We start from the raw sequence: 269,898 nt of genomic DNA, 5'->3' as shown, positions 1-269,898 counted from the left end.
GCGCTCCGTTCACGCCCCCACCTATTCTCCTCCTTACCTTTTTTCCACCGAAAACACCTTTCCCTTATCTAAGATCATCTGTAAAACCCGTCGCGTTGCGACGGGTTTTTTACAGACGAAGAATTTGTCCAACGTCCATCTCGATTCGAAGCGATAAAAATAACTATTAGTATTTTCAACGTCTCTGTTTCATCCCGATGGATCACCCTTTTTAGTCCAACGTTCAGATTTTGCGTTTGTTTTCTGAACTACGCGTTGTATTTTAGGGGTATTTACTACTTGTCACGTATATTTTAAGACCGTTTTTATGTAAATTCGGTATTTTGATATATATATTGATGGAACATTAAAAATATATCGGTTTTGGGTCCATTTACGTTTCATAGTTTTGGTGGATTACCTATTTTCACAATTCTGCCATGAGGGTTAATGTTAGGTTATTTTTTTGATTTAGTGCTTCCAACCGATTCTCAGATATCAGTTACGTTATCTGAACCTAGTTAATAATTCAGATAGGTATCATATCAGATTTTTCGCATTCGCGCCCTGATTTTAACAGATCAGTTGAAGTGGGTCATAATGCAAATCAGATAGTTTAAACCCGAAACTGATCTGAATTCATCGTAAATAGACAGGTAAAAGGTGAGCAGTTATCGATTTTACATACCTCTCGACTATATTCCTTTCGAAATTTTATGTTTATCATTTCGGATCAGATCAGATCAGATTAGCCTGATTAAATAAACTGATTAGATCTGAAAATAATCTGATCAGTGGGCCGTTGGAAGAGCAAAGATATCCGTCCTTTAATAGTCTAATAGCCTAACGCTTTTAAATTCTTGGTGACAGGGTAGCGAATCTTAACGACTTGAGACTCCATAAACTACGCTATTTTGGGCGAAAACATAGTGGAAAATTATAATGTACCGTAATGTATCGTTCTTTTGGGGGAGTGAACGAGGTAAACTACCCCCCTCCCCAAGTTCATCTTGTTTAATGCTGTATGTTATATCAAAAGTAAGAACGTATTTTAGTTATCGAGAACCTACCTACTCTATTCTCCAGGCCCGCTAGAATGATCTACTACCTAAGTTCATCCCTCAAAAAGAAACGCTATTATTGGCCACTGTATCGTACCATCTAGTATAAGTCGTATGAACGATTTCCTTAATATTTCGATAACACATATTTAATTACGTAAAAAAAATATCACTATTTATTTTCGTTCGAGTAACTTTAATTGAAGTTTAATTCGACTATTTGATTTATTTCATTAATCATATATAGGAAAAAGGTTGGTAGATGCTTAATTAAATATTTTAGAACACAAGTCCCCGACAGATGGCGTTACTGTTACAATTTGAATTGTAATTTTCAGTCAGACCAACGGGTTGATTCGTACGTTCTCAGTAGCCTAAATACATTCTTGCTAAAAATTTAGAGCCATGGCGTATTTTTTAACCAGGAACAAAACACTAAAATGTGAATAAAAACATTTTTATTACGTCTTACAGGAGGTAATTTAGATTAAAATTACTATTAAATAAGTTTTTATCTGAAAAGATTGTTACTTCCTCGTGTATATTTATTGACATTTGGTTTGTAGGGGCGAAGCAATGAGTTGGCGGATCTAAGACGGCGTGTGCCTTCTTCGCGCATAAGTCGGTATTTCCAGCATTCTTTGCTAATTCCTGACTCGTTATCTATCCTACGTTTTATTGGGAGCCCATCTCAACAGCTGCAGATACGTCTTGTAAATTAATTATGCAATATCTACCGAGAACACTAGATAGCGTAAAAACCTATTTCAATTCAATCAAACCTTTAGATTGCTAAATTTACTCCAACAAAAATAAAGAGTGTTTTTTTTTAAATATTGCCTTTTTTAAATGAAGATCGTCTCAAGGAGCAACTTACTCTTCAAACATGAGTGGGATTTTGAGCAACTCTAAAATTTGTTTGAACTTAGTCATCTGACAACCGAGATTTTGTGTTACAAATTATCTGTGCATTTAAACAAAAACAAGGGTTACGTCTACGATACCATTATTAATGGGTGATTAAAAGTCGCTAGGGTAGTGCCTTGGGTATTAGCTTAGCTGATTATTATTATTAAAAAAATAAACACTTATTATCAAATTTACAAAACATTATTTTATACAAAACCATTTATTTTGAACAAAATAAAATAATAAACACGAACGTTAATCAATATAAAGAATTTTTTTTTAAATTTCAAAATGTATGTTACAGATTTACGTCACCTTGTGGAACCCCATATCAGTTTCAAATTTATCGGGGAAACCCTCGCTTGAAAAAAAGGTCGGTATTTAATTTTTTCTGGCGAAACTAATTCTATCATAGCACGGCTCAAAATCTTGTGAAGCCCTTAGAATTTTAATTGGAGCCCCATTTGAGAATCACTGCTATAAATCGAAGAAAAGTATATTAATTGACGCATTGCTCAAATTTAAATATTTTCGGAGCAATTTATCGTGTGACAAAACACGCAAAACAATAACAACGATTGATGGAAACTTTGGTTGTCTTTTGAGCTACCAACATATTAATTTCGGTCTTTCCTTACAAGAGGGAGCTCTTAACGAATAACAAAAGTTTAATATTTACGACATACTTCCATTTATAGTTCATAGTCTGTCCGATTCGATTCGGTCGATCTAAAGGGGTGATGAAGAATCTTGGCCGTCCGAAGCCATCTTGGCAGGCGAATCGCGCCGGGGGTTCGGAACAAACAAGCTGATATTTGTCCGCGGTGATTCAAGTAGATTTTATAGATGGTCGCGGTACCTTTTTGCCACGGGGCACCCCTTAGTAGGGGGTCCTGGTTCGGAAGACAGTTAGGTGGCTACTTGATATATGGCCATCATCTCGGCGTCGAGTAGTTATTTTTCGTTCAGTATAGTTCCCCAGTTTTTTGACGCATCGTGAGCTAGCCGCTCTGGAATGTTTCGAGGTTTTTAAAACAAATACCGACCCAAGGGTGTGTTTCCGCCCAAAGTGTTTGTTGCTAAACTTAACACTCGGAAATCCGTGGGCCTGAACGGCAGCTTGCTCTTATAAATTACGTTTCCTAAAGTGTGGCAACTTGTCTTTTCTCCATGCCAATTTCTGGCTCACGGTAGCGTTTGTCACAAGACCGAATCGATGATGAGCCGTCACACTTCGTATTTATGGTCGCCGTTTCACGAGTCGCCGAGATTACGGAGCTCGCCTGCCATTCCTCGCCAAATCTGAGCCGTTATTGAGATTGCCCGATAAGAATTAAATTATCCGTTTATTTCGTCACTGAAGAAAAACCCTTCGTCAATTAAGCGGAGAGAAACATTTTTTTCGCACGTAGCCTACATATTTCGAATATTTTCGATAATCTTACTAGTTTCTCATTTTCAAACGCAATTTTGTACGGGAAGAATTACCAAACTTCAGAGTAGGGAGAAATAGAAATTTCATCCTGGGATTTGTCAGGGCTTCTCATTTACCAAGATTTTTTTAATTCTGTAACATCATTTTTTAAAAGTGTCTTTAAAATATTTTGTTTCGTACAAAAAAGGTGACTTCGTATATTTTTTTATATAAGATTATTATTATTTATTTATTTATTTATTATCTTTTTTCATCAGCTGTTAAATATCTCACCACGTACACCATAAAAGTTGTATTGATCATTCAATGGCAATATTATTCACCGAAAGATTTTCACGCAAATGCAATAGCTTTGAAATATCAAGATAGTTTTAATTTCGCTTCTTGGAAGCTACAATTTCAATTTATCTTATATTTTCTTTGGAAATACAAATTAATTTTAAATACCGAATTTGGTTAGAGATATACTATCGCTGAGGATTTGGCTATTTTAGTAATGATAAACTTGGAGTAAATTTAAATCGGAGTTCGACAGGACAAATTACTTATTAGATTTTTCGATCAAAACATGTTGCCAAGTTATAAGTTTCAATCAGATTCGCGGGAATTTGTTCGAAGAGGGCTCGACGTTTCAAGTTCTCTCTCTCGCTAGCTTTTGTGATAAAGTAGGGTACGCGAAGAGGAAAAAAATTATTGGACGATAATATATTAGATGTTTTTCACACTTCACTATTTTTACTTTCGAAACTTAATTTGAAAACTCAGCGTTTCAAGAGTATCCTTACTTATCTCGTATAAATGTCATGTTTGGGAAGCGCTGCTCTTGAAATTTCGGCCAAATTGAAACTAAATAATTATAACAATAAAACTGAAGCACCTTTAACGAGAAAAATACGCAAAGAGCTGGTTTTAGTACAATTGACTTAATCCAACATCCAACAAAAATGTATGTTTTAAATTTTAGCATTTAATTAGAGAGGTTAAGCAGAACACTCTAGAAGTTTGAACAACAAGTTCATAACGTCGGGACTCGGGAGTTACGTGAAGGCGCGTCCATTAATTACGTGAGGGGATTTTGGCGATTTTTCGATCCCCCCTCCCTCCTTGGTGAGATGTCATGAGATTTGGCTCGACCCCCCCCCCCCCCAATATCAGGTGAGATTTTTCAAAATGCGTATTTTTAGTTTTAATCTGTGTTTGTTTGCGTTGGATTTATTTAAAAAAAAAACATAATTTGTTTAATTATTTATATTTAAGACTAGTTAAGACTAGTATTTTAGACAGAACGTAGTCTAGAATCACAGTGAGAAAATCGAACGTACTCCATACGTTGTTGTTTAAACTTCTAGAGCGCTTTGCTTAACCTCTATGACCTAAGACGTTACTTTGGGGGGTTTCATTGTTAAAATAATTAATAAGTTAACATTTTATTTAAAAATTTTAACTATGATATTTTTCTTTGGCATCCGTCAGTTAAATAGAGCTCTTACAAAGTAAAATACCTCTTGGCTGATGAACTTGTGGTATTACTCGTAACTTAAGTAAAATAATAACCATTTAGTATTGGCTAAAAAGATCGGCGGCTTTTCAAGCCATGAATTCAGGTGGCCGGGTTACAATGCGTAGGAGGGTGGTCACCAGCAATTCACGCCACGCGAGCCAACAGCTCCCTTCACTTTCTATTACCGCTGTCCTCAACAAGTGTTTATGGAAAGCAGTGGCGTAGCTGATGATCAGCAGGGCCCGCGGCGCGAAGGGTGGGGCCGAGCGTAAGGGGCCCCACTTACCATAAAAAAATTTAAAAGGTGGGGCCCATAGAAATTTTGGCGGGGAGGCCTTTGAGTTATCAGCTACGCCACTGACGGAAAGGGGAAATCGAAGAACTCGGTGGAAAATCCCTTTAATATTGTCAGAATAACTGAATTCGCATTTGGAATTTTGCTGACCAATAGGAAGATATTCAAATTGTCCGAACTATGGACAGTGGCGTATCCATAGGCTTGATCTTTATTAGGATCCTCGCCCTTGACCTTGCTCTAATCTCGTCTCACCCATGATATCTAACCGGTTGACAAGCACCGGGCCTCTAGAATTAAGCCTACTCACACTATTGGTCAGTCCAACGCTGACAGTGACGGCGATCTTGTGGGGGGCTCTGGGGCTCGATCCCCCACAGGGAAAAACAGACGAGGGCAGAGCCCCCACAGAAATTAAATCGGGGAATCAGGAAAAAATTAATAATCTCACTGCCTTTTTTGGGTCCGAATTCAGTCTTTTTACAGAAGTTATTTTGAGATTTCATATGCGAGTACCATTAAGATGATATAACCGTAAAAATGATTTCGATAGATTCGTCCCAACAGAAAATCGCCGCGTCGTGTACCCTATTTTACCTAAAATATCTTCGTAAAGTATGTGGCCAAGAAAGGCTTAATTATCTAGCCATGTACACGGATATTTTTCTAAAGATACCGACTTAACTTTTATTATCAATGTATTCAATGACGGATGAGATATAAGAAAGAACACTTTTAAAAAAATATTTAAAGTAATGATAATTTAGAGCTGTACATTTCCTTGCTTAAGTTTTAAGTATATGAATTTTTGGATAAAAAGAAAATGGCCCGTGCCCCCACAGAAATTTTTTCCGATCGCCGCCACTGAACGCTGATATGTATTTTCAAATTCTTTTACTAATTTGTCAATGGTGAAGAAACAAATGCACTGACAAGGCTACAATTATGTTACTTAAAATGTATGTACTCGGCGAAGGGGTATGTACATTTGTTCGAATTTCATTCGTCCGAACCGCCGAAATAACAAGTGTTTCAATTGTTCAAATTGGACAACTTTTTCCTTTGGCCGATATAGTAAGTGGGAATTGCGTTGAATGTTGTGGATATTTTAGGTTAGGTTAGGTTAGGTTCACGTTAATGTTACTATTTTCCTATATTAACAATATTTAAAAAACCAACCAATTCCTAATGTTCGAAAAAACGGACAAACGATTATTCGAACAAATGAAATTCGCCAGTAAAGTTAACATAAATTGAACGTAGAGATCGGCGTTTGAATAAGAAATTATCCAATTATTTATTTTTATTCATAACCGCAAATTATCCGAAAAATATACGAAAAAACCGAATATTTTTGCATGTTAAATCGTTGTTTATTCGTATAAAATGTTCATAAAAAACAGTTAACCAAACTTTTTATTGTTAATCGAAATTTTGCCGGTTAATTTATTCGTTCCGCCGACCTCTAATTGAACAACTAATTCACCAACAAAAGTTGCGATAAATTTTTCGGGCAAATGAAATACGTTTTCGGACATACGATCCTGTTTTCGGGCATTCGGACAAATGATCATTCGGACATTTGTACCACCGTTCGGACGAATGAAATTCGAACAAATGTACCCAAATCTCGGCGAAGTATCAAACAATCACTCTTTACAATAAGGGTTTAAACGGAAATTGGAATGTTTGCATATTAAATGAAAAAGTGAAGCTAAAATAGCTGTGACGTGGCCTGGTTGGAAATGTAATTGAATTTCAATTAACATACATGTAGTAATATTGAATGGCGGAAATTATAAAGCGATACGGCTTCTCAAATGCAATGTCAAATTTTCCGAAATGAAGGATCCTAATTTTTTAACGATAACCCTTAATTTCACCCAGTTTCCTTAATATCGTACTCAATTCTACAAAATCCCTATTTGAGAAACTAATTGTTTAAATCTAGCTTAATCAAATAATAGAGATATCCTAAAATTAGGTTAAAATAAATATTAAAAAATAATTAATGATATTACTGACAAGGTGATTCCACTGATTTTGTTTAAATTCGGGGGATAAGTATACCTTTATGTTACTTCATGGATAGTAGATTTCAGAGGATCGGTAAATAGCCTGGTTTTGAGCCTCCGTAAACCAATCACACTAAGGGAGGCGTCCAAGGTTATTTGAAAAAAAAAAACAAGTATCGCTAAGAGTGGACGATACTGTTCGAAAAAAGAAAAAAGATAAACACGAAGTACATTTTTACGCCAAAAGGTATTTTTTCACGTTTTTATAGATTAAATACGATATACTAAATATCAGTTGATAGTTTTTATTGAATTAAAAAACCAAAATTAAAAATTACTAAAATATAAAGCCCAAAAAATTACGCAACAATATCAACCGCATTAGATTGCCATTTTGAAATTTTAAGATCACGTGGTACAAACGACCTTGCAAGACTCCCTCGGAGTCTCTCGAGCTGATTGATACACGGGGAGAAATAAAATGCAATGTGGAAGGCTATCGAAAACCTGTCCTCTTAATTTACTGTCCATGGTTACTTGAAATTGCTCAAAAGGAAAAGATTCGACGGGTTTTAGTTTTGCCATGGCAACCAAAAATGTTTTTGATAACTTAAAACCCACTTTTCCCTACGGAAATTAACATGCAGAAATCTCGGATCCCTTTGAAAATTATTAAAAAAATAAATTATATTAAACAAATTGTATATTGGGTAATTTCAGATTAATTTAGGTAAATAAGCAAATTTGGGTTAAGCTTGTATTATTTAAAATTTTGCCAATTTAATGGCATTTACCTAAACTTAGCCACTTTACTTGAGTTTACCGAAATTGGTCCAATTTAATGGCATTTACCAATTTTACTTCCATAACCAAAATTTAGTCAATTTTACTTGCATTTACCTCATTTAATATTTACCGATGTGTACACGCGACTGATCAATGTTAATTTCCAAAGGGTTTTTAAGTAATCAAAAACATTTTTGGTTGCCATGGCAAAACTAAAACCCGTCAAAACTTTTCCTTTTGGAAATTTTCAAGTTACATATAGGTCTACTTATCCACCGAATTTAAACAAAATCGGTGTAAATCACATCGGGTCGTTTCCTTCTAAGCCAGACGTGAAATTTATCTGGGGGCACAAAATGCGATGAAATTAGGGTGCCAAAAATAGGAAACGGGGGTGAAAACTCCGTTTCGTAAGAATATAACTCGTAAGTCTCGACTTGCTTGACATTTGTTCCGAGGTAGCGATTGCTTGACGAAGGGTTACGTTATTTTTTGTATTCGTGAATACCGGGTCCCCAGCCACCCCCGCAAACTAGATAGCATGCCTTTATTTTCCCCGTCCGATTCCAATTGGGATTAGGGGCCAAAAAAATGCTTTCAATTCGCGGTATTTCAAAAACAGATTTTCTTCTCTGGATCTCTTGCACAAATATGGATGGTCCGAAAAAGAGATGAAATGATTTTTGCTTCGCGTTTTCCCCTCGGACTTCTCAGTATATATCACGGGTACAGGGTGCTGCCTCACCCCTCGTACCAGCCCGGGCTTCACCGCAACACGCCCGTGCATTGTAAGTTTGCTTACAGTATTACCTTATCACGGTGGTATTTTATTAAGTAGTGTGGTAAATTATGGTAAATCATTTTACAGTATAAATAAGCCTTTCTATAAAGTCATCACGCTTGCCGAACTTGTTTTAATGTATCGCTTTCGTCACGAGTTACGTAGGAGTTCAGTTCCGTTTTGAAGGTTAGATCCTTATAAAAAGGGCGACTCGTCGAATTTTATTTCGTGATTGCCTTGTTCAACTTGTTAAAAAGTTCCACGCGCTCTTTAATATTTTAGCGTAAAAGGCTCGCGCATTTTTTTGATTTCAAGGAGCACGCGCGAAATCGCTCGAGCCCATTTACGCTAAAATATCAAGACGCGCGTGCAAATTTTTAACAAGTTGAATATGACATAAATAGAGTTTATGCCAGCTAGGAGCAACAAACACAACACCCCACACAAGGAGAACGCAACCCGTCAGAAGTCGAGCATTTTCTTGCGTACAATTTTCATTGGTTAGACGCTTTAGCGCCTGCTGCCGTCGGAAGGGGAAAATTCGGAAATTGTCTTCTCCCCCGCCCGTAAAATGTTCAGCGTAAAGGCTCGTGACGCTCGTCCAATGAAATTCGTACACAACCCTTCGTTAGCGTGATTAAAGGCTAGCTGCGTTCTCCTTGTGTTTGTTGCTCCTAGATGCCAGCTAGATGCCAGCGTCTATTGGCTATCATAGTGAAACGTCACTTCTACGTCACGAGTGACGCGCCCGATACATCTAAACAATAAGGCCAATGTTACTTTATAGATAGGCCTTTTGGAGAAGTCGGTAAATATGATAGATAATTGCCGACGGGTTAGCCTCTTAATTCTGTGAAACTAAGTAATGCTTAATCTGTAATCAGTTGTGTAATCACTTTTAAAAAAAGTGTGTCAGTTCCCCAATAAATTTTTATTAAGAGTCATTTCTGGAAAGACTACACATTTTTGGTAGACGTGCTCTAAGCCTCGTGTGCCATTCGTGCCGAGGCGTAGGATCGGCTCCTACTGATCAGGGTTGGACATAAGGATATTTTTTTAGTAGTCATCCTGACTAGAGAGCCTCCTATCTTAATTTATTTTAGTAGTCACTGACTAGTGGGGGTAAAAATGGGGGTATAAAACAAGAAGGACATCCAACATTTTGCTTTACCCGTCAGAATTGAAAAAGGAGTTTATTGTCTCTTGAGTTACATGATGTGATTTTTTTTAAATAAAATGTAATTGATGAATGATGAATTTATGATACGCCATATTCGCCATTATTTATGAATATTTAGGTAAATTGTTTTCACTAGTCAAATTGACTAGTGAACCCCTAGATTTCGATTAATTTTAGTAGTCAGAGCATTTATTTTAGTAGTTCAATGCAGTGACTAGTGCCTTATGTCCAACCTTGTGCCTGATGATTTCATTTCAAGTTGCGTATTTTTCTCGCCAGAGGTACTAACCTTTCTTGTATGACGTCATTTTTACGGAACTTCACTCAATGAATGATTGAATTCGTCTAACTGACTTATCGAATATAACTTACAATACAGCGCCGTGTGACAGGGAAACGCGATCTGGTCTAAGGCGCGACGCAACGCCCTGTACATAACGCTATTTATAGAGTCGCTTTCTTCCTTGTTCCGGACGGAATTCTGAAATCCGCCCCCTCTTACCGTTTCTGGCCATCGCCGTGAGAAGAATGAGGTTTATTTTTTCAGGTGCTGGCCAGCAACAGAGCCGAAGAATGTATCCCTCCGATTTATTCTTAATCTCTTCTCGGGGGATAAATATAAAAGTGCCCGAATCATTTTCTGTCCATTTTCGACAAATTAGGAACAATGTTTTCAGAGCTCAAAGTGGCTCTCTTAAAATGCCACGACCCCTTTGAACGCGTTGTAACTAGTTGTAAGTCGGAATATTTTCCGGAAAATGACCGAGGTCTTTTTTCCGGAAAATTTTCCGTATTTTTCCCAAAAAAAATTCATTCCATGATTAATCTAATATTGTTTTGCAAATTTAAATAAAGCGGCATTTTCGCCTCAATTTTTCGAATCTAAAAGTAAAACTAAACCTCTAGATTAGTTTAACCTGATTAACAATATAACACTATTATTGTTTTGTAGTATGTTTACTGATATTAGACATTTTATATCGATAAAAAGTTAAAGACATTAAAAACCCTTCAAAATTAATTTGTTTCAATTTTTATTTTTCAGATTTGCGGAAAATTTTCTGGAAATTTTATTTTTTCGGAAAATTAACAACTCTAGTTGTAACGAAAGTACATTGAATAACTCTCGTGATAGAACTTTCTATCTAGGACTTAAAATTAATCCTGTATCTTCGCAGGCTCTAGACAATTTTCAATGGGGGCGAATCGCGGCGAGATACGCGTTATAGCTGATGCAAAAAGATACTACACTTTGATCTTAGAAAAAGCAAAGTTATCAGCCAAACCAAATATTTTTGAGTCCTTATATGCGCAAAGAATTTCAAAAACTATTTTATAATTTTCCGGAAAAATAAAATGCGGAAAAATTTCCGCAAATCGGAAAATTAAAAAATTTATCGATATAAATATCTAATACCAGTAAACATACTACAAAACATTAATAGTGTTACATTGTCAATCAGTTTAAACTAGTCTAGAGGTTTAGTTTTACCTTTAGGTTTGAAAAAATGAGGCGAAAATGCCGCTTTATTTATATTTGGAAACAATATTAGACTAATCATGGAATTATTTTTATTTCGGAAAAATACGGAAAATTATCTGGAAAAAATGCCTCGGTCATTTTCCGGAAAATTTTCCGATTTACAACACTATTATATTACATAATTACACAAAAATCTAGTAAAGATGTATTGTCAAAGTTTCAACGTTTCGCAGATAGAAAACACGCAATAAAACCAAAAATATTTCGAGGCTACTAAGTTATTTCTCGCTATCTTCAACGCATATATTACGGCTTAAATATAAAAATCTATTTCCACAAATAATTTTTTTTATTATATTTAAAATATAGTGACATTTCTTATAAATGAAAATTGACGTGATGGTTTTCCGACTACTTAAAGCTGATGAAAATTGACATTTCTTTGACCTTTTCCGGGATTTTGAGCCAAATATAAAGAAAGTATAACCGCGGGGTTCGATGTCGTCATAATATTTTTCGAGAAATATTTCGCTCGGGTAAATTGTCTGTTTTGACTACTCCCTGTCTAGCGTTCGGGGATTTTGATACAATAATTTGTTCTTTTATACCGCGGCGTGGTGGCGTTGGCCGGGCCCACGAACGGGGAAACTCTTTGTGCTTGTGATTTTCCCCGAGTTCGCTGCCGATTTCGATAACTTGGTTCGACCTTTTCGATACGCCGTACTCCTTCGTCTACGCCCTTCAACACGCCCCTCATTTTCCCCTTAATTCCATAAATGAATGATTTGAGGTTTTCTGCCGGAAATTGAACGAAGACATTGATCTCAATTTCACTTTCATCACCTCGTTTGGGGAACATTTATTTCGGCCGCGGGACAGACCGGTATTCCGAGAAATTTGTGGTATTTGGGGGTTTTTTTTGGCGTTATTTCAGTATTAATTGAGTGACGTGTACCCCACACAACGATATTTAACATATATTTTGCAGCATATTTTGTCGATTAAATAAATTAAATAAATTACTGCTCACTATTGTGAGTGTAGTACGTGACTGTAGTAGCAAAGAGTATAAAAACTACGTAACCTAGAGATATAATGACGGTTGAAAGTAGTAAAGGAAGTTGTAGCAACCGGGGGGGGGGGGAAGGCACTCAGTGAATTTGCACTTCAAATTTCGGTACCGCAGCGCCACTACGGCAGTATTTAGTACAATAAATAATAAAACCAGAGAAAAATGGCAGTTACGGTGTTGCGGAGGTGCTAAATTTGGCATTTTGGATATTTAATTGTCTAATATCTGTCAATTCAAAAAAGTGACAGTAATTGGTTACTGTTTCGTGATTTTTTTAGTTAGAATTTGTGGATTCGTTGTTTCGGTGTTTATTTTCAAAAAGTGAAGAATAAGGCGTTTGTTCTCTAACGTTGCCAAGTCCTAAAGGTAACTAATTCCTTAAGGAATTTTCAAGAATGTTGAACTAAATCAAAATGATTGCCACTTAAAACTGCCGTAGTGGCGCTGCGGTACCGAAATTTGAAGTGCAAATTCACTGAGTGCCTTCCCCCCCGGTTGCTACAACTTCCTTTACTGCTTTCGACCGTCATTATATCTCTAGGTTACGTAGTTTTTATATTCTTTGGTAGTAGTGAGCGAAGCTTGTGATTTTGGAAAAATTATCCTGCAATTATACGTAATTCTACCGCCATCTTACTTGATTTCTAGTATACATCCAAGGCAACCTTTATGACGGGAGAATAGTTTGTTTACTCGATCCCTCAGATTTCGTGATTTAATTGTTAGACTTTGATTTATTTAAAAACAATTGTGATAAAAATGAAGGGATATGGGACAAATTAAAAATTTCAGTATTTTATGATTACCAAGATGATGTTAAATTATATATTTTTGGCCGTTACTAGATGCAATCTTCTTCTCTACAATATATTTCTAAGTGTCTTCTGTCTGTCTGGCGTCTGTTTCTCTATAGACGTCCGAGCCGTTCAACCTAGGACCTCCAAATTTCTCACAGCTATTCTTATGGCGCATAGGCAGCGTGTCGCGCTATTTTCATCGATTTCCAATTTGGGTTAAGTTAATTAATTAAATAATGTTAAAAAGCGAGTCGAAATCTATGTATTTTTGCCCCTGGAAAGGTGCCATGTATCTTGCAACCTACATACAGGTAAATAACCAATATTTTTCTGCCTCAGTCAATTTCGCGGCTGCGTCATCGTCACTTGGAGAATGAACCAATCAACTTTCTTGTAAAATCAGCTAGGCTAATATCCAACTTCCAAGGCACCATGAAAGGTCCAAGTCGTTGCTGAATTGCAATGATTGTCTTTCGGGAATTGTAGTGTCTTGTCCGGTGATTTTCGAACATTCGAGAAATTGAATAGGATGAAGCAACTTAAACACTAATAGTTTGGTGTTCTGTAAGCCTTTATTGAAAGCCATTTTTACACACAATCCTAAACTAAAGGAATTGAGGATTCTGGGTCCACGTACAGTGCATGTAGCCGATGCCGCCCTATTTCACATAACTCTCCAATAATTAGGCTTAGATCGAAAGGAAATATCAGGTCCTCGGTAGGGCTCCATTAAGTTAGCCCCCCCCCCAAGAAAGCAATTTTAAAATTAGTTTGTGCACCTAATTGCACCCATCGTGCACCGTAGTGCACCACCAAAAATATTTTATCGGGGAAAGGCGGGAAACAGAGGTGGGCTAATTTAACGACAGCCCCCCCCATATTCGATTTGGATAATAATAACGTGCCTAATGCACCACCAAAATATTTTATTGCACCGACATGAAAGGCGTAAATTGTTAAAAAACATAAAATGACCGTAATCTCTAATATTCGATATTGATAAAAACCAATGGTGCACCAGCATGCACCAGAAATTTTTTTATCGCACTATCAAAAAAGGCGGGGAATTTTAAAAATCTTTAATTAATTAAAGTTAACGACATCCCCCCCCCCCACTTTCAATTTGGATAATAAAAACGCGCTATAGTATTCGATCATTTGAAGGTTCGATTTTATGAAACAAATGACAAATGGGATTCGATCAAATGGAATTTCGATCAATTGCAGCGTATAATGATCGACTGTCGATCACATATTTTTCGATCAAATGGACCAACACCCTACTATATACCGATAACCTCAACCAGTTAAGTTTTTATGACAAGAGGAGACCGAAAAACTAGGGGGAAAACCGAGTGCCACAAGCTGGGATCTAAATATCCAAATAACTAAATAACTATTAAAAAATAAATAATTAGATAAATTATCTTTCACCAGTAACTAGCACAACGATGAAGAAAATTCTATAACAATTAATTCTGTAGAAATGTAATCGGAATCCTATAGTTATAGAAATTTCAGTAATTTTTCAATAGCCAATTAAAGAAACCTAAATATTACGTGATTTTATTCTATTAGTATTCTATTTTAGATCAAATTTCGAAGAAAGTATTTGAAAAAGGTCTATACAAATTTATAACGCTATTATAAAAACCGTTTAGATCATATTTCGGCTTAAGGAAAATCGTACCACGTACTTTTGAACATTTTTCTCACCAAGTTCATATTATACCGAAGAAATCCGTATAAAGTGCCTTCCCGAGAAATGTTTACCGAAAACGAATGAAGCGTCGGCTAATTAAGGCCCAAAAGTATAGTTTCATCCGGGGTGGGTGGTGCTTTGTTGGAAGGATGACTACATTTTTTATTACTTACACTGAACACTTAGCCATAAAGGCTATTGGCCAGAAGCATTAAAAATGATTCGAATAGACATTTCAATAAAACATCTTCAAGGAAATCGCCAAGAAGTAATATTTCCAAGAGCCAGGACCCGCAAGGTATTGCTTATATAGTGCTTGTTGAAATAATGGAAACTTTTATTTTGTAAACGAAACGTCGTGTTTTTGCCCAGCCTTAATATATAAAAAAATACCTGGTTGAAGCCTAGTTCCCACTTAGCGAAAAAACCAATCGTTTATTTATTGAAATTATCAACAGGAACATCCATTTGGTTCATTTTGAACTGATGTTTTATGTTAGACCTAAAACATTACTAAAAACCCGCGCGAGTTGTTTTCAGCGTTTTTAAATTTTCGCGCTAAAGTGAGAACCGCTTCCCCAGCGACCGAAAAAACGCGTCTTTTTTCGTTTTGCGAAAATTTTATTCGTCTCGAAAATTCGCCAAGTGGGAACTAGCCTTTAAAGGGAACGCTTGTTGCTGCTGATGAAAAATATTCATTATTTCCACAAGCACAATATAAACAGTGACTTGCAGGTCCTGACTCTTGGAAATATTAGTTCTTGGCGATTTCCTTGGAGGATGATTTATTGAAGCGTTTATCGCCAACGAAAATTGAACCTTTCTATTTATGCCCGGGTAGCAAAGTGAACGTTGCTTCATGGTTGGGTTTTGGTTTTTTGGTAGATAAAGCGTTTTTAGTTTATTATTAACTATTCGTCTACGTTGATCTTTAATAACTGCAAAAACCAACTTTCAGCCGGAATATTTGTATATAGATATAAAACGTATTTATAACGTTTTTTTTAAACTGAACTGCATGAGGATATTTTGTTGGCAATTTTGGTATTAAATGAACGTTATTTTTAAGTAAATAAATGTACCATAAATCTACTTAAATATTCTTTAAACCCAAGTAACAAAACAACGTTATTATTTGATTAATATTTCGATTGGTAATTGAAATAACGTTTTCGGGTTTTTTTTATTCACCCTTCTTCAACGTTAATATTTAATTATAATATTCACCATTTTCCGTAAAATTAAGTATCAATATTCACTTGAAATTAAAGTTATTTTCACTAATTTTATCAACGGTTGATTTTAAGAAATCCACGTTTTGATTTTGTTTCTTTAACTATTTTTATTCACCAGTTTTCATGTGTAAAACGATTTAAAAGTCGGTAACTTAAAAAAAGTTAAGCTTAATATAAAATTTTACATTAAATTATTTTTCTTGATATGCCATGGGGTATAAATTATCTAATATATAAAGAAGAGTGTTTGTTTGTCCGCTATAGGAATCTACAGTTTCCAACTTACGTCGACCACATTTGGAATACTAACTCATGGTACCCTGACTTTGCTTTTCGACGGTTACGGTCGGCAAAACAACTTTAATTAATTGAATTAATTTAATAACTAGGTATATCCGCTATATACAAGATACTACACTTTGTTCTTAGCCAAAATACTGAGTTTCTTAATTATTTAGACATACACACGAAATAAGCTTAAATTATTGCAATTTGTTTTAAAAGCCTTCTACCAGACACTAGGCCATATATAATAAAAGGCAAAGTATTATGTAATCAAAGTATAATTGGTTAATATTGTCATTAACTAGTTAGTTATATTGGGTACGGTGCCATGCTTGGAAACAGTTATTGCAGCGTTCTATTTTCTTAATGAAAGGTATCTGAGTGTCATCACTGGCCCTGTTTCATAGGTCACACATCTAACCAAATTTTCCCGAGAATTACTTGGTAACCCAGCTAGAATTAATAAATAACTATACATATAATTGTTGCATGATGTTTCTGCCTAAAATATATCATGCTTTGTAGGATTCCATATTATAAGTATATATATAAGTATGTAAAGGTTTAGTATTCGTTGTCTGCAACGTTTAAGAGCAGTTCATTAAACATTTCATCAGCGTTTATTTAATAACGATTCAATTGCGTTGTTTATAATAACGTCAGTATTTGGTAGATTATTATGGAAACAATAACTTTTTTTATAAGATTCCAGTGGTCTTTTTAGGAGATAAATTCTGGCTAGCAGACGACAAAATCCAATTTACTCTCTTTACAGCTCTTTTTCATAAAGAGTAAAAAGAGTAGTTATAATACTCCGGAGCAAGCGAGTAGTTTATGGGGCGGAGTAATTCTCATCCCCGGAACAGGTGAATAAAATGTTTTAGGGTAAAAAGAGTATAGGTCTACACTCCGCTACAAGTGGCTTAACCGGTCTAATATTCAGGTCCGACCAGATATTTTGGGAACCAGTACAAATAACCTGGGCCCGTGCAGCCTACGGGCCCGGTGTTTGAACCATCTAGGTGCACTTCTCCCGTTTTTATCTGGGAAAAAGTAATAAGAATAATAATTATAATAACAATAATAATAACAATAATAAAAAGCTTTTTTTGATATCTCTTTTAGACGAGTCTGATTTACAAAGAGGTCCCACGTATTAATTTAAAATATAAGGAAGTTAAGAATACACATTTATATATCTGCACTCATGATGTATTTTGTCACTTTTTCCCTGAATTGTTTAAAATGATCTATTTACTTTTATTACGTAAAGATGTTTTAAGATGATCAGTATAAGTATGGCTATCTCCAGTAGCAACGGCTCTCTTTGGGGCGCAGAATTTATATTTTGAAGGGCCCGTGTAAACTCTTCTAATATTCAAGAAGATTATAATTATTTCTTACTATAGCCTTGATCCAAGGTGCAAATTTGGACCGTCTTGCCCGCAACCAATTGTTTGGATCAAATAATTTTGATCAAATCGAAATAAATTTGAATTTATCGTAATTGAATCAAATACCACCCATTTCTTATTGTAATTATCGATCAAAGTTAAATTTGGACTTGCCCATTTTCTTATAAAGTTTTGTTATCAAATTGAACTAGGCTGTAAAAATTAAAAATGTTCCAATGGTTGCCAGGTGTCGGACATTCACCAAAAATATGTGCAGGATTTTGAAATCCGGGATTTCACACTTGATTTCAAGATTTCTCCCGGGTTTTGGGATTTCTTATCAGATTTCACGATTTCTCGTTCGATTTCGGAATTTTTCAACGGATTTCACAATTTATCGTTCGATTTCGAGATTTCTCATCGGATTTCGGGGTTTCTCGTTCGATTTTGGGATTTCTCATCGGATTTCAGAGTTTCTCGTTCGATTTTGGGATTTCTCATCGGATTTCAGAGTTTCTCGTTCGATTTTGGGATTTCTCATCGGATTTCGGGATTTCTCGTTCGATTTCGGGATTTTTCATGGGATTTCACAATTTATCGTTCGATTTCGAGATTTCTCATCGGATTTCGGGATTTCGCGTTCGATTTTGGGATTTCTCATCGGATTTCAGAGTTTCTCGTTCGATTTTGGGATTTCTCATCGGATTTCAGAGTTTCTCGTTCGATTTTGGGATTTCTCATCGGATTTCAGAGTTTCTCGTTCGATTTTGGGATTTCTCATCGGATTTCGGGATTTCTCGTTCAATTTTGGGATTTCTCATCGGATTTCGCGATATCTCGTTCGATTTCGGGATTTTTCATGGGATTTCACAATTTATCGTTCGATTTCGAGATTTCTCATCGGATTTCGGGATTTCGCGTTCGATTTTGGGATTTTTCATATTTTGATCTGCACAATTTTGTTCTTCCGAAACGAAAAATATGAGCGAGTGCCTGCGAAGGTACACTTTTCAAAAGAATTACACTAGGTACTTCTCTATTAAATATTTATAATATACTTCTGAATATACAAAATTCTATATTTTAATAAAGTACGTGACCTATTAATTTAAACAATAGGATTAGTAGGTTGTAGACTACGGACCCGGAACTTGTTGAAAGGTCGGGGCCCCGCGACGAGACGAGAGAGAGAGAGAGACCTCAGAGAAGGGCCTTAATATATCTCAAGCCTAGGGCTCCGTGTGGTAGTTCATCGGTGTACTAATAGCTAAATGAAGTGGGATGGCGGAGTGGTTAGCACTTTCGCCACACAGCAAGAGGAGCCGGGTTCGATCCCAACTGCTGGCACTGGGTGAAAACTCGGAGCCACTCCTTCCGCGTTGAGTTTGCCAGTACTCTCTCCAATGGTTAAAGGGGTTTTCCCCTGTGTTCTTCAATTTCCCCTTAGCATAAAACCTTATAGAGGTTAACGGTAATAGTAAGTGTAAGGAGTTGTTGGCTTGAAGGACTTGCCATCACCCTCCTACGCATTGTAACCCGGCCACCTAAATTAAAAGGCTTTAAAAGTCGCTCGATGATTTGGGCCTAAGGTGGTGCCTTGGGTATTAGCCTAGCTGGTTATTAAATACTTTCTAAACCGATTTTACTAGATTTATCGAAAAATTACGCGTCGAAAATCCATAAAATCAGCTTTAATAAAGCCAAAATTGGGTTTTATAAAAAATTAATGTGGGTGGCTGTCGTTAACTCAGCCCCCACATTAATAATTTAAGATTTTTTTATATAGGAAAGTGCAAATTCAATTATATCTCCAAAAGGGGTATGGTGAAATGAGTGCGATCGATTGATTAAATCGTGATTAGATTTTCTAATCTTAATTACATTTCTTAATCTTGATTACCCTGATTTAATCATTTTACTATGATTAAGACGCATCCAAAATGGAAGTGACCTGCCCCTCGAATATAATAATAATAATGTTACATTTTTAATCAGTTTTAACTAGTCTAGAGGTTAAGTTTTACTTTCAGATTTGAAAAAATGAGGCGAAAATGCCACTTTATTTAAATTTGCAAACAATATATTAGACTAATCATGGAATGAAAACTAATTTTTTTTTCGGAAAAATACGGAACATTTTCCGACTTACAACACTAGTATATATAGTAGTAAGTGTAGGGAGCTGTTGTCTACTTGTCTCGCGTGGCATGAAGGGCTTGCCATCACCCTCCTGCGCAGTTTCAGTAGCTAGCTGACTTTGGTCGATGGTGGTGCCTTGGGTGATGTATAAACGGACACTATTGGCTCTTGAATCTCGAAACATAATCCTTAATGTTATTTAAATAACAACTAAAATCAACTAATTTCGAAAAAAAGGCTTTCAAACTGATATAAAATGGTTTAAAATATTTCCTCTATCAAATGATATTTTTAAATTATTTGAAATTCTAATATTCCATTCAAACATTTGCTCTATCGAATGGTATTTTTTTTTAATTATTTGAATTTCTAATATTGTATTCTAACATTTGCTCTATCGAATGGTATTTTTTAAAATTATTTGAAATTCTAATATTGTATTCTAACATTTGCTTTATCTAATGGTATTTTTTAAAATTATTTGAAATTCTAATATTTCATTCAAACATTTGATCTATTTACGGGTAATTTTAGAAATTATTTATATTTGGAATATTTCAATTCTAACATGGAATGATCTATAATTAACAAAATAATTATAATTATAATTAATAAAATAATTATAATTAACAAAATAATTATAATTATAATTAATAAAATAATTATAATTAACAAAATAATTATAATTATAATTAATAAAATAATTATAATTAACAAAATAATTATAATTATAATTATAATTAATAAAATAATTATAATTAATAAAATAATTATAATTATATATTTATATTTCAATTCTAACATGGAATAATTTATGTATCTAAATAATTTCTATTAATAAAATAATTATAAATTCTTTTTTAAGCACGGAGTAATCTCTAAATAGCAAAATAGGTTTTAGGTCTTAATATTGAATTAATGACTGCCACTTGAAAGCTATTTTTATGCCGCTTTAATCTTAATTAAGCCGGATCTGATAATTACGTTTTTTTGTTGACGGAGTTAGTTTTATTTAACATTACGAGCTAATTTTACCAAAAACGTGGGCTTTTAAGCCATAATTTGATCTTAATTATTTGAGGGTTATCGATTGCTTGTTGAGCACTTGAATCGTAATCAGATTTCACCAACAATTGTTCGCGGAAGTCTTTTTTAGGCGCGTTTGTGTGTTTTGTCGTGGCGCGATAACTAATGTTGGATTTCACCAAAAAATTTAAATTTTAGAAATACATCAATTGTTGTAGTTGCAGTATGAATTTTGCTAAAATTTAGTAACATACTTTTTGAAAAATATTAATAAAACATATTTGTGTAATTACGCATCTCTAAATTATTTTGTAAAATAACTTCGTGTAATACAATTTTTGTTAAAATTAAGATCAAAGTGTAGTATACTTTCTCATCAAAACAAAAATGACTTTAAATATTATTTTTGGGAAATTTAATAAGAAGTTTCTTCGTTGCTTAGCTAAGATCAAAGTGTAGTATACTTTCTCATCAAAACATATATGACTTTAAATATTATTTTTGGGGAATTTAATAAGAAGTTTCTTCGTTGCTTAGCTAAGATCAAAGTGTAGTATCCTTTCTCATCAAAACATAAATGACTTTAAATATTATTTTTGGGGAATTTAATAAGAAGTTTCTTCGTTGCTTAGCTAAGATCAAAGTGTAGTATCCTTTCTCATCAAAACATAAATGACTTTAAATATTATTTTTGGGGAATTTAATAAGAAGTTTCTTCGTTGCTTAGCTAAGATCAAAGTGTAGTATCCTTTCTCATCAAAACATAAATGACTTTAAATATTATTTTTGGGGAATTTAATAAGAAGTTTCTTCGTTGCTTAGCTAAGATCAAAGTGTAGTATCATTTCTCATCAAAACATAAATGACTTTAAATATTATTTTTGGGGAATTTAATAAGAAGTTTCTTCGTTGCTTAGCTAAGATCAAAGTGTAGTATCCTTTCTCATCAAAACATAAATGACTTTAAATATTATTTTTGGGGAATTTAATAAGAAGTTTCTTCGTTGCTTAGCTAAGATCAAAGTGTAGTATCCTTTCTCATCAAAACATAAATGACTTTAAATATTATTTTTGGGGAATTTAATAAGAAGTTTCTTCGTTGCTTAGCTAAGATCAAAGTGTAGTATCCTTTCTCATCAAAACATAAATGACTTTAAATATTATTTTTGGGGAATTTAATAAGAAGTTTCTTCGTTGCTTAGCTAAGATCAAAGTGTAGTATCCTTTCTCATCAAAACATAAATGACTTTAAATATTATTTTTGGGGAATTTAATAAGAAGTTTCTTCGTTGCTTAGCTAAGATCAAAGTGTAGTATCCTTTCTCATCAAAACATAAATGACTTTAAATATTATTTTTGGGGAATTTAATAAGAAGTTTCTTCGTTGCTTAGCTAAGATCAAAGTGTAGTATCCTTTCTCATCAAAACATAAATGACTTTAAATATTATTTTTGGGGAATTTAATAAGAAGTTTCTTCGTTGCTTAGCTAAGATCAAAGTGTAGTATCCTTTCTCATCAAAACATAAATGACTTTAAATATTATTTTTGGGGAATTTAATAAGAAGTTTCTTCGTTGCTTAGCTAAGATCAAAGTGTAGTATCCTTTCTCATCAAAACATAAATGACTTTAAATATTATTTTTGGGGAATTTAATAAGAAGTTTCTTCGTTGCTTAGCTAAGATCAAAGTGTAGTATCCTTTCTCATCAAAACATAAATGACTTTAAATATTATTTTTGGGGAATTTAATAAGAAGTTTCTTCGTTGCTTAGCTAAGATCAAAGTGTAGTATCCTTTCTCATCAAAACATAAATGACTTTAAATATTATTTTTGGGGAATTTAATAAGAAGTTTCTTCGTTGCTTAGCTAAGATCAAAGTGTAGTATCCTTTCACATCAAAACATAATAATAAGCTTTGACATCGCTTGGCTAAGATAAAAATGTAGTATTTTCTCGCATAAAAAAATGGATTAGTTCCTTTAAAATATATATAAATATAAAGTTTTAATTTCAGTAATAATTTTCTTGTCATTTGTCTAAGATCAAAACGTGGTATTTTTTGGTATCGTCTGTGAAACATATTTCACAACGTCCACCCTTAAAATTGGACCTATATAAATATACATACTCGCTCGGTCTAAAAGGTTTATCGACTACGTAGATTCAACTAAGCCCTAGTATTTATTTTTATTACGTATAAAAGCCGTGAGGTCATCGGGGTTTTTTGATATAGCTCTTTCTTGATCCGGTTGTTAGGAAATTCTCAAAAAATACGGGTGGCTATAGTCACAATAGCTCCAACCCAGGCCGAGAAAAGTCGTGGTAATAAACACTTATTTGCGAGCGCGGTAAAACACCCGATTCACGCATCCATAGACGAGATCTATCTACGAGCGAACTTTCTTCCCCTCCCTCATCCCCGCGTCGTCTGACGTCATAGCGAGCGCGGCTTCATTCAAAAGAAGCGTTGATAAAAATCAAACCTTCCATCTCCGAATAGTGGTGGCGTGCCCGAGCCCATTCTGTTCTTCAAAGACGAACGGGCCGCCGAAAGTGACACGAGGACCTGAGGTTTTGACGTAGTAGCGGACGTTTATAGTAATTTAGCCATAAATGGGAGCGTAGGATGTTTCAAATATCTCGTATTTAATAATTACTCAAGTATACATTTTTTTTGTAACCAGAAATAAATATATATCTCTCGTAGGGATAAGTATCTTTGTCTTATTAGTGCTAATGTTATTAGCTTGAAATAGGGTTTCCGCTTATACAGTGTTGTCGTCTGAAACCCTGCGACGTCACCATTGTAATTTGCCTATTGATAAAAAACGGTAACTGTCATGGCGGCCACTATTAACACTACAGCTGTGACGTTACAAGTTTTCAAAATCGTATCAGACGACAACACTCTATTATCGAAAGGACACAATAGTCTTTATGGTGACTCTCTTTAAGGAATAAAAGGCGTGCGTAACAAAACAGCGCCACCTGCTTTAATACTTGTCAACTAAATGCGGCGAGAAATAGCAGACGACTTTTGGATTTTCATGTCTCAGGCTGAATTTGAATGTACAAGGATAAATTTGATTGAGCAGATCAATTACATTGTCAGTTAAAATTCAAATTTAAACTCTACTTTATATCCAAAATTTACACACCGCACTACGGATACTACTGCTTTAATACTTGTCAACTAAATGCGGCGAGAAATAGCAGACAACTTTTGGATTTCATGTCTCAGGCTGAATTTGAATGTATAAGGATAAATTTGATTGAGCAGATCAATTACATTGTCAGTTAACATTCAATTTAAAACTCTACTTTTTATCCAAAATTTAAACACCGCAATACGGATACTTGCCTCGTAAGATAAATATTTTATACTTCTGCTATAACTCTGTTTTTTTTTTTATTTTTTTTTTTTAAATAACGTATATTATATAGATTGCAATAACGCGATAAAAAAGCATTTTTGAAGCGAAAAGTCCAGTTTTTTTTCCTAATATAAATCTCCGGGACGCGTTGCTGCGGGTATGCACACGTCAAATGGCGTCACTAGCGAATCGCGTCATCATAATTACGCTTGTTAAAATGGTATCGACCTGGAGCGCGCGCGGGGTCAGTAATTAATCTTTGTTCAAGTTGGCGATTGTTTAAACCCCGCCGCCTCCTAAGTTTCCGGTTGTTTGGTGGGAAGTTTTGGAACGGGTTCCAGAGTTCTGTTCTGTTGAAGTTGAAGCAACGCATTTCGCAGATCTTTCTCCAGGTTGGTGTATTGTTCCTTCATCAGAGCCGCTTCTTTAACGTTTCGCTCGCTCTCTTCGAAGAATTTTTGAGCTTCCTAAACAAAGACAAACATAAAAGGTAACTATTCGGAGTAGGCATAATTCATACACGAGGGCCAAATTCACATTCGTAAAAATTAACAAATTCGGGAAAAATCTTATTTAGAGAAATGCTTATTGAAGAAAGTTTCCTTTTTGAGAAAACTCTCAGTTTAAAAAATTCGCATTTGGAAAAGTTTGCTTTTTGAGAAATCCGTATTTAGAAAAATTTACTTTTTGAGAAATCCGTATTTAGAAAAATTTGCATTTTGAGAAATCCGTATTTAGAAAAATTTACTTTTTGAGAAATCCGTATTTATAAAAATTTTAATTTTGAGAAATCCGTATTTAGAGAAATTTGCTTTTTGAGAAATCCATATTTAGAAAAATTTTCATTTTGAAAATTATTTTGGTAAGCTCACTATTTCAAAAATTCGAATTTTAAAAAAAAACTATAATAAAAATTAAAAACAACGATTTGAGCTTGTGCACAAGCGTTTTAAAATATGATAATGGTACCATGAGAATTACCGCAACCTGGGTCAGTTTTATTATTAAAAAAAATTAAAACGCTTGTGCACAAGATCAATTTTTAATATATTATGGGTACTTTCAGTAACAGTCAACGGAAAAAACCCGATGGATTTGATATTTTCCACCGATGAGCTTTTTCGTCATAATGACGTCGTAAGTTGCTGAACGCTTTTATTCAGTCATCGGTGTTTGTTTAAATTGGTGTTGAATTTACAGTAGTTTTACGTCAGTATTGACGTCAGTCATCGGAAAAACCGGCTCTTGACTTCGGACACGCGAAAAAACGTACAATTAAAACGGATGTCAGCGTTTACTAATCGGTGAGTCCGATGAGCGCTTCTGAAAGTACCCTATATGCGCAAGAAAATTTTAGCTAATTTGAAACCATTAGAAAAAACCATATTTTTTTAAAATCGAATTTAGAAAAAAACTTATTCAAAGAAATGCACATTCCGGAGAAATGCACTTTCAGAAAAATTCACATTCAGAAAAATTCACATTCAGAAAAATTCACATTCTGAAAAATTCACATTCTGAAAAATTCACATTCTGAAAAATTCACATTCTGAAAATACACATTGACCAAAAAATCAAGTAACTTACATTCAACATGGTTGCCATCTGCTTTTCGACTTGGTAGAATTGCGTAGCGAATCTTTCGAGTCTTTGAGTCAGCCGGTCCACTTCGTTTTGAACTTTGCCCACGCCGCCGTGCACCGACGCCAAATCGGATCGAGTGACCACCATCTCCTGCTCCAGACCACGCAGTTTGGTGTCCAGAGAGGTCAACTGACGAGTGAACACCAGAACCGGAGAATTGTCCACTTGCGCAGCGCGACTTCTCGATGGTGAAGGTGGCGCGAACAAACCAGGCGAGGCCGTTTCCTGTCTTTGATATCCACGATTGTACGTCGGCGGTAAACGATGAGGAGACGTTGGAGGAGCGCCTAAAAGTCGAATTTTCTTAAACCACTTCGGAAAACGAACATTAAAGGGGAACGGCCCAGCTTTTCCAAATATCGCTTTATTTGCATATCAAAAGATCAACAAGACGTACCTTATTTTGTCTTGAGAAAATAGTTTTTGGCCTAAAAAGTTGAAACGCAAAATAACGCCAAGTATTTGGGATTGAATTTTCGCCGCCATCTTAAGGTGTATCGCCAACGCCAGCAGCCCCTTAGGGAGCAATTTGCGAACTATTCTAACTTTCAAAATCGCGCAATTTAGGCTTAGGTCTCGTATAACTGGACGCGCCGCGCGTGCAAAACAAAAATTTCGTGTCTTCAGCAGCGCGCGCTTTTACTTTTAGGCGGTTTTTCTGTCTCACCGATTTCTCACTAGGAGTCGCAGCGAACGCACGCTTTTCAATTTCCCGAAATTTCTTTATTTTATTAAAAATTAACCCCTTAATATTTTGTATGCGGTTTTCGCCATAAATTTTAGTTTTTAACGGGCTATAGGGTTATTTAACTGGTTAAAGCTTGACAGTTCCCCTTAAAAAGGAAATATTTTTGTAGTTCGATTTTAATGATTTTATGTATACTACGGTTTGTTAGAAAATGCGTAAATTAGCACTGATGTTTTAGAAAAACTTCTAATATTATTTCAGCTAAGTTTTATTTTTAAGAAGTATGAAGTTATTTAAATTTTTCTTGGTTTTTAGATAATTTAAAAATTCAAAGTTTCAGATTGGTGGCGCCATCTAGTAAGAATTGGCGTATTTAAACGTTATGGACGTTACCCCTTTCTAAGGATCATCTCATATGTGTGGAGATCTAAGATCAAAAGTAAATAAGAGGGGAAAATCTTGAGGTATTTGAGGGGGCCAATGATTTTTCAAAACGTGTAGAAAGTAGCTCCACAGAAACTACAAGAGGAATAGAAAGAGTCGATGAAAAGTGTTACGCGCAAAACGTTCTCCGTTCATTTCCGCTTGAATCTAATTGGCCGTCATTTCCAAAGCTTTTTTTTTTATTGGACCAGAGATAACCGGAAATGAAGGGAGAACCTTTTGCCCGTGTCATCTTAGTAAAGCACGTACAAAGGACCTTCTATTCCTGTGGTAGTTTCTATGGTAGCTCGTTCCTCTTAAAGGTTTTGATAAGAAAAAACTAAACTTGTAAGTGTTTACAAAATTATATTTTACAATTTTTTTGCGCATTCGTTTAATTCTCTTGTTAAATAAATCAGATTTTAATTAAATTAATCAAATTCAAATATTTACTAAGTAGCCTTTAGAAACGTACAAACTTCTTAAAACCTAAGCAGGAATTCTATATAACCAAGACACCACCATATAGGGCCAAGCGACCTTTATTGCCTTAAAATCAGGTCTTTATTTACAAAGATCTCAGGACGAAAAGGATTCGCAACTAGAAAAGATCGCTTGATAGAAGCAATTTACATAACAGCCGGGTTACAATCCGTAAGAGGGTAGTGGTAAGCCCTTCGAGTCACAGCTCCTTACAATTACTGTTATCGTTAACCTCTACAAGTTTTTATGGAAAGCGGAAACCGAACAACTCGGGGCCTAACCCCTTTTAACCAGTGGGGAGACAACTCGCAAATTCAACGTTGGAGGAGTAGTTCGGAGTTTTCATCCAGGGTCACAAGCTGGGATCGAACCCGGCTCCTCTGGCTGCGAGGCGGAAGTGCTTAGCCCAAAAACGCTTTCTAATCTATTTACTTTTGCAAAGATGGACTCGATCCTTACCATCGAGGTCGTGACTCCCTGGACTTGTGGGCTTAGGATCCCGAGTGACTCCTGGTGTTCCTGGTGTTGAAGTCGGGCCTGTGGTCGGTATTTTGAGCATTTTCGACAGTTTCTTGACCCTTCCTTCCTCGGGAAGGTCTAAGCTGTCGTCACTGGAACTATACTTGTAGACCAGGGCGTTTTGACTAGCGCTTCTTCCTTCGCTCGTGGCGAGTTCCAAAGAATTATCAATCCAACTGTGGTCCCTGTTAGATTCATATAACAAGATGTCAACGAGTGTTAGAATATCGCGAAAAAGATTTATTTCCCCCCAAACGCGCAATAGCCCGATACCATTAAGGTATAATTTTGGTGTTTATAACTAAAGGCAGGAATCAGTGGCGTAACTAGGAGCTCCGCCCCCCCCCCCCGTTAAAACCACTCGGGGCCCTTTTAAATAGCACCGATTTTAATCATAAGCGTTTGGGAGCCCCTAGTTCTCGGGCGCTATTTATGCCACTGGCAGGAATCCATACCTCTACTTGTAATGCTTATCGCGGCAGATTTTCTTCTCGATGTGGCTGACGGTTTTTTGACGTCTCTATGTTAACTTAACAAACGTCTTTTTGTTTGATCGAAGACCTATCGGTACGAGCATATGTAACATAATTACTCATAAATATGCCTCTGTATAACATTTACATTGAAAAAAATTCAATGAGACCTTGTTTCACGCGGAACATACATAAAGCGAACCCTAAAATGCAAAAATGCTTATAATCCTTGCGCGATTGAAAAGGTTACCATGGAAATGAAATCACGTGATTGCGAGGCACGAGCTAAACTTGACATGGGCAAAGTCAGAAACGCGCGAGGAATTCTCACTAATTTCCGTTTCCAATCAGTAAAGTTGATGACGCTTATTTCGTCACGGAATTGTAAGTGACGTAATTAACGTCATATCCCGTGAACAAGGTTTCATTAGTGAAAATGCTTTTATGGCATACTTATGAGTTATTATGTTACATATGGTACGAGCTATAGTCAATTTTTAAATTTCTTCAAATTTGTTTAGGGTTTAGCTTTATTATCCCTTTTCATAGTGGACTAATCTACTTATTCGCTAATTTTATCTAAATTAACAAACAACAACGTGAGAGGGGAGCGCGCGCAGAGGGGATTTTTTTTCTCTCGTAGGCGGGGCCAAAGCCGTCAGAGTGATCTTATCATAAGTGATACGGCAGGATAAGCATTCCAAGTAGAGGTATGGATTCCTGCTAAAGGCCAATGCTCAATTTGTTCCACCCCCTGAGATGAGAAAATAGACTTAAAACTTTATACAAAATGGAAGTTATTTGATACACGTAGCCTCGTAGGTACAAGGAGCTGAAAGCTTGACCAACACATAATTTTTAATAAAATCGAACTCAATAGTTCTTTTTATAGAGTAACGTTCGAATTTCATCTTTTTAAAGAAGTTATTTTGATATTTAAAAAGCAGGTGATATTAAAATGAAATAAACATTGATTTCCATTGATTCGACCAAACAGAAATAGCGTCGTCGTGTACTCTGTTTTACTCAATTATCTTAAGATATGCTAGATAGCCCAAAATACCTTCGTAATGCATGATCTATAGTGAGTTACAGGCTAAGAAAGACAAAATATATAGTACAGTCGGCGCAAGGATACCTCAGACCATTTCCGGCCAGTCGACCGCGCGTAATTTAAATTTGACCACTTTACAGTCAATTTCAAATTTCGTGAGTTTCATCGTTTTTTCGCGCCATCTAGGAACCGAAATTGGAATCTATGTTGTCATGAGTTTAATTACTGAATGCAGCTAAAGAAGGTTCGATAATTGAAGCTCCAAATATTTTAAATAGCCCAAGAGGTTACTATAAAAAGCATTATAAAGGTTTATTGTTAACAAGTAAAGAGAAAAATATAATTTTAAACGTCTATTGCTCATTAAGACAACGTTACCCCCAAGAAAGCGTGGTAACTATTTTAAAAGAAACTGCCGATTTAACTGGTAAGACGTAGAAATAAATTTACAAAAATAAATAATTATACATACTATTTTATTTTTAAGAATGATAGGAATGCCTTATCTTTTAAATTTGCTCTCCACCACAATTATGAAATTAAAAAATAAAGATTCCAATTTCGGTCTCTAGATGGCGCTAAAAGACGACAAAAAGAGCAAAATTCGAATTTGACCGTAAAATGGCCAAAATTCAAATTTCGCGCGGTGGAATGACCGGAAACGATCTGAGGCATCCTTGCGCCGATTGTACTATATATTTTGTCTTTCTTAGCCTGCAACTCACTATAGCCTTGATCCATATACACAAATTTTTCTGAAGACATCGACTTAAATTTTTTTATTAATAAATAGTCCTTCTTGTTTTAATGTGGCTCTTACCTCACAGTCTCTTACTTTTACAAGCCTGTAGCTTTGACTGCACTAAAATGATTACGTAGGTGAGTACAGATTTAGCACTACCAAAGGCTGTACTCATTTTCATATTTATGTAATCGGTGTACAGATTTAGCACTACCAAAGGCTGTACTCATTTTCATATTTATGTAATCGGTGTACAGATTTAGCACTACCAAAGGCTGTACTCATTTTCATATTTATGTAATCGGTGTACAGATTTAGCACTACCAAAGGCTGTACTCATTTTCATATTTATGTAATCGGTGTACAGATTTAGCACTACCAAAGGCTGTACTCATTTTCATATTTATGTAATCGGTGTACAGATTTAGCACTACCAAAGGCTGTACTCATTTTCATATTTATGTAATCGGTGTACAGATTTAGCACTACCAAAGGCTGTACTCATTTTCATATTTATGTAATCGGTGTACAGATTTAGCACTACCAAAGGCTGTACTCATTTTCATATTTATGTAATCGGTGTACAGATTTAGCACTACCAAAGGCTGTACTCATTTGCATATTTATGTAATCGGTGTACAGATTTAGCACTACAGTCGCGAGGAATATAGGTTTTTCTAGCGCGCGTGCAAATCACGAGCGAAAATTATACTAATAAAGCTCTGCCTTTTGACGTAAGAGCAACGTTTTATATTTTTTACTTTTTATTCATTTTATTTTATAGAAACAGCTATTTAAGAAATGACTCAACGAATCACCCCAATCCTGCGCTTATAGAGATATGAATACCCCCCGGCGACTCTCAATTTGTGGCCGATGGTGGCGCCCCTCGACGTCTGGGAGGGAGCTATTGCGATGATATAAGTTAAAAATGGGTTTTCCCCCGGCCGAGCAGCGGCGCTGAAGCTTGAATTTATCTTGACGCGTTTTCGTGCGTGTTTAATATCTCTATAAGCGCCGCGACTAGTAGGATTTCTGATAATAGGCCGTTCTATAAAATAAGCTACGCTTGCTGAACTTCTTCTTGTGTAGCTCAATCGTCACGAAATACGTAGAAGTTCAGTTCAGTTTATGTTTAAAAACCGGGTGCCTCGTCGAATTTACTCTTATGTCCAGGGCTTTTCGTAGTAAAACGTCATCGATACGTCACCCGTGACACAGCAGCAACATCAAAACCAGAAGACCAATGTTACTTTATAAAAAGGCCTATTAAACTGGGTAACTTTGTGACTGACCACCGAATATTGCCAAAGCATGTAATATCCTATCGATTGACGTATCAATTACCATTTTAAGATACGGCGGTGGCGGCGGCTACACTATTCGTGATTTTAATACGCGCAACCAGGCCCGGACTGGCCAGGTCAGCCGGTCGGCAATCACTGAGGGCCCCCGGCTCACGGGGGCCCAAAATTGCCCATAAAATATTTTTCCTAAAGGTCCTTTAAACGCGTTTGGTGTTTCAAATTAATGTGTACGTAGAATCTATTACACTTTAAACGTTATTTGTTGTCCTATAAATAAGCATTTAGATTTTTATTCCATACCCCCACACCACCCTGTAAGGGGGCACCTCTTCAGTCTCTAGCCGAGGGCCCCCAAAGGAGCCAGTCCGGGCCTGCGCGCAGCTCCTTCGCGATTGTGTGGCGCTTTTTTCAAAGGCAGGGCGCCGCCCCGCCTTGGTTTTTCCATTTAATCAGGGCGCGCCCTGCCTCTTTTTTTCAACTTGCCCGGGCGCGCCTTGCTTCTATTTCGTAAATAATTTTTTTTCGAATAAACGGTGTGTGAATTTCTTATAAATTTAGGCCGCAGGAAAATAGCATAACATTTTCAAATAGTTAGCTAGATACGGCCTGCTTCTATCACGCTAAAAATCGAAGTTGGACGTAAATTTATACCGGCCGGTACAGCCAACTTCGATTCTGCGCGAAATCGAAGTTGGTCGTACCCAGGTAGCGCCCCGGTTCTTTTTGTTTTAGGACTACACCACTGTAATAAAACCGTTGACTTACGCGCTTTCGGATTCGTTGATGCATTCCAGGGCGGACATGCTTTGAGCGCGATGAGGTCCGTTCTGATCCTCGAACTCGGCACCGTCGTCCATCTGCCAAAAACAATGAAGGGGAGGGCCTTGAGTATTGTCCACTACTACTTTTCCTAATTCGAGGCATACAGGGACCCGGATGAGTTTCAGTTTGGTGGCCGATAGTACCAGAAGTATATCTTTGGCGAGAGAAGTATCCATCTAGGACGTAAAATTGAAACATGCAACTTCGCAAGCTCGAGGCAGTTTTCAATGGGAGCTAGTTTCCCGCCGAACAGTGGGAGCGTACACAGTGGCGTAGCTAGCATGGGTGACACCCGAAGTGGATATCATGGTTTGCTACTTACTAGTCTCTAGTTTGTGTAAGTTTTTATTTTTTTCACGGTCGGGTGTCACCCCCAAATCACGCCCCAGCGGGTGGCACCCGGGGTGGGCTTTTAATGCCTGTAAATCTGGTGGACGGGTTACAATGCGTATGAAAATTACATTCTACATTTTATGTTCAGTCGTTTCATTCTATTGTTAAAATATATTAATTAATTAATTAAAATTAATCAAATTGCATGGTTGGTATTATCAAACAGAACTCAAATTCTTACCCAGCCTTCTTTAGAAAAGTACAAGCTTTTTAAAAAAGCGAAGCAATTCTATTGAATCATTCATATTAATCAGCTAGGCTAATACCCAAGGCACCAAGGCCCGAGTCAGATAGCGACTTTTAATGACTTTAATCAGGTGGTCCGGTTACAACGCGTAGGAGGGTGGTGACAAGCCCTTCATGCCACGCTAGACAACAGCTCCTTACACTAACTAATACCATTAAGCTCTAAAAGTTTTTACGGAAACGGGAAACCGAATAACTCTGGGGATAAACCTCTTTTAACCAGTGGAAAGAGAACTTGCAAACTCAACTTCCGAGTTTTTACCCAGTGTTACAAACTGGGATCGAACTCGGCTTCTCTTGCTGCGAGGCGATAGCGCTAACCACTCCGCCACCCCACTCTTAGCATAATTTGGGTAATCTTGTGATAATTTAGACGTACTCATCGTAATCTTCGTATAATCCTGGAGTACTCCGTGTATTCTTGGCGTACTCCCTGATTATCTAAGCCAGGGGTAATCGTGTTTGTGATCCTAAATATCACATTTTTGTTTAAAGTATAGTTACTTTTCATTATAGTATTTTTGACAAACATTTTGAACATTCTGCTTAACGATGTAAAATGTAAAAATCCCTCAAGGAATATTTCACTCGCACTATTTTTCTTCCGAAATGTATTTTGCGAAGTTACATGTTTCAAGTGAATATTGGAAGCTAAATACTTTTCTCGTAAAAGATATCTTATCAACTTTTGGTAGTACTGGCAATTATTCAAATACCTTGGATGAATTGAGCATAGATTTCCTTTGGGGTAACCTCCTTCCAGTGGGTCCTTTGGCTCTGTTCTTCGTCGGCGTGTACAGACGACTGTCTGTCGAAGACTGGGCACTCAGTTCCCTGTGTTCTTGCTTGGGCTGCGGTGAGCGTTGTCCTTCAGCCTGGGGTGGGCTCTTTTCCTTGGGTTCGCTCGCTGAAGAAGCTCTGCTACGACTACTCTCTTGACTATGCTGAAGAAAATATTGCAAATGGTCTTTGTCAAATATTTTACGACACTGTCTATTTGAGAGGCGTTAAAGATATATTCAAATCGAGCGGCAGATCACTCCGTGTAATCAGTGTACACGCTACCCGTTACCCAAAACCCTTTCTACACATTCCGCGTATGTGTAGTAATGTTCGCGTAATCTCAACGTACTTTCCTAGTAATACATGTTCGCGTAATCTCAACGTACTTTCCTAGTAATGTTCGCGTAATCTCAACGTACTTTCCTAGTAATGTTCGCGTAATCTCAACGTACTTTCCTAGTAATGTTCGCGTAATCTCAACGTACTTTCCTAGTAATGTTCGCGTAATCTCAACGTACTTTCCTAGTAATGTTCGCGTAATCTCAACGTACTTTCCTAGTAATGTTCGCGTAATCTCAACGTACTTTCCTAGTAATGTTCGCGTAATCTCAACGTACTTTCCTAGTAATGTTCGCGTAATCTCAACGTACTTTCCTAGTAATGTTCGCGTAATCTCGACGTACTTTTCTAGTAATACATGTTCGCGTAATCTCAACGTACTTTCCTAGTAATGTTCGCGTAATCTCGAAGTACTTTTCTGGTAATGTTACCGTAATCTCGACGTACTTTTCTGGTAATGTTCCCGTAATCTTGAAGTACTTTTCTGGTAAAATTCCCGTAATCTCAACGTACTCTTCGAAAAATCCACGTAATCTCGACATTATCTTATAGTAAACTTTGATTACGTAATCGGTGTACAGAAAAACTCTAAAAGTGACCAGCCCCTCGATCAAAAAGAAAACATTGTATATTTACAGAACTTAAAAAGCTGCCCATAATTCGGGCCTTCCACTTTCGAATTATTTGGGGAAACTTGTTAATTAGGAGGTATTCTATTTTGTTACTAAGCAGACAGCCGCTAAAGTGGTATGAAAGAAAATTTTATAAAGGATTTCGGTTGGAATGGGTTTTTCGCAGTAATTGGCTCGGGGGCCTCGAACTGTTCTAGATAAAAGTACTAGTTTTCATACAAAATATGGGCGTGTGCTGAATCTGACTTACCATCCGCTGCAGGGACTCCAGGGTTCCTCCTTTGCTTCTTCCGGCGCGGCTCCTGTTGTTCCTGGCGTCTGCGATGGCTTTCCGGATGTGATGAATCCATTCGTTCATTTCCGGTAATGTGTCCGCCGAAAAAAAATGACGGGTTTGACGCTTTCACAAAAAATAGATAAATATATTTAAGTATAAATTGGTAAATGTTGTGCAAAATAATGAAGTTTCTTAAATTAATTAAATTAATTTTTTCGCCTGTCGATAAAAACGTGTAAAATGTACACCGCGTAGGGGTATTTATATTCCATATTTTATCGGTGTAATATTTTAGAAAATAGCTATATAACTTATTTCGTCCAACACTCTTTTTTTTCTTTCGAAACGTATATTTTTAAAATCCGCAGGAGCTTGCGATGGTTATAAAAGTAGCAATAAATACTTATGTCCCGGATAGATAATGTCACCGTCTAATAAAGCTAAAGCCTATTTCGCTGAACAAATGTTCAATAATCAACATAGGGTTAAGTTAATTTCAAGGAATGTGCCTATCAAAGTCATAGTTATTTAAAGGGGAACGGCCAAGCTTTTCCAAATATCGCCTTATTTGCATATCAAATATCAACAAGACGTTAAATATGCTTACAGGTACCTTATTTTGTCTTGAAAAATAGTTTTTGGCTAAAATGTGGAAACGCAAAATAACGCCAAGTATTTTAGTTTGAATTTTCGCCGCCATCTTAAGGTGTATCGCCAGCGCCAGCAGTACCTTAGTGAACGATTTGCGAACTATCCTTACTTTTAAAATCGCTAAATTTGGGCTTAGGTCTCGTATAACTGGAACGCGCCACGCGTGCGAAACAAATTTTTCGCGTCTTCAGCTTTTATGTTGTTTTTCTGTCTCACCGATTTCTCACTAGGTGTCGCGGCGGACGCGCGGTTTTCAATTTCCCGAAATTTCTTTATTTTATTAAAAATTAACCGCTTAATATTTTTGATGTGGTTTTAACGGTCTATAGGGCTATCTAACTGGTTAAAGCTTGACCGTTCCCCTTTAATGTTTAAACGTTAGACTTTAATCGGTGTACAAGCACGTAACTTTGATTGAACTAAGGTGATTACGTAACTAATTGCAGATTTAGTATAACCAAAGACTGTGCTCAGTTACAGAAGTCAGAGATGTCCTTTTGGGGGGGGGGGGGGGGTTGGTCAGTTGGCAATGTGGTTCATTTTTGAAAACTTTCCTCAGGAAACATTTTTTTGAAGAAATATTCAAAGAAACATTTCGGAAAAATTATGATATAGTGACCAAAATTGAGGTTTCTTCCCCACCCATGAATTCAACCCCTTTAGTTACGGCCCTATGCGTAGATTCAATTGAATACACGAGCTTTTTTTTATTTTTGTTAAATTTCCGCCTATATCGGGCACTAACGAGGAATTGATCATTTCCTAAAACTCTGTTGACAGTCATATGAAACTGAGTAATTCCAAAGCTGCAATCATTTACGTAATCAATTAGTACTCACGACGTCAGTGACGTAATCAATTAATACACAGTTACGTAATCAATTAGTACTCAGTAACGTAATCAATTAGTACTCAGTGACGTAATCAATTAAAACATAGTTACGTAAGCAATTAGTACTCAGTGGCGTAATCAATTAATACACAGTGACGTAATCAATTAGTACTTAGCTACGTAATCGATTAGTACTCAGTAACGTAATCAATTAGTACTCAGTAACGTAATCAATTAATACACAGTTACGTAATCAATTAGTAAATTAGTACAGTCAGAATTATAGGCTTCAGTGTTATCAAAAGGCCACTTGCTTATTATTTATAACATTATTAGTTATTATATTTATTATTATAAACGTTCCGGCCAGTGGAAAGAAAATGGAAAACATGGAGAAAAAAGTGAATAATGGAGTTAAATAAAGGGATATTGCACCAAAAGCTAAAAAGCATTATTTTTATTGAAATTTGGAAATTATTTTATTTAAAGTAAGAACATTGTACTTCAATTAGCACCAATACCAAAAAAATAAAAAAGTGCAACTTGGAATGCTTAGCCTGTAATCTGAGTTAGATTCAATACGATTTAAAGTTTAGACTTTGGACCATTTTTTCCAAAATATATTGTCCACAATTTGGCACATTGACTCATTAAATTCCAGGCCTGAACTTTCCACTATTTTCCAAACTATTTACCTTTTCCCCACCTGGGAACACTGACCGGTTCGTTAACAAACCAACGCGAGTAAACTAAAAGCTCACGTCGAAAATTCCGCTGACCGAAGTGGAGACGACAAAAATGTTGGAAGCTCTTTTGTCGTTCTGTTTTCCTTCTTCGCACGAGTCGAAGTAGTCCAGATTCAACACTCCGGACGTTCGTTCGGTGCCCTTGGATTGCTACGCGAGTTGAGAGAGAACCAAAGTGGAGAAAAATTCAATTTAGTTTTGCATCCGTTCGAGATACGTACAAGCTACCGAATTACCGGTAACCCCTTCGAATCCTTGGCTAAATCTTAATTTATTTCGAGTTAGTGTCTCTTAAAGGATACTTTCATCCTCCCACGAGTTGTATCAAATTTCACAAAAAGAAATAAAGAACGTATTTAGGTTACTGAGCACCCCCAAAGTTATCTAGCGACTTTTATTGCCTTTAATTCAGGTGGCCGGGTTACAATGCGTAGGAGGGTGGTGGCAAGCCCTTCATGCCACGCGAGTCAACAGCTCCCTACACTAACTATTACCATTAACCTCTACAAGTTTTTATGGAAAGGGGAAACCGAAGAGCTAAGGGGAAAACCTCTTCATCTAGTAACTGTCGCGACACTTTTATTTATCGATTAAACATCTTAATTAAATAATTAATGGCATTAACAGTCGCTAGTTAGCTTATTATTATTATTATTATTATTATTATTATTATTATTATTATATTAATATTATTATTATTATTAGTTACCGATAATTTCAATTTAACTCTTAATTTCGTTCGAGCAATTTCAACTAAAACTAAATTTAATTATTTAATTAATATGAAATAAACTGTTTCTGTTTGAATTTTGACCTGCCAGGATCAAGAAGAATAGTTCAAAGCATCTGGGAAATTAAAATCACTTTGTTTCTGCGTAGAGAGCTGCAACGGAGCGAAATTTATTCCGTTTCCCCGGAATCGGTGCTAATATGTAACAAGGTGAAAGAACGAGAGAAAAACGGCGCTGATTTTCGAAAATTAGGAAAAACGGAACGGAGTCGGAAGCAAAATATGGAACGGAGTCGGAAGCAAATTATGGAACGGAGTAGGAATCAAAATACGGAACGGAGTCGGAAGCAAACCACGGAACGGAGTCGGAAGCAAACCACGGAACAGAGTCGGAAGCAAACCACGGAACAGAGTCGGAAGCAAACCACGGAACAGAGTCGGAAGCAAACCACGGAACAGAGTCGGAAGCAAACCACGGAACAGAGTCGGAAGCAAACCACGGAACAGAGTCGGAAGCAAACTATGGAACGGAGTCGGAAGCAAAATATGGAACGGAGTCGGAAGCAAAATACGGAACGTAATCGGAAGCAAACCACGGAACAGAGTCGGAAGCAAACCACGGAACAGAGTCGGAAGCAAACCACGGAACAGAGTCGGAAGCAAACCACGGAACAGAGTCGGAAGCAAACTATGGAACGGAGTCGGAAGCAAAATATGGAACGGAGTCGGAAGCAAAATACGGAACGTAATCGGAAGCAAACCACGGAACGGAGTCGGAAGCAAGCCACGGAACAGAGTCGGAAGCAAAATACGGAACGGAATCGGAAGCAAACCACGGAACGGAGTCGGAAGCAAACCACGGAATGGAGTCGGAGCAAACCACGGAACGGAGTCGGAAGCAAACCACGGAATGGAGTCGGAGCAAACCACGGAACGGAGTCGGAAGCAAACCACGGAACGGAGTTTGAAGCAAACTATGGAACGGAGTCGGAAGCAAACTATGGAACGGAGTCGGAAGCAAACTATGGAATGGAGTCGGAAGCAAACTATGGAATGAAGTCGGAAGCCAACCACGGAACGGAGTCGGAAGCCAACCACGGAACGGAGTCGGAAGCCAACCACGGAACGGAGTCGGAAGCCAACCACGGAACGGAGTCGGAAGCAAACCACGGAACGGAGTCGGAAGCAAACCACGGAACGGAGTCGGAAACAAAAATCCCGAAAAATCGTAGTAACGGAACGGAATCGGTATAAAATACCCGATAACGGGATAACGGAACGGAATCTGGCTAAAATTCCGAAACTTCAATGGAACGGAATCAGAGCAACATATGCGAAAATTGTGATAACGGTATTCGGTAGCTAGCTTCGACGAAGTGAACCAACTGCGAGTGAAGGGCGGGAAAGACAGGAATTATGAAAAGGAGTGCCTCCCACTTCTCTCTGTGCTGATTCTAAGGTTTGTAGGTGTATTTAGGACATAATGGAATTTATGTTTTTTTTTTTTCATATTAGGCGTTTTCGGAAATATTAACTCATTCATAATACTAATTTAATAAACACGGGGGGAAACGGAGTAACGGACCGAAAAAGTTGGGGTAAATTAAACGGGACGGAAACTGACGGGATTAATAGACGAAAAATAAAACGGAACGGAAACTGACGAAATTAATAGACGAAAAATAAAACGGAACGTAAACTGACGGGATTAATAGACGAAAATAAAACGGAAGGGAAACTGACGGGATTAATAGATAAAAAATAAAACGGAACGGAAACTGACGGTATTAATAGACGAAAAATAAAACGGAAGGGAAACTGACGGGATTAATAGACGAAAAATAAAACGGAAGGGAAACTGACGGGATTCATAAACGAAAAACAAAACGGAACGGAAACTGACGGGATTCATAAACGAAAAATAAAACGGAAGGGAAACTGACGGGATTCATAAACGAAAAATAAAACGGAACGGAAACTGACGGGATTAATAGATGAAAAATAAAACGGAACGGAAACTGACGGTATTAATTGACGAAAAATAAAACGGAACGGAAACTGACGGGATTAATAGACGAAAAATAAAACGGAAGGGAAACTGACGGGATTCATAAACGAAAAATAAAACGGAAGGGAAACTGACGGGATTCATAAACGAAAAATAAAACGGAACGGAAACTGACGGGATTAATAGATGAAAAATAAAACGGAACGGAAACTGACGGTATTAATAGACGAAAAATAAAACGGAACGGAAACTGACGGGATTAATAGACGAAAAATAAAACGGAAGGGAAACTGACGGGATTCATAAACGAAAAATAAAACGGAAGGGAAACTGACGGGATTAATAGACGAAAATAAAACGGAAGGGAAACTGACGGGATTAATAGATAAAAAATAAAACGGAACGGAAACTGACGGTATTAATAGACGAAAAATAAAACGGAAGGGAAACTGACGGGATTAATAGACGAAAAATAAAACGGAAGGGAAACTGACGGGATTCATAAACGAAAAATAAAACGGAACGGAAACTGACGGGATTAATAGACGAAAAATAAAACGGAAGGGAAACTGACGGGATTCATAAACGAAAAATAAAACGGAACGGAAACTGACGGGATTAATAGACGAAAATAAAACGGAACGGAAACTGACGGGATTAATAGACGAAAAATAAAACGGAAGGGAAACTGACGGGATTAATAGACGAAAAATAAAACGGAAGGGAAACTGACGGGATTCATAAACGAAAAATAAAACGGAACGGAAACTGACGGGATTAATAGACGAAAAATAAAACGGAAGGGAAACTGACGGGATTCATAAACGAAAAATAAAACGGAAGGGAAACTGACGGGATTTATAAACGAAAAATAAAACGGAACGGAAACTGACGGGATTAATAGATGAAAAATAAAACGGAACGGAAACTGACGGTATTAATAGACGAAAAATAAAACGGAACGGAAACTGACGGGATTAATAGACGAAAAATAAAACGGAAGGGAAACTGACGGGATTCATAAACGAAAAATAAAACGGAAGGGAAACTGACGGGATTCATAAACGAAAAATAAAACGGAACGGAAACTGACGGGATTAATAGATGAAAAATAAAACGGAACGGAAACTGACGGGATTAATAGACGAAAATAAAACGGAAGGGAAACTGACGGGATTAATAGATAAAAAATAAAACGGAACGGAAACTGACGGTATTAATAGACGAAAAATAAAACGGAAGGGAAACTGACGGGATTAATAGACGAAAAATAAAACGGAAGGGAAACTGACGGGATTCATAAACGAAAAATAAAACGGAACGGAAACTGACGGGATTAATAGACGAAAAATAAAACGGAAGGGAAACTGACGGGATTCATAAACGAAAAATAAAACGGAAGGGAAACTGACGGGATTCATAAACGAAAAATAAAACGGAACGGAAACTGACGGGATTAATAGATGAAAAATAAAACGGAACGGAAACTGACGGGATTAATAGACGAAAATAAAACGGAAGGGAAACTGACGGGATTAATAGATAAAAAATAAAACGGAACGGAAACTGACGGTATTAATAGACGAAAAATTAAAACGGAAGGGAAACTGACGGTATTAATAGACGAAAAATAAAACGGAAGGGAAACTGACGGGATTCATAAACGAAAAATAAAACGGAACGGAAACTGACGGGATTAATAGACGAAAAATAAAACGGAACGGAAACTAACGGGATTAATAGACGAAAAATAAAACGGAAGGGAAACTGACGGGATTAATAGACGAAAAATAAAACGGAAAGGAAACTGACGGGATTCATAAACGAAAAATAAAACGGAACGGAAACTGACGGGATTAATAGACGAAAAATAAAACGGAAGGGAAACTGACGGGATTAATAGATGAAAAATAAAACGGAACGGAAACTGACGGGATTAATAGACGAAAAATAAAACGGAAGGGAAACTGACGGGATTAATAGACGAAAAATAAAACGGAACGGAAACTGACGGGATTAATAGACGAAAAATAAAACGGAACGGAAACTGACGGGATTAATAGACGAAAAATAAAACGGAAGGGAAACTGACGGGATTAATAGATGAAAAATAAAACGGAACGGAAACTGACGGGATTAATAGACGAAAAATAAAACGGAAGGGAAACTGACGGGATTAATAGACGAAAAGTAAAACGGAACGGAAACTGACGGGATTAATAGACGAAAAATAAAACGGAAGGGAAACTGACGGGATTAATAGACGAAAAATAAAACGGAAGGGAAACTGACGGGATTAATAGACGAAAAATAAAACGGAAGGGAAACTGACGGGATTAATAGACGAAAAATAAAACGGAAGGGAAACTGACGGGATTAATAGACGAAAAATAAAACGGAAGGAAAACTGACGGGATTAATAGACGAAAAATAAAACTGAAGGGAAACTGACGGGATTAATAGACGAAAAATAAAACGGAACGGAAACTGACGGGATTAATAGATGAAAAATAAAACGGAAGGGAAACTGACGGGATTAATAGATGAAAAATAAAATGGAACGGAAACTGACGGGATTAATAGACGAAAAATAAAACGGAAGGGAAACTGACGGGATTAATAGACGAAAAATAAAACGGAAGGGAAACTGACGGGATTAATAGACGAAAAATAAAACGGAAGGGAAACTGACGGGATTAATAGACGAAAAATAAAACGGAAGGGAAACTGACGGGATTAATAGACGAAAAATAAAACGGAAGGAAAACTGACGGGATTAATAGACGAAAAATAAAACTGAAGGGAAACTGACGGGATTAATAGACGAAAAATAAAACGGAACGGAAACTGACGGGATTAATAGATGAAAAATAAAACGGAACGGAAACTGACGGGATTAATAGACGAAAAATAAAACGGAACGGAAACTGACGGGATTAATAGATGAAAAATAAAACGGAACGGAAACTGACGGGATTAATAGATGAAAAATAAAACGGAAGGGAAACTGACGGGATTAATAGATGAAAAATAAAATGGAACGGAAACTGACGGGATTAATAGACGAAAAATAAAACGGAAGGGAAACTGACGGGATTAATAGACGAAAAATAAAACGGAACGGAAACTGACGGGATTAATAGACGAAAAATAAAACGGAACGGAAACTGACGGGATTAATAGATGAAAAATAAAACGAAACGGAAACTGACGGGATTAATAAACGAAAAATAAAACGGAAGGGAAACTGACGGGATTAATAGATGAAAAATAAAACGGAACGGAAACTGACGGGATTAATAGACGAAAAATAAAACGGAAGGGAAACTGACGGGATTAATAGACGAAAAATAAAACGGAACGGAAACTGACGGGATTAATAGACGAAAAATAAAACGGAACGGAAACTGACGGGATTAATAGACGAAAAATAAAACGGAAGGGAAACTGACGGGATTAATAGATGAAAAATAAAACGGAACGGAAACTGACGGGATTAATAGACGAAAAATAAAACGGAAGGGAAACTGACGGGATTAATAGACGAAAAGTAAAACGGAACGGAAACTGACGGGATTAATAGACGAAAAATAAAACGGAAGGGAAACTGACGGGATTAATAGACGAAAAATAAAACGGAAGGGAAACTGACGGGATTAATAGACGAAAAATAAAACGGAAGGGAAACTGACGGGATTAATAGACGAAAAATAAAACGGAAGGGAAACTGACGGGATTAATAGACGAAAAATAAAACGGAAGGAAAACTGACGGGATTAATAGACGAAAAATAAAACTGAAGGGAAACTGACGGGATTAATAGACGAAAAATAAAACGGAACGGAAACTGACGGGATTAATAGATGAAAAATAAAACGGAAGGGAAACTGACGGGATTAATAGATGAAAAATAAAATGGAACGGAAACTGACGGGATTAATAGACGAAAAATAAAACGGAAGGGAAACTGACGGGATTAATAGACGAAAAATAAAACGGAAGGGAAACTGACGGGATTAATAGACGAAAAATAAAACGGAAGGGAAACTGACGGGATTAATAGACGAAAAATAAAACGGAAGGGAAACTGACGGGATTAATAGACGAAAAATAAAACGGAAGGAAAACTGACGGGATTAATAGACGAAAAATAAAACTGAAGGGAAACTGACGGGATTAATAGACGAAAAATAAAACGGAACGGAAACTGACGGGATTAATAGATGAAAAATAAAACGGAACGGAAACTGACGGGATTAATAGACGAAAAATAAAACGGAACGGAAACTGACGGGATTAATAGATGAAAAATAAAACGGAACGGAAACTGACGGGATTAATAGATGAAAAATAAAACGGAAGGGAAACTGACGGGATTAATAGATGAAAAATAAAATGGAACGGAAACTGACGGGATTAATAGACGAAAAATAAAACGGAAGGGAAACTGACGGGATTAATAGACGAAAAATAAAACGGAACGGAAACTGACGGGATTAATAGACGAAAAATAAAACGGAAGGGAAACTGACGGGATTAATAGATGAAAAATAAAACGGAACGGAAACTGACGGGATTAATAGACGAAAAATAAAACGGAAGGGAAACTGACGGGATTAATAGATGAAAAATAAAACGGAACGGAAACTGACGGGATTAATAGACGAAAAATAAAACGGAAGGGAAACTGACGGGATTAATAGACGAAAAATAAAACGGAACGGAAACTGACGGGATTAATAGACGAAAAATAAAACGGAAGGGAAACTGACGGGATTAATAGACGAAAAATAAAACGGAACGGAAACTGACGGGATTAATAGATGAACAATAAAACGGAACGGAAACTGACGGGATTAATAGACGAAAAATAAAACGGAACGGAAACTGATGGGATTAATAGATGAAAAATAAAACGGAAGGGAAACTGACGGGATTAATAGATGAAAAATAAAACGGAAGGGAAACTGACGGGATTAATAGATGAAAAATAAAATGGAACGGAAACTGACGGGATTAATAGACGAAAAATAAAACGGAAGGGAAACTGACGGGATTAATAGACGAAAAATAAAACGGAAGGGAAACTGACGGGATTAATAGACGAAAAATAAAACTGAACGGAAACTGACGGGATTAATAGACGAAAAATAAAACGGAAGGGAAACTGACGGGATTAATAGACGAAAAATAAAACTGAACGGAAACTGACGGGATTAATAGACGAAAAATAAAACGGAAGGGAAACTGACGGGATTAATAGACGAAAAATAAAACGGAACGGAAACTGACGGGATTAATAGATGAAAAATAAAACGGAACGGAAACTGACGGGATTAATAGACGAAAAATAAAACGGAACGGAAACTGACGGGATTAATAGATGAAAAATAAAACGGAACGGAAACTGACGGGATTAATAGATGAAAAATAAAACGGAAGGGAAACTGACGGGATTAATAGATGAAAAATAAAATGGAACGGAAACTGACGGGATTAATAGACGAAAAATAAAACGGAAGGGAAACTGACGGGATTAATAGACGAAAAATAAAACGGAACGGAAACTGACGGGATTAATAGACGAAAAATAAAACGGAACGGAAACTGACGGGATTAATAGATGAAAAATAAAACGAAACGGAAACTGACGGGATTAATAAACGAAAAATAAAACGGAAGGGAAACTGACGGGATTAATAGATGAAAAATAAAACGGAACGGAAACTGACGGGATTAATAGACGAAAAATAAAACGGAACGGAAACTGACGGGATTAATAGACGAAAAATAAAACGGAAGGGAAACTGACGGGATTAATAGATGAAAAATAAAACGGAACGGAAACTGACGGGATTAATAGACGAAAAATAAAACGGAACGGAAACTGACGGGATTAATAGACGAAAAATAAAACGGAAGGGAAACTGACGGGATTAATAGACTATAAATAAAACGGAACGGAAACTGACGGGATTAATAAACTATAAATAAAACGGTGGGGAAACGAACGGAAATCCTACATGGAATAACGAAACCGGAACAGAATCGTAGGAAACGTTTATTAGGAAATTAAACGGAACGGAAACGGATAGGAATACGAATACCACATCGGGAAACATAACGAAACGGAACCGGAATGCAATTTTACGGACTGTGCTTAATAGTCGCCATCTGTGAGTCAAAAATATTGCTAAATTTATAAGCAGTCATATGTATTATTAAAAAATGTATACAATTATGTTTTAATAGTTTAAAATATTTATAATTGAAATTTATAATTGTACTTTCAGTATTATAGTAATTATAATATTTATATTATTCGTTTTTAAAATGTAGTATTAATTAAGATATAAATCCTAATTTTTAACATTTAGTATTTAATTAAGATATAAATCCTAATTGTTAACATTTAGTATTTAATTAAGATATAAATCCTAATTGTTAACATTTAGTATTTAATTAAGATATAAATCCTAATTTTTAACATTTAGTATTTAATTAAGATATAAATCCTAATTTTTAACATTTAGTATTTAATTAAGATATAAATCCTAATTGTTAACATTTAGTATTTAATTAAGATATAAATCCTAATTGTTAACATTTAGTATTTAATTAAGATATAAATCCTAATTTTTAACATCTAGTATTTAATTAAGATATAAATCCTAATTTTTAACATTTAGTATTTAATTAAGATATAAATCCTAATTGTTAACATTTAGTATTTAATTAAGATATAAATCCTAATTTTTAACATTTAGTATTTAATTAAGATATAAATCATAATTTTTAACATTTAGTATTTAATTAAGATATAAATCCTAATTTTTAACATTTAATATTTAATTAAGATATAAATCCTAATTTTTAACATTTAGTATTTAATTAAGATATAAATCCTAATTTTTAACATTTAGTATTTAATTAAGATATAAATCCTAATTTTTAACATTTAGTATTTGATTAAGATATAAATCCTAATTTTTAACATTTAGTATTTAATTAAGATATAAATCCTAATTTTCAACATTTAGTATTTAATTAAGATATAAATCCTAATTGTTAACATTTAGTATTTAATTAAGATATAAATCCTAATTTTTAACATTTAGTATTTAATTAAGATATAAATCCTAATTTTTAACATTTAGTATTTAATTAAGATATAAATCCTAATTTTTAACATTTAATATTTAATTAAGATATAAATCCTAATTTTTAACATTTAGTATTTAATGAAGATATAAATCCTAATTTTTAACATTTAGTATTTAATTAAGATAGAAATCCTAATTTTTAACATTTAGTATTTAATTAAGATATAAATCCTAATTTTTAACATTTAGTATTTAATTAAGATATAAATCCTAATTTTTAACATTTAGTATTTAATTAAGATATAAATCCTAATCACTAATAATTATTATTTTAAATTATGAAATATAATATATCAATATATAATATTTAAAATTGCAAAAAAGGCGTAGTTCCCGTTTCAGTCAACAGAAGGCGCCATGAAACGTTTAGTACGCACACGTTATGTTTGTTTGTTCTCTGAGGGGACTCACTGTTCCCGATATTTTGACATGGTAGGCGTGGCCTAAATCGGAAGGCTTACTGAGGTACACCAGCCGCTTTGAAACGCTTCAAGAATTCTGTTCAACTATCACTACGATTCGGGGCTTAGGCGACAGTACTTGCGAGAAAGTTAGATTAGGCTTAGTTCATTAAATATTTTGTTTAGGAATTAAATGGATTCCAGTTAATTTGATTAAAAAACCTCAGCCATATACGACTTACTGGTTCTTTTTCGCTCGTTATTTTTACTTAACACAATGGTTAATTACCATTACTTAAGCTTTGAAAGAACCAATTTAAAAAATTAAAGGTCTAAAACTTACTAAGCCTAATCATTTAACCGACAACAACGGCGCCATTTTGTCAAAATTAAACGTGAACGCTCCAGCTTCTCTACGAATCTACGCCGGAAATCGACTTCAGCGACGCCAAGTTTGTCCACACTGAACTAAAATTAACCGTGATTTTCCAATTCTCAGTATTAACGCGTGCTTTTTAAAGCCTGAACTGCGAGTCCTCTCAGATTCTTGGACCATGCACGGATCCGTTCTTGCCTGGTAACAGGGGCGTAGGAACCCGGGGGGGGGGGGCAAGGGGCTCAATGCCCCTCTAGAATTTGGCTGGGAGGGGCAACTAATGTTATTGCCCCCTCCAACTTTTTGGTCAGTTGAAATCTTCAAAAGGCTCAAATTCTAATTTTAAAAGCATATAAAGCTTGTAGAATCTCAACTGTGTTTAAATTTCAGTCTTTTCCCGCCAATTTACATAGTAGTAAAATGTACACGTGCATTCGGAGAAGCTACACTCCATTAAACATTCCAAACCATTCTCCAGACCCCTTTTGGTTTCTCTTTGCCCCCTCCAACTTCTAGAACGTTCCTACGCCCCTGCCTGGTATACTTATTGATTCTCTAAATGGGACAACTCGTACGTTCTCAGTACACCTAAATACGTTCTTGCTAGAGTGTAATTTCACCTCGTCCTCGTAGAAGTAGAGCTTGGTGCCGTCCAAAATGCAGAATCTGTTCTTCCAAGGCCCTCGATACAGCCATCCTCGCCTGGTCAGTTTCCTCAAGTAGCCGCTTTTGCGAGGTTTGTTGAAATAGGAGGCTGGCTGAATCTCCTGTTAGTGTATCGGTAAAACAAAATTATTCATTTGATTAGACTCGCGTTTAGTGCTGAGAACTATCAATTTCTTAATTTTTCCCAAAAACATTTAAATTAACATTATAATAGTAGCCCTATTTCAATAAGAAAAAATCTCAATTTTAACATAAGGTCTATGGGAATATAAATTAAAATTTAACTGAAACTTCTTAAAACAAATCCATTTTTTAAAAGTAATTCTACTATCACGTGACCTGACGACCCTCAAAGTGGTGGCTACTCTATAAACCAACTATATTTATTGACCCCTTCAGTGTTCCAAAAACACTCAGGCGGTTCAAAAGTTCGTTGCCTAATAGCAAAAGTTTGCCTAACCCTTCTAGGACTGGTAAGTTTCTGTCGCCATAAAGGTAGATTTAAGTTTTAATTACTGTAAATATTTCATTGAAATATGTTATATACCATTATCTATCATTATTTAGTGCTCTTCCCATTTTATACCATATTTCGTTATTTACCATTATTTACCAGTTAAATACCATTTCCGAACCCTGGAAACCTTGTTTTAAAGCTAAAAGCCTCCCAAAACGTTTTGGAAATATTTAGATGGATTCAAGGTGATAATTATCGAAAAATATAATATCGTTTAGCAAATTGGAAATACAAGGTGTCCACTAAAAAACGAAAAATTATAAATAACTGAAAAATGTTTTTTTTTTCTAAATTTCAAATCTCTATGGAGCATTCCTCGTGCAGTGGGACATTTACTAGTGTAAAATTAATTACCTTGAACCGTGTCTTCAAGGTCATTCAAAACTATCTCGAGAACCGTTGGGTTTATGGATTTGGTTCAAATTAGAAAGTTGTTGCTCGATATATAATTAGTTCAAATAACTTTGACTTGACCAAATTTGACCAATCAGAAGCCGAGAAATTGAAGGTTAATGAATTGAACCTGATTTTAGTAAGATTGGTTGACATGGCAACAAGAAAGAATAATTAAGGCCTTCCGTGACATTACATTTGAAATGTTGAACAAAGCTATAATTGAACCGTTGTAAACTATTCAGAATTTATTTGATTAAAAACTAATGAGACTATTTTATTATCAAACACTGAATTCATTAACCATCAATTTATGGGCTTCTGATCGGCCAAATTTGGTCAAATCAAAGTTATTAGAACTAGTAATATGGCGAGCAACAACTTTCTAATTGGAACAAAATCCGTAAACCCAACGGTTCTCGATCTAGGTTTTGAATGACCTTGAAGACATGGTTCAAGGTCATTAGTATTTGCCCCCTGCACGAGGAATGTTCCATAGAAATTTGAAATTTAAAAAAAAATACGCTTTTCAGTTATTTATAATTTTTCGTTTTTTAGTGGACACCCTGTATAATTTGATACGAAAGCAATATTTATTCAAATCTCAAGTCAAAGAGCAGATCAATAAATTAACGCCAGTGTTTAATTTTATCTTCTGGGGTTAGTTTATCATTAACTACTCCTTACGCGTGGAGTTTGAAAATTATCTCTGCACGAGTTAAAAGGGGTTTTCCCTTGAGTTCTTCGGTTTCCCCTTTCCGTAAAAAACTAACGTAATAGTTAGTGAAGATAGCTGTTGGCTCGCGTAGCACGAAGGGCTTTCCACCGTCCTCCTACGCGTTGTAACCCGACCACCTGATTAAAGGCATTAAAAGTCGCTATCTGACTCGGGCCTTGGTGCCTTGGGTATTAGCCTAGCGGATTAATATGAAATTATTCAATAGAATTGCTTCGCTTTTTTTTAAAAAGCTTGTACTTTTCTAAAGACTGCTGTGTAATAATTTGAGTTCTTTTTGATAATACCAACCATGAAATTTGATTAATTTTAATTAATTAATAAATATATTTTAACAATAGAATGAAACGACAGCACATGAAATGTAGAATGTAATTTTCATACGCATTGTAACCCGCCCACCTGATTTACAGGCATTAAAGGTCCCTACCCTAAGGTGGTGCCTTGGGTATTAGCCTAGCTGAATATAATTAAAGGGGAACAGGCAAGCTTTAACCAGTTAGATATCCCTATAGCCCATTAAAAACTAAAATTTATGGTGAAAACCGCATCAAAAAATATTGAGTGGTTAATTTTTAATAAAATAAAGAAATTTCGGAAAATCGAAACGCGCGCGTCCGTCGCGACACCTGGTGAGAAGTCGGTGAGACAGAAAAACAACGTAAAAGCGCGCGCTGCTGAAGACGCAAAAAATTTGTTTTGCACGCGCGGCGCGTTCCAGTTATAAGAGACTTAAGCCTAAATTGCGCGATTTTAAAAGTTAGGATAGTTCGCAAATACGGGGTTAGGGGCGCTGGCGGAAGCCCCTAAGATGGCGGCGAAAATTCCAACCCAAACACCTGGCGTTATTTTTCGTTTCAACTTTTTGGGCCAAAAGTTATTTTTTCAAGACAAAAAAAAAGGTACGAGTTAGAATATTGAACGTCTTGTTAATCTTTTGATACGGAAATAAGGCCATATTTGGAAAAGCTTGGCCGTTCCCCTTTAAGCTTTGAATTGAAGCGAAGCTCCATTTGGGAGGGACATTTTGGGTTCCTACGCCCCTGTTTAGCGAGTAATTCAGCAATGTATTTCAGTTCACAATAACGTCATCTACGTAAAAACTTTAGAATCTCTTCGGACTCTGGTCTAATTGAATAATTTCTACCTAATGGTACCAAAGACGCGATCGCTTTAAATACGTATTATGGTAATTTTTTAGTTCATATTTAAATAATGATAATGGAATTTGGTTGCCGGGAAGTAAAATCCGCGTAACTTTTTAAATACTTATTTAAATATTTGAAAGAGGCACGCGCGTTTTAAAAAGTTGAATATTTGTGATAAAAGAAAACGTTTGGCTTCAGAATCCATCGCAACATTTAAATATATTTCTAAAGCAAAATCCACGTCATCTATGTTACGAGGATTTTGCTTTTGAAGTTTGTAAGGACCTGACTGCATTACGCGATGGTTTAAAGACGCCTACCTCAGTTGTTTTATAAATATTTAATTATAATGCCTTAACTATAGAAGACACGTTCGGGAAAGGGCCAATGCGCTTCAGGTTTATTGTAAAGCTTGTCGCTTGAAGACAATATTGAGGCGAACACTGCGAGCTCCGTGGGACGAATTTGCATCGGAAAGACCAAGCAAATTTTATATTTATTGTCTTTGAAAGGCCCTTCCAAACTAAAGCCTTATTTCGCACGAGCCGACATTTTTGCAAAACATTGTTGTCCAATAAGGTCGCGAAACAAACGCCTATTCACAGGAGCCAACATTTTTACGCAACTTTGGGTCGAAAAACACTCTTTTTCGTCACTCATTCTGCGAAAGGTTCTCGAGACTTTGTTGGTGCGCGAAGTAATTTTTAATAAACAAACATCTTCTACTACAAAATACGTCAATTTATATTCATTAGGGTATTTAACATTGATATTATCATTTAGTTTAGTATAACCGAAACGATGTGTACCAAAATTGTCAGATTTTAAATGTTTAAAGCTAAGCCTCGGTCGCCAAAACCAATCGTTCTTCAAAACTTGTACAGCAGCTGCAAAGGGCAACGCGTTGTGGAAATGTTTTCTTTGTTATCAAGAAGCAAATCGGCAGTTTCGACACAAACGCTTTTGTTGACCACGTTTCAACAAAACTTCACACGAGTAGTGTTTTCCTGGTTTTCTCTATTTTCTAGTGGTAAAACGAGAAAATAGAGAAAACCAGGAAAACACTGACCGTGTGAATCAGCCTTTAGCAGCCTTAGCTTCAAATATTTAAAATGGATGGAATAATATTCGTACACATCCTTTTTATTGAACAAAACTAAATGGTGATATCAAAATTAATTACCTTTATCATATGTAACATAATTACTCATAAGTATACCTCTGTATAACATTTCCATTGAAAAAAATTCAATGAGACCTTGTTTTACGCGTAACATACATTAAGCGGACCCAAAAATGCAAAAATGCTTATAATCCTTGCGCTATTGAAAAGGTTACCATGGAAATGAAATCACGTGATCGCGAGGCACGAGCTAAACTTGACATGGGCAAAGCCAGAAACGCGCGAGGAATTCTCACTAACTTCCGTTTCCCATCAGTAAAGTTGATGACGCGTATTTCGTCACGGAATTGTAAGTGACGTAATTTACGTCATATCCCGTGAACAAGGTTTCATTAACGAAAATGCTTTTATGGCATACTTATGAGTGATTATGTTACATATGCCTATATTAATATCAATTGTAATTTGTTTTTTTTTAATTATTAGGAGTAATTTTCTTCACCGTTTAAACGCGCGAAATCTCTTCAATTTTTCGAGGAACGAAAATGCGAATACAGTAGAAACCTGCTCTTATCAAGTTGGATAAAAATTTCGCCTCGTGTGATTAAGTCTTAGATTCCGGTTCTTTGTACAATTTCCACGAAGTCTCGCCTAGAATACTAGCAAAAATGTTTGAAATGCGTTTATCGGTGATCAAAGGAAAAGGTTAAACCTAATTTAATTTATTGTAGAGTAACTTGATCAATTCCCAGAGATAAGATAAAGTATAAAAATAGAACCTTAACCGAAGTCTTTCGTGCAAAAACATTTATTGGAATCTTATACTAATAGATTCCCCAAGACATTTGTTCTGTTTTCTTGGATTTCTATTATGATTTTGGTCCGAGAATACGGGTAAGTATTAAGCACTGGTCAGGGCCATCCCATTGAGTGATATGCGGGAAGGGGGGGGGGGGGGTTTGGAAAGTTTAAACATTGAAGCCGGCTACGAAAAATGAAATTTTTGATGCCCATTTTTGAGTTCGAAGAAACATTTCGCAAAGTAAATTGTAAAAAGTGCCCACCCCCCAAATTATTTTACTCAAAAATTTGGTTTTTTGGAAGTAGTCAGAAAATTTTAGTTAGGCACCCGGGCCGGCATGCACCTTTCGGAGGCCCGGGCCTGGGGTACTTTTGCCCCACTTACCCCCCCCCCCTAACGCCGGCCCTGGATGGCGGAGTGGTTAGTAATTTCGTCTTGGATTCGATCCAGCGTTACCAGACGTACAATAATTATCGTGCACGTCGATAATTTCGAGCTAATATTTGGGGCGTACGATATTTTTAATGCCGTACTATACTGTGCTTGTTGAAATAATGGAAACTTTGCACCTATAAACAGAACGTCGTGTTTTTGCTAAGCCTTAATATATCAAAAAAAGCTACCTGGTTAAAAGGAAACGCTTGTTGGAAAAGTTTCCATTATTTCAACAAGCACTATATAAACAGTAACTGGCAGGTCTCGGAAATATTACTTCTTGGTAATTACCTTGAAGATGTTTTATTGAAGCGTCTATTTGGCTGAAAACCGGTTAAAACCGCAACTTTTAATTGGTCGAACTTTAAAGGGAGTTTCAATGCAGAGCTGGGGGGGGTGAAGTCCGTTTAAAATACGTCATTCGGTAGCCGTTCATCGCCTATACAAAGTTACACTCAGATGACGTGTCAGTGACGTTTTTCGAATCGACTTCCGACCCCTCTCCTTAGGTGTTTAAAAAAATTTAAGTTTCAAGCGTACGAAATTTGTTTGACTATATTATGATAATTTAATTTTCAGGATCTGACAACGCTTGTTCGATACCAGCTTGTGGCGCTGAGTGCAAACTCGGAACCAGGGCCGGATTAAGACTTTATGGGGCCCTAGGCCCAAGTTAATTTTGGTGCCCCCTTTCAATAGCGAGCGAAGCGAGCTAGGCGCTCCCTCAATTTATTATTGAGAAATGGAAGAAAAATTCATTTTGCTGCCAGATTTAGTTTGTCGTCGGGGGCTAGACGGCAGTCCGTCAGAGAATGTGACAATCAAACGTTTTTGGTTCATAGGGGTGAACGCATTCACTAAAATTACTCCTGAAAATATTTTGTGAAAAGCAAATGATTAAAGTGTTGTACTTTTATTTTTCTCGAACCCTCTCGGTGCCCCTTGTAGGCTTGGTGCCCTAGGCCCAGGCCTATTCGGCCTATTGGTTAATCCGGCCCTGCTCGGAACCACTACTTCCACGTTGACTTTGCAAGATCTCTCCTAACTGGTTAAAGGGGTTTTTCCACAATTCGGAAACTTTTCTGGAAAATTTTCCGCATTTTATTTTTCTGGAAAATTAACAACACTAACTTAAATTGTAAAAACTATAAACAAAAGTTAAAAAAGAAACACTAAAAACCAATATATTTTTCACGGTTTCTAGATCATTTCAAATTTCATCGTTTCAGACTGCTGGCGCCATCTGGAATTTAAATATTTCCGTATAATGGCGTAACAACTGTTGAGAACCGTTAATTTAGAGCCTTTAATAGAGCTTGAATAACCTCCTGTAATCCCAGGCGTCTGGCAGTGGCGGCGCCAGCAATTTTCGCGAGGGTAGGCAAACCAAATAAATGGGCTTCAATAAAATAAAGTAGTGATGTACATGACGAACAAAAAAGTTCTAATAACAGTAAAACGAGTCCAAATATAACAGAACTGGTTTTATTTACTAGGAGATACCTCAAAAATTTCTAAATACATTATCGACAATTGTTTCATTGTTATTTATAAATAATTTTATCTCTTGGGACAATTTTGAGACCCTTTCTAGATCAATTTGGGGCCCCTTATACGGTGATTTTGGGGCCCCTCAAAATTTTAAGGTAGGCAGTGGCCTACCTGGCCTACCCCCTAGCGCCGCCCCCGCGTCTGGGAGGCAAAGTTTGTGGATGGCCGTGTGAGGACGACCACCAATCCCCCAACGGGTGGTTGGACTACTTCCGCCACGGGTGTCCCCACCCCTGTCCCCCCGTTGGCGTGGCCGTTACACTTATCTCACGCTGATTACTCAGTTGTTGTGTGCTGGTGTCTAAGGCCTTGGGTCGACACCAATTTGTGTATCTCAAAAAAAAAAGAGCTTGAATAACGGAGAATGGATGTTGGTCAAGCTGTCCACGCCGTCACTCAATTTTGCGGTGGTCAAAATTCGCGCACGAGAAAATGGAATCTCTGTTCTCGGCCTTTAAAAGAATCAAATCACCTCGGTATATCATTGGTTCCCTTAAACGAACGCTAGTTCCCCCCCCCCCCCAAACAAAAAATAATGAAAACGATAATCAGCTTTTTTATGATTTTAAATCGAGGCTGCGACGAACTCTCACGTCGATTTCGAAACCATTATAAAGTAGGCTTGTGATTTAGAAATGTTTAAGGTTTCATCTTTTTCTCGAAATGTATTTTTGTTCATATTCGTAGAATCACGAGGCTCAATAATTCAATAATTGCATCGTATTAAATTCAACACAAGCCAACATCTAATAGGTTTAATGTTTCGATTCTGGCGTAATTCGCTTCATTTTTGTTTTGGCAGAAGAATTCCAAAGGGAAAACAGGACAGAGCAAAGAAGGTCTATAAAATATCATTTCAATGGGAGCAAAAGTAACGTAATGCGCGGAAGTATCACGCCAAACGATATCGTCTAATGACACTTTATCGAAAAGTGATTGCGTAATCCGACAAAATCACTGCGGGGGTAATTGGATCTTGGACGTTTAGGCTCCTTTAAAGGCCTAGGTTTTTTTCGAGGGGCTAACCACTCTCTGAAAATCTGTACACCGATTACATAAATATAAAAATGAGTACAGACTTTGGTAGTGTTAAATCTGTACTAACTTACGTACGAGGGGCTAACCACTCTTAGAAAATCTGTACACCGGATTACGCTTAGATTACAACTACCAACGGCAGGGACTTCAAACATTACGCCTAATCCCATTAGTACAGTCAAAGGTACGGCTCTGTACACCGATTACGCGGAGTGATCAGCCCCTCGGTTTTTTTCTGCCTGTCCCCCTTTAAATTAACTTAGTGGAGCACAAATACCCTGGTGGTAGGCCCTTCGCTGAACATGTTGGCCTAATTTGAAGGGGGACAGGCGGAAGAAAACCTAGGCCTTTAAGAAGTACAAAGCGTCACTCTACCAACAAAAGTATGATCATGCGCGACTACTTACGGAGATTAATTAGTCCTTAGCCAGAGACTGATCACGAGCCCGTAACTTCGATTGTACTACAGTGATTACGTCACTGATGACGTATTTAGCATTACAAGTTCGAAGGTATTTTCATATGCCTGTATTATAGTGTATATAATATAGTCCCCGCACTCCGCCACGTAATTATTTATATGGCGAAAAACACTGCCTCTGTCGAATAGGAAGTGTCATACTTAGGTCTATTATGTTATTTATGGTTCGAAATACTGGTAGGTTCTCATATCTCTTTTTGAAATACAAAACATCTATTTTAATTCTCGAGTGGATATGCGTGGTTTTAAGTTATTAGTTTTCTTATTTTTATATTTAACGAAGTTTCAAAATGTACTTCTTAAATTGCAAATTGAGATTTGGATCAAATGACAACAGAGAAGATTCGTATTTTTTTTTTATTGAACCTGATGAAGGGGTCGAAGACTTTTCATTGGAAATAACAAAAGCCTCGTTATTATCTCTCTATTGTAAATTAACGATGTTGTAGTAATGTTATTCTAGTACGCTTTGACGATTGTTGATGGCAGTAAGAAATTAGCCGTCACTTTCTTTCGCTTAAGAGCTGCTCAAAAGTCAAAAATGAAAAGGGCAATTTTTAGGATAACGGCTATTTTGTTTTACCGGCCTTTGGGTTCGTTAAATTTTGTAATAAAAAAAAGTTGAAATTCGTTTATTTATGCAAAATTAACTATTTCCCAAATTAATCCTATCCTAATTAATTTAATTGTTATTAACTTACTGTTACATTTGCTTTGCAAAGCTCAAACTTAAGAAAAAAGGTTTAAAATATCAATATTACTGTCCGATAAAAATGTTTTTTTATTTGCAAAAATATGAGGAAAATTATTTGAGAACATATAAAATGAACTGAAATTTATTTTAGTTTTTAAAATTATTTAAACTAGACCATCCCCGCAGTATTACAAGGGCATGGGGAAATTTCATTATCTTTATGAGGTAAGCTCGGTGGTTATTCAAAGGCGTATTAAGGGCACCTAAGAGCAACAAACACAGCACCCCACACAAGGAGAGCGCAACCCGTCCAAAGTCGTGCATTTTCTTGAGTACATTTTTCATTGGTTAGACGCTTTATCGCCCGCTGCCGTCGTAAGGGGAAAATTCGGAAATTTTCTCCCCCCCCCCCTCCCGTAAAACGTTCAGCGTAAAGGCTCGTCCAATCAAATTTGTACATAACACTGCGTTAGCGTTTTTAAAGGCTATAGCCGCGTTCTCCTTGTGTTTGTTGCTCATAGGTGACATTGACGCGAAACCTCACCACCGCACGAGATATATCTAAGAACGTTTAATAAATGGCCTGAAAGTGTATACATAGTTCATAGTTAATTCAAAATTATTTTTAAAGTCTCATTATTAATTTCACCCCAACCTACTTCTGCGGTCTGAATTTATACTTTTGGCAAAAGCTCGAGGGATATTGGTTTTTCTAGAGCAAATCGCTCAGGCGAAGAATATACGTAATCTAGAGTATCTTTGGTAAGAGCAAACATTATAACAAGTTGGGCAAGACATGTTAATTTTATAAAATCAAATATTGCATTTCTGGATAAGAATTTGAAGCCTATTTGATAACGCTAATTAGCCCATTATTTTACTTTGACTATTTTTAGTTTTAGAAATAGAAAGATAAGAAAAATTGTTGAATCTAGTTTTGTAAAGACTTAAAGGTTTAGTTTTAGTTTATTAAAGTTTTAAAAAAGGGGTCGAACTATTTTTTACGGCGGTGGAATACAAGTTGGAATCTTGAGAAATAGACAAACCTTTTTCACTCTTATTTACTTTTACTTTTGATATTTACGTCAAAAAAGGCTGGTGGACATTGCAGCTTTCTGGCGCCAAATAGAGTGACCGGCCCACCAAGAAAAATTTGGTTTTGGTTTTTGGTTATTTTTGCCATAAAACAAATAAACCACAGGAGCAGGGTTCGATCCCAGCTTGTGGCACTGGGTATAAACTCTGAACCGCTCCTTCCACTGGTTAAAAGAGGTTTTTCCCCCGAGTTATTCGGTTTCCCCATTCCATTAAAACTGGTATAGGTTAGTGTAGGGAGCTGTCGGCTCGCGTGGCATGAAGGGCTTGCCACCACTCTCCTACGCATTGTAACCCGGCCACATGAATTAATGGCTTTAAAAGTCGCTAGCTCTCTTCTGCCTAAGGTGGTGCCTTGGGTATTAACCTAGCTGATTATATTATTATTATTAGAATATTTACTACCTAACTCAGATAAAGTTAACTATTTTACTATGATTTATTAATATACGAAAAATCTAGATTATAATAGTGTGTCCATAAGTCTATAATTTTTAGTTCCATGAGTGTATCGGTTAGTAAAAATAATAACCGATAGCTACGTGTGGAATGACGTCGAATTGACGTCATACCCAAAAAAAACCATAACCGCCACTAGCGTATAGCTTACAAATAAATTATCAGGCGCCGGTTCTAGGCCTCGGCACTACCTAAAATGTGTAGTCATTGTGAAAATGGTTCTCAATAAAATTTTAACACGAAGGAAGAGGATAGGGAACTGACACACTTATGTGTAAACATTTATAAACTTATGGTGCTACGCATTATTATTCACTTACGAATAAACTTATGAATTTAAAAAAAATCTCAAACACTTTCACAAATATCGCGATAAATTAAAACCAACTACTAATCTTTATATTTAAAAGTATACTTAATCGCGTAATTATTGATGGTGGGAAAGAAAGTGCTAGTAAACAAGGCAAAACTTACCATCCTCTGATTGCTATTACCGAGCGCCATTTTCTCAGCGACCCTCATTTAAAAATAGAATGTTAGCTCTCGGCGTAGGAAAGAGGAAATCTCAGAAAATCCCTGGGTCGCGAATTGCGTATGGATGCTGAGAAATGTTGTCAGATAAATTTTCATCTCTCTCTTCCAACGGATTCATTTTTGCCGCATTTAGAAGAGTTTTCGGGGTTCAAAAAACCCTTTTCCGTCATTCGATTTCTATATAGCGGCAAATAAAGCGCGTTCAAAAAGTTCGTCCGCTCTCGAAACACTGAGTCGCGAACATTTTGTTGTGACTTTTAAAATTGAAAGAGTTTTTAAAAAGTACACCCACAGCGTTCTTTTTCGGGCCAAAGAGGATATGAACATTTCAGGGGAGTCGAAGGAAATGCAACGGGGGTGTGCAGACACAGAACCTCCCTTCTGTTCTCCGTTTCCCATGTGCCTTATTACGCGCGTTGAACCATGCATCTATACAATTTGTTATTTTGAGAATGGGCAGCCTGCTAAACCACTGACTTGTTAAACAATTTTTCTTTCCTATTTCGGACCCTTCGATACTAGGATATTTAACGTTTCCTATTTAGTATGTGCCAGAAATGTGACAGCTGGTTGAAATAATCCCTGTTGGCTATTGGTGGTGCATAAGTAACATAATAACAATAAGTATGACACTTCCTATTGCTTTAATGCTAATTTTCTAACCGAACCTTTTTTCGGCACTGATACTCTCTTCAAGCTGTGATTTGAACTCGCGACTTACCGTTTTGGATGACTACGTTTTGATAAAAATGTAAGCCTAATATCGGAGAGCACGTTCTGGAGTCGCGAGGGGCATTGGCTTTGTTTAGAAGCCCGCGTGCGAATCACGCGTGATAAAAAAAACATGAGCTCGTGGCGACGAGAAAAACTTTTTAAATTTTTATCATTTTAACCTAATATTCCGCCTATCTATCGGAAACCAGATATTTCGGCTTAGCGGAAGTCTCGCATATTTTAGACACTAGAGGGCTCTGTGCTGAGAAAACATCTTGATTACGCAATAACTATGTAGATTAGTTTGGTTGTAAATCTCGCTAATTGCCATACTTATTCTTATTATGTTACTTATGGTGGTGTGACAGAGAATACACGTCATAAGCGCCTCTAGCGAGAAAAATACGCAACAAATTATCACGCGCCAATGCTACGCCAAGGCGCTGCTTCCCGGCACTCTCACTATGACGATATGACCACGAGGCCAAGAGCCCGTATTAGGCCTAACATTTAATAGGGTGGAATAAATTTAACTGGAACACTTATGTAACCCAAAATTATAAACTTATGATTTTACAATATGGGGTTAGTATCTAAAGCGATACATAGTGTGACGTCAGCAATAGAGAAAACATTTCCCGGTAATGGCGCCGACATCTATGACGTTACCCGATTTGAAAAACATCATAACTTGGAAGTCTCCATGAGTTCTACAAGTATTCTCAACTTTGAATGCGCTAATTCTTGGGAGATGGAAAGCGACAAGATGTTAATCTGTCTTTGGCTGTAATAAAACCCCATCCGTATGTCGCCTTCCATGTTTCGACTCTATGTGCCTCGTTTTCGATCTTGTTTTTATACGTTTGCATTGGTAGAAAATGGCGACCCCCATTACGAAGGTTTGAAACAGGGCTCATTAGGGTCGGGAAGGAAGACGGAGGAAGTGAGGCGTTTCCGTTTTTCTCTCGGGAAGATTACGCGGAAAGCGTTTTCAAAATAGGCTCCGAAACGCTGCCTTTATTATGTATAATGTTATTTTATGGACGTGGGTTCGCGCGTGGGTGTTTTACCAGTTCCGTTATTTCCCTAAGACGAAATTTAATTATCATAAAAGCTCATTTTTCGTATTTTTGAAGTTATTAATTTAACTACGAGCTCTACGTGCTGGAAGATTTAAAATAAATATATTTGCAGACGATTATCAATATTAAAACACGTATACGTCTATTTCGTTGAGAATAAGAATCTGTGTCTTCTACGGTCTGTGTGAAGAAATACAGTTTCAGGCTTTCAGCCACTCGTGAAAAATTCATTTAAACGCTTGCAACCTCGGAGAGAGACGTAGACGTTCGCGTTAATGTAATTTTTATGAGTTGCGGAAACTGTCTAATATTTTTCATTAGCGGCCTAGAGAGCCTGTCGCCATCTAGCAACGAGAAGTACAAGTAATATATGAAACATGTTTTTGATTTTTTGGGTACCGGTCGCCATCTAGCAACAAGAAGGAGAAGTATTATATTAAACATTTTATTGACTTCGATTTATTTTCCGTTTTGGGTATGAAAATAAATAAACGTAATGATCAAATTAATATAATAACGAATAACTTCTTTTTAGTTTTTACCGACAAATTATTTTGAGCGCCCAAGACACGTCGAAGCTCTCATATTACGCACAGATACTCAAGCTCAGTAGCTTGATGGTAACGCATTAGTACTGCGCGCGATAGGTCCGGGGTTCGAAACTGGGGATGGCGATGATGAATATTGAATGATTTATTCATTCGCGGTTTCTAACTTGAAGGTTAATCCAAATGTGAGCACCTTTCTTCTGAGCCATCTCTTTTATCAAAGATAGTTTAACTCGTGTTTTAAGTTTGAGAAAATTCTAAACTGTTTTAAAAATCTGTAGTATTGGCTGGTGAAACGAGCCTAGATGGCGCTGCGGTGCCAAAGATTTTATCTTTTGTGTCAGGTCTTGAAATACGCTTTTTCCTGTACTCTTCACTGTGACCATAATTGCCTAAAAGGCCAAAAACGTAAAATGATCCCCTTTCCTTCCACCTTTTTATTAATATTGCAGTTTGAAGCGAATAGGCGCTACAATAAATCATCCTCCCAGGAAATTGCAAAGAAGTAATATTTCCGAGAGCCAGGACCTGCAAGTCACTGTTTATATAGTGCTTGTTAAAATAATGGGAATTTTTAACCTTTACGGCAGCAACAAGCGTTTCACATGGCGTTCCCTTTTAACCAGGTAGCTTTTTTTGACATATGAAGGCTTGGCAAAAACACGACGTTCTGTTTACAGGTGAAAAGTTTCCATTATTACCACAAGCACTATATAAACAGTACCTTACGGGTCCTGGATCTCGGAAATATTACTTCTGATTTATTTATTTCCAAAACCAGGTAATTTGAAAAATTATTTTTCTATAAAATTCCTCTTCGGTTTATTAAGTTAATGTACAAGTTGATAACAATAACGTCAATCGTTCTTACTTCCGGTTCATAAAACCTTCAAGTTAACGAGATGCTAAGAAAATAAGAAATCCTATAAATTTTGCAAGATTTCTTAGTAACTTGACGTAACCCAGCTCAGGTAAAAGCTAAATTTAACACGAAAGAGCGTTTTGTTGGGCTGTAAGCCACAGTCCTCTACAATTAAATATAACTCCCAGGTCGATCGCTTATCTTTCACTATTGGGGATAGCGATATTTTTTTTTGACATCCACACAACGGTGTCGACCCAAGGCCTTAGACACCAGCACATAATAACTGATTAATCAGGATGAGATATGTGTAACGGCCACGCCAACGGGGGGATACGTGGGGACACCCGCATCGGAAGTATCCCGATCACCCGTTGTGGGATTGGTGGTCGTCTTCACCAAGGATCCTATATGTTAGAAGGATATGAGGCGAGGGACGAAAAATGGCAGCGCCGTCGGTGGGTCATGCGCGATAGACAATGCGTCTTTAGATTCCGTCAAGGACAAAACATGGAGGAAGCACCTCCAAAATTTGTCCTTGAGGGAATAGAAACAAGACGTCCCACGTTTAGAGGCTCCCTTAATATAAACGGCGCTGCCTGCGTTTTGAAAACACGGGCTGGGCGGAGGGCTACCTATCCTTCTAACATTTAGGATCCTTGTCCTCACACGGCCATCCACAAACTCTGCCTCCCAGACGCTTAGGATTACAGGAGTACGCCACTACTCCCGGCGGGATAGCGATAGTAGTAGTAAATTTAGTTTTAAAGGAATTAAAACTTGTAATAACATTTTAATTTATCGAAACCATAAAATCATTCAAAATAAACGGACACTACAAATCAATCTGCGAGCACTCTAGAGCAGAAAATGAAAAACGCAATATGATTCCACAATAAAAAGAGGCGTTGAAAAGTTTTCATACTGTTTGGTTGTCTACTACTTCCAAAACCCAAAGTCCCTATATGTGCGCTAAAGTTCAAATAGGTATTTCTATAAAATAGGTTACACTTGCTTTTATCATAGAGTATAGAAAGAAGAGGAGTCGAAGGCTACGTTCTGAAGATCTCGCTTTCGAGTTTTGTCTCTTAACTTCCGGTATTGCGCGCGTCATTTTTTCACGTAAGCCGTCCGCTCAATGCTCTATGGCCGGCTCTCAAGTTTATGGCTGAGTAGGTAAATAAAATCACGTGTTAAAATGTGGGGTGGAGGTGGATTAATTGGAAACGCACTGTCTATACTCTATGTCCAAAAAAACAGCCTTCGACTCCTCTTCTTTCTATACTCTATACTTTTATATAGCTCATTCGTTACGAAATACGTAGAAGTTCAGTTCAGTCTATGCTTCAAAACAGGGTGCCTTGTCAAATTTACTCTTATGTCCAGGGCTTTTCGTAGTAAAACGTCATCGATACGTCACCCGTGACGCAGCAGCAACATCAAAACATGAATGCCAATGTTACTTTATGGATAGGTCTATTGTTAAAGCACGAAATCATATATGAATACACATAGTCAGGCTCGACAAGAAAGGGGCAGCCGGTACAAATTACCGGGGCCCGTGCAATTTCGGGGGCCCCATTTGGAACAATCGAGATGTACTTTTCCCTTAAATTGTATAGTTACCTCCAATAGTTACGGCTATATTGGGGCCCAATTTGAAGAAAGTTAGTTTTTTAATGAGCCACACACCACTGTGACCGAGGCTTAGCTTCTAATGTGTAAGGGTTGTATTATGTCGTGTGTGCCTTCACTGGAACTAGTCACGACCATTTTATTGGCCGTTTCGTTTGAGTGTTCTTGTTCGAATGATCTTTGGAGATTGGCCAAGTTACAATTTCTCGTAATTTGGGGTTATTAGGTTTCTATTGAAATTTTAATTATTCTATATCTTTTCAGGTGTAATGGTCATGGGTGTCCTCAGACATTTTTCTAAAGGGGCGCGGCAATATTTATAACTTTAATAGTCTACGCATATCTTAGCCAGAGTGTATACAATTTTTTACACTCTACAGTGGTTCTAAGCGAGATCAAACCAATTACGGGTCGAGCGCTAAACTTAATCCGATTTAGATAACTTTTCAGTCAGGTGGGCATAGCCTTGTGGCCTCAGTTTCGCCATTGCATTTCCCACGTGGTCAGCTTGCCTCTGATAAAGGAAAAGTTGTTTGGAGAAAAACAACACAAAAAGAAGTTAGTCTACAGGAAAGAATTTCCGTAAAAATCTTTGATTTTTATGACAACGTGAATTGGACGTGTTTCGATGGCCATTGTAGTTTCTTTCGTGGAGCCGATAATTTACCGGTTATGGTCAATTTGATCAACGGATCCCCTACTTATTTGCTTTATTGCCAAATACGGGAACTGGACATAAATTAATTGCCGTAAATCAAGCTTTGAAAACACGACATCTCTATTGGCGCTAGTTATGCTGAAAACAAGTAGTATTTCATTGACTGATCAATGAATATTTTCTCTGTAATCCATGAAAATTCAACCCTCATCCGCTATTTATCCCCGTATTTAGTTGACAAGTATTAAAGCAGATGGCGCTATTTCTTCTACATACGAAACGGTACCTATGGTGTTGGTGCGCGAGTCCCGAACATCTCAATAGTCCCTTAAATCACGGATTGTAAAATTTACAGTCCGTGCTTAAATAAAAGATAATTCATAGCCGATTATAGAGTTTGTGCTCCTGCGACTGGACATAGAACTGGTTTGCCTATGGTTTCTGTTTGTCAAAGCTGAGAATTTTCTATGCATAGATCATTTTTCAACAGGGGGGCAAGCAGTGGCGTCACCAGGGGCACGTCAAAATTCTAAGAATTCTTCCCTTGATAGTGAGAATTCTCACTACTCAAAATTTTGACGGTCATTCTCACAGGAGGTGACGTAATCTCTTCTCACAGGAGGTGACGTAATCTCTTCTCACGAGTTCTCTTGAGAAGAGTGAGAATGCCTCCGAGCATTCTCACTCGGTCAAATTACAAATAAAAATGGCAGCTAATATTCTAATAAGTTTGCTTGATGCTGAAGAAAATAAACATTATGATAATTTTGTGGACGATTATTAATTTCAGAGAATATAGAATGGTTAGTTAAATTTCCTATGAAACCTTTCCTTTTAAATTATAAATAAAATCTTTCCTTCCTTCATATATTGTCGTGAAATTCTGTAAAAATAATATTAATTGTCAAAGGCTTAGTTTATTACGTTCGTGGGATTATCGTAACTTTGTAAGCCGCCATCATTTTACATTTGACGCATTTTAGCGAGTTCTCACGGGGATAAAAATTCTCACGAAGAACTCTTCTCAAGAGAAGAATGCCTTCTCAGAATTTTGACGCGGCCCAGGATTTCAAAACTGGTGGCGCTTAAGCCATTAACACTGGTCAAGGTCGTCCTAGTGAGTGATATGGGGGAGGGGGGGAGCCAACTATGAAAAATTAAATTTTTGATGCCCATTTTTAAGTTGGAAGAAACTTTTCGACAAGTGAATTGGAAAAATTGGGAATTTTAAGAGGCGCTTCTCGGAAATTTTAGGTGGCACTTCAGAAATTTGACAGGTGGCTCAAGCGCCGCCTAAAACACCCTAGCGACGCTACTGAGGGCAAGACAGTCAGAGAGGGGTATAATTAAGCGCCTATTCAATGCTATAAACTGGGCTATTTTAAGATTGGAAAAATCTACGACTACTTCCAATACAACATTTTTTTAATTTAATCAAATATTTATAATCATGACACACCATGTTTTTTTTTACAAAAAATAAAGAACAAAGGGAGATACGAACTATTTACATTAGAGAAAATAATTGACATTTTATATTTACATTTTGTTAACTACACGATACATTCAAAATTAAAGTTAATTGGTCTAAAACTTAAAGAAGCAATAAAAAGCTATTGTTAAAGCTCAGTGCTCATTTCATGGGTCAAGTGTCCGTTTTCGTTGTAGTGACCATTTCCTTGCTCCGTTTTCTGCCCGTGAATTCCGGGGGACGACGTAGCGGACCACTGGTAAGCGGACGGATTCGGCTAAGGTACGGATATTATCAAATGAGATTTGGTTAAAACAGGAACAGTAAATTAAGAGGACAGGTTTTCGATACCCTTCCACCTAGGAGCAACAAACACAACACCCCACACAAGGAGAACGCAACCCGTCAAAAGTCGTGGATTTTCTTGTGTACCTTTTTCATTGGCTTGACGCTTTAGCGCCTGCTGCCGTTGAAAGGGGAAAATTCGGAAATTGTTTCCCCCCCTGCCCGTAAAACGTTCAGCGTAAAGGCTGGTGACGCTCGTCCAATGAAATTCTTACACAACCCTTCGTTAGCGTGTTTAAAGGCTAGCTGCGTTCTCCTTGTGTTTGTTGCTACTAGCTTCCACAGAGCATTTTATTTCTCCGCGCGTATCAATCAGCTCGAGAGACTCCGAGGGAGTCTTGCAAGGTCGTTTCTACCACGTGATCTTAAAATTTCAAAATGGCAATCTAATGCGATTGATATTGTTACGTATTTTTTGCGCTTTATATTTTAGTAATTTTTAATCTTCGTTTTTTAATTCAATAAAAACTATCAACTGATATTTAGTATATCATATTTAATCTATAACAACGTGAAAAAATACCTTTTGGCGTAAAAATGTACTTCGTGTTTATCTTTTTTCTTTTTTCGAACCGTATCGTCCACTCTTAGCGATACTTGTTTGTTTTTCAAATAACCTTGGACGACTCCCTTAGTGTGATTGGTTAACGGGGGCTAAAAACCAGGCTTTTTACCGATCCTCTGAAATCTACTATCCATGCTTAAAAAAAGACTGTGGAGATGTCGCTTACTTTGGGACTAACTGTAGACGTTAGAGGTGTTTGAAAAGTTACTCTGGGGGTGCTGCTTGTAGGAGGCGGGACGTGATGACCGTTGTAGTTATGATGTCCGTTGTAATAGTTACCGTTAGTTAATCCCCGCTCAGGATAACTATCCGCGTTAGAACTAAGTATATCTGGTTTGCTCTATTTAAAATTAAAGAGTAAAGTTACGCATTTACGAACGGAAAAGGCAGGTCGTGCCTCCAAGGAAAGGCACAGGCTGAGATAATCCTTTCACCATTTTATATTAAAAATTAAAATTTGTTTATATCTAAAACCAGGGCTGTTTTAAGCGGAGTATCACCCTGTGCAATTAAACAGATTACTTCGGCGTTATTTCAGTCTAAACCTTAACTTTAAGGGAACGAAAATAAAGTGGAACTTACTTGAGATAAGCAGCTTTTGGCGAGATTGGATCTACTCGACGAGTATGCGAATTCTTGACTGTGGAAAATACATCGAGATTAATTCGTATCGCACTCAAAACACCGAGGGGCTAACCACTCTTAGAAAGTCTGTACACCGGATTACGCTTAGATTAGCACTGCCAAAGGCAGGGACTTCAAAGATTACGCGTAGTCCCATTAGTACAGTCAAAGGTACGGCTCTGTACACCGATTACGCGGAGTGATCAGCCCCTCGCAAAACACTCAAATAATAATAACAACATAAGTAACAGAAGAACATAAGTATGACACATACTATTCCTCTAACTATAATTGTTTTTACTGGTATTCTGTTTCACCCATGACAATGTAAATCATTTATAGTAGCTAATTTTGGTATCTTCCATTGCGCCAAATCCCATTAGACCGAATTCCGCCAATGTTTTGATGAAATTAGCCCAAAGGCGGGTTTTGTATTTTTCTAATCGACCGACGCAATATTCACAATTGAGCGACCGCAAAAAAATAGTTTTTCTTTCTACTCCTTTTGATTTTTTATGGAAGCGTTTTAATATATTTTTAAGTCTGTTAGGTTAGGTTAGGTTAGGTTTGGTTATGTTAGGTAACACTGCATGCTCTTCTGACAGATGCTGAAACGGATAAAACCGAATCCTAAACCCGTAGAAGTGCGGGGTTTTTCGGTCGAATGGGACAATCCCATTAGACCGAATCCTAAATCCGTAAAAAGTGCGGCTTTTGCGGTCGAATGGGATTCGGCGCAATGGAACAGATTCGCTAATTTTCTGTTCAAAAACTGCCTATTACACAATCGCTTTTTAAAAGACTATCATTAACATAAATTGTACGGTGTCAGACCTATTATCATTATGTTACTTACAAAAGTAGTAATGATAGGAATAGTAAACAACCTATACAGACCTTCACCATTTAGAAAATTAAAACATAAGTTAAAAGCCTCCACCATTTCAAGCTGTTATTTGTAACTATATAATATTATGGTTTCCAAGCATTCATTATGCGTGTTAGTTTGGTCTATTTAGAAATGAATCTAGATGAAAATTTGCGTTTGTTAGTTACCAACAGTTAAGGCATATTCACACTAGCCAACATACATTTCGTAACCAACGATTCCTCCACTACTTCAAATATATCATTTTAAATTAATAAAGATATATAAATTTAATATTTGAATTTAGGTGCGCGGGTTAAATCTCAACTTTAAATTAAATCTTTGATAAGCTTTGTCTTGCGCTGATCCTTTTGGGTATTACGTCAATTCATTGTCACCCCAGTAGTAATTAACCCACTTATTTAATACAAATATAGACTTATGTTTACACGAAGCAGCTCGGTTTACGATTAATGCTGGCCGACAATAGGAAGGTTCAGCAACCAATGAAAATGTGGCTTACGTCATTTGCATGAGTAACTGAAACTATCTAATGATTTGCAAAACTTTTAAACGGAGCAGCTATGATTCGTGCTGGCCAACAATAGGAAGTTTCCGCTAGAAGCAAAAAACAGTAGCGTCGCTACGGTTTTTTCACAGGTGGGCTAATTATTTTGTGGCCCCTAAGAATTTTGTGGCCCTTACAACTTTAGTGACCCCTTAAAAATTTTCCAGGAAGCGAGAAGAGCAAGGTCGTTTATTGTTGCCGCTCTCATCGCGTTTACTGGACCCCTATGACCTTGTATCCGACCTGGAGGGGACACGTGCATGCCCGGGGTATTTCCCTAAATCCCCTTTCTTTTCTTTCTATTGCCCATTCAACTTTCTCTCAATTTTCGCTCACTTCCTCCCGAATCTATCTGTTTATGGTCTACTATCTTATTGAGTAAACAAATTGATTTTGAAAGTTTTTTTCCAGAAAAACTTTTCTTGGCAATAAAACAAATTTCTAGAGATAAAGAAAATTCATAAATTCAAATATGTTGCCTCTTAATTATAAATATGTGGCCCTTTTAATATAAATATGTGGCCCCTCTCAGAAATGCGGGGGGGCTAAAGCCCACTTCAGCCCACCCTCAGCGCCGCTACTGGCAAAAAACACAAAGAAAACGCAGCTAGCCTTTAAACACGCTAACGCTGTGTTGTGTACAAATTTCATTGGACGAGCCTTTACGCTGAACGCAGCAGGCGCTAAAGCGTCTAACCATTGAAAAATGTACGCAAGAAAATCAACGACGTTTGACGGGTTGCGTTTTCCTTGTGTGGGGTGCTGTGTTGGTTGCTCCTAAGTTTCAGCAACCAATGAAAATGTGGCTTACGTCATTTTCATGGGTAACTGAAACGTTTATTCCCATTCGACCGAAAGAATTTTAAAATGTAGCCCAATTGGCGGGGTGATTTGGTATTTTATTTATAAGGTATGTACTATCGAAGATCCATGTTTAGGTTAGGTTAGGTTAGGTTAGGTTAGGTTAGGTTAGGTTAGGTTAGGTTAGGTTAGGTTAGGTTAGGTTAGAGTTGGTTAAGTTTACTATTTCAGTTTTGGTTCAGTTACTTTTCTTGACTAGGTGAAGATAAAAATAAAATTCATGCTCATTCCAAAAGCCAATTTATATAGCAGCGTTCGGTCGAATGGGACACATAAAAGCGTTCGGTCGAATGGGACACATAAAAACCGCACGTTTCGGCGGAATTCGGTCGAATGGGACACCTCAAAAACCGCCTTCGGTCGAATGGGACTAAAGCAACTGAAACGGTCTAGTGATTTGCAAAAATGTTGTTGGCTCGTGTCAATATACTCCTTGAGTACGTTCGAATCGTACTAACTTTGAATTTAAGTTTCCGCTAAAGCGACTGCTTCCAGGGACTCCGCCGTTGGTAATGGGGTACAGTCTGGGCATACTCGGAGGCATGGCGGGGTCCACGTTGGACAGATTGACCGCCGACGTGGAGCGCACTTGGCTCAAAGAGGCCCGCGTGGGCAGCGATGACCCGTTGTGAGTGGGCAGCGAGTAAGGGGGAGGGGGGTCGTCGTCGTCCAACGGAGATTGTCTGCGGGAGAGAGTTACAAAAAGCGGCGTCAGTCGGGTTCCTTTTTGGAGGTTTCCGCGAACGGGTGGGCTACGTTTTCTGGTGGGCGTCTCTTATATAGAAAGTAGGTAGCGTCGCGGCCCTAATTTAGCGGCGACGTCGCAAAGAAAACGACTCACTTCATGGACGGGTTGCTGTTCATTTTCGCTCTCGGTTTTCCCGTGGTGGGAGAGTAGCGGATTTTGAATAGGCGAATGTCAGTCCTGGTAGAAAAAATAAAAAAATGACGGTGTTCAAAGATTTACTGACGCCTTTCAGAAGTACATAATATATCTCTTACGTGACAAGTATCCATCCTACTTAATTTCAAAAAATGAAGCATGTATCTTCGCACTTTCCCAGGAAAACCACGCTCAAATTTTACAGCGTTTAGCAAAGTATGGAAAATATACTCTGTATAGATATTTACTTATATAAATTATACTCTATATTTTCCCCGATATAATGGTTTCAAAATGTTACACTTTCACTGGAGAGGGATATTAGAGAAGTTAAGCCACCCGTCTTGAAAACGCGAACAGCGAAACTTGTAGCTGAGTGTAGAAGTGGCGTTATTGGTGGATCTTAAAATTCATTTTGCGCGTGAAAATACGCCGCCAGGTTAGGGTAAAAAAGCAGTTAAATAAGCCTGCTATACCTCACAATGTAAAGGTACTGTCACGCGCAAAAACGTAATTTTGAAATCGGTCAATTGGAAACAATCTAAAAGTTACCATGTTCACGTTTTCAAAAGGGGGCGTGTTAACTTATTCACTTCATTACGTATAAAATATATTTTATCGATATAATTGTCACTCATTTTTATTCTTCCGAACCGTATTCAGAAAAATCACGGGGAGCCTTAAAAGATACATGTTTCAAAATGAATAGACATTTCAATAAAACATCTTCAAGGAAATCGCCAAGAAGTAATATATCCAAGAGCCAGGACCGGCAAGTTACTGTTTATTTAGTGCTTGTTAAAATAATGGAGACTTTTCACTTGTAAATAGAACGTTGTGTTTTTGCTAAGCCTTAATCTACCCTGTTAAAAGGAAACGCTTAATTGTTGCATACCGCACAAGTGAAAAGTTTCCATTATTTCAACAAACACTATATAAAAAGTAACTTGCAAGTCCTGGTTCTCGAAAATATTATTTCTAGCAATTTTTTTGAAGATGTTTTATTGAAACGTCTATTGTAGTATAGGAAGATGAATTGTCTCTCTAAAAGAGATATATGAAATAGTTCTTTTCGTTGTGGCGAGCAAGGACCATTGAGTTGGGAATATTAATCTAGAGGTCCAATCAAAACGTCGGATTTCAGTATTTCGCGAAACAAGTTTTAAAAAAATAAGAATACTGCCGTCTGCTCCCAAATGACGAAAAAACTTTATCGTTCTACCCGTGGCGCCGTCTATCTCTCAATGGTTCGTTCAAATAAGACGCGTTTTCCGGCAACAATTATTTTTTTCTTTAAAAATAATGGATGGCGCCACGGGTCATATGATAACGTTTTCTCGTCATTTTAGAGACGGCACATTCGTAATTTTCAAAAACTTGTTTCGCGGGGAGCAGATTGGATTGGATCTCTAGATTAATATTACCAACTCAATGGCAAGGACACCTACTCGACTTTGGTGTATTTAATGTCTTTCAGTTCTTCCTCCGTCAAACCAGATGGGTCCACCAAGTTGTAGCTGCGACGTAAAAATCATAAAATTCGATTTAATGTCCCATTCCGTAACAAGTAGTACGCGAGACGGGCGTGTCCAAACGAAACGGAGAAAACCCTCTTACTCGATGTGTTGTTTGAGTTCCGTGGGCAGGGACTTTCTCGTATCTGGCGACTTGGACCTGGAGCGGTGCCTTCTGTGCTTCTTCTTTCGTTGATAGTTCATCTCCGATTCAGTCTCCATTCCAGAGTTTTGATAGCTGATTAAATAGAGTCGCGATTGTGAATCTAATATGGCTTTGATTTCATTATTATCAGAATTTATAATTTGGCATAAGTATGTCGGTTCCCTATCTTCCACGTTTTATATGAAAGACATTTGTAGATTAGCCACACACATTTTTGGTGGACTTTACACTAACGTCGTAAGGAATTAAGTCAAATGCGTGCTTTTTGTCACGTCGTCACAGTGAGCCCATGCAAGTTACCGAGGCGTAGGATTCCTTACGAAAATAGTGGATCAACTTAAATCCAATATTGAGCATCTGGATTCAATTTTGATGGAAAATTTAAAGCCAATTACAATGTATGAATTTAAGCTCTATTCCAATTTGATTAAATTATTTGATCCAAATAGAATTGGATTCAAACTGGATGGGTCTAGTTGGATCCAAATTCGGACATTAGCTCTAGTAATTTTCGTAAGAGGATTCGTTGATTTTTTTTTATAGAGCTAATACCCAAGGCACCACCTTCGACCACATAAGCAATGTTGCTTGTGCGTGATCAAGTAATAGGTGGCCGGGTTACAATGCGTAGGAGGGTGGTGGCAAGCCCTTCATGCCACGCGAGCCAACAGCTCCCTACATTAACTATTACCGTTAACCTCAGCAAGTTTTTATGGGAAGGGGAAACCGAAGATCTCGGTGGAAAACCCCTTTAACCAGTGGGGAGAAAACTTACAAACTCAACGCGGAAGGAGTGGTTCCGGATTTTCACCCAGTGCCACAAGTTGGGATCGAACCCGGCTCCTCTTGCTGCGAGGCTAAAGTGCTAACCACTCTAAGTAACGTTTATATCTCGCGAGAGGAGCTTATCGCTTTGGGTATTAAGTCAAGTCTACGTCACTCCATACTTAGTTATCATTAATTATTTTAACTAATCGACACGCGTATGGGAATAATGATAAATTTACGTATCGAGGCATACCCGCTTCTTCGGTGAGAGAGGTCACGAACTACAGCGTTTTGCGGTCTCAGATTGGCCTTTTCTTGTTGCAGCTTCTGCACCTCCCTCCATTGCGCTTCGGAGTCAACCAGTTCCACGTTGCTTCCGGATCTATGATGTCGACTGTGCCGTTTCTTGTGTTGATTTTCGGTCTCACTTCCGCTTTCACTGTTTCAAATTGGACATATTTATATAAATACTGGTTGTTAAAGGAAGTTCGGTTGCAAGCGTCATCTTACCCTCCTTTCCTCCTGCTACGACGCGAAGATTTGGACACTTTGGAGCCCTTCGAAGACTTGGAAACTTCGCTCTCGTTATCGGAACCTCGACGGCTTCGGTGATGCCTAAACAACAATTATCGATCAATAATGAATCTTGAGGTAACTCACGAGGAGACTACCCGAGGTGATAATCACCGATTTTATTGAAACTAGGTGGGTATGTAGACCTTATGGTAACATGAAATTTCACCAAGGGAAAAATTGCAATGGGCATTAGTTTTGCCCTGGCAACCGAAAATGTTTTTGACAACGCAGTAGGTATATTTTCCCATTGAAAATGACATGGGAATCTGAGCACTTCTTAAAAATAATAATAATAATTCTAGTTAAAATTATTAATTTTGATCAAATTCAAACCACTAAATTATATTTTATTAATTTTGATAAAATTCATTTATTACCGTCGATTTGGCGATTAGTTGTTAAATACACCTTTTTATTTTTATATTTCGCTTTTCTCCATTTTTACCGATTCTGATCAAATTTGATCAAATTGACCAAAATTCACCAAAATATCATAAAATAAATTTCATTTGTCAATTTTGATCTATTTTTTTGGTTTTGAAAATTTTCATTGTCAATGGGAAAATATACGTACTGTGTTGTCAAAAACATTTTCGGTTGCCATGGCGAAACTAATGCCCATAGCAACTTTTCCCTTGGTGAAATTTCATGTTATCATAAGGTCTACATACCCACCTAGTTTCAACCAAATCGGTGATTATCACCTCGGGTAGTCTCCTCGTCAGTGGTGTCTTACCTCCTTCTTCGAGAATCGTAACTGCTGTCGCTATCCATGGATAGCGTTCTCTTGTGCAACGGGAACCGCATATTTTGCGAGGCGGAGCTTCGAACTGATCTTGGAGACGGGTTGGTTGAATTGGAATATAGTCCTCTACATTTACGAAAAAGAGTCATTAAGTACTTGATGAACTCCGAATCAAATAAAGCTAATTACCTGGCGTTTTGGTGCTCTTCCCACGGGGCGGATCTAGTACTTCTTGGAGAGGAAGATTGCGGTAAAGCTGACGGCAGCGAAGACGCTCTTTGCATTGATGATCTGAAATATACGATTGAAGATGAGGGGACGCGTTTGAGAATTGAGGAACCCGCGACTTACAAGAAGACTGGCTGCGGAACTGAAACGTTCACTTTGGTTTCGACATAACCATTATCTTTCAGGGCTTCTTCTTTGTTCGTTATTGCTAGGGAAATGATTTATCTTATTAGAAGACACCTTGGTGTTTAATTTTATATTAATGTCTAGCATAAGTGTGTCAGTTAACTATCTTCCACCGGTTCTTAGCCCACTCTTTGTACTTTTCATGAGTGACTTTTTGCTTACAAATGCTTAAAGAGCACCTTTTTTTTTCATCTTTTCACTTTTTATAGAGTCGATTTGCCTTACGTTGCTTTTCCCCCCTTAGAGGCTGTTATCAATTTGGTTACGACCTCAAATTTTAAGACACTCGGCCCTTAGGCATCCTCAGTAATTATTACAAGTAACTGGCACATTTATGGAACATAATAATAGACTCTTACAGGCGTCTGCTCCGTCCGGTTGACCCAAGCGTCTTTGATATCGGCGACTGGGGACGCGAACAACCGTCGGTTGATCTCTGGAACTCGAAAACAACTCTGATTGTACTTGCTTCTGAGTTCTGCCGCTTCGTTTGAGGTGAAAGTCGTTAGTAAGGGCGTTCTGCCTTTGGGAAGTAGGCCTAGTCTCGCGGTTTTACCTGTACCGAAATCGGGACCCTAAACTGAAGACTTTTCCAGAGTGTCCAGGCACTTCTCGAACTTGGGTTAATCTGCAAAAGCGTCAGATTATAATACGGTCGCTTTCTAAATAGACCAATTCACATTTGACAATGGAAAAGATCCTTTCACAGGGACAACACCATTAGCGGTAGATTTTTAAATTACCGAAGTCTTACCAGATGGCGCCAACATTAATTTTTTTCCGTTTTCTTTTCATGCGGAATTTTTTCCAAAGTTGAATTTTTTTTCTACGAAAAATTTGAATTGGCGCCATCTACTTTGAAAATTTAAGAGTTTCGCTTTAAATGTTGTTTCCCTTTAAGGAATATGTGAATCGAACTATTACTCTGCGGTTTATTCGTACCTAAAGAACGCGTGGTGTTCCACGCAGCACTTCCACAAATGTTTGCATGCTAATTTAGTCGGTAATTCGAACCCGTAGGTGTGTTCTTCGTTCTGTAACATGAGTATGTTTAATCGTATCAGAAGTATATAAGATATCTCTTACGAGATAACTATTCCTTTCTCAATCAATCCTACTACGGTTATACGCTTGAAACATGTACCTTCGAAAGCTCCCACTAACGTTTCAAAATGAGTTTCGGAAGAAAACAGAACCAACCAATACCAGTGACGTATGGGGGGTATTTAGATATGTAAGTTTCCAGAGATATGTAAATGTTCAAGGGTAGGGTATTTGGACACGGAATATCAAATACCGACTTACTGTAGTGAATACATCAGGAAAATTAGTGCTCGGAATTGTTTATTCATTATCCACAAATTTTCCGATTTATTTAAAAAACGTTGGTAAAAAGAGTATCATTTTAACTTATTTAATTATGTTTTTTACGCAACCAAGCATTTATTTTAATAAAAGTGGTATTTATTTAAATAATTGTTTGTTTTATTTAAATAATAGGCTTATTCACTTTCGATTATTTAAACATTTTACAATTTTTATTCAACTATTGGTTATTTAAATAAATATTATTTAAATATCGCCGAGCTTATTTTATTCATGGATAAAAATTAATCGACTGCCGAGCACTAAGGAAAATGTGGTTTATAAATAAGTAAATAGCTCTACGGAATGTAATTTGTACATTTTTCATCACGTGATAAATGTTCACTCGTGATGCTTTGTACGCGTCCGCGATTTGTTAAAAATTCAGGACTACGAAAGTACGCGTTTCATTTTAACGGCTTAGATGGATAAGTTGTGAATTTCTGATGTTATTCCTAAACCCGGTAAACCGGTCAAGTTGGAAACAATAGAAAATCTTACGGATTTATCCCTGACTCTCAACATGAAGTATTTTCCTTTGAAATACACTTTCGTGATTCTTGGCCTGTCAAAGGGAAAATACAAATTTAAAACTCAAAGGTTTTTGAGGTTGAATAGTTGATTTTATAAAATAAAAAGTGGTCTTGCCGAACTTGTTAAAATGTTGCTCTTACGTCACAAGACACAGCTTTATTAGTATATTCTTCGCACGAGTGATTTGCACGCGCGCTAGAAAAATCTATTCTCCTCGTGACTGTAGCGCGCGCTCGTAGGCTTGTGAAAGTAAGAGACTGTGACGTAAGAGCAACATTTCAACAAGAAGGCCACGTTAGTTTATAAAAAGAACTATTGGAAATGAAAGTGAATGTTTTAGCGTACCAGAAATAATTTCCCACTTTCGTTTTGTTTCGTAAGACGAGAACCCCGCTCGGAGTGAGCCCCAAATAGTATTCGATACTATCTTTGCCCTAATGAATCAAAAAGACAGATTTCACAACTGCCGCGTTCATAATTACCGCCGTAATTATCGCTGTACAAGGAAGGTTTTATTTACCAGAACAGGGTGCAGGTCGACGCCGTACATATCCAGCCACTTGACCCTTTCCAGAAAGTTCATTTCCGCCGCCGATGGTACGACCCCGCTGTTACAAACATACATCAACACATGTACTTCACGTCAAAAAACAATTTCCCCTAACTTTGATAAATAGGTGGGTTTACTGATGTATAACTGGGTAGTAAGACACAGGGGCAGGGCGATGTTAGGATTTTGTTTTTAAAGGGAATATAACCTCAAGTCGTTTTTTATGTTTTTTATGCTTTTTTATGTAAGCATTTTTGGCGGGAAGTTTGGTGTTCGACACCTAAAACCTGAGGTTATATTCCCTTTAATTTCAGAAGTTCTTGAGGTGGCGTCACTAGTACGTTTTCGCTACAATTTAGGAGCTATTGGCGACATCTCTCGATTGAAAGAAGCTAAACAAATCCGAGTTTTTTGCTTACCCCTGTAAAGCAAACTCGGCGTCGAACAAACTGTAAACCGACCTATCGTGCTCTAACAAAACCTTATCTTTTAGTTTATCCCTTAAAGGGAATATAACCTTTGGTAGTGTTACACACCAACACTTCCAATATTGCCCGCTTTAGATATTTCTGGCGCTAGTTAGCGAAATCTTGCTCAGAGTTGATTTTCCCAATAAAGGAACTATAACCTAAAACTCGTTGTTTACGGAAGACCCCAAAAATAGTTAGGGATTACCTCCACAATTAACTACTCATTAAGAAACTCCGAAAATGACAACATCCATAAGCTGGAGCAGCCTATAGTCTGCTAAAATATGAAATATGAAATTAAGTGATCCACCATAAATGTGGAACATTATACTTTTAAGGTTTGTTTTCATTTTTGAAAAAGCCAAAAACGCAGTAACAGGTCACGGCGAGCGTCGAAGCAAGAATCGTCGTTAAGCCTAATGCTTGGTTTCCACTAGCACCCGTAACGGCACGTTTCTCAATTTTGGCACGTAAAACGGTAAAATATAATATTACGCGCCCTGGTGAATGCTTATTTAGTAACGGCGCGTTATTCAACTTTGAGACGTATAAAATTGTTTACGAGTGAAAAAATATACAGGGTCTTTTTTTTTGCTCGGAAAAGTGTTTTTTTTCAAAAACTATTTATAGTACCGATTTCAAATTTGGAAGGTCAATTCTCTATACCGGGGGACATCAGTTTGAGAAATTTGAGCGTTTTCGGTAATGTTTTTCACCAATTTTGAAAAATTATTTTTCGACCACTAGGTGCGAGATAAAAATTTTCTATTATAAAGTTGTAGGCCGTCATCGAAAACCCTTAAAAATTGTTCACTCGACGAAAAACAACTTATTTATCAGTGAAAATCCGAGCTTGAAAAATTTACAAGTTGGTGAAGCCAAATTACGATTGTTTGAAACGATAATTGAAAAGGGAACAAGTCTAATACAAACGTAGTAGAGTTTTCACACTTAAAAAATGTACACGTTTGGTTTTTAAATGCAGATATTTTATTCACATAAATTTTTACAAAACATTTTCAATAATATCACCATTGGCTGCAACACAGGTTTGTGCGCGGACAATTAAGTTCTCAAACGCTTTCTCTACCATTTCTGGTGTGACGTCTCGGCAAGCACTGATTATTCGTCTAATGAGTTCCTCCCTAGTTTCAATGGGCGTGGCGTATACCTTTGCTTTAACGAATCCCCAGAGAAAATAATCCAGCGGTGTTAGGTCAGGTGACCTTGCTGGCCAATGCACTGAACCATTTCTCCCTATCCACCTTTCAGGAAACTCGTTGTTGAGGTGCTCAGTTACTTGCCGGGAAAAATGCGGAGGGGCGCCATCTTGCTGAAACCACAACTGACGTCTTTCAGCCAATGGAAGGTCGTCGATTGCGTCACTCAGTTCGTTCTGTAGAAAATGTAAATACCTTTGGCCGTTGAGGTTCGTCGGCAGGAAAAAGGGACCAATCAAACGGTTTCCAACAAGTCCAACCCAAACATTGACCCGTTCAAATTGAACCTGGTGATGATATTCAAAACCCCAATGTGGGTTGATGTCAGACCAAAGATGGCTGTTTTGATGATTAAAGGGCCCATATCTAGAAAATGACGCTTCGTCGGAGAACAAAACATGGCGCAAAAATTGTCTATCTTCTTGGACAGCATTTAGTAACCAGTTGCTAAATTCATAACGTATTTGATGGTCTCCGTCAATTAGTCCTTGGTGGAGCGTAGCTCTGTATGGGTGATAGCGATTCTTACGAAGAATTTTCCACACACGATTTGCAGAACAACCCAACTGTGACGAGGATATGCCACAAAGTACGCGAGTACATTGTTCTCGAAGTCTAAATCCGGTTGACCCAATCCGCGAAACCTAGGTTGCAAGTTACCAAATTGATTGAAATCGTGAATTGCTCGTCTTACTGTATTTACAGATGGTGCTCCATTTGGATGTCTTTCTGCGAAGATTTCAGACCTATAGCCTCGTGTTTTTTAATTCCGGTCGTTTTTTTAACCAAAGTTTCAACTGGATTAGGTAATTCGGTTTCAATTATCGTTTCAAACAATCGTAATTTGGCTTCACCAACTTGTAAATTTTTCAAGCTCGGATTTTCACTGATAAATAAGTTGTTTTTCGTCGAGTGAACAATTTTTAAGGGTTTTCGATGACGGCCTACAACTTTATAATAGAAAATTTTTATCTCGCACCTAGTGGTCGAAAAATAATTTTTCAAAATTGGTGAAAAACATTACCGAAAACGCTCAAATTTCTCAAACTGATGTCCCCCGGTATAGAGAATTGACCTTCCAAATTTGAAATCGGTACTATAAATAGTTTTTGAAAAAAAACACTTTTCCGAGCAAAAAAAAAAGACCCTGTATATTATTGCTCGCGTTAGTGGAAACTAAACTTAACCATGTTTTTTTTGCGTCGACGTGAATTTTGAAAAGCAACTCTTATTTTTAAAATCGCTCGAAACCCAAGCACGGGCAATATAAAGGGTAACAACTTGTACATCCAGGATCCGCGTATTAATACATATTAGGTTTTATTAAAGCGCCTATAGGCTTCGTGCGTAGTTTAAATTTATTTTGGTCATAAATAGTATTGTAAGTCAGAACATTTTCCGGAAAATGACCGAGGCTTTTTTCCCGAAACGTTTCCGTTTTTTTTTCCGAAAAAAATAAAAAAAAGTTTACTTCCAAGATTAGTCGAATATATTGTTTGTAAATTTAAATAAAGCGGCATTTACGCCTAATTATGTCAAATCTAAAAGTAAAACTAAACTTCTAGACTAGTTTAAACTGATTAACAATGTAACACTATTAATGTTTTGTAATATGTTTACTGATATTAGACATTTTATATCGATGAAAAGTTAAAAACATTAAAACCCTTAAAAAGTAATTTATGTTTCAATTTTTTATTTTTCCGATTTGCGGAAAATTTTCTGAAAATGTTTCCGCCTTTTATTTTTCCGGAAAATTAACAACACTAGTTATAAGTATCGCCACCTACCGACCGAGTTTTAAATTGAATATATGAAAGCCGTCTGCTCATTCAAAATTATCTCTGCGCAACAGCTGAAAGTTCAACTGAAAAACTATGAAACTCAAAGGTCGTCTTCTATTTCTTCACAAATTTAGTTGACGGATATTAAGGCAGATGGCGCTATATTTCCTAAGCTCGAAGCCTATTGTAATTAAGAAATATCCCGTTATCGAAACAATATAGAAAAACATGCGTACACCAAATCTTTGTGTAGTTGGATCACTTTGGCTTCCAATTCCGGGGTTTGGCTGGGTGAAAATCTGAATTCGGAAACGTAGTCGGTTTGGTGTCTGCGTGAGTCGAAATCTCCCAGCTCCGCTAATTTTTCGTCATAGAAAGAGAAGATTAATGAAACGGAAATAAAGTATAAAAATAAAACCAACATGAACCACCCTCGTATACGTTTCGTGTATATTTTTAAACGATATTTAAAAGCCTAGCTAAAGCCCTGTCTACCCCGAGTTATTAATTATCCTTTGTACTCGAGAGAAACACGACGGTAACGAGGGCGTATTGCCACGATACTAAATACTTTATTTCCATATAGTGCGGAGTATGAAAATATCCGTATAACCTTTTTTATTATTTTGGGCCGAAATTCGCCAAGAATATTAGATAGAGGAGGGAAAGTTTAAAAAATGGGGAACTTAATCTTTGAAAGGCCCTAATTCGTGATCGACCTCTGGTCGTTTATACGCGGAGAAAATTACTCTTTCGTGTAGCGGATTTTTTGGGGATTATTCATTTTATTATTGTTATTATCATCCTCGAATATATTCTCTGGCGTATGTCTTAAGACTTAATAGGCTTACTACGACGGTGCTCCCTTCTTACATTGAACGGCGTACGCGAATAGTTGAGCTGCCAAGTCGAACGATACTGGAAGGCGTCCCTGAAGGATGTCTTGCTTCACTTGCAAGAAAAACTGGTATCTGCGGCCGAAAAAGACCGTGAGAAAATATTAAATTTCAGTTATGGACGATCAATTCTGCATTTTCACTTCATGATTATTTAGGCGTAAGTATAAAAACTTGAATCTACGATCCAAGTATGTATCGTATAGATCGTCCCAATTTCAACGGTGGACGTGCCGAGCCGATGCAAAAAGATACTACACTTTCATCTTAGTTAAAAGACCTTTAAGGATATTACACTTTGATCTAAAGTCAGACGAAGCTGAACGATACTACATTTTGATCTAAAGTCAGACGAAGCTTAACGATACTACATTTTGATCTTAGTCAAATGAAGCTTGAAGATATTACACTTTGATCTTAGTCAAACAGAGCTTAAAGATACTACACTTTGATCTTAGTCAAACAGAGATTAAAGATACTACACTTTTAACTTTGACAAAAGAAGCTTAATTATACTACACTTTGATCTTAGCTCTAACGAAGCTTACAGATACTACACTTTGATCTTAGTCAAATGAAGCTTAAAGATATTACACTTTGATCTTAGCTCTAACGAAGCGTAATTATACTACACTTTGATCTTAGTCTAACGAAGCTTAAAGATACTCCACTTATTATTAAATTGCCGAATTAAATTTTTCTTTAGGGAGTCATCTATAGTTGATTTTATAAAATAAAAAGTGGTCTTGCCCAACTTGTTAAAATGTTGCTCTTACGTCACAAGACCCAGCTTTATTAGTGTATTCCTCGCACGAGCGATTTGCACGCGCTCTAGAAAAAGCTATATTCCTCGCGACTGTAGCGCGCGCTCGTAGGCTTGTCAAAGTAAGAGACTGTGACGTAAGAGCAACATTTCAACAAGAAGGCCACGTTAGTTTATAAAAAGAACTATTAGGTAACAAAAGCAATGTTTTGAATTTCAAAAATTATATTTCAGAAATACGCTTCAATAAAATTTGTATATGAATTGATGTATCACTAGAGCTCGGCGGAACAAATAAATTAACCGCCAAATTTTCGATTAATCATAAAAAATTCGGTCAACTGTTTATTCATGGATATTATTCGCGGTTATAAAACGATTTAATATGCAAAAATAAGTTTTTTATTTTCGGTTATGGATAAAAACAAATAAAACTGATATTTCTGATCTAAACCCCGAGCTCTATGTATCACTAAAATTTCAAGTTTTTTGGATAAATCTAGCTTTAGTTATCGCGTCAGGATAAAACAAAAAAAAAAATCGAATCTACTGAGTTTACTGATAGGTAGTGTTGTAAGTCATAAATTTTTTCCTAAATAAATAAAAAAAGTTTTAATTCCATGATTAGTCTAATATTGTTTAAATTTAAATTAAGCGGCATTTTCACCTAATTTTTTCGAATCTAAAAGAAAAACTAAACTAGCTTTAAATTTATTAACAATGTAACACTATTAATGTTTTTTAGTATGTTTACTGTTATTAGACATTTTATATCGATAAATTTTTTTAAAAATTTAAATCCCTTAAAAAGTAATTTGTGTTTCAATTTTTTATTTCTCCGATTTACGGAAAATTTTCTGGAAATTTTTCCGCATTTTATTTTTCCGGAAAATTAACAACACTACTGTAGGAAGACGAATACTGTCACTACGATTAGTTATTTACTTTTGGTAATACTACCTAGATTGTGTCTAAAGTGATAATTCCGGGTAGGTTAAACCAACCTCTAACATGACAAATTTCATAATCATATACGCATTATTATTCCCGTCATGCATCGTATTTCAATTTGTAAAGATTTTACGAACATAACATTTGCTAATTCAGGTTCTATAGCGACTCGCTGTAGGGCATTTGCATGTAGGAAAATTCTATAAAAGACTTCAAATATGGCATACCGGTTCACTTAGAATATTTATCGCGCTCGTGCTATTTTGTATATCTAAGAAATAAATCCACATTGACGGATCAAACGAAAACCGACCGTGTAGAATACTTCACAATGTACGTCGTCTATTACGCGAAAACTCTGCCGTGATTTGCACAAAGGCATTAACGACCATTTTTGACATTTTAATGTTTTAGTTTTATCTGGGTAAGTTGGTGGTGCTGATTCTGAATCTGAAATTAGTTTGTTTCTAGCCCTCTTAGTTTTTAAGATATACGCTTGTCACAAAAGCATTATTTCGGTACTTTCACGGAACTACTTCGCAAATAGGCATTAAGCGCCATCCTTTACTTAGCACAAAAGCATTTTATGGGTTTATCCAATCAGCATTAAATGCTTTTGCGCGAATAATTTAAGTAATATGAGATTACCTTTAAATAATTTGCGCAAAAGCATTATTGCCTTTGTGAACATTTAAAACTCAAAAAATACCATGCACATCGGAATTTAACTTAAAAAGCGGGATAAAGGAACCGCTAGTTTCAATCAGGAACTATAATTTAAAAAGAGCAGAAAAAATACTACTAGATAGGATATTTTCCAGAAAATTCTGAGGGAAAGTTTTTCATTGATAAAACAAAGCAACAAAACTGAGTTTTTCTTAAAATGACGTTTTGGTTGTTAATGCCTTTGTGCAAATCACGGCAGAACAAACAACGAAATACTTTAAAAGAGCCATGATTTATCGTTATCGCGGGTCTCCGAGCTGTTTATCGAAAGAAAACCCATACGTCCATTCTTCGAACTTTGAATTAAGAAAACGTGTTAAAATTTACATTATCCAACCGTACCGAAGAGTTCGAAGTTCTTTCTGTAAACCTGATAAACTAAACAAATGCTAAGCGCTTCGAATAGGACTAAAATACCACGAGTAAATATATAATATTTAGCTATTCTTAAAGAAGAAAACTTCTAATCAAGTCAGCCTCTTAATTTTAAAGGGAGTATAAATGAGGACGTTCGGTGTTTGCCGCTAACAAGGAGACATCCCGAAGTATCATGAATTCGGGATGTAGGGAATTTATTTAATGGGCAACCGTTTTGCCATGGCAACGAAAAATGTTTTTGACAACACAAAATATTAAATTTTCCCATTGAAAATAACATGGGATTTTGACCTCAAATTGATCAAAAGTTGATCAATTTTGATGTTTTTTATTAATTTTTATCAATTTTTTAAATTTTCGGCATTTTCGAAATTTTTAAATTTTTTAAACTTTTTCACAGGAGGGGTCCTAGGAATCGGTCAGAATCCCATGTTATTTTCAATGGGAAAATTTTAGGGGTGTGCAAAATATTTGGTCAGACCAAATAATTCGATCGAATACCAAATCGAATATTCGATTCGTCGAATCGAATAGCGCTTGGAAAAGTTCGCGAATAACCGAATTTTTTGATCAAATAGTCGAATATTCGAAAAGATAGGGAAAAAGTATTTGGTATTTTCAAATAGTTTGCAAACTGGTCGAATAGCCGCGGGTCTTTTTCTAATTTGTTGAAGTTCAAGGCCATCCCAGGAGAGCGTAGTGAAATTTCCGAACTAGTCCTTATTTCTGGCACCTCTCTTTAGGCCGCAGCGCCAAGGACCATATAAAGAGTCCGTTATCCATACCGTTTGTATTAAAACTTCTTAGCGAAAGGCAGAAGCTGTGTATTCTAGCGCCTATTGGCTAGATTACTCGCGTGTTCTCTTTTGTTATGGAATTTTCTAGAATAGCAAAGTAAAACTACATAAAAAATTGAGTCTAAAACGTAAACGAAGTCCAAAACAAAACTAAAAACCGGGAGGAAAGTTGAAGTAAGTAACTTTATGGATTTTTCTGTTTAGAATTTTTGAGTTAACTAAATTAATAATTATTGATTTCAAATTAAATAAATGCAATTTTTTAATTTGTAACAAAAGATCTGCTCCCTCGCGTTTTACATATATTTAAAAACTTGAAATTTTAATTAAGTGTTTGCAAACTATGAAGTATGTAGCATGTCCTTTGATTTTAATTGTAGTTAGTAGTTACTAAAGGTTAAAAGTCGCTTTTTTTAGCCTAGTTAATTATTATTATTATTTTGCCATGGTACCCAATTAAAATATGTATGATAATTGATAAGTTGATATGCCGTATATTTTTGTAGGTTACGATAGACTCATTTTGATCAAATCGAAAAAATTGTTCGAAGGAAGGTTGAAAATAAAGACATTTTGTACAACAATTAGAATTAATTTGAATGGTAAGTTAGAGTTTACCACAGTGACGTAATATTAAATTCTGGGCCCACCTGCAGCCTGAGACACCCAGGGAACTTTGTTCTGGCTATACTAATATTTTACTATTTTCAAGTAAAACGAACAATGATTTCAATTACTTTTTTTTGACAAATATGCAAACTATTTGGCTATTTGAAAACCAAATACGTCAAATAATTTGATATTCGAAATTTCATTTGGTATTTGATCAGTTAACTGGTCTAAATTTTTGCCCTAAAAATATTCGACCAAATTATTTGACGTTATAAATATTCGATTTGGTATTTGCCGTGCTTTGAAAACAATATTTGGTATTCGATTCGATCCCCAAAAAATGGTATTTGCACACCTCTAGAAAATTTTCATTTGTTGTTGTCAAAAATATTTTTCGTTGCCATCGCAAAACGGTTGCCCATTGAATAAATTCCCTAAAGTTAGGATTTTTCAAGTTACACGAAGGTCTACCAATCCCCCGAGTTTGAACAAAATCGGTGGGTTACACTTCGGGATGTCTCCTTGTAAGTGCGTTACTGATCGATTTATAGGGTGAAGCGATTAAACGAGTCCTACCGCTTTATACAAAATAACCAGGCTAGCGCCTTTCCCGCGAGCCTAAGATTCTGTTAAATAACTAACCGTGGTAAAATACCACAGTCACGTGTTAAATAATAATAATAACAATAATTATCAGATAAGCTAATACCCAAGGAACCACACAGGCCTAAGGAGTGTGGTGGAAAGCCCTCCAAGCCACACGAACCAACAGCTCCGTACAATTACTTTTACCGTTAACCTCAGCAAGTTTTTATTTAAAGGAGAAACTGAAGAGCTCTGGCAGCAAACCCCTCTAGCCAGTAGGGAGAGAACTTACAAACCAACCCAGGAGTGGTTCCGAGTTTTAGACAAGGAACAGAAGCTGGAGTCGAAACCAGCTCCTCTTGCTACGAGGTGAGAGTGCTAACCACTTCGCCACTACACTAAAAGATAGTCGCAGTCGAAAAACATAAAAAATTACCCAGTAGCCTCGCTAACAAACCCGGTTGTCCATTAGGAATTTGGTAAAAGACTTATAGATGGCGCTACAAATTCATATTCGGTGTCCCATGATAAAGGTTTGACTCAACTAAAAAATTTTACACCTAAAGATCGCGAACTTGGTCTTGAGATTTTAGCAGGATAAGCATCCTTTAGTTAATTAATCCATGCCAAAGTTTACATTTTTCCGAATGTAAAATAGGGATTTCAAATAAAGTGACTGCCCCCTAGAAGCAACAAATATAAGGAGAACGCAGCTAGCCTTTAAACACGCTAACGCAATGTTGCGTACAAATTTCATTGGAACAGCCTTTGCGCTGAACGTTTTACGGGCGGGGTGGGGGAAACAATTTCCGAATTTTCCCCTTCCGACGGCAGCAGGCGCTAAAGCGTCTAACCAATGAAAACTGTACGCAAGAAAATGCACGACTTTCGTACGGGTTACTTTCTCCTTGTGTGGGGTGCTGTGTTTGTTGCTCTACAATTACTACCGCCAATTTTCAAAAGAATCTGTACTCCGTTAAAGTTAACGGCTTAAAACGTGGAGGAACTATTTAGGAACTTTTCAAACATAGTGTGGGTGTGTGTTTCTTTTCATGACGAGCGTACCGCCACCTGGAGGCTGGTCCTGGCTGGAGACGCTCACCTAGTTCTGGCGCATATGCCTGGTAGCCGAGTATACATTATGGCGTGACTAAATTATAAAGGCCATTTTCTTTCTTCTCGACTTGGCAAGAAAATGAAAAAGGAGTCTTTATGTTCTCTCCGCCGCAATCTTGACATGACCCTGCGCCAGTGGCGGCCTCTCTAATCTTTTCTCTCTCGCTAAAATTTAGTTGACACTCAAATGGGGTTTTCGCACGAACTTCGCGATTTCTTTCGTAACCCGGAGGGAATCGGATTTGCCCGAATTTGGGTCACTTATCCCAAGTTATTTCTTGATGATTTTCGTATAGATTGTATGTCTATTGTTTTTAATGGGTGTCACGCGGAGAGTTAAACATAAATGGATAATATAGTCACGGAAATTTTACGTGTATTAGGATTTTCAAAAAAGGGTTGTGACGCAAAATTGTCATATTGTTTCGACGGGGCTATCCTTGTAGAGTTTGTTGGGGCATTTGGGTCTATAAGGATGACTAATTCGAACCAAAAATGTATTCCTTAAACGTCGCTCCTGCAATCCAACCCATGGCCGGCCAGTAGGCTCCTCCCGTCAAGTGTCAATCAAACTATCCCTGTTGCTTATTGGTTCCCTAAATCCGACGTCTTCCTACGCGATTAAAAGCACCGGCCGGTGACGTTTTATCTTCAAGACTTCAACCCTATCGTGCCAGGGGGGAAAACTAGACCATGATACCCGAAATACATTATCTTTTGATCCCCAAATGAAGTTTTTTCTAGCCGCCGGTATTTTTGAGGAGGCGGAGGGAGCATGACTTCAGGTAGGCCTACGTGTTTTGGCTTCCGATTAAAGTTGAAATTTTGCTTTTTTCTTCAACAAATTATTGAAAATTAAGGGAAAAAAACTGTGGCGGCGGTCGTGACAAAGAGTTCCGTCTAGAAAGCGAGAGAGAAAAGGGGTCTTGGAACCCACCCACCAGATTCGATCGAGCCACCAATCGATTAGAAATGACAGCCCTCAATCTGATTCCAGTCTCCGCAATATTAATGAGAATTAAACTACCACCCCCCGCCTTAGCCCCTGCAAAATACACTTATTTTTTAATACAAAGTGACCTCTTGACCCCCGAACTCATTGATCATCTTAACCTCTCGAACACTTTCCAAGCACGCTCTTCCAATTTTCGATAAATTTAACGTTAGCGAATATTGTGATCATTATATTAGTCTCCAAATATTTAGGGTTTACCCAGAAGCTTGTAGGGCCCTCTGAAGGCAAATGGCGACCCCTTATTTCTGTTGCTTATTGTTGGCTTAATAGTTAAATGATTATTATTAATATTCTTGAATAATCTCGAATATTTAATAAAAATTATTTTCTACTTTTCAATAATATGAACCATTTCTTAATCTGCACTCTTATACGATAATCTGCACTCTTATACGATAATCAGCACTCTTATACGATAATCAGCACTCTTATACGATAATCAGCACTCTTTTACGATAATCTGAACTCTTTTACGATAATCTGGACTCTTATACGATAATCTGGACTCTTATACGATAATCTGGACTCTTATACGATAATCTGGACTCTTATACGATAATCTGGACTCTTATACGATAATCTGAACTCTTATGCGATAATCTGGACTCTTATACGATAATCTGAACTCTTATGCGATAATCTGGACTCTTATGCGATAATCTGGACTCTTATGCGATAATCTGGACTCTGATAATATGAAATATTATTGAATAATCTACACTATTCACTATTCTAAGATAATCAAGGTTAAATCTAAGGTTAGTTGTAAAAACCAAGCCGCTTTTGAGAGATCGAATATCGAAACCATTCGTTATTTTTTCCATTTTGCTCGCGGACCCCGCGAAAAGGCTCTTTGTTTTAAATATTTTCTCACGACCAGCCTCGTTATTGTCGGCGAAAACATGATTAAATCTCGACACGCAAACACTTCGCCCTTGTCTCGGGGTTTCGCAAGCCCTCTAACGGACAACGGTAACTCTCTGTTTCGTAGCCAGTCGTACCTCCCATTTAATGTTATTACCAAATCTTCGTGGAAGGGGGCGCCCTTAACCCACCCATAGTTAACTATTTCGCCACCAGAGGTCGTCTGTTAAGCGGATGTCTCCTTTTTTTTCTTGTTTGTCCCGGGACAATCGAAAAGGGAAAAGTGAAAGAAAGAAGGAGGTGGGGGGTTATTAAAAGTTTCCACAAGAATATATTCGGGTTAACGGAGAATGTGTGTCCTCAACTATAGCCTCTGTTTCCATGATCCCCCAAAGATACAGTCCGCCTACATTGAGGAGATCCAGCGCTCGTATCGGAGTGTCTTCCCCCCTTCACCGACAGACAGGGGGGGGGGGGGGAGATTATACTGGGAAAGGCTCAGGGGCGTGGTTTTTCTACCGTGAATCACGAGGCGAAAAGGGTACTGCTTAGATATTCTTTGTTAATTTGAAAAAATTCTTGGTTTCGCTTGACTTGGATTATAAAATGGAACGAAAAATAAAATGCAGAAAGCGAAGAAAATGGAGAAAGAAACGTTAGTGGGTCGGTCTTTTCATTTCTTGGGAACCGAAGCGACCCCTGACGCCGGCCTTCGGATGTTTCTTAACCAAAAACTGGGTTTACGCGCGTTACAAGAAAAACCTCGTGTATCATTTCGCTTGAAACGGTAATTGTTTCTTCGCGATATTAAAATTCGTGATTTGTTCGCGTATCACTCTTTTAAAGAAACAGACAGTGTTTTTAGTTTTTTTCCCAGTGGAGATTTCGTGTTCTCGAAATTAAGCTTGATGCTTGTTAAATCACCGACGTTTTGCGCAATACTACTGGTTCAGTCAGTTTATTAAAACGTGGTAAACCAGCACCCTGACCCCCTACTGCAAGGTCAGGGTGGTCAGGTCCACCAGACTCTCCCTAAAAAACCCTCATTTTTAAACACAGAGAGCCCATTGTTCTTCTGCGTAAATACGCAAATTTTATTATACGCTCGTTAAAAAGAGTTTCTCCGTAAGTTCTTGGGGCAGCGTTGCCAGACATCTGATAATTATAGTAATCGACAAATTTTTGGGCCGTATGATAATTTCAACGGCCTACCATAGAGTTCACTATTTTCAATTTACCTGAAAATCGTTCAAAATGTACACTTTTAAAGTTAATATTTTAAATTTTCCGAGATTATTTTTCTTGTTTTAAGAATTATTACTATTTTGATTTTTCATAAATAAAACCAAGTTTTACGCCAATATCATTATTCTAATAAATTCCAATTTATCGCCAATTTTAAGACATACGATAATAGTTTTACGAAATCGATAATTTTCTGACCTTCGTACTATAATTTCCACGTCAATTCCATTAATATTTTAACATTTTCCACGGTCTAAACACATCTTATTTTATATCATTTACTATTTGCATTTCACGTTACTTCAGAAGTATATAAGATATTTCGTAGAGATAAGTATCCAGCTCTTTATACTACTAGCGTTATTTGCCTGAATATTTCAAAAATATTTTGGAATAATAAGTTTTGGAAGAAACATATTGAGTACGTCATTGTAATTAGTGACTTTATTTTATAATTCTATAATTTAATTAGAGAAAAAATATTTGTAAATAAAAAAATATCCCAATGCCTAAGAATGAGTTCATAAGCTCTTTAGTGGGAGAGAAAACGGATCCACAGCTGAAGCGGGGAGGCAACATTTCAACAAGATGGCCAAGATTATTTTATAAAAAGAACTATTTGTACACTTTGCATCGTCAGGTGGAGTGATACAGATACCGGGATGCCATGTTTCATTTTTAACGGTCTGAATGGATACTTCTATGTTATTATATATATTATGTACTTCTGGTTTCTTATAATTTTGACTAAACGATTTGTTTTTTCCAAAACCAGAAACGAAAAAATTCCAAGAGAGAGAGAGAGAGGGCTATTTATTTATATTTTTTGTCAGTTAAATTTAAAGGGGGCTGACTGCGTTTCTCGGTTCGCAGAAGTCCTTGAAATCTTTCCTTTGAACGGGCCAGAACCACTCGATTTTCAGATGTGAATCCAATGTTAAGACTCTCTTTACGCGTAGTTTCCCGTACACAATACTCTCGAAAGCGTTCTTTTTTGCTTCGTTTTTGAAAATGATAATCGTGTTATTTTGCATATTAGTTCGGTTGGCTGGCTTTACTTGTCGTAAATCGCTTTGTTAATTTTCGGTTCAGTGTAATTAGCTCCCACAGTTTTATTTCAAATGCGTGTTATTTTTCCGAGTCGGATTTTCGTTGATTGACGCGAGTGGGTAGTTAAAGTATTAAGGGTTCGAAAGAGGGGGGCTAAAATAAATCATGAGATCAATGGGAAACCCACGTGAAAATCCTTTTATCGAAAAAGACCTTCAAAATGCCATTTATCGTGACCAAACGTTTCATTTTCTATTTTTTGAAATCAAATTCGATGAAGAGATTTTTTACTTTTTTTTTAAAGTCTTAAAAGAAGTTTGAGATTAATTTAAAATTAATGCTCGCGATTAAATCTTTAATATACTTCGGAATATCACGAAATAGATTAAGGTTAAATTTAATGACTTTGATAGGTTATATCCAGTCAAAATGGGTTTCCAATGCGAAAGAGTAAAATGCTAATTTTTATTCCGGTTTAAAATACATTTAAATTTAACTTAATTAAAGCTTGGAAATTTAAATTCAAATTTTAATTATAAAAATTAATGTCTCTTTCATAACTTCTTACATTACGTAGCGGGAGGAAATGCGTAGAGATTTCTTATCATTGACACTATACAATATTTAGGAAATTATTTAATTTGCCAATTAAAGAGAAAATGTTCTAATTAAATCATATAATAAACCAGTTTAAGATCGTGTTGGTTAAGGTTACGCGAGGTCTTAATTATAATTTAATTCGGTTTTTGCGAGAAAATGTCATTACCATTTACGTTTCTTAATCGATCTTTTAATTTTAATTATTCTTAATATAATGTCACATTTGTTTGGGACATTCCAAAACCGGTTTCTTGGAAAAGGGAAAATTGGTTCTTTGTCCTGTGTAGGTAAACACGGATACCGGTATAAATGGTAATTAAATTTGTCTAATTACCTGGTAATTTCTTCGAGTAGTTTGCATGGATCCGAGGCATAGAACTTGACACCAAAATACAGGGAGAAGACTGACGTATCTGTTTTTAATGAAACAACTTTGTTAGTTTAGAGACTCGATCGTTTGTACAAATATTTAATGAGTTGTATTTTGCATTCAAGGTAATTTATCTTTGATAACTCGTTAATATTAAAATTTTAATTAATTGGTATAATTATTATATATTTCCCTCATCATTTTCAAAACGAAATACTAAAACATAAAGGTATGAAAATAATATAATTTTAGAACATTTCTATATTTGACTAAATTTTATTTGATGTATTACAGATTTTTGTCAATAAATTACACCAGAAGTATATAATATATATCTTAGGAGAGAAGTGTGCATCTCCCTTTCCTGTTAATGATACTTATTTAAAACATGTACATTCAAAAGCCCGAATAAAGATATGTTTCTCAAGAAAAAATACTTCGGGGGGCGAAATAAATTAACTAAAACTATAACACATCTAAGTATTGTTTGTAAATACGAAATATCTTTAAGCATTTATTTTTTTAATTTTACATCGATAATCGGTGTAATACTGAAAACAATGGTCATGGTAAACTTCCAAAAGCGTGCGAATGGTACGCGTTTCATTTTTAAATCCTAAATTGATACTTCTATCGTAAAAACTGTACTATATACTTCCGATGATACTGTGGAAAAAAGGCCTTGAGCAACTGTTAACCCATTCCTCGAAAAGCTCGGTTCGAAATTGAAGAGTGAAAACGGTCTTTGAACCATCAGAAACGTACCGGGCAGAAATTGAAATGACTCCCGACTATTTGATTGTAATATAATTAGGAGCAGCACCGAAGAAAAAGTTCCAAAACTTTCGAAAGCGCTATTTTGATTAATTACACTTATTATAACAAAGCGCCCTATACTATTATTACAATACCAGTATTTCCGAAATGACTTTCTCATATCTGCACCGCGGGGCTCACATTTCACCGATCATCCTAAATTATCTCTTAACTCTCCCACATTCCTAATATGATTTTAATATCAGCCATTTTATCTTAATGCCCTCCATCGCGCCAGGAACAGAAACACGTCGAAGAATTCCCTGGAAAGTGGTTCGCCTGAAATGACTTCGTGATATTTTGGTTGTGGCGTTTTTTAACCACGTTCATGGATCATAAAACGCGGTGATTTGCATTGCGGTTTGTTTAAAGGCTGGACCCGAATCTAGATTGCTCTTTCTTCTTTTAGAGCAGCGCCGTTTGTAGCGCCACAGTGTTCGATATTGGAAGGTTTTCCACCCAAATATTAAACACGAGTGCCATGGTAATGTAATTTACAGAAAATTGCAGAACCCAAAAATAATATTTATGAACGAACTGAAGAAAACGTATTAGTTTTATATGTTTTTTACAACAAATTAGTGTTGTTAATTTTCCGGAAAAATAAAATGCGGAAAAATTACCGGAAAAATAAAATGCAGAAAAAATTTCCGGAAATCGGAAAAATAAAAAATTGAAACATAAATTACTTTTTAAGGGTTTTTAATGTTTTTAACTTTTTATCGATATAAAATGTCTAATATCAGTAAACATACATAGTGTTACATTGTTAATCAGTTTAAACTATAGTCTAGAAGTTTAGTTTTACTTTTATATTTGACAAAATTAGGCGAAAATGCCGCTTTATTTAAATTTGCAAACAATATATTAGACTAATCATGGAATGAAAACTTTTTTTATTGTTTTCGGAAAATTTTCCGACTTACAATACTACAACAAATAATATATTTAAAAGTGTTATCTTTATTATTCAAATTACTTTATCTATTTTTTAGACCCTAACATGTAGCGGCATTTTGAAAAATTATTAAAATCGCTCGATTTTAAAATACATCTAACGTTTTAACGCGCGTGCTTTGTATTTGGGTGGAATAGAGTTTTCGCTGATGATTAGGGTCCAGTACCTTATCGCCAAACGAGGAGAATTTTGAAAGTGCCTCGAAGAAAGTCGTACATTGTCGAGAGCTCACTAACGTTATTCGTATCACGTCGTCTGCTCGATTCGGTAGCGTTTAATGTCGGGTTTTACCGACCCCTGGCGGCCAATTATCTTGTCTCTAATGGACGGGATAAGTGTTCGATATTCCCGTAGAGCTTCCCAGGATTCACGATATCACTCGACCTTCGAAAGGACCTTTACTATTATCTACAATTTACATACTATTAACCGCAAACTGGTTTGAATAAGCCAGAGAGCGCTTTAAGTTAGGAATGGTTATGAATCTTCTTTTGGACCAGGATCACATAACGACCATAGTATGACATTTGTAATTTTTCCTTAACACCACCTTTTTTCATAACAGGCAAATAAGTAGAATCATTATAAAATTTATATTCCGGAAATTAAAATTTTTATGGCTGTTGGCGACCGAAACGAGTCTAGGTGGCGTAACGGCGCTAGCTTCTCCGAGGTATCACCTATGATCTACCATCTGCTACAGACAAATTAAAAAGTCATAAGAACCATTTTTCTTAAACTTATCAAAATATAAGCAAACGATGCAAAAATTATATTAAAATGCGAGTATCAATATTTATAAAGTCAAATTTAAGAAAAACTAATAGCGTCTGTCAGGAATCCATACCTCTACTTGGAATGCTTATCCTGCCGTTATGGTAAGATCACTCTGACGGCTTTGGCCCCACCTATGAGATAAAAAATTACCTTTGCGCGCGCTCCCCTCTCACGTATAGTTGTTTGTTAAGTGAACATAGTGACGTCAAAAAAACCGTCAGCTACATCGAGACGAAAATCTGCCGCGATAAGCATTCCAAGTGGAAGTATGGATTCCTGCGTCTGTTTTAGCCGCTACCTATCTAGAATTCAATGGCGAACCAAAGGGGGCGTAGGTGGCGTAGCCATAGTTTTCGTTCGCGAAATTCAATTTCAGCCAATCCGATAATACGAAATTGCAGGTTTAGATCTTAAATTGGATAATACGCCCAAGGCGTAATATACCGCTAACAATTACGATAATCTACTACTCAGCTCGTTAGCAAGTCCAAGTTATAGTGTCAGTCACGAAAAAAAAAGTTCGTTAAGAAAAATAACATTAAACAATATGATACTTATTTTTATATTGTTACTAAAGGTAGTAGCAATAAGTAAGAGTTATTTTTAAATTGTAAATAACCAAGACAGTAGCTTGAGAAGTGGTCTAGAACCCGAACGCTTGCATATTTTTAAATTCAAATAAATATCTTATGAACCATTCATATTATTATAATTTTAACAATGGGCGATAAATAAATTTTACTTTAAATATGACAATAAATTTTACTTATATGACAATAAATTTTACTTATATGACACTAAATTTTACTTATATGACAATATATTTTACTTATATGACAATATATTTTACTTATATGACAATATATTTTACTTACATGACAATATATTTTACTTACATGACAATATATTTTACTTACATGACAATAAATTTTACTTACATGACAATAAATTTTACTTACATGACAATAAATTTTACTTATATGACAATATATTTTACTTACATGACAATAAATTTTACTTATATGACAATAAATTTTACTTATATGAAGTAAGAATTAGATTAAATTTTGAAAGCGTTTAAATTTTCACTAAGATTTGAACTCAACTGAAACCAGTGAGCGGAAATACATTCATGAAAATATAAAGCTCGACTTTATCTTTAAACCGAGGGTTACCTAATTTCTAAATAACTTGAAAATAAATATTTGTCTTTCGCGAAAGATCGCCAATTTAAACGTTTTATTTTTGGGCGTTAAAGTCGGTATTTTCTTTGAAATTCTTTGAAAATGTACTTCTATAAGGCTAGGGTTGTCTTATATTTATTCCTGGTCGTTCGACTTTTGCTTCAAAACGAATGCGTTCTGAATAACTTAAAAATACACCGCAAAACAAGTGTGGGACGCGCGGCGGGGCCTAGTTGCATAAATACACACTTTGTAACATTTCCCCTCAAAACTTGGCGACCCAGAAGTTAGAAAGGAAATCTAGAAATGTCTCAGGTTTTCCTGAACCAATCAATAACTTTTGAAAAATCCATCCACAAGTAAAATCTTTCCCGTCAATTTTTTTTGCGTTAATATATTTTACATAGCGTTTCGTTTTTAAGGGAACCAATGAACATAGTTATTCATTCTTGTTCTGATATACGTACAAATCGCTTTTGAGTAGCGGAGTCCGGGGGGCCTCAAAATGAAGGAAACTGATTTTCCTAGTTGATTTTTTCCTTGTCGGCTATTGGATCCGCAGCGGTAGTAACGATTGGTAATAATACTAATTAAAGATATTACGTGACAGCTAACAACGGGGAACAATTACGATGTCGTGTTTGCCTTACAAGGAAAAAATAATATCAGTGCTTGAAAGTGGAGGCCGCGTTTAAAACCAGAGTAAGTGAAGAAAATATTCCACATTTGTACTTCACGATTGACAAAGGTTATTCCGTGTGACCATAAGTTTATAAATACGTTTCGCGTGTTCAATATTTTAGCCCAATTTTGTTGATGAACACAGATTTCTACTAGAGCTCGCAAAATGCGTTGGGTTTAAATATTGGGAGATAAGTCTGTAAAGCTTTGCCAAACCAACGCATTTGCTTGGCCAACACGTCTTGTAAAGTTTTTCTGCATTCGCACAAAGCAAAACTGCTTGCCATCTAGGAGCAACAAACACAACACCCCACACAAGGAGAACGCAACCCGTTAAAAGTCGTGGATTTTCTTGCGTACATTTTTCATTGGTTAGACGCTTTAACGCCTGCTGGCGTCGGAAGGGGAAAACTCGGAAATTGTCTTCCCCCCGCCCGTAAAACGTTCGGCGTAAAGGCTCGTGACGCTCGTCCAATGAAATTCGTACACAACCCTTCGTTGCTGCGTTCTCCTTGTGTTTGTTGATCGTAGTTGCCATCAGTGTTCACCAACAATGTTTGGGTTCGTGTGATTAGGCCTCGTGTGAGCGCGTGCAGGAGGTAGTTGCGCCGAGGCGTAGGACCGACGCGTTATCATTTATTTTCAATTTGCGTATATTATCACTAAATGCGCTGATCGTTTTGGGTCTAGGTCACTTCACAAATCAGTAACTATTTCGGTTAACGGACACACTTATGGGATATTATTATAGACATTGGGTGTGACCATAAGACTATCAAGGCCCCCTAAGTTTGAAATGAATGGGATTATCACGTTAGGCTTATGACTGGCCAAACTGGTTACAAGAATCCAACTGGTGCTGAAAAACTGAAATTTATGCAAAAATCCCCCGAATTTGCTCTTTTTCTTCGCCAGGTAGCGTAGATCCTAATTTTGATTTCTCCCACGTCGGTCTGGTGCAGAATACAGGGGCCCTTATGCCCAATTCAAACTTAGGGGGCCTTGATAGTCTTATGCTGGTGTAACGTATAATTTCAAAATAATGAGAACAAATTCTAGATTTTAAATTTCGAAGAAATCTGCTGATATTTCAATAAACTAACATAGTGTTTTTTCCTCACGAGCTTGGCTGAAAAATCTGTAAAATATGAGAAGTTTGTAAACAAATATTATCTTTCTGACGTTCACAAACGAAACAAGTTTTTTAGTATCCGTATTCATTTTTTCGCATCTAAAACTAAAACTAAAACTCTAGACTAGTTTAAACTGATTAACAATGTAACACTATTCATGTTTTGTAATATGTTTACTGATATTAGACGTCATTAAAATCCCCTAAAAAGTAATTTATGTTTCAATTTTTTATTTTTCCGATTAATAATTATAATTATCAGTATTTTTATTTAAAAATTATAATTATCAGTATTTTTATTTAAAAATTATAATTATCAGTATTTTTATTTAAAAATTATAATTATCAGTATTTTTATTTAAAAATTATAATTATCAGTATTTTTATTTAAAAATTATAATTATCAGTATTTTTATTTAAAAATTATAACTATCAGTATTTTATTTAAAAATTATAACTATCAGTATTTTATTTAAAAATTATAATTATCAGTATTTTTATTTAAAAATTATAATTATCAGTATTTTATTTAAAAATTATAATTATCAATAATTATCAGTATTTTTATTTAAACTCAAAAAATATATTACGACGTGTCACGTAAGCTCGACAGAAATATGGCGTCGTCTTGAAGTGGTTAAATATTGGACTCCGAAGTACAAACAGAAAGGTAAGTCTAAAATGTTCACGTGACTAATGTTCAAACTTCTGGGGTACTCTTCTTAACCTCTCTTGGACTCGCAACAGAATTGAGTAGTATATTATCTCTTTCTTAGTAGTATATTTAGCTTTTGCCATATTTGGACACTAGGGAGCACTGTATTGAACTATCCATTGATTGCGCGATAACTATAAACATCAATCAGTCAGGGTTGGCACAATTTTGCCCAGGGTGGAAAAAAACTAGATTTTGCCGCGGTTTTTTCCACCTATTGTGTTCTTGTTAAAAATCGTGTGGAAAATCGTACTTTCATCTTTTTTTTCCACCTCTAGTGGCAAAATTCTATAAAAAATAAATAATAAAAGCAGTATATTCTTCTATTCTATTCACTCTTCTTCTGGCCTTTTTTCATCTCTCCTATTTGCAATGACCAAATTAGTCACTTAATAGATATAACAATGATTAATTTAGCATGAAAAGAGTTTTTTCCGGTTTTTACCAGTTTTTCCCACATGTCCCACATCAGTTATTCATAAATTTCCCTAATTGTTACACTACTTATGGTATTACTGAAGTGGTGTATTTGTAAACTGTAGCTAAAATACGCCCCAATATGAATAAAAAATATCGTTATTACGCCATGTCAGAGTCAGAGTGAAAGCGGGTCGAAAGCTCAGTTGTTTATGAAAATTGTGGGCTCTTTACACCCCAATTATTGATTAAATATTATTTAAAAAAATCCATGCGTGTCTCTCTGTTAATAAAAAATTTTTAGTTAAACAATTTCCATGGAAATGATAAAATCTTTTAATATTTATATTATAATCTATCGTAAAAAAAATAAAACCAACAATTTAGGATCATTTATTTCAAAAAAGTGAAAATTGTAACACCGCTGGCAAGCCCCGCTGAAAGGGTGTGTTTTAAATATTTTAATGTAAGCGGCGAATAAATTATGATACCTTTCTCGCCCTATTTTGAATTATAATGATATTACTCGATTTGAAAGCGTCGCTGATTACACGGAATGAATGCTTTTGGCGTTTAAGGTCACTCATTTCTTTTTTGTTATTTGTTCATTTCGACATTTCTCTATCAACGCGTCACTCCTCTTAAATATTCAGTTTCTAATGAACTTGTCAAATGGTCTGAATGGCCGAATTGCGTCCAGGTAATAACGGGCGGAATTTCGCACTCCTTTCAAATTTCTTTCAAACTAGATTATTTTTCCTTCTATTCGTGTTTCGGGGATATTAATGAGTTAAACCAAAAGCTTATTATATATCTTACTAGAGAAAAAGCCATCAAAGACATTTGAAATGCGTAGACAAGAGGCACGGCTCTAAATGTACCGCGTCAGGAATACATTGAATGATTATCTCGGCCGATTTCCGTCTGTATCTAGGGGACCATTTTTGTAAGTCATTTTGACGTCAGAGAATACGTGTTTTTTTTCTTACGAGTTTCATTGGCTTAAAAATTTTCTACCAAAAATCGTCGCCGTTAAAACAAAACCACGTATCTTTTCGGTGGCCTTTTTGAGAAAAATGTATTTTTAATTTTGCAAGGACTTGTGAAATCGCGTGTTAGGTTTTTACACGCGAGTTAATTTTATAGTTAAATAATTTCGTTTCAATATTGAATTTATGAGGATTTTAATTTAAAAATATTTTGCTAAAGAGGAATTTTTAGAGATACGTGGTCTCGCGTCATGTAGTGAGATAGGAGCTGAAAATAAGCAAGATACGTGCTTTTGCGCGAAATGCGTTGTGAATATCAAAGATACGTTTAAGTGTTTTCTCGATTTAAAAAAAGAAATTCAATTGCAACCTATTAATGTTTTTAATGTTATATATGTAAATTGGGGTGTAGAATCTAAATATGTCAATTTTTTACATAACAACGTATCTCAAGTAACGTGGTTTTGTTTTAACGGCGACGAAATATCCTGGACTACCCAGTGTTACCGAGTATAGTTGACAACAAAACTACAGTTGTGAAAATGGGTGGTTGCGCGGGGTTAAAACTCCTAATTTATTCTCATTCACGTCACCGAAAACGGTCCGCGAGATCTTACCGTAGGGAAAACGGCAGGATAACCATTCCTGACCGCGTGTGTTACTCCGCCTGCCGATGTAAAATGTCAAAATTACACTTAATTATCAATCTGATTTTCTCGATGTAGTAGTTTTAATTTCGGCCCGCACTATTTTTCACCCGAAAAGTGTTTTGAAAAACATTATCAGGATAGGGAGTCGGATACTTATCTCGTAAGAGGTATATTATTAACTTCTGATTAAACTTATAAAGTTATATTAATCTTTCAAATTTATAAGTTTGACTTTTGCAAAAGGGCGTTACGTGAAGTTATACACCGTATTCGTAATATATAATTTAATTTTATCTTGGTTTTGGAAGTGGCATTTTTTTTAGTTTATAACTATATTTTTTTTAATGGGGGCATGGTATCATAAAGCTTTTTTTACACAATCGTAAACCTATTTTTCACGTATACCGTACCTGACGACGACGTGAGCGAACGTCGAAACATTTAGTGCCTTTATTGTTTTAATAAAGTAACTTTTATTGTGTAAAAGTCGAATTATTAAAAAATATCAATACACACAAGAAAACGCTATCTTCAATTACATAGAAGTATACAATTTCGATATAGCTGAATTGGAGCATAGTTGATATTCTCATGAATTCCCCATTGCTACAGTGAATGGATAAACGTTTTCCCTTATCTCATATCAGACCCTACATTAAAGCTATGTTGTCTATATTGTGAGATTTTTCTCGAAATGGTGACGTTTAATTAACTAATCAACTATAAATCGACGTAACTATTTTAAGCACTAAATGGAATGATTAATCTGTTTAATCGGTCATAATTATGTTCAACTTTTACTATTATTCTAGCTACACTAGTCTGAGATGCATTAACAAATATTCAAAATAAAATAAAATATCTGGGGAATTCTGAAATTATAGTATTCAATAGACCATTCTATAAGGTACTACTTACGTGATTATTTACTTTATTGTATAGAGAGGCAGAAGGCTGGGCCCGATTTTTCATGAACCGGGGAGGCTCAAAAAAGACTTATCTGGCAAACCTGACAACCTATTTGTCTGGATAAATACTGTATTTTTGATCCAAATTCTTCTCGTTTAACAGTTATAGTTTTATACAAGACATTATAAATAGTACATTAACAAGATCTCATTAATTTTGTAAATAGTTCAGTTATGGACTTACTATATTTTTAAATATACTATCTTCACGTAGGGTACCTTAGTTATATTTTTGAAATCGACTTTACGAGTGACGCTTTAAAATATCAATCAAATAGGAATGAGCATAAGCTGAATTTTTAAAACCAAAGAATAAATATGTTTGCAAGTCCTACTGAAGTAGCGCTATGTGGTCTTTGTGAAAGTATTTGACCTGTTTAGCTAGGAATTTATAGAAAGGTCTATTTACTGTCTAGCGTTTTTCTTTCAAAACATAGCAAGGTTGCAAGTTTTGACTGTGCCAGTTATCACACTGGAAAAGGGAACTTCAACCTTTTCTGTATCGGTAATTTTATATTATGAAATTTCCCAATTTAATAACTTGTGGCGCTACGTAGTTTCCTTATTTAATTTCTAATACAATAGTTACTGGTGTCGTGAAATAATAAACTTACGAAACTAACCTTTCAGTTGTCTAACGACTTTCTTGTGTGGGTCGAGCCAGTGCTACAAAAACAAAACAAAATGAATTAACTGAGGCCGAAATTAGAAGCGTAATGCCAGACTTCAAATTGATGTTTTTTCTCTCAAAGACCATTTAATTTCCCGTATTACAAAAATAGCTAATATCGGCAACCAGTGATGGGCATTAAGCCGAAAGTGCCGCTCAGCTCGCGTTCGATAGCTTTATTTCCGCTCACGCTCTCACTCGATCCTCCTCTCTTTTCGTGCTTTTTGTTAAATGTTTGATCGTTTCTTTTGACGCTCATTTGAAAGCCGAAATCGGTGCTACTCTCTTTTCACGGTTTTTTGAGAGGTTAAATAGGTGCTCCTCTATTTTCACGGTTTTTTGAGAGGTTAAATAGGTGCTCCTCTATTTTCACGGTTTTTTGAGAGGTTAAATAGGTGCTCCTCTATTTCACGGTTTTTTGAGAGGTTAAATAGGTGCTCCTCTATTTTCACGGTTTTTTGAGAGGTTAAAATAGGTGCTCCTCTATTTTCACGGTTTTTTGAGAGGTTAAAATAGGTGCTCCTCTATTTTCACGGTTTTTTGAGAGGTTAAATAGGTGCTCCTCTATTTTCACGGTTTTTTGAGAGGTTAAATAGGTGCTCCTCTATTTTCACGGTTTTTTGAGAGGTTAAATAGGTGCTCCTCTATTTTCACGGTTTTTTGAGAGGTTAAATAGGTGCTCCTCTATTTTCGCGATTTTTTGAGAGGTTAAATAGGTGCTCCTCTCTTTTCGCGCTTTTTTTGAGAGGTTAAAAAGGTTCTCCTCGCTTTTCGCGCTTTTTTGAGAGGTTAAATAGATGCTCCTTTCTTTTCGCGCTTTTTTGAGAGGTTAAATAGGTGCTCCTCTCTTTTCGCGCTTTTTGAGAAAGAGAGATCGTCTCATTTCCGTTTCGCTGTTTTGATAATTTGCCTTCAACTCCGCTCAAAATGACAGAAAAAGCTCTCAAGTGAGCTGAGCGATGCCCATCGCAGGCAGCAACGCCCCCCTATTAAGTTATTTTTTATCTCTAATACATAATACATACACTGATAATTGCGAGCCCATCATTATTAGTCGTCAGCCCTTAATTATAATTTAAATTGGCAAACGTTCTTTTTTTAACGTAATGAAATCGATCACCCGTATGTTTATTTTAATTCGTTCTGTCCGGGCTATGAATTAATGCATCACATCACTTACGGTTTGGCCGGCTGTGTCAATGAACCTCAGTCCGAAATACGGCGTTTCCAGCAGATTCAAATGACGGAAAACCACGTCGAGGAGGTCCTGGCCCGTTGAAGTTGACTGCAAACGAAAAAAATTGAATCATTATAGCGTCATTCACTTGTAGAGATGTGAGGGGGTAAATTTACCAATTATTTTCATAAAGCAAAAACACCCAAAAATATGTTGTTAATCTTCAAATAAAAGAAGAAACAATTGCATTTTACCAAGAATGTATTTATTTATTCTCAGGGAGAATGAATATGTTGAGACGATCGACGGACACGTTGAGCCCCTACCCCCTTCACGCTAGAGGGGGGGGGGGGAGCAGCAGCGTTAATCGCGTCGAAAAACGTAATTTTTAATAACCAATGAGATTGCAGGACGAATTGGATTTATTTTAAACGGAGGAGCATACCGGGGGGCACAACGGGTGGAATTAGAGAAACATATTCATTCTCCCTGAGAATAAATAAATACATTCTTGATTTTACATTGCATCAGAAAACCAAATCATTTTCCAGGGCCCCACCGGAGTTTGAAAAATTCACCCAGAAAATCAGGTAGCAGACGACGTGTCGTAGTTTTCCCTATGTCCGCGATTCGCGCGGGAAACTGACGAATATCAAACGCCGGTGGGGCCCTTTAAAGACTCCGAATTCCCGGCACTGTGATTTTACGTTCCATACATTTAAATGTATTTCTAAGCCTGGGTTATCCGAGGGGCAGGTCACTTCCATTTTGGGTGCGTCTTAATCATAGTAAAATGATTAAATCAGGGTAATCGTGATTAAATCCGGGTAATCAAGATTAAAAAATCTAATCAAGATTGGAAAATCTAATCGCGATTTAAACGAGATTTAATCATTCTAATCATTTTAATCAGGATTTAATCATTTAAACAAGATTTAATCATTTAAACGAGATTTAATCATTCTAATCATGATCTAATCTTTTTAATTAGATTTAATCATTTTAATTAGATTTAATCGTTTTAATTAGATTTAATCGTTTTAATTAGATTTAATCGTTTTAATCACGATTTAATCAATATAATCGGTTGAATCGAGAATTTATCATTAAAATCAAAACTAAAGTACGATTTAATCATACTAATCACGATATAATTTTTTAATCAGGATTTAATAATTTTAAACAGATTTAATTATTTTAATCAGATTTAATCATTTAATCATGATTAAATCAGATTTAAAAATTCTAATCATGATTAAACGTGATTTAATCAACTTAATCGTGATTAAATTGAATTTAATCAACTTAATCGTGATTAAATTGAATTTAATCAAAATAATCACGATTAAATCGGATTTAATCTTTTGAGGGGCGCGTCGTTAATCAAGGAAGTGACCTGCCCCTCGGGGTTATCTAGGAGGTTTCTCGAAGTTTAATGTAACCTAAGGCTATGCTAAAATTAAAATACTATTTTAATAATTATTGTGACATCAAACCATTATTTTTATTAAATAAAAAAGTTAATGGTAAATTTACCGTTTTTATTTTTACCGGTAAATTGCCATCACTATTCACTTGTCGCTTTATTTCAAGATTCGAACTTTATTCCGCTTTTCGAGCGTTTCGTGCTCTTCACTTTTGACATAAGTTAGCGTTTTCTATAACGCCAAGAACTTCGGAGAAAGCAATTGTTGTTTACGAGATAAGCGTTCTCCACGATTTACCCATTACGATACGCGCTAAAACCTAAAAAGGTGCTCAAATAGTTTCACGCGTTGCTATATTTTTGGGGTTTGTTACGTAGCTAGAGTGAAGCATCTCACAAATATTTTTATCTTTACGTGAAAAGATTTCGAATCGAGATATTAACTTATCTGATTCCCCGCTTTTGGGTCGAGGGGGTAAGCATTTGGAAAACGTTGTACACCTTATAACTTATTTTAGGGAAAAAAACCATTGTGATTTCCAGTGATTTTCCACAATTTTTCTGTGATTTCCAACAATTTCTAACAATTCTTCTGTAAATTCTAGTGATTTATCATAGTTTATTCTGTGATTTCCAGTGATTTATCATTATCGTTTCTGTGATTTACAATAATTTCTAACAATTCTTCAGTAAATTCCAGTGATTTGTCGTATTTTTTCTATAGGTGATTTATCATATTTGTTGTGATTTTCAGTGATTTATCATTTTTGTTATTTTCAGTGTTTTATTATATTTTGTGATTTTCAGCGATTTATCATTTTTGTGATTTTCAGTGATTTATCATATTTTTTGACTTTCAGCGATTTATCATTTTTGTGATTTTCAGTGATTTATCATATTTTTTGACTTTCAGCGATTTATCATATTTTTTGACTTTCAGCGATTTATCATATTTTGTGATTTTCAGTGATTTATCATATTTTTTTGTGATTTTCAGTGATTACCTAAACTACGATTGTACACTTGTTGAGTTCATTTTAACTTATATACTACTCTAAAATATTGATACGAATTTACACTTTGATGGTTTTTGTTTTATCAAAAATAAAGGCTACTCTTTTCAAACCAGTCTTATAAGTAGACAACAATTAAATTTATATAATAAACTTCCGTTTGTAATACCGGGTTTAATAGGCTTATCTGAAAAGGGTCTAAGCATGGCAAATAACCCCCAGAAGGACTAGTAAGGCAAGCAAAAGTTCGTATAGAGAATTTTCCCTAGAACTGTCACGCGCAACTAACGTAGCGCTACCTTCCGATATTTAGCGGAAATTAAAATTTAGGACAATATGGCTGCCTACCGACGTCGGGTTAATTTGACATTACTATATTCAGCAAAAATCCTGTAGATGTTTTTAAACTTACAACTTCGTATGTTTTAGTATCTGAAGGTCTGCTTAAAATGTAATTTATCTTCTCAATAGATTTAATAATTATTCTTTGAAATTGGGTTTCAAAAATAATAATAATATAATAACATCTGCAAATTATAAATAACTTAAGCAAAGGCTTAAAAGTTAAAAACTATTTATTTAACTTAAACTTTAAAAAACTTATCAATGAAGTTACATTTAATTTTTAACCATCTTACTTAATAAATAAGTATGTATGCTCACATTGTTTTATAATAGTTCTAGCTGAAAAATCATTAAAATGTATTTACCATTTATCAATGAAACCTCGCTTACTCTTTTGGACGCGGCCATATTTATGTGGTGAATTTACAACTCAAGAGAAGAGCGCTAGATGGCGCGTTGTTCGATTAGCTAGACGAAAACGGGCCAACATTTGTACGCTTGCGTTCTAAGCGTACTTTGTGTTTCACTAAAAAGAACCGTCCGCCCGAACAGGGACTCGAACCCTGGACCGTTAGGTTAAAAGCCTAACGCTCTACCGACTGAGCTATCCGGGCTTATAATATAGACTCAAGGACTGTTACAAAATACTTTTTCTCTCGCAATATCCCCATTCTGTTCTATCTAATCATATGTTCTGAAGGTCATGTTCTTTTGGCCTAGGAGTAGTAAACACACCCCTACTACTACTCATAGTTTTGGCAAAGTCCTCTATACTAGAATCGTAATCCCTCGTAGTTTTACCGCTGCCTCTCCAAACTGTCAGCGACTAGATAAACTTCAGCTGCTGATAAAACACAACCTCTTTGTGAACTACAATTGAGCTTTCGACGATTTACGGTATCATAAGTCTATAATTATTTACATAAGTGTAGCGGTTCTTTGAAATAATTACTGATAATTAGCTCGAGTACACTAATGTGTTTGAATTTTAGCTTATCTAGAGATCCGTGCAGATCAAAGAATATAAAGCCCCTGGAATGGAAGGTGTAGCTCCGTCTAGTGGAACTTTTACGCCTCTCGTTTTTAAAGAGAGACCGGGTTGCGTTAAGGAAAAGGGCCCGTAAGCAGGGTTTTTTTAATTCCAGTTTGAAGTACCCCGATTGACAGGCAAACACAGTCTCGTTTTGAAATTCAGAGACAATAAGTTGCATATCCAAAAGCTTGGCTTAAGTCCACCAAAAATGTGTGTCCCTTATAATAAAGCACGTAGAGGATAGGAAACTGTCACACTAATGGGGGAAATAATTATAAACTTATGATAGTACTGTTCATAAGTGTACTTTTAATTGGCAAGTAGACGCACGCGTACTAGTTTCGATGACGTTCTCGCAACTGGTACAATGCGATTCGGCTTATAAATTAACCCGTTGCTAGATGACACGTGACGTCACTTCTAACAAGGTCAGTGGCATCGACGCCTCTTTATTGTCCGCGCCAAAGAAAAATATCTTTTAAGCAACGCTCGAAAACCGGACTTGGATTTTGTATAAATCTTTTCAAATTGGCGGATACGCCACTGCAGAAGAACTTATACAATTTCTTATACATATATATATATATATATATATATATACATTTTTTTTCTCGAGTCGAAAAAATTCGCTCCCTTCACTCGACGGGGACCAATAAAAGTAAATTTGTTTTAACTGGAAATAACATTTTCCCGTTTTGGTCGGACAAAAAAACTAACGACGTAAGTTGGAACGCTTTTTCGGGGTCAACATTTTTTGAGGCGTTCATTTAAATTCTGCATCTCCTTTTATATTGATATCAGTAAAAAAACTAAAAATTTATTACGGAGGGTGGCAAGATTTAAAGTACTTTGTAGCCCCCCTCTCCCCCCTTTAATTTAACTTCCTTTCTTTGGACCGCCAGAGAGAGAAAGCCATTGAACTCTAGAAAAACTACGTTGAAGGAGAGAAAGTGAAACTATGCCTTTGTGGGGAAGCGAACAACGAATTTCCCCATCCTCCATTTCTCGGTTCAAACCCTATTAAACTTTATACAGATGAAGAACAACGTTTAGCTCTAATAATTCGTAACAATTAGATCATAGCCCTTTTTTTCGTGACTACATAGACTTAAATAATATTTATTTCGAAATTAGAAAAATTTCTAATTTAATAAAACTTTTTTCATTGGTTCAAATATAGTGGGGGATGTTGAAGTCATTTCTCTGGCAACAGAAGTATTTAGCATCTATTAAAGAAAATTATTTTACTCATCAGTCTCGAGATTTGTTGATAATTTATGCAATGATGGTTGAAAATGAAATTTAATTTTGGACATCATTTAACCTCTGAGTTTATTTATTTACGGATTATTTGTCCTTTATTCGCCGGGTGGAGTTTATTGATTTGAATATTATTTGCCCTTGAGTTTGTTTATCTGTGCATTATTTGACCTTTGAGTGTATTTATTAATTTTTATTTGTATTTTGAGTTTATTGATTTAGTTTGTTTATTTATGCATTATTTGACCTTTGAGTGTATATTTTTAGTATTATTTGTTCTTTGAGTTTATTGATTTATATCTTATTTGACCTTTGAGTTTGTTTATTTGTGCATTATTTGACCTTTGAGTTTATTGATTGATGCATTATTTGTATTTTGAGTTTATTGATTTAGTTTGTTTATTTATGAATTATTTGACCTTTGAGTGTATATTTTTAGTATTATTTGTTCTTTGAGTTTATTGATTTATGCATTATTTGACCTTTGAGTTTATTGATTTATGCATTATTTGACCTTTGAGTTTATTGATTTATGCATTATTTGACCTTTGAGTTTATTGATTTATGCATTATTTGACCTTTGAGTTTATTGATTTATGCATTATTTGACCTTTGAGTTTATTGATTTATGCATTATTTGACCAAGGCTTTAAGTAGTAAAAAATAGTAATCAGCTAGGTTAATACCCAAGGCACTACCTGAGGCCTAAGTCATCAAGCGACTTTCAAAGCCATTTCATAGCAGGTAAGAAATTATTTAGAGGATTGCCAATTTAGACCTAAAATACAAAAGGTCATGACTTAAAATCATACGATGTCATAGGTCAAAGTACATTTTAATTTTGGGCCATGACCAGATAATTAAACGATAGCTGGATGTCCACTTTTCATAATATCAATCGATTCATAGTAAGAGTTAAATACGATATTATACATAAGTTTTTTCCATTGCTAATATTTATACAGCGTGTTACGGATAAGAGTACCGATACTTTTTATATACATTCTATGGGTCTCTATGAGTAAAAAATATCCAATAAACAGGGGTCCTAAAGTGCTTCGTTTCAGAGATATGGGCTCCCAAAAAACTACCCCAAAAACCGGACACAGCCTTAAATCTGGCAAACAATATTCTTCCTTGAACCAAATTGTTTTCATTAAACTATCAATTGTTTTTTATCCGTGAGGCGAGAAACTTTAATAACAAGTGGCAAAAGTTCATTAATGTCCTTTTAGAAGTAAAATGAGTTTGAAGACAAATACAAGCCATTTTAATTTATTGATACGATATTAATTATTTAATCGAAACATACAAATGTCATTAAAATTCTAAAGGAATGGTTTTAAAATTGTCTAATATTGTAGCTAATATGGCACATTGGTCCAGGAATGCTTATTGAACGCACGGGCTCAAGAAAAATGGGTTAGAAGCTCAAAGATTCAACCAGCAGTAGATTCCCAAAAGACTGGTGTCAGATAGACTGGCGTTTGAGTCTCTAGATAGACGACTAAAAGAAATACAAGAAATTTATATCAAACTCATTTTATTTCTAAAAGGACATTAATGAACTTTTGCCACTTGTTACTAAAGTTTCTCGCCTCACGGATAAAAAATTGATAGTTTAATGAAAACAATTTGGTTCAAGGAAGAATATTGTTTGCCAGATTTAAGGCTGTGTCCGGTTTTTGGGGTAGTTTTTTGGGAGCCCATATCTCTGAAATGAAGCACTTTAGGACAAATGTTTATTAGACATTTTTTACTCATAGAGACCCATAGAATGCATATAGAAAGTTTCGGTACTCCTATCCGTAGCACTCTGTATTGATGATAGTTACTTCAACGTGGATTTTACTATATACTTCCGCTACTACTGATGATAGGCGTAGAATAAAGCACATTATTTTTTGCATAAATCAAAGAACTTCTTCATATCCTCGAACCCCAATAACGTTTCTTAATTAATTCATGCTAAAATTTACCCTCTAGCTTTCCAACCTTTGAATTCCTTTGAACTATAACAATGGAAGCATTTTTATAACGGATTCGATTGAACGGAATCGTTCTTTGTTTTGTCACTTGACTGAGTTTGTTAATTTTTAATTACGCGCTCGAAAATGGTCATAGCTGTGAACTTGGCCATTGCGCGGGTAAGGGTTGTGCTCTAGCAGAGCGTGTCGCCGGGATTCTGGCTACCAGTGTAAAAAGGAAGAAGTTAACGATGGTCCCCGACGGACGAATGTCTCACCTAAAGATTTGCCAGAACCAGAAGACATGCGACGCGACGGATCGAAGCCGTTCGTTGTTATTGCTCAATTTTATTTTCACTTTATAAAATGCGTTCTAAATGGTTAACGAACCGGCACCACAGTGCCATGTCTCGCAACTGGAATCTCGAGTTCGTGTTGAAAATCATCAGAAGTATCCAGAACGTATGTAGTCTCATCGAGAACGAACGAGTCTTACATGTTCTATCACCTATGCTAGAATTTATTTATTTATACCATTAGTAACATAATAAACATAAGTATGGCACAGAAAGAATTCGGTTAATTATAGTCTGTCGTGGAGTGATTGCGAAATAGGAAGTTTCCGAATATGAAACTCGTCCCTTCTTGCTCTTTCCGGTGTCCAAATAGTTGGTTAGTTTGATGGCGAGAAATAAGAGCGTACACGCGTTTAGGTTTGAAATTAGAAAAAAAAACTAACTTTTGAAATGTAGCCAGAGTTAATAATAGTTATTTTTATCTTCCGATTCAATAATCCATCATTATTTTCTAAAAATAAGCGTTGTTTTCATTTTTGAAAGCATTTCAATTTTCAATAGTCCTTGGCTGATCCGTTGAAAAGGCGATTTTCCAGGAATCTTCCAAATACTAGGAGCAGTTCGTGGAGAATTGTCAGTCCGTCGGTACGTTATGGCTTACGTTGTTATTGGCGAAACAAACTATCATTAAAAGGAATTGCTAATTTGATTTTAATTAGGAGGAATCAGCTTTCTTTTCAAGCTACACTAAAAAATTGTCTTCACATATTCATTATCCCTTACATTGTTAATATAAATAAATATATTCTTGAACTAAGCGTCTCTCTCAAAGAGGCGGTATACTCTAGGAAGGGACATTTAACGGTCTGTAGTCTTTGGTATTTATGGATTTTTTGGGAAACATGTTTGCCAGCTTGTTGACGTACATTCATGCGAATCACGCCGACGGTTTTAGAACTGGAACGTACTGAACTGAACTCCCATCAAAGACTAAGGGGGAAATTTTTGTCGGGGGGGGGGGACAACATAGCCGGATTTTATGAAAACACTTATTACATTATGCTACTATCTTTCAATAAAATTTCCAAAATTAGGTTAATTTAGTTTATGAAAACTTTAATTAAAGCTGAATTTAACTAATTCATATTTTAATTCATTTTATCAAAAATAGAAAAAGAGATTCTCAATTATCGTGCCAATAAAATAATATTTTCAAACCAGTCCCCCACAGATGGCGTTACTTCTAGCAACGGCAACAGCCTTTTATTTTGAAAATATGTGTTGCCATAAGTCTATAATGTGATCCCATAAGTTTGTCACATTGGGGAGTATTTTACTGAGAGCTAGTCACGCAGCGACGTCATCAAAAGAAGAAAATAACCCCCTAGCGAGGCGCTGTCAAAGGCTACGTGTGACGCGGGAGCGAGCGGACGAAGCCCGTAATGCAGTCTGTCTTCAGAATAACTCTCACGTCGTCAGTAAAACCATAAGCCTATCATAAGGTCCCATAAGCAAAGGTCTAGGTCAAATTTTTGACGATCACACACCCGTTATAAAGAGGTAGGTATTCAAAATCTGCACCTCCTAGTGGTTAAGTCCTCAACGATGCATTTCTGAAATAAAATTCGCGAACGTTTTTAACGCGGGTGAAATCTTCGCCGCGAGCCCTTAGCACCGTAGCCAAGGCTTATCCGCAATTTTATCGCTTTTAAACTTAAAATTAACACTTATCTTTGCAAAATGATTCACCAGAAAAGAAAATTGGCTATTAGAAATAAGGGTTGTGTTTCGGAAGGTATTTATTTGTTAAATTTGAGATTTAGAGGCGTTTTGTGTGGCATTTATCAACCCGAGCGTGGCTGCTCTACCAAGCAAGAGAATATTTTAGATTTTGAAATTTTGAAAAAGAAGATGTCGCTACTGCCCTATCGTCGTACGTTAATTTTATTCTCTTCAGGACAACGCCGTTACCATGGGCCCCTATGGTAGACCTTTGCTTATGGGGACCTTATGATAGGCTTATGGTAAAACCTTTGCGTGTGAAGAATAGGAAGCGTCACACTTATGTCACTATTATACACTTATAGTGTTACGTCTTACATTGGTCGTAGATTGAGCTCAGCCCATTCACAGCTCGGCAGCAATGGAGTCTTAGACATTTCAAGTATATACATAATTTCCTGTTATAACTAATATACTATTGAATTTAAAAGTGTCAAAACAATTTAGAGGAGAGAATGTACTATGCGAAATAAAAGCTTGCTATTGGAGCTAGAACTTAAGAAGGCAAATTATAGAACCCGTGATGGCCTAAATGGATCCTCCTTTCGTAAAAGATAAAGTATTAACTTCTGATATTATCAATTTGGTCAATGGTTTCTTAGGACCGAGGAGATTGCTGAGATTGGGAGCGAAGGGTTTGAATCTGGCGATGATTTTTACTCACGACATATCGCCTCACGAATCTGCGAAACAATCCAGACACCATTACACGTAGATTACGTTTAAATGGAACAATGAAAACTGCCCTAATTAAAGATGTCTTGGCAACGAACAGAGTCCTAACGTTTTCTGCCAATAATTGTTCATAATCACGAATCGGGTATGCTCCGAGCACGAAACGTTCGCTTTCTATGAATTTTCAAATTATTGGTTATACCAGAAGTACATAATATATCACTTACGTTAAAAGTATCTATCTTTGTCATAATTAGTCACGATTTTTTCTTTCGAAAGGTATATTTTGAAAGGTCAGCGACAGGTTGCGTTGGTACGTGTTTAAAGCCAATATCAATTGGCACTACGGGAAAATTAATACTTCTTCGAAATAAATATATTATTTACTTCTGGTTATACTATTTTTCATACTTTATTTTCTTCCTTTTTATCCATTTGGAAGAAAAAAATGAATAATAAGCCCATTTAAAACTGTGATTATACGTTACAATTGCCATTTTACGTCGAGAAATTTGAGGCCTACCCGATCACGACGCGGCGCTGGCAGAAACCCGTCGATTAAGTTCGAAAAAGATGCATCACGCGGTTTCGAACTAATGTTGATGGTATTTTCGAACGCTACCGGATGGCGAGGAGCTAGTTGATTCCCTAATTTGGCCCGTTTTAAAGACGTTAACTTGTCATTACGGTAAATAGCGTTCGGAAAAAGGCTATACGGTAATTGTTTGCTAATTTACTTATTTTATTTAACAAGCCAAAACTTCCTTTATTAATTTTCAACAACAGTAGTAAGTATATTTTGTTTACGTAAAACCAGTTTCACTAGTAAATCACTATCGACTTTTTTCACGAAAAAAACTGGAGGCAGACCTTGCATGTTGCCTTTATCATAAGTAACATAGTAAAATTAAGTATGACACTTATCGCTAGTTTTTTGACCGAACCTTTTTTCAACATTAACATTCTGAACTGAGTAGTATATTATCGTTGTTGATAGTATATAATTTCGTCTTGGGCATATTAGACAGTGCTGAGAACTAAGCATTGATTATAGTTCGGTGATAATTTTCGTTAATTGACATACTTATGTTATTTTTGCTTTAGTTTATTTAGAATGTTTCTTCTATCGTTCCAAATATCACGGAATGAAATCCTACCTCAGTTAGATGTGCGAAAAATATAGAAAATGCTCTTCATTTTAAGTTTTAAATATACTTAAATTTTAAAGGTTACTTATCAAATAGTTTGAACTTTGTTCCTAACTTTTAGAACACGTTTCAATGAGGGTTTTGAAATGTTTTTAGATAAAAGGGGGCGCTGCACAACATTACGGGGCTGAATCTGCCTTCACGTTTGTATAAGCCGCAAGAGACATCTAAAAACATTTCAAGAGCCTCATTGAATGGGATAGTTGAATTTCCACTCGGTTTTTATCTACACTGCCTGAAAATTAACTCAGTCGTGTTGTTCCTCGGTCTTAATTTGCACTGATCAGAATTTTGCATAGGTGTTTTTATCGTTAAAGGGAATATAACCTCAGGTATTTGGTGTGGAACACCAACGTTTGCAGCTCTGGCCACTCTTGCCTTTGGCTTTAAAGAGGAACGGCCAAGCTTTTCCAAATATCGCCTTATTTGCATATCAAAAGATCAACAAGACGTTCAATATACTTACACGTACCTTATTTTGTCTTGAAAAAATAGTTTTTGGCCTAAGAAGTTGAAACGCAAAATAGTATTTGGGTTAGAATTTTTACCTCTATCTTAAGGTGTATCGCCAGCGCCAGCAGGACCTTAGTGAGTGATTTGCGAACTATCCTAACTTTTAAAATCGCGCAATTTAGGTTTAGGTCTCGTATAACTGGAACGCGCAAAACAAATCTTTCGCGTCTTCAGCAGCGTGCGCTTTTACGTTGTTTTTCAGTCTCACCGATTTCTCACCAGGGGTCACGGCGGACGCGCGCTTTTCAATTTCCCGAAATTTCTTTATTTTATTAAAAATTAACCACTCAATATTTTTTGATGCGGTTTTCACGTAAATTTTAGTTTTTAACGGGCTATAGGGCTACCTAAATGGTTAAAGCTTGACCGTTCCCTTTTAAAAATGTTTGGCACCACTGTAAAGGGAAATTTTAAAAATTGAAGGGGTCTTCCATAAAAATGGCTTTGCAGGTTATATTCCCTTTAATAGAAAAAAAATCAATAAAAGATTTGATAATTTAGTCTTTGATTTGGTATGTTCCAAATCTCTATCCACGAGTGTCTTTTTAAACTACAATACGCATGTAGTGTCATCTGGATATTGTTCTTATTGAACGACTCAGGTTTAAATGCCGCATCCACCAGTTAAACACATTTCGAATAACCCTGTTCATTTATTGAAACAAGACAAAAATATTTTAACCAGCGAAGGCTTTAAAAATAGTTTAGATATTAAAACGTCGCCGTTAAAACAAAACCAAAATCTTTTCGGTGGCCTTTTTGAGAAAAATGTATTTTTTAATTTTGCAGGGACTTGTGAAATCGCGTGTTAGGTTTTTACACGTGAATTAATTATAGAGTTAAATAATTTCGTTTCAATATTGACTCTTTATGAGGATTTTAATTTAAAAATATTTTGCTAAAGGGGAATTTTTAGAGATACGTGGTTTTGCGTCATGAAGGGAGATAGAAGCTGAAAATAAGCAAGATACGTGCTTTTGCGCGAAATAAGTTGTGAATAGCAAAGATACGTTTAAATGTTTTCTCGATTTAAAAAAATAAATCCAATTGCAACCTATTAATGTTTTTAATGTTATATACGTAAATTTGGGTGTAGAATCTAAATATGTCAATTTTGACAAAACCACGTATCTCAAGTTACGTGGTTTTGTTTTAACGGCGACGAAAAATGAAATTATTAACATTTTTTATTCTAAATGTAACAAAGTTTAAGAAAATTAAGTTTTTTTTTGAGAGCAAACTTATGGTGTCGGCAAGAAAATTAAGTGATATTACAAAAATGTTTTCTCGGTGAATCCCGAATTTGAACCCGGGTCATTTAATATCAAAAAATAACCCTATTGCGGATTTTAGGGCGTGACCGTTCCCAGGGGCGTAGGAACTTTTTGAGTTTGGGGGTACATTGCGAGTGTAGCGAGCCTCACAATACATGATATTATAAAAGTGGACAAATATTTGGAAATTTTACTTCAATTTGACAAAAAATCTTACTTTGTTGTTCAAAGTTTTAAACGACTAATTTATCTTTTTCATTATGGTTGTAAAAACCAATTCAAAATATTTCAGGTGAGGGACAAACACAGGTGTTGTCCGCTAGTAGAAAATTTAGGAGGGGACATTGTCCCCTTGTCCCCGTGGTTGCTACGCCACTGACCGTTCCGAAAAGTGTAAGGGCGTGACACCAGCGTTACCTTGGTTCAGCTTTCTTAGAGACTTAAATACGTTCTTGCGCGTATATAAGCCCGAGATAATGGTGCAAAAGATGGTTGTCTCGTTACTTAGAAAAGGCAAGAAGTTAAAAGTCGAAATGAGAGGCGATAGAAAAAGACCCCAAGGTTGCTCTCGGAACAGCCATTTCGTCTCCCCCCTCGCTCCTCTTCCCCCCGCGCGTACAACCTGCGGCTATTTTACGTTTCAGTCAGTGCTCCCATGCACCAGCCCTACCCACTTTTGAAGAGACGCGATAGAGGGGAATACAACGAGTACCTGCGCATTTTCTCATACCCAGACGCCCCCCCCCCCCCCTTCGATGGTATCTCTTATTACCCTCCAGGCTATTAAAAAAAACACCGGGGTTTTCGATTGAAGCTTGGATTGAAGCCCCTTTAACATTCCTACACTTTACTTTATCTTACTTTATCCCGGTAAACAAAAACAACTGTAAAATGGTAATCTTCTCCTTTCGAAAATTGATATTGAGAAGTGCTCATTAGACCGTGTTTATCCTTTTTTTGGGAAGTCTCCCCAAAGTCATTTTAATTTATGCAACGAGTCTGACGCTAATACAGCTTAAGGCGGCAAATAAGGATCGGAGGAGATACGGCTGACGTAAAAAAACATCCTTGGAGGCTTTGATTAACGCTAATATTATTAAATAATTATCGTATCCGGCTTAGAAGCATCTTATATCAAATCCAGTTTTATAAGAAAACTTTTATGACGCTTTCTAAGCGGACAATTTTCTTATGAATAGATTTTTTTCTACGTTATAAAAAATTCGATGGCGTTTCTAACGAACACGAAAAGTTACGAACGCTAACGTTCGAAATCGTTAAACAAGTGTCAAGTCACCCACACGGCCGCCGAGAGCAGGCTCGGGCTCTAGTAAAACACTTGTTCCGTGGACTCGATTAAGGGAGAAATTGGGGGGAAAGTTCCTGCCCTCGGGCCGCCAGGACTCAGGGCCCGAAGATTGTATACCGGCTTCCCACCTCTCTCGTAGATGGGTCGGACACTAGCCATTATTTTGTACGGGATTTCGGGATTTCGTAGAGAATTTGGCGATTTTATCATTATTTTTGAAGTGATTTTGGGATTTCAATGTTAATTTACTATGGAGAGAGTTAAAAGATTTTGCGATTTTAAACAAAGTGTACGGGATTTTGGTAAATGTCCGACCCCTCGTCTTTAGTAGTAGTACCATTTTAGTAAAGCATGCTACACTACGACCAAAATTATGACACGTAGACCAATCGTCTTGTCTGATGTACTACTGTCCAAACACAGATTTCGTCGTCGTGTGGCCTACCTTACCAAAATAAATATTAGTCCGCTATTTCAATTTTAAAAATCTCGATCCCGCAGTTCAGACGCCAGTAAAATCTGAATACATTTTCACGGGGCTACTAAATCTGTCTAACATTTGCGAAGGTTTAACCCTCACCTGGACCTCCTGTATGAGTTCGGTGTCATCTAGGAGCACAATCTTGCAGTGATGAGTCTTTTTCTTCTCCCCGAAGCATTTCATTATCATTGTGGAATCCTTCAAAGAACACCGAACCTTACGATGACACTATCGAATAAACGCGGTTGATGCTGAATTATCCAGCCGTAACTTTTAATCCGATAATATTCCTTATTCAGTTTTTTCGTTGAGTAACTTTAGTAGCGTCGCGTAAACGACGAAATCCCAGTGCCCATAATTGATCGAACAGCGGGTTCTGATCGGACCTAGTCTGGAGCTATCCCTCGCCCGTCTTCTCGAGACAAGACACGCTTTGACACCTGCTAAAACTTTCTTGAAAAGCCAAAGAAGCCGAGAGAGAAAAATAAACCACACCCTCTGCGCGTTTTCTTTCCGCCGACTGACTTCGAAGTCTGCTGTTGAGGTCCACTCCTTTCCCTCCCGCTGATGGAGATCATTTATTCCGCAGATGAAGATTTTTCGTTATATACTTTTCGTTCAACTACTTGACACGGACAGAAAGGCAATACCGCGCGACTTTGAACGTGCATTTGTTGCCCTTCCGAATAGAATGGACTTATGTTTCGTCTCCTATTGCAAAGTTAGACGCGTTTTGGATGAAAGCTCATGCGGTAAGAATCCGCGCTTCTCAAAATGGGATGCTTGTTCGGATAGGAAGGAAAAACCGGTTCCTTTTTTTATGGTACTTCGATCTATCTGGTCTTATTTTCTTTTTCTTTTTTTTTTGGCTGGTTTTTACTGGTATTATTCTCATTGCGCTGTATCTGAAATTTAAAAACTACAAGTCTACAGAATCATAAAGTAAGGTAGCATCAGAAGTTCATAATAAACCCCTTCTGGTAGCATTAACCTAACTTTCATAACCAACAAACGATATTTTTACCGTGATATTTAAATAAAAAAAATCGTTAATATTTGTTACAAACAGACTTAATTTAATTGGTAAATGTTCTTTTATAATCATAAAAATATTTATGTTTGTGTATATTAATAAACTCACGCTCTTATCGAAATTAGATTTCGATTAATGCAGCGTTTGAATTTCGCGGTAGTGTTAGTACGCTATTATGCCGCCGCGCGGTTGCACTTTCCGCCATTCGCTGTGGCATCGCTCTCGCCATCTGTTATCGCTATTTACAGATTTCACTGAATACGCGTGGTCTTTTCGACTCTGTTGAAGAGCTATCGTCTGTCTCTAAGACTTGGTGATTTTTATCCGCAAACATGGAAGACGCTGTGAGTAGTTATCTAATTCAATCTTATTTTCGAGAAAATTACTTTAAATAATATTTACGGAGAATTTAACTATAATGCTTGTTTGAGGTTTCCTATTATGTATTTTGCTTTAATGTCGTATTAATCTACTTTTTATTATGTTGTACGTAAATTTATGCCAAGGCCCGGGCTACTAGGCTGATATTCTTTAAACTATTAACTAACTACTAACTAGTAACTTAGATATTATATTGTGACGAAGATGATTTTACAAATCCTTTGTAATTTTAGGAACAGCAAGAGATTCTTAAGAAGAAAAGGACTTTCCGTAAATACACCTTTAGAGGTGTTGATCTGGACCAACTTTTGGATATGACAAAGTAAGTTCTTAATAAATCCCACGCTAATTTTGGTAAAAATCTTAAATCAAAGATTTTCCTGCTATAGACTTTATATTTTATATTTTAAAAAAAAATTATAAATCCATATTATTGTACAGCACACCAAGCATCTAAGCTCTTAATTATTTTCCAATCTTTGAATGTGGTTTTATACTTATTACAGGTTTTTGTTGAGAGTTGGTTATAAACCAAGTTAAATGACTACAATGTTGAAAATTTGGACAGTGATCTAGGCTAGAACTCTATGATGGGGTGTTATTTGTTGTTATTATTAAAATCCTGAATTTATTTAACTTTTCTAGCAATCAACTAATGGATTTGGTACATTGCCGTGCCAGGAGGAGGTTTTCCAGGGGCTTAAAACGAAAGCCCATGGCTTTAATCAAGAAATTGAGAAAGGCCAAGAAAGAAGCTGGACCATTAGAAAAACCAGAAGTAGTTAAAACCCATTTGCGAGATATGATCATTGTTCCAGAAATGGTTGGTTCGATTGTTGGAGTTTACAATGGTAAAACTTTCAACCAAGTTGAAGTAAAAGTAAGAATTACTCAATTATTACCAAACTCTTGTTACTTCATAATGCAATTGTTTAAAAATGTACAAATATCTCTTCCAGCCTGAAATGATTGGACACTATTTGGGTGAATTCAGCATAACCTATAAGCCAGTCAAGCATGGAAGACCTGGTATCGGAGCTACCCACTCCTCCAGGTTCATACCATTGAAATAAATGTTTTTGTATATTAAAAAATAAACAAGCTGAATTTATTTTGTTTGGTCCTTGAAAATTGTATTAGAATATTACTAGGCTTAACATTTGTAGAAGTATGTCGATTAATATTACTAGGCCTAACATCTACCTTTGTAGAATTATGTTGACTTATTTGGTCAGGTACTGTGATTGTATGAATTGACTGAATCTGAGATATTTTGACACCTTGGAGTCCTGACCTTATTTTTTACTATTGGAGCTTTTTTCCTCGTCCAAATCCTGACAGCGGATTTAATTCCAAGGAGTATGGTAATATCGAAATGCCCTACAGCTTTTTACAGTGGAGGAAAACATTTTGTCTGCAATGAGCTGTCCGGAGATGCACCACTAGCAACTTTTTACGCATATTTCTCGACAAAAGTGTAGCGCGAAATTGGTCGTAAACTGCTCGAGGACAAGCCAAATGTATTCAACTAATAGGCGAATACCAAGGATATTCCGAGTAAAGGAAATGCGTCATTTTGCCCCGCAATTACATTGGTCGATTCTTCGAACAGTAACGAAAACTCGAATACCATTGGCTAAGCTCTTTGTTTATTCCGCCTCCCAGATGGCGATCGCCTCACTCGTGACGTCAGAGTAACATTAATCTTTCAGGGGTTTTGACGCAGAGAACGGAGCTGTTCGTAGATTCATTGTTTCGGCAGAAAATTTTCAGCAAAATTTTTAATTTTAAACGAAGTCAAACAAAATTCTTCTGGTGATTTGGAAACTCTAAAGGGCTCAGAAATGGCTCAACAGCCTACCAGTAGCGCGTTGAGAGCCCTGGCCCTTGAATTTAAAAGCTTACAAGAAGAACCAGTGGAAGGTTTTAGGGTGAAATTGGTCAACGAAGACAACCTTTTCGAGTGGGAAGTAGCAATTTTCGGGCCACCACACACTCTCTATGAAGCTGGCTATTTTAAGGTGAATATATTTTTTATGTGTATGATAAGTAATTAAGGAGATAGGAGCTCTTCAGTTCAAACTCCTCAGGAAATAGATTGCGTGGGGTTTATTTTGAGCCCTGAGATGTCTTTGGCAACAAGTACATTTTTGACAATCAAGGGCAGGTTAACCTACTTAACCTCAAACCAATCTACTTAATTACGAGTAAATTACGGGCTTACGCATCTTTGCATTTGGTTATTAAAAGCGAAGACCATTTATTTTCTACTATTTTACAACGTCATATGTGATAATATGAGAAAAAGGATACGTTTGCCAATCCAAGTCTTAGCAACTGCCTGGGGTGAAATTTTATGTGAAATCAATGATTTGGTTCCATTGTGATGTCATACAGGGCTAAGCCTATAGCAATTTATTATACAAAATCTAGCTCATTAAATCTATTATGAAGTTTAATTTTTAAAATCTATAGTAAAATTAGGAAATGCTGGTTCCAATATAATAAGAGAAAGATATAGCAACTTGTACAATACATATCGGAGGCATCCAAATTTATGAATTTTGAAAATGGGTTAACATTTCAACAAGAAACTCTTTGCAATCCTAAAAATAGAAGACACGCTTTGGCCTATTTAACCTCAATAAGTTTCTTTTCTCAAGTATTGTAAATATTTCTAGGCTCATGTAAAATTCCCTCCAGACTATCCATATTCGCCGCCTAGTATTCGTTTCCTAACCAAAGTTTGGCATCCTAATGTTTACGAGGCAAGTTGAAATTTACTTAAGGGTGTTAGTACAGTTTTTTGGATGATAATGTTTGATTGGCATTATTTATATACATCCAGAATGGCGATCTATGTATTTCTATATTACACCCTCCTATTGACGATCCTCAAAGTGGAGAGCTTCCATGTGAACGCTGGAACCCTACGCAAAATGTCAGGTATTTTGCACCAACCCTAGATATAGTTTGGAGTCATTCTCACTAAGAATTTACATAGGACTATTCTGCTGAGTGTGATCTCACTGCTAAATGAGCCAAACACTTTTTCTCCAGCAAATGTGGACGCTTCTGTCATGTACAGGCGTTGGAAAGAATCTAAAGGCAAAGATAAGGAATACGAGAATATCATCAGGTACTAAAAACTTCTAAATGTTGCATTATTAATTAACCAAAAGCAGGCAAACGTACAGGATCTTACAATGCAATTTCAACTCCCTTAATTCCCTAAACAGGTTTTTTAAAACTCAGAAATTATCCACTGAGAGTTGTAATTATGAAAAAAAATTGACCTTTTTTGAAAAAAACCTTTTCAGACACTTAAAATTAAATTTATATTCATTTCACTTAATTTTTAGAGGATTTTCGTGCAACCAACACTTTAATAACTAAATTAGTTTAGGGAATTTAATTTATCTCAGGCCGCTTTATACTTTATAACTTGATTTTACGTATTACTTAATGCTATGTTTTTTCTTCGATATTTGTTCCTTCAACAATGTGCCAAAAAAAATATTGGTTTTGTGTTGGTATTGGTAAAATGATGCGTACCACTTTCGTAAACTCCGTTACTTGGTGGTTTTCAATGGTTCAGAAAACAAGTTCTGGCCACACGGCAAGAAGCCGACAAGGACAAAGTGGTTGTGCCTACCACAATTGAAGAATATTGTATCAAGGCTAAACCGCGGCCTCAGGAAACCGAAGCGGACATGACAGATTTTTACGATGAGGATTACGGTGATGATATGGATGAAGAAGATGAAGACGAGGAGGAATTCAATCAAGATAATGAGGATTCCGGAAATGAATCGTGATGCCAGCCTTTCTTTTTTTCTTGATTTATAAAAAAAAAATTCCTCTTAAGATATTCGTCCTTATTTTTAAAATGTTGGCTAAATGCTTGGCTTACATAATCTTGATTTCAATTTTTAATTTGGTAATTCGCAAAAGTTTGCCCAAATATATCCCTCTATTTTTCCTCTCCATTCAGAAATAAATTACGAATAGTCTGTCGAAGATTACATAGTTAGATAAATAATTGGGTAATTCAAATGAAACTGTCCAAAACAGTTCATTAACTACTAAATTGTATAAAATACATAACATAAACACAGTTTTTAATATAAGATTCCAAATAATGCCCTGATTTAAGAAAAATATCTCGTATAAATTATTCCTCAGCGTAACTCGAGAAAAGACTTAGATAAAAGTTATTAAAATGTTCTAAGAATTTTTGAATTTTCTCCATTGTTTTCATTATTTTTTTCTTTGGGGGAAAAAATTACGAAGTGGATTGTCTAAGACGTAAGGTGTGACTGAAAATATTACCTATTTGGTTTAGTTCATTTTTTTCTTTCAGGAACTGACATGAAGGTTTAAAAAAAAATTTGTTCAGTCACATCGATTTTGTTCGTGTTTAATTTAACCTACTACATTTTTTTGTGTGGTTGTGTTTTAAAGAGAAATTCTAAAAAAACGGCACAAAAGTAAACGGAACAGTTTCCCTTTAGTTATGAAAAAACTTTGCATCGCATGCATTGGCCGTTGTATCTTTCTTTTTAAAAATTCATAGCATATTTTATGGAAAAAATGGCATAAAAATAAAAATTCAATTATGGTTTTTACAAATTTTTTTTGGGGTTTTATTTAAGTAAATATACAAAAAATCATTGGTATTTGGAGAAAATTGCTTAAACGCAGTGTTAACAAAATTTTCTTCTCGTATCGTCCTATTTCTTTTTAGGTAGCTAGAAAAAAACGTTATTGTCATGTATTTCAAAATTGTAAGAAAATAAAAATTGTGTAAAGTTCTTAAAAAAATGCTCTAACCAAAACTATTTCTTGCAGTAAACATTAATTTTTAACAGTAAAATGCGTTTCACTTAAATTTCTCAGTGTTTCAGCAGCCTGTAAATATAGTTTAAATTATTTTGTAAAAAGGACCAGAAATTATTATTTTTACCTTCTCGGCTGTCAAATCCCTTTGAGGCTGAGCTAGCATTTCATAACCCACCATAAATTTTTTCACCGAAGCAGACCTTAATAATGGGGGCTGTAGAAAGAAAATTTTGTATAAAAATAGTCAATGCACACCTATGATTTAATATTAATCTGTTTACATAATACAGGGCGTGTAATTGCCAGTGGTCATTGTTTTCCTCTAAAAACTTTCCAGTTGGAGCTCCTAAAAGTTGGAAACTAATTTAAATTTTATGAATCCCAATTATTTTTCTTTATGTAAAGTACCATGCCATCCCATGCAGTAAGGAAAAGTCACTTTGAACAAGTTATCGTATTTTATGAGAAGCTTTTTCATTATAATCGCCAAACCTAGATATGGAAATGTATTACTTCACAATTCAAAAATCATTTTGCTAGTGAAAATACCACTAAGATAAATAAGCCCGCTGGACCCAAATGTACAAAACTTAACGTATAACCGGAAGTTTTTAATGCATATTTAATAAGTATACATATCTTGTTACGCTCTTTATATGTATAACTTCCCAGGTTACCTCGTGACTTTTAAAATAGTGCAAGGTGAAATACACAACTAATGTCTTTCTATAACTATTACCTCGGGAATTTTTTTAAATAAGTGTAATTTTTTCATTTTAATAGTTAGGCGGTGTACACCATTGAGTTATATATTCCTAACTCAATGGTGTACACATCCCTTAACTGTTTGTCTTGAAACTGCCTCGAGTCAGCGAAGGTTCATGTTTTATTTTTATGCGGATTCATGTTTTATTTTTATGCGTTAAAGCATAAGTAACATAATACCCCCAAGTATGACATCCGGAAAATTTTTACTACATCCTTTCTTCACACTGTTCACTGTGACGCTAATTTTTTTTCTCGAAATAGCGCTATTCGGTAGTGGCGCCATTAACTAATCTAACCCAACTTCCGGTAACGTGATATTCCGAGAATTGGCGCGCAATTTTGAATACCGCCATTTTTAGGCTTAATACGTATTTTGCCGCACTAATTTCGTTTTCGGCGAGTGCTCGTAGTCTACACTATTGTTACGCAATAGACAAAATCTTTTGAAGTACTATATGATTGGTTGGCTGAATTTGAACTCTGACTCCTTTTGGAACACCAATAGACAAATTCAACTCTCAAAGAGTGTTAATCTTCCGGGTTACAGAGTTGCTAGTCGTTTTACGGATTTATCTTTGGATGTAGGAAGAAAATGTGAATGAGCAAGGCTTCAAGTGCCATATGTCATACTTAGGGGTATTCTGTTACTTATGGTGTGACTAAACGTAGTTAAATAATCTCATAACCCAAAAGCCAGTTTTTAAAGTAGTAGTATTATATTAACTTAAATTGACGGCTTTTAAAATTCATTTTGCGCGTGAAAATACCTCTACATGTTATGGTCAAAAAAGCACGCAAAGAAGGCTGTGTGCCCAAGACATGTACCTGTAGTGTCGCGCGCTAAAACGTCATTTCAAAATCCGTCAATTAACAAAAATACTGCGAAAAACTAGGCCTAACGAAGTAGCAATTGATTAGGGATTTTCATAGACTATGGAAAAGAAACCCGCAGCCAATGAAATTGGGAACTATCGCAATGTTTTGTCGCTTCACAAAAACAATTGGCCTGGATTCTGATTGGTTATCACTACGTTAGTTATAAATTCCAAAAATTACCTTTTTTGGAATTTTTTATGGTTCCAAGATTATTGATACTTAGCTAGCTTTAAAAATAGTAATTTATTATTATTTAAATAATTTTTCTTGGATTTGTTTTTTTGAGTTAACTGGTTTTGGAACTGAGGTAGCGAAATGTAAAACGTTTCAAAGCGACAAATCTAAATATAGCGGGGGGGGGGGGGGTCCTATTCAGGGGGTGGTGGAAGGTTGGTGTACATAGCTAGGAGCCTTCACACCAAGTGCGTTTTTTTGTGAGATTACCCTGTTGTTAAATGTTCGCTATGGATCATCAAAGGATGAGAAATAAACAAAAACCGAAAAATTAAAAAAATTCCATGCAAGTTTTCAATTTTTCGTCGCTGTATGTCACTAGTGTTACCAAAACTTTAAAATACGCACGGGGCCTGTAAGTTTTAATTCGTATTTATTTTAGTTTTACTTTCGGTTTCTTCTTTGAGAAGTTCTTGTAGTCTTTTCACGTGGCGTTTAGGCAAGATCATGGTTTCGTATGGCCAAACTGCCCAGAAAGGGACAACGACAATCCAGTGTTCGTTTTCTAGAACAAGCCTTTCCTAGAATAAAAGTATATGTTCCAAAATTACAGATTAAATTTGGATTTCGATGTTTTTATCTCACTTTCTGTAAGATTTCCTGTTTTGCATATTCGACTAACATAGGGTGTTTATACTCTTGAAAATAATCCTTTTGCGTTTTGTCTTTCGTTAGAGCTTCGTTTGGTAGGAACGAACTGGCCCATATCTTAAAAACGTACATTTTAATTTAAACGCTTAAATTATCCTTTCATTTGAGAATTATACCTGACAATGTGGATGGGGATTGGAACAACCCATAATCTCTCCTTTGTTTTCAAAAATCTGATAGAAAATTACATTTAAATGTGTATAGGAGAGTACATCGGCGGCTCCGTCCTCCAGTCTCTAGTATCCGAACTCCGAAACTAGAACTGGAAGCACGAAAACCGGAGACTAATAGGAAACTGAATACCGGAGACTAGAGATTAAAGAACAAAAAAATTTCTGGTTTCCAGCATTCAGCCTTTTATTTCTGACACCGCGGTAATTTATTGCGCGTCTGTGGATAAATGGGAATTGGAAACCAGATCTTTCAAAGATTGGAGACCAAAGTTTTTTTTTATTATTTTTTTTTTAAATATAATTAGCTAGGCTAATACCCAAGGCACCACCCTAGGCCCAAGTCATCTAGCGACTTATGATGCCTTTAAATAAGTGGTTGGGTTACAATGCGTAGGAGGGTGGTAGCAAGCCCTACATGCCACGCGAGCCAACAGCTCCCTACACTAACTATTAACGTTAACCTCTACAAGTTTAATGGAAGGGGAAACCGAAGAACTCGGGGGAAAACCCCTTAAACCTGTGGGAAGAAAACTTGAAAACTCAACGCTGAAGGAGTAGTTCCGAGTTTTCACCCAGTGCCACAAGTTGGGATCGAACCCGGCTCCTCTTGCTGCCAGGCGAAAGCGCTAACCACTCCGCCACCCCACCTGGCAGTGGCGGACTGGGTCTAATATTTTGGGCTGTCAGAAGACAAAGGGCCCCAGCTTTAACAACTATAATGCTATCATGTTTGAGGGGCCCATTTCATGAACGGTCCGTGGGGCCAACCTGCCATCGGGCAGGTTCACTCTATGGCCAGTCCGCCACTGCCTACTGGAGACCAAAGGTTTGCCCTTCTATCTAGTAATAGGAGGAAAACCTTTGCATTCATGTACCTGAATCCAACTATATTTTGAACTCAATTCCAAGCTGACTTCAATCCACTTGTTAATTACGTCCACAATTTCTTCTTTTTTCATCAGGGGCAAGGATACGTTTGAGGATGGGTGGAAACACATTACTTTGCAAACCCCTTTCGCACTAGCACTTTTAAATAACGGATGACTAGATGGACCTTAAATTTGAATTATACTAGATCTATTTATACAGTTATTTAAAAAAGGCAAAACCTACCTGGTTCTGGAACTTCACTGACAAGAGCTGGGAAATCGTTTTCAAAGACGAAAGTGCTTGTATAGTTGGGGTTGACCTACATATACGTAAGACACGGTGTTTTAATTATACCGCGTTTAAACGCTCGTGACTGAAGTCAATTACTTGTCCATTTGGTCTAATGACTCCAGGACACAAGGGATTTGTTGGATCGTGTTCTAGTCTTTCATCTTCTTGGGTGCTTTCCACCTGACCCTTCCAAGGACGCTTCATGCGATGGGGCGACACCAGGACCCATTCTCCTTTCAGTGGATTATAGCGAATATGCTGATGTTCTGCGCAAAAATGTTTAATTATTCTACCATTTATACGGAATTGTCTACTTCGAAAAATACCATTTGCTTGAAACATTTCAGATTGTTTTAGAAATTGTAGAAAATGTCTTCTGCAAAAGCTTCAACTATTCCCTTATCATCACTTATGATATGCTTATCTGTGTAAAAACAAATTTGGTTCAAGGTTGCACATTTTAACGGCTTAAGTATCTTATACGTTTATTTTCCAATACAAATAGATGTTTTTTAATATAAAGAACACTTAATAAATTTATTTCCCACATTTAGAACAATTTACAATAGATAATTTCAACGCTGAAGTCGCCAATGTCTTAAACTTGCGCGTCAAGTTCGCGGTCAAAATCGTTATGATCATCATCGGTGTCTATCCGTTCAACACTCGGCGATGGAACTAAATCGTTTATTCTTGATAGAAAAGCAGTTAGCAGTTTCTTGTTAATGTGGTCGTTTTGAGACGTTTGGTACTCTTCCGCGGGAATGGGAGAGACATAGTCCTCTTCTGTCATACATTCGTCAACTTCGTCATTTAGCGTTGAGTCTATGATACCGCCGTTTTGGGGCGATGGTTGTTCCGCTTGCGCGTTTTGCGATCTATCGTTTTCCGATGACATTTCCTAATGTTCGTTTAATACTTCGTGGTAGCGATTTTGTATCAGTTTAATTACAATATGATAGTAATATTTAAGAACAGTTACCTTATTTTTGATACAATTTGAAACGTTCGTAGCAGAGCCAGATGCAGACTAAGGTTTGACTGAAACGAGAGAACACAACACGTTTCCTATGAAATATGGTGTTTTTATTTTCCACGCGCACCTATTTTGACTACATGAAAACGGTAATTTCGATTCTTCTTGTTCTTTTCAATTGCCATTGGGCGAAGGGTCACAGTTTGGCATAACTGCGCATTAATTTAAAGTCATAGCCCTAAATGCTCGCGTAACTTAAGATTAAATTGTTCGATAATTAACGCCTCAGCGGTATCCGCCGACTGAGCATTCGAACCGCGCTGGTACCACCACGTCGATATAATGAGTATTTTACAGTGTCCCTCATAGAGAACTGTATGTTAACTAAATTAATTAATTAAAGGTTTATTATAATTTTATAGATCTTAGATTTGATTTAAAAACTTTGGCGCTTTTCATCAAAAACAATTATTACTCAAAGACCTTGATGACAGAAGTGACCATGGAGTAATATATCATAATAACGGGATGCTACCTTTACTAACGTACTATACAGACGCTTATCGGGTCGAAGTGTGTGTAGCCGCATTATGCATTCGATTAAAGATTGTTATTAATATATAATATAATATTTATTTATTTATAAAATATTAGCTTAATTAAGTATGATTATAAGTGAATTAACGATATAACATGACAAATGTTTGCAATTCCAACTTATTTTACGACAATTACGACGTTTTCGAAGATGTTGGCAGGTAAGCCTTAGCTTCGTTTCCGCGTAACCATTTTTGAAAACCTGAAAGCGCGGTATGTCGCCTAGAGCGAGGCGAGTGGCGACAGAAGAGTAATTAATACACCGGTGTAATTAGAGCCTTTACCTTTAATTGTTGTTTCCACAGCGGGCAGTTCGCCGTCGTTCGAAGGTGCGTCGCAAAACTAACAAATCAAGAATTCGCTGCCAAATTTATTAGAAAGCGTAGGGTAACTGGTAGCAGAAGGGGCCTACCAGTTGAAGACATTCTCCGTGAAGTCGATATATTGAAACGAGTTAAACATGACCATATTGTTCAGTTGCATGAAGTTTATGACAATGGACCAGAAATGGTTCTTGTTTTGGAATTGTAAGATTTTTACATTAAAAAATAAAACACTGTCGTGAAATAACCGTAGTTTTTATAAAACCAAAAATATTTTTGACGCACTCCAGGGTCAAAGGCGGCGAGTTATTTGACTTTATATCTGAGAAGATTAAACTGGAGGAGAAAGAAGCCGCCTTATTCATACAACAAATACTTTTAGGCCTAAAACATTTGCATGATCAAGGAGTTGTTCATCTAGATTTAAAAGTAAATAAACCTAGTTTGTTAAGTCTTAACTCTTAAGTCGCTGGCTCGATTGTATAATCTTCAACACACCAGTGGCGTTGAACGTCTTCGGCAGGCCGGACCAGAGAGGGGGGAAACCGGTACAAATTAGCAGGGCCCATGCAACCTGAGGGGGCCGTGTTTGGACAAGCGAGCCAACATTTGTAATTATATCCAGGAATAACGACTCTAATGGGACCCGGAATTATGGTCTGGCCACGGCCCGGACCCGATCTCAGTGGCCTTGGTCTTGGGGGAGGGGTCAGTGGATATGTCCGTACGGTCCCTAAACTCCAAAGTATTAATTTTTCCTTGTTTACGCCACTGGGGGAAAAGGTGTCAAATTATAATTATTTAATCAATTTAAAACTCTTTGGAACAAAAATTGGTTAACCAGATTCGTATCAAAAGCGATTTCGGAAGATATTGTACAATCTCGTCACCAAAAAAATCTAGTTGAAAATTTAAAGCGCATTTTAATTTGTATTGGTACTTCACACAGCCAGAGAATATTTTGCTGTCGGAAGAAGGGAGTAATCGTATTAAACTAATTGATTTCGGACTTTCACGTTGGCTGGTTCCTGGAGTGGAAGTCAGGGAAATCATGGGAACGGCGGAATTTGTTGGTCAGATAATATGTTTAAATCAGAAAAACATCCGAACTTATCTAAACCAATTTGATATTCCTCCACAGCTCCGGAAGTAATAAATTTCGAGCCTATCGGCTTCGCCACGGACCTGTGGAGTGTCGGCGTCATCACGTTCAACATGTAAGCGTTTACTTTGCGATATCCTTCGCGGTGGTTTACGCGGCTGAAGAAATGAAAACCCGCAAAATCGTCTATTCATAGATTGACAGGAGAGTCTCCCTTTCTGGGCCACGATAAACAAGATACGTTCTCTAATATCAGTGCCGTAAATTACAGCTTCGATAAAGAAGCGATATACATCAGTCCAAACGCCAAAGATTTCATACGCCGTCTTCTCATCAACAACCCAAAGTACGTGTGTTCTTCATAATTGAAGTCATAAGTCTTTTTTTTTATTCGATTGTAACGTGGGGGACAATTCAGTCCTCTCGTCCATCTGATTAATCAGGGCGAGATATGTGTAACGGCCACGCCAACGGGGGGATACGTGGGGACACCCGTGGCGGAAGTAGACCACCCGTTGGGGGATTGGTGGTCGTCCTCACACGGCCATCCACAAACTCTGCCTCCCAGACGCTTGGGATTACAGGAGTGAGCCACTACTCCCGGCAGGATTTTTTCTATTTCGTTTCAAAACACCAAGCGTCTGCTAAGCAGACGGAACTCAGTCGCTAAGGGAAGTTATCGCGTTAGCCGTTAGGTGGCTCTACGTCTAACAAATAGTGTAATTGACGTCATTAACAAAATGATAAGCGTCTCTAACGAGAAAAATACGCAAAACGAATTATTACGCGCCGGTCTAGACTAGGACGACGAGGTAAAAAGTACATCTTAGACTTAAATACTTAGTATGAAGTCCCAAATGTGTGGCCATTCTAGAAATGGTTCTCAGTAAAGGTTTAAAACGCGAAAGATAAGGGACTGACACACTTATGTGAAAAACTATTACAGTCTTATGGTCAAGTGCTTCGCAGTCGTAGCACCATGTCCCGAAATAAAACAAGCGTAATTAGCCTAATTGTTCCGGTTGGCGGCTCAAATACGTAGGAAGACACCCCATTCCATTGATTATACATTTAGTATCCATAGCAACCCTTCTAGCTAATCCGTGTCGTAAAATCCCGCCGTAACAGTTGTCACTTTTCAAATCGCTACCATCTATCCTCTCGTAACTAACTTGTCTATACCATTACCATCCCAGAAAGCGCGCGACAGTGCAGGAATGCTTAAACCATCCGTGGATTTCTGAGGTAAGAATTCCTGCCGTCATCGCTCGCGTTATTTCGTCATTCGACTAACGTGTCTCCCGTTTTGTATTTTGAAACCTACAAAGAGCCACGATGACGAAGATAAAGTAACTTGCCATAAGATTATTTTGCCAATTGAGTCGCCATCGACCCCGTCCATTTCGAATCGCTGGAAGGTCAGTTATTTTGGAAATTTTTCGCGAATATCGCTAAAATTCGGATTGCGAAAAAAATTAAACGAATTTCTGTCTAATTATGATAGCTCGCTTTGAAAGCCGTCCAAATCTGCGTTTACCTGGGAAAAGGTAGACAACGTAGCGGTATCAGATGGAAGCAGCCTTCAACTAACAGCGGTAGTAGCATCGGCAGTTCAGGTGGAATTCCTGTCAGCGGGAAAAGCTGCGGACATATAACAAGGAATTCGGTGAGCGATGTTTTTTCTTTTTACCGCATTTGATGTACACGTCATGACAATAATATATTAATTTATACTAAGGGATAATAAATTGGTCGTAGAGTATATTTAGCATTTCTCCCAATAGTCGCTTAAATAAACCCCTCTCTGACCGTCTTGCCCCCCTGTTGAAAAATGCTGCAAGATCCACGCGCAGAAAATTCTCAGCTTTGGCAGTATAAAGAGAAACCATAGACAAACCGGTCCAGTCGCAGCAGCACAAACTCTATAATCGGCTATGAATGATTTTTATTTAAAGGACTATTCACTTCAGGCTCTAACACTAAGCTCCTTCTCCCTTAAAAAAGAAAGCATCTCATTGTTTCTCTAAAACTGCAGTCTTCCGACACGATTGAAGGGCACGCCGGTGACGGTTTTCCTCCCCCCTCTCGTGTCGGGGATAAATTCGACCATGATGCTCGTGGATCGTATCTATATAGTAATTCAGGCAGAGCATAAACAAATAAAGTATTGCTTTAATATTTTTTTGCTGTCATAGCCAGTGGCGTAGACAAGGGGGGGGGGGTTCCGTATCCACCCCCCCCCTTGGGTCTACCTTTGACTGTACTAAATTTCCACCCCTTCTCGACCCCCTCTTAACATTCACATACTTCGACCCCCCTTGACGAATTTCTGGCTACACCACTGGTCATAGCAAACGAAATTTGGTAATTAAATTCTAGATTCGTCGCTGAACCACAGTTTCTAGATGAAAACTATTCGCTAGTCCGGAACCATTGGATGAGTCCTCGCGCAAACTAATCGCCGAAGAAACATTTCGAACCGTTCTAACACAAACATTTCGATCGCGGGAACCGGTTCTCGGACCTTTCGGAACTGTTCAAGCAGTAACAGTACCTGCTTGATAGTAGGTACCATCAAGAACTCAAAGCTGAGCTTTCTTAAATTCGTCTGCCATAGTTTTTTAGACAAGAGCTTTTAGGATGGAATTTCAGACTATTCTTACATCAAGTTCTGAACTGTCCGTGACGTTTTAGTGACGTCATAGCTTAGTCCGAATCAGTTCTTTGAACGGTTCCGGACTTACGAATAGTTTTCACCTTATATAGAGTTAAGCAATGAATCTAGGGATAACTCCACCTTTTCTGCTATCAGGTGCTTGTCATCATAACAAGGTTGCAGGTTATTCTTCTGCTTTGTGTAGTTATGTCTGCTTAGACCGAACAGACGTCATCTTCCAGAGGATTTTTCCTTGTATTCGTGGTTAATTTTTGTATATTAAGATATTCATACAGTTTACATACATTGTTCGGTACTTCAACTAATTGGGGGATATAAAATTCATTTTGCGCGTGAAAATACGCCGCCATGTTAGGGTATAAAAGCAGGTAAATAAGCCTGCTATACCTCATAATGTATAGGTACTGTCACGCGCAAAAACGTAATTTTGGTCATCGTCGTAACGGACCGCAAATTATAAATTTTCATCTATAGTTCGAAGTTAAAGTTAACCTAACCTTATCCTAATCAAACTGAACTAATAACTAGGCCTAGCCATACGTGATTTTCATAAGATTGCGGAAAAGAAACTAGATGACGTAATCCTCGGGCCATGAATGAACCTTTGTTACGCTTAGTCACTTCTCATAAATTTCGTGGATAAGGCTTAGTTAAGAATAACGAATGGTTTAATAATCATCAGCTAGGCTAATACCCAAGGCACCAAAATAGGCCTAAGTCATCAAACGACGTGAGCTTGGTGCTCTTTCAAAATTAGTTAAATGCTAAATATTTAGCATCGATTAAACAGAATATTTCCAATGTCAAACTGATACTTTCAGAACTAACAGCAGGCTATATGAAAATATATTTACTCACTTGGCGAAATATAATTCGAAATAAGTAATTAAATTAGAGATTTAGCTGCTAAAAAGTCCTTGTTGAAAAGGGATAAAAATATATATAAAAAAAAGTTTATTGGGCTAACGTTAATTTCATTTGAAAGTGCAAGACTGCATTTTCCCCGCACGCGAAAGATTTTGTTAATATAAAATGCCATAGACTCAACATGGGTAACTTTTGCCATAAACTCATCATGGGTAACTTTGGTCATAAACTCACCACGGATACCCTTTGTCGTTGACTGACCATGGGTAACCTTAATCGTTGACTCATCGATGTGTAACTTTTGGCATAGACTCATCGTGGGTAGCTTGCCATGGACTCACCAGGGGTAACTTTTGTCATAGACTCATCAGGGGTAACTTGCCATGGACTCACCAGGGGTAACTTTTGGCATAGACTCATCATGGGTAACTTGCCATGGACTCACCAGGGGTAACTTTTGGCATAGACTCATCGTGGGTAGCTTGCCATGGACTCACCAGGGGTAACTTTTGTCATAGACTCATCATGGGTAACTTGCCATGGACTCACCAGGGGTAACTTTTGGCATAGACTCATCGTGGGTAGCTTGCCATGGACTCACCAGGGGTAACTTTTGTCATAGACTCATCATGGGTAACTTGCCATTGACTCACCAGGGGTAACTTTTGTCATAGACTCATCATGGGTAACTTGCCATGGACTCACCAGGGGTAACTTTTGTCATAGACTCATCATGGGTAACTTTTGTCATTGACTTAACAGCATTATATAACTATCGAGTTAAAGGGAGATTCATGGCGACCGTTAATTACCGTTGAAAGTATGAACCAAATATTTAAAAAAGGTGTAAATTTTTGCTTCAAATATTTTATTTTATTTTATAGTTGCCTTTCTTTGTTTAAAAAAGGTTATATTTTCAATACCCTTTGGTCTCCAGCTTGCGAACTGTAATTTTACCCTTGGACGTCCAATTCTCTGTAGACCTAACGATATGAATTTTCACCTCAAATATCTTGGGTGAAAGCTCGAAAATAAAATTTCGATCCTTTTTAGGAGACAGATTCTTATTATTTTTGTATGTATGGCAAGTTTTATTACATTTTGTCGGATAGTTTTTGAGAAACAGCATTAAAGACATAACGCCAGTTGAGTCACTATTGAGGAAGCTTCGCTCACTCCGCTCCAATTAATTAATCCCGGTAGGAAGTACCACTCTGTTGTAGAAGTTCATTTAATTCGAAGACTTTTCGTCACAGCTGGTGTGGAAAATGTGGTTATTTCATATGCGTTAGATGGCAGCACTCTCTCCATAAACGGAATTCGGTCTTATTTTCATATTCTGTCCGCAGATGGCAGCACGCTCTCCACATTAAACCCAATTTTGATCGCGTTTCAACATTGACGTTGAATTAGGCGCACGAGCGATATTTATAAAATAGGTGTTTTGCGTAATTAATTTATAATGCAACCAAAACACGCTCTATGTTATAAAGACATTTAAGAGGGCGTTTCCTTCCTAATGTCGAGAAAGTTAACGACTAATATTATTAATAATCTTCTTCCATTAGCAATAATTGCTTTTCAAATATGCCTCTTGTTTTCGTTAACCCGTAAAATTTTCGATAACTTTCGAATATTTTAAAGACCCGATTTTAATTACAGCGCATGTTAATTAGAGTGTTTACATTTTATCAACCGCCTCCTATCGAGAAGCGGGGCTACTGAACCTTTCTTTCCCTATAACGTTTCCCCGTTTCCTTCCTATTTTTCCTGGTGATGCGAGGTACATTTCGAAAAAGTCTCGGTACATTTTGACGCCGTAACCTGTATAGCAGAACTTTACGTATCTTAATGTTGAAACCCCTCTCTCTATCTCTAGTCCCCCTTTTTTCCCACTCTTTTTTGACTGCAAACCCCTTGTGTCTTTCCCCGCCTAAAAATGTTGTAGAGTAACTAGAGAGAAATACCCGCCAGCCATTTAACTTCGCCTTGGTGCTAATAAACGAATGGTAGCTGGCGCGCAGTTCGCGAGCCCCCCTCTCTCTCTCTCTATAAGATCTTCGTGGCTCTCGCGTGCGTGCTATGGACAGAGACGAGGCAGGCACCTGTGTATCTTGTCTCAATTTTTGCCGTGGCGTTGGTGCCCGGCGCACTATTTCGCGTGCTTTCGAAAGAACATCAACTGTGATTTCTACGAGGCGGGAAATTATGTAGCCCTATATTGTGAAATGTTACGCTTGTTTCGAGTTATTTTTTAACAGTGGAATAGTTCTGGAAAGTGTGTAAATTCTTTAATATTGCGGAAATTAAGGCGCTATCAGTGGATTAACAGTCGGGAGTCTGTAAATTCGTGAATATTTCGGATATTAGTAATTTTTATTACAAGTCTAAAAAGTTTTTCCCGTCGTTTCGTATGATATGGATTTTTTTGGCGGAAGGTATCGGTCAATATCGATTGAAAGCCGTCGCTCGCTTCACGAAAATAATTCAAAGGGAAACCTCGAAAGTGTTGTTCGTTGAAATAATGGTGGAAAACGGGCTATCCCAAAGCAAAGCGTTCCGCGTCCCATAATACGACGAATTTTTCAGGAAAATAATTGTAAATACAAAGAGCGCGCGTGTACGCGTATTGTTCTTGGCGACCAAACGCGTTCGTTATCCTTCGAAAAACGAGACGGCAAAGTTTTTAAAAGTTTCGGTCACTTCCCGGGGCACTTGGTTTTTGGCGATGGATAGGCCAAAACGGCGGTCACGGTCTCTGGACCCCCCTCTGCGGGACGCTGGTGTCGGCGGCGGGTTCGGTAAGGGCGCCGTCAACGCCACGGTCACCACGGCGCGACCGCAGTACCAGCATCGGCACGTGGAAGGGTCCGTGGATGACGACGAAGACGAAGGAATCACCGATTCCGAGCAAGAATCGACTGTTTATTTCGATCAAAACGAAGATGACGAGGAAAGCGACAAAGCATTCGTCGTGGTGTCAACCATGGTAGGCCATACTCTCTTGACGCCTTGTATAAAATTTGATTGTTGTATTCACCCCGCCGCGCTAACTACCGGTATTTGTGTCACGCTCGCTTGCGCGTTACCTAATTAAACGCTTGCCGTAGCCAAGCGCGTCATTATAGTTCGACCCGCTGGCTTTTATCGCCGTAACCGACCAGGGGTATTGTCCCAGCCAGTAATGACTTCAAAGTAAAATAATCGAATAAAACTCCAGTAGTGTTTTTATCCGCGATTGATTAAACGTTATCAGAAACGGGCGTTTTGATAGTAATATCGTTTCACGGGCAGCGTTTATGTTTTACATTCTTGAGACACCCACTTCTTGGGAGGGAGCCCTTCACGCCGTAGGAGGCCCCGAGAGAAACACCTTTTACGTGTCCTCGGAAGCACCTCGCTCGTAGGTGTGCAATCGCGAGATAAGGATCGTCTTACGGCTGTAGTAATTAAATTAATTAATAGATCGATTACGTCAGTGGGTCTTGAAAAGACTCGCTTCCTCTACCGCAGTACGTCGTCTCCTCCGTTAAGCTTGGGAGAATGGGAGATCAGACGAAGTTATGATGTAGGGGAATGATTACTTAATAATAATATTAATAAACAAACAATTGTTGTTATAAAGTAATATCACACCGTAGCTTTGATCATGCCAGCCGTTTTAGCCGCACGACACTACTCTTTTATGATCATTTCCATCATTTGGTTATAAATGTTAATGCCAGTGGTGTAGACAAGGGGTGGGGTTTCCGGGTCCAGACCCCCCTTGGGCCTACCTTTGACAGTAATAAATTTTCACCCCTTCTCGACACCCTCTTAACATTCACGTACTTTGACCCCCCCCCCCCTTACGAATTTCTGGTTACGCCACTGGTTAATGCCAACAATGAGCAACCAACACAACACCCCACACAAGGAGAACGCAACCCGGTTAAAAGTCGTTCATTTTCTTGCGTACAATTTTCATTGGTTAGACGCTTTATCGCCCGCTGCCATCGGAAGGGGAAAATTCTGAAATTGACTTCCCCCCCGCCCGTAAAACGTTCAGCTTAAAGGCTTGTCCAATGAAATTTGTACACAACACTGCGTTAGCGTGTTCAAAGGCTAGCTGCGTTCTCCTTGTGTTTGTTGCTCCTAGATGCCAACGTGTTTTACGAGATGTAATCGTATTAGTACCCCCTAGCATTTCGTGAGTTACGTGGTTTTTGCTGTTAAGCAACGTCTTATTGTTCCTTTATGTCGTCATTTATAACGAATCCCTCTTTATAAGTATGCCCTAATGTGGCCTCTACATAAACGGCTGCGTCATTTATCATCTCTAACTTAGAAACGGGCAGCCAGATTCACTGAGGAATTTCTAGTGTCTGTCAAATACTTTCGATTCGATCTAGTGCAGAAATGTCCCGCCATAATTGTCCTGTCACTATCACCGCCCATATATTTAGCCGATAATACCAGAAGTACGCGATATTTTATACTTTCTAAGTAGTTTAGTTTTGTCAAATCGCCGGCTGTGGGATGTTGTCACGTAAAAACTAACATTTCGTGGGTGTCAAACTTTCGTTTTAATGCTGAAGTTGCTCGAAAGGGAGTATAACCAGTGATGTCGAGTCGAGTTAAATTTCCCAGATCTAGGGAAATTTTTGACCCCTCTAAAACTCCAAAAAGGAAAAAGGGAAATCAGACCAAAAATTTGCGAAATCTAGGGAAATTCGACGAAGGGTGATTTTAAATAATCACAATATTTAAAATAACTGATTTAATTTAATCTGAAATGGCTAATGAAACATTTTATATAATTTTTAAATTTGAGGTCTTTATTTAAACTTATCTATAGCATATGTACCACAGATTCTGTAGCGGCTGCAATCATATTTGATATATACCGTAATTGCCTACTTATCGCGTTATAAGATAAGCCCTTAAAGAGGCGACATTATTAAATTATACAAAGGCAAATAGATAAATAACTTGTCTGCGTTTACGAACCATTAGAATTCCAAATTGGCAACGCTACTTGACTAAATTTACGCATAATGCGCGTTCTTTATGAGTCGCAAATTGACTCTTGAGTCGATCAATGCGACCCTAATTCAGAAATTCTTCTGCTAACGAAAAACGTAGGAGTACTCCGAAGAACGACATTTCGAGATGGAATTCTCAAATGAACACGTGTTCGGTTGAACCAAGATTGTATTTATTTCAACTTAGAGAGAATGGCTATGTTGAGACGAATATTAGCTTGGCTCCCAATCCACCTTACGCTCTAACTGTAAACGCCTTCCTCTGCTAGGTTCACACTTACTCCTAAAATCGCTTCGTTTTAGATAACTAGTTTGCAAAACCAGCGTGAGAAATCGCTTCGTGTTGCTTCGGGAAGCAACTCGTCGAAATCGGTTCGCTTAGAATCGCTTTCAAAACGACCAGGCGGGGAAGTCAAATTGCTCGTATTTTCCAAAATAATTTGAATACAATTCTAAATAATGTCCAATAATATTACCGTATGTATAGTAAACATGATTAACTAATTGTTTATGGATACATTTGAGTATTTTGAAAATTCTGGTCATAATTTGAAATGATGTAAAGCGGACCGGGCTGAAGTGATTTCGCGTGTGATCCAAGAATTATCGTCGGTGGTCAAAACTGGCATTCAAACCGACCTAAACTGGGTTTTAAGCTCTAGTGTGAACGTAGCTTATGAAAATCAAATCTTATGGGTTCCATAAAACTGACGTTCTCCGAATTCGTGCTGGGGGGGGGGGGGAGATATATAAATAAATACATTCTTGGTTGAACTCCGACCCCAGTTTGAGAAGGAATGTTTCCCCGTAGTCGCTAGGTGGGGGGGTAGGCTAAGCCATATGGGCCCGTTTAACCGCTTGACATATCACGTCTCAGAAAAGTAGTCGCATCTTGTCTTTATTTTACGGTTAAACAAACTTTCCCAGAACGGAACTGATGAAGTCAGATGCATTTTAAATAGACTCGCTTTTCCATGTGCTATGACCAAAAGTACATAATATAATATAAGTAAGAGAGTAGTATTCAACTATATTAGCGCCTCTAGCAACCTCGGTATTCAACCTCAAAACCGGTCTTACGAGAATTCGATATATTTTCAATTGGATAATTATTACCTTGAAAACGTCCTAAATACCTTAATGTCTGTGAAACATTAAAAAGTATCTTTATATTATATTCAAAGCAACAATGAAATTTTGTACCTTCGCTGGATTTAAGCAGTTTTCAATGGGAATTATTTTTATCCCAAACCACAAAATTTATCACCGGACAATAGTAAAACGCTAAAATCGCACTCCTTATGGATATTTACTGGTTTATAAACAATTTATTCACTATGTAAAAGTTTTTATTTATTTTCCTCCAAAACATTTCGAAACATCAATGGAAACCTGCAAATAAAACCAGAAGGACGGGAAGATTCGAAGTTTTACATTTTTGTACTTCTGGCTTTACGCGAGGCATAGTTTAAACTGCCTGACCTTTTCCGGGACCGGGTGGTGGAGGGCTAGTCAAGTGGCATTTCTATACTTAATCTAGACATTTGAAGTTATGGTGTTTTGAATATATAGGAAAAACTATCGTGAGAAAAAAATTTAAGTCTTCATTCTTTTCGCGCATCGTTGAACAATGTCATTTGGGACGCGCACTTTTTCGGGAACATCTTACGGTCTACGTGGAGCTTTGAACTTGGAAAACGTTTGTGGTTTTAATATTAGGAACGATAATCGACCAAAAATACCACCTTTTTCGCGATGATAGAATTGAATTGTGATAGTAACCACAATGATAAAATATGAAAGAATAACATAATACTAGTAATAATAAGTCTGGGGGGAATTAAATTGCTGACTAAACAAATCTAGGAAATATCAGGGAATTAAATTGTTGGTAAAATAAATCGGGCAAATATCAGGGAATTAAATTGTTGATAAAATAAATCGGGGAAATATCAGGGAATTAAATTATTGGCTAAACAAATCGAGAAAATATCAGGGAATTAAATTAACTAACGAGACGGGAAATATTAAAATAACAACTTCTTTATATTTGTACATATTAAAAAATTTATTAAAAAAGGAGATTTAGAAAGTGGTCTGACTAGTTTCAGCCAGATACTCAGTCAAACTTATTTTATTAATTTTTAATGTGTTTAATTTAATGCCTTTAAACACGAAAATAGGTTTCTTTGGAATTGAAACAAATCTGGTCAATTATAGGGAATTAAACTCTAATTAACTTAAATCAGGGAATTAAGTTGATAAAAAAATCAGGAAAATTAATGGTTTATAAAAATACAGGCAATTAAATTGTTGACGAGAATCAGGGGAATTTCAGGGGGTGGGAAAATCAGTGAAAAAATCTGGAAATTGAATGGAAAAAACATTTAAAAAACCTTGAAATATCAGTGAAATTGGCTAGCCGTATTTTGTATAACCACCGAATAAATTGTTAAATAAACGATTCAACGACTTAATCCGATCTGATTTGGGTTAGAGAGGAATTGTTACAGCCGTGCCAAAAATCGTAAAATGTGTTGCAAGAGGACGAAGGGCGGGCTATATCATTATTTTGAATTTATTCGTATAGAAAATAAATGGAGAGACAACTTGCAAAACAGTGTCGTAATAAAGCTATAAAAGTATTCAAATTTTACGTAATTGTACCAGTATCCTCGAATAATATAACGGGATATAATTACAATCAAAAGTAAATAATCTATTCGTACTAGAAAAATATTTATATTCATATACTGCGAAAGTTATTAGAAACATGTGCCTTCGCAGGATCCCTCTGATTTTTCAAAATTGGTTTATGATTTATTTTATCAACAATTTAATTCCTTGATATTTCCTAGATTTATTTTATCAATAATTTAATTCCTAGATATTTGTCCGATTTATTTTAGCAACAATTTAATTCCCTGATATTTGCCAGATTTATTTGATCAACAATTTAATTCCTTGATATTTCCTCGATTTCTTTTATCAATAATTAAATTCCTTGATATTTGTCCGATTTATTTTATCAATAATTTAATTCCTTGATATTTCCCCGCTTTCTTTTATCAATAATTTAATTCCTTGATATTTGCCCGATTTATTTTAGCAACAATTTAATTCCCTGATATTTGCCAGATTTATTTGATCAACAATTTAATTCCTTGATATTTCCTCGATTTCTTTTATCAATAATTAAATTCCTTGATATTTGTCCGATTTATTTTATCAATAATTTAATTCCTTGATATTTCCTCGATTTCTTTTATCAACAATTTAATTCCCTGATATTTGCCCGATTTATTTTATCAACAATTTAATTCCCTGATATTTGCCCGATTTATTTTATCAACAATTTAATTCCTTGATATTTGCCCGATTTCTTTTATCAATAATCTAATTCCTTGATATTTCCCCGAATTATTTTATCAACAATTTAATTCGTTGATATTTCCCCGATTTATTTTATCCACAATTTAATTCCCTGATATTTAACCGATTTATTTTATCAACAATTTAATTCCCTGATATTTCCCGATTTATTTTATTAATTCCCTGATATTTCCCCGATTTATTTTATTAATTCCCTGATATTTCCCCGATTTATTTTAAAACCAATTAATTCCTTGATATCTCAACATTTATTATTATCCTTACATAGTGTAATTTTCACATTTTACATCGTTAGCGGTGACTTTTGAGTTTACACAATCGTACTTCCGTCGTAAGAGAAAGATGATGAACTTCTGTTACAACTAAGATTCGTTGATAATAACAACTACGGACGCGCTCCGTTGATTTAAAAACTGCAGATAATCCCGAATGACTCTTTTTTTATGTTCGTGACGTAAAAATATGTAAATTTTAGAATATAGAAAGTGGGATAAAAAAATGTCAATGGGATTCTAAATTAAAACGCCACAAAAACAAGCCAATATTCTAATTTTAGCGAGAGGCTGATATATAGTCTGTAAGAATCTCAGATTATCAAAGACGGCATTTCAATAACAAATCCATTTTTACAATACATTAACTAAAGAGGATATTTTATTGTTTTATCCTCCCAAAATTATCCCGGCGGCAGATCTACGGTAGCCCCGATCGAAACTACACCGAATGTATCGACGCGTTACGCGCCTTATCTCCTCCAAGTGTGAGACCTATTTTTTAGCTGATTTTATTTTGCATTTATACGCGACTGTTATAAGCCTTGGCCACCTCAATGTACAGTATCTACGAATAAATGAATATATCTCCTTTTACATGTTGTCACGCTCCAACGATCACTGCGTTAAAAAAAATCCCTACCTCTACTTCAATATTTAAGTTCTATTTACCGAGTGCCACGAAATTATATCCCTCGGCTTTGCCTAACTGTAGAGCGTATGGCTTTAACAGAATCGCGACCTTAGAACGCTGTTAACTTAATGATCTTTATTATAATTTCACGTTACGTTATTGTAGAATTAAAAATAAACCACTTATTATAAATTGCGAGGTTTAATACATTCTTTATTTTTTGCTCGCCATTCGTGACCTTGAATTTTTTACAAGGGGTCTTCCGTTTTCCATCCCATAATACCCGGAACATCTCTATTTAATTTTAACGGTACTTGTTTCCATATTCATAATGTTTGTTTGACGTCAATCCTTGGTCCAAACGAGTTATCCGATTTCGTTTCGTGTTTACGTGACTTCAAGGCTATCTTTATCGAAGGTCCTCGCGTGTTTTAATAGATCGATTGGTTTAATTTTCTTATTGAAATTTTGTTGTAAAAAATTTGTTAAAAGGGTAAATTAATTTTTTTCACCCGAAATGAATTTTGCAAAAGCAGCGAGAGCCTGCAAAGGTAGAGGATTTAAACTAATAACGTTTACAGGATAGGGAGATGTGTATCATGTACTTTTGGTAATATGACTTTTCACATACGGATTTGCCTTCACCCTAAGGACTTCAAATAGTTTTGCTTATTTTAATCTCGATTGTTAATCACTTATATCAAGTTAATAAAAATCAAGTTATTTTCTTAAATCATTAAATTAAATCACATGGTAAAAAATTAGCTCTTAAACAATTCGAATACAAAAGATAATCTGGGGAAACTAAAATATTAAATTTTTATTAAATTTAATTACGATTTTATTTTGTATGAAACAACATATAGAAGCAAAGTTTCCATCGATTAGACTGGAAATAAGTATTTAAATCTTTATCAATAAATAAAGGTGGGGTGGCGGATTGGTTAGCACTTCCGCCTCGCAGCAAGAGGAGCCGGGTTCGATCCCAGCTAGTGGCACTGGGTGAAAATCCGGAACCACTCCTTCTGCGTAGAGTTTGCAAGTTCTCTCCCCACTGGTTAAAGGGGTTTTCCACCGAGATCTTCGGTTTCCCCTTCCCATAAAAAACTTGCTGAGGTTAACGGTAATAGTTAGTGTAGGGAGCTGTTGGCTCGCGTGGCATGAAGGGCTTTCCACCACCCTCCTACGTATTGTAACCCGGCCACCTGTTACTTGATCACGCACAAGCAACATTGCTTATGTGGTCGAAGGTGGTGCCTTGGGTATTAGCTCTATTTAAAAAAAAAAAAACTGATTTGATTTTAATTCAAATATCAAAAATACTAACTCTGCTTATAACATATACAACCAAAAAGCTTGATTCGATCAAAGCTAGCCTTTAGTTAAGGCGTTATTATTTAATCAATAAAACTATTTTAAGTACAAGAAGAATGTTAAACTCTATATAGAAAAATCATTTTTGGGTTCAAATGTTAAATTAAAGTCGTTTTACTCGACCAATAAAAAATCCAAGTGTTCTAATAACATCCCGAAAGAAATTCGCCAATATTGGAAATTCATTTGTAAATGGTAAGAAATCGGTGAACCGAGACACCCAAGAAATTCTTCCGAGACCACCCTTGTACGTTTATGAACCATTAACCGAGTTATTATTTAATAGGTGCGCTTTAGTAATTGCGGGTCTTTTAATGTTACATTTCCCGGCCACATATTATCGAGAATTAACAGCCGGAAATTATTCGTTGAAAAGAGCACACTGTTTGCTATTTTGCATAGATCATTTTTACTCTATTTACATTGCACCTTAAACTATTGGTTGAGTGTGCAATTTAGTGTAAAACATTTTCTCCTGAACATTCGATTAAATAAATATTCAAATTTAATAGTACGAAATATTTAATAGTACGAAATATTTAATAGTACGAAATATTTAATAGTACGAAATATTTAATAGTACGAAATATTTAATAGTACGAAATATTCAATAGTACGAAATATTCAAATTTATTAGTACGAAATATTCAAATTTATTAGTACGAAATATTCAAATTTATTAGTACGAAATATTCAAATTTATTAGTACGAAATATTCAAATTTATTAGTACGAAATATTCAAATTTATTAGTACGAAATATTCAAATTTATTAGTACGAAATATTCAAATTTATTAGTACGAAATATTCAAATTTATGAATGTAAAATATTCAAATTTATGAATGTAAAATATTCAAATTTATGAATGTAAAATATTCAAATTTATGAATGTAAAATATTCAAATTTATGAATGTAAAATATTCAAATTTATGAATGTAAAATATTCAAATTTATGAATGTAAAATATTCAAATTTATGAATGTAAAATATTCAAATTTATGAATGTAAAATATTCAAATTTATGAATGTAAAATATTCAAATTTATGAATGTAAAATATTCAAATTTATGAATGTAAAATATTCAAATTTATGAATGTAAAATATTCAAATTTATGAATGTAAAATATTCAAATTTATTAATGTAAAATATTCAAATTTATTAATGTAAAATATTCAAATTTATTAATGTAAAATATTCAAATTTATTAATGTAAAATATTCAAATTTATTAATGTAAAATATTCAAATTTATTAATGTAAAATATTCAAATTTATTAATGTAAAATATTCAAATTTATTAATGTAAAATATTCAAATTTATTAATGTAAAATATTCAAATTTATTAGTACGAAATGTTCAAGTTTATTAATGTAAAATATTCTAGTAAATAAACAATTATAAATAAAAAAGGGGTTACCTAACCAGACAGAATATCACTTTCACTAATTATTCGTCGTAATAATTAGGTTACACTATGACATCATTTTTGTAACTCTATTTACAATCTTGGCGTAAATGTCCCGGATAATGGTATAATTGGCGACCGTAAACACGACCTCAAATATTGAATGTTCGCGAAAAAATCTTTATTATTTTGTACTACTAATTTTTTTCATTTTAATATTCGAGAGAAGTCGATATTGTGGGCGTACCTTTACGCGTGTTCGCCTGTTGCTATATTAACGTCCAGTTTTGGTCTAATGCGTATTCAGTTTGTTGCGACCTCGTAAACAAAATTTCCCCTTTCCATTACCTTTCAACGGCGATGTTTTTTGGGAAGATTCACCATCTATTTTATTTTTCCGCGAAATGCTGTAGCGTAAATGTACATCCTTGTTATTTGATCTTTAGCCCTTTTTTTACAAAGCTTAAGTAGGAAGTACGTCTTTTATATGGAACTGAGACGATTGTCCTAGATTTAGCTCTCGCCAAACAAAGCCCCGCGTAACCGCGTCGTTTTCTTTGATCTAAATTCGTTGCCGCTAGCTACGCTTAATGATATTTGTTGTTACTTTTACGGTAGCTTTATTCCGTTCTTGGCTAAGCCTAGTTGTCCTTCTCCGGACTATTTTCGTTTGTGATTTCCGATGTAAGTAGCTCTATTGTTGTTCAATAGGAGGGGTGTCGGATAATTTTGCACATTTGACTACTGATTTTCGAAACACTTTCTAGTGATTTGTAGTCTGATGTTTGAAAATGTGGGGGAAAATGAAGTGCTTCCAACCGCGTAACCTGAACCGAGTTAATATTTGCGATAGATGAGATATCAGTTCGCTTACGCGAAAATTTTATCAGATCAGTTGATACAAGTCAAAATGCAGGGACATCATTTCAAGATTTTCCAGGAGAGGCAGGACTCGAATGTCCGGGGAGGGGGGCTGGGACAACAGGTGTTTTAAAAGGCAAAAACGCGTCAAATTTAATATTTTTTGGATTTTTAATCGATATAGCTATTGCATAATTACAATATCAATTAACCCAAAACAATGAATACGTGAAAGTAAACAGGATGTTTCTTATGTAGCTATATGCTAATTTATTCGTGAACTTTTTTAGCTCGTAAAAATCACGGGGGGGGGGGGAATTCATTGATCAGCTAACTAAATCTGATGAGATTAATTTGGCTCAGATGGGTTACTTGAGATACAATTTGAAATCAGATTTCAGGGTGAGGCGAATATAAAAGATTACCCCAATCTGACCAACTTATTACCTCCAGATATCTGAATGTTACGCCCCGAATTACCAGATCCGTTGGAAGTATTAGCTAAAACATTTCGCCGATTTAATTTCGGCGGCGTTTGGCTAAAAACATAGTAAAGGCTGGTTTTCACTAGGGCCAAAACGCCACGACGGTGAACGTCGACGCAAAAAGTTCCCGTTAGGCCTAATGCAATATTTTTGCGTCGACTGTCACCGTTGTGGCGTTTTTGCCCAAGTGTAAACCAGCCTTAAATGACTCGGCGGTGGCGGTTCGGCGCCTGAGAAAATATTGGCGACGGTGGCGTTGGATCGGCGGCGCTAATACTAACAACGGTGTTACCCCTAGGTGTTCTAGAAGGTCGTACGGATACGCCAGCCCGACCGAGAAAGTCGATTTTCAAAAACATTTGTTAATAAAACAATAAGATATAATGATAAGAAATAGACTATTGAGGTTTTTAAAATCTCCGAATTTGAGAAACGTCAACGTGTTTCACATCAAGTTGGCAACAAGAAGCAATTTCCGTCACATTTCTGGTCATTTTCCGTTGGTTTATTATTCAATTTAAAATTTGTTTGTTAACGATTTAACGGTAAACGTATTGTTTACTCAAAAATTCGTGTTAATTTACAACCAAGAGATTTCAGTTGAATTTAAAATGCAAATTGACTCTCCTGTTCTTTTGAATTGCGTAACTAATTTTTATAAAATGGGACTTTTTCTTGGCAATATTATACGTCGATTTTTTCTTGCGAGCTTGAATCGTAGTTAGGACTTTGTTAGACCTTACAATGCGACGTACTTAGGAAACCTGTTCATCACGGGATTCAATCGCAAATTAATTTGGAGCGAATTTAGCGAAGGTTGGGTGCGCTCATTTTATCAGTAAAACGTCTCTCCCGAGTGAAGTTTTGTAAAAAATAGCTTTATCGGATAGTTGGGTTTTTAAATATAATATCGCACATTTAGTGTATATTTCCGATCGTATACCTGACAGTGCTAGTTAATCTGTCACTGTATACGTCACGCAATGGACCCCAGCGCTAGTTAATCTGTCACTGTATAGAGTGTTGTCGTCTGAAACCCTGCGACGTCACCATTGTAATTTGCCTATTGATAAAAAACAGTGACAGATTTACTAGCACTGGGGTCCATTGTGTGACGTATACAGTGACAGATTAACTAGCACTGGGGTCCATTGTGTGACGTATACAGTGACAGATTAACTAGCACTGGGGTCCATTGTGTGACGTATACAGTGACAGATTTACTAGCACTGGGGTCCATTGTGTGACGTATACAGTGACAGATTTACTAGCACTGGGGTCCATTGTGTGACGTATACAGTGACAGATTTACTAGCACTGGGGTCCATTGTGTGACGTATACAGTGACAGATTTACTAGAACTGGGGTCCATTGTGTGACGTATACAGTGTTGTCTTCTGATACGATTTTGAAACTTTGTAACGTCACAGCTGTAGTGTTAATAGTGGCCGCCATGACAGTTACCGTTTTTTATCAATAGGCAAATTACAATGGTGACGTCGCAGGGTTTCAGACGACAACACTCTATACAGTGACAGATTAACTAGCGCTGGGGTCCATTGCGTGACGTATACAGTGACAGATTTACTAGCACTGGGGTCCATTGTGTGACGTATACAGTGACAGATTTACTAGCACTGGGGTCCATTGTGTGACGTATACAGTGTTGTCTTCTGATACGATTTTGAAACTTTGTAACGTCACAGCTGTAGTGTTAATAGTGGCCGCCATGACAGTTACCGTTTTTTATCAATAGGCAAATTACAATGGTGACGTCGCAGGGTTTCAGACGACAACACTCTATACAGTGACAGATTAACTAGCGCTGGGGTCCATTGCGTGACGTATACAGTGACAGATTAACTAGCACTGTCAGGTATACAATCGGAAATATACACTAAATGTGCGATATTATATTTAAAAACCCAACTATCCGATAAAGCTATTTTTTACAAAACTTCACTCGGGAGAGACGTTTTACTGATAAAATGAGCGCACCCAACCTTCGCTAAATTCGCTTCAAATTAATTTGCGATTGAATCCCGTGATGAACAGGTTTCCTAAGTACGTCGCAATCGTTTCTCAAATATATAATTTACGAGCCGAATTTAAACTTCATAGATAACGTAATTCAACGACAACTTTTTCCTCATTTTATCGCTGTATTTGGCAGCCTTTGGTTATTATTTTTAAACTTATTTTGTGCTTAAAAATTACCGTTCTTAACTCCACATTTTTTCCTCACATTTTCCCAAGTCGTTTAATTATAGCCTTTGTTATCCCTGTATTTAGAAAAATTCAAACCAATATTTATAATCTATTTTTGTCTCGTCGTTGATGACTAAAGAACGTTGCTATGGAGACAGGATACTTATGTCTTAAAAATATTTTATACGCTTCTGGTATTACTGGAGTGGTGTATTTTCGGTGACGTGTGTTTATAAAAATTCAAACCAATATTTATAAACTTTTTTTTGTCTCGTCGTTGATGAGCAAAGAACGTTGCTATGGAGACAGGATACTTATGTCTTAAATATTTTATACGCTTCTGGTATTACTGGAGTGGTGTATTTTCGGTGACGTGTGTTTATAAAAATTCAAACCAATATTTATATTTTATTTTGGTCTCGTACAAACCAGCGTTTAAAGCGTCTCGTTTGTTTGGAGCGAGATGACACCAAAATATTTCTAACAATGGCGAACTTGGCAGCCCAAAATTATTATCGCGTCACAGCGGCATAACAAAGATAATTAGACGATTCATTGTTTCATCTCCCTTTCAATACGGAATTCCAACGGGGGGAGCTGAAGGGAGGGAGTTCAATCCGGAATGCTTCGTCAAAAGCCGCGTTCACACTTACCCCTTAAATCGCTTCGTTTTGGATAACTAGTTTTCGAAACCAGCGTGAGAAATCGCTTCGTGTTGGTTCGGGAAGCAACTCGTCCAAGTCGGTTCGCTTAGAAAGTTAGAATCGCTTTCAAAACGACAAGGCGGGGAAGTCAAATTGCTCGTATTTTCAAAAATAATGGGGATACAATTCTAAATAATGTCAAATAATATTACTATATGTATAGTAAACATGATTAACTAATTGTTTTGGGATACATTTTAGTATTTTTAAAATTCTAGTCATAATTTGAAATGGCGTTAAGCCTTGGCTAAATGCGAACCGGGCTGAATAGATTTCGCGCGTGTGAACCAAGAATTATCATCGTCGGCGGTCGAAACTGGCATACAAACCGACCTAAACTGGGTTTTAGGCTCTTGTGTGAACGTGGCTAAAAAGAAGTCCTTCATACGGTGATGGGCATTTTTCAATTTCCTTTCTCACCTCATAATCCGCTCTTGTTAACTTGACACGTTTGTGGTTCGCGCTGTTCTCATGATAATGCGTCTCTTTCACACTGTCTAGTGATCTCTTCTTTCGCTCAATTTTCTTAAAAAAGTGCCTGCTCTCTCATTAGTTCAATTTCGAATGATAATAATAATAATAATAATAATAATAATAATCAGCTAGGCTAATACCCAAGGCACCACCTTAGGCCCAAGTCAGCTAGCGACTTTTAAAGCCCTCAATTCAATAGGCCGAGTTACAATGCTCAGGAGGGTGGTGGCAAGCCCTTCATGCGACGCGAGCCAACAGCTCCCTACACTAACTGTTACCAGAAGTAAATGAACCGAAGTTATCAGACTGCTATACTCTCCATGTTGGAGGCGTTTTCCTTATGAAGTGGGGTGGCGGCGTGGTTAGCACTTTCGCCTCGCAGCAAGAGGAGCCGGGTTCGATCCCAGCTTGTGACACTGGATGAAAACTCAGAACAACTCCTTCCGCGTTGAGTTGCAAGTTCTCTCCCCGCTGGTTTAAGGGGTTTTCCCTCGAGTTCTTCGGTTTCCCCTTCCATAAAAACTTATTGAGGTTAACGGTAATAGTTAATGTAGGGAGCTGTTGGCTCGCGTGGCATGTAGGGCTTGCCACCACCCTCCTACGCATTGTAACCCGGCCACCTGAATTAAGGGCTTCAAAAGTCGCATGATGACTTAGGCCTAAGGTGGTGCCTTGGGTATTAGCCTAGCTGATTATTATTATTATTATTATTATTATTTTACCTCGAATTTGAAATTTTGTGCGCTCCTAGGCCGAAAAAAAAACGTTTTTGTTTTTATGAAACTATTTTTTATTCATAAAAATAGCTATACCAAAAATTCTCAAGTGCAATTTATCACGTCAAAAGAAGGGGATGGAAATTAGCTTTCATTTGACTCGATATTCTCCGATTCTGAGCGCTATTTCAATAACTTCTGCTAATACCGTTAACCTCAACAAGTTTTTATGGAAGGGGAAACCGAAGAGCTCGGAGGAAACCCCTTAAATCAGTGGGAAGAGAACTTGCAAACTCAACGCGGAAGGAGTTGTTCCGAGTTTTCACACAGTGCCACAAGCTGGGGTAAAAAGATCGTGGATTCCGCTCGTCTCATCAAACCTCTCACCAAGCCTAGAAAACTAATTACAGATCTTGAATTAACTCCTAACTAATTAAACTATTAACAAATTTTATCATGTTACCAAATTAAGCAAATTTAAATTTAGAACTGCAACGGAAAGGCGAAGATTTTATAGCTCAGTTCGCTCGTCTCTGTTTATTGAGACTTTTACCAACAAGTAAGTGAAGAGCTCATTTCTAAGTACCTCTTACCTTCAGACCTAAACAAACACTCCTCTCTGTTCCATTCAATTAACCATTAACCAATTGGATTCCAAACGCTCCGACCGGCTCTAAAATGAGCGTAGTGTGCCCATCACCGCTTTTATATAAATAGACGTATATTTTGACGGGAAATAAATTTTCAGTTTTTCACACCGCGTCCCCCTTTTCTAAATGAAATATTGGAAATTACCTCTTTTCAATAAAGCCGGCACGCGGTAGCTCGTATTTTTATTTGCCTCTAAGGCGCTGGATGCTTGAGTTGGGCGCGGCTACGATAATTTAATTTGCTTTCCATTTAATATTCTTACGAAGCTCACGTGACGTTGCTCGTTAAATTTTAATAAGGCTTTTTTGTAATTCGCTAGCCCCCCCCCCCTTTTGTTACGCCACTGTATGACGCTTGCCCCTTTCGTGACGAATATTTGAAACTGGGATGCGCGTTGAAGAACCACGTATAGGTATCACGCGATTGCTATTGATAGAGACGCAGGCATGCTTTTATTACGTACCCCACCCAAACCAAGCCCCATTCTTAGAGTACCCGTACTTTTACGAAACAATCGACAACCGTAAAACCGAGAAAATACTCCCGATTTTTATGCGTAGTTACGTTTATGTATACCCGTACACTAGGACGCCAGAATTGGTGGTTTATAAATATATTCTGTATAGCGGTTATTGCTACTGGTCGTGATCCATTTTACCGTGGCCAGATAGAGAATCTACTTTTACCACTATTGGACGAGCGAGTATATATCGTATAGATCGATCTAGTTTTTTTGGTGGACTCGCCGAGATATGTTTAACGCGAAAAGATACTAGTTAGAAGTTTATTTTTAACAAGATTTTATACTTTTGGGTGGACTCGCCGAGATATGTTTAACGCGAAAAGATACTAGTTAGAAGTTTATTTTTAACAAGATTTTATACTTTTGGGTGGACTCGCCGAGATATGTTTAACGCGAAGAGATACTAGTTAGAAGTTTATTTTTAACAAGATATTAATTATTTCTACTTTTGAGACCATTTTTTGCCAGGATTGTTCAAAATGCATTTTGTGTTAGAAAAAAGTATTTTGCATTTTTGATATGGGGAAAAACATTTTCTAAATGTTTTTACTCTGGTACCATCATCGCAGCTCTTGTAGGGAAAATTCGTCTGCTATTTACTCCTAAGTAATCATAGATGGCGTTACTCAGTGATTAACTTACGACCTTTCGTACAGTGCCACCGCATTATTTCCCACACTGGCTTCGAGAATGGTTTTCAAATCTCGACGTAATTATTATTAATTACTAATTATTATTAATAATAATTAATTAGGCTCTCGGAGTGTACAATAAAATCATTTCCAATGTATGTAACTAATAAAAAGTAAACAGAGTGCATTTGTAAAATCATTTTGAATTTTGAAAAAAAAAACCATTTTCTAAACGCATTTTACATTTTGCATTCTGAGTTATGGAGAAAGTATTTTGCATTTTATATTTTGCATTTTGAGTAATTGAGAAAGTATTTTGCATTTTACAATTTGAGTTATGGAGAAAGTATTTTTCATTTTTCATTTTGAGTTATGGAGAAAGTATTTTACATTTTGCACTTTGAGATATAGCGAAAGTATTTTGCATTTTGAGTTATGGAGAAAGTATATTTCATTTTGAATTTTGAGTTATGGAGAAAGTATATTTCATTTTGAATTTTGAGTTATGGAGAAAGTATATTTCATTTTGAATTTTGAGTTATGGAGAAAGTATATTTCATTTTGAATTTTGAGTTATGGAGAAAGTATATTTCATTTTGAATTTTGAGTTATGGAGAAAGTATATTTCATTTTGAATTTTGAGTTATGGAGAAAGTATATTTCATTTTGAATTTTGAGTTATGGAGAAAGTATTTTTCATTTTGCATTTTGAGTTATGGAGAAAGTATTTTTCATTTTGCATTTTGAGTTATGGAGAAAGTATATTTCATTTTGCATTTTGAGTTATGGAGAAAGTATATTTCATTTTGAATTTTGAGTTATGGAGAAAGTATATTTCATTTTGAATTTTGAGTTATGGAGAAAGTATATTTCATTTTGAATTTTGAGTTATGGAGAAAGTATATTTCATTTTGAATTTTGAGTTATGGAGAAAGTATATTTCATTTTGAATTTTGAGTTATGGAGAAAGTATATTTCATTTGGAATTTTGAGTTATGGAGAAAGTATATTTCATTTTGAATTTTGAGTTATGGAGAAAGTATATTTCATTTTGAATTTTGAGTTATGGAGAAAGTATATTTCATTTTGAATTTTGAGTTATGGAGAAAGTATATTTCATTTTGAATTTTGAGTTATGGAGAAAGTATTTTTCATTTTGCATTTTGAGTTATGGAGAAAGTATTTTTCATTTTGCATTTTGAGTTATGGAGAAAGTATATTTCATTTTGAATTTTGAGTTATGGAGAAAGTATATTTCATTTTGAATTTTGAGTTATGGAGAAAGTATATTTCATTTTGAATTTTGAGTTATGGAGAAAGTATATTTCATTTTGAATTTTGAGTTATGGAGAAAGTATATTTCATTTTGAATTTTGAGTTATGGAGAAAGTATATTTCATTTTGAATTTTGAGTTATGGAGAAAGTATATTTCATTTTGAATTTTGAGTTATGGAGAAAGTATATTTCATTTTGAATTTTGAGTTATGGAGAAAGTATATTTCATTTTGAATTTTGAGTTATGGAGAAAGTATATTTCATTTTGAATTTTGAGTTATGGAGAAAGTATTTTTCATTTTGCATTTTGAGTTATGGAGAAAGTATTTTTCATTTTGCATTTTGAGTTATGGAGAAAGTATATTTCATTTTGAATTTTGAGTTATGGAGAAAGTATATTTCATTTTGAATTTTGAGTTATGGAGAAAGTATATTTCATTTTGAATTTTGAGTTATGGAGAAAGTATATTTCATTTTGAATTTTGAGTTATGGAGAAAGTATATTTCATTTTGAATTTTGAGTTATGGAGAAAGTATATTTCATTTTGAATTTTGAGTTATGGAGAAAGTATATTTCATTTTGAATTTTGAGTTATGGAGAAAGTATATTTCATTTTGAATTTTGAGTTATGGAGAAAGTATATTTCATTTTGAATTTTGAGTTATGGAGAAAGTATTTTTCATTTTGCATTTTGAGTTATGGAGAAAGTAGAAAAGCATTTTGTATAACCCTGTTTTTAGCGTAGCTCTCAATCCCCTTTAAGGAATCAAATCAGCCCAGCATATCATTGGTTCCCTAAAACTGACGTATGTCTAAGCGATTGAATCGCACATTGGAGACGTTTTCCCTTCCCCCTCTCGTCACCGGGGATAAATTGGATCATTATGTACGCGGATCGTATTCCCGAAGTATAATTAATTCGTAATTGTTATTACAGTTCCAAAATAATATTTTATTTGAAGTCATTAGATTTGTACAAAACAAATAGCTTATTACTAATAAAACAGCTTTTCCACAAAACATAGCGACAAAACACGAAACTAACCCTTCTGCGTTGAGTTCGCAAGTTCTCTCCACGCTGGTTTAAGTGGTTTTCCCCCGAGCTCTTCGGTTTCCCCTTCCCATAAAAACTTGTAGAGGTTAACGGTAATAGTTAGTGTAGGGAGCTGTTGGCTTGCCGGGGTTGACACCACCCTCCTACGCATTGTAACCCGGCCACCTGAATTAAAGGCTTTAAAAGTCGCTCGATGACTTAGGCCTAAGGTGGTGCCTTGGGGATTAGCTTAGCTAATTATTATTATTATTATTATTATTATTATTATTTACGTAACGGGAAACGCGAGAAATTACCCTAAAGGAACAATATCGCCTATACTTCTCTCTCTGATTTATTTATATACTTTTGATACAAAATTTATCTACGGATAAAAAGCCGTGTTAAAAATCATTCGTTTTCGAACATTTTCTTCACAAATTCTTCAGCTTTTTTTTCCAAAATATTTTCAAGATTTCTATTTTTAAGGCTGTTATCGAACTTTTTTTTACTGTACTGAAACTTTCCGGTTTACTTTCAATTTTATCTTCCAAGTATGCTTAAAATACAATGCAGGTTTCGATGAAAATGGTTTATTGTACATTATAAAGAGACATTTTGAACGGCATAATAAATTAACTTACGAAACAGTAGGCCTCTATTCTTTCAAGGTATCCTTGTAGTTATCTCCGTTCCAATCTCCATTCTGAATAAGGTATTTAAAGTTTTCAAGTCATTTTGAGACGAAAATATTGGTTTTCATAAACTCTAATGAACGGCAGATTTTGTCAAAGGAGTTCCAGTAATAACCATACCTATATACTCCCTGCATAGAGAGGTACTCATTTGCGAAGGGAGATCCTTTCGCAGCCTCGCAGATGGCGCCTGGAGTATGAAACCTAGAAATTTTTAATTATCGAAAAATCTACAATAAAGAAAAGCATGAAAATTGGAACTTCAAAAGACACGGTTGCCACACGCCAGGGAATTTAAAAAGGGGCCTAAAAAGTCGGGGAATCTTAAGAATTGTAAAAAGTCATGTAATTAATTTTTATCTTGACACTTTTTGAAGGTAATTTTACTCTAGATTTATGACTAATAGGCGATAGCATAAATTGTTTTGGTCGTAGCTAACTTGTTAAAATGTTTCCGGAAATTCGTCATAGCACTGCCAACTTCTATAACGTGCTTCCGCGATCTAGGTTGGCCTAGGTTAAAAACGTGTTCTAGTCCAAGTCTTTCATTTGGTTTACAATTTTATACTCAGACTTAACATCACTATCACAGTAATAATACTAATGTCCAAGTCGTTGTTAAATTAAGTTTAACAAATTATTCTTTTTCCTATTAAAAAAGTATAAATATTTAACAACATGACTTACCACAAAATTTTCAGTATGACTTTCTTTAAAAGTTAAACTTTTTTATTTAATGAAGCTAGACCACGTGACTATTTTCTACCGTTTGATGGCGCTCAAATGTTTCCCGAAAGAAATTTTACCCAGTATACCTTGCAATTTGTGCTATCGCCTTTTATATGATTATCATTTCTTTCCTTGAAAGTTTCGCAAATTTTTCAGTATTGCAATAACCTTTTTACTGAAATATAAGTCGATTTAAATTTATTAACTTCTGATAAAAATAAAATATAAATAAAAAATTTTGACCTTAAAAAGTCAGGGAATATCTCTTTAAATGGTCAGGGAAAACAGGGAATTTGAATCGGAAAATTTTGTGGCAACCCTGAATGGTTACTCTTTAAATGTTGTTTGGCGTGTAATCAATTTCGCACACGGTCACAGAAAGTTGCGGGAAATTGCCGGAAAAACGATACGGTTATACTGGTTTTTCTGCATTTTCAAGCTTTTTACACGACCTGAAAGGCATTATAATGGCGAAAATGATAATAGCAGTAGGAAGTGAAACTGTAGTTTTCAGAAGACGTTCAAAGTATCAAAATTTCCGAATGTTATTGCATTTTCCATAATAAATTTCCATTTACTATTTTCAAGGCTTACGCCATATACCTAACATTTCCTAAGACGAAATTTCCGGAAAAAAAAATAAAAAAGTTTTAATTCCATGAATAGTCTAATATATTGTTTGCAAATTTAAATAAAGCGGAATTTTCGCCTAATTGTTTCGAATCTAAAAGTAAAACTAAACCTCTAGACTAGTTTAAACTGATTAACAATGTAACATTATTCATGTTTTGTAGTATGTTTACTAATATTAGACATTGTATATCGATAAAAAGTGAAAAACATTAAAAACCCTTAAAAAGTAATTTATGTTTAAAGGCTTAGGTTTTTTCATGCCTGTCCCCCTTTAAATTAACTTAGTGGAGCACAAATACCCTGGTGGTAGGCCAACCGCTGAACATGTTGGCCTAATTTTGAGGGGGACAGGCAGAAGAAAACCTAGGCCTTTAAATTTTCTGATTTGCGGAAAATTTTCTGGAGATTTTTCCGCATTTTATTTTTCCGGAAAATTACCATCACTATTCCATAGTAATAGCACCCATACGACTTCGTGGAGTTGTGAGCAAGGCTGCAATAATGGGGTCTGAAACACGCTGGGTTGATTCCGCCATCTCTTAGGGGTATTTCTACTGGATATGGTTGGACATCTCTGGATGGCTATTTGGTCTAATGGGCTACCATTGTTCGTACCAACTCTTCCTTGCTCCCCCCGAATCATTTCTCTTCGTATATTTTTATATTGCTTATTAACTACATTTTTCTTTTATTCTTTGTATCCCCCCCCTTGCAATACCTGAGAGCATGAGTCAAGCAAGTCGAGATACGTCATTTTTGAAATAACGAATAAGAATCCCATTTTTTTTTTCAAATTGGTGCTTTCAGACTTACTTGACTTTTATTCTCAGGTAGCGAATATTTTGCGAAATGTGTGTCCTCGCTTCTTTCCAGATGTTTTTACGTACGATTTCATCTAACCATAGACAGTATGTATTAATCTCTAAGGGAAACGGAAAACGAAAGTATTCCTCGATCCCCCACCACAGTAGCTTTACGGCCAACTCGCTGAACTAGCCGATACTAGCGCCAAAATGGAATATAGTCGGCCGTACTTTAAAAACGGAAGATTCTGCAAGGTCGTTGTAAACGCTTCGATGTTCACCTTCCACTCTCCCCTCTTTCAATCTCGGAGCATCGGTGAGAGAGCCAGCGGTGGAAGCTGGGGGATTTCCCGTCCCTCGAAGGGATATTTACTGTCTCTGATCTAAGGAACGACTCAAATAAATGGCCGTCATAAAATTCGTGTAGGCTTCGGTGTACGAGTGCCGACAGTGGAAGATTCTCGTACCACGACGGCCTTTTTTGTTCATACCCCCGCGAGTTCGGCAGCACCTCGGCAAAAATTCTACTCTTCAACCTTCGTTAACTGGTGGTGCCTTGGGTATTAGCCTAGCTGGTTATTATTATTAAAGTCGCTAGATTATCCCTTTTGCGAATGGAACGATCGGATTTAGTCGATTAGTTTTCCAAAAGTATATAAAATATGAGATAAGTATTACTCATAACGATGTATGTAAATGACAGTCAGTTACGGAGTAATTGGTTAATCGGAAGTTTTTGAACGGGAAATTCTTCACTGTCTACTTCTTTCGTTGGCAGTACTACTGTCAGCTTAGTTTGATGGTGATACGTAAGAGCGAAAACGTATTAAGTATTCGTTTACAATAGTAAATTTTATGTTCCGATTCAACAATTCATCATTTTGTTTTTAAAAAGTAAGTTTTATTTTTCCTTTTAAAGCGTTTCAATTTTCAATTGGCCTGGATCAGTAAAAAAATAGTTCCAAAGATTAGTAAGAAATCGGGGAGAATTGTCAGTCATTAGCCCCGTTATGATTTATGCGGTCATTGGCTAAACGGACTATCATTAAAAAAAATTGGTTTGAAAAAATTTAAAGTGTCATACTTATATACGATAGTAGTTATTCATCTGACTAATTTGACTATACTGCTAATGTTATGTTTTGGATGAAATAAATATTGCGGGACATAATTGTAGTATAGAATTTATACCATGGTTAAGAAATTAATTATTTATTTATTTATGATAATTTTTGTATTTTGTTATTTACACTTCTGTCGTAAGGTAAATTTGATATACTTCTGGTTTTAAGTTGGAAACGTTGCACCCTTCTCTCCGGGCGTCGAGGTATTTAGGACGTTTTCAAGGTAATAAAATGCGATTGAAAGTAGAGAGTATTCTCGTACGACTGGTTTTGGGGTGAAGTGACATCATTAGCCATTTTGTTTCGGTATTACCGACCAAATTTCCCTGAAAATAAATTTGAAAAGGAATACATCCTAGTTGTCGCGTGTGATAGACGAGTTTTATTAGTTTTTTAAAAAATCTATCCCGAATCCCTAAATATTTTGAACAGCCATACTTGATGAATGATTTTGAAATTGTAACGTTCTTCTGCCGTAGTGATTTATTTAAGTTACAACGAAGACAAAATAGCATATAATAAATTATTAAATATATTAATATAATCATAAGTAACATTATACCTCTTAAGTATGATCGTTAAGAAAATTTTTTCCTACATCCTTTCTTCACAGTGACGCCAAATTTTTGCTATGAACTAATCTAACCCAACTTGAGTTAACGTGATTTTCCGGGAATTGGCGCACGATTTTGAATACCGCTATTTTTAGGCTTAATGCGTGTTTAGCCGCGCTATGGTACTATATGATTGGCTGAACTTGAACTCTGATTCATCTTGGATGACGAATAGAAAAATTCAAATTACAAAAACTTAAAACTTCCGGGTTACAGAGTTGCTAGTCGTTTTACTCATTTATCTTTGGTGAGGAAAGGATGTAGTAAGAAAAAATGCACGAGAAAGGCTACAAGTGTCATACTTAGAGGTATTATGTTACATATGATATAATATATATTAAAAAAAATAATATGTAAGGATAATAATAATAATAAATAATAATATCCCTACATTACTAATGTTAATAACTTGAAAATCTTCGTGGATTACCGGTGATTTTTTAAAATAGTGCGAGGCGAAATACATGATATTAAGAACATGTAGGTTCCTGAGAACGTATATTTGACCTGTTTGTTAGACCTGACTGAAATTCGCAATAGTTCTTTTTATAAATTCAGCCGAACTGGTTTTTATGTTGCTCTTACGTCACGAAGTCATAGCTTTATTAGAATAGTTTTGACACGCGCGGTTTTCACGCGCAAGTGAAAATCCGAGGTTTTTCGCGCACTAAGCGCGCGCTCGTAATATTACCAAAGTTAAAGTTGTGATGTTAGTAGCTACATACAAACAAGAAGGCCACGTTAGCTAATAAAAACACCAATTGGAATTAAAACAGTAAAGTTAGCTTTCCAAATGAACTTGAAATACGCGAGCTTCTATCGATAAAATCTCCATAGATAAAGTCCGGCGAACCGCCCAAGCCAGGCTTATTTGAGTTTTTCCAGCGACTTTAACGATATCTGCCGGGGACTGTTAAAAGCATGCTTTCCACTAACGCGTAATATCAAAAGTGACATAAGACGCAAAAGTGTGTTAAAATATTTACTGAGAGCTAGTCTCACAATAGACTACATAAACTACTAGTTGGAATATTATTAGCAACGATTTATTTTCCCGTAGACATACGTTCTAAAACGCCTCACTCGGCGGCGCTGAAGTGGAGAAAATTACAAATTTTGATGACGTATTTTCAACCCCCTCTCCCACTCCCTCCTTTTTACTTCGCGACAAACTCTCATTAAACATTATGCCATACTGACACACTTTTGGGTCTTATGTCGCTTTTGGTAATATTATATTTTTCTTTCTTTAAAAAACGTTTTTACATCTCAAAGTTGATACCCCCGCTAGTGAAAACTACTAACAAGGAGACGACCCGATGTGTAACACACCGATTTTATTCAAACTCACGGGCTTGGCAGACCTTCATGTACCTTGTAAAACCCTAAAGCGATATGTCTCCGTAGGCAACCGTTTTGCCATGGGAACCAAAAATGTTTTTGACAACACAAAATGGAAATTTTCCCATTGAAAATAACATGGGAATCTGACCAATTTTAAGGGTACCCCCTGAAAAAAATTAAAAAAATTTAAAATGCTAAAAATAGAAAATAAAAATATAATGAAAAAGTTCGAAATTGATTAAAGTAGAAGGAAAGTGAGGGTGTGGCATCGATCCCGGGTTCGGGTTTGGGTTCGGGATCGAAATCCGGGATTTAAGGGATGAAATGGGGGTAAAATCATCAAAAAGTCAATGTATTTAGGGTATTTCTCGCGACGATTTGTTTTCCCGTATATCAACATATTGTGTCCAGGCCAACTTGTTCATTTATCTACGCTTATCTCGAAAGATACTTGAACGTATATCTTATCAAGTTTTATCGTACGGAATAAGTTGAAATGATGTAAAAATTGATAACCTAGGCGGCGCGTGCGCAGATTACCCCGGGGGACGCGGTTAATTTGAATTTAAGAGTTTTTTGACGTCATGGAATATGGGACGCGGTTAACGTGCGCGGATTGGGGCGCGGTTAATTTGAATTTAAAACATAGATTTGAGTGTTTTGACGTCATGGAATATTCGTTGTTAAAATGACGTAGAATGGAAATATTTTTAAACTTAATTTTAATATCATTGTAGTACTTAAATATGCTTGACACTTGAACCTTTCTCACGAGTATTTCAAACGAATATCTAAAGTTTAAGTATGAGAAACGTATCGTTCTCAAGTATTGTAATTGTACACGTGATTCCGTATGAGGACCGGGTAAATTCCTATATACGTAACGCGATACACTTCAAAATGCGTATACGTAGAATGGAATTAATTTTAAACTCCATTTTAAAAAATAAGATATCGAAGATAAATAATTTCAGAGTATAAAAAGGGAAAACCGTATAATAGTAAGACCATATTTAGAAAGTTCACCATCTGAATTGTATTGGAAGTGACTTCGAGGAACCTTAAAATGTAAGTAGGAATACTCAGTGATAATTCTTAACTTTGTCTTAATGTATTTATTTTATAGGAATTGTTCATTTCCTGTGTCTGCTGACAAAGGGTTAATCGTTTATGCAGATGAAACCATCTACTGCGGTCTATTAGATTTAACAAAGGGTATCAAACTAACAGAAGCGGAACTGCAAGAGCTATGGACAAAGAAAGATGCCATTGAAGCTTATTTCAATAACGAAGCTGAAACTTCGTGGGTTTTCACAGGTTCTGAAACTAAACGGTTTTCGGTTCATAGATTTGCCGAACAAAAGGTTTTAGATGTTAGACAAATGTACCATGGTTATGGAGTAAACTATGGAAAACTGTTACCGACTAAAGAGGGGGTAGCTTTCGCTCAATCTTCTTGGTTGAATTTCCTCGACCAGTACAAGTCTATTCAGAAGTGTTTAAAGAAAATCAAGGAAATAAAGGAGGCGATGACTAACGTTGTAATTAAACAATTACACGAAGCTCTTAAGAAAGCGTGCAATGGCTGTCAAATTGATCATCCATCTCAACTCCAGCATGATTGTATCATGACGGATTATTCTAAGCGCGTAGATTTGCATTTTTATGAAATAATTATGTCGGTAGATTGTGAAAATATTATTGAAATGTTTACTATTCGCTGTGAATTGTCGAAAGAAATTTTAAATAATATAATGTCACTAATAATATGCAATGCTAAAAACTTGTTAAAAAGTTAATAAAATTGATTGCACTAATGTTCCGATTCTCATTTACCATTATGGATTTAAGCTTACAACATCCAATGAATGGGCTTGTAGCCGGGTCCACCCAATGCGGAAAGTCATTCCTGGTGGGACGGTTGATTCAATATAAGAAGACCTGTATATCCCCTCCTCCGGAGAGGATAATATGGTGTTATACCGAGTATCAGCCGAAACTATTTCAATCAATATTAGAACACACACCTTCAGTCGAGTTTCACGAAGGGTTACTCGATGTTAATATATTAAACCCGCAAATTAGGAATTTAGTTATTTTAGACGATTTGTTATGCGAGATATCTAATAATAAAGATGTAACTAATTTATTTATTCGTGGATCTCATCACAGAAACACCTCCGTACTAATTTTAATGCAAAACCTTTATTACCCCGGAAAAGAAATAAGAACTTTAAATTTAAATGCTCATTATCTATTTATTTTTAAATCACCACGAGATAAATCAACAATTTATCATCTCGCGAGGCAGATATCTCCAACCAATAGCAAATACGTTATTGATGCGTTTCAACAAGCTACGTCACGGAAATTTGGGTATTTATTAGTTGACTTGAAACCTCACACCCCAGATCAGTATTTACTACGAACAGGTTTAATACCGGGTGAAGAATCGGCTGTCTTTATTCCAAAATGAAGTGTATTATAGAAGGGAATTTTTTTAGGGTTAATCGAGAGTGGATTATTAAAGAATTAGCTTACGTAGTATTAGAAACTGAAGAATCGGAAGTGTTTACTTTCAAATCTCCATGCCCTTTCAAAGAGCTTTCAAACGAAAATAAAAGACAATGCAGATGGATATCTCATAACATTTGTCATCTTCGATGGGATGACGGCGAACGTCCTTACAGAACGAGACGTGACATTTGCAATCAGATAGCGGAAAAAGCTACTTCGTTTTTCACCAAAGGTTTAGAAAAAGCTGCAGTATTATCGACACTCCTCGGTGTTCCAGTAACTAACATCGAAGATACCGGTTGTCCTAAATTATCAGAACTAGAAGACGTTGAATTAAACTGCCCTTTTCATTCCGAAACTGTTCATTGCGCTTTAAGAAAGGCTAAGAAAATCTCTAAATGGATGTCTCAAAACGAGTAAAGGAAAACCTAGACTTTCTACGTTTCCTGACATCCTGTAATCTAAATCAAAGAAAGACAGCTATTAAATACGCTAGCAAGGAAGCTATACTGGCTCTCGTTGAATGTTGTATAAATGTATTACACGGAACAATTGAACTGTCAGAACGTCATCGTAAGCGGTTAAAGAAACATAGCGCGGTTATACGAAACGTGTCGAAGAAGAATCCTATATCAAAACGACGAAAGATACTGGTACAAAAAGGTGGTTTTCTTCCATTTTTATTAGCGCCACTGCTATCTATCGTTAGCTCAGTCGCCGGAAGTGCAATAAGCCGAGCTATAAACCGATGATGGCTCGAAAAATGCTTCTAGTACCTGAAGATGTAATGGAGAGATTAAAAAACACTCCACCTTCCAAAACAGAAGAAACACCTGAACTTCAAAAAGAGAAGACACTCGATGATGAAATGAAATCTATTCTAGATAATCCAGATTTAAACGAATCAGAGAAATTAGCATTATACAATCAAACTCTCCAACGACGGTTAACTTACGTACGTAAAGAGCAAATCTCTCCCGTTATTGAAAACTCTGCACGGCCTAAAACCTGGTTCGCGCAAATATCTTATTCTCTACCTGCAACTTATGTTAGTGATGCGATTTCATTATACCGAGCGACTACGGAAGATCCGAGATATATTAGATGGACTAACTCAGGAGAGCTTTCTATTCGAGGACAAGTGATTGGAGGATCTAATATAATCGATCTTTTGTATGACGCTGTGAGAAAAACGCCTGGAACAGCGATTGATCCTATAGGAGTTACAGAGTTTTACGAGGGCATTCATAAGTCAAATATTTCAAAACGTTTAATTAAAAATCCTGTAAGATTGACACTGTTAAAAACATTCGCTGTATTTCATACACCACCAAGTAGTTCAATGTTATCATCATCTTCACCTAGTCCTCTAAGATCTTGGATACATACTAAATAAAATATATTAACCTGATAATTTTGTTCTCATTTCATAGTATAAGCCTACAATGGAAGGTTGTACAGAAACGGTCTCTTTAGGACTTTTAGCCTATTTATCACAATCATTTTCAAAATCACCGAAAATTATCACAGCTGTATTAATTATCATAGTTATTATAATATTAGAATTATTTAATTTCCTTTTTTGGCGTTACATGCCATTACATCAAAATATTACCCAATATGGAGAAAGAACTTGAGCAGATCTATACTAACCCCGCAGACCCAGGGTCATTCGCTGGAGTTCAAGCGCTCTATAATTCAGCTCGACATAAAGGTTTAAAGGTTTCATTGGAAAAAGTAAAACAATTTCTAATAAAGCAGGATACATATACGCTGCATAAACCTGCTAGAAGACGATTCAAACGAAATCGAACTATTGTTTATGGAATTGACGAACAGTGGCAAGCGGACTTGGCAGATTTTCAGAAGCTGTCTAAATATAATTCAGGATCTCGCTACGTATTATGTATTATCGACATATTTAGCAAATACGCTATGGCTGTAGCGGTTAAAAATAAGAAAGGTGTAACAATTTTAGAAGCGTTACGTAACGTTTTTGAAAAAGGCCGTCAACCGAAAAGAATTCAAAGTGATCATGGAAACGAATTTGTCTGTCAAGAAGTGCAGAGTGAATTAGAAAGAAGGAACATTAAATTTTTCGCTACCCGATCGGAAATGAAAGCGTCCATTATTGAAAGATTCATTAGAAGTTTTAAATCTCGTTTATATCGCTATTTCACGCAGAATAACACCCTTAAATATATCGACGTTTTAGATGATATTATAAACGCTTATAACAATAGTTATCATAGATCAATTAAATGTAAACCCGCGGAAGTTACTCTAGATAACTCTGCTAAAATATGGAAAAATCTTTACGGTTCGGTAAATTTTTCTCCTCCGTTAACATACGCGTTTGAAATTGGAGATATTTGTAGAATAAGTAGAAATTTATCAATTTTCGATAAGAAATATAACCCGAATTTTACTACAGAATTGTTTAAAATAGCTGAGAGACTACCACGTGACCCACCTGTATATAAGCTGATGGATTTAAATTCTAACCCCATTTTAGGAGTATTCTATCGAGAGGAGGTTCAGATTGTTGGTCGAGATTTAAAAGACTGTTACTTCATAATCGAAAAAGTAATAAAAAAGAGGAAAAAATCGGACGGTCGCGTAGAACTGTATGTCAAGTGGCAAGATTACGACCCTACATTTAATTCTTGGATACAAGAAGTGGATTTAAAATGAGTTTTTACGTAACGCTACCTTCAGATTCCTCGTCATTATATTACCAAGATAATAGCGTTGGTAAATTTCGAACGTATTTAGCTGAACCGTTAAGATTTGAGGAACAGTACGAAGTTGGGTTAGCGGAAATAAGCTATCCTCGGACATGGCATAACGTTCGAAAACCTAATCTATTGGTTATTAAAGACCCTCTCGAATATGATAAAATGACTGATAACCCTCTAGTTAAAGACCCTCTCGAATATGATAAAATAATTGAAGTTCCCGCGGGTTTTTATAAAACTCCGGAAGAACTATTACATGTTATGAACGTCCACAACCAAGAAGAAGAACAAGTTACATTCGCTTATTTAAATTATTCTAATCGAATTAAAGTTAAATTGCAACCGAAAATCAGAGCTGTAATTGGCCCCGATCTATCGATTTTACTAGGTTTTAAGGATAGAAGAGATAATGATTTCACCATTTTAAATTCAATGATAACCCCCTACCCAGTTGATATGAACGCTGGGTTACATTCCTTATTCGTTTATTCCGATCTGGTTGAAAATAGCGTTGTTGGGGATAGTTTAGCACCTCTATTAAGAATCATAAGCGTCGAAGAGAAAACCGAGTCTAATGGGAAAACAACTACAAAAATATTTTCACAACCTCATTACCTACCAGTCGTGTCTAATAATATTAAGACTATAGAGATTAATATAACAGATGATTTAGGTGAGCCAATACAGTTTCATAGTGGAAAAGCTCACGTTGTATTACATTTTAAACCCCGTAAAATGTGGACTTCACTATAAACCTTTAATCATTCAGGACACACCTTCATTCTAGCTTAAGAGAGCGAACAGTTAACATCATGAGGTCTGAATATTCACCTTCAAGAACTGATTATGAAAGTTACTATTTAAACCAGGTTGGTTTCGGTGGAATACCTGTATATAGAGGTTTAGCCGTGCAAAGAGGACATGGACTAGGAAATATATTATCTTCAGCGTTTAGATTCGCGGTACCTTTACTGAAGAAAGGCGCTACTTACTTGGGAAAAAAACTTTTAAGTACCGGAGCGAAAGTAGCGACCGATGTTGTTAGCGGAGTCCCAATTAAAACAGCGCTTAAATCGCATTCTATTAACGCTGGAAGGGAAACTTTAGCTTCAGCAGCTGATGAAGCCATGAGACTAACATCTTCAGCTACGGATCATATTAAAAGAATGACGGGTTCCGGAAATAAAAGGAAACGAACTCAATCGAAAAGCGCCATTTCAACAGCAGGCAGGATAGCGAAAGGACGGTTCCCTAAACGTTCCGATATATTCTCATAATGTCCCTTTTACACCCGCACTCAGTTGAATGTATAAATTCCGAGCTAGATTTGTTTCAAGTACCTATGACACAATCTTCGATTATTGGTGGAGAATGGGTTGAGTATAATCCAATATCAAATATAGTTGATAACGCATCAATTACATTTTCTATCAACGGTAACTCTGAAACGTATATAGACCTTTCACAAACTTTGCTGCACGTTCGAGTTAAGGTAACTAAAGATAATGGTCAACTACCGCAACCCGCGGTTCCAGGTGTTGCGGGTGGGGCCGCCGGAACTCCAGCCGACAATATCGCCCCCGAGAATTTGTTTCTTCATTCGCTTTTTAGCGACGTCCACGTATTTCTTAATGAAAGATCAGTAACACCTTCCAGTCAAAATTACGCTTATAAAAGTATGATACAAACTTTATTAACGTTCGGAGATTCTGCGAAAAAAAGTTATTTAACGAGTTCACTTTTCTATCGGGATACGCCTGGAAAGTTCGATTCATTTTTCGATAACGATGGTTTCTCTAAACGAGCGAGTTTAGCGCAAAAAGGGGCGATTGACTTGTTAGGCGTAGTCCATACTGATTTATGTCAACAACCACGCTTTTTATTAAATATGGTTGATTTGAAATTTAAATTCGATAAAAATAGAGCAGCTTTTTGCGTTCATTCCGACGTAAAATGTAAAGTGGAGATTTTATCAGCTTCCCTTTATCTGAGGAAAGTTAAAGTGATACCGGAACTATCGCTCGCTCAAGCCAAGGCGTTACAATATGGAACCGCTAAATATCCTGTAACTCGTTCGGAGTGCACCTCATTTTCTATACCCGCTGGACTTATGGCTAGTGTGCAAGATCATTTATTTACCGGACAAGCACCTAAGAAAGTTGTTATCGGGTTTGTGGAACAAAAAGCGTTTCTAGGAGATTTGAAAAAATCCCCGTACAACTTTCAACATTTCGATTTATCAAGCATTGGATTGTACATTGACGGTAGCAGCGTCCCTCATAAGGCGTTATCTCTAAACTTTGAGGAAAATCTATATATTCAAGCGTATTGCAATCTTTTCATTCAAACTAATCAGTGGAACGTAGATGAAGGGAATCAGATAAGTCGGGAAGATTACCCTAACGGAAATTGTTTATTCGCGTACAATTTAACCTCGGATCTTAATAACAACGCTAATCACTTGCATCTTGTAAAAAACAGTAACCTGAGATTAGAATTAAAATTTGCAAAACCGTTACCGGAGACGATTTCCATTCTAATTTACGCCGAGTTTCAAAATTTGATTGAAATTGATAAAAATCGAACCGTGATTTTCGATTACAGTAATTAATGGATTCGCTACAGATAACTAAAATACTTGAAAAAGATTTAAGTACTAAAAGTATATTTCAAGGCGTGTTCGCGGCTGACAAGCTACCTAAATACGTAAAAATATTCCCTTCTCTATTTATTGTAAATACCGATACGAGTGCTGAACCTGGAGAACACTGGGTTCTAATATATTTTTCTAAACATAAAAATTGTGAATTCATGGATTCCTTTGGAAACCCGCCAGATTATTTTAAATTTAATGACTTTATTGAACGAAACAGTAAAACTGTAACTTTTAATTCTAATCAATTACAGAGTAATTCTAGTAATACGTGTGGAGCATTCTGTATCTATTTTGCTATAAACAGGTGTAAAGGAATAGAAATGTATAACATTGTGTCTAGGTTTAAGAAAGATAAATATGTAAACGATAAAATGATTAAAGAGTTTATGTGCAAAATGTATTCAATAAAATAATTTTTTACAATTTATAGCAATAGCAGTTTTTTTTTATATATACATAAATACAAGCATTCATTATAATTTTTCAATATCTTTATGACCGTGCGCTAATGTACGAACCCCGCAGGGTAGAATGTATCTCTTATCATCATTTGGTGATAAACAAAGTTTTCTAGTATTTATAGTAAATAGTTCATGCTTGAAACTAGCTATACGCATCATCTCGGCTGACATGGTTTCTTGATTAAAAAGACAACGTTCATAGTCTTCGTGGCGGATGACGTTTCTAATAACGTTCATGGCAACGCCCTTACAAACCTTTTTATGGTTTAAAATTGACTCTAAAGATTTCCCCAATCGCAACTCCTTTTCTATCTCTTCAGCGGTCTTAGACTCCCCGTACAATTTAATAGAATAAAGCTTTGGACGAAGTCCTACAAAGCTTTGAATTAACTGCGAATTTGTCTCGTCTTTAAAATAACCGAGAGCTTTTTTATTCTGATTAGAATGAAGGAAATGCGAAGGTGGATAATCAGAGAAGTCAAAGCGGTTTTTATGAACTTCAAAGTCTTTATAAACATCATCCGTCTTAATGTTGTACGTTAAACTGTCTGTAAATATTTTATATATTAGTACTATTTAAATAAAAAATGCATATTAAATTAAATTACCAGTGTCTGTAAATAATAGTGATGCTTTGTCCCCGTACGTATTTTTTATGAATCCATAATGGAACCGATACATGAGCTCCTTGGATAAATCTAGAATGGTGAATCCGGTAAATATAGGCCGGTTAAGAACAATTTTAGCTCTCTTCTTATGAGCGCCGGCTAACTCTTCATTAAAGATGGTAAAGTGTTCAAACTGCGGGGAACTTGTAACTTTTAACATTCTTTCTGGTTTATGAATCAACTCGAAATTTATATGCTTCCGTAAATTTTCCATTGTTTTTCTAAAGAATTAAATGAAGTAAGGGAAAAAACAGCAATAAATTATTTAAATTGATTTACCCGAAAACAGAGTTAACCATTAGTTTCCAGAAATTCTTTTCAAATGAACTCTTGGATAATTTCCTCTGTTCAGTGTTGAATCTAACATATTTTTCTAACCATTTTCCTTGAGTGAAGGTTAGAGCTCGATGAACCTTGGTTATTTTCAAACCTAATTCTACATAATATTTTAAATTGCGGTAATGTACTATGTATTTCTCTTTATTATTTAAATTAGGAAGAAGTTTTGGTAGACTTTGATTCTCCTTAATATTTAATTTTCCTAAGAGATCTTTGGAGTATGGAGATAGCATATCATGTGTAATAACTTTAGATTCCGCCGCTACTGGGAGATCGTTATGTAAGTCATGCAACTCTGGAGGATATTCAAGATCCACCTGCAAAGGAAACAATTCTTTAAAAATATAATTCAATAATTATAACACTTGTTATTTACCTCTAAAATGTATCCGTTTTCAACGTTATTGGGAATACTCAGAATATTTTCACTGAGTGTTTGCAAATCATCCTCCTGAACCCACTGGAAGTCGCCTAGCGGTAGTGGTTCACACATAACAGCACCGTACAAATTATTAGCATCTTCAATTAAGTTAAATTAAGTTAATTAATATAATTAAAATTAAAATAATTAAAATAAAAAAATAAAAATAAAAAAAATTATTTATTTTTTAAAAAATGTAAATTACCTAAATAGCATATATAACTGCTCTCTTTAGACGAATCATATGTGTCGGCCATATATTTGTTATTCGCTTCAGAATAACGAGTTGAGATCATTGAAACACCGCCTCGAATCCCTAAAAATTCAATGTAAATACAATAATATTTAAAATATCACAAAAGCGTTACCCTTTTCAATAAATAAGTGTTGATCTATATCAAGTATGAGATCGAGGCGAACATCGGTCATCTTCAAAGCTGCTTGCCAGGCTAAACCTGGTGCGGTGTAAGCGTGAGCGGGATCTAATTTATAATGGGTTATAGATAATGTTCTAAAATTTTCAAAAACGTCGGCTAAGAGCAACGCATCGCTTTTCACATAGAGGTCGGTGTATTCCCCTACGAAAACCGAGGTTAAGAGATTTGAAATATTTATACTATAGTAATTTTACCTAATGTTTGAATATTAAACGCTGTCCAAACATTTTGGGCGTGTAAATAATCAGATTCTAAAATATTTTGATTTTTCAATGAACTGAAAAACGCTTCTCTAGGTGGCAGCATCGTCTCGTCAAATTTCTTTTCATCGTCCATATACTCGTATGGGTAGACCCCCTTCCGCAAAAGCAGTTGAACTTTCTCACTTTCAAAATATTTCTTAACAATCTGGAATTTACTGGCTCCTTCCAAAACGAGATTAGATACTAGAGCATCGAGGCTATCACTTAGAAATCGATAAGAGTCTAAAAACCGAAATCTCCCTAAAAAACAATAAAATTAATGTTAAGGTTAAATTCATAATTAAATATATTTTACCTAGTTTCAGCGAAATATAATTTTCGCTAGTGGAAGGAATACAGTCAAGTGTCTGTTCCTTAAAATGACCAATCTCCTGACATATAAGATGTAAATCGTATCTATGAAGATTTATTATTATTAGGTTTATTTCCTGGTTAATTAACTTAATAAATTCACCTGCTAAGGTTATGAAGGAAAATAGGGATAAATTCTGGAACTTTCTTTTGAAGATTACAGACGTTATGCGCTGGCCCCCTATATTTGCCGCTGAAATGGCAATGATCTCGAACAGCGGGCATATTTCCCTGATTTAGCTGCTTCTGACAAATGTAGCAATGCGTAGCAGCTTGAAACTGTTCCTCATCCTCCGGGGTAATAATCATTGGTACATTTGTCTCAATGAGTTCCATCAACTCCTTCTCTAATTCCAGAATAGACTCCAGAAATCTTCGAGTTGCATCTTGTCCTCGATAGCAATCGGTTCGAACAGGTACACCTATAAGTATCCTATTGTAATATATCTAAAAGGGAATTTTGTCAAATAACTTACCGTCAGGTCCAACAAACACCCACGAATACGCGCAGCTGATGTGCATGTTTACTTTGCTGGTATTTATATCGGGATCTAGATCACATCCTTGAACTCTCGGTAGGATTGCTTCAAAATCGGCGTAAAATACATACTGCACCTAATAATTTCATTTCATTAAGAGTTAAATTAAATAATTTTTATTTTTACCTTTTCTGTCCACTCATATTTATCAAAATAAACCGTCTTCTTCTTAGTAGGGAAAACTGTTTTTTGGACGCCGTGAGTGGCGCATTCTTCGATATGCGCATCACGTCGCTGTTCAGCGTTGCTTCCACTGAATCGGTGAAGACACATTCTAATACAGAAAATAATTAGTATATTTCAAACTAATATATTGGAAACTAAATTACCTGCAATAATAACTTGAATTTCTGTGTTTTGTTAGATGCTGTAGCAGTTTTCCTAGGTCTCGTATAAGACAGTAATGTCTATTCCCATCGTCAATATCTTTAGTTTCGTCGGTGATGTATAGCAAATCAACCTCCCTTTCCTTACAACACTTGTTAGCGCTTACGTAAAGGGGGAATATGTCTCCCGAAAAGCCGAACACAGATATTGATAAATTATTCATTAATTCAAATTTTTTAAGTTCCGTAGCGTTTAATTTGAAAGGAAAAGATATATCACTGGTATCAAGTTCATTTTCATAAGGTGTATATTTGGAAACACGATTAGCGTTTTGAGTCCGAGGAACTGGGTGAAGTTTAGCGAGAATTGACCAGAGAAAACATTTCTCGTCATTTTCGTTTCTAATATTAAGAATCGCGTGACGTCGAGATAGTTTTTCAGGTAGTTCCATATACGATGACCCTCGCAACGGTTGGTAAGATGCTACATTTAATTCTACATACAGAACACGGTCAATTACCCAACCCGATCCTATCAAAAATATAATGTTTTAGTTCAAAATATAACTTATAAATTTTAGTACATACCTGTCGCTTCAAAGTTTTCCGCTGCTGACTGTATTGTTTCAAGACATTCATTCAGCTGGCTCTCAATGACATCGGGCGTTAATGTTGTTTGCATAGTGCTCCGGAAATAGGGTCGTACTTCCGCTCTTTGTTCCTCACCCCCTAAAGGTCTCATATAAACAGATCTTACGAGTAGGAACCATTTAATTCCACGTTTACTGGTGAGTCTTTCCATTAGAAATTTACTGAAAGCGGCTCGGTAACGTCCGATAAACATCCCCGCATCAATATCATAGTCTTCAGCATTGTAACGGATAGATGCTAACGTATCATTCAAGGCCTGGACCATACTTGGAGATGCTGGTGGTGTTTCATCAAGTATTGATGAGGCGGGAACAGGTGATGGCGTTGGGTTGTTGGGTAAATCCGCTGTAGATGGTTGGATAGATTCCAGTTGAATTTCTTGAAGCAGACTAGGTGAAGGTGGACGGTATGGCGATGGTGGACGGAAAGATGCTAGCGAACGTTGCATTGGTGACGGTGTGCGAGACAGGTCCATGGGTTCGGAAGGGCCGGGTGCGTTCAAGTCATGAGTTCGTTGATGGCTCTTGAAATGTTCCAATCTAGCAACATTCTTACCACATACTTCACAGACAAACGTATGTCTATCACCGTATACTTCTCTAACATGCCGATTTAAGGAGGACTTGGTAGTGAAACTTTTCGCGCACGTAGGGCAAATATGTTGGGCTTTAGGCATCTTGAATATAGCTACCGCAGTTAACCGTGGAATGACCTCCTACAACGCTATACAACCTCTTTTATAGTATATTCAAGTATCATTTGAGAACAATACGTTTCTCATACTTAAAATATTCGTTTGAAATACTCGTGAGATAGGTTCAAGTGTTAAGCATATTTAAGTACTACTTACGCGTTAATGCTATTAAAATGAAGTTTAAAAATATTTCCATTCTACTTTAACAACAAATATTCCATGACGTCAAAACACTTCAATTCAAATTAACCGCGCCTCCCGGGGAATCTGCGCACGCGCCGCCTAGGTTATCAATTTTTACATCATTTCAACTTATTCCGTACGATAAAACTTGATAAGATATACGTTCAAGTATCTTTCGAGATAAGCGTAGATAAATGAACAAGTTGGCCTGGACACAATATGTTGATATACGGGAAAACAAATCGTCGCGAGAAATACCCTAAATACATTGACTTTTCGATGATTTTACCCCCATTTCATCCCTTAAATCCCGGATTTCGATCCCGAACCCAAACCCGAACCCGGGATCGATGCCACACCCTCACTTTCCTTCTACTGATTAAAATTTTTACAGGGGGTACCCTTAACATTGGTCAAATTCCCGTATTTAATTCAATGGGAAAACTTCCCTTTTGTTTTGTCAAAAATATTTTTGGTTGCCATGGCAAAACGGTTGTCTATGGAGACATTTCCCCTTAGGGTTTTTCAAGTAACACGAAGGTCTACCAAACCCCCGAGTTTGAACAAAATCGGTGTGTTACACCTCGGGTCGTCTCCTTGTAAGTTTAACCCTATTTTCACTCTTGCTAATAGCGGATTATAATTTTCAATATCAATCTTGAAAATAGGACTGAAAGCTAGGGCTGAAACGGAAAATATTTGTTTGAAAGAAATGAAAAATATCACAGCGGAAGCGGATATCATAATTTTTTGCCGCCATTTGCGAGAATGAAAATGGGGTTTTCAAGTTTAAGTCGTGACGCGGTGCACCCTTCCCAGATTTGGCGGGAAATTCACGCCCATAGGAACCTGCCTAAGTTTCGTTAGAGGGATTTAGCAAAACGCTCCAGACCTTTGAACGACTACGTCGGAAGTTACGTAGACGTTCACGAAGAAAATTCTTTAAAATCGGTTAAGCGGGCTTACAATTCGTGCTTATCAACGAGTACGGTGATAATAGAATATTAACACATTTTTAGACACATTACTAAACCAGGGTACACGACGAAAAGAAAAATATGTTTGAACAATACTAAATGGCGGTGAGCATTGTCTAAATACAATAGTTTTCGTCGTTTTCGTGTTCCCTGGTTTACCGCAAAGAGACGAACTACACAAGGCTTACTGGCATTTCAATTTAAACCAGTTTTTACGCTTTTTTACAGTCATACTAAACAACTTGCCATAATTCTCTCTCGATTTGTTTAGCGGTATATTCCCGTTGGATAGAATCCTATTGGGTCAAATTCCCAATGGATCGAATCAAAAAATATACTTTTCCAATTGATCGAATTCTAATTTTGCAATCCCATTGGGTCGAATCCCATTTATTCGAAAAAGTGTAAAGAATAATTTTACTATCCAGTCAGAATTTTAAAAAATGTATGAAAATCAGGGAAAAGTCAGAATTATAAAAATTGTCTGAAAATCAGGGAAAAGTCAGAATTTTAAAAATTGGTCTGAAAATCAGGGAAAAGTCAGAATTTTAAAAATTGGTCTGAAAATCAGGGAAAAGTCAGAATTTTAAAAATTGGTCTGAAAATCAGGGAAAAGTCAGAATTTTAAAAATTGGTCTGAAAATCAGGGAAAAGTCAGAATTTTAAAAATTGGTCTGAAAATCAGGGAAAAGTCAGAATTTTAAAGATTGTCTGAAAATCAGGGAAAAAGTCAATTTTAAAGATTGTCTGAAAATCAGGGAAAAAGTCAATTTTAAAGATTGTCTGAAAATCAGGGAAAAAGTCAATTTTAAAGATTGGTCTGAAAATCAGGGAAAAAGTCAATTTTAAAGATTGGTCTGAAAATCAGGGAAAAAGTCAATTTTAAAGATTGGTCTGAAAATCAGGGAAATGTCAGAATTTTAAAAATTGGTCTGAAAATCAGGGAAAAGTCAGAATTTTAAAAATTGTCTGAAAATCAGGGAAAAGTCAGAATTTTAAAAATTGTCTTAAAATCAGGGAAAATTCCGGGAATTTAATTTAGGTTGCAAATAGCAAACCTTTACTAAAATGTAGGGTAATAAATTCTAAATTTTCGCACAAAATAAGTCAGGGAAAACCTGTAAAAGTCAGGGAATTTTCAAGTAAAAACCCTGTTAGAGGTATTATGTTACTTATGTTTCTACCTTAGCTTATTTTGTTTGACCTCTTGCCTATCGAAAAAATCCCGAAATTCTTGGTTCCCTTCTTTTACCTTTACACAAAAATTGAGGCGCCTTTCTCGCGTAGGTCCGCCCCTAATTACCGCCACGTGACTCATTTTGTTTCACTCCCCCTTTCAACCATTCCCTTCTTTTTCAAATGGGTATTTTTATCGGTTGCTAATTGTCTTTTTGGTCCGGATATTATGTAGAATTCCTCCGCGAAATTTTAATGTCCCGGCGCCTCCCAAATCATTTCAAGCCTCATCTTTTATTTTTTCCAAATAAATTATACCTGTAAAATAAGCGTTTAAATTGTTGTTCTTAATTACCAAGATTTGCCCGTACCTGAAGAGCTAGTCACGCGCTTATAAAGATATAATCAAATTTTCGTCGTATTACCATATGTCTATAATATTATTTCATAAGTGTGACCGTGTTTGCAAAATGTTCACTGGCAATGATTTTCACTGATTTTGTTTAAATTCGGGGGATGAGTAGACCTTCACGTAACTAGAAATTTCCCAAAAGGAAAAGTTTCGACGGGCTTTAGTTTTACTATGGCAACCAAAAATGATTTTGATTGCTTAAAATCCTCTTTACCCTATGGAAATTAACATGGTGAAATAGCATATTTTTGAAAAAATTTAAAATACTTAAAAAAAAATTGTACATTGGGTAAATGCAAGTAAAATTGACTAAATTTGGTTATGGAAGTAAAACTGGAAAATGCTATTAAATTGGATAAATTTGGGTAAACTCAAGTAAAGGGGCTAAAATTAGGTAAATGACATAAAATTAGCAAACTTTTAAATAATATAACCCAAATTTACTTATATTTACCCAATTTCCTTAATTTCCCCCAAACGTACACGCATTTACCCAAATTAAGCTGAAATTACCCAATGTAAATATTTTTTGATATAATTAATTTTTTAAATATTTTAAAAATTTTCAAAGGGACCATTGAAATCTGCGGTTTCTCCATGTTAATTTCGAGGGGTCGGACATTTGCCTGTTTTGTGTACGGGATTTTGGATTTTTTAAAAATCCAGGATTTTTTATTGTGGATTTGTCATACAAAGTCTATGGGAGCAAAATTCTTGGATTTTGGATTTGTTGATTTTTTTCCAAATTTTGTACGGGATTTGGCCAAATGTCCGACCCCTCGGTTAATTTCCATAGGGAAAAGTAGATTTTATGTAATCAAAAACATTTTTGGTTGCCATGGCAAAACTAAAGCCCGTCGAAACTTTTCCTTCTGGGAAAATTTCAAGTTACATTAGGGGTCTACTTATCCCCCGAATTTAAACAAATCAGTGAAAATCACCTCAGATTGTGAGAGGTATCGTGGCACAAGCTCAATGGTGTCTTAAAACTACGCAGATTCGTTCGAAAAATTGGTACGAATTTCCAGTGGCGTCGCTAGGGTGTTTTAGGCGGCGCTTGAGCCACCTGTCAAATTTCTGAAGCGCCACCTAAAATTTCCTAGAAGCGCCACCTAAAATTCCCAATTTTTCCAATTCACTTGTCGAAAAGTTTCTTCGAACTTAAAAATGGGCATCAAAAATTTAATTTTTCATAGTCGGCCTCAATATTTCAACTTTAAAAACGTTTTTGGGAGCTCCCCACTCCCCCATATCACTCACTATAGGACGCCCCTGACCAGTGCTAATGGCTTAAGCGCCACCAGTTTTGAAATCCTGGTGACGCCACTGCGAATTTCAGGAAGCTCCTCCCCTTTCGTCACGTGATTCTGGTCCGGGGTGCCCAATTTAATAATTTTCGATTTTCATTTTGAAAATGGCGATCTTTTAAATTGTAAATTTGGGCATCCCTGATCTAGGATATGACTTATAGCCGAAACTAGAAAAACAATCATTTGTAGCGCGGTCTATCCGTTGGTTCATTCTCAAGGTTACTCATCTGGGAGCTATATCTAAATAAGTCTTTATATAAAATCATATTCAACTGTCTTTCCCCCCGCCGGACACTGCTGAAAGAACTTTGATGACAAAACATGTTGTAAGTCCAGTCGCTGTAGCACAAACTCCTATATCGGACTTTGATGGGGATTTTATGGAAGCCCCTGTACCGATTGAATCATTTATTGGTTTGTGTCTTTTACTAGGTGGTTCCTAGTGTTAGGAACCGGAACCGAACTGAAATTCCCAGTTCGGTTCCGGTTCGTTTCTACATGGAAAGAACCGATTACTTTTCGAATACTATTACTTTTGAAAAAGCCGTGAAAAATAATAAATAAACCACTGACATCAGTGACAAGTGACAACGACTATATTGTCAATTGTCTCAATTGGAAGGAAAAACCGTTGTATTTAGAAATCACTTAATTTCGTTTTGTCCAAACTATTGGTTTTTATTTCGCCGCGTGTTCTATGTTACTTCCAAATATGTTTTTGTTTCGGTTCTCGGTTCGGTTCCAATTTGTCTTGATCGGTTCGGTTCCGGTTCCGCTTACGACGTTAGTCGGTTCTCGGTTCGGTTCCAGTTCTTGAACGTCTTGAACCTAACCGAGGCAACCCTAGTGGTTTATTTTCGCCGGTTCTCGGACTAAAAGTGTACTCTTCTTACCCTAAAACGTTTTATTCGGCTGTTCCCGGGGATGAGAATTACTCCGCCATGAAAACTATTCGCTTGTTCCGGAGTATTAGAGCTACTCTTTTTACTCGTTCTGAAAAGGAGGTGTAAAGGAATAAATTGGATTTTGTCGTCTGCTAACCAGGATTTATCTGCTAAAAAGGCCACAGGCAGCCATTTTGGAATAACGTTTTTACTCCGATTCGAACTATTCGTCACCACAGAATCGGAGTAAACTGACGCCATATCTAAACTTTGTCCGTGCTAAAGTTGAGGAAAATGCTGTTACGAGCGCTAGTGGAAACTAACAGCGTTTACCATTTGACTACTCGAGATTCGCGAAAAACGTTGCTCTGAGCGGATAAGAACCTGGTTTTCACTTGGCGGGTTTTGGGAAGAAAACCTCGGCGTCGACGGAAAACGGGCGATATTTTCCGTCGACGGTGGGCGTAAGGTCAGTCGGTTTTCGGTTCTGTGTTGCGATTTTGATTTCTATTTTTTTCGCTGAGTTGGGCGGAATCTTCCGCTCACTGATATCGAATTTTTAATGCGCCGTTTATTAATTTATATCAAAATAATAGCCATAGGTACTAAATTCTATAATTTATTTAATGCAATTCAAAATAAATAAACTAGGATAATGGACGCTTCAATAAAAGATACTCGGTTTTACTCCCCTCTCCAAATTCATCTGGGAAGGAGCTATTTCCGGTCGGTCGGTTTAACGGTTAGAATGGCTAGCCAAAAAGTCATATTTACGCCAATGGAGACGCGTTTTTGCCCTCATGAGAATTTTGCTTCAGATAAGAAACGCGTCGGCTCACGTGTATAAGGAACATACTAATGTTAATTTTCGATAATATATTTTAAGGTAAAATATATAATGTTACTAAAACTAAGTATAAGAAGATAATATTATCATTATTATCATCCTCTTATGGTATAAATAATTAAAATTACATGTAATATTTTTATAATACCGGCCAATTTTAAAGCTTCTCATGGAGGCAGAGTTAATTCATTTCGTATAAAATTATCTTTCGGAAAAAGATGAAAACTAATTCCTTTAGAACTAAACGTATTATACTTTTGCAGTACGGTATGCAACAAGTGTTTCCTTTTAACCAGGTAACTTTTTTGGCATGTTAAGGCTTAGCTAAAAACCGATGTTACATTCGAGAAAGTTTCCAGCTTTCTAATATTTCAACAAGCACTATATAAATAATAAATTATGAGTCCTGGCTGTCAGAAATATTACTTCTTGGCAATTTCTGGGAAGATGTTTTATTTAAGCGCCTATTGCTATAAGTTTTTTCAATGAATAATTCATCTTAGTAATTATTACTGTTATATTAATATTAATTTGAATAATAATGATATTTTATAATGTTATTAATAACCAAATATTAAAAATAAAAGTAATTAACATCAGGGTTGTTGATTTTTTTTATTTTAATCGATTTTTTTTATTTTTTATTAATTTTTAGGTTTTTGTCACTTATTAAAAGCAATATATAAGTTTATTGATATAATTATTATTTTTGTATAAATAATATTCAATAGTAGACAGTTTTATCATGTCAAAAAATATTTATTCCAAGAAATAAGTATATTTGTATCACAGGAGTAACCTTGAAGTAAAACTAAACAGTGTGAGAAATAAAACACTATCACAGGCCAATCGCCAGTTTAAAAATTAAATGCCTGGGGTGTTAGTGGCCCTGGTGAAAACTTAATTAATTCAAAGTTTTTCCTTTCAAGATTTATAGTTCTTTATTTAACACTCCAAAATTTTGAAATGCCCATAATAACTAACCTATTAAGCCTATACCCTAGCACATATTGTCAAGAGTAGATAATTTGACCATAAATTATGAAAGCCTGATTTTGAAGGTTAAATGTAATGGTAAATGGCCAGTGGCCAGTTTTTTAATTAAACTACCTAGGCTCTACTGGCCACAGGTCCAGTTTAAAACAATTCCTTATTTCTCAGCCTCCGAGAGTCCATTATTTTCAAAACACCAAAAATGAGGTGGGGAAGGGATCGTGGTAGTGATAGGTAATAGTGTAATATAATGACAAAACAGGTCTAAAATATAATAATTCAATAGTAAATCTCTCATTTATGGAAAGTTAATACCTTTTAAACAATCTTTTATAGGAACAGATTTAAATCAACGATTTAAAAAAAAATCATTAGATTAAAATCGCGATTTAAATCGCTGATTTAAATCAACTTGATTTTAATCAAACAACCCTGATTAACATTCAATTAATGTTCAGGGCAGCAGTTCTTATATAAACAACCAAACCTAAACTAGTTAGCATTTAAAAAAACGAAAGTGTAATTTAAATCATTTGCATAAAATTTATTATTTTGGGTTTTATTAAATTAATTGCAATCAATAAACAATTGTGATAAATCTTTGATGAATTAGCAACAAATTCATCTTTTGATTATCAGTTACCAGTAATGGAAAAATTAGTTTTAGTAATTCAGGGTTGCCACACGTCAGGGAAAACAGGGAATGTAAGAATGGACCTAAAAAGTCAGGGAAATGTCAGGGAATTAAATTTTATCTTGGCACTTTTTTAAGGTTATTTTTTAGACCAGATCTATGACAAATTCTCTGATTATCATTTATCCTCTTTCCGAATGGTCAAGAAGCACTTATGGGCACGGTAAGCGCGCCACATTCCACACGCGTGACGCCAATTATACAGTACGCGCTATGGAAAATCCGATATTTACAACAGTCTTTAAAGACCGACTACATAGTTATTCTGTTTACTCTGTCTTTCACTGGGAGCTGGCTCGCTGCAAGACACATGTGCTATGCAAGCAGCCGACTACCAGTGAGAAACAGAGTAAACCGAATAAATATGTAGTCGGCCTTTAACGGAAATGGGGTCTTCCATAAGTACAACAAGAGATACGAAGTATATAAAATTACAATGAAAATGAAACATTATTTATAAAAAATACAATTATAAATTTCCCAATTTAAACACAGTTAATTACAAAATGATAATTAACATTTATATACCAAAAAGCGGCTATTAATTTAATTTTCAACGTGGCAATTGAAAACAAACGTTTTGTTAGATCTTTTTACTTTTTTGTGAGAGTGGAGAGTCGCTTCAAAGTTGCATTTTTTATTGTATTTTTTCACATCAATTATAACCAGTAGATATAAATTTATATTTTGTTTTATGATTGTCTTTCCAGCAAGACGAAAACTTCGTGGTCGCAGCTCTCTTTTGTGCCATTGAGGAAGGAAATCTGCCGGGCTTAGAGGAACTTTTCTCCATGTCCCGGGTCGAAGCCAATCAAACTAATCGAGTATGTTGTCTCAAATCACACACTGATTACGTAATCAGTGTACTGTGTACGGTGATTAAGGATCAATTACTGCCGTTACAAAATAATTATAGTAATTGCCGAGTGTTTTTTAGAATGATTACAGAGCGATTACGGGTTGATTACGGAGCAATTACTGTAATTATTTTCAAAAGTGTGTGGTCAGACTCTCGCCACACGCTAAACAACTAATTTGGATGTTTTAGCATTTAATTATATTTATTTTAATTCTAATTGTTAAAGCACGGCGAAACAGTAGTCCACATTTCAGCCGGCCTCGGCCAGTTGGAAATTCTCAAGTTCCTACATTCCAAAGGAGCGGATCTTCAAAGGCTAGATAGTGTAGGTTCATTTTTCTATCCACGTTTCTTAGCGAAATTTAATTCCATTTTCAGTTACTTTAGAGGCACCTAGATTCCAACACTATACGTTTACTTTTAAATTAATAGGCTGTCTCACAGAAAATATGCACGAGCAATACCAACTATCGTGTATTTCGATTATCCAAAGCTAGGAATTGGCGCGTGGTACTTTCGCTTAATGTATATAAACCGGAGGCTAGTAGGCCTAAAGTACCCCAAAACGATAAATTATCTATTCTTCTCCTATAGTTTTTACGGGTATCTCAAGCGAGTCGACAATGAAGAGAACGAATAGCAGAAACGTCCATTCAGAATTTGAGTGATCGAATTTGTTGTCACGAGTCGAATTTTTACAAAGATTCGTGTGTCCCCTTAAGAAATCTATTTTCCAGGTGATGTGGCTTATATTACGCAAATTAGAGCGCGTGTAATATATTTACACATAAAACGCGACATTTATATAAATATTGAAAAACTTAATTTTTAATATCAGTCGCTCGTAGGTTGCTATTAACACTCGTGTGCTATAAACTTTAACATCGAATAACTAACAAGGAGACTACCCGAGGTGTTTATCTCCAATTTGGTTCAAACTCGGGTGGTAAGTAGACCTTCATGTAACTTGAAAATCCCTAAAAGGGTGGACAAGAATGGGCTTTCGTTTTGCCATGAAAACCAACTTAAAAACTGAATACTCGTATTTACCCAATATATGTATATTTACTCATATTTACCAAAATTGACGTATATTGGTCCAAATGTACCAGATTTAGCCATGATCTGAATTATGTATCTAATTGATGAACCTTTTTTAATTTTTTGAAAAAATATTGTTAGGGTGGGACCCTTAAAATCTTCGATTTTCCCATGTTAATTTTCATAGAGAAAATCAGTTTTTAAGTTGTGAAAAACATTTTTGGTTGCCATGGCAAAACGAAAGCCCATTCTTGTCCACCCTTTTAGGGATTTTCAAGTTACACGAAGGTCTACTTACCACCCGAGTTTGAACCAAATCGGAGATAACCACCTCGGATAGTCTCCTTGTAAAACCACTGCTGGAATTTTAAAATTACACGTAGTTATGTTGGCCGCTAGTTGGTTCTATGGCAACTGAAAAGGTTAATTAGAAACTAAATTATCAGAGTTAAATTTTGTGAATTGTATAGCACGGGGATAGTGCCATATATTGGGCCGCCAGACAAGGCCAGGATGAAGTTATTCAGTATTTACATGACAACCAAGTTAGCGTTAACGTTAAAAATAAGGTATAGTATTAATATCCGTTTACGGGGTATTTAAAGATTAAATGTGGTCTTTTTTAATCAGGCTAGTGAAACTGCATTGCACGTGGGTGCGAGATACGGCCACGCCAGCGCTGTACAGCTATTGTGCACTTTGGGCGCGGACATCAACGCCCAGGACGAGGTATTCTAAATGGTCTTTTGTTTTGGACCAGGCTTGATTTATGTATCTCCATTTTGTCTGACGCACTTATCATCGTGTTTTTTTTTATTTCATTCACCCACGCGTGCACAAATGACCATCAGCATGGTGAAACAGCACTTCACATTGCAGTATGGCATGGTTTCCCCAAAATTGTGCATGTACTTTGTGTCGCTGGAGCCCTTACCAATGTCAAAAATAAGGTAAAGGCTTCGCGGTTTTTCACGTTCAGTTCTATAAACCGATTCCACCCTCTCATGGCGAAACCTAATTTTATTTAAGAATTCGGACACTTATGTGATCATAAGTTCTATAATTGACATAAGTATTACTCATAATAATAATCAGCTAGGCTAATACCCAAGGCACCACCTTAGGCCTTGCCTATTAATTTTTCTGACTACAGCCTTTCTTTACCTCTGAGAACTTGAGAGAACAATTTTTAATTTCCTTAAACCGGAATAATAATAATTATTCAAATAAAAATTCGTTTATCTTTCAAATTTGACGAATGTCACACCTATTATAATATCAATTTTATGATAATAAGATATTTATGAAGTTCGTTATGAACTTATTCAAAGTAGGCGTTTAAATAATGAAATATGTGTGCTCACCTTTATTATTCTTAAATTATGGCAATTAAACTTCTTTAAAGAAGCTAACAACTTGTAAATTACACCCCAAATTTATTATAATGCACCTGTTTGCAACGCTATATTTTTGTGGGTTCTAACTCTTGAAACCTGGCCGTTGGCTAGACAACATAGTGTCCAGATGCGAGAGAATCTGGTGTCCAGAATTGGCGAATTAAAATGTAAGAAATAAATTGAAGAAATTTCCCATTCTCGGGCCTTTATTATAACGTAGGCAACGGATCAATGTTGTCAAGGTCAGTTTCGAAGCGAATCATCAAGCTGTCTAATGGAAAACGCCATTAGTTTGAAGTTAGAAAACGTTTTGAATTCCGTTAAGCCTTCGAATGAAATAGTAATCAATCAAGACGGAGGAGATTAGATTCCCAGAATTATTATTTTTTCGCGTCACTGTGAAAAAAGGACGTAGTAAAATATTTACACTATTTTCATACTTACGTTTATTATGTTACTTATGATATGACTAATGAAAAATGTACGTGTGAATGAAGTAAAATTTTACACTCAGGAAGAAGATACGCCTCTTCATTGCGCCGCGGCTAGAGGACACAGCGAAAGTGTTCGCTGTCTTCTAGACTCTGGAGCCGATCCCGACATATTAGACAAGGTCGGGCTCGAACCATTTACCAATAATTGGAAAAAATTTTCAACTGAACCTTTTCCCATTTTGAAATTAGCACGGATGTACCGCGCTACATTTATCACTGAGACGACATCATGTTGCAGTTGCTATGCTCCTACTACATTGCAATTGTCAAGTTGACATTGTAGACAATGTAATTATTATTTATAGATGAAAGTCATTCGTTGGTTTTTGTTAACTTTCGCTTCCTTTATAAAGCATGGCGAAGCACCCATTCACGTAGCATCGCGTGAAGGACTTTTACCACTGACTCAGACATTGTGCGCTTTTGGTTGTAAAGTTGACGTCCCCAATAAAGTAAGCTTATAGGCTTCGTGCGTAACTATGCTCATAGGTGTCGCCGCCTGCTGGCAAAGTTTTTCAATTAAATGTAGGAAAACTATCAACTCAATCCAAATTGTCTTGGTACAACGGCTGAAAACCTTAGCCTGAAATACATAAAACCTAAGTTTTTCTAGTATTTAGTCCAGAATTTAGTTAACAATAAAGCAGATGACGTTATTTTGTCTACGAACGAAGCCTATTGTATTGGTTTAAAAGTTAATTTGAAATGGTTAACTCAACGTTACGCGCTTTATAGGTTGGTTTCTATCCCTTGCATTTGGCTGCAAAAAACGGCCATACCGAAGTCGCCAGGTGTCTTTGTTTAGCTGGGTGTAACGTTGATCAGAAGAACCGAGACGGGATTACGGCTGAAGTCACCGCTTTATCTCAAGGATATAGTAACATTGGCGGTTTTCTCAGCAGGGTTAAGAATGTACGTTTCTCAATAGACTTTCGTTCATGTAGAATGTTATTCTTAGAAACTTATCTTTTCCGTAAAAGCAGGGAAGGGACGATTATATCACTCAGTTAATTCCCACAACGCAAGCCATATCTAGAATAAAATTTAAAATATTTGGCCACAGTGGCGTCGGGAAAACGACACTCTTAGACTCTCTAAAAACGGGCTACTTCAGTAGTTGGTTCAGGAGATCCAAGACGTCCACTTCCCCCACAACTTCCATCAACAGCAACTCTGAAAAACCAAGTGAGACTAGTAATTTAGAAGCGGCGCCTACAGTCTTATTTGTTAATGTGCGGAAAGTAAAGCATAATTACAATTTTTCAAGTTTTGGCATTTTTAGATGTAGATCCGACGTTGAACGATTCCGGACTCAGCTTCGACACCATCAACGACAACTATACCAAAGGAATTGACATTCAACAAGTCACGATATCGGGAGTCAGTGATTTGAGTATTTGGGAGTTTTCCGGACACGAACCCTACCACGTCATATACGACCACTTCATCGGGAACACCAACTGCCTCCACGCCATCGTTTTTCGTCTTAGCGACCCGCTGGACGTCCAACTGCAGCAAGTCTTCTTCTGGCTATCTTTCTTGCAAGCGAGGATTCCTCCATTGGAGCCATTGGGAAACCGCGGTAAAAGCAATAAGCCGGCCAAAGTCGCCTTGATAGCGACGCACGCTGATTTGGCATCTAACTCCACCAACTCGGCCTCTGGTGATTACGCCAACGAAGTCGCCACCCTGGTTCTGGAAAGCGTCAGGGAAAGGTTTCAGCACATTTTCGATCTCCATGATTCCGTTTTCATCATGGACGCGCACGTTGTGGGTTCTCCAGCAATGAAGGCTTTGAAGCAGTATCTCTCTACTTGCCGCCTCAAAGTTGTTCAGGTAAGGTCGTAGTTACTCCGCGTTCTGGAACGTTGTGGTATCTCATATTCTTGTTATTCGCTTCCTTTCGCCAAGGGTCTTCCAAAGAGCACCCATTTTCTCGAAGTCGTCATTGGACATTTGATAAATTGGCGCAAAACGTCTTCCACATTCCCCGTTCTTCCCTGGCAACAGTTTATAGAACAAGTTCAAACTCAAGTTAACCCGCTCGCCGGCGAAGACCATATGAAGGAACTTATTCAACAGCTGCAACTGATGGGGGAAGTATTATATCTAAAATGCGGGAATCAAGAAAACCAAGACGTAGTCGTTACTAATCCACGTTGGTTGATTCTGGACGTCGTTGGGTACTTGCTTTCCAGGGAACATCTTAAACAAGCCAGGGTTACGGGACGCTATACCATTGACGATATGCAACTTTTATTTCCCGACACCGATGCCTTGGATCTCTTACAAGTAGGATTTCAAAATGGCAATTTCAACTTCGAAAATCTTATTGACATGATTACCCTATTAGGTGTTGGAATCTCTGCATATTTGTACGCAATGTGATAATGATGGTGAAATAGAGTACGAATTTCCTTGCTTCAACCAAAAGGAATCTCACGAAGAAGTTTGGGAGAAAAACTTGCCATACGCTAATGCTGTTTATGGTGGAATTAGAATTAGATGTTTGCCAGGTAATTATCAAAATTTCGACTTTTTCTTTGATAGATCTTTATGATAAGTGAATTGTACACAACTGGAGAACTCAAGGATATTACTTTTTTCCTTATGAAAAACTAGATAAATCAAAGCTAAAAGGGACGCAGAATCGTTTGAAATTAAGTAATTTCCTTTGCTAGTCTCCAAAATTTGATTGGCCGGATTTGTTATCACGAGGAATGGCCACTTGAAATTCGGGTTGAATGTTTCAAATGATTCGGCGGCCCCTTTTAGTCAAGATCCTTAATTTTAGGCAACAAAGTCATAGAAAAGCTTGATTCCTACTGTCTTCTAACGCTTGAAATTTTAAAACGGAGAGGTTTTCTCAAGTTCACGCATTGAGTTGTTTAGCAGATTCACCTTTGAATCAAATTCTACTAAATTTTCCATATTAAGACAGTAAAAATAAAGGCTCCATTTTATTTTTCACCCTTAAATACGTCAATCGATACTGCCTCTTGCAACAAAAATGTGAAATTCATTGATGCGCCATAGAACATCCCACTTTATACTCCCTAGTATATTTGTATGGGAAATATTTCATGCTGATAGCTTCATTTCATTTACCTCTGCCTTAATTATATACCCGTTTTTTCCGTGATTCTATCAGGCGTCCATCATATGCTTGGATGTCAGTTTCCGCGAATTCAAGTTCAGTTGCGCAGGCTAGCAGGTGATCATCCTTATCCCGAAAGTGACCTTTATCAATGGTTCCAAGGGAGCAAGTTTTGCAGAGGAATCGTTGAGGGTTTAGTAACTTTGGTGGACAACGGCGAAGGTATCGAAGTTAAAGTCAGAGGCCCATCTGACGTTCAAGGAGACAGGTATATTTTGTTGTATAACCGTTTCGCATTAGCATGTTAATTGACTCTTAATAAAAGTCAACTGTATCTTTCTAGCTTTTACTTGTTAGAAGATCTCCTTTGCGTAATAGACCAAGTTTTGACTGAAACTTGTCCTGGTCTCTTAGTTGAAAAACATTTATTGAGCTCTTCGCAATTGCGTCAACACTTGGACAACGTTGTCAGCTATTCCCCAGAAAGAGTTCTGAGAGCTTTATTGGGAGAAGGGCCGACAGCCGCAGTGCAAAATAACAACAGCAGTCGTGAAGAAAAGATCTTGGACTTAGTCTGTTGCGGGACGCCAGATAAATTGTACATTCCGCGATCACCCAATGGAAACACGCGGTCAATTGGGCCCAATGGATTAACCCTTGCTCCTGATCTTCACGTTTCCCACTTATCCTTGCTTACTCGTCAACATTTATGCGCGCTTCTCGACCCACCTGAAGCCATGGGTCGTGATTGGTGCCTGCTTTCAGTTCTCCTAAATATGACTGAGAAATTGCCAAGAATAGACCCAGGAGATAATCCAACTTTTAGCCCAATGGCTCGCGTTTTGGAAGAATGGTCCAAAGCCCCAGAGAGCACAGTTGGTTGTTTACTTAGAAAGTTAGAAGAATTAGGCAGGCACGACGCTGTAGAGGTCATTTTTAGGACTGCTCCGTTGCTGAAGGTCTTCCCTTTAGAGGATGAAGCTGTCAGTGAAGATACTGGCGTTGCCATAGATTCACACACGTCGAGTTCTAGTTTATCTCGATAGAATCTAAAACAATGCTACAGTACCATTTCACTCGAATGATAACTTATGGATAACATATTTTAAATGACCAGAAATATTATATTTTTTTGTATCGCCACATGACGACGTGTTTATCAAAACGAATTAGAAGCAAATCTCTGAATTTGTACTTATAATTTTTATATTTATTCATAAATGCCATTTGATTTTTTTTTTCTATGGAAGATTTTGGATCTTTTTGAGGCTGGAAGGTTTTCAGAAAGAAGTAGCTCCACCTAAATAAGTGCATTTCATGAAATAAAAGCCATTTTCACATGCCTCCTATAGCTGGTGGCACTGATGTGGAACTGTGCACGACTAACTTTAATAGGTATTAGAATAAAATGTTTGAAGATGGAAAACTAAAACCTCATGTAAAATATTGTAAATACCATAGAATGTTATTAATTGAATCTGTATTGGGATTTTATTTGTTAGTGCCATGTTGGTTTTATCTTAAGCAAGTATGAGCTCTTCTTCAGTCATGAGCTTTTTGTCTTTAGAGTGAAAAATATAAGCCTATATTTTTATTGGTCAAGGCATTGTGTAACATTGGATTAGGGCCAAGTTATTGTTTCCAAAATAAATGATCCAGGTTTGAGAACTGATCTTTAACATTTATTAAACACACATAAACCATAGTAAATGAACTATTGCCATCTAAAGTGAGCATAAGCTTTATTTGCTTCACATTGAATATGCAAGTCCTGTTTCTTCTTAACAACGCGACCCTGGTTATTTGCTGCATCCAATAGTTCTTTGGCAAGCTGTTCTGGAAACAATACTTTCATGTTTCTGTCTCTAGCTGCAAGGATGAGCCACTTTTTACTTAAGAAATTACTTCGTTTTATAGTTACTGGAACTGGAACTTGGTACGTAATACCGCCTCTCTTGATTGGTAGTAATTCGGTGACTGGTTTGCAATTTTCAACAGCCTCAAGAAATATTTTGTAAGGGTTACATTCTATTTTGTCTCTTTTACTCTCATCGGCCGCGTGGTACTTTGCAAGCTGGGTACTCTTAATGATTGCTAACGTTTTATTCATAAGCTCTCTCGCTACAGCTTTCTTGCCTCCTTGAACAACCATGTTAGTAAATTTCCTCAACGTTTCATCATGAAATATTGAACTTGTCAAATCATTCTGAGCAGCTTTGACTGGAGAGTAGATTAATTCTTTCATTTTACCTTCTTCTTCCAAAATTTGAAGCTGTTTTATATTAGCTATTGGTTCTATGAAATTGCTTTTGTACATTGAATTTCTTGTACATGTTATTTTCACATTTTTGCTAATCAGAAACTTACTTATTCTAAAATTACGTGAGAATATGGAACATCTACTAACAAGATCGGCCATATTTTGCTAGAATCTCAAATTACCTTGTTAATGATTACTCATTTCCATGGATTAGTATTTAATAATTACCTATTTCAATAATTTCATTGGTATTCGGTAATCAGCGCTATGGCTTCCCAGCCCTAATCCAGGACAAACCTAATTTGTCAACGATATTTGAAATGTGAAATGGTGCTGGCACTAAAAGGATAAGAGCACCAGTAGTCTTTCTTCCTGGGCTAAAATATTTCTTTAAATAATATCTTTTTAAATATTATCTTTTTAAATAATTCCGAAAAATAATTTTGATATTTTTGTAATCTTTGACCACTGATTAACCAAAAAAAAAAAAAAAGTGGCTGTCGTTAAAAATTCCCAGTTTTATTATTTATTTATATATCATGTGGATACTGCTGCTTAGGTCAGCCTTGGAAATAAGGTTTTTTTTTAAACTGGTCCTTATGACCAGTGACCCCCTAGCATATGAATTATTAAACTGGTCCTTATGACCAGTGACCCCCTAGCTTATGAATTATTAAACTGGTCTTATATAAAATGTGCCAATGTCATTTATATGCCTTAAAAAACATATACTACATGTTTAGAAGTTAGATTATGTTGGTAACATTAACTTTGCACGAATTCGAAATAGTTAACTTTATTTTACGAGTACCACCAGAATAATACAATTTAGTACTATCTCACTTAAGACTACTACCAGAGCCTAGAAGACCCTCGTAATTTACCGTATTACCTCTCTTTCTCTAGGCCCCGTAACTCCAGAGTCCCCGGTCCGTTACCGCGTAGCCAGGTAGCCTACCGTACTCGGGGGAAACGGCCAGGTTTCAAGAGTTAGAACCCACAAAAATATAGCGTTGCAAACAGGTGCATTATAATAAATTTGGGGTGTAATTTACAAGTTGTTAGCTTCTTTAAAGAAGTTTAATTGCCATAATTTAAGAATAATAAAGGTGAGCACACATATTTCATTATTTAAACGCCTACTTTGAATAAGTTCATAACGAACTTCATAAACCTCTTATTATCATAAAATTGATATTATAATAGGTGTGACATTCGTCAAATTTGAAAGATAAACGGTAGTAAGAGGAGTCGGGAAATCCAAATTGATATAAACCTTTAATTAATCTAATATTATTTGGAATTATTAAACTGGTCACCTTCTGTTTTTTTTTAATATTATTTCGAATTAATAAACTGGACACGGTGACCAGTGACCCCCCAAATTTTGAATAAATAAACTGGTCTGAACAATTAATTAACTGGTCTTTGACCACCTGACCACCGTTATTTCCAAGGCTGGCTTAGGTACAGACCATTGAATTGGGAATAATACTGCTAGGATTACAGTTACGATTTCAATTGTCATGGTTACGCGGGACCTGTTCTGATAAGACTGTATGAAATTCATCTTTATAATTAGGCGGTAGCGCTATCTATATTTTGTAAAGATATATGGCAAAAAATAAATAATTATTAGCTAACTCATGTAATCATACATTTCAATTTCGCATCAGATTCACGAAAAAATTCAATTGTAATATAATTGCCACCACTAGAGACAGATGCCACCACGGTAGAACGATAAAGTTGATAAAGTCTCCTTATTGAACGAAATTAATCCCGCGCCAGCCAGATTTAGTTGTACCTTGGAGGAGAGAAGTACAAGGTTGTACCTCTATTTATTCCCAACTCAATGGTACAGACCAGCCTTGGAAATAACGGTGGTCAGGTGGTCAAAGACCAGTTAATTAATTGCTCAGACCAGTTTATTTATTCAAAATTTGTGGGGTCACTGGTCACCATGTCCAGTTTATTAATTCTAAATAATAACAAAAAACAGAAGGTGACCAGTTTAATAATTCCAAATAATAGGAGATGACCTACTGTATTAATTCAAGGTTTATATAAATTTTGATTTCCCTATTCACTGGATTTCTATGTACAGCGACTCCGCTTACTACCGCCGCGGCCGCACGTCGATGTTTTATGTAGAGTCCCTTCGCTCGCATCCCTCGAACGAGACGAACTGTCTAACCCCCCTTTGGCCTCAAAAACCCTGAATCCTCTAGTCTCGCTTTCCCCCGAGTACGGTAGCCTACCTGGCTACGCGGTAACGGACCGGGGACTCTGGAGTTACGGGGCTATGGTAGTAGTCTTAGTCTTAGGTGAGATAGTACTATATTGTACTATTCTTGTGGTACTCATAAAATAAAGTTAACCATTTTGAATCCATGTTAAGTTAATGTTACCAACATAATCTAACTTCTAAACATGTAGTATAGGTTTTTTTAGGCTTATAAACGACATTAGAACATTTTATATAAGACCAGTTTAATAATTCATAAGCTATGGGGTCACTGGTCATAAGGACCAGTTTAATCATTCATATGCTAGGGGATCACTGGTCATGAGGACCAGTTTAAAAAAAACCTTATTTCCAAGGCTGGTACAGACCTGTTTCTCACATATATGATTCAAATAAATTGTCTGCTGTAGTTTTAGACTTTTAGTTCCGGTCATTGAGTTGGGAATATTAATCTAGAGGTCCAATCGAAACGCGTTTTCCGGCAAAAAGATTTTGTTTTTCAAAAATAATGGATGGCGCCACGGGTCATATGATAACGTTTTCTCGTCATTTTAGAGGAGACGACACATTCGTAATTTTCAAAAACTTGTTTCGCGGGGAGCAGATTTGATTGGATCTCTAGATTAATATTCCCAACTCAATGGTTCCGGTGCGGTGAGTGTGAAACAGTCACTGAAACCGTTGTCTACATTATTGCACGGTGAAACCTTGGTGAAACCATGGTGTTTGGACTTAGTTTGAAAAATCCGTTGAGTTAGACGAAGGTTAGACATCCAAAAGTAAAGTTTTCGAACTAAGTTTTTTATAGTTTTTAAATTATCAAAGATGCAATTTAGCCCGTACAATCAAAAAGGATTTGTTTCATCAAGAGTAAGTTTTCTCGAGCCTTTTTGTCATTTTCGTTTTCGAAATTATGTCAAACATCCCATGCGAATAATTTTGTAACAAACCCATCCATTTTAGATAAATCATGTTAATTAGTCCATGGATAAATCGTGGTTTAATCCATAGACAAATATTGTTTAATCGGTACAATATTTGGATAAAATGTACCTCTTTGAAAATAATAATCAATATATTACTCAAAATAAATGCGCATTATTACAGGAAACCACATACAATCAACAAGCTAAGTCAACCCAAGATCGTATTTCAGTCATTTTAAGTAGGGGTCTCAATGAAAGATGTATTCAGTTGACAGGTTATCTCAGAGAAACTAGCTACAAGGTACATTTGAACTAAGATTCGTACTTAATATTTCAATTTACTTAATGCAATAATGAACTCTCATTGTTTTTAAAGGAGTTACACAATTTGTTTTCTTACATTGTTGAAGATATATTTGGTTTTGGTCCAAAACACATGCCAGGATGGGGTTTAGTAGAAGTAACCCGAACAAGAAACCATAACACTTTTAAAGAACTTTTTGAGTTCCTATCACCAACCGGACCCCTTATTTCAACTGCGTATAAATTATTAGCGGATGGAAGGGTACAATATGAATTTCCTGTATCATGTCTTCCTGTAAGTTTCCAGAAATACCAAAGAGAGAGCTAGTTCAATCTCCATTATAAATTTTAGATTAATACGCAACGATTATTAGAAGAAGGAAATGTACCTCCATTATACAATCAAAAAATTCCTTACACTGGTGCTGGAAGAATGAGCCTGCCTTCTCATATTCTACTAAGTATCCTTAGATAGTATCTGCTTTTTATGTAGAAACGTAGCAAATATTTAACTTAACCACATTTTTAGATCCATTTGAGTATTATTTTTTTCACTTTGCTTATTTCATCGTAAACCCGGCTTACTCTAAAGGGGCTAGTTTCTGGAGTAGTATGGCTGATTCTTTGTATCCTTGTCTGTTAGAGGAATACTTCAAATACTTTTTGTCATTAGACAACACTACATCTATACCACCAATCCCTTTTTCGTAAGCGTATGATCTTGTTACAAGTGTCCTCAAAGTTTTGGTTGCACAAAATTCCAGTTATAGGTTTAATTATAAGTTTTGAAATTCTTCTTTCAAAATTTTGTCTTTCTTATTTAATAATCCCACTGATAAATGTATTTTTTAAGTTCAGACTTTTTTTTTTGCACCTCAAAATCCCAAATACAAATTTTTTCCCCTTGAGTGATATTTGAATAATGCCACTTATCTGCTGTAATTAATAAGTTTTGCTTCTGAAATATAAGGTTTATTTATCAAAATTCAATTTTAGGAGAAAACTAGCTTTTAAAAGGAGTTCACCTTTACCCCTGTTGTCTGGATAGTCAGGCCGCTCTTAATGATTTTAACCAGTATAGTAATAATAATCAGCTGGGCTATTACCCAAGGCACCACCTTAGGCCTAAGTCATCGAGCAACTTTTGAAGCCTTTAATTCAGGTGGCCGGCTACAATGCATGGGAGGGTGGTGGCAAGCCCTGCAAGCCACTTATAAACTGGTTCATAGCTGTTAATATCTCCTTTTTTATCTTGGGACACACAATAAAGTTCAACTTTATTAGATACCTGGTCATAAAGGGTATCACAGGAACAAAAAAGCTGACGCCCTGCCCAGCGAGGGTGCAATAGCTGGGTTTAGTGGGCCAGAATCTGCTCTACCCATCTCCCGTGGCCTGGTCACAGGTTGGGGGTTGCACAAATGACCTAGGGTCGAAGTGCGCTGCTTGCCACCCCTTTCAATAATAATAATAATAATACCCCTGATATCAGAGTTAGCAAAATATCTTAGAAGTCTTGGAAAATTCTTAAAAACTTGTGATTTCCAACATTTTCCCATAGCACATGTGTCTTGCAACGAGCCACCTTCCAGTGAAAGACAGAGTAAACTGAATAACTATGTAGTCGGCCTTTAAGGCAAAAATAAGTCCTAACCTTTTCAACAAATTTATGACATTTTCTACCCTTTTTATAGATATATTTTTTTTCAAATGATCTAAAAATGAAATAACTTTTAAATTTTGTGCAACTAACACTTCAAAGGTATCCATCAGCTAAATAAGTGATAAATATCTGTGGCCTTCTGGAACTTGTCCTAGGTGAGAGATTGGAGGAATACACAACCAAACTGCCTGGCACTGGCAGGATTCTCATTTAGTGGGAAATATGAAATATTAATATTGAGACGGGCTTTATGGGAGTGTTTCTCGCCTACATGGCTGGTGGAATACTTTATTTTTGGTGGTGTTGAATTTAATTTTTGATTTTAAATAGCAATCAAATGGTGTATCAGGCATCACAAATGGAGCTATCTGCTAATCCTGCTTTTGAGCAATTTAACGGATCATTTTCACCTTCAATTTATTCAAGTGAAAATAGATCTTATGGGGGTTTGCCCTTGAGGAATTATCCTCACGACAGTTTTAACAGCTCTAACATTTTTCAAGACGAAATTTGGAGATCCCAAACTTTAATACTAATTTTTGTGGAATTCTGGCTCAATTTGGCCAGCGATGATTCCACCAATTTAATATTTAATCCTATTATCCAAGTAAGTTACATGCTTATGTTAGTGTTAAAAAACTAAAAAAATTTATTATTTAGGAATTATTTGTGCCAAGCTCTTCTCAAATGCATTTAGTTCGCCTGTTTGTTAAATATCTTCATAGATTCTCTTGCAGCGCTATAAAATTAGATGAAAAAATTATATCGAATCTTTCTTTTGAGACTAATAACCCATGGAATGAGTTTAAAAAGTAGGAAATTTCTAGTATTTTCATTTAAAATTTCTTAATGCAATTTTTAAAATTTACAGAAATGTCTTTCCTCAATTTGTTCAAAAAAAGCTATACACATTCCTAAAATTATCATTTGCCAGATGGCCTTTGGATTCAACATTTCGATTGGTAATTTATATTCAATCGTAACTTAAAGTTAAATATTAATCATGAAAATTTCTTTTTATTGAAGCCATTGGAGACTTGGCTTAGTTGCATTCAGCCCTGGCGTTACGAAATAACAATTGGTGAACAGAAAATTGCTGCTAAATCCGAAGCTGAACCGATTGATTCTAAATGGTACCGATGCTATAATTTTTCTGTAAAAACTTATTTAACATTTAATTATGATTTCAGGGAACAATATATTGCAGAAAATTTACTTTTCTATACAGTCCTGTTCCAAAAAGTTCTTCAGACTTTTTTTCGACTGGAATTAACATCGTGCCGTCAGTCATACTTACTTTTTAGAGTCTCCAAAGTCTTTTCTTTGCCAAATTTAAGACCAATGATTTTGGAAGTGGAAAACAAACTAAAAGAACCGGATCTGTCTCAATTAAATAGTTCACTTCTCTTCCAAAGTTCAATTTCAAATTCAACTAGCATTCATAGTCACGTTATCCAAAAAATATATGAATTGGAAGGTGTTGGTTATAATTACGAACCTATGTTTGGGGCTAAAGTCCGAGCTTCGGTATAAATACTGTAGATTTTTCAGAGTTTTTCCTGTTTAAACATCTTTTTTTAACATCATTTTAGGTTTTGAAGTTATTAAATCTGATTAACGAAGCCAAACAAACAATTTCCGTCAAAGCAGCTGAGCTAAGTCAAATTAGAAAAAGCTGGTGGACAACATTTGTTGACCTTTTCTCGTCAAATGAATACAGTTCGCGCGAATTTAGTCTTAGGGACTTGAAAATATCTGAACTTCATTTATATAGTTCCTCTGATCTGCTCTGCACAATGTTTAAGGTATTTTTAATTATTGTTTCTGTTACTTTTGCCTTAAGTATGACACAATAATATTGGTTTATGAGAGTTAGTTAATTTGATAATGATAAATATAATCAGAAATGTGTTTTATTCTCAAATTGGAAAATATCCATGAAGCCAGTGCAGTAAATTTTGTCCCGATTTAATAATTTATAATTATTTTGCCAAGGCTAGTCTTATTTACATTGGAATTAATGAAACAAACTATCAGTTAAAAAATTGTTAGGAGAATATGTCATTCTTATTGATAGTATGTTACTTATGCATCCACTGAATTGTTATTCCCATTTTAAGTTATTATTAATTTTTTGTCAGTTGTCTATGCCTTCTCCCGAAGAAAATGTAAAGTCAAACAACCCAAATTCTTTTCTGGATTATAATCCAAATAGGACTATTTCTCAACACGTATCAAAAATTCCGAAAGATAAAATATCCTATCATCATGTTAAATATCAAGGAAACCCTGATCTGCAACCAATTAGGACATTTGAGGTGGCCTTTCTTGTTAGGCTATTCTATCACCTTTCAACACTTATTAATGAAAAGGTGTGTAATTGACATTTTATTTGGTTTTAATAATTTTGTTAATTTGGTTTGTTTCAGTATAAGGATGACATTGCCATGTTATACGGTCGTCCAGATTATTTTGGCCGTTTTGTTAGAAAATTTCTGGCACCACCTGTTGTGTGTAAAAAAGGAGATAATGATGACTCGTTATGTGCTTTGCCACCAAGAGTTAGTTTGAGAATTTTAGCCCACAAGCAATTGCTAGCTTATTTGATTGTTTTTTACGCAATAGCCTTGTTCTTTGAATTTGGAACTTTACAGTTTGCGGCTTACCTATTAATAGCATTACTTATTTTTGCATTATTTTGTACTTTATTTTGTAAGGACAATGAGAATTTGACCTAAACGGTTAATGTAATTTCTTATGAAGTGAAATTATACTATTTTAAATTAATCTGAATTTATTTTAACCGGAGGCACATGAACTGGCAACCATGTCACAATTACATTGCTGCCATTTTTCTATCATTGAATTGGGAATTAATTTTTGGGCTACGTTCAGCAAAGCGAACCAAAGCTACCAAAAAGTACAATACGCCGTTGAACGACTTTTTTCATTTCAAGTGTTCCCCGTCACGTTTTATGTCTTCATAGCGTGGCATTGATCGGATTCGACCAATAGTAAGTCGAGAAAAAGTTTACCAAAATCACAAAGGGTGTATGAGGGAAAATTGCAAGACAGCGCTAATAACTCCAAAACAAGTCGTGCTACAATATCGAAATTTGCTAGACAATCGCATTTAATATTTTAATATTTGGAAAATTGTATGACCTTGAACCATGTCTTTAAGGTCATACTAAAATTATCTCGATAACCATTAGGTTTAGAGCAAAAATTCAAAAGAGGAGGATGAGAGCTATGAGGATTGTGTCAGGTAGAGAATTAATGAGGACATTAAAGAGCAGGGGACCCAGGACTGAACCTTGAGAAATCCCTTTACCCACGTCACTCCAGTCAGACGACACCCCATTTAGGACGACCCGTTGCTTCCGACCGCTTAAGTTGTTCACTATCCAGGCGAGGGCATCATCATGTAGGGTTTCAAGGAGGGCAGCGTGGGGAATCGAGTCAAAGGCTTTTGAAAAGTAGGTAACGTCTACGCTAAAGCCTTCGTCCAACCACCCAGACCATAAGTTAGTAGCCTCCAGAAGATTGGTGAGACATGACCGCTTAGTCAGAAAACTGTGCTGGTACCGAGAAGACAAGTGATTAACAACTTGATCATACACGAGGCATTCACTTAATTTGGGGATTTGATTCAGGCTACTGATTGGGCGGTATTTAGTCAATTCCGGAGTCATACTTGCGAATCGGCGTGATATTCGCTTATTTCCAAGAGGCAGGTAGTTCGCATTGGGATATGATCAGGTGTAGGGGAAGGGCAAGAACATTCATAAGTGATTTTAGTAAGAATGGGTGAATGACATGTGGATCCGGCGATTTAGTCGCTTTTAACGTAAAGAGTAGACGCGTTAAGTCCAAAGGTTAGGTCCTGCTTGTGTAATGGGTCTGAGTGGAAGGTCAGTGATAGCCTTAGAGTAAAGTACCAGAGCCCTTGGTGCTGACTGTACTAGCTAAAAACATTCAGAATGGACGCAGCCTCCTCAGTGGTGGCAGTGAAAGTGCCATCCGGTTTCTTGAGCTCTGTGATACCGACTCTGTTAGAACGGAGCCCATTGATGTGTGACCAAAAGGCCTTTGGGTTACTTTGGATACTGTGTTAGCTAAGTTGTGTTCGAATTTACACCAAACGTTCCGGCAGTGAGAAGTGTGGGCATTGCAAGCCTGGCGATACCTTTCGTATACCGAGGACAGAGCTGGTTTGGGGGACAGACCGCTTTTTAGCTAAAAGTAGCTTAGACCACGCAGAATTTTTGAAAGGTCGACTACGAAAAGTTTCGTAAGTTGGGTTTATGGGGAGTCTGTGACTGTCTTAATGGGACAACGAGGTCAATACCGTTTTGTAGAATCTGTAGCATTACAGACCACGCCTCAGAGATGCTAGGAGCAGTAAGGGCCAGGGACCAGTCCACACCTTTAAAAAAGTTAGGCCTAGGAACAAAGGTAGCACGGGTGCCTTGTAGTTGAATTTTAAACAAGATTGTAGCATGGTCACTTCGTCCCCAGGCTGCGAGCATCTCTGGGGCGGAAACAAGGTTTTGATCGGAATACAGGATTAGGTCGAGAACATTGTCATTCTGGTAGAGGCTACGTTACGAGTGGGGAAATCGATAAGTTGATAAAGTCCGTAACACAATCCAAAAAGGCTTTGGTAGGTTGACAGGCGATTGGGAACTCCAATCAATGCGGGGGTAATTAAAGTCGCCGACAATGACCAAGCGGTAACCCTGTCTTGTACAGTATTGAACAACACGTGAGATAAGGGTGGTCAGCAGCTCATGGTTATAATATTGGGGATTCTTGGACCGGTAAACCACCACGAACAGGGTTATAACTGAAGGTGAGGTATTATGGGACAGTAAAACCCATAGAAATCTCATAGGTAACTAGAATGCTGCCGTGTAACTGGCAAATGGGCCAAACGCCGTGGCAGACGATAGCCAGATCTCAGCCAATCAGAGCTCAAAGAGTGGTTCTGCCCAGAATTTAATGTCACCAGAGAGAATGACGTCACCTATCTCCCACTATAGTAGCGGATCCAAGGAGGATTATTATCCTCCTTGGCGGAACCACTCTACGGCCTCTCATTGGCTGAAGGTTCAAGGCGAACTGGCGTCAAGCTCGGCCGTAGGCTGCAGCATTCTAGTTACCTATGAGATTTCTATGGTAAAACCATCAGAATATCCAAGCCCTCAGAACTAGGGTTAAACAGTTGTAAGTTAATATCACTGAAAGTTACGATCGTGGAGGATAGGGAATTAACAACATAAAGGGCAACACCACCATAGGGGCTGGAACCCCTGTCAGACCGGAATAAAGAGTAATTGAATATAGCGTTTTCACTGTCCAAATGGTTATCAGTCCAATTAGTCTCAGTGATGGCTATACAGATTGGAGAATTCAATTGTGCAAGTGTTGTGAGCTCATTGAGCCCGTTTGCATTAGAGAGGGGCACAGTGGAGCAGGTGAGCACAGGTAGAGGGCACAGTGGGGTTATGGGTGAGAGTGCATAGTTGTGGAAGGAAGGGCTTAGCCAATGGCTTAAGGGGTATGATCATAGAAATCTCATAGGTAACTAGAATGCTGCCGCCTACGGCCGAGCTTGACGCCTGTTCGCCTTGAACCTTCAGCCAATGAGAGGCCGTAGAGTGGTTCCGCCAAGGAGGATAATAATCCTCCTTGGTTCCGTTACTATAGCGGGAGATAGGTGACGTCATTCTCTCCGGTGACATTAAATTCTTGGCAGAACCGCTCTTTGAGCTCTGATTGGCTGAGATCTGGCTTCGTCTGCCACGGCGTTTGGGCCATTTGCCAGTTACACGGCAGCATTTTAGTTACCTATGAGATTTCTATTGGTATGATAGCCCTGTTCATATAGTGCGGAGATGCAGTTTCACTATTGGTCGAGTTTAGTCCGATGATAGAGTCACGACTCCGAATAGTTAATGGGATTACAGTATGTACATTATTTACAACGGGGAAGGGGACAGGATGCACATGCTGTACCACGGTTAGTTTTTTGGAACTGTGGTGGGAGCGTTGTTGGAAGGTTTCTCTAGGAGAGCTTGGCTAAAAACCTTTCCATTACGGATGCATATGTTTCTCCATCATTCTGACGTTTCCTAAGTTCAGTGACTGCCAGTCGGTGGGCAAATCGTTGGACCGGAAAGTGGTCAATCGAACATGAGAATGCGACCGTGCTGTCCTTGGCTTTTAAGGATTTTACAACAGATAGAAACTCGTGCTTGAGTTTTAGTGTGGGAAATTCGAGTTTGATGGGTGGAATGGAGTCTTAAACAAGCCCAACATTTTGGGGAAGAGCTTGAACAGCCGCAGTGTCAGCTGGAGCCTCCGCAGCTTCAGGAAAGTTATAGAGCATAGCGTTGAATATCCTGCTTTGGTCACCCGTATCGGAGGAAATTGACTGCATATAGAGTCTAGAATTTTCTTGTCTATATGACTGTTGCGGGCAGTGTCCATAGAGGCTACCGTATCACGTATGCGCTGGTCGAGATTTTCGGGTAGATCGGAGTTTTTAATTTGTTCACGGAAAACCTTTATTGAAGATTCAATTCTTTCACATGTTTCGATATATTGAAAGATTCCGTGGTAGATGATAGGCGAGCACATCCAGTGTCAATTGCGGTTAAACTTTTGTTTACATTGGCGTAGTTTTCCCTGACTGTTGCCTTCAGGTCAATAAGCTCCTTTCCTTGGCTGTCAATATCATCACTAAGGACGGATAAATGGGCAATGTTCATCGAGTATGACAAGCTGCTCCTCCACATCACTCTGGTAGTTGCCGACTTCGGTTTGGTGGGTGCTCAGATAAGTAGAAAGGGTTTTTATGGTTGCTTTTGGGTCGGCAATTATAAGATAACCACAAATTTTAGACGGACAGTAATTTTTATCACTCGACGGTGGCGTCATCTAACTCTAGCAAAACATATAGATTTGGCAAATATTTTTCGGGATAATCATTTTAAATTTTTTTTCAGTAAGTACGTTCAAGTGAAGTGCTTTTAGTTTGCTGTGCCAATAATTTTATTTGAAATAAGTAATATTTAATAAACATATTAATAAATATATACAGAAACCATATTTTTTATATACATTTTTGAAAGAAAGAATGCCTGACATCGACTGCCGCTCTTTTTGAATTTCACGGGTAATTGTAGAAGGAAGATTCCAACCACTGAAGACAGGTGGCGCCGCCACCAATCAATTTTTTGTTTCGCTGTGAAAATATTTATCTAGCGGTACCAAAGAGTATGGCTGTACTATTGAAAATTCAATACTTTACAAGGTTGGAAAAATTATAATAGGAGATTTATTAATCTAAGCTAGAAGCTAGTTTATGGTTCTAGCTAGAAGGCTCTTAAAAAAATAAGTGACTAAGCTAAATTATTTTTCATTTTCCTATTAAGGAAAGTGTTTACTTGATTATATTATTTAACATTCCAAGGTATTAATTCTCATTGTGTTGTGTACGTATGAAATATAATGAGATTTATATTACGTTTATGATTTCCAATATAATTTCTAAGCCTCTGTTGTTTCCAGAACACTTCATTGATTTCATTACGACATAATGGTTTGTATTCCTTGTATCGTTGTGCCTGTTCTACTTTGGATCTGGTATAAATTTATACAACCAGTGGCGTTGAAAATATGGAATCCTTGGGAAACAAAGAAACCTATTAAACAGTCTGACTCTGATAATTCCACTGTGAATAGTGAAAAAGTGGCGAAGTGTCCAATATCGAAGTTTGCAACTAAAGAGGTAAGTTTATTTTTCCATTGCACTGGGCCATGGTACACTAGTTTGGGAAAATGAATATTAAATTTTTATTATCCAGAAATCTGTAGATACTACAACGCAAGCTGATGAGCCAAAGAAAGATTTATAATAGAACCAGTATTTAGTTAATATTGTATATTTTATTAATTCCTGTATGTAAATATGTTTTAAATAAAATGTTTTTTATTTATCAAAGCTCATCATGATCTACAGGTCTGTTTATGTACTCAGGTGGTGTAGGAGATGGATTAATCCTCTACTCATATCGTAAACACTACAGATAATCGTTATCCACAATGGCAAAGTAATAATCAATCTTCTGAAAATTGTTTTTTTCATGAGGTAACATTGGCATAATGAGGTTCACTTTCCCCTTTACCTAAACTATTTCATGTTGATCATTGCAATATTCATTGATTTCGTACCACTGTTTATATGTTGAGAAATGACTGCAAATATTTTTAAAGTTATATCATTAATGTTTTTCAACACGCAAATATTATTTCAATATTTTACTCTTTGTTTTTATTTTTACGAGAGCCTAGCACGAAAGTGTAAAACGGTAGTTACAGCCCCATCATCATTCTCAGGGACCTTAACTAAATCCAATGATACTGTGAGTTTGTGACGTGGTAGGGCCAGAGATAGACATACACTTAAACGATTTATATATTCCAGTACTGTATAACCAAACGCTGGTTGAAAAGGCGCTGGGGTAGTAGAGAATCCATTGAGTTGTGAATAATAATCTGGTTGGCGCGGGACCAATTTCGTTCAATAAGGAGACTTTATCAACTATATTGTTCTACCGTGGTGGCATTTGTCTCTAGTGGTGGCAACTATATTGCAATTGAATTTTTTCGCGAATCTGATGCGAAATTGAAATGTATGATTACTCGTAACAAACAAACCTTTGAAGTTGTTTAAAAATAATTTTATTCTGTCAACACGATCCTTTTTAACTCAAGTTATGGTGAGTTAGCTAATAATTATTTATTTTTCACCATATAACTTTACAAAATATAGATGGCGCTACCGCCTAATTATAAAAATGAATTTCCCACAATCTTATCAGAAGAGGTCCCGCGTAACCATGGCAACCGAAATCGTAATTGTAATTCTATCAGTATTATTCCCAATTCAATGAGAGAATCTAAAGAAGGCCTAATTAGCATTTTCAATTTAAATAGAGCCATCTAGTGGCCAATACAATAAGCTGGATTTTTGTCTACTAACCAGATAAAAATCTAGAAATTTATGAACTTTGTAAACCGAAAAGGCTGATGATTTACCATCGACGGATTTTACACCAGGGTGCCGAAGATCGGAACAAAAATAATATAAACCTCGTACCCTTGATTTGAAATGACTGCCTTGCGCATAGTTAATAGCGTTTACCCACTTCCTGCCGGAACAACTCAGAAACAATTAGCCCCATAGTAACCATATTAACCAAGTATAGATAAGACGTAACAGTGCGTCATCGAAGTTGGCCGTGAAAGGACAGTACAGCGACCGATGGAGGCCGATTTTTCTGAGGTCACGTGCCAGAAGTGGGTAAACGCTTCGTTACAAAACAGTAGAATCAGAAAGCTCTCAGAATTTGAATCAAGGGTAGGGATTTCTAGATTATCTTTGATTGGAGCATGGACTAAGAAAGTAAAGAAACCACAATTTCCCTATTTGTTCTATAATGAAATGCAGTGGGACACGCGAAATTTTACGTGTTAAAGCATATATAGCTCTGATGACACCGTGAAATCTTCGAAATCGCGAAATCTCGGACGAAATTGCGAAACCTCTGACGAAATTTCGAAATCGCGAAATCTCTGAAGAAATCGTGAAATCTCTGTCGAAATCGCGAAATCTCCGACGAAATCGCGAAATCACAGAGATTTCGAAATCCCGTACGCTTTTTTTTGGGAATGTCCAACCCCTCGGCAGTGGCTCTAGTCTCATTTCTATTTCTATGGTTGCGCCGCCGAAAATATATACCGGCGGTGTTATCCGACTGCCATATTTTTAGAGAAAAGTGCTGCCAGACACATTTTTCGAAAATCTTTTTCGACGTTGTAAATGTATGGGACATTCCACTCTGAAAATATGGCCGACGATCACGTAATCCGAGATTTCCCGCGATAAACGCCGCAAATTTGCGAGACTTGTGCGGCGTACATATCGACTAAGACTAGGAAAACGGTTAACCGCGCTTCCGTCCCAAGTTTTCAAAGATGACGAGAATACGAGATTGTACCAGCACACAGGGAAGATTTGAAACGTTGCGAGAAATACTGGCAAACGTTTCTAGATCGGTTTTGGGTACGATGGACAAAGAACTACCTGTTAGAATTTAGATCCGCTCACCATCGCCCAGTGCATGGCCCAACCAAAGCGTGGCCAACTGCGGTAATTGAACAATTATAGAAGGGTAGAGACGGCGTAGTTCGTTCCTGTATGGCCCGATTGTCTAATGGTAATCGTACACGACGAATATATAAGATTCAAAGAAAAAAAATCAAATTTCCTAATTTCACACTCCCCACCATGTAGCTCAACACTAAAATTCTAAATTATACAGAGTGATAACTAAAAAACGATATAAGCACAATAACTCAAAATCTATTTTAACTGAAATCCCTTTCAGAAAAACCTCGGGTTTTCCATCGCGTCAAGCAACATTGGGGTCCCAGCCCCCTTTCGACATCACGGTTTCGGAATGTGCTGCCCAATTTCCGGGTTTTGTGGTAAAAATTAGCCTCGCGCAGATTTTCCACCAAATGTTCACGTACATGTACGCGTACGTCTTATTATCCATTTGCGAAAGCTTCTAGTTATTGACAATTTAGAAAAACAGCTTTAGCGAAAGTGCGTTTTCCTTTACGCTTTTATAAACGTCAATTTGTTCTATAATATTTTCAAAATTTATAAATTAATCAATTATTTTAATATGAAATAATTAAATGAAAGATATTTACCACCCGTAAAACTTGTCGAGCCGACTCTTAAAGGCAGAACTAGAGGATTTAATCTTAGGAATCGAACCCGAGACATATTTATGACAGATGGATTGTTTACCGCTGAGCCATTGCCTTTCAGATCGCTATATTGAACATAAAAAATATCACAGGAAAACTTTTGTGAGGAGAGGTATATTTTGGCTTGCCAACTTATTATTTCCGATATTTGTGCGATATTATCACAAATATCGAAATATAGTAAAACAAGTTAGTTATCGGATAATTAAAGAAATTTTAGAAAGTTCCTTTCTGTTAACTTAAGAACACCGTTTCCAGTCTGTTATATTATTCCTAGTAGGCTAACAAAGGAAGGCTTTCGACTGTAAGTCTGGGATCCGAGAAAACGTTATGGGAACATCTAGACCGTGCCCCGGCCGGTTTTTTGAACACAGTCAAAAGGTCAAGTTTTATGACTTTTTGAAATTTTGAGCTTGGCCGAGCAAGTAATTTCCTATGGAATTTTACATGCTAATTTGAACCGGGAGTGGTCAAGATGGTCAAAAATGGTCAGTTTGGGTTGGGAGCGTCCACAATGGGCAAAAATGTTCAGTTTGAGATGGGAGTATCTATAATGGTAAAAAAAAAGTCAGTTTGCGACGGGGGTGTCCAAAATGGACCAAACTGGACAATTGGATGGGAGTGGTCAAGATGGTCAAAAATGGTCCGTTTGGGTAGGGAGCGTCCACAATTGGCAAAAATGGTCAGTTTGCGATGGGAGTCAGAATGCGTAAAATACGTTTATTTCTTCGTCACGTACTCATCTTATCCAAACTTTATAACTTTCAAACATTATATTAGGACACGTGGTCTTATTTCCACCAATCATAGTATATTTAATAACCTGACTTATCGGAGGTAAGCGGACGGACCGATGATAATAATAAAGTTTATTGAACAGGAAAAGAAAGTTTACACTTATTGCGCCCTGCTTTAGTAGGGAATGGAGATAATATTAAATACCATAAAAGTTACACAAAAATAAGAATGAATTAACAGCAATGACAAAGGAATGGTGATGGATATGGCATAAGGTACAGTGAGGAAAAGTAAGATATAATTTTTTTTTTCAATTTATACAACTATACATGAAAGATATTTACCACCCGTAAAACTTGTCGAGCCGACTCTTAAAGGCAGAACTAGAGGATTTAATCTTAATTTGGGAAGGGAGGGCATTCCATGAGTTTACTACTCGCTGTGTAAAGAAAACACTGCGCGAGGTACAAGCATTACGCTCCTTACATATCGTAAGAGCTTTCCAGCGAATGGTAAAGAAGGCGGTGGCCGGGACATCATACAACTCGTAAATCAGTTTGAAGGCCTCAACTAAATCAGTTCGCAGACGCCTATTCGATAGGGACAAAAGACCAAGGCGCTCAAAACGTTCAGGGTAAGACAGAGAACGAAGGCCAGAGACCATCTTGGTGGACTTACGTTGCACTCTCTCAAGCCTCTCGATATCCTTTACCAGGTGAGGGTACCAAATACTCGAACAATAATCGAGATGCGGACGGACATAAGATTGATATAACACCTTAAAGGACTTGATAGAGAAATGGGAAAACGAACGCTTTAAAACATACAGGGCAGAAGCCACCCGACTGTGAGTGGTGCACAACATTTTTCCATCCAACATGACGCCAATTAAGGTCACGAACAATTTCGCTGGCTTTGATGACCCGACCACCCAACCGGTACTGGAAAAGGGGATTTTTAGGACCACAATGGAGGACCGTGGATTTATCAGGGTTAAAACTCATCCCATTTGTTGAGGCCCAGGAGTCCAAAGCGTTTAAGTCACTTTGCAACAATAGACAATCGTGGGATAATTTGATTTCGCGCCCAATTTTGGAGTGAAAATGAATAACCATGAAACTGATTAGCGTCGAAACTGACTAGCCTCTAAAGCTCAATGTGCGGTACTGCTCCATCTTCCCTCACTTAATGGCCGTCAGGGAGCTCCCAACCTTTCTTTTTTAACCTTTCTTAAAAAAAAATACCGTGCCAATGGTCAAATCGCCAAACGTCCGATTTTCTCGGGAAAAATGTTTTACCTTTCGTGTTGACGAATTTATTTGAAAGTGTACGCTCAGGTTTTTGAGGGAATATTTTTACTTGTCAGGGGATTTTACTTTTTATATAATTTATTAGTGTATTTTGGTGGGTTAGTAATTGGGGTAATTGCCAAGCCAACTGCCAAGCCATGATGAATAAGCCATAAAGCCATCTTCCGAATAACTTTTAAAATTTCTTAGTATCAGTTGTAAATCCCAAATAATTGTAGAACTGTATCGTAACTACTCGTAATTTTTGGATTGGGTAGTATAAACTCCACCCATGGTCAGCGATTGGGTCACCTACACGGGACCCAAGATTCCCGGATGAACCTTGACATCAAAACCAGGGAACTCTGTTGAAAATGGTATCATTATTATTATTATTTACTTTTCTATCAATCCGGAATCTCAACTTAATCTGCAAGCTCAACTTACAGTGTTCCGCAAAATTACAACCCTAGTTTGGGTCTTGGACCCTTGGGTCAAAAGTACGTTTAAAAGAGTTCGTAGTTGAACCATAAGTAAAAGTCAGTTATTCGCTCGTAAGTCGCGCTATGCGCGAACACCAGCTGTCTCGTTGTCGGAGCCTTCGTTCGTCGCTGCTATCTTCAATCGTCTAGTCTTTCTCTGTGGCCAACTGTACTCAACTCTTCAAATTCCGTTTCCGAATTTGGGTTGGGATTGTCGGGGAATTGCAGCGTTATTAGTCGATATTGATTGAAATTGTGTAGGTGCTTCATATTGTATTTGTTTAAGCGTTTAATGTGTGTAATAAATGACCATTGGCATGGTAATATCTCGTAGTCATTTAGCATACCCCTATATCTAAACATTCGATAATTCGTAGTTGTCGATTAAATGACAACGGTTACCGTGGCGTACCAAGAGAGATATAGAATCCTTGATTAAACCGTTGCAGTTGTCACGAAACAGTTTTTTTAAAGAAGTTATTTGATATTGAAAAAGCAGGTAACATTAAAATGAAATACACATAAAATTGATTTCAACAGATTCGTCCAAACAGATATCGCATACCCTGTTTTACTCAATTATCTTAAGATATGCTATATAGCCCAAAATACCTTCGTAATGCATGTGGCCAAGAAAGGCTTGATGATCTAGCCTTGATCCATATTCACAAAGTTTTCTGAAGACGTCGACTTAAATTTTGTTATTAATCAATAGTTCTTATTAAAAAAATAACGACACAGTCTCTTACTTTTACAAATCTACGAGCGCGCAGATGCTTGGGCTAGTGTACCGTAGAGAAAGTAGCTCCGAGGGTATCTAATTCGGTAACTGTCCCTATGGTACCGGGGGTTCCCGTTACCCGGTCAGTCGAGCCGATTCCGGTCGCTTAGCTTGGCGCCGAGTGTCAGGATCCATCGTCACGATGGAGTGAGAAAAACGTCGTCCGATTATTATTAAACCAATAAACATTTTATATACTTACAATGTACAAAATTTGACTGTGATATAATCATTAAGGTATCTTCTTTAATGACACATTGTTTAATAGACGTGAAGTAAATTTCGAAAATACGGCCTTTAAAACGCCTCACAAGTGTCGAAAAGTTTGTTTCAATTTTTCACATGATTTCCTGTAGCTCCAAAAAATGCACAGTACAGATAGAATATGAGTAATCAAATTTTCACATTTTCTAGCTCCACGAGTAGTAGCAGTAGCGACATCATCTTTTTAAAATATTATCTTACTTGCTAAGAGCTCGCGGTGGAGATTTCTCACGTTTAAAAACGTTCGCGCACGGCTTGTGCATTTCGCGAAATTTATTTCAGAAATGCTTAGTTAAAGTCGTAGCCACTAGGAGGTGCAGATTTTGAATACCTACCTCTTAATAACGGATATGTGATCGTCAAAAATTTGGTCTAGACCTTCGCTTATGGGGACCTTATGATAGGCTTATGCAAAGTGTTATCATTGAATAAGCTGTTTCCAGAGACGTACGAAAGGCAACTTTTATTACCGCTCCAATTACATGATCTGAGGTACGAGAAGCGGTACTGCAGACGCCTCGGCTGTATTGGTGTGTGGTCGTGCTCTTAATAGTTATGGTTTTTTGACGTTAAAGACGGACCGAGTGCTGAGGCTTACGAGAAACGTCGCAACATCCAAGTGGCAGGGCTTCCGTAAGTTGTATATGGTATACGTCTTATAGCCAAGGCCATCGGTTGGGATTCCAACCCGGATTACCTGAATCGCAGGCAATTTTCCGCCAAATGGGCTCGCATTCTTAAGAGGAGAAGTACTGTTTTGGTTTTTCAACTTGCTTAATTGTTTTGACCATGGCTCGAATGGATTCACAAAATTAATGTGCAGAGAAATAAATTTAGAGGATAGATAATTTTCGTTTAAATATTTCTACACATCAAATCTAATGTTACTGTCAGCTAGGAGAAACAAACACAAGGAGAACGCCGCTAGCCATTAAACACGGTAACGCAGTGTTGTGATCTAATTTCATTTGATTTTTTGATCTTCCCGCGCTGGTTCATATCTGGCCGACTGCGGCTAGGAAGATTTCATTCATCTCTTCGGCTATGAAAATTGGTCCTTCAGATATCGAACTTTTTATTTTCCACATATTTCGGTGAATAGGGGCAGTCGTGGCCGAGCGGTTAAGGCGACAGACTAGAAATCTGTTGGGATCTTCCCTCGCAGGTTCGAATCCTGCTAACTGGGGATAAAACAATTTTATTTATCGCTTCGGCTATAAAAATCAGTCCTTCAGATATCGATCTTTTTATTTTCCTCATATTTCGGAAAACAGGGGCAGTCGTGGCCGAGTGGTTAAGGCGACAGACTAGAAATATGTTGGGATCTTCCCGCGCATGTTCGAATCCTGCCGACTGCGGTTAAAACGTTTTTAGTCCTCTCTTGGCTATGGAATTCGGTCCTGCAAATATCGGTCTTTTTATTTCCCACATATTTCGAAGAACAGGGGAAGTCGTTGCCGAGTGGTCACGGCGACAGACTAGAAATCTGTTGGGATCTTCCCGCGCAGGTGCGAATCCTGCCGACTGCGGTTAAAGCGTTTTTATTCATCTCTTCGGTTATGGAAATCGGTCCTTCAGATATCGATCTTTTTATTTCCCACATATTTCGATGAACAGGGGAATTCGTTGCCGAGTGGTCACGGCGACAGACTAGTAATCTGTTAGGATCTTCCCGCGCAGGTGCGAATCCTGCCGACTGCGGTTAAAGCGTTTTTATTCATCTCTTCGGTTATGGAAATCGGTCCTTCAGATATCGATCTTTTTATTTTCCACATATTTCGATAAACACGGGTAGTCGTGGTCGAGCGGTTAAGGCGACAGACTTGAAATCTGTTGGGATCTTCCCGCGCAGGTTCGAATCCTGCCGACTGCGGTTAAAACGTTTTAAGTCCTCTCTTGGCTATGGAATTCGGTCCTGCAAATATCGATCTTTTTATTTCCCACATATTTCGATCAACAGGGGAAGTCGTTGCCGAGTGGTCACGGCGACAGACTTGAAATCTGTTGGGATCTTCCCGCGCAGGTTCGAATCCTGCCGACTGCGGTTAAAGCGTTTTTATTCATCTCTTCGGTTATTTAAATCGGTCCTTCAGATATCGATCTTTTTATTTTCCACATATCTCTTTTAACACGGGTTGTCGTTGTCGAGCGGTTGAGGCGACAGTCTAGGAATCTGTTGGAATCTTCCCGCGCAGTTTCGAATCCTGCCGACTGCGGTTAAAACATTTTTATTTATCGCACCGGCTATGGAAATCGGTCCTTCAGATATCGATCTTTTTATTTTCCACATATTTCGGTAAACAGAGGCAGTCGTGGCCGAGTGGTTAAGGCGACAGACTAGAAATCTGTTGGGATCTTCCCGCGCAGGTTCGAATCCTGCCGACTGCGGTTGAAACGATTTAAGTCATCTCTTCGGCTATGGATATCTGTCCTTCAGAAATCGCTCTTTTTATTTTCCACATATTTCGGTAAACACGGGTAGTCGTGGTCGAGCGGTTAAGGCGACAACCTTGAAATCTGATGGAATCTTCCCGCGCTGGTTCGAATCCTGCCGACTGCGGTTAAAACATTTGTATTTATCGCACCGGCTATGGGAATCGGTCCATCAGATATCGGTCTTTTTATTTTCCACATATTTCGATGAACAGGGGAAGTCGTTGCCGAGTGGTCACGGCGACAGACTAGAAACCTTTTGTTATCTTCACGCGCCGGTTCGAATCCTGCCGACTGCGGTTGAAACGATTTTAGTCATCTCTTCGGCTATGGAAATCGGTCCTTCAGATATCGCTCTTTTTATTTTCCACATATCTAGGTAAACACGGGCAGTCGTGGTCGAGCGGTTAAAGCGACAGACTTGAAATCAGTTGGGATCTTCTTTCGCAGGTTCGAATCCTGCCGACTACGGTTAAAGCGTTTTTATTCATCTCTTCGGTTATGGAAATCGGTCCTTCAGATATCGATCTTTTTATTTTCCACATATTTCGGTGAAAAGAGGCATTCGTGGCCGAGTGGTTAAGGTGACAGACTAGACATCTGTTGGGGACTTCCCGCGCAGGTTCGAATCCTGCCGACTGCGGTTAAACCGTTTTTCTTAATCTCTTCGGCTATGGAAATCGGTCCTTCAGATATCGATCTTTTTATTTTCCACATATCTCGGTAAACACGGGCAGTCGTGGCCGAGTGGTTAAGGCGGCCGACTTGAAATCTGTTGGGATCCTCCCGCGCAGGTTCGAATCCCACTGATTGCGGTTAAAACATTTTTATTTATCGCACCGGCTATGGAAATCGGTCCTTCAGATATCGATCTTTTTATTTTCCACATATTTCGGTTGCCACGGGCAGTCGTGGCCGAGCGGTTAAGGCGACAGACTAGAAATCTGTTGGGATCTACCCGCGCAGAATCGAATCCTGCTGACTGCGGTTGAAACGATTTTAGTCATCTCTTCGGTTATGGAAATCGGTCCTTCAGATATCAATGTTTTTATTTTCCACATATTTCGGTAAACAGACGCAGTCGTGGCCGAGTGATTAAGGCGACCGACTTGAAATCTGTTGGGATCTTCCCGCGCAGTTTCGAATCCTGCTGACTGCGGTTAAAGCGTTTTTATTCATCTCTTCGGCTATGGAAATCGGTCCTTCAGATATCGATCTTTTTATTTTCCACATATTTCGGTAAACACGGGCAGTCGTGGCTGAGGAGTTAAGGCAACAGACTTGAAATCTGTTGGGATTTTCCCGCCACGCAGGTTCGAATCCTGCCGACTGCGGTTGAGACGATTTTAGTCATCTCTTCGGCTATGGAAATCGGTCCTTCAGATATCGATCTTTTTATTTTCCACATATCTTGGTAAATACGGGCAGTCGTGGTCGAGCGGTTAAGACGACAGTCTTGATATCTGTTGGGATCTTCTCGCGTAGGTTCGAATCCTGCCGACTGCGGTTGAAACGATTTTAGTCATCTCTTCGGCTATGGAAATCGGTCCTTCAGATATCGCTCTTTTTATTTTCCACATATCTAGGTAAACACGGGCAGTCGTGGTCGAGCGGTTAAAGCGACAGACTTGAAATCAGTTGGGATCTTCCTTCGCAGGTTCGAATCCTGCCGACTGCGGTTAAAACGTTTTTATTCATCTCTTCGGCTATGGAAATCGGTCCTTCAGATATCGATCTTTTTATTTTCCACATATTTCGATAAACAAACGCAGTCGTGGCCGAGTGGTTAAGGCGACAGACTAGAAATCTGTTGGGAACTTCCCGAACAGGTTCGAATCCTGCCGACTGCGGTTAAACCGTGTTTATTCATCTCTTCGGTTATGGAAATCGGTCCTTCAGATATCGATCTTTTTATTTTCCACATATCTCGGTAAACACGAGCAGTCGTGGCCGAGTGGTTAAGGCGACCGACTAGAAATCTGTTGGGATCTTGCCGCGCCGGTTCAAATCCTGCCTACTGCGGTTAAACCGTTTTTATTCATCTCTTCGGCTATGGAAATCGGTCCTTCAGATATCGATCTTTTTATTTTCCACATATTTCGGTGAGCACGGGCAGTCGTGGCCGAGTGGTTAAGGCGACAGACTTGAAATCTGTTGGGATCATCCCGCGCCGGTTCGAATCCTGCCGACTGCGGTTAAAACATTTTTATTTATCGCACCGGCTATGGAAATCGGTCCTTCAGATATTTTTTTTTTATTTTCCACATATCTCCGTAAACGCGGGCAGTCGTGGTCGAGCGGTTAAGGCGACAGACTTAAAATCTGTTGGGATCTTCCCGCGCAGGTTCGAATCCTGCCGACTGCGGTTAAAACATTTTTATTTATCGCACCGGCTATGGAAATCGGTCCTTCAGATATTTTTTTTTTATTTTCCACATATCTCGGTAAATACGGGCAGTCGTGGTCGAGCGGTTAAGGCAATAGTCTTGACATCTGTTGGGATCCTCCCGCGCAGGTTCGAATCCTGCTGATTGCGTTTAAATCGTTTTTATTCATCTCTTCGGCTATGGAAATCGGTCCTTCAGAAATCGATCTTTTTATTTTCCACATATCTCGGTAAACAGAGGCAGTCGTGGTCGAGCGGTTAAGGCGACAGTCTTGAAATCTGTTGGGATCTTCCTTCGCAGGTTCGAATCCTGCCGACTGCGGTTAAAACGTTTTTAGTCCTCTCTTGGCTATGGAATTCGGTCCTGCAGATATCGATATTTCTATTTTCCACATATTTCGGTAAACAGAGGCAGTCGTGGCCGAGTGGTTAAGGCGACAGACTAGAAATCTGTTGGGATCTTCCCGCGCAGGTTCGAATACTGCCGACTGCGGTAAAGCGTTTATATTCATTTCTTCGGTTATGGAAATGGGTCCTTCAGATATCGATCTTTTTATTTTCCACATATCTCGGAAATACGGGCAGTCGTGGTCGAGCGGTTAAGGCAATAGACTTGACATCTGTTGGGATCCTCCCGCGCAGGTTCGAATCCTGCTGATTGCGTTTAAAACATTTTTATTTATCGCACCGGCTATGGAAATCGGTCCTTCAGATATCGATCTTTTTATTTTCCACATATTTCAATAATCACGGGCAGTCGTGGCCGAGTGGTTAAGGCAACAGACTTGAAATCTAATGGGATCTTCCCACGCAGGTTCGAATCTTGTCGACTGCGGTTGAAACGATTTAAGTCATCTCTTCGGCTATGGAAATCGGTCCTTTAGATATCGATCTTTTTATTTTCCACATATCTCGGTAAACAGAGGCAGTCGTGGCCGAGTGGTTATGGCGGCCGACTCGAAATCTATTGTAATCTTCCCGCGCCGGTTCGAATCCTGCCGACTGCGGTTAAACCGTTTTTATTCATCTCTTCGGCTATGGAAATCGGTCCTTCAGATATCGATCTTTTAATTTTCCACATATCTCGGTAAACACGGGCAGTCGTAGCCGAGTGGTTAAGGCGACCGACTAGACATCTGTTTGGATCTTCCCGCGTAGGTTCGACTCCTGCCGACTGCGGTTAAAACGTTTTTAGTCCTCTCTTGGCTATGGAATTCGGTCCTGCAGATATCGATATTTCTATTTTCCACATATTTCGGTAAACACGGGCAGTCGTGGCTGAGGAGTTAAGGCGACAGACTTGAAATCTGTTGGGATCTTCCCGCGCAGGTTCGAATTCTGCTGATTGCGGTTAAAACATTTTTATTTATCGCACCGGCTATGGAAATCGGTCCTTCAGATATCGATCTTTTTATTTTCCACATATTTCAGTAAACACGGGCAGTCGTGGCCGAGTGGTTATGGCGGCCGACTCGAAATCTATTGTAATCTTCCCGCGCCGGTTCGAAGCCTGCCGACTGCGGTTAAAGCGTTTTTATTCATCTCTTCGGTTGTGCAAATCGGTCCTTCAGATATCGATATTTCTATTTTCCACATATCTCGGTAAACACGGGCAGTCATGGTCGAGCGGTTAAGGCAATAGTCTTGACATCTGTTGGGATCCTCCCGCGCAGGTTCAAATCCTGCTGATTGCGTTTAAAACATTTTTATTTATCGCACCGGCTATGGAAATCGGTCCTTGCAGATATCGCTCTTTTTATTTTCCACATATCTCGGTAAACACGGGCAGTCATGGTCGAGCGGTTAAGGCGAGAGACTTGAAATCTGTTGGAATCTTCCCGCGCAGGTTCGAATCCTGCCGACTGCGGTTAAAACGTTTTAAGTCCTCTCTTGTCTATGGAATTCGGTCCTGCAGATATCGATCTTTCTATTTTCCACATATTTCGGTAAACAGGGGCAGTCGTGGCCGAGTGGTTAAGGCGACAGACTAGAAATCTGTTGGGATCTTCCCGCGCAGGTTCGAATACTGCCGACTGCGGTTAAAGCGTTTATATTCATTTCTTCGGTTATGGAAATCGGTCCTTCAGATATCGATCTTTTTATTTTCCACATATCTCGGTAAATACGGGCAGTCGTGGTCGAGGGGTTAAGGCAATAGTCTTGACATCTGTTGGGATCCTCCCGCGCAGGTTCGAATCCTGCTGATTGCGTTTAAAACATTTTTATTTATCGCACCGGCTATGGAAATCGGTCCTTCAGATATCGATCTTTTTATTTTCCACATATTTCGGTAAACAGTGGCAGTCGTGGTCGAGCGGTTAAGGCGACAGTCTTGAAATCTGGTGGGATCTTCACGCGCCGGTTCGAATCCTGCCGACTGCGGTTAAAGCGTTTTTATTCATTTCTTCGGCTATGGAAATCGGTCCTTCAGATATCGATCTTTTTATTTTCCACATATTTCGGTAGCCACGGGCAGTCGTGGCCGAGCGGTTAAGGCGACAGACTAAAAATCTGTTGGGATCTACCCGCGCAGGTTCGAATCCTGCTGACTGCGGTTGAAACGATTTCAGTCATCTCTTCGGCTATGGAAATCGGTCCTTCAGATATCGATCTTTTTATTTTCCACATATCTCGGTAAACACGGGCAATCGTGGCCGAGTGGTTAAGGCGACAGACTAGAAATCTGATAAGATCTTCCCGCGCAGGTTCGAGTCCTGCCGACTGCGGTTAAAGCGTTTTTATTCATTTCTTCGGCTATGGAAATCGGTCCTTCAGATATCGATCTTTTTATTTTGCACATATCTCGGTAAACACGGGCAGTCGTGGCCGAGTGGTTAAGGCGACAGACTAGAAATCTGTTGGGATCTTTCCGCGCAGGTTCGAATTCTGCCGACTGCGGTTAAACCGTTTTTATTCATCTCTTCGGTTATGGAAATCGGTCCTTCAGATATCGATCTTTTTATTTTCCACATATCTCGGTAAACACGGGCAGTCGTGGCCGAGTGGTTAAGGCGACAGACTAGAAATCTGATAAGATCTTCCCGTGCAGGTTCGAGTCCTGCCGACTGCGGTTAAACCGTTTTTATTCATCTCTTCGGCTATGGAAATTGGTCCTTCAGATATCGATCTTTTTATTTTCCAGATATCTCGGTAAACACGGGCAGTCGTGGTCGAGCGGTTAAGGCGACAGACTTGAAATCTGTTGGGATCTTCCTGCGCAGGTTCGAATCCTGCCGACTGCGGTTAAAACGTTTTAAGTCCTCTCTTGTCTGTGGAATTTGGTCCTGCAGATATCGATCTTTCTATTTTCCACATATTTCGGTAAAGAGGGGCAGTCGTGGCCGAGTGGTTAAGGCGACAGACTAGAAATCTGTTGGGATCTTCCCGCGCAGGTTCGAATACTGCCGACTGTGGTTAAAGCGTTTATATTCATTTCTTCGGTTATGGAAATCGTTCCTTCAGATATCGATCTTTTTATTTTCCACATATCTCGGTAAATACGGGCAGTCGTGGTCGAGCGGTTAAGGCAATAGTCTTGACATCTGTTGGGATCCTCCCGCGCAGGTTCGAATCCTGCTGATTGCGTTTAAAACATTTTTATTTATCGCACCGGCTATGGAAATCGGTCCTTCAGATATCGATCTTTTTATTTTCCACATATTTCGGTAGCTACGGGCAGTCGTGGCTGAGCGGTTAAGGCGACAGACTAGAAATCTGTTGGGATCTTCCCGCGCAGGTTCGAATCCTGCTTACTGCGTTTAAATCGTTTTTATTCATCTCTTCGGCTATGGAAATCGGTCCTTCAGAAATCGATCTTTTTATTTTCCACATATCTCGGTAAACAGAGGCAGTCGTGGTCGAGCGGTTAAGGCGACAGTCTTGAAATCTGTTGGGATCTTCCTTCGCAGGTTCGAATCCTGCCGACTGCGGTTAAAACGTTTTTAGTCCTCTCTTGGCTATGGAATTCGGTCCTGCAGATATCGATATTTCTATTTTCCACATATTTCGGTAAACAGAGGCAGTCGTGGCCGAGTGGTTAAGGCGACAGACTAGAAATCTGTTGGGATCTTCCCGCGCAGGTTCGAATACTGCCGACTGTGGTTAAAGCGTTTATATTCATTTCTTCGGTTATGGAAATCGTTCCTTCAGATATCGATCTTTTTATTTTCCACATATCTCGGTAACTACGGGCAGTCGTGGTCGAGCGGTTAAGGCAATAGTCTTGACATCTGTTGGGATCCTCCCGCGCAGGTTCGAATCCTGCTGATTGCGTTTAAAACATTTTTATTTATCGCACCGGCTATGGAAATCGGTCCTTCAGATATCGATCTTTTTATTTTCCACATATTTCGGTAGCTACGGGCAGTCGTGGCTGAGCGGTTAAGGCGACAGACTAGAAATCTGTTGGGATCTTCCCGCGCAGGTTCGAATCCTGCTGACTGCGTTTAAATCGTTTTTATTCATCTCTTCGGCTATGGAAATCGGTCCTTCAGAAATCGATCTTTTTATTTTCCACATATCTCGGTAAACAGAGGCAGTCGTGGTCGAGCGGTTAAGGCGACAGTCTTGAAATCTGTTGGGATCTTCCTTCGCAGGTTCGAATCCTGCCGACTGCGGTTAAAACGTTTTTAGTCCTCTCTTGGCTATGGAATTCGGTCCTGCAGATATCGATATTTCTATTTTCCACATATTTCGGTAAACAGAGGCAGTCGTGGCCGAGTGGTTAAGGCGACAGAATAGAAATCTGTTGGGATCTTCCCGCGCAGGTTCGAATTCTGCCGACTGCGGTTAAACCGTTTTTATTCATCTCTTCGGTTATGGAAATCGGTCCTTCAGATATCGATCTTTTTATTTTCCACATATCTCGGTAAACACGGGCAGTCGTGGCCGAGTGGTTAAGGCGACCGACTAGAAATCTGTTGGGATCTTCCCGCGCAAGTTCGAATCCTGCCTACTGCGGTTAAATCGATTTATTCATCTCTTCGGCTATGGAAATCGGTCCTTCAGACATCGATCTTTTTATTTTCCACATATTTCGGTAAACACGGGCAGTCGTGGCCGAGCGGTTAAGGCGACAGACTAGAAATCTGTTGGGATCTTCCCGCGTAGGTTCGACTCCTGCCGACTGCGGTTAAAATGTTTTTAGTCCTCTCTTGGCTATGGAATTCGGTCCTGCAGATATCGATCTTTTTATTTTCCACATATCTCGGTAAACACGGGCAGTCGTGGCCGAGTGGTTAAGGCGACAGACTAGAAATCTGTTGGGATCTTCCCGCGCAGGTTCGAATTCTGCCGACTGCGGTTAAACCGTTTTTATTCATCTCTTCGGTTATGGAAATCGGTCCTTCAGATATCGATCTTTTTATTTTCCACATATCTCGGCAAACACGGGCAGTCGTGGCCGAGTGGTTAAGGCGACAGACTAGAAATCTGATAAGATCTTCCCGCGCAGGTTCGAGTCCTGCCGACTGCGGTTAAACCGTTTTTATTCATCTCTTCGGCTATGGAAATTGGTCCTTCAGATATCGATCTTTTTATTTTCCAGATATCTCGGTAAACACGGGCAGTCGTGGTCGAGCGGTTGAGGCGACAGACTTGAAATCTGTTGGGATCTTCCTTCGCAGGTTCGAATCCTGCCGACTGCGGTTAAAACGTTTTTAGTCCTCTCTTGGCTATGGAATTCGGTCCTGCAGATATCGATATTTCTATTTTCCACATATTTCGGTAAACAGAGGCAGTCGTGGCCGAGTGGTTAAGGCGACAGACTAGAATCTGTTGGGATCTTCCCGCGCTGGTTCGGATTCTGCCGACTGCGGTTAAACCGTTTTTATTCATCTCTTCGGTTATGGAAATCGGTCCTTCAGATATCGATCTTTTTATTTTCCACATATTTCGGTAAACACGGGCAGTCGTGGCCGAGCGGTTAAGGCGACAGACTAGAAATCTGTTGGGATCTACCCGTGCAGGTTCGAATCCTGCTGACTTCGGTTGAAACGATTTTAGTCATCTCTTCGGCTATGGAAATTGGTCCTTCAGATATCGATCTTTTTATTTTCCACATATCTCGGTAAACACGGGCAGTCGTGGCCGTGTGGTTAAGGCGACAGACTAGAAATCTGTTGGGATCTTCCCGCGTAGGTTCGACTCCTGCCGACTGCGGTTAAAATGTTTTTAGTCCTCTCTTGGCTATGGAATTCGGTCCTGCAGATATCGATCTTTTTATTTTCCACATATCTCGGTAAACACGGGCAGTCGTGGCCGAGTGGTTAAGGCGACAGACTAGAAATCTGTTGGGATCTTCCCGCGCAGGTTCGAATTCTGCCGACTGCGGTTAAACCGTTTTTATTCATCTCTTCGGTTATGGAAATCGATCCTTCAGATATCGATCTTTTTATTTTGCACATATCTCGGTAAACACGGGTAGTCGTGGCCGAGTGGTTAAGGCGACAGACTAGAAATCTGATAAGATCTTCCCGCGCAGGTTCGAATCCTGCCGACTGCGGTTAAACCATTTTTATTCATCTCTTCGGTTATGGAAATCGGTTTTTCAGATATCGATCTTTTTATTTTCCACATATCTCGGCAAACATGGGCAGTCGTGGCCGAGTTGTTAAGGCGACCGACTAAAAATCAGTTGGGATCTTCCCGCGCAGGTTCGAATCCTGCCTACTGCGGTTAAACCGTTTTTATTCATCTCTTCGGCTATGGAAATCGGTCCTTCAGATATCGCTCTTTTTATTTTCCACATATCTCGGTAAATACGGGCAGTCGTGGTCGAGCGGTTAAGGCAATAGTCTTGACATCTGTTGGGATCCTCCCGCGCAGGTTCGAATCCTGCTGATTGCGTTTAAAACATTTTTATTTATCGCACCGGCTATGGAAATCGGTCCTTCAGATATCGATCTTTTTATTTTCCACATATTTCGGTAGCTACGGGCAGTCGTGGCTGAGCGGTTAAGGCGACAGACTAGAAATCTGTTGGGATCTTCCCGCGCAGGTTCGAATCCTGCTGACTGCGTTTAAATCGTTTTTATTCATCTCTTCGGCTATGGAATTCGGTCCTGCAGATATCGATATTTCTATTTTCCACATATTTCGATAAACAGAGGCAGTCGTGGCCGAGTGGTTAAGGCGACAGAATAGAAATCTGTTGGGATCTTCCCGCGCAGGTTCGAATTCTGCCGACTGCGGTTAAACCGTTTTTATTCATCTCTTCGGTTATGGAAATCGGTCCTTCAGATATCGATCTTTTTATTTTCCACATATCTCGTTAAACACGGGCAGTCGTGGCCGAGTGGTTAAGGCGACCGACTAGAAATCTGTTGGGATCTTCCCGCGCAAGTTCGAATCCTGCCTACTGCGGTTAAATCGATTTATTCATCTCTTCGGTTATGGAAATCGGTCCTTCAGATATCGATCTTTTTATTTTCCACATATTTCAGTAGCCACGGGCAGTCGTGGCCGAGCGGTTAAGGCGACAGACTAGAAATCTGTTGGGATCTACCCGCGCAGGTTCGAATCCTGCTGACTGCGGTTGAAACGATTTTAGTCATCTCTTAGGCTATGGAAATCGGTCCTTCAGATATCGATCTTTTTATTTTCCACATATTTCGGTAAACAGAGGCAGTCGTGGCCGAGTGGTTAAGGTGACAGACTAGAAATCTGTTGGGGTCTTCCCGCGCAGGTTCGAATCCTGCCGACTGAGGATAAACCGTTTTTATTCATCTCTTCGGCTATGGAAATCGGTCCTTCAGAAATCGATCTTTTTATTTTCCACATATTTCGGTAAACACGGGCAGACGTGGCCGAGCGGTTAAGGCGACAGACTAGAAATCTGTTGGGATCTTCCCGCACAGGTTCGAATCCTGCCAACTGCGGTTAAAATATTTTTATTTATCGCACCGGCTATGGAAATCGGTCCTTCAGATATCGATCTTTTTATTTTCCACATATTTCGGTAAACAGGGGCAGTCGTGGCCGCGTGGTTAAGGCGACAGACTAGAAATCTGTTGGGATCTTCCCGCGCAGGTTCGAATCCTGCCGACTGCGGTTAATGCGTTTTTATTCATCTCTTCGGTTATGGAAATCGGTCCTTCAGATTTCGATCTTTTTATTTTCCACATATTTCGGTAAACAGGGGCAGTCGTGGCCGAGTGGTTAAGGCGACAGACTTGAAATCTGTTGGGATCTTCCCGCGCAGGTTCGAATCCTGCCGACTGCGGTTAAAACATTTTTATTTATCGCACCGGCTATGGAAATCGGTCCTTCAGATATCGATCTTTTTATTTTCCACATATTTCGGTTAACAGGGGCAGTCGTGGCCGAGTGGTTAAGGCGACAGACTAGAAATCTGTTGGGATCTTCCCGCGCAGGTTCGAATCCTGCCGACTGCGGTTAAAACATTTTTATTTATCGCACCGGCTATGGAAATTGGTCCTTCAGATATCGATCTTTTTATTTTCCACATATTTCGGTAGCCACGGGCAGTCGTGGCCGAGCGGTTAAGGCGACAGACTAAAAATCTGTTGGGATCTACCCGCGCAGGTTCGAATCCTGCTGACTGCGGTTGAAACGATTTCAGTCATCTCTTCGGCTATGGAAATCGGTCCTTCAGATATCGATCTTTTTATTTTCCACATATCTCGGTAAACACGGGCAATCGTGGCCGAGTGGTTAAGGCGACAGACTAGAAATCTGATAAGATCTTCCCGCGCAGGTTCGAGTCCTGCCGACTGCGGTTAAAGCGTTTTTATTCATTTCTTCGGCTATGGAAATCGGTCCTTCAGATATCGATCTTTTTATTTTGCACATATCTCGGTAAACACGGGCAGTCGTGGCCGAGTGGTTAAGGCGACAGACTAGAAATCTGTTGGGATCTTTCCGCGCAGGTTCGAATTCTGCCGACTGCGGTTAAACCGTTTTTATTCATCTCTTCGGTTATGGAAATCGGTCCTTCAGATATCGATCTTTTTATTTTCCACATATCTCGGTAAACACGGGCAGTCGTGGCCGAGTGGTTAAGGCGACAGACTAGAAATCTGATAAGATCTTCCCGTGCAGGTTCGAGTCCTGCCGACTGCGGTTAAACCGTTTTTATTCATCTCTTCGGCTATGGAAATTGGTCCTTCAGATATCGATCTTTTTATTTTCCAGATATCTCGGTAAACACGGGCAGTCGTGGTCGAGCGGTTAAGGCGACAGACTTGAAATCTGTTGGGATCTTCCTGCGCAGGTTCGAATCCTGCCGACTGCGGTTAAAACGTTTTAAGTCCTCTCTTGTCTGTGGAATTCGGTCCTGCAGATATCGATCTTTCTATTTTCCACATATTTCGGTAAAGAGGGGCAGTCGTGGCCGAGTGGTTAAGGCGACAGACTAGAAATCTGTTGGGATCTTCCCGCGCAGGTTCGAATACTGCCGACTGTGGTTAAAGCGTTTATATTCATTTCTTCGGTTATGGAAATCGTTCCTTCAGATATCGATCTTTTTATTTTCCACATATCTCGGTAAATACGGGCAGTCGTGGTCGAGCGGTTAAGGCAATAGTCTTGACATCTGTTGGGATCCTCCCGCGCAGGTTCGAATCCTGCTGATTGCGTTTAAAACATTTTTATTTATCGCACCGGCTATGGAAATCGGTCCTTCAGATATCGATCTTTTTATTTTCCACATATTTCGGTAGCTACGGGCAGTCGTGGCTGAGCGGTTAAGGCGACAGACTAGAAATCTGTTGGGATCTTCCCGCGCAGGTTCGAATCCTGCTTACTGCGTTTAAATCGTTTTTATTCATCTCTTCGGCTATGGAAATCGGTCCTTCAGAAATCGATCTTTTTATTTTCCACATATCTCGGTAAACAGAGGCAGTCGTGGTCGAGCGGTTAAGGCGACAGTCTTGAAATCTGTTGGGATCTTCCTTCGCAGGTTCGAATCCTGCCGACTGCGGTTAAAACGTTTTTAGTCCTCTCTTGGCTATGGAATTCGGTCCTGCAGATATCGATATTTCTATTTTCCACATATTTCGGTAAACAGAGGCAGTCGTGGCCGAGTGGTTAAGGCGACAGACTAGAAATCTGTTGGGATCTTCCCGCGCAGGTTCGAATACTGCCGACTGTGGTTAAAGCGTTTATATTCATTTCTTCGGTTATGGAAATCGTTCCTTCAGATATCGATCTTTTTATTTTCCACATATCTCGGTAACTACGGGCAGTCGTGGTCGAGCGGTTAAGGCAATAGTCTTGACATCTGTTGGGATCCTCCCGCGCAGGTTCGAATCCTGCTGATTGCGTTTAAAACATTTTTATTTATCGCACCGGCTATGGAAATCGGTCCTTCAGATATCGATCTTTTTATTTTCCACATATTTCGGTAGCTACGGGCAGTCGTGGCTGAGCGGTTAAGGCGACAGACTAGAAATCTGTTGGGATCTTCCCGCGCAGGTTCGAATCCTGCTGACTGCGTTTAAATCGTTTTTATTCATCTCTTCGGCTATGGAAATCGGTCCTTCAGAAATCGATCTTTTTATTTTCCACATATCTCGGTAAACAGAGGCAGTCGTGGTCGAGCGGTTAAGGCGACAGTCTTGAAATCTGTTGGGATCTTCCTTCGCAGGTTCGAATCCTGCCGACTGCGGTTAAAACGTTTTTAGTCCTCTCTTGGCTATGGAATTCGGTCCTGCAGATATCGATATTTCTATTTTCCACATATTTCGGTAAACAGAGGCAGTCGTGGCCGAGTGGTTAAGGCGACAGAATAGAAATCTGTTGGGATCTTCCCGCGCAGGTTCGAATTCTGCCGACTGCGGTTAAACCGTTTTTATTCATCTCTTCGGTTATGGAAATCGGTCCTTCAGATATCGATCTTTTTATTTTCCACATATCTCGGTAAACACGGGCAGTCGTGGCCGAGTGGTTAAGGCGACCGACTAGAAATCTGTTGGGATCTCCCCGCGCAAGTTCGAATCCTGCCTACTGCGGTTAAATCGATTTATTCATCTCTTCGGCTATGGAAATCGGTCCTTCAGACATCGATCTTTTTATTTTCCACATATTTCGGTAAACACGGGCAGTCGTGGCCGAGCGGTTAAGGCGACAGACTAGAAATCTGTTGGGATCTTCCCGCGTAGGTTCGACTCCTGCCGACTGCGGTTAAAATGTTTTTAGTCCTCTCTTGGCTATGGAATTCGGTCCTGCAGATATCGATCTTTTTATTTTCCACATATCTCGGTAAACACGGGCAGTCGTGGCCGAGTGGTTAAGGCGACAGACTAGAAATCTGTTGGGATCTTCCCGCGCAGGTTCGAATTCTGCCGACTGCGGTTAAACCGTTTTTATTCATCTCTTCGGTTATGGAAATCGGTCCTTCAGATATCGATCTTTTTATTTTCCACATATCTCGGCAAACACGGGCAGTCGTGGCCGAGTGGTTAAGGCGACAGACTAGAAATCTGATAAGATCTTCCCGCGCAGGTTCGAGTCCTGCCGACTGCGGTTAAACCGTTTTTATTCATCTCTTCGGCTATGGAAATTGGTCCTTCAGATATCGATCTTTTTATTTTCCAGATATCTCGGTAAACACGGGCAGTCGTGGTCGAGCGGTTAAGGCGACAGACTTGAAATCGGTTGGGATCTTCCTTCGCAGGTTCGAATCCTGCCGACTGCGGTTAAAACGTTTTTAGTCCTCTCTTGGCTATGGAATTCGGTCCTGCAGATATCGATATTTCTATTTTCCACATATTTCGGTAAACAGAGGCAGTCGTGGCCGAGTGGTTAAGGCGACAGACTAGAATCTGTTGGGATCTTCCCGCGCTGGTTCGGATTCTGCCGACTGCGGTTAAACCGTTTTTATTCATCTCTTCGGTTATGGAAATCGGTCCTTCAGATATCGATCTTTTTATTTTCCACATATTTCGGTAAACACGGGCAGTCGTGGCCGAGCGGTTAAGGCGACAGACTAGAAATCTGTTGGGATCTACCCGTGCAGGTTCGAATCCTGCTGACTTCGGTTGAAACGATTTTAGTCATCTCTTCGGCTATGGAAATTGGTCCTTCAGATATCGATCTTTTTATTTTCCACATATCTCGGTAAACACGGGCAGTCGTGGCCGTGTGGTTAAGGCGACAGACTAGAAATCTGTTGGGATCTTCCCGCGTAGGTTCGACTCCTGCCGACTGCGGTTAAAATGTTTTTAGTCCTCTCTTGGCTATGGAATTCGGTCCTGCAGATATCGATCTTTTTATTTTCCACATATCTCGGTAAACACGGGCAGTCGTGGCCGAGTGGTTAAGGCGACAGACTAGAAATCTGTTGGGATCTTCCCGCGCAGGTTCGAATTCTGCCGACTGCGGTTAAACCGTTTTTATTCATCTCTTCGGTTATGGAAATCGATCCTTCAGATATCGATCTTTTTATTTTGCACATATCTCGGTAAACACGGGCAGTCGTGGCCGAGTGGTTAAGGCGACAGACTAGAAATCTGATAAGATCTTCCCGCGCAGGTTCGAATCCTGCCGACTGCGGTTAAACCATTTTTATTCATCTCTTCGGTTATGGAAATCGGTTTTTCAGATATCGATCTTTTTATTTTCCACATATCTCGGCAAACATGGGCAGTCGTGGCCGAGTTGTTAAGGCGACCGACTAAAAATCAGTTGGGATCTTCCCGCGCAGGTTCGAATCCTGCCTACTGCGGTTAAACCGTTTTTATTCATCTCTTCGGCTATGGAAATCGGTCCTTCAGATATCGCTCTTTTTATTTTCCACATATCTCGGTAAATACGGGCAGTCGTGGTCGAGCGGTTAAGGCAATAGTCTTGACATCTGTTGGGATCCTCCCGCGCAGGTTCGAATCCTGCTGATTGCGTTTAAAACATTTTTATTTATCGCACCGGCTATGGAAATCGGTCCTTCAGATATCGATCTTTTTATTTTCCACATATTTCGGTAGCTACGGGCAGTCGTGGCTGAGCGGTTAAGGCGACAGACTAGAAATCTGTTGGGATCTTCCCGCGCAGGTTCGAATCCTGCTGACTGCGTTTAAATCGTTTTTATTCATCTCTTCGGCTATGGAAATCGGTCCTTCAGAAATCGATCTTTTTATTTTCCACATATCTCGGTAAACAGAGGCAGTCGTGGTCGAGCGGTTAAGGCGACAGTCTTGAAATCTGTTGGGATCTTCCTTCGCAGGTTCGAATCCTGCCGACTGCGGTTAAAACGTTTTTAGTCCTCTCTTGGCTATGGAATTCGGTCCTGCAGATATCGATATTTCTATTTTCCACATATTTCGGTAAACAGAGGCAGTCGTGGCCGAGTGGTTAAGGCGACAGAATAGAAATCTGTTGGGATCTTCCCGCGCAGGTTCGAATTCTGCCGACTGCGGTTAAACCGTTTTTATTCATCTCTTCGGTTATGGAAATCGGTCCTTCAGATATCGATCTTTTTATTTTCCACATATCTCGGTAAACACGGGCAGTCGTGGCCGAGTGGTTAAGGCGACCGACTAGAAATCTGTTGGGATCTTCCCGCGCAAGTTCGAATCCTGCCTACTGCGGTTAAATCGATTTATTCATCTCTTCGGCTATGGAAATCGGTCCTTCAGACATCGATCTTTTTATTTTCCACATATTTCGGTAAACACGGGCAGTCGTGGCCGAGCGGTTAAGGCGACAGACTAGAAATCTGTTGGGATCTTCCCGCGTAGGTTCGACTCCTGCCGACTGCGGTTAAAATGTTTTTAGTCCTCTCTTGGCTATGGAATTCGGTCCTGCAGATATCGATCTTTTTATTTTCCACATATCTCGGTAAACACGGGCAGTCGTGGCCGAGTGGTTAAGGCGACAGACTAGAAATCTGTTGGGATCTTCCCGCGCAGGTTCGAATTCTGCCGACTGCGGTTAAACCGTTTTTATTCATCTCTTCGGTTATGGAAATCGGTCCTTCAGATATCGATCTTTTTATTTTCCACATATCTCGGCAAACACGGGCAGTCGTGGCCGAGTGGTTAAGGCGACAGACTAGAAATCTGATAAGATCTTCCCGCGCAGGTTCGAGTCCTGCCGACTGCGGTTAAACCGTTTTTATTCATCTCTTCGGCTATGGAAATTGGTCCTTCAGATATCGATCTTTTTATTTTCCAGATATCTCGGTAAACACGGGCAGTCGTGGTCGAGCGGTTAAGGCGACAGACTTGAAATCGGTTGGGATCTTCCTTCGCAGGTTCGAATCCTGCCGACTGCGGTTAAAACGTTTTTAGTCCTCTCTTGGCTATGGAATTCGGTCCTGCAGATATCGATATTTCTATTTTCCACATATTTCGGTAAACAGAGGCAGTCGTGGCCGAGTGGTTAAGGCGACAGACTAGAATCTGTTGGGATCTTCCCGCGCTGGTTCGGATTCTGCCGACTGCGGTTAAACCGTTTTTATTCATCTCTTCGGTTATGGAAATCGGTCCTTCAGATATCGATCTTTTTATTTTCCACATATTTCGGTAAACACGGGCAGTCGTGGCCGAGCGGTTAAGGCGACAGACTAGAAATCTGTTGGGATCTACCCGTGCAGGTTCGAATCCTGCTGACTTCGGTTGAAACGATTTTAGTCATCTCTTCGGCTATGGAAATTGGTCCTTCAGATATCGATCTTTTTATTTTCCACATATCTCGGTAAACACGGGCAGTCGTGGCCGTGTGGTTAAGGCGACAGACTAGAAATCTGTTGGGATCTTCCCGCGTAGGTTCGACTCCTGCCGACTGCGGTTAAAATGTTTTTAGTCCTCTCTTGGCTATGGAATTCGGTCCTGCAGATATCGATCTTTTTATTTTCCACATATCTCGGTAAACACGGGCAGTCGTGGCCGAGTGGTTAAGGCGACAGACTAGAAATCTGTTGGGATCTTCCCGCGCAGGTTCGAATTCTGCCGACTGCGGTTAAACCGTTTTTATTCATCTCTTCGGTTATGGAAATCGATCCTTCAGATATCGATCTTTTTATTTTGCACATATCTCGGTAAACACGGGCAGTCGTGGCCGAGTGGTTAAGGCGACAGACTAGAAATCTGATAAGATCTTCCCGCGCAGGTTCGAATCCTGCCGACTGCGGTTAAACCATTTTTATTCATCTCTTCGGTTATGGAAATCGGTTTTTCAGATATCGATCTTTTTATTTTCCACATATCTCGGCAAACATGGGCAGTCGTGGCCGAGTTGTTAAGGCGACCGACTAAAAATCAGTTGGGATCTTCCCGCGCAGGTTCGAATCCTGCCTACTGCGGTTAAACCGTTTTTATTCATCTCTTCGGCTATGGAAATCGGTCCTTCAGATATCGCTCTTTTTATTTTCCACATATCTCGGTAAATACGGGCAGTCGTGGTCGAGCGGTTAAGGCAATAGTCTTGACATCTGTTGGGATCCTCCCGCGCAGGTTCGAATCCTGCTGATTGCGTTTAAAACATTTTTATTTATCGCACCGGCTATGGAAATCGGTCCTTCAGATATCGATCTTTTTATTTTCCACATATTTCGGTAGCTACGGGCAGTCGTGGCTGAGCGGTTAAGGCGACAGACTAGAAATCTGTTGGGATCTTCCCGCGCAGGTTCGAATCCTGCTGACTGCGTTTAAATCGTTTTTATTCATCTCTTCGGCTATGGAATTCGGTCCTGCAGATATCGATATTTCTATTTTCCACATATTTCGATAAACAGAGGCAGTCGTGGCCGAGTGGTTAAGGCGACAGAATAGAAATCTGTTATGATCTTCCCGCGCAGGTTCGAATTCTGCCGACTGCGGTTAAACCGTTTTTATTCATCTCTTCGGTTATGGAAATCGGTCCTTCAGATATCGATCTTTTTATTTTCCACATATCTCGGTAAACACGGGCAGTCGTGGCCGAGTGGTTAAGGCGACCGACTAGAAATCTGTTGGGATCTTCCCGCGCAAGTTCGAATCCTGCCTACTGCGGTTAAATCGATTTATTCATCTCTTCGGTTATGGAAATCGGTCCTTCAGATATCGATCTTTTTATTTTCCACATATTTCGGTAGCCACGGGCAGTCGTGGCCGAGCGGTTAAGGCGACAGACTAGAAATCTGTTGGGATCTACCCGCGCAGGTTCGAATCCTGCTGACTGCGGTTGAAACGATTTTAGTCATCTCTTAGGCTATGGAAATCGGTCCTTCAGATATCGATCTTTTTATTTTCCACATATTTCGGTAAACAGAGGCAGTCGTGGCCGAGTGGTTAAGGTGACAGACTAGAAATCTGTTGGGGTCTTCCCGCGCAGGTTCGAATCCTGCCGACTGAGGATAAACCGTTTTTATTCATCTCTTCGGCTATGGAAATCGGTCCTTCAGAAATCGATCTTTTTATTTTCCACATATTTCGGTAAACAGAGGCAGTCGTGGCCGAGTGGTTAAGGTGACAGACTAGAAATCTGTTGGGGTCTTCCCGCGCAGGTTCGAATCCTGCCGACTGCGGATAAACCGTTTTTATTCATCTCTTCGGCTATGGAAATCGGTCCTTCAGAAATCGATCTTTTTATTTTCCACATATTTCGGTAAACACGGGCAGACGTGGCCGAGCGGTTAAGGCGACAGACTAGAAATCTGTTGGGATCTTCCCGCACAGGTTCGAATCCTGCCGACTGCGGTTAAAATATTTTTATTTATCGCACCGGCTATGGAAATCGGTCCTTCAGATATCGATCTTTTTATTTTCCACATATTTCGGTAAACAGGGGCAGTCGTGGCCGCGTGGTTAAGGCGACAGACTAGAAATCTGTTGGGATCTTCCCGCGCAGGTTCGAATCCTGCCGACTGCGGTTAATGCGTTTTTATTCATCTCTTCGGTTATGGAAATCGGTCCTTCAGATTTCGATCTTTTTATTTTCCACATATTTCGGTAAACAGGGGCAGTCGTGGCCGAGTGGTTAAGGCGACAGACTTGAAATCTGTTGGGATCTTCCCGCGCAGGTTCGAATCCTGCCGACTGCGGTTAAAACATTTTTATTTATCGCACCGGCTATGGAAATCGGTCCTTCAGATATCGATCTTTTTATTTTCCACATATTTCGGTTAACAGGGGCAGTCGTGGCCGAGTGGTTAAGGCGACAGACTAGAAATCTGTTGGGATCTTCCCGCGCAGGTTCGAATCCTGCCGACTGCGGTTAAAACATTTTTATTTATCGCACCGGCTATGGAAATCGGTCCTTCAGATATCGATCTTTTTATTTTCCACATATTTCGGTAAACAGAGGCAGTCGTGGCCGAGTGGTTAAGGCGACCGACTAGAAATGTGTTGGGATCTTCCCGCGCAGTTTCGAATCCGGCCGACTGCGGTTAAACCGTTTTTATTCATCTATTCGGCTATGAAAATCGGTCCTTCAGAAATCGATCTTTTTATTTTCCACATATTTCGGTAAACACGGGCAGTCGTGGCTGAGGGGTTAAGGCGACAGACTTGAAATCTGTTGAGATCTTCCCGCGCAGGTTCGAATCCTGCCGACTGCGGTTAAAATATTTTTATTTATCGCACCGGCTATGGAAATCGGTCCTTCAGATATCGATCTTTTTATTTTCCACATATTTCGGTAACAACGGGCAGTCGTGCCTGAGGGGTTGAGGCGACAGACTTGAAATCTGTTGGGATCTTCCTTCGCAGGTGCGAATCCTGCCGACTGCGGTTAAAACGTTTTTAGTCCTCTCTTGGCTATGGAATTCGGTCCTGCAGATATCCATATTTCTATTTTCCACATATTTCTGTAAACAGGGGCAGTCGTGGCCGTGTGGTTAAGGCGACAGACTAGAAATCTGTTGGGATCTTCCCGCGCAGGTTCTAATCCTGCCGACTGCGGTTAAAGCGTTTTTATTCATCTCTTCGGTTATGGAAATCGGTCCTTCAGATATCGATCTTTTTATTTTCCACATATTTCGGTAGCCATGGGCAGTCGTGGCCGAGCGGTTAAGGCGACAGACTAGAAATCTGTTGGGATCTACCCGCGCAGGTTCGAATCCTGCTGACTGCGGTTGAAACGATTTTAGTCATCTCTTAGGCTATGGAAATCGGTCCTTCAGATATCGATCTTTTTATTTTCCACATATTTCGGTAAACAGAGGCAGTCGTGGCCGAGTGGTTAAGGTGACAGACTAGAAATCTGTTGGGGTCTTCCCGCGCAGGTTCGAATCCTGCCGACTGAGGATAAACCGTTTTTATTCATCTCTTCGGCTATGGAAATCGGTCCTTCAGAAATCGATCTTTTTATTTTCCACATATTTCGGTAAACAGAGGCAGTCGTGGCCGAGTGGTTAAGGTGACAGACTAGAAATCTGTTGGGGTCTTCCCGCGCAGGTTCGAATCCTGCCGACTGCGGATAAACCGATTTTATTCATCTCTTCGGCTATGGAAATCGGTCCTTCAGAAATCGATCTTTTTATTTTCCACATATTTCGGTAAACACGGGCAGTCGTGGCCGAGCGGTTAAGGCGACAGACTTGAAATCTGTTGGGATCTTCCCGCGCAGGTTCGAATCCTGCCGACTGCGGTTAAAACATTTTTATTTATCGCACCGGCTATGGAAATCGGTCCTTCAGATATCGATCTTTTTATTTTCCACATATTTCGGTTAACAGGGGCAGTCGTGGCCGAGTGGTTAAGGCGACAGACTTGAAATCTGTTGGGATCTACCCGCGCAGGTTCGAATCCTGCTGACTGCGGTTGAAACGATTTTAGTCATCTCTTAGGCTATGGAAATCGGTCCTTCAGATATCGATCTTTTTATTTTCCACATATTTCGGTAAACAGAGGCAGTCGTGGCCGAGTGGTTAAGGTGACAGACTAGAAATCTGTTGGGGTCTTCCCGCGCAGGTTCGAATCCTGCCGACTGAGGATAAACCGTTTTTATTCATCTCTTCGGCTATGGAAATCGGTCCTTCAGAAATCGATCTTTTTATTTTCCACATATTTCGGTAAACAGAGGCAGTCGTGGCCGAGTGGTTAAGGTGACAGACTAGAAATCTGTTGGAATCTTCCCGCGCAGGTTCGAATCCTGCCGACTGCGGTTGAAACGATTTTAGTCATCTCTTCGGCTATGGAAATCGGTCCTTCAGATTTCGATCTTTTTATTTTCCACATATTTCGGTAAACAGGGGCAGTCGTGGCCGAGTGGTTAAGGCGACAGACTTGAAATCTGTTGGGATCTTCCCGCGCAGGTTCGAATCCTGCCGACTGCGGTTAAAACATTTTTATTTATCGCACCGGCTATGGAAATCGGTCCTTCAGATATCGATCTTTTTATTTTCCACATATTTCGGTTAACAGGGGCAGTCGTGGCCGAGTGGTTAAGGCGACAGACTTGAAATCTGTTGGGATCTTCCCGCGCAGGTTCGAATCCTGCCGACTGCGGTTAAAACATTTTTATTTATCGCACCGGCTATGGAAATCGGTCCTTCAGATATCGATCTTTTTATTTTCCACATATTTCGGTAAACAGGGGCAGTCGTGGCCGAGTGGTTAAGGCGACAGACTAGAAATCTGTTGGAATCTTCCCGCGCAGGTTCGAATCCTGCCGACTGCGGTTAATGCGTTTTTATTCATCTCTTCGGTTATGGAAATCGGTCCTTCAGATTTCGATCTTTTTATTTTCCACATATTTCGGTAAACAGGGGCAGTCGTGGCCGAGTGGTTAAGGCGACAGACTTGAAATCTGTTGGGATCTTCCCGCGCAGGTTCGAATCCTGCCGACTGCGGTTAAAACATTTTTATTTATCGCACCGGCTATGGAAATCGGTCCTTCAGATATCGATCTTTTTATTTTCCACATATTTCGGTTAACAGGGGCAGTCGTGGCCGAGTGGTTAAGGCGACAGACTTGAAATCTGTTGGGATCTTCCCGCGCAGGTTCGAATCCTGCCGACTGCGGTTAAAACATTTTTATTTATCGCACCGGCTATGGAAATCGGTCCTTCAGATATCGATCTTTTTATTTTCCACATATTTCGGTAAACAGGGGCAGTCGTGGCCGAGTGGTTAAGGCGACAGACTAGAAATCTGTTGGGATCTTCCCGCGCAGGTTCGAATCCTGCCGACTGCGGTTAATGCGTTTTTATTCATCTCTTCGGTTATGGAAATCGGTCCTTCAGATTTCGATCTTTTTATTTTCCACATATTTCGGTAAACAGGGGCAGTCGTGGCCGAGTGGTTAAGGCGACAGACTTGAAATCTGTTGGGATCTTCCCGCGCAGGTTCGAATCCTGCCGACTGCGGTAAAAACATTTTTATTTATCGCACCGGCTATGGAAATCGGTCCTTCAGATATCGATCTTTTTATTTTCCACATATTTCGGTTAACAGGGGCAGTTGTGGCCGAGTGGTTAAGGCGACAGACTTGAAATCTGTTGGGATCTTCCCGCGCAGGTTCGAATCCTGCCGACTGCGGTTAAAACATTTTTATTTATCGCACCGGCTATGGAAATCGGTCCTTCAGATATCGATCTTTTTATTTTCCACATATTTCGGTAAACAGGGGCAGTCGTGGCCGAGTGGTTAAGGCGACAGACTAGAAATCTGTTGGGATCTTCCCGCGCAGGTTCGAATCCTGCCGACTGCGGTTAATGCGTTTTTATTCATCTCTTCGGTTATGGAAATCGGTCCTTCAGATATCGATCTTTTTATTTTCCACATATTTCGGTAAACAAAGGCAGTCGTGGCCGAGTGGTTAAGGCGACCGACTAGAAATCTGTTGGGATCTTCCCGCGCAGTTTCGAATCCTGCCGACTGCGGTTAAACCGTTTTTATTCATCTATTCGGCTATGAAAATCGGTCCTTCAGATATCGATATTTTTATTTTACACATATTTCGGTAAACACGGGCAGTCGTGGCTGAGGGGTTAAGGCGACAGACTTGACATCTGTTGGGATCTTCCCGCGCAGGTTCGAATCCTGCCGACTGCGGTTAAAATATTTTTATTTATCGCACCGGCTATGGAAATCGGTCCTTCAGATATCGATCTTTTTATTTTCCACATATTTCGGTAACAACGGGCAGTCGTGCCTGAGGGGTTGAGGCGACAGACTTGACATCTGTTGGGCTCTTCCCGCGCAGGTTCGAATCCTGCCGACTGCGGTTAAAACATTTTTATTTATCGCACCGGCTATGGAAATCGGTCCTTCAGATATCGATCTTTTTATTTTCCACATATTTCGGTAAACAGGGGCAGTCGTGGCCGAGTGGTTAAGGTGACAGACTAGAAATCTGTTGGGGTCTTCCCGCGCAGGTTCGAATCCTGCCGACTGAGGATAAACCGTTTTTATTCATCTCTTCGGCTATGGAAATCGGTCCTTCAGAAATCGATCTTTTTATTTTCCACATATTTCGGTAAACAGAGGCAGTCGTGGCCGAGTGGTTAAGGTGACAGACTAGAAATCTGTTGGGGTCTTCCCGCGCAGGTTCGAATCCTGCCGACTGCGGATAAACCGATTTTATTCATCTCTTCGGCTATGGAAATCGGTCCTTCAGTAATCGATCTTTTTATTTTCCACATATTTCGGTAAACACGGGCAGTCGTGGCCGAGCGGTTAAGGCGACAGACTAGAAATCTGTTGGGATCTTCCCGCGCAGGTTTGAATCCTGCCGACTGCGGTTAAAATATTTTTATTTATCGCACCGGCTATGGAAATCGGTCCTTCAGATATCGATCTTTTTATTTTCCACATATTTCGGTAAACAGGGGCAGTCGTGGCCGAGTGGTTAAGGCGACAGACTAGAAATCTGTTGGAATCTTCCCGCGCAGGTACGAATCCTGCCGACTGCGGTTAATGCGTTTTTATTCATCTCTTCGGTTATGGAAATCGGTCCTTCAGATTTCGATCTTTTTATTTTCCACATATTTCGGTAAACAGGGGCAGTCGTGGCCGAGTGGTTAAGGCGACAGACTTGAAATCTGTTGGGATCTTCCCGCGCAGGTTCGAATCCTGCCGACTGCGGTTAAAACATTTTTATTTATCGCACCGGCTATGGAAATCGGTCCTTCAGATATCGATCTTTTTATTTTCCACATATTTCGGTTAACAGGGGCAGTCGTGGCCGAGTGGTTAAGGCGACAGACTTGAAATCTGTTGGGATCTTCCCGCGCAGGTTCGAATCCTGCCGACTGCGGTTAAAACATTTTTATTTATCGCACCGGCTATGGAAATCGGTCCTTCAGATATCGATCTTTTTATTTTCCACATATTTCGGTAAACAGGGGCAGTCGTGGCCGAGTGGTTAAGGCGACAGACTAGAAATCTGTTGGGATCTTCCCGCGCAGGTTCGATTCCTGCCGACTGCGGTTAATGCGTTTTTATTCATCTCTTCGGTTATGGAAATCGGTCCTTCAGATTTCGATCTTTTTATTTTCCACATATTTCGGTAAACAGGGGCAGTCGTGGCCGAGTGGTTAAGGCGACAGACTTGAAATCTGTTGGGATCTTCCCGCGCAGGTTCGAATCCTGCCGACTGCGGTTAAAACATTTTTATTTATCGCACCGGCTATGGAAATCGGTCCTTCAGATATCGATCTTTTTATTTTCCACATATTTCGGTTAACAGGGGCAGTCGTGGCCGAGTGGTTAAGGCGACAGACTTGAAATCTGTTGGGATCTTCCCGCGCAGGTTCGAATCCTGCCGACTGCGGTTAAAACATTTTTATTTATCGCACCGGCTATGGAAATCGGTCCTTCAGATATCGATCTTTTTATTTTCCACATATTTCGGTAAACAGGGGCAGTCGTGGCCGAGTGGTTAAGGCGACAGACTAGAAATCTGTTGGGATCTTCCCGCGCAGGTTCGAATCCTGCCGACTGCGGTTAATGCGTTTTTATTCATCTCTTCGGTTATGGAAATCGGTCCTTCAGATTTCGATCTTTTTATTTTCCACATATTTCGGTAAACAGGGGCAGTCGTGGCCGAGTGGTTAAGGCGACAGACTTGACATCTGTTGGGATCTTCCCGCGCAGGTTCGAATCCTGCCGACTGCGGTAAAAACATTTTTATTTATCGCACCGGCTATGGAAATCGGTCCTTCAGATATCGATCTTTTTATTTTCCACATATTTCGGTTAACAGGGGCAGTCGTGGCCGAGTGGTTAAGGCGACAGACTTGAAATCTGTTGGGATCTTCCCGCGCAGGTTCGAATCCTGCCGACTGCGGTTAAAACATTTTTATTTATCGCTTCGGCTATGGAAATCGGTGGAATGCAGCCAAAGCTACAGATTTAATTTTAATCTTATCAAATCCTTATAATCATTGGAGTGAGCTGCCCCTCGGACTTAGCCAACATCGATGTTCGCGAAAATCACTTGCAGACTTAAAATGAAAAGTGTAGGTATTCCGACAAACAAATTTCCAATTAAAGGAGTCTGATTAAAACACCTTAATATTCGTTCCAGCATGGATGGCGAAATTCCAAGAAAACCCGTCTCTTCAAAGCTTATTATAACCATTTTCAACTACTTTATACCAGTAAGATTTCAAAAAATGTACTTACTGTCTTATAATTATTCAATTTTTGGAAGTTTGAAAAATTCGGCCTGAATTTAGCACGTGGTAGCAAATATGACCAATCCTATTCTCGAAACTAGCGCGTGAAACAGGTCAAATTCAAACGCCGGTGTGGCCCTTTAAAATGATACCAGGTTACTTGTCAGTTCTACTTAAGTCCAAACGCAAAAGTTATAATTTAAAGCATTAATGTATTCATTACTGTCATGAATATCGAACTGCATTAGGTAGTCTGGTCTCAGTGGCGGGGATCGGAGAGGCTTTGTTATCATAACGTTGGTCACACACCGCCGCTCAAAAATTGTTTTGATGAAACCATGCCTCTATGATGAAACCTTAGTGTAGAGAAGATGAAGCCATACTATTCTACTGCTATGGCCCGTAATTTATTTCGTAAATTTTTAAAGCGAGTCTTTTCAATTGAACGAAAATAAAATAAGAACTTTATCGTCACCGAAATAAATGTTTCAGTTAAATTTAATTCCTTAAAATAGTTTGAAAATGCCTTGAACATTTTGCTCGGCACTTTATTAAAACACTTTTTAAGAAAAACATCGTATTTCTTTAAGTTTCCAAAAGAGAAAGTACGGTGGGATATTAAATAATTTTCACCTTAGTGTACTAGTCAGACAATGTAGGGGATCACCTTCTTTTTTTAGAAAGGTATTTTAAGGAGTCATGTTTTACACCAACAACATTTTCATTTCGAACCAAGGGGAGGTCTGAAGGGTTACATAATAACTCGAAAAGAGTATTGCCCGAGACAGAAGCCGGCTGCACACGTACGCTCGAAAACGTTTTACCTCGTTTCGATCTCGCAGCGGTTCGTAGCGTTTCGAAAACCCTCTGTTCACACGATTTCCAGTGCGTTTTGATGAAAATTGGGCATGCGTAAAATAGTCAAGACAATTAGGAATTCGTCGGCACACGCGTTAGAGTTACGATTAAAAAAATTATATTTAAAAAGGCACGCACCCAGAAGACTTATTTGTTGTATTTTTAACACCAATATGGCAATAGACAAACAATTAAGACTATCGCTTCTAAAAAATTAATAAAAAGTTTATCGCGCGCAAAAAAAATCGCGTTTGTCGTTTTCCTTAAAAAGCTCATAGATCCCAACAAGTCGGCCCAGGCCGTAATATTAGTTCCACATCAGTGTATTAGAGTGGACAAATATATACACCCTTAGTAGACACAGGTAGGCAAACTAATACAAAAGCTAATGAGGCTACGTGATTTATTATCTTTTTATAAATAAATTGCCACCCTAAGTTAAAGAGTGGATGCCGCCCACCATCAGCTGACCCGGGTGGGCAAACTAATAAAAAATCTGTTGGGCCCATGTGATTTCCTATTGTTTGAACCGCCCACCCTCATGAAATCAACTTTTTTTTCCGGTAACTCTCCCTTTAAGGGGGTTGGTCGGAGGGGGCGGAAATTAACGGCACTGCGTACGCGTTAAAGAGTTCTATCGAATGAGACCAACTGTTTTTTTTTCGGTCACTCTCCCTTTAATAAGAAAGTGCCACACTTATTTATTACTTCTGACCATACACGGTTTCGATAAGAAAGTGCCACACTTATTTATTACTTCTGACCATACACGGTTTCGATAAGAAAGTGCCACACTTATTTATTACTTCTGACCATACACGGTTTCCATAAGAAAGTGCCACACTTATTTATTACTTCTGACCATACACGGTTTCGATAAGAAAGTGCCACACTTATTTATTTCTTCTGACCATACACGGTCTCGATAAGAAAGTGCCACACTTATTTATTACTTCTGACCATACACGGTTTCCATAAGAAAGTGCCACACTTATTTATTACTTCTGACCATACACGGTTTCGATAAGAAAGTGACACACTTATTTATTACTTCTGACCATACACGGTTCCGATAAGAAAGTGCCACATTTATTACTTCTGACCAAACACGGTTTCGATAAGAAAGTGCCACACTTATTATTATTATATAATATTATATGCTCTCTGCTGCAATGTCTAACGGATCTATCTCTCCTGCCTTTACGGGCGCTATTAGTTAACAATCTACTTGTACCGCTATAGAAAGTGCCACACTTATTTATTACTTCTGACCATACACGGTTTCGATAAGAAAGTGCCACACTTCTTACTTTTGACCAAACACGGTTTCGATAAGAAAGTGCCACACTTATTATCCCCAGTCCGACCCGCAGACCGCACCGTCAGCGGGGCCTCGCGATTCAGGGGCGAGGGAGAAAATTGACGGGCGAAAAAGCCTATGTGATACGAAAAGAGAACGGAATATGGTTGTCCGCAAATCCCCAGTCCGACCCGCAGACCGCACCGTCAGCGGGGCCTCGCGATTCAGGGGCGAGGGAGAAAATTGACGGGCGAAAAAGCCTATGTGATACGAAAAGAGAACGGAATATGGTTGTCCGCAAATCCCCAGTCCGACCCGCAGACCGCCCCATCAGCGGGGCTTCGCGATTCAGGGGCGAGGGAGAAAATTGACGGGCCAAAAAGCCTATGTGATACGAAAAGAGAACGGAATATGGTTGTCCGCAAATCCCCAGTCCGACCCGCAGACCGCACCGTCAGCGGGGCCTCGCGATTCAGGGGCGAGGGAGAAAATTGACGGGCGAAAAAGCCTATGTGATACGAAAAGAGAACGGAATATGGTTGTCCGCAAATCCCCAGTCCGACCCGCAGACTGCACCGTCAGCGCTCTCCTGCCTTTACGGGCACTACTAGTTAACAATCGACTTGACCCGCTTTTGAGTAAACGCAAAATTTCGTCCCGCCCCCAATGGAAGAAAAAAACTGTTCAAAGGTAAAATTTCAAGCGAATGCTTATTGAAGACGGCGTGGCTAGGTTGGTAGGCCGTGGGGTTTTTTAGAGATTGCGCGGCTGTCTGTGTTCGAGCCCCGGCCAGGCCAGCAAAATAAATTAATAAATTGTTTTTCGCAGCTCCACCTACCGTGTCGTCGCTTTTCCACAACAAACACACAAACAACAACACTTACCGTCCATAGCAATAGTCCCACTTCGATATATATATCTCGATGTGGAACTAAAAACCGAGGCGATCACGTCACGGATCGCTGCCAAACTGGTCGGCGAAGCGATCTGAAAGGTTAGGACGCGCAACGGTAACTGTTCACACGACGTGATCCAAACGTTGCGCGAACGCTCGCAACGTTTCGGAGGGTACGTGTGAACGAGGCTATAGCGATGTCGTCGGCATAAATAGAAAACCCCAAGTCAACTCCAGTGCCAATGATATAATTGACGTACACTGTAAAGAGAAGGTGCAGAAGCACAGCCGGGTACCATTAAGACTCCGCCCTAGGCAAGAGCACTCGAAATACATGAGCGCCGTAATTTTTGTTGGTCCTTGGCGCTGTGGCTCAAATCGGTGCCCGAAATAACGATTAGGTTTCAAAAACGCTGCGATGGCGAGCGTCGACGAGAAAAAATTCCAAAGCTAGTTGAAATGTAGTAAACGCAAGCTTCTGCCGATGCGTGTCGATGGAGCCGTAGAAAATCTCCATAGACGAACCACTCAAACCTGGATTTTGAGTTTTCAAGCACCTTTGGAAACCTAGCTTTAGGCATAACTGATTTCTTTTCCATCGTCTCCAAGCTAATACACGCTACGACTTTTTTTTTAACATAAGTGGCGCCATCCTCAGCTTCTGTTTAACCAGGTTGCAGAAATGTAGGCATTCCTGAGTCATGATTTTAGGGTCAGGTTAACTTTTCATATGGCGCATGCTTTAGAACCCTTTGAAAACCCATGGAAAAAACAAAAATGCGCGTTGTTTGGCGGTTTTTTCAAAATTCGCGACCAGTGCCTTTGGTAAAATCAGCATAAAACGCTACAAGTACTCGAAAACATAAGCCTCGGCCTAAAATGAGTACTCGAAATTTACTTGAGTTTTTCGATTTTGGTTTTTGAGTTTCAATTGAGTACTCGCACATGCCAACCGAAATATTAAATATGGAACTCCCTCTAAAGTCTAAATGAAAACGGAAATTAATATTACAAAATTTAATGCTTTTGTCTTTATTTTCCAAAATAAATATATAAATATAAAAATATAATTCTTTTATATTTTTAGGCAATTTTATCCATTAAATCATTTCCTTAACATTTTCAATAATTCAACACTAACATCAATCGGCTGTACCTTTTCTATCGATATGCAAAACAATCGAAATCGACCTTTATGCAAATGTTCAACTGAGAATGAAAACCATATTAGTAAACGTTTAAAGAAAGATTATTAATTTAAGCTTCTAACCTTCACTGGAAGATGAATAAGCTCGACAGTGAGTGATAACTTGACGTCTAATATCATTCCTACTGCAAAGATAACGAAAAAGCAATAATCGGGAGTTTGTTTCCGTGTCAACCTTCTTTCTAACATTCCACTGAAAGAAGTAAAGCAATAATTAATGATATCCTAAACCCATGTCATAATTAACACTTACCCAATTATATTGTAGTCCACCAGGTTCAGTAGAAGCAATGGTCAAAAGATCTTGAAACTGTCGTTCAGAAATATTCAATAAATGCTTAACATTGACACCCGAACAGTGTGCAGTGACTTGCAAACTTCCATCATCCAAAATAAACCTTTTATAAAAGAAAAAAATGTAATAGAAATTTGTGTATAAATACTAGTAGCAGTGTGCGAGTCCTAATTTTGAAGATTGGGATCCTTCGGGTTTCGAGTCCTAATCTTAAATTTATAGCTAAGCCATTTAAATAAAGAAAATCAGTATAATTTTATTTAACTAATTACTAAATAATAAGTTTAACAAAATTAAAATTTATACTAATATCCCTAAACTCCATCCAGTTAAGAGTAATTTTTAGGTCTTGGAAAAGAACTCGAGTACTCGTTCAATTCCTAAAAATACACGTTTTGAGAGGGGACTCTGACTCACACTCAAGTACTCAAAATGTTTTAGTACTCGCACACCTCTAATAATGAGGCATACTTGGCTTTCGCTGGTGGAACTTGACTGATATTTGGCACTCCACAGTTAAATATTTCAACAGTCAACACGCGAATGATAGTGCTTAGGGATCTGAATGGCTGATTGTCATTGATGTGTATGAAATATTTCAAGGGGGAAGGGCTTGTTACAGGTTCGGGCTTGGAATTCTTCCAAAAGCTATCAACAGTTGAGCTGCTAGACTCAACTAGTTCAAGTCCAAACCTATTGGCAGATTTTAAATAATATGTTCCGTGCTGTGATTTTAGAACTCTAGCCGAGGTAAATCGGATTAACTTTCCAGGTATTAGTCCGTATAATGCCCAGTCGGGATGACTTTGTGTTATATATAGGGTTAAAGTTGTGGATGGATTTTCCTTATCAGCCAACACTAAACTAATTTGCAGTGGTGGACCTAAATCTAATTAGTTTGCAAATTAGATAAATAGTGTGGAACTACACGTTGAAATACTTACCATTTCTGGCTTCCTTGTTCTTCACAATCCATTTTTCTTTTAAAAATCCTTCAATGTCAATTGGATCACGAGGATGAAACATCTCACTAATAAAATCAAATTATTTTCAAATATTACAGCATAAATTTCAGTAACACTTACCCTTGAGTGGAAACTTCCTCAACAGAGTGGTACTTCATTGTTGAACAGAAGCATGCGCCCTCACTTAGTTTAAACTTTGACTCTGGATTAGATTTATATGGTGAATGCATTGGACATATCTTCCTGTCCCTCTCAAAAGGCTCTATGATAGTGTCCTTCGGTAGAGTAAGAGGGTTGCTGTTAATGAACCTCCTTATCATCAAATTAGTGTCCTCTTCCACAGTCATGGAAACTTTTAAATTGAATGGAATCTTCAACATGATGGCTTTACCAGTTTCAAATAACGGGTAAAGGTTCAATAATTCATGGCCAACCACCAACTGTTTCTTCCTCCTGTCCGAAGGATTTGGCAATGAACTAGCAACTTGCACATCATCATCAAAGCTTTCATCAAAATTAGGAACATGCTGGGTTTTGGAATCAGTGTCTTTGAAGTCCATCTCAACAACAACATTGCTGGCAGTGATGGCTTCAACATAAAACTGATTCCTCCATTCTTCATCACCCAAAATGGGCAGTGACTTTTTCCTAGGAACTATAACTTGGCAAAGCCTTAAAGATATTTCATCTTGATTATCTTGCAGTTTAGTTGCAGTTTTTCTTTGGACATATTTCTCACTGAGTACAAATATGCTGCAGTCTTTCACCAGAAGGTAAGTATGAGAATTAGTGTCGCTAACTGCACTTTTCTCCGTCAAAAGTTCAAAGGAAGAAATAGCTACCAAGCGATTTATGTTAAATTTCTGGTAATTATGGGAAATGGGACAAAGCGTTGCGTTTGAATCTTGAGCTCCATCATCAAGGGATCTGATAATGGTAACCGAGATTGCGCTCGTTTGATCGTGCAAGTACAAAGATCCATCATCAGTGCATGTCAGACAGCCAACTAGAACCTAAACAATAACTTTTTAAGCAGCACTTAAAACGATACATTTAATTACCAATGTTACACCTACTTTTTTGTTTTTCATAGATATTAAGAGTGAAGCGCATTTCCAAGTTTTATAGGAAGTAAAAACTGCTTTTTTAGCTTCAGATAACAAAGAATCCATCGTTGGAAAATCCAAATCTTTAGGCAAGCATATATTTCTCATAACTAAGCATACATGTGGGCAGCCCACAAATTCATTCAATGATGAGTGTGTAAACTCAGTGGTTAAATAGGATTTCTCAATTAAATGACTACAATTAAGTAAAACTGCCAACAAGCCATTGGTAACTGATAAACTGTAAAGTTAATAATGGTTAATTAAAAGCATAAGAACCTAATTACTTTGCAAATATCCACAAAAGAAAACATTTTACCTATTTTGATATTTCTCGCAAGTAATAAGTTGCTTATAAGTAAGGAAAGATGGACACAATTTGCTATTTAACACCATCAAAATTTTCTTAAAGGTAGATAAGGATTTATATCCTATTCCCAAGCAACAAACTAAATTTGACAGCAAGTTTGAAACCATATTATCTTCATTAGCTTTTTCAGTATTCATTAGCTTAATATTAGATAAACCGCAACATAATAGGGAAGTCTCCTGGAAATGATTATATAAATGCATGGTTAAGTCAACTCAATTTATTTTTCCCTCTAACCCTACTTTGCAGTCAACCAACCTTAGAGGAAGAAGCAATGGGCAACAAATGACACCGTTCAACACTAACAACATCTCCTTCATTCAAAGAAGGAATATAAGCAGCAGATTTCAAATAAAGGGTACAGAGTATCAAGTTATTATCCAATTCATAAGTACAAAAATCCGAGTCAATAACTTTGCTTATTGAGCCCTTCAAGTTATTAATTAATATTAATATTAATTAAAATATAGAAATATATTGTACATATACAAACATTTCTTACTTTGTAAGTTATTAAACTTTCATCTTCTACGATATAGTTTTCATTACAGTTATAACTGGTTTTAGAGTCAATTTTTTTTAGATTAGAATCTTTTGTCGTCAACAGCATGGAAATTTCTGATTTACCCTTTTTTAAATCGATACATAAATTAAAACTGGTAATATTTAAAGCATGGCAAATAATATTCAATATACCATTTTCACACTGCATTTTTTTAGTTTGTTTAACTCATAAAAATCACCATTCATTATTTCATCTGCCCAATAAAAATGTCCTTCATCCTATATTGTTAATTTATTCATATTTTATCCAAGTTGACTTCCATACCACTGCAATAATGACTTACTTTAACTACAACATCGACGCATCCTTCTTCTGTCATAAATTTAATAATGAAAGAATTCCCAGGGCATTTTAGTCTATGAAACAGAAATACATCCAAACTTGGATTAATAATAGGGCAGATTCAAAATTATTAAAAAAAAAATAGGCAAGCCAAGGCCAAACTTTTAAAATCTTATCTTTTTTAAAAAAAATAATAATATTAATATATAATAATTGTCGGGTGTAAGTATTTTTTAACTTTACCTAATTACGTGGCTAAAAGCAATTATATATCCTCGAATACTCATCGTCATTGATCAAAAGTTACTGAGTGAATATTATATTACTGTTTATTACATCAAATTATTTCATCCGCAACTGGAATGTCTCCGAAAAATGTGCAAATACCATTTTGATTTTGATGAAAATTTGTAGGCGCGTCGAAACGACTATTCCTCCAATCAAATTGGCAATACAAATTTCGTCACTGTAATGTTATTGGCTATAAAAAGACTCATAAAAAAATGTACAATGGTCAATGTTGGTGTTTATTAAATATTTCATTATATATTATTTATTAAAAAATAATAAATTGCTATTTTTAGATACAAATATATATTTTTGAAATAATTAAGCTTGAAAAAAAGCGTTTAGGAGTTCACCACTAGACGGCTTTCAAAAGTGTATACCTCGCTCCCGTTTTCCGTTTTTAATCTTTACACATGGCATATCTAACTTTAGAAGTTTAGAAGCGTGAAGACCGGCTATAAAGACGTATTCTGAAATGTGCTTTGTGCATTGATCATTCCCGTCCATTGTTCATTAATCATTTGTGGATCATTTTAAGATTTGTAGTTTAACCTTTAGAAATTAGTACCTTCTAATTGAAGGTGTTTAATTCGTATAAAAATGTTTTGGGGTAAGTATTCTATTGTTTAAAGAAAGCATCCAAGCCTTTGTTATCCATTCTATGGCTAGTGGAGGCCCTAACCACGTGGTCTTTACTTAATGGTTTTAACTTGTTAGGTGTAACGATAGAAAATGGCAAGAAATATTCTCAAATTGTTGAAGCCTCTTATCATTTGTCAATGGCAGCGCTTGAACCAACAAATAAGAGTAAATTTTGATACAAACTACAAGTTCTGACCAATGTTCAAGTACTTTACTTTTTCAGATTCTAAGGAAGGGAATAAATTTGTTTCGGTGATGTTAGAACACATGAAAACTGAATTCCTCCTGTGCACATTGGAACACAATAAAAAATTACAATGTAAATTAGACTTGGTTTTTCAAGAGGGTGAAGAAGTTACATTTTACCTGAATGGAGAGGGCACTGTCCATCTGACGGGTTACCTAGTGGGGTCTCTAGACTCTGAGGAAGAGAGTGATGAGGAGGCTGAAGAATTAGTTCCTAAAAAGTCTCCTAATAAAGCAAAAGCTGAAGGAAATAAAGATTCGGATTCTGATGATGATGAGGAGGATAATGATTGGGCCCCTGTTATGATGAGTAAGTCCAAATTTCTCTATTAATTTTCCCTTTTTGATTTTATTATAATATTATAGATGCTTCAGGAAAAAGGCCCTTAAACGGTGTTAGTAATAATAGTGCCAAAAAGTTGAAGAGTGATGCCTCACCTGAAAAGAAATCTGGAAACCAACAATTACAGTCAAAAAAACATCAGTCTTTATTTAAAAACCAAGAAGAGGACTCATCTGATGATGATGATGATGATGATGATGATGACGACGACGACGATGACGACGATCTTGATGTGGATGAAGATGATGTGTCTGGAGAAAGCCTACAAATGTCCTCTGATGACGATGATGAAGATGATGTTGAGGAAGAAAGTGAGCAGTGGGGTCTTAAGGCCTTCCGTAAGTTTTAGATTTTCATTTCTATTAGATTTATATTTAAATGGTCATTACTTTTAAAGCTGGCATTCAAAACAAGAAAAATGCAGGTCTCACTCCAGGTCCTAGCCAGAAGAAAAATAAGCAAGGTCAGTTAGATCAGTCCAAAGGACAACAAACTCCCCAGAGTGGAAAACTTAACCAGAAAAAGAAGACTCCCCAGAGTGGTAAAGGTGATCAGAACCAAAAAACTCCACAGTCTGGCAAAGGCAACCAAAAGACTCCACAAACTGTAAAGAAAAACCAGAACCAAACTCCAAACCAGAATACTTCAGCCAAGAAAGGCAGTGGTGATAATTCCTTCAACCAGACTCCAGGTGGAAAGAAACAGAAAAAGGTTATTAAATTGTTCAATCATTAGCCGTCATTTTTTTAAAGAGTAACTATAAATTGTTCTGTTCGACATTGTTTTAAAAATGAATAAATTTTCATTCTTTTTAAAATATTATTGTATCGTTATTAGCAAGGGGAGGAACAAACTCCTAACCAATCAAATAAAAATCAGTCAAACAAAAACGTAAGATTGTAAACTTCATTAAAAAACGTTTTGCTTAATATTACTTATATTAAAAACAGGAAGGTCAATCTCCGAAATCACCAGGTGGGAAAACTAAAAAATTACAAGGAGGAGTACAAGTGGAAGAGGTTTTAGAAGGAAAGGGACCTGTAGCTAAACCTGGAAAATATGTAACTTAAAAAAAAACTTTCCTCAACTTTTGTGATATGTAGTTCATTTAACTAAAACATTTAATTTACTAGGTTCATGTTTATTACACTGGAAAGTTAACAAACAATAAAGAGTTTGACAGTTTAACAAAAGGAAAACCCTTCGGCTTTCGTTTAGGCAAAGGAGAAGTTATTAAAGGTACTGACTTTTTTGAGATTTGTTAATGCAAAAGAGCAAATAAATAATAATTCTTTTGTTAATTTAGGTTGGGATTTAGCTTTAGATGGTGAGTGAAACTAACTTATCTGCATGCTAAATAATTTTTGTAAATGTCAAAATTAACACAAGGCATGTGATAATTTGTTTTGAGTTGCATTTTTATGCATAGAGGTGTTTACCTTTTTGGATATGACACCACTCCAATGACATCAGTAATTGCTTAGCCCAACTAAACACTTATGGAATTCAATTTCAGACTTACAATTGTGATTGGTAATTAGTTAATAGTATCTTAATTTTGGCTGTTCTTTAGGTATGAAAGTTGGTGGAAAAAGAAAAATCGTCATTCCTCCTCACATGGCCTATGGTAATAAGAGTCAGGGTCCCATTCCAGCGAACAGCACATTGCAATTTGAAGTTGAACTTAAAGCTGTCAACTAAATTTACTATTTTCAATGGTCAATTGTATTGGAATATTGAATGACCTTAGATGTGTTCAATTTTAATAAAAAAAACAAACCATATATTGTAGATTTGTCAATTACTGTTAAAACTTAAAAATTAGCAATTAGATAAGTTCTGCCGGTGTAAGAAAACCAGTGGGAATAGATTCATGATCTTGTTTCTTACTGTCTAGATAAGTACAAATTGAGTCATTGCTCAGTTTTTCAAATTATAACTGTAGGGAAAAGAAAAATGCATTATAAATAATTAAAAGCAACACCAATTTTATAGAAACCAATTATTTACCAATTGACTCTCGTTTTAAAGAGTACCCTTGATTATGAGAAATGCAAGCTGTGTGATCTAAGAAAAAAACCAAAAAATTAAGATAAACCTAATGGCAAAAACAGTTATTAGGAACAAATTAAAATGGTCTAACAATTTTGGTTCTAATTTTAATTTTTTTTAAAGAGTTGCATTGACAACCCATAAATATAACTACACATCCCTTGAACGCAAGTAAAAAAAATTATAATCATATCACTTTTCTCGTACTTAAAAAGTAGCTCAGTAAGTGGAGCTTTTAGCTTAAATAAGGGTTTTCTTCCCGGTAAATGACTGTACATGACAATTTTTTTTAGTCGTTTTACACTGAAACATTTCAGTACCTACTATTTAAATAATCCACTCACTAATAACGGCTCTCATTTAAGCGAATTTTGTTCAGTTTTCAAGTAAAATTATACACCAGAAACTCTAAAAATTAACGTTTCTCCTTCTTACGCACTGAAACGTTAAGCAAAAAGTTACTGGAGAGTAAAACACAAACAAATTTTCTCATACACTAAACATTTGAAATCACGTAACTTTTTTGAACTTTCATAAATTTAATTAGAAAGCTATCAATTGTAGTTTGCTAAAAAAATATTGTATAATAGTTTACTTATTTTCCCCCAAAATTTTGTTTAAAAAAAAAGTAAAATTAAAAATTTATCAAAAATTCAAACAAGGCGAAAGTTATAATCGTATTGAAATACACAAATACATGGCTCTATTAAACTATTTAACATATAACAAGTGTACTTCAGTCCTTGTTTATTATTTTTTACCGAGGGGAAAAATAAAGTCCAATTTGCTTAACAACTTGAAAATATGTTTTTATCAAGGGCCAAAAATAATCGAACATTTTGTTTTTTTGCAGTCTAAGAATAAAATATTCAGACTATGTAGGCTGCATTTTAGGTTAGGTAATTGCGTTTTTGAATTTTTTTTGTTTTGAAATTGATATAATATGTACAAGTGAGAAGCTTTTTAAGTCTGAGCACGAAAAAGGGGTAGAAAGAGAGGCCTGGATTTTTTATCGATAATTAGGCGAGTCAAAAAGATCATTCAAATTCATTAAATATATCGTAGTTTGGTGTTATAGGATGACTGGCTGACGAGGAAGAAGAACTAGAGGACCCCGCGCTTGTTTCCGAAGAATTATTTTCACTGTGACTGCTGGATGCTTCGGATGAGCTTGACCGACTGCTTCCTGTGCTACTCGTGCCAGGCATATCTAAACCCGTTCCAACGGCGCCAACTAAACCACCTCCGTAAGTCTGAGAATTCAAAGACTGGTTTTCATGAAGTAGTTTTCTACATATAGGACATGTTCCATGCTGGAAGAGGGAAAAAAATCAATAATTCTGTTATTCAGTCTCATAATGTAGAAATGTGTTGTACGCTTACCAATTCCAACCATGGAATAATGCAGTCCCTGTGAAAGTGGTGTTGGCAAGCCAGCCTTTTCACAGGCTCTAATACCCTGAAATCCTCCATGCATACTGTACATTGTAAAACTTTATCTAAGAAAATAAATATTAGCAAAATATTCAAAAATTTAATTAAATCAAGAATAATAAGGGCTGTTGCTCAAGCTATGCCAATATAAGCTTGTTCTCTTCATCTTTTTGTTGGCTGATTTCCAAGATGGAAAATAGATTGAAAAATGAATGTTAAGGTTTTCTAAAGGTTTAAAACTTTCACCACTTGAGGCCTCGCATTATTTATTGCGACACACACAAACTCAACCACCTATTTCATAAGTATAGAGGGGGCCCTATATTCCAATTTTGCATTGGAGGTCAATTTGTCTAGCTACATCCCTGCTTCTAACCCAAGCTCTCTTCACTAAAATTACATTATTTACATAATAACTGATGAGATAAAAAAATGAAGACAGTTCTAGCATAAGTGACATATAACAATAAGTATGTCAATTATAAAAAATTAACAACGAACTGATTTTCAGAGCTATTGCGCAATCTAAATCTAGGTTTAGTTCTCAGCACAGATCCCCCTAGTGTGTAAATATGCCCAAGGCGAAATATACTACTACCAAGGATGATAACATGCTACTTAATTCGAGTGCAAGTCCTGAGTCGGAGCTTGGCGAGAATGTCGGTGTCGAAAAAAGGTTTGGTCAGGATATTAGCATTAAAACAATACGAAGTGTCATACTATGTGTTATTATGTTACTTATAGTTCTCGTGGGTGCAAATTTCCCACCAAATCATGGAAAAATACACCACAACATGTACAATAATTTAAAGCACTAACAGTCTATATAAATCCCCTTCAACAAAAGAATTAAATTGTTAGTTAAATCAAAGTTCTGACCAAGACAAACTTTATCTATGAAATTTTTTAAAAGTTCTTTAACAATTCATTTTTGTGATAAAACATAACTATAATTCTATACATTATAGTTTTTAAAAAATTTCATTTTCTCTAGTTACAATTTTTCTTTCTATAATGTTTAGTCCACCGAGATTTGAACCTGTTTTCATTCTATTAGCCAAGACTTGCACTCTAGCTACAATGGTCATGTTGCAAATTGCATTTACAATGGCTTTATAATATAAAGTTATTGTAAATGCAATATATAGTATATATTTGTTTCTAATACAAATATTAAGACCCTTGATTCTACAGTTTAATGAGTTTATGGCAAAGGGGCATGTTTTGAGCCAATATCATTTCACTAATTGTATATTGGGAAACTTATCTTGTAAGAGATATATTACATACTTATGTTTTATGTATTGAAGAAAGAAGCTTATTACTAGGGCTGTGGGAGTACTCGATCAGCATCGAGTACACGACAATTTTTGATTTCAGATACTCGAATAAGCCACCTATAAAACCTGCCAAATTGTTTTTCTTGCTGACAATATTCAGGTAATCGACCACTAGTCGGGTACTCAACAATTATCTCTTTGTGATAACCAGGCGCCTGGGTAGAAAAACAGGGGAAATAAATCCAAACGAACATCCCTTTCAATGACCTTAAGTGATTGGCTGGCTGGATTTGTATACAAGTTTTTTTATTTTTGGTAGCTCTGAGTTCTCTCCGCCATGTGTGTCTGAGTAATATTCTTTAGTTTAGCGTTTTGTTAATTATTTTTATCTTTTTTAACTTCTTAGTTGTTACCTAACATCCATTTAAGTAGTAACTAGTAGGCTATTTTAAATTTTTCTTAATTACTCGACTACCCGAATAGAACTCGTCGATTAATCAAGTACCCGAACGATTTTTCTAACTACTTGAGTACTCAAGTACCCGAACGGGTTTTTCTGACTACTTGAACAAGGAAAATTTGGAAATAATCGAATACTCGACTCAATCAAAACATTACCCGACTCGACTACCCGATGAAAAATTTATTTATACTCGAAACCCGACTAGATAGCATAAAACCACTACTCACACAGCCCTACTTATTACACATCGTTGAAGCAATCATATTGATTTCTTCTCTGCCCAAATTGTAGATATTACCATAAGTCTATAATATTGTGGTATAAGTATTAAGTATATCTCTTAGAGGAATATCTGACTTAAGGGAATATAACCTCTTGCCTTTGATTTAAGAAATGTTTGGCGCCACTGTCAGGGTAATTTGAAAAATTGAAGGGGTCTTCCATAAAGATTGCTTTGCAGGTTATATTCCCTTTAAAGAGTTCTTCAAAGTGTAATGTCACTAGAGAAGGTCTAGCAAAGCAATGATAGAATCAACATGAGATAGGAAAGTAAGTAGACAGAAAATGCCTACAAATCCCTTTATAAAGTGTGTTGGATATAAAGCTCAGGAAAAATATTATAGACATCTTATTGTTAAAGAATTGTTATACTTATGTTATTACTAACCAACTTGTTCTTTAGATATTTCTACAGTAGGAATTTCTTCAATTTTGTCTTTAGGTAAAGGAGGTGGCCCAGTACCATCCAACTGATTCAATAGCTGAGAGATAACAGCATCTAAGCCACCGCGTCCCCAAGCGTAATCCCCTGGATTTCCATGAAGATTTAAAAATCTAAATCAACCGTATTATTAAAAAAAAATTAGTTTCTGAAAATATTTCGGAAAATAAATTAGTAATCCTACATAGGAAATCCCGAAAATGCCCTAAATCCGGCACCCCTATTTTCAGCTACTGATGCAAGCAATTGCTGTAAGCCCCTAAAAAGTTAAAAGTTAGGTGTTATCTATACATAATATAGAGGAGATACTAAACTAAAGAATTGGTCAAAATTCGAACCCTTCGACATCAGTAAACCTCATTTCTCCTCGTGGCTGTCTTGAATTTCGAGGATGCGTTCTACTACGCCTTCTCATGTGCCTCAGGAAAGCGTTATTTGTGGGCTGTGCGCCTTCCATTGGCTCGTGAGAAGTTTCAGCCTGCCTATTGTCACTACTGTCAAAGGACTGCTGTCTGTTTTCCACATCTTCACGTCTGAATATATCTTGCATAAATTCGCTCCAAAGCTAATTAGAATAATGGTAATATTACACATTAGATAGGATGCGCATTTTTATAATTTTAGTTGTTGCATACTTCAGCAAATTGTATGGATGGTTCAATGTTCTCTTCATCCGATTCTTCTCTGCTTAAACAGTTCAAGATTAATAGTTAACTTTCATCACAATGAATGAATGGAGTTTCAGCTACTATAACAAACCTAGCATCGGCATTGTTTTGCGCGAGCTCCTCAATGAAACCTGACTGGCATCTGGGGCATGTATAATCCTGATACAGGAAAACATTATCACTGAGTAACAATTACAATTAATATATTCCAATGAGACTAAAGTTTATGCAAGCGCGATTAACATTAAACATTCCCTTCCATAAATATTACATAACAGTGCTAAAGGAGTTTTTTGGGTGTAAATGGTTGTGACACACATTATTTTATTGAAACATTCCCCTAATAGTTTTACTTGAAATTAGTCGGGCATATACCCAAAGATGATATTGAGTATCAAAAGTTCAACAAATCTTATCTGTTCAGATAACTGTGCGTAAGCCTATAGGTAAATATGAAGGCCGCTAGCCAAGGCCTGTTTGAATAGTTTTAAGTGTTTTATAATTATAAAATCAAAATAACTTACTGGTAAAACTGGACTTATTTCTAGAGAACACTTATGGCAAAAAAATCGTAGATTTGGAGGTAATTCAACTGCAGCTTCCGCCATATGTAAATTTGTTAGGATAGAAAACTATCAATACTTATAATTTTAATAGTGGCAGCAGAAAAAACCTAGGAATATTTTGATTCCGGGACCTCGGTTGTCCGGAAGACGTCGCTTGATAAGGAAGGAGGAGAGTAAACTAACAGCGGGGCCGTTGCGACGGGACACACCAACGCGGAGTAACGAAACGGGAACACGCCTGTTATATATGAAACACTTTTCTAGCAAAAATATCGAGATATAAATATGCTACTAAGCAAGGTAACAGTTCTTGATAAATTCCGATAAACCGTAAGCTTTTCTTAGTTTCTCATCACCTCTCATTATTCACGAGGAGCCTATGAAATATCGATTTTATCATCGCCCGTTTCGTTATGGTTTCAGTTTTGTCTCTAAATATTTACACCTCGTGTCTAACGAAAATGAACAGCGTGGGAAGTGATTGCAACGAACTGAAGAAAACGTATGAAGAATGTTTTAATTCTTGGTTTTCCGATAAATTTCTAAAGGGCGATACTCAAGACACGTGCGCTCCACTATTCAAGGTTTACCAAGACTGCGTCAAAGTTAGTATTACCATAGTATTTAAGAAAAAAATATATTAACCCTTTTTAAATTGATAGAAGGCTATTGTTAAACAAAAGATTGAATTATGGGAAGTAGAGAAAGAAGTTTTAGGGACAGATAGAGAGCAGAAACCAAAATAGTTTCTTTTGGTTTCAAGCGTTCAAATATTATGAAATAAAGACAATTGTTTTAATTTAAAAAATCTGTTTATTCAAAAAAATTGAAAAAATACATCTGGAAAACATCTTGTATCTTCATACTTACTTGCCCAGAATGAAAAAGAATCTGAAACAAGAAAATTTAGAATGACCCCAACCTAGACCCCACCCTTTTCAGTTATACTCCTCCTAAGCCCAACCACTACATTTACCTGATAATCTTTAGGGATTCAAAGATTATCAGGGAGCCATACCCTAGGAGATTCCTCCAAAATATCACCGAGAGGTCCGGTTTTCTTGGGAAGACTCCAGAGTGGGCCGCAAAGAAACGAGATTCCATATCCTTATATCCCAGATAGAATTTTTTTAAGAGAATCCAAATATCCCAGCATGATCCGAGGGCAAAGCCTAGTTTGATCCTATCCACTTTAGGAAACTGACATTTTGCGCTCCTGGCCAAAATAAAGCGATCCAGGATCCAAGTCTCCAATTGTGGATAGGTCCTTAAGGGCTCCGAAAGGGGAATCCTAATGTTTTGTGCTCCTCTAGGGTGCCTTATTTCCTCCACAATAATCGTGGTAATCCCTCCTAAATTCCTGGTACGCTTTTTTTAATATTCCTCCTGTATCCTAAACCGTTTTGTGTTTCAATCTGTTCACATATCCCAGTTTTTAATTTTTTAAGCGTATTTTTTATTCCAGAGTACAGCCACGAAGTGAAAGGCTATGTCCTTCCTGAATCCACGGATTCGTCTAGACAATAAGTGCAAGTGGAAAAAAAGATGTATTAGGATAAACAAAGTTTCCTTTTAAGTCAAAAAATAAAGAGGGGTTTTTTAAAGCGAATGGCAAACAATTTGGTATGAAATGTTAAAAAAACCATTGTCACAACATATACAGATATTGATTTTAAGGATTAATTTTAAAGAGTTATTTTGGGATGCAAAAGGGGTATCAACCTTTTAAAATAAGGGGACAGTGTCCGTCTTTAGTGTCTTTTATACAGCTCCGAAAAATGAGGCTGCATCTTCCCCATTCAATAACTCCTCCACATTTAAAAAATTGTTCAATCGCGTGAAGCCGAGCTTCTGGAACGACTCCTTGACCTCGAGCGGGAACGAGTGCCACTGCGTCTAGCTGGAGAATAAGTAGGGGAGCCTCTGGATCTCCTTGGGGAATAACTTCTGCTTCTGGACTTTGAGCGACTGTTATTGTCTTCTTTAACTCTGATATAAGCTACTTCACCCTGAAAAAAATTTGCTGGACAGTTCGAACAATTCCTTTTGTTATAATATTAGACTAATAAAATGGGTACCTCGTGGGATCTGAACCTGGAATCATCAAGTTTCTTCACTGCGTATTTCATATCTTCATATCGTAGAAACTCTACAACACCAGTACCATCTTTGTAAACATCAGCGTAGCAAACATCACCAGCTTCTCTCATATGATCTTTTAAATCTTGCCAACTTCCAGTTGGTGGCAAGCCTAGTGACAAAAACGATTCAGCAAGTCTCTTATTTTTTATCAAAATTGTTTGTCTAAATTTGGCACAACTCAAGCTATATATAACATAGTTGCTTCCTATAGACACAATTTATATAGTCTCAATTCTGGCACTGGGGAACTCATGTATGTAGAACCCAGTTTGGCGAAAAGGACAGTAAAAAATATGTACGTAAGATAATTACCAGTTACTAAAACTCTGTATTGAGATCTTCTTGCGGGTGGTCCACGACCTCTTCCCCGAGGTGCTTGGGAACGTCCTGGAGCGTTACCGCGTGGAAATTCAACTCTTAACCGGTAACCATCGTAGTCATACCCATCTCTGGCGTGTACGGCATCTTCGGCATCCCTAAATACGATACAATTTTCAATTGCCATTAAAAATCGAATCATGACTCATCATGTTTTGGTGCTTAGGCCTACCTCGGGTCTTCAAATTCAACAAATGCAAATGGCGGACCTCTTCTGTTTTTGAGGTCGATAAACGTAATTTTACCGAATTTGTAAAAGAGATCTTCGATGTCTTTAGTTCTAATATCGGGTGGTAAATTACCAACATATATCCTACATTCATTATTTCTATACGAGGACATTGTAAATAACTGTAAATTAGTTGATGAAAGTCGATTAACTCCCACCACCTCACACAGAAACGATCGTAACGCCCGTTGAAAATAAAATGGCCGTACGATTAGCGACTACGAGTTTGGCAAATTTTTGGCGGCAGAAGGGCGACGCTTGAGGACTGTGACGTAATTTCTTTACAGGCTTTCACTCAGGCTCGTGATTGGTCGAGCTGTCTCAGCTTACTCTTGACCTTGGAAACCGTCATCTAGCGAGAAAAATCTGAAACGTAGAGGCATTATGGGATGCCAGAATTTGGCAGAGAGAAATTTATCTAGTCAATGAAATGTCCGTATTTTAGCGAGTGAACCAATCGCGAAGTTAGTAATTTTCCATTCTGCAATACAATTTTATCGTTCCTTCAATGATCCAAGGCGTTCCAAAGGTTCCAGACCAGCGTTACATTCTGACGGAGTTTGCTTGCTTGTGAAGTGTGCTTCCATTTCTTGAAATTGTATTTGCTGTTTTCAACTTGAAAAGTAAGTACGTAATTCCCTAAATTAAAATATTTATTAGCATTTGCTCTACAATTGTCAATGATACAAAATAATCTGTATTATAACCTTACTAACCCAATCCCTAAAAAGGCGGGAACCGTTTTTTTGTTGTAGGCCATTGTTCCATAACAGTAACCTACTGTGACTATTAATTTTTTTTAATATTGTTGGCTAAAGGTTCCTCTTTGCAAAATGTCTGATCGAAAAGCTGTAATCAAGAATGCTGATATGTCCGAAGAAATGCAACAAGATGCAGTTGACATAGCGACACAAGCGTTGGAGAAGTACAATATAGAAAAGGACATTGCGGCTTATATTAAGAAAGAGTTTGACCGAAAATACAACCCTACATGGCATTGCATAGTTGGGAGGAATTTTGGCAGCTACGTTACACATGAAACAAAACATTTTATTTACTTCTACTTGGGCCAAGTTGCAATTTTGCTCTTTAAGTCTGGTTAAACTGTTAAATTTTCTCAGGGTCTAAGCATTGACCTGTATTATACATGTATATTTTGGTACATTTTTAAAAGTGTTATATTTGCTTCCGTTTTTGCTGAAGCTAATGTTCGTTTTTATCATACTTAATTAAATGTCAGTTTGTAATAATAAGAATAATACATTTGTTTTAAATAGGTTCTTTATAAAATAGTCCCATCTCTTATTGTTAAATGTAAGATAAGTTTCTCTAACAATTTCAGGCTTAATATTGAAGTTTTAAATTTTAACTAAACTTATTTTGCCCACAAAGCACAAATTTCTAATTAATGCATAACTATGATTGTATATGAAGTCAGATGTAACAAGTCAAGTATTAAAAAAGTTCTAAGGTATCTTTAAGTGTATTTATTTTAACAGCACCTGATTAAAAGCTAACCACTAAACTAAAAATCTAAAGCTACTGTCTTGTATACCAATTAGAGTGATGCAAAAGCTATTCTATTCAAAAATTAAGAAGGAGTAATAAGCATGGAACATGTTCACTACATTCACTTGCCAGATTAAAATTAACTGGTTAATGAGAAAATCCGAGGTGTGGTAGATGATAAGTATTAGACGTTGAGAATGTTAACCACTATTCATCTAGACTCGTCTATTTTCAAGATAATTGAGAGGAACGCGGCTCTCCTCTCATTTCTGTTTCATTCTTTTTTAAACCGATAATTAATTTACCGATCTTTTTGATCAAAATTTCAACAAGACTGCCTAGCCGTACCATAAGTTGCACATCATATGTGTTAAGCTACTTCCCCAGGCATGTTCAAAATACTATACTTAATATTTTATATCTCAAGTATCGTGTAAAAACGCCATTTAGTACCATACTAATTCATTTATTGTTCTAATAATTGTACATTACACAGCCTCACTTATAGTATCATACTTATTGAAATTGTTACTTATGATTATATGTTAAACACAGCTTCATTTGGTGTCATATTTATGGGTATTGTTACTTATGATTGTACGTTAAACATACCACTCCCAACTTAATTTAGTGTCATACTTATGGATATTGTTACTTATGATCGTCCTTGAGCGTTACGTGGTATTGCTTAGGCAGATAGATAAATCTTACTTAATTAAGGGGAAACCTAATGAATGTTTAGTACGGTAAAAATCTCACTAGATGGAGATAGCGTTTCAAGCTAGAAAATAATTTTCCCTAAGCTTCAAGCTGTACAGACTTTATTGTACCGATTGATTATTTTTCAATCCGAGGTACCAAGCATCAAATTTTAATTCTTTCATATCTCCACTGCGAAGTAATTTAATTTAATTAAATTAGTTTTAACATGTTTAGAAGCTTTAAGGGAGTGTAAGAACCTAATTTATTTAGCGATATAAACATCGGGGAAATGTGATTTTAAACCGCGATATTATTATTCTTATTATTTTTTAAATAATTAAAGGTCTAAATTTGAAATGTACCCTGAACAAAATTTGATTTAAGACCTATTTATAAATTTAAAAATATCGCATCCATTTACCTTATGCCAATCTCATATAATATTGATTTAAAAATGGACCGAAAATTACTTTCTCTCTCTTTCAAATCAATTTAAAGCCTGTCTTGGCTTTGGGTCACCAAAAATGAATACCGTCTGTTCGCTGGGTCGGTGTCAGGTGACTTGGAATTTGTTGCCGGGCGACTTTGGACATGGACTGGCTCCAGGTGACTAGTTTTCGTACCGCAATGTTGGCTCTTTTTTTAAGTCTTTTAAAATATAAACTTCTCTCCCTGATACCCTTGATTGACAATCTCGACCTTTTGGCCTTAACCCGGGACTACTCAGTAACCCTGAGGGACTCTGTCTCAAAATTGGCCAACTCTCGGGTTTTGTTCTTCGGGGATGTCACGTGATTATAATTTCAGGTTAAGTTCAGTTTGGAAGATCGTAATTCTTCGGTTGATGATTGAAGTGAAATGTCTGAAGAAGCCTGTGAGGGGTGTTTCGTTGATAGGTTAGTGGTCGACTCTCAGCTTCATTTGTTGTCATACTTAAGGATATTGTTACTTATGATTGTACGCAGCAAGAGGAGCTGGGTTCGATCCCAGCTTGTGGCACTGGGTGAAAACTCGGAGCAACTCCTTCTGCGTTGAGTTTGCAAGTTCTCTCCCTGGTTTAAGGGGTTTTACCCCGAGAACTTCGGTTTCCCCTTCCATAAAAACTTGTCGAGGTTAACGGTAATAGTAAGTGTAGGGAGCAGTTGACTCGCGTGGCTTGCTACCACCCTCCTACGCATTGTAACCCGACCACCTGTTTAAAGGCTTTAAAAGTCGCTCGATGACTTAGGCCTAGGGTGGTGCCTTGGGTATTAGCCTAGCTGATTATTATTATTACTACAATTATAGAAGTTTTTAACCAAGGAATACTTGGGTTAAAAAGAAACTTCTATAATTGTAATAATTCAGAATGCCAATAATAATAAGCAGTGACTCAAGATATGTTAATAGAATACCGAAATTAATTTAGATTTTATTGGTATTATTTTCTTTGGATAAATTTTGTTGGTATATTTAAGATTCTAAATAGCGTGAATCTCTAAAAACTATACATATTTAAAATGTATTTTTATATAACTTTAACTGAAACTCTACCCAAAATTAACTAGTTTATTTTTATGGAAAAATATTTTACTTAGGATGACGGATATTCAATATTGTAATTGGTGGTTGAGAAAATTATTTTACATTTATTTTTTATGATAATATAGCTCTATTAAACTATAAATTAAATGAATAATAATACGTGTTCATTTTTAATTCAATTTGAAATCGATTATACATATATATCAATTTGAAACCCAAAACATTATAGCATTTTTCTAATATTCATTATAAATAAAAGAGGACTTGTTCAATTTTAAATTCAACTTAACTGGTTTTAGTGTATGGTGAATATTTGACATGATCAGAATTAACGTATTTTTTCAACGCTTAAACTAGGAGCAACAAACGCAAGGAGAACGCAGCTAGCCTTTAAACACGCTAACGAAGGGTTGTGTACGAATTTCATTGGACGAGCCTTTTCGCTGAACTTTTTACGGGCTGGGGGGAAGACAATTTCCGAATTTCCCCCTTCCGACGGCAGCAGGCGCTAAAGCGTCTAGCCAATGAAAAACGTACGCGAGAAAATCCACGACTTTTGACGTGTTGCGTTCTCCTTGTGTGGGGTGTTGTGTTTGTTGCTCCTAGGTTTAAAGGTGTTTGAATTTGACCTGTTTCACGCGCAAGTTTATAGATTATGATTGGTCGTATTTGCTACCACGTGTTAAATTCGGCCCTTCGAGAAACGAAGTTTTTAGAAGCCTAATGAAAGTTTAGAATATTCCCGGAGTTTTCGTTTGATAGACCATGGATAACCTCTCGGAAATTGGAAAAACCAAGTTTAGATGCCAAAACTTAAGCCCAGTTCACATTATACAATTATTTGGGCCACTTAACTGTATCCAACTAATTGTAAGCAAGAAAATTGTATAGTGTGAACAGACAAATTGTAACAATTGTTCACACTTTTTCTGTTCACACTATACAATTTTCTTGCTTACAATTAGTTGATTTCAATTAAGTGGCCCAATTAATTGTATAGTGTGAACTGGCTTTAGATGAATCTTGTTATAAATCTGGTTACATTTTAAAATCAGAGTTACGAAAAAATTGAGTTAGCTAACAATTCTTAATAGTTAATATAAACATGTAAAATGATCAGCCATATTTTTGAAATGTTAGTATATATAATGTATATATACTAAAATATATACTAAATATATTGTTTTGTGAAAATATTGATTTGAAATGTTTCTCCACTAATTTTATGATCGATTTTTTAGCCTTGTAGACTAAATTAAATAATAATACAACACTGAAAATAAAATATTTGTTAAAAGAGATTTTTCTCTCATAAATTTCCATATACATGTATTAAATACTTTTATTAACAAAGGCTTATAAAGGTGCGAAATATACCTATCAATATAGTCTTGAATTAATTAAAACGAAGCATCAATTAAGTAGTCAAAATGATAAATAAAAAAATTTATTTAAAAAAAAAGGATAAGAAGAAAATTATATAAACCGTTTATATAATTTTCTTCTTATCCTTTTTTTGAAAATAATAAACGGGCGTTAATTTTAAAATCTACAAAGCGTTTAGTTTTGTCGGCCGACGCGAATCGTGCGCATCGAATAACGATTATTTTTTATCTCATGCCGTATCCTACGTTACGTAGGATACGGCATGAGATAAAAAATAATTTAGACAAAAGCAAGGTGACCGCACTTCCTATATTTGTTAATTTTTCCTATATTTCGATTGTACTCCTATAACCTCCTAAAATTTACCATTTTTCCTATAGTCTTAGTCGATAATTCAAAATAACGGTCAAAAACGCCGCCGATCAGTTTAGTAAAATTTTTCCGGCGGCGTAATCGTCGGCCATTTTCGATAGACCGAAAACGGCCAACTCTCTCAAATGTTTTCGTTTTCAAAACGAAAATTTAATTTTGCAGCGTAGCTATCGACTAGACTATTTTTCGATATAGTTTTATAAAATTCGATAGAATGCGGTTCAAAGCAGACAGTATTTTACTAAAGCACTAATATCTTTGACTTTAAGGGCTGATTGCTGTTTCAAAATGAAAATGTAATATTACTTTAATACATTTCTCTATTCACAAAGTCTGTGATGTTTCATATTAAATGTAATATTAATATTAAACCAAAGCTCCTTTAAAAGCATGTGTTTTATCTTTATTAAAATTATTCCTTTAATTCCCTATAAATTCACCTGAACGTTCCTATAATTTCCTATATTTACCTAAAATGTATCCTATAATTTCCTATAAAATTATTATAAATTTCCAATTTCCCCTATAAAAAAATTGGAGGGTTTGCTGTGATGACCCTGCAAAAGTAAACGAAATGTTATATATCATCATAAAATCCTTTTTTCAAGCGCATTAGACTTGGTCTTTCTAGGTCAAATTGGAGGTGCCAAATATTTCGTTTGTTTCACTGACGACTATACTCAAGATTCCGTTTGGTCTATTTCCTGAAAGAATAATCCCAAGTTTGACAGGCTATTGATGACGTTGTACGATTCATAGAGAATACACTTCTTATTGCTTTTATGCTAATTACGTTTTATTATCAAGACATTATTTACAAACATTATTTATAATATTATTTAGGCATTCTACGGCTTCTATGATTAATAAAATTCGTTTAGTTTTCTTTTGGTATTAATGTTCAATGAACATAAATACGACATTACTAAAGTTATACAACTCTTCGACAACTCGTAATTGTAGTTGTAGCGCCGACGCTCCGCTCAAGTCTTTGTCGAGAATGCCGGCTCCGGGTTTTGAGACGTCCTAGTTTAATTGCATTGATTTTTACCGGCTTCATTGGGTTGTCGTGGTGAGCCCACGCAGTTTTTATTAGTGCTTTCACTTAGTTTTTGTATTCGCTTTAACTTTTGTTTTCCGTATATATTTGATTGTTTAGGAACTATAATACAATCGGTTGATTTTAGTCTTCAAATAATAGTTTATCGCACGTATATATTTTACGTTTCGTGATTGTTCTATAAATTGTTAATTTTGTATTTTATATTTCTCATTTTTGTTGCTTTGTTAATTTAATAACGTTTTGAGTCTAAAGTTGGGTTTTTGTTCTATTGATATTGGAAATTTGTTTAAGGCAAAAATATTTGTAATATTTATTATAATTAAATGTTGTATAACATGTTATCTTGCAGGTAATAAAAAAGATTTGAATTGAATTATAATAAAAAATATTCTACTGGTTGGGATAGAACCGGGTCTACGTTTTTGACGTTTGTGATGCTAGGACTTGAGCTTTTGTCTCAAATATTAAAGGGAATATAACCTCAGGTATTTGTGTGGAACACCAAGGTTAGTAGCTCTGGCCGCTTCTGCCTTTGGCAGGGAAATTTGTAAAATTGAAGTTGTCTTCCATAAAGATTGCTTTGCAGGTCATACTCATAAAATTCTAATATCTCTTCAGAAAAAAAACCCCACAATTTACGATGTTAATTTATTTGTCTCACTTCAAAATTTGTTTTTTATAATTTCAAATGACTGTTCTTCAAAAAAATTATGCAAAATACAGACGTTTATGACTTTCAACGTAGGGTATCCCCACACTACCTGTTCTATAATTACCCTGGACTTAAATTTTTGTAATTGTTTCAAGATATTAGTCTACACTAAATGTTTTATTATCCCATTTAAATACAAACTATACTCAGTTGCAGATTAAGAAAGGCAAAATATCTAGTACATTTGGTGGTAAGATACTAATACGAATTTCTGGTAAATCGTCGGCGGGAATTTCGAGTTTCGCTTATTTGCTGTTGAATTCCTGAAGGTTCCTACGCGTGTTATAAATTATAATAATCCATTTAAGAAATGTCTATTGAGTAAATTTCAAAGTGATCAATAAATACTTAATGTAGATTATTAATTTTAAGCTTTTTTATAGCGTATTTTAGCAATCATCAAATCGAACGTTTATGTACGTCAACGTGGTGATCTCGGCAATACCTGTTTTATATTTACACTGGATTCGCCAAACGGTACTTTTTTTTAGGTATGCCTCATTTGGGGTTGCGGAGTGGTTAGCACTTTCGTCTCGCAGCAAGAGGAGCCGGGTTCGATTTCAGCTTGTGCTACTAAAAAACTGTGTAAAATATTTCCGGTAAATGAAAATTTTATTAGGGTCCTGGACCAAATTGTTTTGTGTATATTGATTAGGGGTCTTGAACCAAATTGTTTTATAAATATATTGTGAATTGATTCTATAACAATCTTGTAGCGTATGATTTAGTTAAGTGTGTTATAATTTGTTAAGGGTATTATCAGAAATACATGAACCAAAATTATCAGCGAACAAATTTTTCTCGGGCGGCAATACACCTTTTTGGTTTTAATTACGCGCATGCGCTTACGGCCCAATGTTTCTTAGAAGCAGACGACGCCATCTCTCCGTATGTTAACCATGGATAACGAATGTTTAGTGAAACTTATAATAAAACGTTGAAAGTGTTATAACAAATTTAGGAATTAAATTTAAATGAAAAAAAGTGATTATATTACTGAATTTAAGAAAAAAAGAGCGAACACGAGAAAATATGACATTTAAGTGGTAACAGGTACGGTTTGCCGGACTTAGATCATGATGAAAATCTAGGCCTTGACGAAAACGTGGATGTTGCTCGGCCTTCTATTTCTACAGAAGTTGGAAAGCAGTAGCACATTAAACTATTTAGTATTTTGTTAAAATTTGAGGAAGCTCTACAATTTTTGTGTGGTGAGTTGATAGTGATATCGATTAATTTATTCCTGCTTTAATTCGTGACTAATTTTTCAATCTAAATAAATAAATTAATGGTCAGTTTCTTTACATCAAATCAAGATGTTACCCATCTATGAGATCCGTCAGTTACCTTGTGGTTATGGTACTTGACCCAGAGGCGTACTGTGGGTAAATGGTGACCGGTTCTAGACAAAACAAATTATAATTAGCTTTGATATTCTAAAGATAGGAGTGTTTTTGGCGCACGGTTCAAAATGTACTCCTGAACCCAGGCTGGTACGCCTCGGACTTGACAATTTTTATAGAACTATTTGTGGTGGGGCTTGCGATTTGGGTATAATTGTGTCTTATATTTTCTGTAACTTATTAGTAAGTTCTAAAATTTTTCTAATGGTTTATATATTTTTTGTATATTATAACATCAGAGTCATGCAGGTTCGCTACTCTTTTACATGGAAAGGTACACCGGAGCAGAGATGGGCGCACTCTCAGCTCAAAAGAGTAGGAGAGCTATTTTTGAGCGCGAGCGCCACTCTCGGATGAAAAAAGAGAAGAGCGCGAGTGCGAGCTCCACTTTCGGATATGAAAAGAGAAGAGCGCGAGCGCGAGCTTTACTCTCGGGTGTAAAAAGAGAAGAGTGCGAGCGTGAGCTCCACTTTCGGTTAAAAAGAGAAGAGCGTGAGCGCGAGCTCCACTTTCGGATATGAAAAGAGAAGAGCGCGAGCGCGAGCTTTACTCTCGGGTGTAAAAAGAGAAGAGTGCGAGCGTGAGCTCCACTTTCGGTTAAAAAGAGAAGAGCGCGAGTGCGAGTTCAGCTCTCGGATAAAAAAGAGAAGAGTGCGAGCTCCGTTCTCTTTTAAAAAAAAAGGCGGCGAGCTCCAGCCTGCCTTGGATATAAAAAGAGCGTGATCTCCGACCTCTGAGTCAGAGGTTGCCAGGTCGGACCATCGAACCGTTGGAGATGATGG

The 269,898-nt window shown here is 37.3% G+C and overlaps 17 protein-coding genes and 92 non-coding genes across 124 annotated transcripts; 100 read left to right on the top strand and 9 right to left on the bottom strand.

Moving 5' to 3' along the window:
• Positions 1–23,701: 23,701 nt before the first annotated feature.
• On the bottom strand, positions 23,702–60,155 carry LOC149922840 (uncharacterized). The gene is made up of 9 exons (XM_090162926.1): positions 59,795–60,155; positions 48,803–48,949; positions 37,520–37,654; positions 35,249–35,398; positions 33,961–34,188; positions 32,549–32,640; positions 28,148–28,392; positions 26,038–26,381; positions 23,702–24,917 (listed from the first exon to the last, which is right to left on the bottom strand). Exons 1-9 carry the CDS (start codon positions 59,840–59,842, stop codon positions 24,747–24,749), a joined length of 1,560 nt encoding a protein of 519 aa, XP_090019052.1. The 5' UTR covers positions 59,843–60,155; the 3' UTR covers positions 23,702–24,746.
• Positions 60,156–66,798: 6,643 nt separating this feature from the next.
• Positions 66,799–119,860, bottom strand: LOC149922838 (band 4.1-like protein 4). 6 transcript variants are annotated; one of them, XM_090162707.1, is made up of 24 exons: positions 119,428–119,859; positions 104,750–104,854; positions 103,523–103,565; positions 93,577–93,655; positions 82,518–82,615; positions 81,881–82,001; positions 78,141–78,228; positions 77,966–78,054; positions 77,588–77,651; positions 76,664–76,755; positions 76,278–76,349; positions 76,081–76,205; positions 75,659–75,743; positions 75,497–75,598; positions 75,299–75,433; positions 74,497–74,601; positions 74,240–74,425; positions 73,156–73,290; positions 72,987–73,055; positions 71,497–71,580; positions 71,114–71,338; positions 68,317–68,374; positions 67,901–68,074; positions 66,799–67,101 (listed from the first exon to the last, which is right to left on the bottom strand). In XM_090162707.1, the coding sequence occupies exons 1-24, from the start codon at positions 119,515–119,517 to the stop codon at positions 66,973–66,975; spliced, it is 2,553 nt and encodes an 850-aa protein (XP_090018833.1). In that variant the 5' UTR covers positions 119,518–119,859; the 3' UTR covers positions 66,799–66,972. The 6 variants fall into 6 exon arrangements, 4 of the variants coding, with proteins under 4 accessions (XP_090018833.1, XP_090018835.1, XP_090018834.1 ...); XM_090162709.1 differs by having other exon boundaries at positions 76,081–76,199; XM_090162708.1 differs by having other exon boundaries at positions 76,284–76,349.
• Positions 108,072–108,144, bottom strand: TRNAK-UUU (transfer RNA lysine (anticodon UUU)). The gene has a single exon. It is a non-coding gene; the product is annotated as a tRNA-Lys (tRNA).
• Positions 119,861–120,615: 755 nt separating the features above from the next.
• RpS15 (ribosomal protein S15) lies at positions 120,616–121,853 on the top strand. Its single transcript, XM_090162711.1, has 4 exons — positions 120,616–120,705; positions 120,976–121,064; positions 121,388–121,622; positions 121,702–121,853. The coding sequence occupies exons 1-4, from the start codon at positions 120,694–120,696 to the stop codon at positions 121,813–121,815; spliced, it is 450 nt and encodes a 149-aa protein (XP_090018837.1). The 5' UTR covers positions 120,616–120,693; the 3' UTR covers positions 121,816–121,853.
• A 597-nt stretch (positions 121,854–122,450) lies between these two features.
• On the top strand, positions 122,451–125,494 carry LOC149922836 (ubiquitin-conjugating enzyme E2 R2). Its single transcript, XM_090162854.1, has 5 exons — positions 122,451–122,763; positions 123,424–123,510; positions 123,591–123,688; positions 123,747–123,881; positions 124,341–125,494. The coding sequence occupies exons 1-5, from the start codon at positions 122,587–122,589 to the stop codon at positions 124,558–124,560; spliced, it is 717 nt and encodes a 238-aa protein (XP_090018980.1). The 5' UTR covers positions 122,451–122,586; the 3' UTR covers positions 124,561–125,494.
• On the bottom strand, positions 125,359–130,511 carry Galt (Galactose-1-phosphate uridylyltransferase). The gene is made up of 13 exons (XM_090162853.1): positions 130,430–130,511; positions 129,774–129,871; positions 129,544–129,713; positions 129,400–129,475; positions 129,162–129,340; positions 128,230–128,286; positions 128,048–128,170; positions 127,851–127,983; positions 125,993–126,076; positions 125,866–125,930; positions 125,709–125,798; positions 125,576–125,653; positions 125,359–125,493 (listed from the first exon to the last, which is right to left on the bottom strand). The coding sequence occupies exons 2-12, from the start codon at positions 129,787–129,789 to the stop codon at positions 125,600–125,602; spliced, it is 1,047 nt and encodes a 348-aa protein (XP_090018979.1). The 5' UTR covers positions 129,790–129,871; positions 130,430–130,511; the 3' UTR covers positions 125,359–125,493; positions 125,576–125,599.
• A 134-nt stretch (positions 130,512–130,645) lies between these two features.
• Positions 130,646–192,694, top strand: LOC149922832 (death-associated protein kinase 1-like). 5 transcript variants are annotated; one of them, XM_090162848.1, is made up of 25 exons: positions 130,647–130,769; positions 130,846–131,181; positions 131,326–131,547; positions 131,634–131,772; positions 132,293–132,416; positions 132,485–132,560; positions 132,642–132,791; positions 133,642–133,690; positions 133,774–133,863; positions 133,950–134,111; positions 184,849–184,962; positions 185,224–185,322; positions 186,509–186,607; positions 186,669–186,767; positions 186,890–186,988; positions 187,950–188,048; positions 188,119–188,217; positions 188,283–188,381; positions 188,665–188,841; positions 188,913–189,114; positions 189,197–189,765; positions 189,841–190,221; positions 190,283–190,445; positions 191,081–191,294; positions 191,370–192,694. In XM_090162848.1, exons 2-25 carry the CDS (start codon positions 131,117–131,119, stop codon positions 192,070–192,072), a joined length of 4,293 nt encoding a protein of 1,430 aa, XP_090018974.1. In that variant the 5' UTR covers positions 130,647–130,769; positions 130,846–131,116; the 3' UTR covers positions 192,073–192,694. The 5 variants fall into 5 exon arrangements, with proteins under 5 accessions (XP_090018977.1, XP_090018974.1, XP_090018976.1 ...); XM_090162850.1 differs by having other exon boundaries at positions 130,648–130,769; positions 189,212–189,765; XM_090162851.1 differs by lacking the exon at positions 186,890–186,988 and having other exon boundaries at positions 130,646–130,769.
• Positions 164,659–165,347, top strand: LOC149922834 (uncharacterized). Its single transcript, XM_090163866.1, has 3 exons — positions 164,659–164,669; positions 164,728–165,283; positions 165,339–165,347. Coding segments are annotated over exons 1-3 (567 nt in total). The 5' UTR covers positions 164,659–164,667.
• Positions 171,957–175,999, bottom strand: LOC149922833 (uncharacterized). The gene is made up of 13 exons (XM_090163865.1): positions 175,906–175,999; positions 175,321–175,849; positions 175,118–175,265; positions 174,929–175,067; positions 174,556–174,874; positions 174,397–174,497; positions 174,033–174,341; positions 173,770–173,979; positions 173,607–173,717; positions 173,357–173,499; positions 173,007–173,297; positions 172,582–172,660; positions 171,957–172,521 (listed from the first exon to the last, which is right to left on the bottom strand). Exons 1-13 carry the CDS (start codon positions 175,997–175,999, stop codon positions 171,986–171,988), a joined length of 3,009 nt encoding a protein of 1,002 aa, XP_090019991.1. The 3' UTR covers positions 171,957–171,985.
• mRpS7 (mitochondrial ribosomal protein S7) lies at positions 192,682–193,620 on the bottom strand. Its single transcript, XM_090162855.1, has 2 exons — positions 193,515–193,620; positions 192,682–193,451 (listed from the first exon to the last, which is right to left on the bottom strand). Exon 2 carries the CDS (start codon positions 193,443–193,445, stop codon positions 192,741–192,743), a length of 705 nt encoding a protein of 234 aa, XP_090018981.1. The 5' UTR covers positions 193,446–193,451; positions 193,515–193,620; the 3' UTR covers positions 192,682–192,740.
• Positions 193,621–196,145: 2,525 nt separating this feature from the next.
• On the top strand, positions 196,146–201,179 carry LOC149922830 (sphingomyelin phosphodiesterase 4). Of its 2 annotated transcripts, XM_090163699.1 has the most exons (14): positions 196,146–196,298; positions 196,360–196,404; positions 196,642–196,761; positions 196,837–197,058; positions 197,116–197,224; positions 197,293–197,470; positions 198,757–199,033; positions 199,087–199,238; positions 199,298–199,388; positions 199,453–199,559; positions 199,617–199,953; positions 200,019–200,231; positions 200,568–200,798; positions 200,856–201,179. In XM_090163699.1, exons 2-14 carry the CDS (start codon positions 196,360–196,362, stop codon positions 201,162–201,164), a joined length of 2,391 nt encoding a protein of 796 aa, XP_090019825.1. In that variant the 5' UTR covers positions 196,146–196,298; the 3' UTR covers positions 201,165–201,179. The 2 variants fall into 2 exon arrangements, with proteins under 2 accessions (XP_090019825.1, XP_090019824.1); XM_090163698.1 differs by having other exon boundaries at positions 196,147–196,404.
• A 4,629-nt stretch (positions 201,180–205,808) lies between these two features.
• LOC149922829 (UPF0729 protein AGAP000931) lies at positions 205,809–206,448 on the top strand. The gene is made up of 3 exons (XM_090163540.1): positions 205,809–205,928; positions 206,005–206,224; positions 206,301–206,448. Exons 2-3 carry the CDS (start codon positions 206,033–206,035, stop codon positions 206,349–206,351), a joined length of 243 nt encoding a protein of 80 aa, XP_090019666.1. The 5' UTR covers positions 205,809–205,928; positions 206,005–206,032; the 3' UTR covers positions 206,352–206,448.
• An 8,174-nt stretch (positions 206,449–214,622) lies between these two features.
• On the top strand, positions 214,623–214,704 carry TRNAS-UGA (transfer RNA serine (anticodon UGA)). The gene has a single exon. It is a non-coding gene; the product is annotated as a tRNA-Ser (tRNA).
• Positions 214,705–215,137: 433 nt separating this feature from the next.
• TRNAS-AGA (transfer RNA serine (anticodon AGA)) lies at positions 215,138–215,219 on the top strand. The gene has a single exon. It is a non-coding gene; the product is annotated as a tRNA-Ser (tRNA).
• Positions 215,220–215,825: 606 nt separating this feature from the next.
• On the top strand, positions 215,826–215,907 carry TRNAS-AGA (transfer RNA serine (anticodon AGA)). The gene has a single exon. It is a non-coding gene; the product is annotated as a tRNA-Ser (tRNA).
• A 1,125-nt stretch (positions 215,908–217,032) lies between these two features.
• TRNAS-AGA (transfer RNA serine (anticodon AGA)) lies at positions 217,033–217,114 on the top strand. Its single transcript has one exon. It is a non-coding gene; the product is annotated as a tRNA-Ser (tRNA).
• A 262-nt stretch (positions 217,115–217,376) lies between these two features.
• TRNAS-UGA (transfer RNA serine (anticodon UGA)) lies at positions 217,377–217,458 on the top strand. Its single transcript has one exon. It is a non-coding gene; the product is annotated as a tRNA-Ser (tRNA).
• Positions 217,459–217,547: 89 nt separating this feature from the next.
• Positions 217,548–217,629, top strand: TRNAL-UAA (transfer RNA leucine (anticodon UAA)). Its single transcript has one exon. It is a non-coding gene; the product is annotated as a tRNA-Leu (tRNA).
• Positions 217,630–217,890: 261 nt separating this feature from the next.
• Positions 217,891–217,972, top strand: TRNAS-UGA (transfer RNA serine (anticodon UGA)). Its single transcript has one exon. It is a non-coding gene; the product is annotated as a tRNA-Ser (tRNA).
• An 89-nt stretch (positions 217,973–218,061) lies between these two features.
• TRNAS-AGA (transfer RNA serine (anticodon AGA)) lies at positions 218,062–218,143 on the top strand. The gene has a single exon. It is a non-coding gene; the product is annotated as a tRNA-Ser (tRNA).
• Positions 218,144–219,606: 1,463 nt separating this feature from the next.
• Positions 219,607–219,688, top strand: TRNAS-AGA (transfer RNA serine (anticodon AGA)). Its single transcript has one exon. It is a non-coding gene; the product is annotated as a tRNA-Ser (tRNA).
• Positions 219,689–220,122: 434 nt separating this feature from the next.
• Positions 220,123–220,204, top strand: TRNAF-AAA (transfer RNA phenylalanine (anticodon AAA)). The gene has a single exon. It is a non-coding gene; the product is annotated as a tRNA-Phe (tRNA).
• A 262-nt stretch (positions 220,205–220,466) lies between these two features.
• On the top strand, positions 220,467–220,548 carry TRNAS-AGA (transfer RNA serine (anticodon AGA)). The gene has a single exon. It is a non-coding gene; the product is annotated as a tRNA-Ser (tRNA).
• A 262-nt stretch (positions 220,549–220,810) lies between these two features.
• TRNAS-UGA (transfer RNA serine (anticodon UGA)) lies at positions 220,811–220,892 on the top strand. The gene has a single exon. It is a non-coding gene; the product is annotated as a tRNA-Ser (tRNA).
• Positions 220,893–220,981: 89 nt separating this feature from the next.
• On the top strand, positions 220,982–221,063 carry TRNAS-AGA (transfer RNA serine (anticodon AGA)). Its single transcript has one exon. It is a non-coding gene; the product is annotated as a tRNA-Ser (tRNA).
• Positions 221,064–221,325: 262 nt separating this feature from the next.
• TRNAS-AGA (transfer RNA serine (anticodon AGA)) lies at positions 221,326–221,407 on the top strand. Its single transcript has one exon. It is a non-coding gene; the product is annotated as a tRNA-Ser (tRNA).
• Positions 221,408–221,497: 90 nt separating this feature from the next.
• On the top strand, positions 221,498–221,579 carry TRNAS-UGA (transfer RNA serine (anticodon UGA)). Its single transcript has one exon. It is a non-coding gene; the product is annotated as a tRNA-Ser (tRNA).
• Positions 221,580–221,668: 89 nt separating this feature from the next.
• On the top strand, positions 221,669–221,750 carry TRNAS-AGA (transfer RNA serine (anticodon AGA)). The gene has a single exon. It is a non-coding gene; the product is annotated as a tRNA-Ser (tRNA).
• A 262-nt stretch (positions 221,751–222,012) lies between these two features.
• On the top strand, positions 222,013–222,094 carry TRNAS-AGA (transfer RNA serine (anticodon AGA)). Its single transcript has one exon. It is a non-coding gene; the product is annotated as a tRNA-Ser (tRNA).
• Positions 222,095–222,184: 90 nt separating this feature from the next.
• On the top strand, positions 222,185–222,266 carry TRNAS-UGA (transfer RNA serine (anticodon UGA)). Its single transcript has one exon. It is a non-coding gene; the product is annotated as a tRNA-Ser (tRNA).
• Positions 222,267–222,355: 89 nt separating this feature from the next.
• Positions 222,356–222,437, top strand: TRNAS-AGA (transfer RNA serine (anticodon AGA)). Its single transcript has one exon. It is a non-coding gene; the product is annotated as a tRNA-Ser (tRNA).
• Positions 222,438–222,698: 261 nt separating this feature from the next.
• TRNAS-AGA (transfer RNA serine (anticodon AGA)) lies at positions 222,699–222,780 on the top strand. Its single transcript has one exon. It is a non-coding gene; the product is annotated as a tRNA-Ser (tRNA).
• Positions 222,781–222,869: 89 nt separating this feature from the next.
• TRNAS-AGA (transfer RNA serine (anticodon AGA)) lies at positions 222,870–222,951 on the top strand. The gene has a single exon. It is a non-coding gene; the product is annotated as a tRNA-Ser (tRNA).
• A 776-nt stretch (positions 222,952–223,727) lies between these two features.
• Positions 223,728–223,809, top strand: TRNAS-AGA (transfer RNA serine (anticodon AGA)). Its single transcript has one exon. It is a non-coding gene; the product is annotated as a tRNA-Ser (tRNA).
• An 89-nt stretch (positions 223,810–223,898) lies between these two features.
• Positions 223,899–223,980, top strand: TRNAS-AGA (transfer RNA serine (anticodon AGA)). Its single transcript has one exon. It is a non-coding gene; the product is annotated as a tRNA-Ser (tRNA).
• A 262-nt stretch (positions 223,981–224,242) lies between these two features.
• Positions 224,243–224,324, top strand: TRNAF-AAA (transfer RNA phenylalanine (anticodon AAA)). The gene has a single exon. It is a non-coding gene; the product is annotated as a tRNA-Phe (tRNA).
• Positions 224,325–224,586: 262 nt separating this feature from the next.
• TRNAS-AGA (transfer RNA serine (anticodon AGA)) lies at positions 224,587–224,668 on the top strand. The gene has a single exon. It is a non-coding gene; the product is annotated as a tRNA-Ser (tRNA).
• Positions 224,669–224,758: 90 nt separating this feature from the next.
• TRNAS-AGA (transfer RNA serine (anticodon AGA)) lies at positions 224,759–224,840 on the top strand. Its single transcript has one exon. It is a non-coding gene; the product is annotated as a tRNA-Ser (tRNA).
• Positions 224,841–225,101: 261 nt separating this feature from the next.
• Positions 225,102–225,183, top strand: TRNAS-AGA (transfer RNA serine (anticodon AGA)). The gene has a single exon. It is a non-coding gene; the product is annotated as a tRNA-Ser (tRNA).
• A 90-nt stretch (positions 225,184–225,273) lies between these two features.
• Positions 225,274–225,355, top strand: TRNAS-AGA (transfer RNA serine (anticodon AGA)). The gene has a single exon. It is a non-coding gene; the product is annotated as a tRNA-Ser (tRNA).
• A 262-nt stretch (positions 225,356–225,617) lies between these two features.
• Positions 225,618–225,699, top strand: TRNAS-AGA (transfer RNA serine (anticodon AGA)). The gene has a single exon. It is a non-coding gene; the product is annotated as a tRNA-Ser (tRNA).
• Positions 225,700–225,789: 90 nt separating this feature from the next.
• On the top strand, positions 225,790–225,871 carry TRNAS-UGA (transfer RNA serine (anticodon UGA)). The gene has a single exon. It is a non-coding gene; the product is annotated as a tRNA-Ser (tRNA).
• A 90-nt stretch (positions 225,872–225,961) lies between these two features.
• TRNAS-AGA (transfer RNA serine (anticodon AGA)) lies at positions 225,962–226,043 on the top strand. Its single transcript has one exon. It is a non-coding gene; the product is annotated as a tRNA-Ser (tRNA).
• A 90-nt stretch (positions 226,044–226,133) lies between these two features.
• Positions 226,134–226,215, top strand: TRNAF-AAA (transfer RNA phenylalanine (anticodon AAA)). Its single transcript has one exon. It is a non-coding gene; the product is annotated as a tRNA-Phe (tRNA).
• A 262-nt stretch (positions 226,216–226,477) lies between these two features.
• On the top strand, positions 226,478–226,559 carry TRNAS-AGA (transfer RNA serine (anticodon AGA)). Its single transcript has one exon. It is a non-coding gene; the product is annotated as a tRNA-Ser (tRNA).
• Positions 226,560–226,821: 262 nt separating this feature from the next.
• TRNAS-UGA (transfer RNA serine (anticodon UGA)) lies at positions 226,822–226,903 on the top strand. The gene has a single exon. It is a non-coding gene; the product is annotated as a tRNA-Ser (tRNA).
• Positions 226,904–226,992: 89 nt separating this feature from the next.
• TRNAS-AGA (transfer RNA serine (anticodon AGA)) lies at positions 226,993–227,074 on the top strand. Its single transcript has one exon. It is a non-coding gene; the product is annotated as a tRNA-Ser (tRNA).
• Positions 227,075–227,336: 262 nt separating this feature from the next.
• On the top strand, positions 227,337–227,418 carry TRNAS-AGA (transfer RNA serine (anticodon AGA)). Its single transcript has one exon. It is a non-coding gene; the product is annotated as a tRNA-Ser (tRNA).
• Positions 227,419–227,508: 90 nt separating this feature from the next.
• On the top strand, positions 227,509–227,590 carry TRNAS-UGA (transfer RNA serine (anticodon UGA)). Its single transcript has one exon. It is a non-coding gene; the product is annotated as a tRNA-Ser (tRNA).
• Positions 227,591–227,679: 89 nt separating this feature from the next.
• On the top strand, positions 227,680–227,761 carry TRNAS-AGA (transfer RNA serine (anticodon AGA)). Its single transcript has one exon. It is a non-coding gene; the product is annotated as a tRNA-Ser (tRNA).
• Positions 227,762–228,023: 262 nt separating this feature from the next.
• On the top strand, positions 228,024–228,105 carry TRNAS-AGA (transfer RNA serine (anticodon AGA)). The gene has a single exon. It is a non-coding gene; the product is annotated as a tRNA-Ser (tRNA).
• Positions 228,106–228,195: 90 nt separating this feature from the next.
• TRNAS-UGA (transfer RNA serine (anticodon UGA)) lies at positions 228,196–228,277 on the top strand. The gene has a single exon. It is a non-coding gene; the product is annotated as a tRNA-Ser (tRNA).
• Positions 228,278–228,366: 89 nt separating this feature from the next.
• On the top strand, positions 228,367–228,448 carry TRNAS-AGA (transfer RNA serine (anticodon AGA)). Its single transcript has one exon. It is a non-coding gene; the product is annotated as a tRNA-Ser (tRNA).
• A 261-nt stretch (positions 228,449–228,709) lies between these two features.
• Positions 228,710–228,791, top strand: TRNAS-AGA (transfer RNA serine (anticodon AGA)). The gene has a single exon. It is a non-coding gene; the product is annotated as a tRNA-Ser (tRNA).
• Positions 228,792–228,880: 89 nt separating this feature from the next.
• Positions 228,881–228,962, top strand: TRNAS-AGA (transfer RNA serine (anticodon AGA)). Its single transcript has one exon. It is a non-coding gene; the product is annotated as a tRNA-Ser (tRNA).
• Positions 228,963–229,738: 776 nt separating this feature from the next.
• On the top strand, positions 229,739–229,820 carry TRNAS-AGA (transfer RNA serine (anticodon AGA)). The gene has a single exon. It is a non-coding gene; the product is annotated as a tRNA-Ser (tRNA).
• Positions 229,821–229,909: 89 nt separating this feature from the next.
• TRNAS-AGA (transfer RNA serine (anticodon AGA)) lies at positions 229,910–229,991 on the top strand. Its single transcript has one exon. It is a non-coding gene; the product is annotated as a tRNA-Ser (tRNA).
• A 262-nt stretch (positions 229,992–230,253) lies between these two features.
• Positions 230,254–230,335, top strand: TRNAF-AAA (transfer RNA phenylalanine (anticodon AAA)). The gene has a single exon. It is a non-coding gene; the product is annotated as a tRNA-Phe (tRNA).
• A 262-nt stretch (positions 230,336–230,597) lies between these two features.
• Positions 230,598–230,679, top strand: TRNAS-AGA (transfer RNA serine (anticodon AGA)). Its single transcript has one exon. It is a non-coding gene; the product is annotated as a tRNA-Ser (tRNA).
• A 90-nt stretch (positions 230,680–230,769) lies between these two features.
• On the top strand, positions 230,770–230,851 carry TRNAS-UGA (transfer RNA serine (anticodon UGA)). The gene has a single exon. It is a non-coding gene; the product is annotated as a tRNA-Ser (tRNA).
• Positions 230,852–230,940: 89 nt separating this feature from the next.
• On the top strand, positions 230,941–231,022 carry TRNAS-AGA (transfer RNA serine (anticodon AGA)). Its single transcript has one exon. It is a non-coding gene; the product is annotated as a tRNA-Ser (tRNA).
• A 261-nt stretch (positions 231,023–231,283) lies between these two features.
• TRNAS-AGA (transfer RNA serine (anticodon AGA)) lies at positions 231,284–231,365 on the top strand. Its single transcript has one exon. It is a non-coding gene; the product is annotated as a tRNA-Ser (tRNA).
• An 89-nt stretch (positions 231,366–231,454) lies between these two features.
• Positions 231,455–231,536, top strand: TRNAS-AGA (transfer RNA serine (anticodon AGA)). Its single transcript has one exon. It is a non-coding gene; the product is annotated as a tRNA-Ser (tRNA).
• A 776-nt stretch (positions 231,537–232,312) lies between these two features.
• On the top strand, positions 232,313–232,394 carry TRNAS-AGA (transfer RNA serine (anticodon AGA)). Its single transcript has one exon. It is a non-coding gene; the product is annotated as a tRNA-Ser (tRNA).
• An 89-nt stretch (positions 232,395–232,483) lies between these two features.
• Positions 232,484–232,565, top strand: TRNAS-AGA (transfer RNA serine (anticodon AGA)). Its single transcript has one exon. It is a non-coding gene; the product is annotated as a tRNA-Ser (tRNA).
• A 262-nt stretch (positions 232,566–232,827) lies between these two features.
• On the top strand, positions 232,828–232,909 carry TRNAF-AAA (transfer RNA phenylalanine (anticodon AAA)). The gene has a single exon. It is a non-coding gene; the product is annotated as a tRNA-Phe (tRNA).
• A 262-nt stretch (positions 232,910–233,171) lies between these two features.
• On the top strand, positions 233,172–233,253 carry TRNAS-AGA (transfer RNA serine (anticodon AGA)). Its single transcript has one exon. It is a non-coding gene; the product is annotated as a tRNA-Ser (tRNA).
• Positions 233,254–233,686: 433 nt separating this feature from the next.
• TRNAS-AGA (transfer RNA serine (anticodon AGA)) lies at positions 233,687–233,768 on the top strand. Its single transcript has one exon. It is a non-coding gene; the product is annotated as a tRNA-Ser (tRNA).
• Positions 233,769–233,858: 90 nt separating this feature from the next.
• TRNAS-AGA (transfer RNA serine (anticodon AGA)) lies at positions 233,859–233,940 on the top strand. The gene has a single exon. It is a non-coding gene; the product is annotated as a tRNA-Ser (tRNA).
• Positions 233,941–234,030: 90 nt separating this feature from the next.
• TRNAS-AGA (transfer RNA serine (anticodon AGA)) lies at positions 234,031–234,112 on the top strand. Its single transcript has one exon. It is a non-coding gene; the product is annotated as a tRNA-Ser (tRNA).
• A 262-nt stretch (positions 234,113–234,374) lies between these two features.
• Positions 234,375–234,456, top strand: TRNAS-AGA (transfer RNA serine (anticodon AGA)). Its single transcript has one exon. It is a non-coding gene; the product is annotated as a tRNA-Ser (tRNA).
• A 90-nt stretch (positions 234,457–234,546) lies between these two features.
• Positions 234,547–234,628, top strand: TRNAS-UGA (transfer RNA serine (anticodon UGA)). Its single transcript has one exon. It is a non-coding gene; the product is annotated as a tRNA-Ser (tRNA).
• A 90-nt stretch (positions 234,629–234,718) lies between these two features.
• On the top strand, positions 234,719–234,800 carry TRNAS-AGA (transfer RNA serine (anticodon AGA)). Its single transcript has one exon. It is a non-coding gene; the product is annotated as a tRNA-Ser (tRNA).
• A 262-nt stretch (positions 234,801–235,062) lies between these two features.
• On the top strand, positions 235,063–235,144 carry TRNAS-UGA (transfer RNA serine (anticodon UGA)). Its single transcript has one exon. It is a non-coding gene; the product is annotated as a tRNA-Ser (tRNA).
• A 433-nt stretch (positions 235,145–235,577) lies between these two features.
• On the top strand, positions 235,578–235,659 carry TRNAS-AGA (transfer RNA serine (anticodon AGA)). The gene has a single exon. It is a non-coding gene; the product is annotated as a tRNA-Ser (tRNA).
• Positions 235,660–235,749: 90 nt separating this feature from the next.
• TRNAS-AGA (transfer RNA serine (anticodon AGA)) lies at positions 235,750–235,831 on the top strand. The gene has a single exon. It is a non-coding gene; the product is annotated as a tRNA-Ser (tRNA).
• Positions 235,832–235,921: 90 nt separating this feature from the next.
• On the top strand, positions 235,922–236,003 carry TRNAS-AGA (transfer RNA serine (anticodon AGA)). Its single transcript has one exon. It is a non-coding gene; the product is annotated as a tRNA-Ser (tRNA).
• A 90-nt stretch (positions 236,004–236,093) lies between these two features.
• TRNAS-UGA (transfer RNA serine (anticodon UGA)) lies at positions 236,094–236,175 on the top strand. Its single transcript has one exon. It is a non-coding gene; the product is annotated as a tRNA-Ser (tRNA).
• Positions 236,176–236,265: 90 nt separating this feature from the next.
• Positions 236,266–236,347, top strand: TRNAS-UGA (transfer RNA serine (anticodon UGA)). Its single transcript has one exon. It is a non-coding gene; the product is annotated as a tRNA-Ser (tRNA).
• Positions 236,348–236,437: 90 nt separating this feature from the next.
• Positions 236,438–236,519, top strand: TRNAS-AGA (transfer RNA serine (anticodon AGA)). The gene has a single exon. It is a non-coding gene; the product is annotated as a tRNA-Ser (tRNA).
• A 90-nt stretch (positions 236,520–236,609) lies between these two features.
• TRNAS-AGA (transfer RNA serine (anticodon AGA)) lies at positions 236,610–236,691 on the top strand. Its single transcript has one exon. It is a non-coding gene; the product is annotated as a tRNA-Ser (tRNA).
• Positions 236,692–236,781: 90 nt separating this feature from the next.
• TRNAS-UGA (transfer RNA serine (anticodon UGA)) lies at positions 236,782–236,863 on the top strand. Its single transcript has one exon. It is a non-coding gene; the product is annotated as a tRNA-Ser (tRNA).
• A 90-nt stretch (positions 236,864–236,953) lies between these two features.
• TRNAS-UGA (transfer RNA serine (anticodon UGA)) lies at positions 236,954–237,035 on the top strand. Its single transcript has one exon. It is a non-coding gene; the product is annotated as a tRNA-Ser (tRNA).
• A 90-nt stretch (positions 237,036–237,125) lies between these two features.
• Positions 237,126–237,207, top strand: TRNAS-AGA (transfer RNA serine (anticodon AGA)). Its single transcript has one exon. It is a non-coding gene; the product is annotated as a tRNA-Ser (tRNA).
• A 90-nt stretch (positions 237,208–237,297) lies between these two features.
• TRNAS-UGA (transfer RNA serine (anticodon UGA)) lies at positions 237,298–237,379 on the top strand. Its single transcript has one exon. It is a non-coding gene; the product is annotated as a tRNA-Ser (tRNA).
• Positions 237,380–237,469: 90 nt separating this feature from the next.
• On the top strand, positions 237,470–237,551 carry TRNAS-UGA (transfer RNA serine (anticodon UGA)). Its single transcript has one exon. It is a non-coding gene; the product is annotated as a tRNA-Ser (tRNA).
• A 90-nt stretch (positions 237,552–237,641) lies between these two features.
• On the top strand, positions 237,642–237,723 carry TRNAS-AGA (transfer RNA serine (anticodon AGA)). Its single transcript has one exon. It is a non-coding gene; the product is annotated as a tRNA-Ser (tRNA).
• A 90-nt stretch (positions 237,724–237,813) lies between these two features.
• TRNAS-UGA (transfer RNA serine (anticodon UGA)) lies at positions 237,814–237,895 on the top strand. The gene has a single exon. It is a non-coding gene; the product is annotated as a tRNA-Ser (tRNA).
• Positions 237,896–237,985: 90 nt separating this feature from the next.
• Positions 237,986–238,067, top strand: TRNAS-UGA (transfer RNA serine (anticodon UGA)). The gene has a single exon. It is a non-coding gene; the product is annotated as a tRNA-Ser (tRNA).
• Positions 238,068–238,157: 90 nt separating this feature from the next.
• Positions 238,158–238,239, top strand: TRNAS-AGA (transfer RNA serine (anticodon AGA)). The gene has a single exon. It is a non-coding gene; the product is annotated as a tRNA-Ser (tRNA).
• A 262-nt stretch (positions 238,240–238,501) lies between these two features.
• On the top strand, positions 238,502–238,583 carry TRNAS-UGA (transfer RNA serine (anticodon UGA)). Its single transcript has one exon. It is a non-coding gene; the product is annotated as a tRNA-Ser (tRNA).
• Positions 238,584–238,845: 262 nt separating this feature from the next.
• On the top strand, positions 238,846–238,927 carry TRNAS-AGA (transfer RNA serine (anticodon AGA)). Its single transcript has one exon. It is a non-coding gene; the product is annotated as a tRNA-Ser (tRNA).
• Positions 238,928–239,017: 90 nt separating this feature from the next.
• Positions 239,018–239,099, top strand: TRNAS-AGA (transfer RNA serine (anticodon AGA)). The gene has a single exon. It is a non-coding gene; the product is annotated as a tRNA-Ser (tRNA).
• A 90-nt stretch (positions 239,100–239,189) lies between these two features.
• TRNAS-AGA (transfer RNA serine (anticodon AGA)) lies at positions 239,190–239,271 on the top strand. Its single transcript has one exon. It is a non-coding gene; the product is annotated as a tRNA-Ser (tRNA).
• Positions 239,272–239,361: 90 nt separating this feature from the next.
• TRNAS-AGA (transfer RNA serine (anticodon AGA)) lies at positions 239,362–239,443 on the top strand. Its single transcript has one exon. It is a non-coding gene; the product is annotated as a tRNA-Ser (tRNA).
• Positions 239,444–239,533: 90 nt separating this feature from the next.
• TRNAS-UGA (transfer RNA serine (anticodon UGA)) lies at positions 239,534–239,615 on the top strand. The gene has a single exon. It is a non-coding gene; the product is annotated as a tRNA-Ser (tRNA).
• Positions 239,616–239,705: 90 nt separating this feature from the next.
• Positions 239,706–239,787, top strand: TRNAS-UGA (transfer RNA serine (anticodon UGA)). The gene has a single exon. It is a non-coding gene; the product is annotated as a tRNA-Ser (tRNA).
• Positions 239,788–239,877: 90 nt separating this feature from the next.
• TRNAS-AGA (transfer RNA serine (anticodon AGA)) lies at positions 239,878–239,959 on the top strand. Its single transcript has one exon. It is a non-coding gene; the product is annotated as a tRNA-Ser (tRNA).
• A 90-nt stretch (positions 239,960–240,049) lies between these two features.
• Positions 240,050–240,131, top strand: TRNAS-UGA (transfer RNA serine (anticodon UGA)). The gene has a single exon. It is a non-coding gene; the product is annotated as a tRNA-Ser (tRNA).
• A 90-nt stretch (positions 240,132–240,221) lies between these two features.
• Positions 240,222–240,303, top strand: TRNAS-UGA (transfer RNA serine (anticodon UGA)). Its single transcript has one exon. It is a non-coding gene; the product is annotated as a tRNA-Ser (tRNA).
• Positions 240,304–240,393: 90 nt separating this feature from the next.
• TRNAS-AGA (transfer RNA serine (anticodon AGA)) lies at positions 240,394–240,475 on the top strand. The gene has a single exon. It is a non-coding gene; the product is annotated as a tRNA-Ser (tRNA).
• A 90-nt stretch (positions 240,476–240,565) lies between these two features.
• Positions 240,566–240,647, top strand: TRNAS-UGA (transfer RNA serine (anticodon UGA)). Its single transcript has one exon. It is a non-coding gene; the product is annotated as a tRNA-Ser (tRNA).
• Positions 240,648–240,737: 90 nt separating this feature from the next.
• Positions 240,738–240,819, top strand: TRNAS-UGA (transfer RNA serine (anticodon UGA)). The gene has a single exon. It is a non-coding gene; the product is annotated as a tRNA-Ser (tRNA).
• Positions 240,820–245,234: 4,415 nt separating this feature from the next.
• LOC149922737 (uncharacterized) lies at positions 245,235–249,330 on the bottom strand. Its single transcript, XM_090163782.1, has 13 exons — positions 249,237–249,330; positions 248,995–249,067; positions 248,843–248,929; positions 248,649–248,774; positions 248,405–248,575; positions 248,096–248,325; positions 247,747–248,017; positions 246,791–247,683; positions 246,650–246,735; positions 246,177–246,594; positions 245,664–245,808; positions 245,474–245,603; positions 245,235–245,412 (listed from the first exon to the last, which is right to left on the bottom strand). Exons 1-13 carry the CDS (start codon positions 249,284–249,286, stop codon positions 245,309–245,311), a joined length of 2,784 nt encoding a protein of 927 aa, XP_090019908.1. The 5' UTR covers positions 249,287–249,330; the 3' UTR covers positions 245,235–245,308.
• A 309-nt stretch (positions 249,331–249,639) lies between these two features.
• LOC149922736 (46 kDa FK506-binding nuclear protein-like) lies at positions 249,640–252,291 on the top strand. The gene is made up of 10 exons (XM_090163391.1): positions 249,640–249,891; positions 249,999–250,088; positions 250,147–250,479; positions 250,536–250,850; positions 250,910–251,223; positions 251,350–251,403; positions 251,463–251,573; positions 251,646–251,751; positions 251,819–251,839; positions 252,086–252,291. The coding sequence occupies exons 1-10, from the start codon at positions 249,882–249,884 to the stop codon at positions 252,211–252,213; spliced, it is 1,482 nt and encodes a 493-aa protein (XP_090019517.1). The 5' UTR covers positions 249,640–249,881; the 3' UTR covers positions 252,214–252,291.
• Positions 252,292–252,651: 360 nt separating this feature from the next.
• Positions 252,652–257,802, bottom strand: Iru (E3 ubiquitin-protein ligase Iruka). Of its 2 annotated transcripts, none has more exons than XM_090163919.1 (8): positions 257,655–257,802; positions 257,222–257,289; positions 257,098–257,146; positions 256,801–257,027; positions 256,647–256,721; positions 256,409–256,575; positions 253,948–254,063; positions 252,652–253,877 (listed from the first exon to the last, which is right to left on the bottom strand). In XM_090163919.1, the coding sequence occupies exons 1-8, from the start codon at positions 257,736–257,738 to the stop codon at positions 253,602–253,604; spliced, it is 1,062 nt and encodes a 353-aa protein (XP_090020045.1). In that variant the 5' UTR covers positions 257,739–257,802; the 3' UTR covers positions 252,652–253,601. The 2 variants fall into 2 exon arrangements, with proteins under 2 accessions (XP_090020045.1, XP_090020046.1); XM_090163920.1 differs by having other exon boundaries at positions 256,819–257,027.
• Positions 257,803–257,828: 26 nt separating this feature from the next.
• On the top strand, positions 257,829–258,503 carry LOC149922734 (uncharacterized). Of its 3 annotated transcripts, none has more exons than XM_090163923.1 (3): positions 257,829–257,996; positions 258,120–258,301; positions 258,359–258,503. In XM_090163923.1, exons 2-3 carry the CDS (start codon positions 258,158–258,160, stop codon positions 258,440–258,442), a joined length of 228 nt encoding a protein of 75 aa, XP_090020049.1. In that variant the 5' UTR covers positions 257,829–257,996; positions 258,120–258,157; the 3' UTR covers positions 258,443–258,503. The 3 variants fall into 3 exon arrangements, with proteins under 3 accessions (XP_090020049.1, XP_090020050.1, XP_090020048.1); XM_090163924.1 differs by having other exon boundaries at positions 257,829–258,026; XM_090163922.1 differs by lacking the exon at positions 257,829–257,996 and having other exon boundaries at positions 258,039–258,301.
• A 625-nt stretch (positions 258,504–259,128) lies between these two features.
• SF2 (splicing factor 2) lies at positions 259,129–260,667 on the bottom strand. 2 transcript variants are annotated; one of them, XR_016477396.1, is made up of 5 exons: positions 260,389–260,666; positions 260,151–260,314; positions 259,775–259,947; positions 259,419–259,705; positions 259,129–259,212 (listed from the first exon to the last, which is right to left on the bottom strand). XR_016477396.1 is itself a non-coding variant. In XM_090163921.1 (4 exons), the coding sequence occupies exons 1-4, from the start codon at positions 260,556–260,558 to the stop codon at positions 259,526–259,528; spliced, it is 687 nt and encodes a 228-aa protein (XP_090020047.1). In that variant the 5' UTR covers positions 260,559–260,667; the 3' UTR covers positions 259,129–259,525. The 2 variants fall into 2 exon arrangements, 1 of the variants encoding a protein (XP_090020047.1); XM_090163921.1 differs by having other exon boundaries at positions 259,129–259,705; positions 260,389–260,667.
• A 183-nt stretch (positions 260,668–260,850) lies between these two features.
• LOC149922732 (dynein light chain 1, cytoplasmic) lies at positions 260,851–261,737 on the top strand. 2 transcript variants are annotated; one of them, XM_090163926.1, is made up of 2 exons: positions 260,851–261,072; positions 261,264–261,737. In XM_090163926.1, the coding sequence occupies exon 2, from the start codon at positions 261,279–261,281 to the stop codon at positions 261,546–261,548; it is 270 nt and encodes an 89-aa protein (XP_090020052.1). In that variant the 5' UTR covers positions 260,851–261,072; positions 261,264–261,278; the 3' UTR covers positions 261,549–261,737. The 2 variants fall into 2 exon arrangements, with proteins under 2 accessions (XP_090020052.1, XP_090020051.1); XM_090163925.1 differs by having other exon boundaries at positions 260,854–261,068.
• Positions 261,738–269,898: the final 8,161 nt, after the last annotated feature.

The sequence above is a fragment of the Leiobunum rupestre genome, chromosome 11 (genome assembly GCF_980474605.1).
Source record: "Leiobunum rupestre chromosome 11, qqLeiRupe1.1.hap1, whole genome shotgun sequence".
In the NCBI taxonomy this organism is placed as follows: Eukaryota; Metazoa; Arthropoda; class Arachnida; order Opiliones; family Sclerosomatidae; genus Leiobunum; species Leiobunum rupestre.
The sequence above is the reverse complement of the archived record's forward strand: the minus strand, read 5'-3'. Positions and strand labels throughout refer to the sequence as shown.

What these genes read in the sequence shown, in the direction of transcription:
- LOC149922732 (XM_090163926.1), top strand. Translation starts at nt 261,279, where the DNA reads ATGTCTGATCGAAAAGCTGTAATCAAGAATGCTGATATGTCCGAAGAA.
- LOC149922830 (XM_090163699.1), top strand. Translation starts at nt 196,360, where the DNA reads ATGCAATTTAGCCCGTACAATCAAAAAGGATTTGTTTCATCAAGA. An exon ending in GCCTTCTCATATTCTACTAA is followed by an intron (nt 197,225 to 197,292) that starts GTATCCTTAGAT and finishes CCACATTTTTAG; the next exon opens with ATCCATTTGAGTATTATTTT. An exon ending in TGCTCTGCACAATGTTTAAG is followed by an intron (nt 200,232 to 200,567) that starts GTATTTTTAATT and finishes ATTTTTTGTCAG; the next exon opens with TTGTCTATGCCTTCTCCCGA.
- Iru (XM_090163919.1), bottom strand. Translation starts at nt 257,738, where the DNA reads ATGGCGGAAGCTGCAGTTGAATTACCTCCAAATCTACGATTTTTTTGC. An exon ending in AGGTTTACTGATGTCGAAGG is followed by an intron (nt 256,722 to 256,800) that starts GTTCGAATTTTG and finishes TTAACTTTTTAG; the next exon opens with GGGCTTACAGCAATTGCTTG. An exon ending in GCATTTTCGGGATTTCCTAT is followed by an intron (nt 256,576 to 256,646) that starts GTAGGATTACTA and finishes CGGTTGATTTAG; the next exon opens with ATTTTTAAATCTTCATGGAA.
- LOC149922840 (XM_090162926.1), bottom strand. Translation starts at nt 59,842, where the DNA reads ATGAGGGTCGCTGAGAAAATGGCGCTCGGTAATAGCAATCAGAGGATG. An exon ending in GTAATAGCAATCAGAGGATG is followed by an intron (nt 48,950 to 59,794) that starts GTAAGTTTTGCC and finishes ATACACTAACAG; the next exon opens with GAGATTCAGCCAGCCTCCTA. An exon ending in CGGTCAGCGGAATTTTCGAC is followed by an intron (nt 35,399 to 37,519) that starts GTGAGCTTTTAG and finishes TTTTTGTGAAAG; the next exon opens with CGTCAAACCCGTCATTTTTT.
- LOC149922737 (XM_090163782.1), bottom strand. Translation starts at nt 249,286, where the DNA reads ATGACGATGAGTATTCGAGGATATATAATTGCTTTTAGCCACGTAATT. An exon ending in CCATTGCTTCTTCCTCTAAG is followed by an intron (nt 248,326 to 248,404) that starts GTTGGTTGACTG and finishes AATCATTTCCAG; the next exon opens with GAGACTTCCCTATTATGTTG. An exon ending in GTTCCACCAGCGAAAGCCAA is followed by an intron (nt 245,809 to 246,176) that starts GTATGCCTCATT and finishes CTTTTATAAAAG; the next exon opens with GTTTATTTTGGATGATGGAA.
- LOC149922736 (XM_090163391.1), top strand. An exon ending in GTGGGGTCTTAAGGCCTTCC is followed by an intron (nt 250,851 to 250,909) that starts GTAAGTTTTAGA and finishes TTACTTTTAAAG; the next exon opens with CTGGCATTCAAAACAAGAAA. An exon ending in GTGGAAAGAAACAGAAAAAG is followed by an intron (nt 251,224 to 251,349) that starts GTTATTAAATTG and finishes TATCGTTATTAG; the next exon opens with CAAGGGGAGGAACAAACTCC.
- LOC149922829 (XM_090163540.1), top strand. Translation starts at nt 206,033, where the DNA reads ATGGTTTGTATTCCTTGTATCGTTGTGCCTGTTCTACTTTGGATCTGG. An exon ending in CGAAGTTTGCAACTAAAGAG is followed by an intron (nt 206,225 to 206,300) that starts GTAAGTTTATTT and finishes TTTATTATCCAG; the next exon opens with AAATCTGTAGATACTACAAC.
- SF2 (XM_090163921.1), bottom strand. Translation starts at nt 260,558, where the DNA reads ATGTCCTCGTATAGAAATAATGAATGTAGGATATATGTTGGTAATTTA. An exon ending in GTTGAATTTGAAGACCCGAG is followed by an intron (nt 260,315 to 260,388) that starts GTAGGCCTAAGC and finishes TATCGTATTTAG; the next exon opens with GGATGCCGAAGATGCCGTAC. An exon ending in CCAGGTTCAGATCCCACGAG is followed by an intron (nt 259,706 to 259,774) that starts GTACCCATTTTA and finishes AATTTTTTTCAG; the next exon opens with GGTGAAGTAGCTTATATCAG.
- LOC149922734 (XM_090163922.1), top strand. Translation starts at nt 258,110, where the DNA reads ATGGTTTCAGTTTTGTCTCTAAATATTTACACCTCGTGTCTAACGAAA. An exon ending in TTTACCAAGACTGCGTCAAA is followed by an intron (nt 258,302 to 258,358) that starts GTTAGTATTACC and finishes TTAAATTGATAG; the next exon opens with AAGGCTATTGTTAAACAAAA.
- LOC149922832 (XM_090162848.1), top strand. Translation starts at nt 131,117, where the DNA reads ATGACAAATGTTTGCAATTCCAACTTATTTTACGACAATTACGACGTT. An exon ending in AAGCCAATCAAACTAATCGA is followed by an intron (nt 184,963 to 185,223) that starts GTATGTTGTCTC and finishes TAATTGTTAAAG; the next exon opens with CACGGCGAAACAGTAGTCCA. An exon ending in ATCCCGACATATTAGACAAG is followed by an intron (nt 188,049 to 188,118) that starts GTCGGGCTCGAA and finishes TTTTGAAATTAG; the next exon opens with CACGGATGTACCGCGCTACA.
- mRpS7 (XM_090162855.1), bottom strand. Translation starts at nt 193,445, where the DNA reads ATGGCCGATCTTGTTAGTAGATGTTCCATATTCTCACGTAATTTTAGA.
- LOC149922836 (XM_090162854.1), top strand. Translation starts at nt 122,587, where the DNA reads ATGGCTCAACAGCCTACCAGTAGCGCGTTGAGAGCCCTGGCCCTTGAA. An exon ending in GGCATCCTAATGTTTACGAG is followed by an intron (nt 123,511 to 123,590) that starts GCAAGTTGAAAT and finishes ATATACATCCAG; the next exon opens with AATGGCGATCTATGTATTTC. An exon ending in AACCCTACGCAAAATGTCAG is followed by an intron (nt 123,689 to 123,746) that starts GTATTTTGCACC and finishes GAATTTACATAG; the next exon opens with GACTATTCTGCTGAGTGTGA.
- LOC149922838 (XM_090162707.1), bottom strand. Translation starts at nt 119,517, where the DNA reads ATGATAATGAAATGCTTCGGGGAGAAGAAAAAGACTCATCACTGCAAG. An exon ending in TCGACCTGCACCCTGTTCTG is followed by an intron (nt 78,055 to 78,140) that starts GTAAATAAAACC and finishes TTGATTCATTAG; the next exon opens with GGCAAAGATAGTATCGAATA. An exon ending in TACGATTCTCGAAGAAGGAG is followed by an intron (nt 74,602 to 75,298) that starts GTAAGACACCAC and finishes ATTGTTGTTTAG; the next exon opens with GCATCACCGAAGCCGTCGAG.
- RpS15 (XM_090162711.1), top strand. An exon ending in CAACTTTTGGATATGACAAA is followed by an intron (nt 121,065 to 121,387) that starts GTAAGTTCTTAA and finishes TAACTTTTCTAG; the next exon opens with CAATCAACTAATGGATTTGG. An exon ending in TCAACCAAGTTGAAGTAAAA is followed by an intron (nt 121,623 to 121,701) that starts GTAAGAATTACT and finishes TATCTCTTCCAG; the next exon opens with CCTGAAATGATTGGACACTA.
- LOC149922833 (XM_090163865.1), bottom strand. Translation starts at nt 175,999, where the DNA reads ATGCAAACAACATTAACGCCCGATGTCATTGAGAGCCAGCTGAATGAA. An exon ending in GGAAAACTTTGAAGCGACAG is followed by an intron (nt 175,850 to 175,905) that starts GTATGTACTAAA and finishes TATTTTTGATAG; the next exon opens with GATCGGGTTGGGTAATTGAC. An exon ending in GAAAATGGTTAGAAAAATAT is followed by an intron (nt 172,661 to 173,006) that starts GTTAGATTCAAC and finishes GATTTATCCAAG; the next exon opens with GAGCTCATGTATCGGTTCCA.
- Galt (XM_090162853.1), bottom strand. An exon ending in TCATTAGACCAAATGGACAA is followed by an intron (nt 129,476 to 129,543) that starts GTAATTGACTTC and finishes ACGTATATGTAG; the next exon opens with GTCAACCCCAACTATACAAG. An exon ending in TCTCAAAGAAGAAACCGAAA is followed by an intron (nt 126,077 to 127,850) that starts GTAAAACTAAAA and finishes TTCCATATCTAG; the next exon opens with GTTTGGCGATTATAATGAAA.